The sequence below is a fragment of the Macaca fascicularis genome, chromosome 7, assembly GCF_037993035.2.
Source record: "Macaca fascicularis isolate 582-1 chromosome 7, T2T-MFA8v1.1".
NCBI classification, from domain to species: domain Eukaryota; kingdom Metazoa; phylum Chordata; class Mammalia; order Primates; family Cercopithecidae; genus Macaca; species Macaca fascicularis.
The window spans coordinates 56,860,467-57,148,824 of NC_088381.1; the positions used below are offsets into that span (position 1 = coordinate 56,860,467).

The following is a 288,358-nucleotide window of genomic DNA, read 5'->3' on the forward strand; positions in this document are numbered from 1 at the left end:
TCAGGGAAGCTCCTAGACAGCATAGAGATGCTCTGAACCCCAGGCTGTATTTTAGGAAATTTAGGAAGTAACCCATTGGGAGCACTGGACTGCATTCAGAAGAACTCAGTTCTAGTTTCAGATTCATTTATAATTCACAGCATCACTTAGAAGTTTACAATTCCTACCATTTGACCCAGCAATCCCATTATTGGATATATACCCAAAGGCAAATGAATAGTTCTACCATAAAGACACATGTGCATATATGTTCAATGCAGCACTATTCATGATAGCAAAGAAATGGAATCAACCTAAATGCCCATCAATAGTAGACTGGATATAAAAAAAAAAGTGGTACATATGCACCGTGGAATACTATGCAGCCATGAAAAAACAAGATCATGTCCTTTGCAGGAACATGGATGGAGCTGAAGGTCATTATCCTTATCAAATTAATGCAGGAACAGAAAACCAAATACTGCATGTTCTCACTTATAAATGGGAGCTAAATGATGAGAACTCATGGACACAAAGACGGGAACAATAGAGACTGGGGCCTACTGGAAGGTGGAGGATGGGAGGAGGGAGAGGATCAGGAAAAATAATGGGTACTAGGCCTAATACCTGGATGACAAAATACCCTCATGACACGAGCTTACCTATATAACAAACCTGCATATGTACCCCTGAACCTAAAATAAAAGTTAAAAAACAAGTTTACCATTCATTCTGGATCTCATTTTTATGATTGGCAATCTGCTAGTATCAATCTCTACCCATTTAACTCACACCAAAGGGTTAGAGTTGGTGAGAGGCTCTATATTCCACTTCACTCCAAATTTGTGTCTCATAAACCTATTGTTGTAGCTAAAGTCCTGCCACTAGTGAAATTCCTCTAGGAATAAATATATCAAAACGTTTTTCCCTAGGAAGTGAAGTAGAGGTTAGAAGCTACTGTTCTACTGCCTGAAAATTGATATCTTAAATGATCTGTGAGATTTATTTCTGCATGATGTATATCCTTTTAAGTGCTTATATAAGACACAGGACAAGTGAGGCTTAATAGAATGAGATCTAAAAAACTCTGGGTTCAGGGTAAAGTCATTAAGTGCTGTCCTGGCAGGTGACAACCCTGGATTACTCAGGAGAAATAAGGATACAGGATTCTTGGGCAGCTCAGAGGAGAATCAGAGTGAGCTGCTAAGCACTAATCACGGGGTACCCATGCCAATGACATGATTTAAAAAATTTGTACTTCTTGCCATTTTGTCAGCCAGCAAAGCAATGTCTTCTCTCAGGATCCAAAAGGCGATTACAGCTCAGCCTTTCAGCCTAGAGGAGGAAACAGTTTTTCTGTGCCCAATTCCTTGTTCACTGGAACAGCCAAGCTTATGCCTAGATGCCAAGATAAAAGTCATTTTCCTTCCTTCCTTCCTTCCTTCCTTCCTTCTTTCCTCCCTTCCTTCCTTCCTTCTTTCCTCCCTTCCTTCCTTCCTTCCTTCCTTCCTTCCTTCCTTCCTTCCTTCCTTCCTTCCTTCCTTCCTTCCTTCCCTCCTTCCTTCCTTCCTTCCTCTCTCCTCTCCCTCTCCCTCCCTCCTTCCCTCCTTCCTTCCCTCTTTCCTTCCTTTCCTCCCCCTCCCTCCCTGCTTCCTCCCTCCCTCCCCGCTTTTCTTACTTCCTTTTGTTTTTTCTTTCAGCCTGCCATTTTCAGAGTCACAAACTTTTGCTGAATACCTATTATGAGGCTTCCACTTTGCATTTATCTCATCTTCCCAAAAACGCTATGAAACTTCTTATTACACTTTTATAGATGATAAAACTGAAGCTCAAGAGAGGTTAAGAAAATATCTCAAGTTTACCTAGATAGTCAGTAGGTGAGCTGGAGACAAAATCTTTATATAATGATGCTATATCCAGTGCCCTTTCTAATAGTTCAATACATCTAAAACGTACCAAAGGAGATCTAATTATGATGGATTAAAAAGTATTAATGTCAATGGCCACAGTATTCTCCCCTACCTCTATCACTAAAGAGAATTCTGATTTTGCCTACAGTTTTCCTTTACCCTTCCCTCCCCTAAAGACAGGAGAGAGAAAATTCATAGCTCTACACAATACAGAAAAGTAGAGAGGATGTAGGAGGGGAGAGATGAAGATATGTGTTATGTATATAGAGAGAATTTGGGGGGGCACTGGAGAAAGACGAGCTTTGAGGCAGCTGAGATAAAAAGGGCTTAGAGAGAGAGGAGGATGTTAGTCTCTGAGAAGTTCAAATAAGGGATTTGATTAATGATACATTTCTCTTGGCTGCTGGGCTATATTTCATTGAATAGGACACTTATTGAGACTGGATCACATGGACCTCATCAATTTATTAGGTTTCATAATCAACCTCTGATCCTGCAAGGTGGAAGCCATCCATGTTTCTGGGTTCAGATATTAAATTTAAGTAGAACCCTCCATTTAAAGTGCTAGAGGACCAAAACCAGGTCAAGTGATTTGTCCAAGTTCACATAGGTGGTTTATATCACTTAACAAATGTCTAAAACCATGTCTTCACATTCCAAATACAAAGCTGTTTCTTTTACACCACATTGGGTTTTCACATCATTGCCAATGATATTATGAAGTAAAATTTCGGATCTGAGTGGGGCATCACTAGAAACAGAGGAAAATGTGGAGGCTGAATAGTTTCTGGATGCTGATTCTATTCTTGTCTTCATGATCTGGTACACAGTCTCCCATCTCATCTTCGCTCTATTTCTATTGCCCAGACCAAAACATTTTTTTAAACTACTTATCCTGGGGGTGTGGTACCAAGAATTCCCATCATGCCCCAGCCCCTGCAAACTGAATGCCTTGGGTCCATAGATAAATGGTGAATATAATTTAGTATCACTCTGGTGGAGTGAGTAGTGCAGACAAATAACCTTCACTTTTCCCCAGGTGGGCAAGATGAGGTGTACATAAGGATGTCCACTGTGTGTGTGCACAGCGGAAGAGAGAGTCGGAGTTCCAGCCTCTTCCCAGAGAGGGGGGCACTGGAGAGAGCACCTGGCTGAGGTATTACTGTATCTGTATCCACTTGGGGAGGGGTAAGTGGCGACAAGTGAGAGGAATACCTCCCAAGGCTTGAATGAGGGCTTCTGGGGCAGGCTTACAGAAATCAGTAGCCAGGTGGGGAAAATGGCAACCACTTGAATCCTTTGTGTCTATAAACACCACTAGCCAACTTCTGGCTAGAACTGAGTAACTGTAGGATCAGAGAATTCTACTCTGCATTTTCCTTTTATGCTGTTTCAAATTTTAAAAGTTGTTTTCCAAAAGGGTTATTTCAGAAAGAAATTAAATAAACCTCTAGCCGACCTCAGCTGAACCAAGGTAGGGAAAAGTAGGTTTTTACTGAATCTGAGTTTCAGGAAGCTATGGTTTTTCCTTCTAGAATGTGGTCTCTGTGGTGGTATTTCATGAAGAAATAGGAGAAAAAAACAAGAAAGAAGAACTCAAAGCCAAAGAAAACGCAGATCCCACACAACTTCCTGTGTTAATTGTTCCATGTGGATTCAACTGTTCTCGGTTTTGGGAGAAATATATATTTTTTCAGGTCTCAAATAATCTGCCCCTGAACTCAAAGGGCGATGAGGCCCCCAAACAGCCTTTAGCTATCACCAAACAGGCTTCTTACCCTGGGCACCCTCTTTACTCCTTAAGCTTATGCCCCCTTTTGCCACAAACAATATTGGGACCCAAAGACAGAGCCAGCACTACTTACAAATTTAAAATCACTAGGCAAGTTACAGTGAATCAAACAAACTTCACTCCTACTTTACATTTTCAAATCCATTTGCCCTTACTAGAATCAATTTGAACCCGCCTCACAATAACTTAATAAAGGCAAATGGATTTTAAAAACTTGGGCAGAGAGGAGCTCTGGGGAAATCTAGTTGTCAACACATATCACCCTGATAGGGCATTTATTTAAAGTATCCATTTATTAACAAGTTCACTTTTAAAGTGTTGTTGCCACCCACGTCCAGACAGCTGAGGGAGGCTGACACTGAGATCTGCGTCCCCTGATCAGATCTGTGCTTTGATCCCAGGTAGCAAATGTCAGGGAGGAGCTGGCCAGGGAAAAGCCGCCATAGCCCCCGGAGAGGGCTCTGTCCCTGAGGAGGTATGCTCCTTAGCAGCTCTGTTCGGTAACTGGGTAACTCGGTGGCAGGGAAGGAGGTGGGGTGGTGGGGGTGGGGGTGTTGCTTTCCTTTTGAAATGAGATTCCATGGACTCGAAACTATATTTCCCTCCCTTACCCTTTTTGTTTGTGTTGTTCTTGTGGGGATGCAACGTGCTGTTAATGTGAGCTTTCCCAGCCACAGGGACAGGATCTGTCTAGATGGGGCCACCAGAGGCAGCTGCTGCGTTTCAGCCCCACTGCAGCACAGGGGGTGACACGGAAGGCCTCCATTTCTGATCCATGTATCCAGTAAGATTTTTGGAAACCCATCCCGGTTTCGTGGGTTTGGGGGTGTGTGAATGAGTGAGTGTGTGTGGGGGGGTGGGGGTGAGGGGTGGTCACGTGACAGTCTTTCCAATCTGGATCCCAATTAAGCCGACACCAGCCAAGAGAAGAAATCTATGAGTGAAGTGACCACTTGGCCCTGGCCTTGCAAAGCACTGCAGAGTCCGAAGCCCCAGCAGGGTGAGCCGAGTGCTCCCTGGGAAGAGGAGAGCCGAGGACACCGTTCGCCCCTGCTTGCCACTGGGGGCCGCAGTAACCTTCAGCATAGGGGCGTGGGGAGACTCGAACCCCGCGGGTGGCTCCGGCTGCTGGGCTCCCTCCAACGCGCGGCTTCGGCTCGCTTTCCCCTCGGCCCTGCAGCCGCAACCTGGGACCGAAGGGACACCGCCTTTCCGGGGCCCCGGCGGCGCTCCGACTCCCACTTTCCTCCACCGCAGCCTCTGGCAGGGGACCCCCTTGGCGCGACGCCGCGCCCCTCCCCGGGACCGCCCCCTCGTCCCCCAGGGTGCGCGTAGTTGCTGCCGGTGCGCCCCGCCAGCTCGAGCGCCCAGGGCGGGCGGCGGTGGAGAAACCCAGCCCGGCTTTCCCCAGCCGCCTCCCCGGCCCGCGCTGCTCCCAGCCTCCAAGCCCGTGACGTGGCGACGCCGGCCAAGACACAAAGACCGAGGCTGAGACCTCCAGGCGTTGAGGGTGAGGCCGCGTCCCGGGGCCGCTGGAGCGCAGGCGACATGCGAGCCTGTCCCGGCTGCGCGCCGCCCCAGAGGAGTCCGAGCGCCCGCCTCAGTCGCGGCGCGCTGGCCCTGACCCGGGCTGCAGCCAGGTGGGCGCCGCGCAAGTAAGCGCAGACCGGGACCCGGGCGGCGGAGGCAAAAGCCTCCCCATCCCCGGGGTGCAACCCCGGGCGCGGAATCTGGGCTGCCGGGTGACAGTGACCAGCTGACTCTGGAGCCTCCCGGAGGCGCGGCATCGGAAGCCGTTGCGACCACTGCCGAACAGCAGCTCCAGACCCACAGAGAGGCGCCGGCCCTGCGCCCGGGGCGCCTCGGAGGTAACTTCGGAGAGCCCGGGCCGGGCGGGGGGCGGGAGCGCAAGAGAGAGAGAGAGAGAGAGAGAGAGAGAGAGAGAGAGAGAGAGTGTGTGTGTGTGTGTGTGTGTGTGTGTGTGTGTGTGTGTGTGTGTGTGTGCGCGTTCGCTGTGTGCCCGCGGCTCGGTGTACACGCGCGCAGGTTTTAAAGTCAGGAGCTGCGGGCGCGCCTCCTTGCCTCGGCTTGGCCCGGCAGCATTGCGGGCCGCGGAAGTGTGGGGGCCCTTTTTGCTGGGCTCAGGGCAGCTGCGGAAAAGGTGTGTGCGAATGCAGGGCTGGGCCGCACCTGGTGGACAGAGCAGGGATTCGGGAAGAGAAGCCACAGAAGAAGATCATGCAGTTTGGGCAAGTTTTCCTGGTTGAGAATCGCTTCAGGAAACGGTGTTTTGAGGGTTAAATATGTTAGCTATCCGTGCAAAAAGCCTGACACATCAGAGGCGCGAAGTAAGATGGAAAGCTGGACAAACCGCAGGTGGACCGACCAGTGCATCCAGTTCTTAAATTGAGATTTCCAGTCACGTTGACGTGGAATGGGATCGTTGTTCTTCCCGAGGGGATAAGGATGCTCAACTTCACCGGTCAGAAAGCACCGGAGCCAGGCCTGGCCTGTGGGGAGTGTACGCTCGCTCACATGCCGTCCAACTCAGGCAAATGCAGCATGCCCGACCTGCTCTGCCGCCATCCCTACGAAAGCGATCATTTCCCTGGGCTACCGAATCCATCAGAGTAGTCATTTGTCTCCTCGCCGGCGGGGCGGGGAGCGTAACAGTTGAGTAGCCTAACTCTCATAGCACGCACTCCAGCATTGTTTTGCTGGGAGATTGTTACTGTGTTAAGCGGCTGTGTATAATACAGCAGGTAAGGTAAGATTGTGTTCAGCTGCTCTTTTCAGTGGGAATTAAGTTACGTTTGGTGAAGACCTAAGGAATCCAGAGTTTCTGCTATAAACAATATACACCTATCTTAAAGACTGCTCACCTATTTCTGTTGTGGATGGAGCCATTGGGTTGGGAGGTGGTAGAACCATGCAGCCACCCCTGCGGCTGTGGTTGGAGGCTTCATTTCTGGGCTCTGCAATTTTATGCTCTGTGATATTATGCATGGCCTGAAGAGTTGCTAGGAGGAGTGTGGCAGCAGCTTATGTGGCCAGTTATGCACCCTTTATTCCAGCAAACAAGCTGCCACTGCTATCTCTCTCTGATGGAGAGGGTCGGTTAATGGCCCTTCCTTGTCATTTCTCAGACACCAGCATCACTGGGCCTGCCCTGCAGGTGGAAGCTAGCCCACTGCTGTGGTCAAGGATGTCTTTTGAAGTGAGCCTCATTGAGAGCCCAGCAGCAATATATTGGGTGTTGTTGAAATAAGAGAAGTAGATTAGAGAGAGTAGGATGCCTGGAGTTGTACAACACCCTTTAATGGGCTTTCCTTTTGTGTATCAGAGGAGGGTAGAGCAGGAGAGAGTGGTGAGTCTGCAGAGAGAGCAAACTTAGAGATTTTCTTAGGCTACTGGAGCCTGGAGGGAAAAACCTTAAATGTCTGGTAAATAAAGCCTGATTTTTATTGTGTGTGTCTGAGAGACTTGTATAGATCAGGGAGTATGTGAAAATAAATGTCAGTTGCCAGAGAAAGAATAGATCAAACAGTTTATTTGCATTTCTGACGAGTTTGGTGAGGAAGTGTATAGCACTTAATATTTGGAAGGCAGACAAAAGGTTTTGTTGTTGCTGTTATGTTCCTTTTGAATTTTAGATACATGATGCCATTATTTTCTGGCGAATGCTCCAGGCAAAACTGATGTCTTTCCAGTTTCTAAAACCCATCATATTTATGAACTCTCTGATACTCTGTCTGAAACAGTCATGCTCCTCTGAGGTTGAAATGCCCTTCCTGCCTCCGTCCACAGCAGACGCACAGACCTGGTCTGGGAATTTTCTCACTTAGGATTCCCAAAATGAGCCCTTTCTCAAACCTTGACAAATGTGCAGCAGAAGCCATTGTTGCAGTTATGGCTGTGTGCCTGCTGGCCAGGGATTTAATAGCCAGGGGAAGGCAGGGGAAGGCAGGGGAAGGCCCTGCTCTCTGCTCCAGCCAGGTAGTAATGTACATTCTTAAACTAGCTAGGAAAAGGTTCTAGATTCCTCTGTGAATATGTCGTTTAATCCCACTGATTAGCTTTTCCCACTGACAGACATTCAAATCCTTATTTTTGGAGCTTCCTCTGCAGACTTGGTGTAAATTTCAAAAAAGGAAAAGAAGGCTATGAAGCTTAAGACAGGCAGAGACAGTTGGCTTCCTACCTAGGCATGCTTCGAACTCACTGTATGACCTTGGTAAATTATTTAACTTTAATGCATGCTTGTTTTCATGTGTATAAAATGAGAGAGTATCAGACTAGATCATGGATTTTTTCCCCTTTTCCCTCTTCTCTCCATAAGAGTAGAATCCTTTAAATTAAATATTTTATAAAAGTTAAGTGTCCGGGCACAGTGGCCCACGCTTGTAATCCCAGCACTTTGGGAGGCCGAAGCGGGTGGCTCACCTGAGGTCGGGAGTTTGAGACCAGCCTGACCAACATGGAGAAACCCTGTCTTTACTAAAAATACAAAAAATTAGCCAGGTGTGGTGGCGCATGCCTCTAATCCCAGGTACTTGGGAGGCTGAGGTAGGAGAATCACTTGAACCTGGGAGGCATAGGTTGCAATGAGCCGAGATCACGCCATTGCACTCCAGTCTGGGCAACAAGAACAAAGCTCCATCTCAAAACAAAACAAAAAAGTTAAATATGCAAAACAGATTTAAGAGCAAGGGAGGGACATAGCAGCCAGTTCACTCTCAGTGTGGTGTCTGAAGCACCCTTTGGAACCCCTACGGGCTCTTCAGAATTCAGTTTGAGAATCACTGGAAGCTTCTCTCTGCAATATGGCATATTCCCTCTCTGAGTGTTTCCAATGAAATGTTGTGGTCACCTAGCTCAGTGTTATAAATAAATTGTCACGTACCTGTAACTGATCCTCCTGGATGGCTAGTTAAACCCCTACAATGAGAGCTGTGGGAGGACCATAACTTTTTCAGCCCTGGACCTTCTGGGTCTAACACAGCGCCTGGCATGTAAGTAAATGCTTAGTAAATGCTTATTGAATGGATTAAGGAGTGAAGAGGGAGTAAAGTTATTCTGGCAGACCAAAGACTGGTGGATGATACACTGTGGTGGAAATCTTAGGAGAGTAGGGACTTTGATTTGTTTGTTGCTATATCTCTAGTGCCTGGCACAGGCAGATTTTGGCTTATTGTAGGAAGTCCTTCAAAATAATTAAAGTTAATACTGGGAATGGATTGCTCCAAGAGGGGATGGAAACATATATATGGTGGCTATTAATTTTGTTCATAAATATTTTGGCTCTCTCTGCTTCTGGACACATGGTAAGATTGCATTTTCCTGTTAATTTGAAATTAGGTATGGCCATGCGACTTGTTTGGCCAGAAAGTACATGAACCTTTAAGAGTCAGTAGGTGCCTCACCATATTCTCTGTTTTCCTCTGTTTCAGTGGTAGTTAAGTCTCCAGAAAGTGGCTGCTCCTCCCCCAGCCTGGGTCTGTGATTGAGGATGATGTGGAGCAGAGCTTCTTACCATTGATAATAAACAAACGGATTGGTGCTTTAAACCCCTGAAATCTGGGGATTATTTGTTGCTGCAGCGTAACCAAGCATATTGTGACTGAGGCAACATGTAAAGAACTTGAGATCATACTGGCTGCTGATCAGGATAGCAGTGTTATCCGGGAAGGCCAGTCCTTGCTGAGACAGGGCTTCATGCGGATCAGGACCTGTATATGAGCACCACATTGTGGCATGTGGCTGTCATTTTGCCTGGTCGGAGAGCTCATTTGGTGATATACTCAGGTTAGTCTTTTAGAGAAGGAACATGAAAATCAAAAGCCTGATGCACTAGCTATAATATGCTGATTTCATAGTTTAGGGAGAAGCAAGTGAATCTGATAAATGTGTTCAGTGATCAGAGAGAATTATCCATTAAAAGCCAGATAATAAACAGAAGGTGCTTTGTGAGCCAAGAATGAAAGCCAGGGGAGTTAGTGGAATGAATTGAATGACTGTGTCATATGACTGTGACATGCCAACATATCCTTCATTGTCCAAGTTAGAGAACTACTTGCTCAATAGACTCCATGCATATGCATGCATGTCATTTAATACTATCCTTAAAGCATGATTTATCAAACACAACTGTACGATTTTTCTGATGCTCTGAGCATTGTTCCATGCCCTTAGCCAATGGGAGCTCACATAACAGAGTTTTCTACTGACGTGGCCTGTGAGAACTTCATACTGTGAAAGCTCTTAGCCAGTGAACCCTCCACTGTTCCCAACTTCAGTGTCTTTCTCAATATGTGTCCAATTCCCTGCACCCTTTTTCCTGCCATTTACTTTGTGTCCTAGTGAGCAATTTTGACCTTCAGTAGCTCATGTGATTACCCCATTGATCCCTCTTCGATAACACTGGGATCTTAAGGAGAAAAAGTTTTATTCAGGAAGCTAAACATGCAAGTTTTAGGGTTACTAGAGGAGGCTTCAAGTAACTAACTAAGAAAACAAACAAAGATCAACCAGTCACTAGGAACTGAAAGATTTAGCATATCCTGGTAGCCTAAAAGACTGAACAGTGGTGAGGAGGCAAACCTTGGGAAACAACAAAAGAAGGCCTGTCTCAGGCATGGAAATTGAAGAAGATGGAGGTCTTTTGGCTACGTGGGTGCAAAATGGGGAGGAGTGAGTAGGTGTGGGTATGAGTGGGTAGTGATTGGGTGTGAGTAGTGGTTGTGTGTGGGTGGGATAGGTAGTGAGTGGATGTGGGTAGGCAATGATTGGGGGTGGATGTGGGTGGATAGTGACTGGGTGTGAACTTGGGTGGAAAGTGAGTGTGGGTATAAGTGGTTGGTGAGTGGGTGTGGGTGGGTAGTGAGTAGGTGTGAGTGGGATAGGTTGTGAGTGGGTATAGGTGTGGATAGGAAATGAGTGAGTGTGTGTGGTGTGGGTGGATAGTGAGTGTGTGGTGTGGGTGTGTGTGGGTAGTGTGTGGGGTGTGGGTGGGGTGAGTACTGTGTCAGGTGTGGGTGTGGGTGGGTAGTGAGTGTGTGGGGTGTGGGTGTGGGTGGGTAGTGAGTGTGTGGGGTGTGAGTGGGGTGGGTAGTGAGTGTGTGGGGTGTGAGTGGGGTGGGGTGGGTAGTGTGTGGGGTGTGGGTGGGGTGGGTAGTGAGTGTGTGGGGTGTGAGTGGGGTGGGTAGTGAGTGTGTGGGGTGTGGGTGGGGTGGGTAGTGTGTGGGGTATGGGTGTGGGTGGGTAGTGAGTGTGTGGGGTGTGGGTGTGGGTGGGTAGTGAGTGTGTGGGGTGTGGGTGGGGTGGGTAGTGTGTGGGGTATGGGTGTGGGTGGGTAGTGAGTGTGTGGGGTGTGGGTGTGGGTGGGTAGTGTGTGGGGTGTGGGTGGGGTGGGTAGTGAGTGTGTGGGGTGTGGGTGGGTAGTGAGTGTGTGGGGTGTGGGTGGGGCGGGTAGTGAGTGTGTGGGGTGTGGGTGTGGGTGGGTAGTGAGTGTGTGGGGTGTGGGTGGGGTGGGTAGTGAGTGTGTGGGGTGTGGGTGTGGGTGGGTAGTGAGTGTGTGGGGTGTGGGTGTGGGTGGGTAGTGTGTGGGGTGTGGGTGGGGTGGGTAGTGAGTGTGTGGGGTGTGGGTGTGGGTGGGTAGTGAGTGTGTGGGGTGTGGGTGGGGCGGGTAGTGAGTGTGTGGGGTGTGGGTGTGGGTGGGTAGTGAGTGTGTGGGGTGTGGGTGGGGTGGGTAGTGAGTGTGTGGGGTGTGGGTGTGGGTGGGTAGTGAGTGTGTGGGGTGTGAGTGGGGTGGGGTGGGTAGTATGTGGGGTGTGGGTGGGGTGGGTAGTGAGTGTGTGGGGTGTGAGTGGGGTGGGTAGTGAGTGTGTGGGGTGTGGGTGTGGGTGGGTAGTGAGTGTGTGGGGTGTGGGTGGGGTGGGTAGTGAGTGTGTGGGGTGTGGGTGTGGGTGGGTACTGAGTGTGTGGGGTGTGAGTGGGGTGGGTAGTGAGTGTGTGGGGTGTGGGTGTGGGTGGGTAGTGAGTGTGTGGGGTGTGGGTGGGTAGTGTGTGGAGTGTGGGGTGTGGGTGGGTAGTGTGTGGAGTGTGGGGTGTGGGTGGGTAGTGTGTGGGGTGTGGGTGGGTAGTGTGTAGGGTGTGGGTGGGGTGGGTAGTGTGTGGGGTGTGGGTGGGGTGGGTAGTGAGTGTGTGGGGTGGGGTGGGTAGTGTGTGGGGTATGAGTGGGGTGGGGTGGGTAGGGTGTGGGGTATGGGTGGGGTGGGTAGTGAGTGTGTGGGGTGTGGGTGGGTAGTGTGTGGGGTGTGGGTGTGGGTGGATAGTGAGTGTGTGGGGTATGAGCAGGGTGGGTAGTGTGTGGGGTTTGGGTGGAGTGGGTAGTGAGTGTGTGGGGTGTGGGTGGGGTAGGTAGTGAGTGTGTGGGGTGTGGGTGGATAGTGAGTGTGTGGGGTGTGGGTGGAGTGGGTAGTGAGTGTGTGGGGTGTGGGTGGGGTAGGTAGTGAGTGTGTGGGGTGTGGGTGGGGGGGGGGATAGTGAGTGTGTGGGGTGTGGTTGGGGTAGGCAGTGTGTGTGTGGGTAGTGTGTGGTGTGTGGTTGGGGTAGGCACTGTGTGTGTGTGTGGGTAGTGATTAGATGTGAGTGGGGTAGGCAGTGTGTGTGTGAGTATGTGTGGGTAGTGATGAGATGTGGGTGAAGTAGGCAGTGTGTGTGTGTGTGTGTGTGGGTAGTGATGAGATGTGGTTGGGGTAGGCAGTATGTGTGGGTGTGTGTGGGTAGTGATGAGATGTGGTTGGGGTAGGCCGTGTGTGTGTGTGTGTGTGTGTGTGTGTGTGTAAGTAGTGATGAGATGTGGCTGGGGTAGGCAGTGTGTGTGGGGGTGTGTGTGGGTAGTGATGAGATGTGGTTGGGGTATTGTGGTAGGCAGTGTGTGTTGGGGGGGTAGTGATGAGATGTGGTTGGGGTAGGCAGTGTGTGTGTGTGAGTATGTGTGGATAGTGATTAGATGTGGGTGGAGTAGGCCATGACTATGTTGGATATGGTGGCAGTCAGTGAGGGAATGTTCTCTGTGTTGTGTGGGACTGAGACGTGGGTAGGTAGTGTTGGATGTGGATTAAGGTAGGTAGTCTGTGGGCTGGGTGGTTGGCTGTCGGCTCTCGCTGTTTGTGCCAATGCCCTGGGAACGCTGCCTGCCCTGTGCTATGACAGATGGTTTACTGGTGCTCCCCTTCCTCTAGCCTGTTGCCCTTGCAGGTATGGCCAGGGTCTCATTTATAGTTTTGTCCTGGTGAGGAGCACAGTGTCTGGCTCAGGTTGGGTGTTCCCTAGAGCTACTGGGTGAAAGAAGGAAAGAACAAGGTGATTCCGAAGATGCTCAGCAGGGATGGGAGAGGCCTGACTCTGTAGTCACAGCAGGAAGGAGAAAGTATTCGATTATTTAGTCTTCCATAACCTCAGCCTGAGTCAACAGTATAGTATGGCCATCAAAAAGATCCTTAGCTGAAATAATGGTGTCTAGAATGAGGAATGGGACTCCTGTACTTTTCTGCACTTTAAGAGAAGGAGACACAATGTGAGAAGTGCATGAGCCAATTGGAAATTATTTAAAGAACCATGGATCATTAGCCCCAAGGTGTGTCTAGTCCAGAATTTCCCAGCAGCCATCAGTGCATCCACTATACCAGAACCTCTAGGGGACCTTATAAATGCATATTTCCAGGCCTCATCTGCTGAGTCAGAATCTCTGGGGTGAGGCCAGAGACTTGGTTTATCCCCCACATTTTACAAAGCTGTTGGGAGTTTCCCGCATAAGGAGAAGATCTGGGGTTTGACTTGATTTTCTGAGTCAGAGACTGCACCTGGTAGCCTCCTCTCCATCAGCCCAAAAGATGCAGGGAGCTGCAGCCAGGTCCTGAAGCAAATGGGAGAAATGGGATGTAAGACCCATCCTTAAATACTCGAAAAACTGCCCTTCGAAAGGAGATTTGGCTTCTGCATGTCCTTGGGGCAGGATGAGGACCAGTGGGTGCAACTGTGGAAGAGGCTGCCTTGGGAAATTGTGTGTGTTCCCTTAGTAGCCATCATGTCCAGACAGGCAAGAGCAAAGGCCCTGGGCTGGAAGCAGGACTGGCATGTTTGGTTGGCCATAAAAGTACTTTATAAAATCTGCTCTTGCTGTTCCCTCAGCCTGGGCTTTGCCTCCCCCTTACCCCGCTCCTCCCCACCACCCAGGCAGGCACATGGTTTGCTCCATTGCCTCCTTCAGGACCTCATTCAAAGGCATCTTTCCCCCAAGCCTCCTCTGACCATCTTGTTTACATTTGTAATACCTCCCCTTGTTCTCCCCTTTTCTACTTTTCTCCATAGCACTTCCTACCATCTAATACACTATAAATTTTACTTTTCTGTTTTGCTTATTGTCTGTCTCCCCCACTAGATTATAAGCTCATGAGGGCAGGGTTTTTTTTTTATTGTCTGCTTATACCCTGCTGTATTGCCACCAGCTAAGACAGTGCCTGACACATGCCAGTTACAAAAGAAACATTTCTGAATGAATAATATGGATGCCTCATTTGACCTTGTTAGTAATCCCAGGAGGAGGAATTGATATCTTCCTTTTATAGATAAGAAAACCAAAGATTAGAGATGATAATTTACTTCCTCAAATTCCCCTTGCCAGGATTTGCTTGCAAATCCTTTCTTCTTTATTTCTTATTATAAAATCACATATTTAGAACATTTAAGTAAAAGTAAAACAGCCCTGAAATGAAAGGAAAACCACGCAGAGACAATTATGATTAACATTTTAGTATTAATATATACAAAGGGTGAGTGTATGTAGAAAATGTCATAATACAACCCACCATTTAGTGGTATACTCTTTCACTTAAGAATACATCATTAAAAATTAAACATGCCAATAAATGTATTTCTGCACCGTGACTTACTAATGGCTACATGGTATTCTATCATACAGATGCACTACAATTTATAGAACCCATTGTTGGCTACAAAGATTATTGCTAATTTTTTCTTATTTTAAGCAACATTAAAGAGAATATATTCATCAACTTTGTTTACATATATCTGATTATTTTCTTTAGATAAATACTTAGAAGTGTGGAGTTGCTTCATTTAAAGGGTATGCGTATTTTTCAAGTTTTATTGTTGATTACTTCCTATAAGTCATATAGTTCTCCAGCAATACATGGGAGTGCCTATTTTCCCGCATTCTCCCCAACAGTGTTATACTGATTATAGATACCATAACAAATATATTATACACTGGTTATAAATAATATCAAAAACCCTTAATAATAGTCAAAACCCTTAGTCTTTAGTACTTTTCCACTTAGAAAGAAAACATTTTTATTTTCTTTAGATTTATAAATAATTAAGTGGTCAAACAAATTGCTGTTTTACTTTGCTTTATTTATTATGATGTTGCATTTTTTCTTTGCCTTCCTTTCTTTGTAAATTAACCGTTTTTTTCTTTGAGTCGTTCATTATTTCTTATTCATTTTTAAGAGCTTTCAATGAGATGCAAGAATTTTCTGCATTCTGTTTTTTCAAGTTTAACTTTTTTTTTTTTTTAACTGTTTATGTTTTTTATGTTTACTGACATGGTAAGCAATTTTTATCCATCCAACCCTATCACTCTTCCTCTTAATTATTTCAACTTTTGGGATCTTGTGTGGAAAACCCTTTCACAAATTATCTAAATATTGACTCAGATTTTCTACTTTATATTTAATCTGTAATTTACTTTTGTAAATGGCAAGAAGTGGGGCTAACTTTTTACCAGTTGATTAACCAATCATTCCAGTAGTATTTAACTAATAAAGTAACACATTTATGTTCATTGAATAAACCATTATTTTCTCATGGAGTTGAAAGGCCACCTCTATAATATATTGACTGTTTATCTATATTTGGGTCTGCTTCTTGTCTTTCTATTCCGTTCCATTGATTTATCTGTCAAACTATGATAATAGGAGCTTTGTAGTAAGTTTTCATATTTGGCTATCCAAATAGATTTTTATTTTGACCAGAATTCTTAGATAATTAACTTAAAGCAAATAATTACGTAGTGTTACCTTTAACATGCATGGCCTTGTCCCATAAAAATGAAAAAAAAAATTCCAACAAAACATAAACGATTGCAAAAAACTGCCTTGTGAATTTTCTTTGTGGTTACTGCCCATTTAGAGCCTTACTTATATAAATTTTCTTTTAGCTCTCTTTTTGGCAGGTCTTGGTAAAAGCAGATAAGTTGGAACTTGTTTATCTGGTGTTTTTACCTTATTTTAAAATTAGTACTTGTTTTAAAAAATTAAGAAAAGTACATAAAATAACGCAGTAGACATTCCATATACCAATGAAATTAAATGAATGTTAATGTTTTGTTATTTTTGCTTCAGTGTTTGTTTTTTGTCTTTAAAGAAAAGAATATGATATAGTCCAAGTCCCAGCTGCCACTCCCCACAGCTTTTGTTTTAATCACCTGCTACTTTTGTTTTAATCACCTGCTACTTCCCGCATTGGTGAGAGAGGATTTCTACTCTAAGGTTTCTACTCTAAGGAGATTTCTACCGAACACTTGACACTAACACTGAGCAGATGAGATGAACAGTGATTTATTAATTGCCTGTACTCACAGGAGGGCAGGGGGAGGACACCACAGGCCACACAGGGCCACACAGGGGGCTGCACTTAGGAACAGAGGGAACAAGCAGGAGCTGTGGGAGGCAGCCTTTGCTTTATCAAAATGGTGAGGTGACCCCTGATTCCCACAAGAGGATGTGATTGATTTGTTTGAATATTTCTGAGGGCTAGCAGGGAAGCAGAAGCTGCCACTTGGGGTAGGTAGAATCTGTGCCTGGTCCCTTGATAAGAAGAGTGGTTTGGCTAGGGTGCCTTATCTGCAGGAGTAGAGAAACTTGCAGTTTGGCCATTCAAGGTCCTCCTGGTTTCACCAGGTGACAGGGCAGCACATCATATTGGGCCTTAAATATAGGCCCTACACCACATCTTTCCTGCCCCTCCCAGAAACCACTATCCCAAACCTGGTATATTTCATTTCCATATAGATTTTTGCATTCTCCTTTTTATGTATACATCCCTAAACAATCTATTTGAGGGTTTTTTTTCCAATTACATCAATGATATGATAGATCCATTCGCAACTTTTTCCATGCTTTCTTAAGTTTTTGAGGTTTATCTTCAAATTTATTGTAAGTAAATTCATTAATATTAGCTGTTGTATAATATAAACTATGTGGATAAACTAATTTATTCCCCCACATTATTTTACTATTCAAAAGTGTTTGATAACAGTTTTGCCTCCTTGTGAACCTATGTGCATGTTTATCTAGGGTAAATACCTCAAGGTGGATCTGGGGGCAATAGTTTTTGATTATCTTGAGCTTCATCTATATTGCCAAATTGCCCTCTAAAGTGGTTCTCCCATTATTCATCCCCACCAGTAGCATATGAAAACTGTTTGCCTGCATATTCAGCAATCCTTGGTGTTATATTAAATAAAACTTCCAAAAAATTGTCTATTGAATTTGTGGCTTTATCCCTGTTTTCACCCCAAATTTTGTGAAGTACTGTATTATGTGATGTGTAATGTGAGCTCTAGACTTAGGGTGTATAGTTCAGGCCCTGGTTCACACATGTCTTAGGCTGTGTGGCCTTTGACAAGCTACTGACCTGCTCTATGCTGGAGAAAATTCAGCCATAAAATTAGGATCATATTAGTTCCGATTTTGTAAGGTGATTTTGAGGATTAAATAAGTTAATCATTATAAAGTGTTTAGAAACTTTCTGGCACATAGTAAAGTTCTCCATAAATGTTACCTATGATAATGTTGTTCCATTATTTATTCATGTCTCTTTTCTTTATTTCTTTATCATTCTTGCCAGAGATTTCCAATTTTATTTATTTATTTCCAATTTGTAAAGAGATTATAATTTTATTTATTTCCAATAATTTCAAAGAAATCATTTAGGTTTTGTTGATGGTAACGTTTATTTGTTTTCTACTTCACTAATTTTTCTCATAACATTAGTTGCTTCTTCTGTTTTCCTTTGTATTTACTATACTGATTTTTTTTCCTGCTTCTAGAGCAGGATGCTTAGCTCATTGATTTTCAACCTTTTATTCCAATATTTGTATTTATGACTGTAAACTTTCCTCTAATGATAGCTTTAGCTATAGTTTACAGTTTTGATATGTCATATTTTCATTACATTTCATTACAACCATATTCTAATTTTTACTATGATTAATTTTTTGACCTATGGATTATTGAGACCTGTATGTTTAAATTTCCATGTGTTTTAGGTGATATCTTTGGGTATACATTGGTTTATTTTATTACTTTATAGTAAAAAAAATTCACTGCAGGATATAAATTCATTTTTTAAAAATTTGCATCATAATACGTGGCCAGCATTACTTGAAAAGAATGTGTTTTCTTGGGTCCAGGTTCTCTATCTGTATAGATCAAGTTTGTTAATTGTGTTGTTTTAGTATTTTTCTATCAAACGTATTATTTTCTTTGATCACTCAGTTTCTTGAGAGATATGTTAAAATCTCTGTACATTATTGTGAGTTTCATATGTTTCCTAGAAATTTTGTTAATTTTTGCTTCATGTATTTTTAAGGATATGTTTATTGGGTGTCCATATGTTCAGGATTATTTTCCTGGTGAGTTGTCTTTATTTATCATTTTTATAATAATTATTTGTTTCCCTTATAACGTTTTTTAACCTTAATATCTTTCTTATTTATGTTAATATAATAATAATAATGTTATAGCTTACACTTACAGAGTGCTTATTGTATGTAAGGGACTATTACATAAAACAAATCATGTAAAGCAGATACTATTATCATCCCCATTTTGCAGATAAGGAAACTAAAGTACAGAGAGACCTATAATGTGCCCCAGGGTAAAAAGTGCTCCAACTAATAACTAATAAATCACATAGCTTATAAATAGAAGAACTTGTATTTAAATTTGGGCAATTTGGCTCCAGAGTTTAGAATCTTTAACTGTGATGCCATTCTGCCTGTAACAAACACTAACAATATTCTGATTTAGTTTTGATTGATAAATCTTATTTCATCGTTATACTTTCAATCTTTCTGTGACAGTAATTTTTTTTTTTTTTTTTTTTTTTTTTTTTAAGACAGAGTTTTGCTCTTGTTGCCCAGGCTGGAGTGCAATGGCATGATCTCGGCTCACTGCAACCTCTGCCTCCCAGGTTCAAGCAGTTCTCCTGCCTCAGCCTCCTAAGTAGCTGGGATTACAGGCATGCGCCACCATCCCTAGCTAATTTTGTATTTTTTGCTAGAGACGGGGTTTCTCCATGTTGGTCAGGCTGGTCTCGAAATCCCAACCTCAGGTGATCCACCCACCTCGGCCTCCCAAAGTGCTGGGATTACAGGCGTGAGCCACTGCACCTGGCCTGTGACAGTATTTTTAGGTATATCTCCTATAGGTAGTCTTTGACTGCATTTTACTTTAATTTTTAAAAATCCAGCTTGAGAGTCATAGTCTTTTAACTGGTAAGTTTAAGCTATTTACATTTATTATAATATGATGTATTTTGAAATATTTCTGTCATTTTATTTGTGATATTAATTAGTTATACTTTGCTTCTTTATTTATCTTATTTCCTACCTTATCTTAATTGACTGGGTTTTATTTGTTCCCTTGTTTTTTCTACACTGGTTTAAAAGTCCTGCATTAATTTGTACAAATCCTTCCTGCTCTTTTAATAATTACTCATAATTTTTTTTTTTTTTTTTTTTTTTTTTTGAGACGGAGTCTTGCTCTGCCGCCCAGGCTGGAGTGCAGTGGCCAGATCTCAGCTCACTGCAAGCTCCGCCTCCCGGGTTCACGCCATTCTCCTGCCTCAGCCTCCCAAGTAGCTGGGACTACAGGCGCCCACCACCGCGCCCGGCTAGTTTTTTGTATTTTTTAGTAGAGACGGGGTTTCACCGTGTTAGCCAGGATGGTCTCGATCTCCTGACCTCGTGATCCACCCGTCTGGGCCTCCCAAAGTGCTGGGATTACAGGCTTGAGCCACCGCGCCCGGCCTCATAATTTTTTTTCTATCATGCATATTTGACTTAACATTTAAATTTATTTAATATCTCTTTCCTCTTCCAGATAATATAATACTTTAAAAGTTTTAATTCTGATCACTCCCTCTCCCATTAAATTATTAACATAGTTTCATAGAGTTGATACATGATTAGAATTAACTATATGTTTATCATCTTATTTCCTCTGGATTCACTTTCTTTCCCTCTGAAGGAGCTTCTTTATAGTTTTTACAATAAGGAATATGAGTTATAAACTCTGAAACTATTTATTTACTTCTGAATAATAGTTTACATGGTGATAAAATTATGATCTGTATATTATTTTTATTTGGTATTTTAATGATTTTATTTCTATTTTTTAGTCTACAATTGTATTCTTAAAAATCTGCTTTTAAGTTTATTCTTTTTTAGGTAATTCAATTCTTTAGGCAAGTGTTTCTTTTCATTTCTGGTATTCTTTAGTTTCAATATGATGTGTTTAGGTATCTAAGGGTGAATTCATTACTTATATGTCATATTTAGTATTTATATCACTCCTTGAGTTAGAAGATTCATGCTTCTAATTCTGGAACAGTCTTATATATTATCACTTTTATCATCTTTCTGCCATTCTCTTTTCTCTCTCCTAGAATTCCAAATGGATATTTGCTGAAACTTATCCTTCTATGCTCATTTCTCTTAAGCTTGATTTAATGGTTTTTGTTGTTGTTGTCATTGTTGCTGTTTTGGTTTTTGAGACAGTCTCACTCTGTCACTCAGGCTAGAGTGTGGTGATGCAATCTCAGCTCACACAACCTCTGTCTCCTGGGTTCAAGAGATTCTCATGCTTCAGCCTCCTGAGTAGCTGGGATTACAGGTGCATGCCACCATGCCCAGCTAACTTTTTGTATTTTTAGTAGAGACAGGGTTTCACCATGTTGGCCAGGCTGGTCTTGAACTACTGACCTCAAAGGATCCACCTACCTCTGCCTCCCAAAGCTCTGGGATTACAGGTGTGAGCCACCAGGCCCGGCTGGTTTCATGTCTTTTATCTTTGTGTCTCTTTGTGCTGCATTCAGCTAAATTCCCTTAGACCTATCTTCCAGTTCATAGACTTTCTCTTCATTTAGATCTAATATGCTATTTAATGGCTATTTAATGCCATTATGTTTTGTACTTTAATGATTCTTTTTCTAGAAGTACGACTTAGTTTTTTTCCAGATCTGTATGTTCTTTTTTCATAGTGTCTTCTTTTATTTGGATTTTCTATTAATTTTAAGCCTTTACTTATTTTAAGTGTATTTCTATCTTCTTTAAGATTGTGGATTCATTTTATTAAGTTCTTGAAGTTCTAATCCTGCTGGTGATTTTGTGTCTGCTGATTCTTACTCATTGAGTAGTATTTTCTCTTGTGTGTTGTAATTTTTAAAAATATAATTCAACCTTAGTGTGGATTCCTTTTTCTGTGGTGCCCCTATGTACCTTTGATTGTCTTGAGTACTTTCACTCTTGTTTCTGCTTGTACCCGTGAACATTATCAGCATGGAACTGATTTTTTACATTAATTTCTTAGCTCAAGAGTTCTTGCACACTGTGATAACATATATTGGGCCCCCAAATATTTAAGACATTGGCCTTGTTTTCCATTTCAAAGGGTTAATTTTTTTCTTTATTTAATCCAGACCCCAGGCAGAGGCTGACAAGTGTCCTTGTTTACTGTGCACCAGATTTTTTTTCATCCTTTGACATAAAGCTAGAGAATAGTCCTTCAAGGGTCCCAGCTTTATGCAGACATCTGTGTTTCTACTCTCCATCTCATGGAAGGCCTATCCTACTCTACCTTAGAAGGACATCCCCTTTACTCTTACGGCAGCCACAGTGCCAGCTCTCCTGTCTACCTCTGTGATTTTCAATCTCTTCTCTATTTCTGGAATCTGGGCATTTAGCTTGCTCTCGCAAGTTTAGTTATGCACGTTAAGAAAAAAAATTGCATTTTATCCAGCATTTCGAGGTGTTCATAATGGGAGTTTTTCATATTCTCTAAGCTTACTTTCTTGCCAGATCTGGAAATTGCTTCATAATCACTTGACTTCTTAATCAAGGGCTTTGCACTAGGGTTGAGCTCTGCAGGTATACGTCTTGAGAAACAGAAGTATAACCCCTTCCCAACTCCTTGCTGCCCTCTTTAGCAAATTTTTTGTGGAAGACGGCTATCTCTGGGAGAGAAAGTGTTCCCCCTTAAGTTTGAAATTTTATTAGAGGTGACACAAACAATGTAGAAATTCTTAAACACAAATTTTAGATTCCTAAATTGATACCTTCTTTTGATAGCTTCACCAAATCACAGTAGCAACCACCATCCTAAAATAAAAACAAGACAAAATTCAAAACAAGCAGGCCAACACCACCAAGGCAGGAATTACATGAATACTGCAGATGAATTCTCTTGCAGTGGGCTTTTCGTGAGCGTGAAATGAGAACATTGTGGCTATTATATCTCTGCCATTTTTTTCAGTTTTTGAAAGATCAATGTATTTTGGTGTACTGGAAAGGTTTAATAAGAATACTTTATAACTGGGTTTTGCTAATCCAGTTCAAGGTATATGTCATTCATTTGGGGGTTGTTGGTAGCAGAAGGGAAGATTAAATTTCTAAGGGAGTTGGCGGAAATGAAATTCAGAGAGCTTGTCTTTTGTCCAAAGATTCAAGCAGCAATACTACAAACTATATCCCTAAATCATCTCTCTCTCTTTTTGCTCTGCTTTGATTAACATTAGATGCCAAGAGTGTGAGCAGTTGAATATGCGTAAGATTGTGAAAGGGTGGGTATTCATTTTAGCTCGGTAGACTGGACAGCAATAACATTTATCATGTCCGGAATGTGGCATGAGAAATGAACAAGGCGACATAGGGTAATGGGAAGAAAAATCAGGCATCTGGTTCTGGCCTTTCCCAAAGCTACAGACTATTGTAGCTTTCTATTTCTAGTGGAAATACCCATGGGTTAGGAATTAGAGGAGCTTGGAGTTCTTCCCCTCGCTGTGTATGGGTAGGAGGTTTTGAAAGGGGCTAAGACAATGCGGATCCCCATCAGTGTATTCTGTAGGTTGCAGTGCTCATCTTAACCGCAGGCTTGCTCTGCTCTAACACCTACTTTGTCAGTTCCCAGCTCTTATTTACTACATAATTGAGTTCAGACTCCCAGCCCAGAGTTTAGTGTACTGCCCTATCTTAGTATGTTTGTGCTGCTATAACAGAATACATGAGACTAGGTAATTTATAAGGAACATAAATTTAATTCTCATGGTTCTGGAGGCTGGGAAGTCCAAGATCTAGGTGCCAGTTTCTGATGTATCTGGTGAGGGCATTTTTGCTGCATCTTCACATAGCAAAAGGGCAAGTTAGCAGAGTGCTGCACAAAGCCTCATTTTATAAGGGCATGAATCCCATTCACGAGGGAGGAGTCCTTATGACCTAATCACAATCACCTGGGATGGTTTTAAAACATATTGAGACCTGGCCTCCCCCACCTTAGACCAATTAAATCAGAATTCCTGGGAGGGGGTCTTAAAGCTCCCACTTCTTGAAACTATCACATTGGCAACACCTGAATCTTAAAGGGACACAATCAAACCATAGCACTCCCTATCTAAATTCTAACTGTTTGTCCAGCTCCACCTCCTTCTCTCCATCCCTACCAGACACACAGACTCTTCCCTGCTGCCCTGTACCTTCATGCCTTTTGCCCTCTGCCTGGAGTACCTAATCTGTCCCTTTCCTCCAGACCATCAAACACTCTCCTCCTCTTTAGTCTTTGTGGCCGTTGCCGATGGCACCTTCCCTGTGAAGCCAGCTTTACCTTTTCCCCATGGCTGGGATTCATCTCCCCCTTAATCGGGTTCCCAGCTCCATGTTTATGCTCCTCTGGCACTTGACAGTCAGAACTGGCATTTTTGCAGACATTTATGAAAACAGTCTAGATGTCAGGAACCCTGGGTGCTGGGGACAGTTCTGCCACTAGCTCTACATGTGCCTTTGAAAAGTCATGTTACTCTCTGGACCCCAGTTTTCTTGACCATAAAATGAAGGGTTAGGCTGTAGTTCACTGTGGTCCCATCCAGCCCTCTCTAAAGAGTGTTTTCTTCCCAGGGACTGTGGGCTCTATTGGGGCAGCACCTTTACCTTTCCTGGCTGTGCCTAGCCCAGTCTCATGCACATACTGGGTGCTCAGAAACAAGTTTTAGCGGGGCTAGACACCTACAGAATCTTCAAGGACACATGAGGCAGATGCACAAAGTGAGAGCCACATAGTGAGGAGGGTGTGCCATGGTTTGGATTGGCGGGTGACGAGAGCACCCCCATTTATTCTGAGTGAGCAATTTCAACCTCTGGCTTTCAGAACTTTTTCATGGAATCAGTTTATGAACTGTCTTCCTATTTTTTAAAAAAAAGCTGAATAATGAACCCCACAGCCAATTTGTTATTCCCCTCTGAGGTTGTGTGCAGCCTAGACAGAGGCAGTAAATCGTCGGTCTACTGAAGGTCCATGGGAACGTGTGGTTGAGGATGAAGCTTTCTATAACGAGAAACTAAAAGTCTTTAAGTAAGTTGAAAATGTAAAACTTGAGAGGCCAGAATCCTGCTTTAGGCAGGCGTCTCTTGCTCTTTGTATAGAATGGAGTCATTTTTCAAAAATACTCCTTTTTTATAACCTGCGGAGGGTGCTGTGAGGCATAAAGCCACTGAGACTGCTAGTATTCCCATCGCTACAGCTGTTCCATGAGTGACAGCTGTTATTTGTTGAATGGCTATCACATGGGAGGCTCTTTATTATTAAGTGCTTTACATATGCTTGTTAATTAAACCCATTGTTACAGATGAAAAAAGTGAGGTAGCGTGTGGGAGCTGTAAGTAACCTATCCAACGTCACATAGTGGGCAGGACTGGAGTCTGAGCCCAGGTCTGTGGGCCCCTGTCACTCCTCTCTACCATTAGGCTTCAATGCCTTTCACAAACCTCATCCCTCCGACTTACTAAATAAATGGGTCTTCTCGGTCCCAAAATCTGGAGGCCCATGGTTCAGAAATTTGGGGTGGCTTTTAAAACTCCTAAAGACCTGGACCCCTCCCAGGAATTCTGATTTAACTGGTCTAGGGTAGGGGAGTTCGGGTCTCAATATGTTTCAAAACCATCCCAGGTGAATCTTACCTGGTTGAAAACTCCTGGGTGATAAGCGCTTTAGCCAAGGCAGAGGCGGAAGGCTGTGGAGCACCACGGAGGGAACAGCTAGAGGAGACTCTGGGACCTGGCGAGGGACTGGGGCAGAAGGGCTGTCACAGGAGCCGGCGTGGGTGAGCAGGACTGCGGGGAGATGTGGGCAGCCCAGGCAGCAGGCCTCCAAGTAGACGGGTCTGCGTGAGACACAGGGGAGGGGAGGCCTGGACTGCGGTGTTGGCTTGGGCAGTCAGTTGGACCCGATGGGGGCCTGATGTGCTGCAGGCAATCCCCAGTCTGGTCTCATGATTTTCGGATCTCTGCTGCTCACCGGCTCCTCCTGCCAGCTTCCCTGCCGCGCTGGGCGTGGCTGTTCCTGGTCAAGGAGCTCTGAAGCCAGGTGGCGGAGCTCTTCCCCCGGGGATGGGGTGACAGGGTGCTGCAGTGGCTGTGTTTGCAGATCTTGTCGGCAGGCAATGTGCGGCATCATGGGGGTCAGCTTCCCAAACGCCAGAGAGGGTGGATTTGTTCACTGCTTAATCCCCAAAATATGCATGTGGAGATGTGCTGGGATCTTAAGAAAGTTTAAACCCTGAGGACAGAGCTAAGAGACACCTAGGAGAGAAAAGGTGTGGGGATTGTGAGTGAGCCTGTGTGTGGGTGTATACGTGTTTGTGAATGTGTGTGTGCAGAGGTGTGAATGTGTTTGTGGATGTGTGGGAGCTTGAGTACTTGTGTGAATTATGTATACACACGGGTATGTGGAAGTGCGACAGTGTGCATGCGGGTGTGTATGAGTGTAGGTCTGTGTGAGTGTATGCCTGAGTGTATGAATGTGTGGTTGTATGTGTATGAGCGTGTGTGTGTAGGTCTCTGTGAGTGGGAAGCTGTGTGAGTGGGAAGCTGTGCAAGTGTCTGGATGTGTGTGAGTGTATGACTGAAGCTGTGATGAGTGTGTCTGGGTATGTGTATGTCTGAGTCTGCATGACTGAAGCTGTGCAAGTGTGAAGCTATGTGAGTGTGTGGGTGAGTCTGTGTGTTGTGAGTGTGTGGGTGAGTCTGTGAGTGTGTGTGGGTGTGAGTCTGGGTGTGAAGCTATATGAGTGTATGGGTGAGTGTGTGTGGGTGTGTGTCTGGGTGAGTCTATGAGTGTGTGGGTGTGAGTCTGAGTGTGTGTATCTGGGTGTGAGTGGGTCTGTGAGTGTGTATGGGTGAGTCTGTACGGGTGAGTCTGTGAGTGTGTATGTGGGTGTGTGTGAGTCTGTGAGTGTGTGGGTGTGAGTCTGTGTGTATCTGGGTGTGAGTGGGTGAGTCTGTGAGTGTGTATGGGTGAGTCTATGAGTGTGTATGTGGGTGTGTGTGACAGTCTGGGTGAGTGTGTGTGAGTGTATGTGGGTGTGTGGGTGAGTCTGTGAGTGGCTGTGGGTGTGAGTGGGTGAGTGTGTGTGTGAATGGGTGTCTGTGAGTGTGTGTGGGTGTGTGTGTTTGGGTGAGTCTGTGTGTGTGAGTGTGTGTGGGTGTCTGGGTGAGTCTGTGTGTGGGTGTATGTGGGTGTGGGTGTGAGTCTGGGTGAGTCTGTGTGTGGGTGTGAGTGTGTGGGTGAGTCTGAGTGTGAGTGTGTGTGGGTGAGTCTGTGAAGCTGTGTGGGTGTGTGTGTCTAGGTGAGTCTGAGTGAAGTTCTGTGAGTGTGAAGCTGTGAATGTGTCTGCATGTGAGTGTATGGGTGAGTCTGTGTGAGTGTGAAGCTATGTGAGTGCGTGTAGGTGTATCTGGGTGAATCTGAGTGAAGCTATGTGAATGTGTCTGCGTGTGAGTGTATGGGTGAGTCTGTGTAAGTGTGAAGCTGTGTGTGTGTGTGGGGGTGCATGCACATATGTCCCAAGGCAGTTTTGCTCAGCCCCCAGAGATTCCGGACGGCTATTTCTGCCTTGCTCTTTGACCAGATCCGGCTTCAGACTGTGATGCCTCATGCTCTCAGTGGAGTTTCTCTAGCCTCCTTTTCCTCATTTCTCTTGAATAACTGGGGAATGTCCGTGCCCCCCTCTCTGAGCTGTTGCTTAAAATCATGTAAGGCCTCAGCACATAGTAGGTGGTCAGTCCACGGTGGCTCCTCCACCCCTCATTCACCTCTGTCAGTAGGCGGTGGATGTTTGTCCTCCTGGCATGCGATTGAGCCTAGTGCCCCTTCAATAGCGTCAGAAGACCTGGGTTGGAGTCCACTTGGGCCCCTAACCCAATACTGAACCCCCAGCAACTCATATCACCTCTCTGGATTATACAGTTGCTTCCTCTCTGAGTTCCTCAGTTTCCTTATCTGTAACATGCGGGTGCTCTTCCTACCCTACACAGTTGTTTGTGTGGTCAAATAAGGCAGATTGCTCAGGGCTTCATGCTGGAGGTTGGATCCTGTTCCACTGCTAAGAGCCTGGAAACCGATTTTTCAATCCATCTCTCCTCTTGCTCTTCTTCCTCTCTGGTTCTCCTTGGTGCATTGTAGGAAATCTGGGTGCGGTTTCTCTATGATAACTGATCATCACATGCACCTGTGCTGCACGCATGTCCATGCACCTGTTTCCATCCACAGACCTCCTAATTTCAGTTTTGATAAAATATAACTCAGGCTTACCATATTTGTACTTCTTTTATTCACTTCAGGAGACACTGGGCCTTGGTTTTCCAAATAGGGTTTTTGACCTGGGATTAAGACTTCCTTTGCCATGCAAAGTAGGATAGAAAGTTGAGAAATCTTCCCAGAGAAGCAAAGTGTTGGGTTTTCCTGGGAGGTGCATGGTAGGACACACATGAGATTAGCTTAGCCTGTAGTCCCAGCTACTCGGGAGGCTGAGGCAGGAGAATGGCGTAAACCCAGGAGGCGGAGCTTGCAGTGAGCTGAGATCTGGCCACTGCACTCCAGCCTGGGCGGCAGAGCGAGACTCCGTCTCAAACAAACAAAAAAAAAGAAGTCCTGAAAGTGCTTCGTGTCACCCAAGCTATAAAATATATGCATGAGTTGTAGTTGCTGTTCCCAAAATTACATTCACTGATCCTGTGCTCTGATATCTATACCCATTAATTTACTTGAGACCCCATGTGACAGGTTGTCCACCGCTTTAACAAGCCAGAACATTTGGACACAGAATGCTTCCATCAGATGGATTGGAAGGCTGGGGCGGGATGGAAAAAAATGGTTTTCCCAGTGACTTGTTCTGGGCAGGAACAGAACCTGTCAAGGGTTTGTTTCCTTTTCCTTGCAAGAAAATGCGAACCACTGGTCTCTGCATATCCCTCCAGACATTCATGGGAGAAACCAGGTTAATGTTTATAGAAGCCCACTGGGAGTGGCTACCTTCAGGATGGAGAGAAAGCTCATTACCTCGAGCTGCTAAAATGTAATCCAAAGAAAATATACCATTCCCCTAGAAAATGGGTTGGATACATGTGGACTGTGTTAGCTTTAAAATCAATAAATCAGTTATCAGAATACTAATTTTCTAAGCAGTATGCGACCAGGGAAATGAACACAATGTGTAATTTGATGTGTCTCTGCAAGTCTTAGAACCTGCATCTATGTTTATCAACCAAGGGTGAAGACCTTCTCTAATGAAATTTTGTTAAATGTTTGGTTTGGTATTTTTAATTTGCCCATCCAAGATTTGTTAATGTACTGTTTTTGTTCAATTTCAAAGTAAAGTTTATTATTGTTTGGTGCTTACAAAATAACAAATGCTCATTGTAAAGAATTTTAGAAAAGATGGGAAATGATTAAAAAAGAAACCTATAAAAATAACAGTGGTTGAACAGAAAAGGGTGTGAGGGAACTTTCTGGGGCAATGGGAACATTTTAGTTCTTTACAGGGGCTTCAGTTTCTACGCAGGCATACATAATTGTTGAAACTTCAGCCAATGCACCCTTAAGATTTGTACACTTCATTGTATGTACATTTTACATTAAAAGAAAATCTGTGAACAATTATTGAACTTGGGTTAATGATATATATGATGAAGTATTTGGAAGAAGTGTACAGATGTCTGCAATTTACTCTGAAGTGAATTAAGAAAGAAACTTTGATGATGAAAATATGGATAGATATGTAATAAAGCAAATAAAGTAAAATATTAATGGAGAATCCAGATGTTGGGTATATTAGTGTTCACTATAAAATTCTTTCAACTTTGCTGTGTATTTGATAACTTACATAATAAAGTATTAGGGAAGAGAGGTTACTAATTCAGAAAAAAAAATCCATATTTACAATCCAAACTTAACTACTATTAGCATCTTAGTGCACATTATTTTTTCATTTTTGTTTTCAAGAATACATAATTTTATACAATTATGATCTTATACTGATTTATTTTCATATTTTTTCACTCCATATTATATCATAGTTATCGTGCCACTGCACTCCAGCCTGGGGCACAGAGCGAGACTCTGTCTCAAAAAAAAAAAAAAAAAAAAGAAAAGTCTTCATTATGTAATTTCTAAGTTGAGTTATTATTTATGTACAGTAAAACTTACACTTTCTAGTTTAGAGTCCTGTGAGTTTTGACAAATGCCTACAGTCATGTAACCACCACCACAACCAGGATGTAGAACAATTATATCATTTAGGAAAACTTCTCTGTGCCCCTTTGAGGTCCACCCCCCTCCTCACATCCAGTTCTCGGCAACTACTGATCTGTCTTCCAGAATGTCATTAAGATGGAATCATGCAGTGGAGGATGTACCTTCTGACTCTGGCTTCTTCCACCCACACACAATACATTCGAGATTCATCCATGTCCTTGCATATACTAGTGGTTTATTCTTTTTTGCTGATGAGTAGTATTCCATTGTAAGAATGTACATTAATGTAGTTTAATGTTTGTAGAAATTCATGGTATATCATAACATGTTTATGTATTCACCTATTTGGATATTTAAGATGTTTTGCTTTCTCATTATTATAAGTGCCATCATAGTGAACACCTTTAAGCATAATTGTTATCATTAATCATTAAGGTAGGTTCCCAGGAAGGAAATTACTAAATCGAATGTTATGAATATTTTTACTGTCCTTACTACATTTTTAATCATTAAAATGTTTTTCTTTGTATTTCTCTATACGGTTTATAAGAAGCTTGACTTCAAACTCCAATGGTGTTTATAATCCTCTTTTCCTCCTCTCTTTCTCAATATTGCCACCACAGAACTGACCTGAAGTTTCAGTGTAGTCAGCGAGCTTTTCAAGTAATAAATCATGGAGACCAATCAGGAAACTTCCCTCTTCTTGGTGAAGATCTTGGAGGAACTGGACAGCAAGCAAAATACCGTTTCTTATCAGGACCTGTGCAAATCTCTCTGTGCCCGGTTCGATCTGTCGCAGCTTGCCAAACTGAGAAGCGTGCTCTTCTACACGGCTTGTCTCGATCCCAATTTTCCAGCCACTCTATTCAAAGACAAGATGAAATGTACTGTGAATAACCAGCAATCAAAGAAAATCATGGTGGCAGCAGATATTGTGACGATATTTAATCTGATCCAAATGAATGGTGGGGCAGCCAAGGAGAAGCTGCCTACGGGTCGCCAGAAGGTGCGCAAGAAGGAGGCGTCCTTTGAATCATGCAGGTCGGATACAGAGATCTGCAATGCAGCCGAGTGTGAGCCCCTGAACTGTGAGCTGAGTGAGAGGTCTTTCAGCCGGGGCTACCCCACCAGGCAGTCGTCCAAGTGCCGGAAGATGGACTGCAAGGACTGCCCGCAGTTTGTCCCTGCCTCTGAGCCTAATTTCCTGTTGGGAGTTAGCAAAGAGGTGAAAAACCGTGCTGCTTCCCTGGACAGGCTGCAGGCCCTGGCCCCGTACTCTGTGACCAGCCCTCAGCCCTGTGAGATGCAGAGGACCTACTTCCCCATGAACATAGAAAATGAGTCCATTTCAGACCAGGACTCGCTGCCCATCAACCAGAGCATCAAGGAGACCTTCATTTCCAATGACGAGCCATTTGTGGTTCAGTCCTGTGTCCAGAAAAGGAATATCTTTAAAGAGGATTTTCACAATTTGATGGCGGTGTCCCCCAGTTTGGTTGGCCCCGTCAGCAAAGCAGAGAATGAGCACGGGGAGCCCCAGAGCCGAAAGGAACCCCACAAGCCACCCTTCTTCAACCACAGCTTTGAAATGCCCTATAACAGCCAGTACCTGAATCCGGTGTATTCCCCGGTTCCTGACAAAAGGCGAGCAAAGCATGAAAGCTTAGATGACCTTCAAGCCTCTACGTATTTTGGGCCCACTCCAGTGATGGGAACCCAAGAAGCCAGGCGCTGTCCAGGGAGGCCCCACAAGCAGACTCCCTGGCCAGCCAAAAGCTGGAGCCTAAACACGGAGGAAGTTCCTGACTTTGAACGGTCCTTTTTCAATAGAAATCCCTCCGAGGAGAGGCTACGCTATCCAAATGCCAGTAGCCAGACTCCCAATTTCCCAGCCCCAGACAGGCGCCCGACTTACCTCCCGCCAAAGGATCAACAGCCAATTCTCCCCATTGCTTATGCGGCAAAACCAAACGGGCTCAAATCTAAAGAGATCTCCTCCCCTGTTGACTTGGAGAAGCATGAACCAGTCAAAAAGTTTAAAGACAAGAGCATTAACTGCTCCAGTGGGCAGCTCAGCTCAGATACCAGTAGCGTGGGCACCCAGACTGAGCACGTGCTGGAGCCCAAGAAATGCAGAGACCTGTGCACCTCCAGTCAGGGCAAGTACAGTGACAGGCACACCATGAAGCACTCAGACGATGACTCAGAAATTGTCAGCGACGACATCAGTGACATTTTCCGATTTCTTGATGACATGAGCATCAGTGGCTCCACAGGAGTGATACAGTCGTCCTGCTACAACAGCACAGGGTCCTTGTCTCAGCTCCATAAGTCAGACTGCGATAGTTCCCCCGAGCACAACTTAACCAAAATTGCCAATGGGGTCCCCAGCAGCAAGGGAGACAAGGGCAACCGGCCTGAAAACACCCACCATTCGGAAGAAGAACTGAAGACCAGTGTGTGCAAACTGGTGCTCAGGATCGGCGAAATTGAACGGAAGCTGGAATCCCTGTCGGGTGTCCGTGAGGAAATCTCCCAGGTCTTGGGCAAACTAAATAAATTGGACCAGAAAATGCAACAGCCTGAGAAGGTGAGTGTGCAGATAGATCTGAACTCCTTGACGAGCGAGGTTCCGTCTGATGACAGTGCCTCTCCCCGGATGTTCCGTGCACACAGTGGCTCCCATGGACCAAAACTGGAGAACAACCCCGACTGGTGCTGCTCTGATGCTAGTGGGAGCAACAGCGAGAGCCTGCGGGTCAAGGCCTTAAAAAAAAGCCTCTTCACCAGGCCATCCTCTAGATCCCTAACAGAGGAGAACAGTGCCACGGAGTCCAAAATCGCCAGCATCTCCAACTCACCCAGAGACTGGCGTACCATCACTTACACCAACCGTGTGGGCCTCAATGAGGAGGAGATAAAAGACACAGGCCCAGGAGATAATAAAGACTGGCATCGGAAATCTAAAGAGGTAATTTAAATTTAAGTTCACAAAATCAGGCACCAGCTTCATCATAGCCCTGGCACATTTCAAAGCCTTGAACATGGCATTAAACAGGCAAGAGGCCTGTCCTCTGTGTGCCAATTATCTTTCCAGGTTTGGCAGGCTTTTCACATTGGAATAGAGAGGACAACATAGGCAGGTTGTGTGTTCCGCCAAGTTGTCCGTCAGCTAGGAGGAGCACATGCTGTGATGGTGCCGACAGCAGAACGTAGGGTTGGGATTCATGGGACAGGTGGTGTGAGAACAGATTTTCATAGAATGGGGAATGTGTCAGCCCAGGCAAGCATCACCAAGGGTATCTTCCTGTCATTTCTGAAATAGCAGGATGCAGGTCAGGTACATGAGGGAAAATGCTGAAAAGGGTGCTAGCTGATACATCCCTTTCATAGACTTCATTGCATGTGTGATGTTCCTTTTTAAGCATGAGGGTTTTTTTCATTATAAAATAAATTGATGGTTAGGAAGTAAAATGATAACTAGGATCATGAGGTCAGGAGTTCGAGACCAGCCTGGCCAATGTGTTGAAACCCCATCTCTACTAAAAATGTAAAAAGTTAGCTGGGTGTGGTGACACGAGCCTGTAGTCCCAGCTACTCAGGAGGCCAAGGCAGGAGAATTGCTTGAACCCAGGAGGCGGAGGTTGCAGTGAGCCGAGGTCACGCACTGCACTCCAGCCTGGGCAATGGAGCGAGACTCTGTCTCAAAAAAAGACAGCAATGCTTAATCTGCTGTCTTCCTTTCCTTTTTAGTTTTTTTTCTCTACACTGTTGCTTGTTGGAGGCTGTTTCACATAAGTACAGTTCTTTTGCATGTTTATAGCAGACTTCACTTCCTCAGTCCTAGAATCATTGTGTACACATATACTTGAATCCTTTCTTTCTCTCACCCCCTGCAGTAAGGATGATTTGTTTCTGTGGGACCTGTGGCCAATCCTGTTCATTCTAACTGGGTTATAGTGACCCCTTTCTGGCCAAGGTGATACAACTTCAGTGTGTTGATTGTCTCCATTCCATGTCCTGCTTCTAGAAGGTCAGTGGACAGACAAGTCCCTGCTCCTGAGGTCTCCAAGGTCTGTGTTGTCAGAGAGTGACAGTGGTGTGGGCTATAGACATTCAAAGCCAGGGAGGAGGCTGAGCTCCTTAAATGGTGCTGAGAAGGAAAAGCTTGGAAAACTGGGTTTTAAGGAAATTTTCAGGGTCCAAAGAGGGGAGGGAGTAGAAGAAGTCTTTTTTTTTTTTCTGATTTTAAAGACACCTCTGGTGTCTGCTGATTACCACTCTGCCCTTATGGAGCGGCTTACCACGTTTGGTGCTGGAGAGGATCCAGAATTTGGTTTGTGCTGCCATGCTGGGCACAAGACACCCAGATCCAGTCCTCTGCTCGGGTTCTATTGTCACTGTCTCTTAGCTGCCAGGGTCTGGCCAGGTTTCTGGTGCTTTGGGTTTCAGATATCATTGAACAGTGGCCATTTAGAGAACTCAAATGGTTAGGTGCTTCTGTAGAAATATCAGGTTAAACTGAACTAGCCATGCCTCCCACCTATCAAATGTCAAAGCTTCACAAAGCCAGCAGGAATGAGCAGTCACAAGCTTGAGTCAGATCCGCTCGATAGGCCTAACACAAAGTTGCATTCTCTTTATTTTGTCCCCTTCTGCAACCTCATTTCTCCTTCCTGGCTTGTGGCTCTCACCAACTTTGAGGTGGTGATTCCCATGGTAGTGACCAGACCCAACCCGCCTTTGGAGCTTTGGTTGCATATGTCAAACTGCTAAAGGCCAGTTTCCCTAAATATCTTGTCTACATGTCAAAATCTACAGTTCCCAAAGCAGGCTTTTCTGTTCCTTTAAAACCAGTGTTCCCTCTCACTATTTCCATTCTGGGAGAGGTGAGGATGGGGTCAGCATTGTAGCAATCCTCCAAACTGAAGAAGCCCCTTTGGTCCCTCTTCTTGGGCTCACTGTGTCCAGCATAGCTACCAGACCCTATGGATTTGTGTTCTGTCATGTCTCCTGCAACTCTGCCTTCTTTTCCATTTACACTTCTACCTTGAGTCAAGGCTCTTCCCCTACTGGGGATGCTTGGGCACATTCTCCACCTTCCATCTCATCTCATGGGCCACTGCTGCATTCACTTTCCTAAAATGCCACTCTCTGTGGTTGCGCAGGGTCCCCTATTCCCCACTCTTCTCTGACTCTCCTTTGCCTCCGCAAAGAGTTGCAAACTTCTTAGTCAGGCCTTCACAACCCTGTGAATTTCATGTACCTTTCCTCAACCAGAAGGCTCTGTTATACCTTGACTGGACCCTGCTCTACCTTGATGAGTTTTCCTGTTTTTCCTCAAAATAACCATGCTCATTCATTTGGTCACCGATTCAGTAAACACTAATTGAGCACCTATGATGGCCAGGTCCTATTTCACTGTCAAATTTTTCTTCACATGAATCCTCCACCAAGACTCTCTGGTCCACCTCCCCCGTACTGATCTAAGTCCTATGTTCCCCTCAAGGCCCCTTACTTCATAAGTCTCTGTAAGCTTTCCTAGGGCTTATTGCTGGTCTCCAGCCCTTACTCCTGTTTGTTCAGACATAGTGGATGCAAACTTTTTTTTGAAAATACGTATTATGTATATGTATTGACTGCCCAGTAAGAACACAAACTCAGTGATACAAACAGGCATGGGCAGCAATGAAACTTTCCATCTTAGAAGCGAAAACAGTTTCAAATCCTGGCTCTGCCTCTTACCAGCTGTCTGACGTTGGGTCAGTCTCTTAACCTTTCTGACCTGAGTTTCCACATCCATACTAGGGACAATAATATTTACAACCTCAGAATTTTAATGAGAAGATGAAATGAAGACAATGCATGTTTAGCCCTGAGCAGAGTGGTGGACACATAGCCCTTGGTTAATGTCAATTATGCCTGCAGTGGCTGCCATTGTAGTTATATTATCACCATCTACCCTTCCTCCCAGCTTGGTGCAGACTCTGCATGTAATAGGAGCTCTCTGAGTGTTGGGTGGTGGTGATGAGCAAAAACTGGTGAAGTCTCTTAGAAGATACTTGGCTTTGATGAGTTAGAAAATAAGAAGGAACCTCATTTTCTTGTGTGGGTTTATCCTGTGTTCTCTGTGTCAGTGTCAGCAGTCTTGATGGTCTGGAATAGCCAAATGTTATGCTCCATTTGGGTAAAAGTCAATGGGTTGGGTTTGCTGGTAGGTGGAGATGTGTTTCCAGTCCCCATGCAGGTGTAGGATGCACACACTCACACACGTACACACATACACCACGTGTGCTTCCAACCTCTATGCAAATGTATGACCCACACACTCACACACGTACACATATACACCACGTGTGCTTCCAACCCCTATGCAAATGTATGACCCACACACTCACACACATACACACATACACCACGTGTGCTTCCAGCCCCTATGCAAGCGTATGATCCACATGCTCACACACATACACACATACACCATGTGTGCTTCCAGCCCCTATGCAAGCGTATGATCCACACGCTCACACACATACACACATACACCATGTGTGCTTCTAGCCCCTATGTAATCATATGATCCACACACTCATACACATACACACATACACCACATGTGCCCACCACATTCTTGCACATCAACTCTCATCGCATCACACCTAAACATTCTCCTTCTCTTCCTTCTGTACACACACCTTGACTCACATTCTTCTTTTTTCCTTTTTCTCTTGCTGTTACTGAGATACACAACTTCTTTGCTCTCTGTTCTGTATACATGACTACATATAATTGGCTTCTAACCCTTTGATGAATATTCATGGAGTGTCTTCTACTTGGTGGTATCATCTTGCTGGAGAAGGGGATTAAAAGGTGAACAAAACGATCCCTTGCCTTCAAGGAACTCATAGTTTAGCAGAGAAGCCAGATGGGCAAACAGGTGGTTATAGTTCAAAGGCACAAATGCTGGCCAAGGGTCTGGACATAGTCCTAAGAGGTCACAGAAATGAGCACTGACCCAGTCTTAGGACAGGTATACTGAGAGCAGAAACCTTTGGGTTGCATTCAATTACTCAGAATATAAACTATTGCCACCTGTTTTAGGCACCGTCCTACCTCCACACTGCTGCCCAGACTGCTCTCTTATTCTGAAGGCCGTATTCCTTCTGACAGGGGCCCATCTGCTGCCTAGGAAAATCAGTAGAAGCTCTCAACATGTGCTTTCTGACTCAGCTTCTTCCTTCCAAAGAAGCAGTGTAGCATCAGGGTTTTCAGCGAGTTCCTTGAGGAAAGGACTTTTACTCATCTGTACCCCGTGCAAAACGGTAAAAGAAAGAGGGGGCATTAATATCAGTAGTTAAAGACTCTCTAAAGCCAGATGATCAGGTTTAAATCCTAGCTCCACCCCTTACTAGCTGTGTGCCTGGGGCAAGTTACTGAGTCTGGGCTCTGTTTTCCTACCTGTACAATGGGTATTCACAATGGTAGCGATGGCATAAAGATTCCATTAAATAACCTTTTTCTGGCACAGAAATGTTAGTTTATATTAGTAACATTATGATCATAAGCTTTTCCTAGAGAATTTCCCCCAACATGGCTGTGTTTTCACACTTTTGATTTGCTTGGAAGTAACTGCACTTTGCTACCTGGATGTCTACAGGAAAGCTGCTGGCAGCTCAATTGCACTGTGAAATCCCAGGGCATCTTTGCCACTTCTCTGGACTTCTTTGTGCCCCTCTGCAGGCAGACAGGCAGTACGACATTCCCCCACAGCACCGACTGCCCAAGCAGCCCAAAGACGGCTTCCTGGTGGAGCAGGTGTTCAGCCCTCACCCCTACCCTGCCTCCCTCAAGGCCCACATGAAGAGCAACCCACTGTACACAGACATGCGGCTGACTGAGTTGGCCGAGGTGAAGAGGGGCCAACCTTCTTGGACCATTGAGGAGTACGCACGGAATGCGAGTGACAAGGGCAAGCTGACAGCCCTGGACCTGCAGGTGAGCCTCTCACTGTCCCTGGGTTGGGGGAAGCCCAGCTGTGCCCGGGCAAATGCAGGAATGGATCACGGACGGCTTAGACCAACCAGCCCACTCCCACACCCTCCAACGCCCTGGGACCCCAACGTGGAATTCAGAACTTTAATAAATCATAGAGCAGAAGAGACTTTTAACAAGGGGATCATTGTTTTGCTTATTTGTAAACATTTAGCGGTAGGAATGCTTGATTTATTTATGTATTTTTTATCGGCCATCTGATTTGCTAACGATGCATTTACAACTCTGTACCAAGTGCAGATTCTAATATTTGCTCACAAGACCTGAGCCAAACTGTTTAATGAAATACAAGCTGATTTCTCCTTCCATATGTAGCACGTGGGATAAGCATATTTGTGGGAGCCAAGCTATGGATTATGTTTCCATACGGAGCAGCCCCAGGTAAGAGCCATCCCCGGAAGCTCTATGAATGCAGTTGTGGCTGGAGGGCATGTTTTTTGTTCACCCATAGGCAGGGCTGGGTTTTGGCCACACTTTTATTTTGGTGGGCAACTCTGCCTGGTTCCATTCACACTGGGTTGATCTGTGTCTCCAGATCACCACAGGAGCAAAGGAGCACCGTGTCCCCACCTGTGCACTTAGCTTTGTAGGCAGCCAGGCCATAGCACCAGGGGTGCCCGTTCCGCCCAGGCCCCGGAATGACCACGCACGTGAAGCACAGTTGGTGAGAGCTGCCTGTGGAGATCAGTATGGCAAGGCTTCCCTGAAGTGGCCTTGCTCTAGAACAAAGAGGGCTGTGGGAGGTGCAGTGTGGTGGAAAGAAAAGACCACATTCTGGCAGCACTGGGTTTTCATCCCGGACTCCTTCGCTGTGTGGCCGGAAGCATTCACTCCATCTGATTGAGGTTCAGCCCCTCCACCTGTTAAATGGATATAATAATATCGAGCTTGTGAGTCACTGTAAGAATTAAAAATAATATATTTAAAGTACCTGGCATCAAGTAGGCACTGAAAAAGAAGGCCCTTGGGGGCTGGTCAATGACGCTGACATCAATCAACTTTGCATAGCGCTTTCTACAGTCTCTCAGTCCCAGGCACAGTGGCCTGTGAGGCAGGAATTGTTATGACCATCTTCAGTTTACAGATGAGGAAATTGAGGACCCGGGAAGCTCAATAATTTGCCCCAGGTCAGACAAGTCTAAATTCATACTGGACCATCTGGCAATAAGTCTCATGTTCTTTCTCTTCTACAACTTCCTTGCCATTTCATTTTGCTATTGTTAAGAGTTTAGTGGAGTTTTATGTTGTTTAAAAAAAAAATGATTGCAATGACATTTGTTTGTCTTGGGCCCTAAATGACAGCAATTATGGGAAGGGGCAGCTCTGGCCAGACCCTGACAGTGAGTGTTGTGGGGGCATCAGGAGCAACCCTGAGCCCGTCCTCACCCCTCTTACCTCATGCATTTTACATTCCCACTTGTACTGCACACACCTTGACCCTTCAGGTCAATCCCTCTTCTGTCAACTTCCTGTGGGCAAGGAGGCTAGAGAGGGATTTGATTCTCCCTCCAGTGGGTCCCTGTGCAGCTCTGCTATGGGCGTCATACCTCGATCTGTGGGAATTAGAATACCAAGAGCAGCTGGGGGTCAGAAAGGACCTGGAGGTGTGAATGGCTCAAGCAACGGAATAATCAATATTTCACCAGTATCACTGGATGACCTTGAAAGAGTTCGATTAATTAGGTGAGTCGTAGACTGAGAAACATCTTTGCAAAGCTTGCAGGGAGGGAGCTGGAAGATTTCCCCCCTACAGATATGTGAGCTTTTAGTGCACCAATGTTTATAAGCATAAAGATAAAATTATAAAAATTAAAAACAGATATTTGGGTTATAGAGCTTTAGGTGACATTACTTAAAAGTGCAAAGGAGAGAGTATCCAGTTGCATAAAATATGAGGAAGTAGGGAGTTCAATAGCTGTATGAGGGTGTTTACAGCAAAAAAGAGCCAACCTTGAGAGCTTGGTGAAGGCAGCAAGTACCACCTTTTTTCTTTTCATCTCTTTGCAGAGACTCGGGTACAGTCTTAGGGCAGTGTTGGTGTCTGGACAATCTTCCCGGAGTTCCTTTGTGTTGAGATGTACATTCGCCATCAGTGGTTCCCACTTGAGGGCATAGGCAAAGGTGCAAACCTTTTTCTTCTTTCCAGTGTTTGCCAGGGTTAATTAATAACTGCATACATTCGCCTGTGTCCCTTGAAACCTCAGTATTACCTCTCTTCTACTTGATGCGATTACAGCTTACAGTTATTGAAAAAACTAATTAAAAATAGTTTATTCCACACACTGAATCCCAGCCCATAATAGTGTATATAGCTATGAAAGGAAACCAATTTCCTTCTGTCTGAGCCGGAGGGACTAAAGCACAAAATCTGATGTGTTATTTACACACTGTTTGGCTCCTGGGCCAGCCCTAGGATGACTGAGAAGAAGAGCAGGTTGTTTTACCCATAGTGTGCTGAGCCTGACTTCCAGGTGCCAGGGTATGGAGGGCTGCTGGTCTGACCCTCCACCAGCTCCCAGCCTTTAGGGGCACATTACCCACTTCTGCAGACCAGTCTTCCAGCAAAATATGCCCATCTTGGGTCCATCTCTCCTTTCTTTAGTGTCTATTAAATTGCTGAAGGGCTTTCATGTTTTCATGCCAAGGAGAACAGACTGGTCCCAAGGGCCTGTGGCAGGCAGAGCTTTGGCGGCTCAAGCAGGAGGAGGAGGCGGTGCAACAGTCGGGGCTTGGCAGCAGTGGAACTGCTCCGGGAAGCTCAGGGAAGAGGCTCCTGGGGTTCTAGCAGAGGATGCTGTAGCAGGAGTTTCTTGCAAAGGCTGAAGAGTTGGACAGAGCACCCTGTACAATAAGGACTTTTCCCACATTGAGAGTGTCTTGGTTTCTATTTTGGGTGCCCTGAGTGTCCAGGACCACCTTCCAGCCTTCCACGTAACTTGAGAAATTAAATAGCAGTCTCTCAACATTATGCCTTGGTGAGGGAAGGGACCAGGAAGATTTTCTGTGATGCCTAGATCCCCTTCTCTTTCCATTGTACAGTGTCGTATAGCATGTCTTAGAAAGGAGCTGGCAAACTTTCTCTGTAAAGGACAGATAGTAAACCCTTTAGGCCTTGTGGGCCTTATAATCTCTCACAACTGCTCAACTCGGCCATTGTAGCACGAAAACAGCTATAGACAATTTGGAAACAAATAGGAGTGGTTGTGTTTCCATAAATCTTTATTTTTGAACACTGAGATTTGCATTTCATATAATTTTCACATGTCATAAAATATTATTCTTTTGATTTTTTTTCAACCATTTAAAAATGGAAAAAAATCACTCTTAGTTCAAGGGTTGTAAAAAGACAGGTGGCAGGTGAGATGTGGCCTGCAGGCCACAGTGTGCCTAGCTGTGTGCTAGATGACTGTGAGCAACAGGTAGATAATCAAGCCTGGGGGGCAGGGCCTGCGGGTTGTCAGTGTCCTGGCAGCAGGCAGGTGGCGTGCTCAAAGGGGTAGTTAAGGAGGGGACTCTTTACAATAGCTAGTGAAGCACCCAGAGACCAGCACCAGTAGGAAGCTGTTGCCACCCTTGGATCTGAAGGGCCAAGGGAAAGGGGCTGTTTCTGAAACTCACTGAGACCCACAGCTCTGATAGCAGGTGTCCAATAGGAGCTGGGCCACTGACAAACTGCAGCCCAGCCAGGAGGGAGCTGGGGGAATAAATACCTCAATCTCTCTTTCTTCTTGTCTTCATTGGTTGAAACCCCATGGGAGCTTGAAGGCAGGGAAGTCCCCATGATGTGTCCATGTAGTTTATATTCCTAGGAGCACAGAGCAAGATGGAAAAAAAACAGAATGAATCTAGAAGGTCAGGCAGAGAATTACTAGCATGCATTAGAATCATCACTGTTCCATCAATAAATGGTACAACTGAGTTTTTTAAAACTTTGAAAGGTTTGGTTTTTGGGCCTGTGTTTGTATATGTGTATGAATAATTTTTTATGTGCCCATGTTTATGAGCATAATCTAAGAAGATCTTCAAAATAGATATTTTGTTTGCATTTCAAAGACTTAAATGGCCTCACTTGGAATTGCAATGTGTTGTTGCTTTTATGTGACACTCATATTATTAAATGCTTGCCATAAAATGAGAACACTGCCTTTCTTCATGGAAATAGATTTTAACTGTCAACGTGGAATAGGATTCACAGGCAATACAGGTTAAATATGGTATTTCTCCTGATGACAGTTGATTAATCTTGGGGAGATCAGCAGACAGATGTCAGTGGGGGCTCTCTCTTTGGGGAAGCTGCACCAAGTCTGGATCCATTGCCACGGCAGGTCTGGGGTGGGAACAGTCTGCTATGGGGTCGGTAGACCTTGACTTTGAGCAGTGGCATGACCTGCTCAGATAAATGGTTGAAGTTGAAATATTTTATATTTTGTTTGAACTGCTCATCGTGGAGATTCCTTTGAGTTTTCAGTAGAAGCTTTTCAGAATGCTATGATGGCCTTGTTTCAAGCAGATCTGTTCATAGAGCCTGTTGGAAGAAAGCATTTTTCAGTGACTTTCCTTGTTTCCCCTGCAGAGGGGCCCGCCTGTTCTTGATTGCATGCCCTTGAAGTTTAGAGTCTTGCTCATCTCAGCCCCATTTTGCTTGCTTACAGATGAAAGACCCTTGGGTTTCTCTGTGTCAAAACCAACACGACATTTTTAGTGAGGGAGGGGCCCATGCAATCTGTGATATGTGGAATGAGCCTGTGGTAGCCTGCCTCAGGCAAGGGGCTGGTGGGGCAATGTTATGCAACACAGTCTCTAACTCCCAGCTGCAGACAACTTAAGTGCTTCAGGAGTGATGACTGTCAGGACGTCTCTGACCTGATTTCAAGTATTCACCGTATTTCTAACATCTTCTCTTCGCTTTTAGACGCAAGAATCTTTAAACCCAAACAATTTAGAGTACTGGATGGAAGACATTTATACTCCAGGATACGATTCATTACTAAAACGTAAAGAAGCTGAATTCAGACGAGCCAAGGTCTGCAAGATAGCTGCTCTGATCACTGCTGCGGCATGCACCGTCATCCTCGTTATTGTCGTGCCCATCTGCACAATGAAATCATGAGCTAAGAATGCAACCTTACGTACCGCTTATGACTATCAATGTTGTCGTCTGTATTTTAGAATCTTGCAGCAGTGAGACAACAATTTATTGAAACAGAGATGAAATCATGGAGGCATTTCTACAAATATTGAATGAAGGTGGTTTTCAGAAACTATACTAATTCTAGTGAGAAATCTACCTACCTGTTAGCTTTGACTCAATTACACTCTGATGCATTTTTAGAAGTGTGATATCTTTTCCTACCAAAAGAACATAATGGACTATCAATAAATACAAATTGAATATTCCAACCAAAAAAAAAAAAGGAAGATTAATTGGGTTCTTTCCATTTTGATAATGTTTCATGGTAGGGAATAAGTTATACAGAAGATATTTAATACATGCCTCTTTAGAAGAAACTAAGGGAAGTAGCAACATAAGAAGAAAAGAGGGTGGGTTCTCTTTTCCATAAAGTTCTTAGACCATTGCTGGTGAAGTAATAGGGTGTGCACCCCTAAAGGGTATTACTTCTCTGTCGACTTTTATCAAGGGCTACTGACGTTTCATTCTTGCCCTTTTGTCATCAACAAGACAGAATGTCTGCATCACTGCAGATCTTCATGGAAACATTCTGGACCTTCTTCCTTGCACTTGGAGTAAGAAGGAGCTGGACTACCAAGTCAGGCGTGGAATGAAGTATGCTCAGACTGCATGATGGGCCAAGGTATTCAGGCCAGGAGACCTTCCCATCCTCAATCCAAAGTGTAGGGGAGCTGCTTGCTAATGATGTAAGGTCAGTATTTGAAAATCATGGCCATTCCAAAGGATCCCCTGTTCTTGCTTTGGTGTGTGGCTGTATTCCTTGATTTTCTATCTCCTGGTGGTACCAGATGCTCTGCCTCTCATACATGAGTTGAAGAGTTTGGAACTTGTCCTTGTGCCTTGAAGAGTAGAGACAATGGCTAAACATTGACATTCTATCTGTAAACAATGGTTTTCATGCACTACTAATATCTGCCATTTTCAACGGCTTTAAAAAGATTTTGAAAGCTTGTTCAATAATAATAATAAAGGCACCGAGGTCTTCTCAGTTACCCCAACACCTACTCCAGAGTTTTGAATACTTGTCAGCAGTGCAAAAAATATTATCTATTTAACCACTTATCTATATGTCTATCTAAATACCTGATTTTCATTTATTGTCTTCTCTGTTAAATAACCTGAGAGCGAGGTTTCTTTAGTGTAAAAGAAGCTGTTGTAATTTCATCCAAATTTGATCTGTCTCCACCTGCTGAATGGTGCTTTGCCAATAATGGAACAGAAAGAATCCCTATCAGCATCTGATTCCAGTGTGTTGTTACAGGTTAAAGAAAAAAAGGATTGACAGAAACTAGCTACCTTATATATATATTTTTGATAACAAGGTGGGATATAAATAGATTTTGGTAGCAAGTGTAATCACTCTGTATGATATAATAAATTTCTAAAAGAGAGATTTGAAGCATCTCAAGTTTTAAAGCAATAGGAGTCTAGCATCCATTCTGAAAAATCCCAAATAATGCTTAGCTTGCTGTGTCTAATTCTGTTGTTCACCATTAAGGGGTAGACAGTTAATTTTATTATGTTAACAACTGAGGGATGAATTTTTTCATCTGTAGTAAACCTTTATTTTTAGAAATCTTCATGTTATCTATTTGTATTATCATGTTTATGTATGGATTTTCAATTTCAGTGACTGAAAACTTAAGCCTTAGTATGAAAAACTGAGGATTTATAATTGAAAATAAAAAAATATGTATATGTTACTATCTGTCATCAGAATTATACTCTTTGGTGCTCTGTTTTCAATGGGGCATATTACATAAGGTTGTTTCTTTCACCCCAAAGAGACTACTAGGTTACCACTCTGGGCATTGCCTTTCCACCTAACCCCTCAACCAGTAAGACTCTGTACCACATTCTAGCCCCACTATTCTCCTCTTTATCGCAGATTAAGTGTCAGAGCATCAGAGATAGTAGCTCCCAACCTCTTGCTCTGGATTTGCAGAAGAATGGAGATGTACTTACCCAGAATAAGAAAAATCTAGTCAAATCCACCCCAAATCTTCCATTTGACAGGTAGGACCATAGAGGCTGGACCAAACCACTTTTTCCACTGCCCTTGGCTGAATCTATTCCTAGTGGACCCCATCTGGGCATATCCCTAGCTACCTTGGGAGGGCATGACTATAAGTCACACCTCAGGCTTGAAAATGAAAGGATTCTGTAGAATATTCTTCTATACTTTCCATAGCTGGAGAGGTAGTCAGAGAAATTCAGTCTTGCTCTGAGTCCAGAGTAGCTTTAAGGAGCTTTAAAATTCAACTCAACATTGTTGTTGAATAATGGCAACATCTAGACCTGGTAATAATTCAGGAAATTGGACAACGGAGGCCAAAAGTAAGGTGGGTTTCTCTGGAAAGGGGTCATCCTCAGCCTGATAATACCAAATCTGATGTTGAGGTTATGAATCATTACCATGGCTTGGAGCTACTGGATGCTTGGGGTCTTGGGATAGATAGAAGGTAAAGTTCACAGTTGGAGCCTTTCTTGCCATTGACCCCAAGCTCACCCCAGCCTTCCTTCCCTGACCCTGTGACTCACCCTATCTCCTCTATTCCCTCAGTTTGCAGACTGAGGAAGACAGAGTTTGGCTAGGAGGGAAACATCTATCCATCCCTCTAATCTTTGCCCATCACCTCCTGTTGCAATGAGCTCCCCAGAGGTGACATACGGATGGGCCTCTCTACTGTACTGGGTGCCATCTCCCACCATACTCTGGCATTTTTATATAAAGGGCAATTTCTTGTACCTGAGTCTAAAATTACATTATCAAAATTCACTTTGTTTTTCCTGCATTTTAAAAGTAATCAAATGTTATTATTTAAGAGATTAGTTTGAAATTAAATATCCTTAACCAATGATTAAATTCATAATCATTTCATCTTCTAATCTGAATTTGTTTTGAACACAGCCTTGCAGAAAAGCAAAAAATATTTTCCCCCTCATATTTTTCAGAAATTTTATACCAGTATCCCCTTCATTAAACTGCAAATACAGTAAGGTAAATCATACTTACATCATCCATTACTAGCTGATCATAAATTGTTAGTATTTTAAGGCATGCAACTATGTGATTGATATCTGCAAGGCTAGTTTAATAGATGTGCTAAATATCACTGTTCTGAATATCTGTGCCATAGTTCTGATACTCTTATTGGAATCAAGGCAGTGCTGTTTTTGTTTACAAGTTATCAAGATAAGAGCAGTGGCATCACATTTGTTGGTTCTTTTTCTTAATAGAAAAAACAAAACAGAAGAAGCTCTGCCAACAGTAAAAGATTCTGTTAAGTGGTATAAAAGTTTGTGAATGTTGAAATTCAACATGCTTCATATTATAACCAACCTGCAAGAATATTGTGGTCAATTGTGTGAATACCATATCAATATATACTGTATATTGTACTATGAAAATTTATATTTAAAGGTAAAGATACGAATAATTGTTCGTATAATTGGGGAAAAGGGTATTCAATATTTATTAACAATGAGAAATGCAACGAACTTCCTTATTTATGCCTTATGAATAAAAGAGTGTGGAATGTAAGGTGAAATTTTATGTGCAAGATCCTGAAGGAATGGGTATTCTTGAAGGCAGGGACTGTGTCTTTTCTATGTTTGTTCTGTACAGCTCTCAGCACACTCTTGGTGCTTGATAAATGTTATATAATACCAATAACTAAGCACATTTTTAGATCTTTTTTCAAATGGCTTGTGTAAAATTTGGTTAATGTACAATGGTTGGTTTGAAGCTATCATGTAAAATTGGCCTCTCCATATATAATCAAAAATAAACTGAAGAAAATATAAAATGTCTTGCCATGAGATTTTATTTTATGCATAAATTATAAGTGTTCAGTTTTATGTAAGGATCATGTGTCCAGCTTGATGACTTCTCACAAATTGAACAGTTTCACAAATTGAACATGTAATCAGCAGAGCAAAAATGTCTCAGGACATTTAAACATCCCAGAAGCCTCCCTCATGCCCCTTCCAGTTAAAATCCTGAAAAGACAAACCACCATCCTGACTTCTGAGGCTCCAGATTAGTTGTGCCTGTTTTTGAGCTTTATGTAAAAGTAATTGTGCGGTGTCTACTCTTTTGTGTCTGTCTGCACTGTTTCAGCAGGATGTTTGTGAGAGATGTTCATTTTGTTCTGTGTGGTTGCAGTTTTCTCATTCTTATTTCACTAACTCATTATGAATATACCACAGTTTATTTTTCCTTTCTACCATTGAATGGGCATTCAGGTAGCTTCCAATTTGGGCTATCACTATTCTTGTATATATCTTTTTTTTTAATTTGAGATGGAGTCTCACTCGGTCACCAGGCTGGAGTGCAGTGGCGTGATCTCAGATCACTGCAACCTCTACCTCCTGGGTTTAAGTGATTCTCCTGCCTCGGCCTCCTGAGCAGCTGGGACTACAGATGCATGCCACCATGCCAAGCTAATTTTTGAATTTTTACTAGAGACAGGGTTTCACCATGTTGGCCAGGATGATCTCGATCTCTTGACCTTGTGATCCGCCTGCCTCGGCCTCCCAAAGTGTTGGGATTACAGGCATGAGCCACCACACCCGGCCTCTTGTATATATCTTTTAGTGAACATATGCATGCATTTCCGTAATGCAGATCCCTAGGAGTAAAACTGCTGGGTCATGAGATATGCCTACACACTGCTTTAATAGATACTGCCAGCAACTTTTTAAACATGGTGCTACCAACATACACGTTCAATAGAAGCATTTATGGGGGTTCCAGCTTCTTTACATCCTACTCAACAATTGGCATCATCTGTCTTTCATTTTAGCCATTCCACTCACTGTGTGTATAGTGTTATCTCATTGTGTTTTTGATTTGTATTTCCCTGATGACTAATGAGATTTGCTATCTTTGAGTATGTTTATTGGCCATTTGGATATTCTATTTTGTGAAGTACTTGTTTATGTTTTTGCCCAGTTTCCGACTGGGTTTGTGTCTTTTTCTTACTGATTTGTGGACATCCTTTATTTATTATGGAAATGTGTTCTCTGTTAGATAAATGTTGGAAATATTACTTTCCATTCTGTGAGCTGTAGTTTTTGCTTTCTTGATGTTGGTGTCTTTTTGATGAATGAAGGTTATTTATTTATTTATTTATTTAGTTAGTTAGTTAGTTTGTTTTTTGAGACAGGGTCTCGGTCACTCAGGCTGGAGTGCAGTGGGTGTGATTCTTGGCCCACTGCAACTTCTGCCTCCCAGGCTCAACCCATACTCCCACCTCAGCCTCCTAAGTAGCTGGGATTACAGGTGTGTGTTACCATGTGTGGCTAATTTTTTTGTTCGTTTGTTTTGCATTTTTTGTAGAGACAAATTCTCACTATGCTGCCCAGACTGGTCTTGAATTCCTGAGCTCAAGGGATCCGCCCACCTTGGCCTCTCAAAGTGCTGGGATTACAGCATTTTGGGAGGCTGCTGTGAGCCACTGCATTTGGCCAATGAATAAAGGTTCTTAATTTAATATAGAAATGTATTATTTTTCCCAATATGATTGGGAATTTGGGATCTATTTAAGAAATCTTTTCATACTACAAGGTCATGAGGATGGAAGATGCTCTATGTTTCTTCTAGAAACTTTAATAATTTTTCATAGTGAAACCTGTACTTCTAGAATTGATAGCTGTAACTTGTGTGAAGTAGGGGGTGAAGGTATGTTTATTTTCCCGTTTTGATATCCACTGATCAGCACCATTCATTACAAAGATCACTTTTTCCCCTTTGGCATAAAGCTGCTGAAAGTCTTTGTGGTTTCCTGGGCTTTTTATTCTTCTCCTTTGGTCTGTTCATTTTTTTTCTTGTATAAGCATATCAACATAATTTTTCTATCCTAGTCATGTTAAGGCATTCTTCAACAATGAAATAAATGAATAATAGCTTACTTGGGCAGAAGCCTTGGCACATTTCTTGCTTATGAAATCATATCATGGCAGATGTTGAAGAAAGAATGTGTCCAGCTCCTTTTATCCCATCTACTATTCACAAATATCACTGGTTTCCCTGCTTGAGTCATTAAAGGAAAGTGATTAGGCATGAGTCACAGCACATTGTAAAAAGCAATTAGTATCTTGACACCTAAAAACAGCAAGAAGTCTCTGATAAAATTTTGAAGAATGTTAGAGTAACTCTACAATGGTGGATATAAGAATGCTTTTAAGTTTTGCAATAAAAAATGTAGACCTACAAATCCAAAGTTTGCATTTAGCTGGACTAGGCCTAGATTGCATTTTGCCTGAAATTCAATTGAAAGTGCTCTGAAAAAGTGAATTAAGAAAATAATGTATAAGTAATCTCATAGGAAAAAATGTTTACCTTCCTTCTGAGGACAAATCAATATGTAATATGCGATTGTAAGGTATTTTCATATATCATTAATTTAGCTTCCTCCCCACCAAGTACTAGCAAAAGTCAATACTTGGTTGACTTACTTTATATTATTGAATGTACGTTTTTAAAAAACACATATACCATACCCTAGTGCTCTAGAATTCAGGCTTCGCAATGGCGCCCACTGGCTTTCTCCATAGCCTGAATTATTGAGATTTTTCTGTACCTGGATTTGGTTTATATCTTCAGTAGTTCTCGTGATAGAAAGGAGGGGGACAAGTTACATGTGACTTCACACAAAAGTGATACTGCATTACATGAAGAATATTCCAGTATCTGAAAACAAGAAGAGAACTTCAGAGTTTCTGGCCAGAACCAGGTATAGCATTTCAACCCTTGAAACACTGCTTCCTGCAAATACTGTCTCTTGACTTTGACTTGCAGCAGTTTATAAAAATTCCTGAGATTCATTAAATCCTAGATACAAAGTTATTGATAGAAATCGGCAGTACAAATTTGCAAATGAAAGGAAACTGTATTTGCAGTTTCCTTTGCAAATACAGTTTCCTTTCATTTGTCAAGGAAAGCCCTTAATAAATTATACCTAATAAGTTACTGGGTAGTCATTCTGTGAATAGAAGAAATGCACTTGGTATTTTCATGCTGGTTACTCACAGTCATATTCTACATTTTAATGATTCTTGCATAATTTCAGAAATCCCAATGAGGCAGCCTTTCCTAGCCCATTTTCTCTGGACCAATATTGTTTGATCCGGATGTCCCAGCCAGTCTAATTTAGCAATTTTGTTGCTTTGTTATTAAAGTTAGTTTTACTGTTAGTAATGTATATGTGATCTACATCCTTCTGATTCAACCTTTTTCCTACCTTTTGGTTTACTCATTTATTTAGTCAACTAATATTTGTTGAGCAACTGTAATGTTTAAGGCAGTGGTTTATTGTTGAAATAGTATTGCCTGCTATGTCCCCAGAACTGACAATGTCTTCTACATACTAGATGCTTAATAAATATTTGTTGAATGAAGGAGTGAATGCATGAATGAACGAAAATCTTTAATCTTCTATCTTGGAACTTCGATTCTAATGAGTGTGCAGATAACAATCAAATAGGCAAATAAATAATTGTAATCAGTAATGAGGGCAATGAAGGAAAGGAAAGGAAAAATTGGGAGAGATCAACTTGGAGAGCAACAGAGGAACTTGTTAGTTAGGGTAGCCAAGGAGGGCTTTCAGGAGGAGGTGACATTTGAGCAACTGAGGAAAAACACTTCTGGCAGAGGGAACAGTGCAAAGGTCCTGAGATAGGAATGAAGATTAGGAAGAAGCCCAGTGTGTCTTGAACTTACTGAACTGGACTAGAGAACATGGTGTGAGGAGAGATTGGTGAAGTAGACAGGGGCTAGATTATGTCAGGCTTTGCAGGCCACAATAAGGAGGTGAGGTTTTATTTTAAAAATAATTGGAAGCCTTTGGAGATTGCAAGCAGTGAAATAACCTAATCCATAATCTGATTTATATTTTTATCTTATTGCTCTGGCTGCAGTGTGGAGATGGAGTAAAGGGAAGCAAGGGTGGAAACAGGGAGACCAGTAAGCGGGTAGTTGCAAATAACACAGGGGAGAGATGGTGGCAGCTTAAACTAGGATGAGACCCTGGAGTTGACCTTGTATTTGTAGGTGCAGACAGCTGGACTTGCTGATGAGGGCAGTGGGGGAATTAGACAAGTTGATTAAGGAGGGCTTCCTGATTTTTTGCCTTTAGAAAGAGGGTAGGTGATGGTGCTATTTAATGTCTTGCAGAAGACTTTGGAAGGAACAATTTGGGGATGGCAAATGGCATCTAAGGCTTTGTTTTAGACATGTCACATTTGAGGTTTCCTTTATCAGGTCCCTATAGGATGAAGATTCCTTTATCAGGTCCCTATAGCCTTGCCTCCTCTCTGTCTAGATAATTCACCTTTAAGACTCTATTCAGCATCATTTTCTCTAGGAAGTCTTCTATATCAGTCACTTTAAGCCATGGTATGCTTCTCTAACAAGCAGTCCCCCAAATCTCAGTTACTTATGACAACAGTTTGCTTATTTCCCATGTCACATGTTCATCATGGGTCAGGTGCAGCTGGATCTCATGTCTTCTTCATTATAAGACCCAGACTGAATGAGCAGCCCTACAACTGGGACATTCGGGTCTCCTGACAGAGACGAAAAGAGACATGGCAGAAGTCCACAATAGTTCTTGGCATAATCCCTACATTCACATTTCATTGCCAAGCCATGTCATAAAACTAAGCCTGATGTCTTCAGGTATGAAAATAGACTCCTTGCTCAAGGAAGGTCCTAAGAGCATGGTGCCTGGTAGGGAAGGGAAGCAGTTATTTTTGAAAAATATTAACTAGCATAGTGCTGGCTAGTGTAGGAGCATGTTAGGTATGCAAATTCTCAGGCCCCACCCTAGACCTGAATCAGAAAATTGCAGGAGATTGGGGCTGGAGACCCAGTAATTTATGATTTATACAGCCCTGTAGGTGATTCTAAGGCATGCTCAAATTTGAGAATCACTGATCTCACATACCTGCTCTGACCCTCTTCCTGTACCAACTAGGTCAACAACATTTCCCTAACACATTCACATCCTATCACTGGTGCTACCACATTATGCTATTGTTTCATGCACAGGAACAATTATGTAGAGCCTTGCAGGTTACATTTGCCAACCTAGCTCAGCTCCAAGAGTGCAGTCCATGTGCACTTGGAAACCTCTGTTTTGGGGAGGATCAAGGAGTATCTGGGTTCCTAGAAGTCACTATCTTTTGTCTATATATCCTCAGCCCAGCCACTGCTCCACCTGCAAGACTGGTCCAGTTCCTGCAGCACACCCAGGTAAAGAATGGTCTTGTAAAACACTGTCTCCACTAAACATACAAAAACAATAAAAAAAAATTAGCCAGGTTTGGTGGCGGGCGCCTGTAGTCCCAGCTACTCGGGAGGCTGGGGCGGGAGAATGGCATGAACCTGGGAGGCGGAGCTTACAGTTAACTGAGATCATGCCACTGCACTCCAGCCTGGGTGACAGAGAGAGACTCCGTCGCAAAAAAAAAAAAAAAAAAAAAATGGTCTTGGTAACATGGTCTCTGTATATAGGTTGATGCTCCTATAACGTAGCTTTGACCAATCACCTTCTCCTGACTCCTAGCCATCAACCTGGCTCACCGTGTTCTCACTTGACCTCTACTCTGACACCAAGTTAGCAGTGCCATCTGCTTGTCCATCCAGCCTCCTGCCATCCACGTGGCAAGCAACACTCTGTGTCCAATGCAGGTCTGCTATTCGCCAGTCAGAATAACTGTTCCTTCAGGTCCTAAGACTGGCCAGGTTCCACTCCCGGCCTCTCCTGAACAGATGTATAATTCTTCAGAACTCTAGATGCTAGGGGCCCCAATTTGTATTTGGATGGTCAGGAAACACACAGAGAAGGGGTCTTAATAGCTTGTCCTCGTCCAAATCAGGACTGCACTGTGTCCCAGAATGTGCATTGCACCATGGTGGGTGCTTGGTGAGTACCAAATGCACAGCAGTGATCATCACACTAATGGCATTAACCCTGGTTGAGCACTTAGCCTGTGTCAGGTGATCCCTTAGTTAATCCTCACAACCATCTTAAGAAATAGAAATGGTGGGCCAGGCGCGTTGGCTCATGTCTGTAATCCCAGCAGTTTGGGAGGCCAAGGTGGGCAGGTCACCTGAGGTCAGGAGTTTGAGACCAGCCTGGCCAACATGGTGAAACCCTGTCTCTACTAAAATAAAATTACAAAAATTGGCCGGGCATGGCGGTGCATGCCTGTATCCCAGCTACTTGGGAGACTGAGGCAGGAGAATCACTTGAACCTGGGAGGCAGAGGTTGCAGTAAGCTGAGATCGCGCCACTGCACTCCAGTAATGGTGATGGAGCAAGACTCTGTCTCAAAAACAAAAAAAAACAAAAAAAAAAAAACAAAAAAAAGAAGAAGAAGAAGAAGAGGAGGAGGAGGAGAAGAAGGAGAAACGATGACTGTCCCCATTTTATAGTTGAGAAAATGGAGGCTCAGAGAGGTATGCCTGAGATTATACAGCTGGTGCCTTGAATCTTGGATTCAAAGCCTTTTTTAAAATATAGTGTATTAATAGAAAATGTAAGATATAAGGCCAATAGCTAGGAAGGTGATTGCCATTAAACATATAGTTTCCGGCCAGGCGCGGTGGCTCACGCCTGTAATCCCAGCACTTTGGGAGACCGAGGCAGGCAGATCATGAGGTCAGGAGATTGAGACCATCCTGGCTAACATGGTGAAAACCCGTCTCTACTAAAAATACAAAAGTGAGCTGGGCATGGTGGCGGGCACCTGTAGTCCCAGCTACTCAGGAGGCTGAGGCAGGAGAATGGCCTAAGTAAACCTGGGAGGCAGAGCTTTCAGTGAGCCTAGATCACGCCACTGCACTCCAGCCTGGGCGACAGAGCGAGACTCCGTCTCAAAAAAAAAAATATATATATATATATACACACACACACACACACACATATATGTATACATATAGTTTCCAAGAGAAGGGGGCAGACCATGCCACGGGGGCCACAGGAAGTACTGGAGTGGATCAGGAGGCAGAGAGAGAGAGAGGGAGTTGTGGCAGGAGCCTTTGTTGTGGTTTCTGAGGGTGGAAGGGGCAAGGTAGGGTAAGCAGACTTAAGACTGACCAGTTCAAACAATTTCATATGGGCTGTCACTAGTTGTGGCCAAGCCAACAGTGGCCCAGAGTGTAAGAGCCTGATACAAAGGGTGATTGGAGTGTGGCCTCTGGATTGATTGGTTTGCATTTAAAAAGTGCACTCACAGGTGAGTTGTTCACTATCACTAGGAACTAGCTAACTCTGGAAGAGGCAGTCTATCCAGGGTCAGAAGGCCCCAGATATCAAAGCATCAGAATACAGAAAGTAAAAGACATGGTTAATAGAAAGCCAGGCAATCAATTCCAGAGCTGATCTGCCCTTTGCAACTGTTTTTGCCCTGGGGGTGGGTATGCGGGTGTCTGGGAGGGGGTGCGATGTGTGAAGCACATTCATCTGTGCTTGTTTCTGTTAGACATTTCCCTGTGGGTTATTCATTACCTCCCCACTTTAGCCTGGTAAGCGGGGATTATTATTTCAGGCCAAAGAAACCAAAGACATGAGTATTGCACTAGCTCTTCTAACCTTTAAGCAACACAGCCAGGACTTTTCAGATTTCAGTGAGCCCAGGTGCTGTACCTCAAAATCCCAAGTGGTGTTTGGCTTGGAGTTTGCCCTGGAGGAAGACCTACTGCTCCGTGAGCCTAGACAGAACCATTCCCATGGATTTACACCAGAAGTCTAAATAAATTGGCCCACTCCAGCACATCTCAGCTCAGATGACCATGTGACAACCAATACCCAGGAAACAGACCAGACAGTTCACAGGAAGATGTGGAAAGGACACAGTCTTTAGAATCAGACAGACACGGGCTTGAGTACTGAATCGGCCACTTTCTAAGCTTGAGCAAGCTTCAACCTCTCTGGGTTTCTGTAAATGGAAACAGTAGCCTTAAGCTCACACGTTTTTGAAAGGATGAAATGTAAATCCGTATACAAAGCACCCAGCTCATAATAATCACTCAGCAAATGTTAGTTGCCTTCCTCTGATTCAACGGGCTGTGACAGGTGGTTGGTCAGCCCAGGAAGACAGAGAGGTGGGAATTAAGAGCCAGGTCAAAAGCCAGTGGTCAGAACCACCAAGTAGCCACAGTAAACCTGAAGGTTTATGTGAATGTCCTGAGGTTACAAAAACCCTGAATTAGGAGCCCAGAGCCCACAGAGAAAGCAGGGAGCAAAGAGATTGCTGGGAAAGAGGTGAACATTGACTGGAGGAACTCTAAATAGGCTTTCAGGGATTTGGCCCAAGGGCTCAGGAGTCCCACAAGAGGGAGAAGGGCTCTGGCCTCCGGTTCTGTCATCTGGAAGAAGAAAAGACTATAGAAAATTGAGCCACAAAGGCAAACACCTTGTCTGGAGTGTGCTTACCAAGGGCAGAATGGGACAGCCAATCTGCTGAGCCATTCACTCGGCCCTGCAGCTGTGTATCCATTCATTTACCAGTTCATTCAACCACTGCCCACTGAGCACCTCCTGTTAATTCTGATGATTAGAGAATGATAAGAAAAATACAGCTTCTATTGCCAGGGAGTTTGAAATCAGCCACAAGAGACAGATGTGTAAATAAATAATTATAGCACAATGAGATGTGGGTGCAGACTGTTGGGAGCAAAAGGGTTAAGTAGCTGGAGAATCTAGCACCAGAGAAGAGATGGCATATCTATTTATTGCAAGGTGAATAAGAGTTCACCACCAAGAGAAGAAAATAAGAAAGCTATTTCAAATAGAGATAACAGTGTGGGCCAGGATGTGGAGATGTTTAAAAGGAAAATATCTTATGAATACGGAGAAGTTCTGTCCTGCTGGAATACAGAGCTTTAAAAGTGAAGTGGAAATAATGGAATGTCATTGTTCCCATCTTACTACTGAAGAAACTGATGCTCATGGGTTTAGTGACTTGACCAATGTTATACAGAGAATATGCAGTAGAACAGAGAGTTGAGTCAATATTCTTTGCCTCTACATCCCATGTTATTTTCATTTCAGCACATTTTCTTTCTGTGGAGTGTGCTTTAACAATTAGTTTGTAAGTCAGTATTTCGGAACTCAGAGTAATTTTCCTATACTGCTTCAGCAATGGACAATTTATCTGAAAAAAAAAAAGAGTCAAGATATAGATGCAATTACAGGTAAATTTAGTATATAAAGGAGGCATTTTATACCTCTAAGGAAAGGATAGATTATTTAGAAAATTGGGTTAGCACAATTGGCTAACCATTTGTGAAAAGCTAGACTAATGCCTTACATCTCCTACCAAAATAAAGTCTACATGGCCTAAAGAATTTAATATTAATAACTATAAAGCCATTAAGGTACTGGCAGAAAATATAAGTTAATATAAAGGCTTTTTTCTATGCATGACACCAAGAAAATTATACAGCAAGCTTTGATAAATACACCTGCATACATAAATGAGTCAACTTCTGCTTCTGGCCATGACAGAGAAACTGACACTGGACTTGTTCTCCCACAGTAAACATTTAGAAAACTGAACAAAATATGTAAAATACATGAAATAATTGTCTTCAGGCATTATACAATAGGCAGCACAGGACTGTGATATCTGAATAACGAACAAGGCCATCACTCAGGTCCCCTGACTATCTGTCTAGGGCACTTTCTGGACCATGATTTAGGGAGCAGACCAGCAGAGCACAGTGATCTTGCCGAGTTGAGAAACAGAGATCGTAGTTTGTGGAGACCTATACAGCTGGACATCAGACCCAGGTACTGGAGGGGAGGGAGCTATTCAATAAAAGAAGCTCCATAAATCTGCATATGCACCCTCTTGAGTCTTTAGTCGAATACTAAATAGCACATGCTTCAGTGATACTCCACGAGGCTGGACAAAGAACTACTACTGGGTAACTGTAAACTGAACAATTCTCAGAGCTCACAGAGACATGGGAGACATTTGAATTCTGACCAGCCATCATGCAATGAAATAACTGAACTCCCAGTACATTCAGAAGAGACAATGTAAAGGTCATGCTTTAGCAATAGGACTAAGGTAAACCTAGAGAAAGACTGCTCTAGAATTGTCCTAAACAAGTCTCCAGAAAGCCAAGCTGCTCCACAGTACCTTAGCTACCTGACAAGGCATACTTCAGTACTTTTTTTTTTTTTTTGAGATGGAGTCTTGTTCTGTTGCCCAGGCTGGAGCGCAGTGGTGTGATCTCAGCTCACTGCAACCTCCACCCGGGTTCAAGCAATTCTCCTGTCTCAGCTTCCCAAGTACCTGGGATTACAGGTGCCTGCCATCATGCCCAGCTAATTTTTTGTATTTTTAGTAGAGATGAAGTTTCACCACTTCGGCCACGTTGGTCTTGAACTCCTGACTCAGGTGATCCACCCACCTCAGCCTCCCAACGTGCTGGGATTACAGTCATGAGTCACCAGGTCACCCGGCCAGCACTCTTTAAAGTACATCAACACAGTCTAGATACTGAATAATACTGACATTTACAATGTCAAACACACATAAAAACTTGATAGATGTGTAAAGAAGCAGGAAAACGTCAGCAAGAAAATTAAACCCATAATTTAAAACATCCAATATATAAACCTGAAATGACTGAGATTATGGAAACAGCAGGCACAAATACTTTTAATCAGGTATTATAAATATGCTCAATGATTTAAAGAGGATTTAAAGTTGTTCATAATATTTTCTCATAATGCTTTTAATATCTATATTCTGTAGTGGCATTGCCACTCTCATTGCTAATATTAGTAATGTGTTCTCTCTTTTTCCTGATCAGCCTGGCTAGAGTTTTTCAATTTTATTTATCTTCTTTAACAAACCAGCTTTTGTTTTTTGTTTAATTTTCTCTATCGTTTTTCAGCTTTTAATTTTTTTTCCATTCTGATTTTCATCGTTTTCTTTCTTCTACTTTAAGTTTATTTACTCTTCATTTTTCTTGCTTCTTAAGGTGGAAGCTAAGGTCATTTACTTGAGACATATCTTCTTTTCTAATATAGGTGTTTAGTGCTATGAATTTCCCTCTAAGTGCTGCTTTTGTAGCACCCTGCAAATTTTGTTACACTGTTTTCACTTTTGTTCAGTTCCTAGTAAATTTACCTTTTGATTTTTTTTGACCCACAAGTTATTTAGAAAAGGCTTTTGTTTCCAAATAAATTCCACTTTTAGGGAACTAACACTATTCCCAGCCCCGCTGAGAACTGAATACTGCTCCCTCTAATTATTTTGGATAGCTCTTTCCTAGTGTTGCTGCTCAAGGGAGGCTCTTAATATATCCGAGTTCTTTCTCTGTGCAACTCTCTTCTCTTCCTTACTCCACTGGTGCAATCACATGACTCACCTTGTTTGTTTCCTGTCTCTCATGATTACCGTCCTTTTTTGCCTGCTTCCTGTGTATTGAAAACTACAGTTTTATTTATTCGGTCTGCTTGTTTTTGAGTTGTTTCATGTGGGAGGACAATCTGTTTGTTTCTACTCCATTTTGGTCAGAAGCAGAAGTCCTTATACTATTCACTTTTTAAGCAAAAAATTAACAGCAATATATTTGAGATTTATAAAATGCACAAGTAAATTATTTGACAAAAGTAGCACAAAGTTCTGGTGGAGAAAAATGTAAGCGAATATCTGCAAAGTTTTTACATTATATACAAAGTGGGATTAGACTATTGGAAGATGTATGACAATGTGTTAAAGATGTTTACTGTAATAGAAAAAATGAATATAAAGTACAACAAAGAAGTATAGCTAATAATCTAGTAAGGGAGATAATATAGAATACGAAAATGCTCAGTTAAATCAAAGAAGGTAAGAAAAGTGGGAAAACAAAACACAAAAAAAGATAGAACAAATAAATAACAAAATAACAAAAAGAAAAAATAACAAAAAGGAGAGACTTAAGCCCAACATATTAATAATGACATAGTAAATAGTGTAAACACTCCAATTAAAAGATAGAGATGGCTGGGTGCGGTGGCTCATGCCTGTAATTCCAGCACTTTGGGAGGTCGAGACAGGTGGATCACCTGAGGTCAGGGGTTTAAGACCAGCCTGACCAATATGGAAAAACCCTGTCTCTACTAAAAATACAAAAATTAGCCAGGCATGGTGACACATGCCTATAGTCCCAGCTACTCAGGAGGCTGAGGCAGAAGAATAGCTTGAACCTAGAAGGCTGAGGTTGCAGTGAGTTGAGATCGTGCCATCGCACTCCAGCCTGGGGGACAAGAGTGAAACTTCATTTCAAAAAAAAAAAAGAAGAAAGAAAAGAAAGGTAGAGATTGTCTAATGAATGAAAAAGTAAGACTAAGAGTAAGACTCATCTCTATCATGTCTACAAGAATCACATTTTAAATCTAAGGATACAGGTTAATAACAAGCAAAAAGATGAAAAAGCTATCCCTGGAAATGCTAGTCATAAGGGAGCTGAAATGTCTATGTTAATATCAAAGACTTCTGAGCAAAGAATATGACTCGAAATAAAAAGGGTAGTTCATAATACTAAGAGTAAATGCTTCAAAAATTCACAGGAATTCTAAATGTGTGTCCATCTAACTATAGATCTTGAAAACTCTTGCAGCAAAAACTGACAGAACTAAAACAATTAGGCTAATCAAATCTTTTGCTTCCTTACTGAATTTTGTCCTTGTATGTTTATTTTAATAATTAATAAAGAGAGATGCTAAAATCTACTGTGATTATGTGTTTGTGTGTTTTCTCATTTCTTTTCTAAAATTTTATTTCTGTCCATTTTTTATTCTCTGCACCTATGTGATTAAGTGCATAAACATTTATATTTGTTATAACTTTTTGGTGTTTTAACCCTTTTTCATTAAGAAATATTTGCCTTAATTTCTACTCATTGTTTCCTTAAAATCCACTTGGTCTAATTTTTGTCTACTTACATCTGTTTTCTTTTATTTAACGTTTGCATAATATATTTTTTCCCACCCTTTTCTTTTCATCTTTTCTTTCTTTCTTTCTTTCTTTCTTTCTTTCTTTCTTTCTTTCTTTCTTTCTTTTTCTTTCCTTCCTTCCTTCCTTCCTTCCTTCCTTCCTTTCCTTCCTTCCTTCCTTCCTTCCTTCCTTCCTTCCTTCCTTCCTTCCTTCCTTCTTTCTTTCTTTCTTTCTTTCTTTCCTTCTTTCTTTCTTTTTTATTTTTTTGAGATGGAGTCTTGCTCTGTCACCCAGGGTGCCACTGCACCATCTCGGCTCACTGCTGCAACCTCTGCCTTCTGGGTTCAAGGGATTCTCCTGCCTCAGCCTCCCGAGTAGCTGGGATTACAGGGGCACACCACCATGCCCAGCTAATTTTTGTATTTTTAGTGGAGATGGGGTTTCACTATGTTGGCCAGGCTGGTCTTGAACTCCTGACCTCAAATGATCCACCCACCTGGGCCTCCCAAAGGATTATTTTTAATACAGTATGAAATTCTTTCTATTTTATTTGATATATTCTATTTACTTTTAATATAATTACTTAAAGATTTTGGTTTATATCTATCATTGCTGTCTATTTTTTTTTCTACTTAAATGCTATCCTTTTTCTATTCTTTCTTTTTTTTTTTGGAATAAGTATTTTTTTTATTATGCTATGTGAACATCCCAGTTAGGTTGATAATTATCTCTTTTAAAAAAGCATTATTTTAGTGATAACCTTTATGTATAATTGGCCTGAAACATGCACTATTTTCTTACTACTGTTGAACATAGATTATCACATTTACCACTTCTCTGACAATGCAAAGATCTTAAAATGCTTGAACTCCATTAATCTACCTTTCTTACACTATTGTTGTTTTATATTTTTAACTGCAAAATATTGTATTATTGTTTTATAGAGCAAGTAATTTAGTTTGCCTACAGATTTACCATTCTCGTAGCTCTTCATTCTTTCTTGTATCTCCAGACTTCCATTTGGGATTAATTTCCTTCTGCCTCAAGAATGCTTTTAATATTTATTTTAAGATAAATCTGTTGCTAGTGAATTCTCTTAATTTTTGCTTGTCTAAAATTTCTTTGTTTCAGTTTCATTATGAAAGATATTTTTGTCAGGTTAAGAATTCTAGGTTGTCATTTGAATTTAATCATTTTTAATTTGTAAGCATTTTGATATTATTCCATTGCCTCTGGCTTCCGTTGATTCTGTCCTATTGTTGCACTTTCAAATGTATTATTCCTTCTTCTCTGGCTGCTTTTAAGATGGTCTATTTGTCTTTGTGTTTCAGCAGTTTTTCTATAATGACCCTTAACAATGTTGTGGTAATGAACACCTAAGATGATCCCCAGCTATCCCCACCTTCTGATGTTCATGCTTTGTGTAGTTCCCTCTACACTGTCCCAGTTTTGGTATGGATGACTACTACAATTTGGCATAAGTTATGGTATGTCACTTCCATGATTAGGTTATGAAAAACACAGTAGCATCCATCTTGGTTCCTTTCTTTCTCTCTTGGATCCCTTGATCTGGGAGAAGCTGGTTGCCATGTTGTGAGCATCCTCAGAGGAACTGAGGCCTCCTGTCAACAGCCGTATGAGAGTTTTGATGCAGATCCTCTAGCATCTATCAGTTCTTCAGATAACTGCAGCCCTGGCCAACAAGTTGAATTCAACATCATCACAGACCCTAAGCCAGAATCTTCCAGCAAGATCTCTTAAGTTTCTTTTCCTCAGAAACAGTGAGAGATAATATCTTTGTGAATTTAAACTACCTTTTTTGCTCATCTGTTACGAAGCAATTAAATAATCAATCCAAAGATTTGTAAAGCTCCCGGGTCTCTGTGTGTGCCTGAGCAGCTGCTCTATTGAGACTCCACACAGCTCTGCGTGGAGAGCAGTTACTTTTGCACCAGTCAAATAATAACAGTGATTACTTTTGCAAAGGGATAGAAATTGGAGGATGGGAAATAGAGTGGGTAGCAAAGTTCTCAGTACATATCTTTTTACACTTTTTGATGTTTGTGCTATGTGAATATATTAACTATTCAAGAGATGAGACTTTAACCTTGGGCTTCTCAATTCTGCGACAGTGTTTTGTTGTTGTTGTTGTTTAAAAAACATTTTAAACAACATTTCCTTCTAATTTACCCAAATCTGAAATTTCTGAGTGTAGCATCATATAGTGAAAGCCACTCACATGTCTCATAACTAAACTTAGGCTCACTCAACCAGCTATTGCATTCTTTATACTTGTTTTTATGGAAGTAAAAGCCTGTTTCCCCAGAGAAAGCCAAGTAATATCTGATTCATAAGCAAAGAACAATTTCCTTGAACTTACCTTTTGTTATCTGTGGAAAATTGCACTAACCCTTGAAATCTTAGTAGATTATGAAATATGGAGCTGCCTTTTGATTTGAAGAGTTCTTGTAACAGGCCAAAATATAATGCAGTCAAAAAGTCTAGTTTTCACCTCAAGTTTTGGTGTTAAAAGGCAACTCTACCTAGACTTGCACTCTGGGATTGGACTCCATCAGCCCTTCTAGCAAGGGTACCTCTGGAAGATTCTCTCTTCAGAACTTAGTTATGTATGTGCATGCATATTAAATGTGGCAGGTAGAGAGTCAAGGACAGAGATTAGGTATCAAATAGAATATGTTTTATCATTAGTTGAACTAACCTCAAAATTGGCCTCAGCCTGAGAAAGCCACTAAACCTCAGTTTATTCATCTGTAAAACGGGAATAACTCCTTTCTAGGGTCACTGGAAGCATTAAAATGATAGAGTAACTGGCACAGTGTCTGGGGAAAAGTGTATTTAAAATAGATACTGTTTCAGATAGAGTGTGGCAGAGTGGGTGGAGCATGGGGTTTGGAGTTAGATTCATTTCCAGCCCTTCATCTTTGAAACAGGATCATTAGTGCTTACCTTGCAGGACTGACATTAGATCTAATGCGACAAGCGCTCAAAGTTAGTGTGCCTTTCCTTTGCCCTGCTGGCAGCTACCTCCTCATCAGGGTTGCTGTTTTCAGGCCCTATTTCTTCTGGAGTACTCTCACTAAAGAATAACCTGATCACTCCGCTCCCCTGCTGTGAGACCAAGGATGGTAGTCTAAACCCAGGCAGAGAGAGTCTCTTCCAGAAAGAGATGTGCAGAAGTCCCACGACAGTCCAGATGTGGGACACAGGAGAGACACTGAGACCAGAGGTATGGAGGTGGGGCCATGGGAGAAGATGGGGCAGTGGTGGAAGAGCATAATATTTTATAGGATAGACCCTGAAGCTTGAAGACAGAGCCCTGGAGAGGTCCCATGTGTAAAGACTGGGAAGGATGTCAACAGGATGTTGGAGCCTCAGGTTTCTGAGGAGGAGAAGATTCTAAGGGTCATAATCAGCAATAACGATATTGAACACTTGTCACATGGGCAACACTCAACATGCATTATCTCATGCAGTCCTTACAACCACCAATAAGGCTGGTGCTTCTTGTAGTACCATTTTATAGGTGATGAAACTGAGGCTTACAGAGAGCATGTGGCTGGCCTGAGCCTGCACCGCTGGGGAGTGGCTGAGCCAGGATTTGAAGTAAGGCTGTGTGCCTCTGGCCACCTCGCCCTCCTACCCCTTGCTGAAGGAAGTGAATGATGTCATCTGCACTGTGGAGGTGTTGAGGGGATGTGACTGAATTGGGCACTGAGTACCACAAGGAAGCAAGGAGGCAGGGAGTGTAATTTAAAGGGACCGGGGGTGGGTGAATAGAAACCTGATTGCAGTGAGCAAGGGTGGAGGAAGTGGGAGAAGGAAATGAAGATCGATATGGTAAGTTCTGTAGTAATTTACTGCGTTGTCAAGCGAGGCTTTCTTTAGGAAGCGAAGATTGTGTCAGGGTGCAGGTCAAGGGGCAGAAGCCACATGGAGAAAAGGTCAGTGTTTGAAGGAGAAGTTGACTGATACAGTAAAGGGTGACGGACTTCAGCCCGGATGAGGGGCTGCCCAGATGGAGGGATTAACCTTGGCAGGAAGAAAGAGAGAGAAGTGAATGCATACCGAGCGCAGACTGGTGCCCTCGGTACCAGTCTTTGGCACTCCTCCATTCCTTATCTCATTTATTTGTTTATCTGAAATATAAATGATCTCATTTGACAGATAAGGAAATTTGGAACCTGAAAGGGTGCCTTACCTCCCAAATCCACACAGCCAGAAAGTGACCAGGCAGGAGGCAGACCCATGCCTATTGACTCCAAAGCCTGTGTGATTTTTTCCATGACGTGCTGCCATTTACTGCTGGGGAAGTGGGAAGCCAGGGGAGGGGGAACGACCCAAGGATGTGGGAGATGGAAGGGACAGGGAAGCTAGGGAGTTCATTATTTGCTGAGAGAGACAGGGAAGGGGAAAGAGGAAGGGTCCTCAATAGCTGGGGTGGGGAACTCAGCAGGAAACGGGGTGGGGCAGGCCAGGACAGGGGTGCCCAAGGCCCAGCTGACCAGGGGGCTTGTGGGGCCCCGTTTCTGTGGAACAAAATGGCTCAGAGCCCCAGCCAGGAACCGGGGGCCTCAGACTCAGAGGTACAGGGGAGGAGCCTGGACATTGCCTCCTTTAGGAATTAGGGAGTCTCACCTGTCCCTTCTATTTTGGCCAGGGTGTTTCTGTGTGTGTGTGTGAGTTTAAGTGTGTGACCGTATGAGTATATGTAAAGTGTGAATATGTGTGAGTGTATATATGAGTGTGTGTTACTTTATGTGTGAGAGAGAAAGTATGTATTATGTGTTGTGTGTGAGTATATGCAGTTGGTGTGTATGTGTGTGTATGATTGAAAGTACGTGTGTGTGACTTTGTGTGCATCTGTGTAAGTGTATGTGTGACTGTGTTATACATGTAAGATGTGTGTGAATATGTGTGTGAATATGTGTGAGAGTGTACATGTGTCTGTGAGTGTGAGTGTGCCTGGGTGGTTGTGTGTGGGCGGGGGGGTTGTGACAGTGTGAGTATATGTACGGGGGTGTGTGAGTGCATGTGCTTGGCAAATGGGAAAAGAGAAGCTTCCCTGGGCCAGCAGCTGGAATGCAAATGCATCCCTCTGAAATAAATCAACTGTTTGCACCATGGGCTGCAGCGTCAGGCTGGCCTTGAGCTATGTGACAGGCTTCCAGAGGCTCTCATTCTCTGCTCCCCATGGCCTGGTGCTCAGGGTCACCCCTTAGCATGGCCCCAGCCCCCTGGGCACAAAGACATCTCGTGCAGGACTAAAGGGGCACCTTTAGGTGGGAGCTAACTCTCATAGAATACGTAGACGCCTGCCAATCACAGTCGGTACTCTTCAGTGGAGTCTCCTGGCCCAAAGTGTGCCTGTTTTCTACATATCTGAATCTGCATAGGAAATCCTGGTGCTCAAAGAGTTATAACCTTTTTTTTTTTTTTTTTTTTTTTTGTTAATGAAGTACAAGTGGCAGTGGTTGAATTAGAGAGAGAGAGAGAGAGAGGCAGGGGGTGTAAACAAGAGTTTTCTTGTTTACCTATATAATGGATGTACTTCACTCATTCACTCTACAGACTTCATCGAACCCATATAATGGGCCAGGGACTATGCTAGATGCTGGGAATAAAGCAGGGAACATTCAGAAGCCATCCCTGCTTCATGATATGAGTCTCAGGAAAGGCACCCACGTTCGTGTGTAGGAGAGGAGAGGTGCGCTTGGACCTCGTAACAAAAGGCTCTAACTTAGCCCTGGGGGTTGGTTGGGGAGCAGTGATGTAGGTGACAAGGGCTTTCAAAGAAGAAGCACTTTTTGGGACTGAGAACCACCTTTGTGCTCTCCAAGGTGCCCCTGCCCATGTAAGACACCCTGCCTTTGGGAGGCCATGCCCACAGGGAAAAAGCACTGATGTCCCTGCCCCCTTACTTCCCAGGAGCGGAGCTTCAGTGAGCCTCCATCTCAGGATGAGACCACAGGCCAACACCAATCCAGGACCTCAGTCTCACCTCTTGTAACTCCAGCCCACAGGCAGTGACCTTTGATTCATTCATGCCCCTGGGATTTGAGGATTCCAGTTGTGTTATGCCACCTCCTTGCACCAATCTACCCGATCCGTGGCTGGATTCAAAGCTAAGTCTAACTTGCTTTCACAGATCCCAAGATGAACTTTCCATCACCTGTTCACTAAGGTTTTGAAAGCTACCAATGTTGAGTCTACGGCCACACCACCCTGAACACACCCGATCTCATCCGAAAGCCATCAATCTTGAGATCTTAGTATGTAATGACGCTGTGTTAAACCCCTCATATACATTATTCATTCATTAATTCAACTGATTTTTTAGATAGCACCAACTATGTGCTAGGCAGGGTTCTAGATGCTGAGAACACAGTAGTGAACAAAGCACACAACATTGTTACCCTAATTTAGTGGGGAGACCCATGATACAAAAAGGAGACAATGAATATATAACATAGTATCAGATAGTGATAAGTGATATTTGTCTCATTTAATACATACTCTGTCTTTTAAAAGTAGGTGATTTTATACCCATTTTATAGAAATAGAAACTGAGACTTGAGGCTCTTCACTATCACATAGTCAAGCCATTGTCAAAGAATAAAATAATTGCTTTCATTTACCCTTCTCTCCTCTCTTTTCTTCCTACCATCCCTGCTTTAGAAAAGGTGGGAGGGGAATACTAAGAGTACAGAATCTGAGGGCTGGAGGGGCAATGCCCTGAGGCCACCCTGGCCATTCTCCTGTCCCCGGGTGGGGCTGCCATCACACTTAGACAGAAACCATGTCTTCTCATTCTTAATGAGATTGTCATGCAGAACCCAATCAATAAGAGGTTCTCTGACACTAGAACTTCTTTTGTTTATTTTTTCTCCCCTCCTCTTGTGCTGGCAAATGCATTAACGTAAAAACAGAAAACTAAGCAATTTGTCACAGTAATATCTTCCCTCCTGGCCTTCATAATGAATTGCAGTGGTTAATCAATCACTCCCATAACTCTTCTGTGGAGGCTTCCTTTTTAATGAACCGCCAAACTGAATCCTTGAATTTGCTGTTTGCACAGACTGTGCACACGTGTATGTATGGACTCAAGTGCTCCATAAGGAGAAGAAAAATTACATTTCTAAGTGTATGTTTTGGGCACTATGCTGATTCCTTTGGATGCATTATCTCATCTTCTCCCAACCATCCTTTATGGTTGATCTTACAAGGCAGAAAGATGAGGTTTGTAGGCTGAGGTGACACGGCTTGTCAGAAGCAGAGTTGCAATGTGAACCTAAGTTTGTATTTCCAAAGCTTCAGCGTGAAGCATCTGCATCCTAGTTAATATAACCCTGGTTCCTATCAATTCAATTCATGTCCTTACCAGATGTTTACAAGCTTGTTCTCAAGGGCATAAAAATGCTTTGATGTTCTCTAAATCCCCTAACCTTAATTTCTATCATTTGACTTTGTCCTTAGGATGGGAGTATAACAACTCATCTTATCTTGCAAGTCATTTAAAACACAGACTTCATAAGCTCACAGAGGTCCTCAAACTCCCCTGAGTCCTCATGCTGCAAAGCCTCACGCATTCTCCTGAACAGGAGGTGGCAAGAAGATGTTAAAGACTTTTAAAAATTCAACCATATCACATAAATTAGTTTATCAAGTTGCTGCTGCTATTGGCTCAAGATCAGTGCTATAGAAACTAGCAAGTGCTTTAAAAAAATTGATGAAAATTTGTGTTCAGCACTTTCATTACTCGTCCTCAATAACACAGTTGCCAAAGTGGTTTGAAGAGGACTCAGAAATTGAGCATATTCATGTTCAATTAGGTTAAATATTTCCCTTGTATTCACTACTCATTTGCACAGCAATCCAATCCAAAGGAACCAAAATGAATTGTCGCACATACCCAATTAATGTTTTAATTCCGAAACAAATAGGATCACAGTGAATTTCAACAAACTGTCCAAATTCTTTTATTTGAGTGTGCTGGGATGACTGGTGTGTGGAATTAGTAGGCTGTGATCATAGTGCTTGCTGTTACAGGATGGGACCTCTGTGTCACATTATCTGTACTTATGGAGAACCAGAGCAACACCAATAGGTACCAGCCATAGACAGAACACGGGTTAACTTGGAAAATGTGCTTTTAAAATTTCCATCTCTATTATGTCTAAAAATCAGCAAAAACAGTATCATCTTATTTTTGCATGACACATCCATGCCTAGGAGTTCATACTTCTTTCCACAAAATTGATTGTTGGGATATTGTGGAAGGAATTAAAATCATAGAGAAAGAACTGGACTCCTCGATCTTTGAGGTTCCTTGCAGCTCTAAAATTCTGGGATTGCTTAAGATCTCAATGGTTTGCCTGGATAGGAAGACATGACCAAGTTACTGGCGTAAGTACAGGATTACCTATACTTACGTATTCATTCAGCAATTACATACTATTTACTGGGTTAGGCACTGAAGAAACAGAGATGAAATAACTTAGCTAATCCATGCCTTCTGGAGCTCTCTATCCAGTGAAAGAGATTATTGTGATACCTCCAGGACAGTGTCTTATCATTGCCTATTTGCCTGTCTTTATTGCCTAGTAGAATATAAGCCTCCTGAGAGACAAGATTATGTTCTAGTCCCCAATCTATCCCCAAAACCCAGCATAGAGTTTGGCACCTAAAAGACATTTAAACAATGTCAATTGGATGAATACATTATTGGATGAATGACATTGTGGAGATATGATTAGAACACTGCAGGAGGCTGGGCGCGGTGGCTCAAGCCTGTAATCCCAGCACTTTGGGAGGCCGAGACAGGCGGATCACGAGGTCAGGAGATCGAGACCATCCTGGCTAACACAGTGAAACCCCGTCTCTACTAAAAATACAAAAACTTAGCCGGGCGAGGTGGCGGGCGCCTGTAGTCCCAGCTACTCGGGAGGCTGAGGCAGGAGAATGGCGTAAACCCGGGAGGCGGAGCTTGCAGTGAGCTGAGATCCGGCCACTGCACTCCAGCCTGGGTGACAGAGCGAGACTCCGTCTCAAAAAAAAAAAAAAAAAAAAAAAAAAACAAAAAAGAACACTGCAGGAATTTAGAAGGTGGCAGATGGAAAGGAGTTCATAAAAGACACACTTCAAGTCAGTAAATGTTATGTGAGACAGTTACTACATGCCAGGCATTGAAGTATTTAGACACAACAGCAAGCATGCCATAGCTTCTCCTCTTGAGGGGCTCTTGGTTCACTTGAGTGATAGACTCAAGTGACCAGGCAATTGCAATGCAGCGTAGCATATGCTGGCATGTGGGTCAGAGCATTAGGCCTAGGAAACTCACAGGAGGATTACTTAGCCCAGTGATATGGTTTAGCTCTGTGTTCCCACCCAAATCTCATGTTGAATTATAATTCCCAGTGTTGGAGGAGGGGACTGGTGGGAGGTGATTGAATCATGGACTTCACTCTTGCTGTTCTTATGACAGTTTTTATGAGATCCGGTTGTTTGAAAGTGTGTAGCACCTGCCCCTTTTCTCTCTTTCCTTCTCTGGCCATGTGAATATATGTGCCTGCTTCCCTTTCCATCATGATTGTAAGTTTCCTGAGGCCTCCCTAGAAACAGAAGCCTGTACAGCCTGCAGGACCATGAGCTGATTAAACCTCTTTTCTTTATAAATTATCCAGTTGCAGGTATTTCTTTATAGTAGGGTGAGAATGGACTAATACACCCAGTACTGAGGGATTCAGAGTGATGTCCTTTCATGAGGGACAGAACATAGGGGCCTTGAAAACCCAAGGCACATGCTGGGTGGCAGCATGGTGTCCATATGGGAAAGTAGCAATCAGGCTGTGAAGACACGTTTGGAGGTTATTAGAAGAAGGGTTTGTATGTCAGGCCAATGTGTTGGAGTGTCATCACTAGGTGATGGGGAGCACCTGATGATTGTTGAGTGACAGTATCATCGCATGAGCACTATAGTGGGAGAGAATGATTGGGTTGCTATTGCCTGGAGAAAATATATTAAGTGCCTGGTCCTGTGTGATTTCAAATTATAACACCACCTTCATTTGTGGAGCACTTCCACAAAATCACAGAACCGTAGACTCACGTGCTTGGAAGAAACCTCTGGTCCAGTATACTGTTTAAGGCCTGCGGCTGATGCTTTATTCTCCTTGATAGACTCTTACGCAAGGGTCTGTTTAGCTTCTGTTTGTGCATTACCAATAAGAGAGAATGCATCCCCCAAGAAGTTCATTTCATTCTCAACGACGCTGAATGCTAGAAAGTTCTTTCTTACATTGAATCAGAATCTGTGTTCCATAACATGGACATAATTGTCTCCCAGAACAAGTCCCCTAGCTCACAAATGAGACAGATAACTATCCCTCGGGGAAAATGGATTTTGGGTCTTGTGATGGTTAATTTTATGTGTCAGCTTGACAGGGTCATGGGGTGCCCTGACATTTGGGCACACATTATTCTGGGTGTGTCTGTGAGGGTGTTTCTGGATGAGATTAACATTGGAATCAGCAGACTGAGCAAACCAGATGCCTCCTTCTAATGTGGGTGGCCCTCATCCAATCAATTCAGGGCCTGAATGGAACAAAAAGGCTGATCCTCCCATGAGGAGCAGGGAATCCTCCTGCCCAACTGCCTTGAACTGAGACATTGGCCTTCTCCTGCCTTCAGACTCAGACTGAAACACATTCTCTTCTCGGGTTTGGAGCCTGCCACCTTTTTTTTTTTTTTTTTTTTTTTTCCTTTTTTTTCAGACAGGGTCTCCCTCAGTCATCCAAGCTGGAGTGCAGGGGCACAATCACAGCTCACTGCAACCTTGACCTCCTGGGCTCAAGTGATCCTCCCATCTCAGTATCCTGAGTAGCTGAGACCATGCTCAGCTAATATTTTTGTATTTTTGTAGAGATGGGGTTTTGCCATGTTGTCCCAGCTGGTCTCAAATTCCGAGGGTTAAGTGATCCTCCTGCCTCAGCCTCCCAAAGTGCTGGGATTACAGACACAAACCACCACACCTGGCTGCCTGCCACCTTTTGAACCAGAACTTGCACCACCAGATGTCCTGGTTCTCAGGCCTTGGACTCAGACTGGAACTACACCATCGAAGCTCTTGAGTCTCCATCTTACTTACTACAGATCTTGGGACTTCTCAGCTTCCATAACTACATCAATGAATTCTTTATAATATATATACAGCTCTCCTATTTATTCTGTTTCTCTGGAGAACCCTGGCCAATACAGTTCTTTTCCCTCCTTCCTGGCCACTTTCCTTCAACCCTCCCAGATTTGGCAGTGACTGACCCTTGTAGAATGTGGTATCAAAAATGGAAGATGTTTCTCCAAGTTCTCTGATCCTTTCAGGGAGGGTAGATGACCTCCTTTCTTGTTTTGAACTGTGTCTTGTTAAATGCAGCCACAGTAAGACCTCAAACAACACTTCAAGATTGGTCTTTAATCCTCATTTTCCAATGTGGAAACTCAGAGAGGGGCAGGAATTTGCTCCAGGTGATACAACTAGGAAATGACATACATGGAAATCTAATCATGATTTTAAGCTGTGCTCTTCTACTGGGTTTTATACTGCAATTTGTGCTAACTGCATAATGAACACTTTAAAATACTAGGTACTTTAAATAAGTCATCCTACTTGATTCCTAAAGAAATCTTGCAAGATAGGTTTTGGTTCTGTTCCTATTCCAGTCAAGGTTTTGGTTCCATTCCTATTCCAGTCACATTCCTTCAACCCATCAAGGATTGACAATGACTCTTATATTATCACTGTTCTATAGAACACAGAATCAAGGGTGAACAGTGGGTAAATGTCAGACTGTGTCAGTAAACATCAGAACACTGGGTTATCTGTTCATAGACCACACACACACTACACTGCATGTTCCCCCATGTGAATGTCTTCAGAAACCCAGTCACAATGTCCACCTGTTACATGTGTGAACAGCACTACCTCTCAGCTGCATTCCCCTCACCTACACCTGTTCAGCTACGTTTTCAAACCTGGCTGTAGGACTTCACCTTTTCTTTTGTTTTTTTATCGTGACATTGAACACATCCGACCTGGACCAGCTTTTACAATTTTGGCATTGACACACTTGTCATTCAGAACTAGGAGGACAGCAGCAAAACACTAGCATGTGAGAGCTGAGAAGTGTTAGTTTCATCCCTCTGTGTTTCCTCTGCCCGTTGTTGAGGGGAAGGAATGAGTTTCTTGATGATTGGGGAGAATTGTATCTATCACTGAGGGCCAGAAAAACACAACTTTTATTTTTATTCTTGACAATGAAGGTAATGCCTTATGTGGCCCATTCTCTTTAGGGTCTCTCACCATCACTTCATCCTCATGCAGATCACCAATGTTGGTGATCTCAACCCTCTCCTAGACCATAGGCTCCTAAGCAGGCAATGTCCATGGGGGAAATGCACATTGTACTGGGCTGTATCATTGTGTTAGGATTTGTGCAGGCAGGTGTAACAGAAGATGGGAAGTTTCCTCTTCTCCATTCACTCCAGCATCTAATTTACATTAGCACAAATGTAGTATCACATGAATACAATGGTTGTGTTTTCGGGGATGACCAAGGCTTGGAATCTGCCCACAACCATGCCCAACAGTTCTGTGATGTTGAGAATTCACTTCCATTCTCTGGGCCTCAGTTTCTCCATTAAAAACAACATCAACAACAAACTCTTCAAAGTGACTGAACTTGAGAATGAGTATGCTCTCTGAATTTTCATACTCCGCAGTGCTGCAATAGAATTTTTAGGGATATTCTAAGTCCATTAAGAATTATACAGGGCATCACATACATTCTTAAGGAGACTTGGTGGTTGTATGTGAGATTCAAATTTTCTAGTCATCAGGCTTGGGAAGAGAAATATCCTAATTTCACAATATCCCCCAAGAACAGAGCTGCCAACATGTGTAATTATGCAAACTCCATCAGTGATTCCCTGATGTTGTTTCTCACCAATTTTCTCACAGACATGAAGACAGAAGAGAGGTTCTTGTGCACACATTTGAACAGGGAAAAGGTAAATACCCAAGCTGCTTACATTTAGAGACACTCTTCTTTTGAACTTGCCCAAATTTAATTTCCAAATCTTGACATTACAGATTGAAATCAAATGCCCAGAGGTTCCAAGGAAGGGTAAAAATAGAAGCCAGAGTGGCAGAGGGAACCATTATACAGTGCGTGGCCCTCATTCACGATGCTTACAGTAGCTGATTTATTAGGAGATAGAAAAGAAAGTTGATTTATAAATGGTCTTGGGAAGGTAAAGATTCCTGCCTACATTTTTAAATTAATGTTTAATTGTATATGAAATCATTAATTACACATGTAATCCTTAATTGTGCGAGCAATATAGGAATAAATTTCCCTTTACAAAAAACAAACAAACAAAAAACCACTAGAGATAAAGCTGAAGTCACCTCTGAGCAATCCTCATCCTCTCCTCACCCTGAGTTCTTATTTGATGCATGTCCTTTAAGATAATCTTCCTTGCCCTTGTATAATTTTAGATACAGATCGATAGAGCCATAAAATCATCTGTGTTGTTTGTAGTATATTTATTGTTATTGACTTTTTTTTTTCTTGAGACTAAGTCTCACTCTGTTGCCTAAGCTAGAGTGCAGTGGCATGATCTTGGCTCACTGCAACCTCCGCCTCCTAGGTTCAAGGGATTCTCCTCCCTCAGCCTCTCAAGTAGCTGGGACTACAGACACCCACCACCACGCCCAGCTATTTTTTGTATTTTTGGTAGAGATGAGTTTTCACTATGTTGGCCAGGCTGGTCTTGAACTCCTGACCTTCTGATCCACCTGCCTCGGCCTCCCAAAGTGCTCGGATTGCAGGCATGAGCCACTGCACCTGGCCTGTTACTGACTTTTTAATTTAATGTAATATCGTTTTACAAGTTTTTTTTTTTTAACTCAGTGGAAGGACTTGAGTTTCTATCCATATTCCTACATACGTTCATGTTGCTTCTAGTTTCTCACCATAAACATGACAGCAATGAACATTTCTGTACTTGCTGCTTTGTGCATATGGCCATAGTGAGTTGTTCTCTAAAAGTAGCTACATGATCTTGTAGTCCCACCATTTTCCATTTCAGTGCCAACACTTTATATTTCCAGACTCTTTCAGCTTTGCCACTCTCTGGGTAACAAATGGCATCTCATTGTTTTGCTTTGTATTTCTTTAATTACAACAGAGTTGAATATATATCGTGTATATTTTTCTGTTATTTGTTGTACGTATTATATAATCATTTTTCTACAAGGTTGTTTTTCTGATTGATTTTTGAGAATACTAACATTTCCCCCAGTATTTGTTTAAAATGTTTTCTCATAGGTTGAAGGCATACTGCTTTTCCCCTTATAATTTTAGTATTTCCTAAGAATAAGTTTATTCTCTTATGTAACCACAACACTGATAATCAATTCAGGATACTTAACATTGATGCTATAATTTCACCTAATCTATCATCCATATTCTGATTATCTCTTTGTCCCAATCATATTCTTAATATTTTATATCCCTAATAATAGCACTCTCCTTCTCCAATACAAGATCCAGGACACAATTATATATTGCATTTACGTATCATTTCTTTTTAGTCTCCTGTAATCTCAGTTCCATAACCTTCTGTTGTATTGCATGCCATTGACATTTTTGAAAAGCTGAAGTCAGTTATTTTATAATACATTCCTTTAGCTGGTTTTGTCTGATGTTTTCTCATAATTAGATACAGGTTTTGCACCCCCAGATGGTACTACAAAAGTGATCATCTGTTTTACTCAGGATATCACATCTGGAGGTCCACAATGTCCATCTGCTCTTGTTGGTGATACTAATTTTGACCGCTTGATAAAGGTGTAACTGAACAGCACAGTTATGATTTCTCTTGATCCTCACAATTTCCCCCTAAATTTAGCATTCATTGATGATTCTTGCCTAAGGATTGATTACAAAACGATGATTTTCCACCATTCCTTCCACATTTATTAGTCAACTTTTTACTGTAAGGAAGAGCCTTCCCTCTCCCCTACATGACATTCATGTATTCTTTCATTCTGTTATTATCTATCTATCATCTATCTACTTATCTACTATTAGAATGAACTTGTGGATTTCTGTTTTTTTAATAACTTATTATTAGTTGTAATATATTACTGTCTAAACTGTATTAGTTTGCTGTAACAAATTATCACAAACTTGATGGCTTAAAACAAAACACATTTATTCTCTTAGAGCTCTGGAGATCAGAAGTCCAAAACTAGTTACACTAAGCTGAAATCAAGATGCCCCTTCTGGAGGCTTTAGGGGAGAACCAGCTCCCTTCTCTCTTCCAGCTTCTAGGGCTGCATTCCTTGCATGCCTTCGCTACTGTCCACTTCCTGCCTCTGCAAAGTCAGCAGCACAGGCTCTGGCTTCAGTGGTCACATCAGCTTCTTCTAGGTTGCCAAATCTCTCTCAGCCTCATTCTTGTAAGAACACTTGTGATTACATTTAGGGCCCACCAGCTAATCCAGGATAATCTCCACAGCTCACGATCCTTAATTTAATCACATCTTATGAATCCCTTAACATTCACAGGCTCAGAGATTAGGAAATGGATATTTTTGGAGGTCATTCTTCCACCAGGAAGGTGGTATCAGTAAGAGTTCAACCAGAGTAACAGAATCACTAGGATACAAGTATATCATTCAGGCCTGGCACAGTGGCTTAAGGTGGGTGGATCACAAGGTCAAGAGATTGAGACCATCCTGGCCAACATGGTGAAACTCCATCTCTACTAAAAATACAAAAAGTAGCTGGGCATGGTGGCACGCACCTGTAGTCCCAGCTACTTGGGAGGTTGAGGCAGGAGAAACACTTGAACCAGGGAGGCAGAGGTTGCAGTGAACGGAGATTGCACCACTGCATTCCAGCCCAGCAACAGAGTGAGACTCCATCTCCAAAAAAAAAAAAAAAAAGGATATCATTGATAGATATATTAGATAGATTGATTGATTGATTTGCTAAAGGGTATTGGCTTACATGATTGGGGAGTGTATTAATTAGCTTGGGCTGCCATCACAAAATACCACAGACTGGGTGGCTTAAATAACGTTTATTTCTTACAGTTCTGGAGGCTGGAAATCCTTGATCAAGGTGCTGGCAAATTTGGGTTTTGGTGAGGGCCTTCATGTGGCTTGTAAATGGCTGCCTTATTGCTGTGTCCTCACATGGCCTTTCCTCTGTGTGTGCATGGAGAGAGAGAGAAAGAGAGAGAGAGAGAAAATCAATCTCTGGTGTCTCTTCTTATAAGTACTGGAAATCGATCAGACTAGGGCTCCACACTTTAACCTTTTTAAACCTTACTTACTTTCTTAAAGGCCGTATCTCCAAATATAGCCACACTGGGGGTTAGGGCTTCAATATATGAAGTCCATAACAGGGAGCTAGTTAAGTAGTGTCTCTAAGGTTGTTTTTTCCATATCTGATGCCCACATGAGAAGCTCAAAAGGTAAGCAGTCAGAAAGGGAAAGTATGAGGAGGCTGGAGTCCACGAACATTAGCTGGAACCCACCAGAACAAACCAGAATGGTCTCTCACCTTGAGGGTATGGGTTCCTGCAGAAGCCGGGGCCCATAGTCATGGAGATACACGCACCTGGCTCAGGATCTGGAGAAGCTGAAAGAGGGTCCAGGGGCAGGCAGAGCAATTGCACACCTAACTGCCATATCACACCTATGCATGGATCTGCAGCTCATCAACAAGTGTGCAGATGACAAAGTGCTTGCTGCTTCCTTTGTGCCCTCCACGTCTCTCAAGATTCTCCCTTGTGACCGCCATAGCTAGTAATATGTAAGAAAGCCAATTTTAGGAAATGTAGTGTAGCCTCGCCAAGTTGATAGATTACAAAGTCACCATAGAGGACCAGACTTCTGAGAGTATTTACATCATCAGAAGAGGTCTTTCTGGACTTTGCCATCAAGACGACCAACTCTCTGACAGCCTTCATTTGATTGGTCTACTAAGGTTGGTTACTAACATCATAACCCTAAATTTCACTGTTTTGAAAACTTCCTAAGGTAATGGAATCACCTAGAATGGTAATATAAAAAGAACATAGACTTAGGGAAAATAGGAAGTCTTTGAGACTTTTCTCCAGGCTGTGTCTGACAACTACTCACAAGCCCTCTCTCCTAACCCCATTTTTCTTCATTCTGAACTACTTCCCTTCTCCTTACCATCAATCTTCTTTCTTCATTTTCTTATTCTGCCTAGACTCCATGATCTGTCACTCTGACATCCCTCTTTCCAATACCCACACTTCCTTGTCTTTTTGTGTTTTTCCCTTTAGTATTTTCCAGTAATACATGCACTTAGATTGAAAGAACCAGATTGTTATTTGACTAGTAACGAAAATAGCAGTCTCCTGCCCACTTACCACACAGTCCTCCACTCCTTAGATAAGCAACCAGTTTTAATTCTGTTAGCTCATTCTTTTGGTATTTATCCCTGTGTCTTTATAGAATACACTTATTTGCTCTGAATTTTTTCATCTTAGGCTTGTTTATGGACATCCCACTTTGGAAAATGAGAATTTAACTCTCTTTCATTTTCATTCTCCCTCCTAATCTCCCACCCTATGCAAGTGTTCCTTCTGGCTCTCTCCTCTCTAATTTAGTTTTATGGTAATTTAGCTTAGTTCAACATTTAGTGTTTACATAATTATGAGAATGTAAGTGCTATTCAGACTGTGTCTTTCCTGCAAAATATGCTTGAAATTTATCTTTAACTTTTCTCCCTAACTTTGTTTTATCTGTATTCCTCACTAAAGCAATTCTAAATGTTCCAAAATTTCTATACATTTAGATACTTCAGGTCTATCCATTGCAACTCCTCAGAAAAGAAAAATCTCTGTGATAATCTGGACTCTGGGCTGATTGTCCTCCTCACCTGGGACACAGCTATTGCCCTGGGATCACACCTCACCAGCATCCTAGGAATCCCTTCATTCCTTTCCCGTGGTACAGGCCCCTGAATACCAGGCCTTCCTACCTCTTGGCATTCTCCTCTCTCCTATTCTCACTTCATGGCTGCAATATCTTCCCTTCTTCTCTGAAGATCTTAAGGCTAGATAATGTTAGATTTTTTTTTTTCTCTTGCAGATCTTGTCTCCTTCGATTTCCTTGCATTCTTCCTCTGCTGTGTTTCTTTTAGTCCCTATATTTTATGTTGGCATGTTTCCTCGGATATCTGGTATCTCATGGTTGCCTGTTCATATTTAAAAGTGGGGGCAATAAGCTGACTGACGCTCTACGCACTTTGCTGGGATGAATTTCACCTTGTAATAGTCCAGCTGGTTTACTCCACTGGACAGCCCCATTGCCAGCACCTTTATACCGTTCCTCCTGGCTGGCCTTCTAACTCCCAGCTAGAGGCCGAAGGCCAGGCTGCCAGCATTTGTGAGCCCAGGAATTGAAGTCTGAGGGTTCTGCCTTACTGGTCTCGCTACTTCCAGTCTGGTCCTCTCACTCTCAGCTCTGCTTGTTTCACTACAGTCCAAACACCTTCCTTTCACTCTCTTCAGAAAATGAACCTCCAGTCTTCTGCTGGAGCAATCAAAGTCTAAGTCAGTTAGCCCCTTTACATCGGCTTTTCAGCTTTCAGGATTTTGTCACTGATGTTTTTTTGTGCTTGTGGGTTTGTGCTTTTTAAAAAGTCCTTTTAAACTTCCCCCCACCACCCCTCCCTACACACACAGATGAGCAACATAAATGTGTGTGTTCAAGATGTCTTCTTTTCCTGACATTCCCTGGCTTTCTGTCACATGTGCCCATCCAAACACCAAACCTGAATCTGTTCCCCGAATCCCTGTTGTCCTTTACTCCTAGAGAACATCGCATAATCACATGGAATTGTGCCCCTGCAAGTATACAGTCATAAGCCACAACTGAGACTCAAAATTGCCCAGGAATCCTTATTTATCTTCCTTAAGAGCTCTGATTCCAATTCCATACCCACTCCTGAGTTTCTCTCAGACCCTCCTGTCTTCCTCCAACTTCACTTTCAGCAAGGTGCATCACGCCCAACTTCAGAGGGAAAGGAGTCACGAGCCAGGTGTGCCATCAGCCTTTGTGGCACTACCACTTTCCAGGTTAACTGCCTACATGCCCATCCTTGTCACAATGAGGAACTTTCTCTCCTCTGAGTGGGTCCCACCCTGCATGTCTGCTCCAGGTCCTATCCTCTGGATCTGCCCTTCCTGAATACCACTCTCTTTCACAGTCCTAGCCTCTCCCTCTCCACCGACTCCTGCCATCAATTATGTAGATGGGATCCCCTCAATGTCTGGCCCTTGCCCGCTTATCCCGGCTCATCTCACCCCTCTTCTTGTCCATCATGCTCTATCCACTTGACCCATCCAATCACCTAAACACACATCTCTTCACGTGGGACCTTGGCATATGTGGATCCTTTTCCATGGACTATACTCTTCTCCTCTACCCACCAGATCACACTTGTCCTTCGGGGCCTAGCTAAAATGACCCCTAGCTAAAATTAAGAAGCTTTCCTCACCACCTGAAAGCTCAATACGGGCCACTCATGTGAGGTCCCTCATTACCCCCCTTCCACTCCCATGAACCGCTTCTCACACTGTTGAAATGGACTATTTTCTCATCTGTCTCTCCTGCTTGACTATAAGCTCCCTGGAGGTAGGGACTGCATTCACCAACAAATCCCCAGCACTCATCGCAGTCCCTAGGAATATGGTAATTGTTGACTTCCTGTTGAACTCCCTTTCTCATTCTCTGGGAAGAATCAAACCTTCTGAGGAATGGCAAGTGAAGGAGACAGCAATCCAAACAGCAGGCTACTAAGTTTATCCACTAGAATGACTCCACTGTTCCTCCGTTCACTTTCTCTCCACACAGTGATGACAACAACTAGAACAGGAAAGGCAACGTGGAGGTGAAGCTCTTGATTTATTCGGGTACCCCAAATCCCCAATCTGTATATCCCCGCTGAGGTGAAATTCAATAGGCCACCTACTCTCTCACCATTTATTATGCCTTACTTAATTTCCATGTGTTCTTCCTATAAGCATGAGGAGAGAGCTCCATTGCCAGGTAATAACCAGGAGTAACATACGCCTATTTCAGCCTTTACCAAAATCTAAACTTGACTTGATCGAACATCCAGTGTTGACTCCTACTCTTATGGTCTAGAGAGTGAAACCTTCTTTCAGTTCTGTTGGTGTCCTCTCCAGGGTCCCATACATTTCTACATTATTTCCTTACACTAGTACCTTAACCAATGTCAGTGCTATTGACTAACCTCGATTCTTTCCTTTTCTCTAGTACAATATATTCTCATTCTGATCAATAGTGTTTACTCAAGAATAAACATTCAATAATTATTTACTGAGTGAATGGACTTCAGACCATTAACAACTCATCATTTCTAACCACCTTGGCTTTATCCATCTGGAAAGCAAGATCCGTTTCCTATTTCACATTACTATACAGGTAAATAAATTAGTCCAGAGCAGTGGCAGGTTGTGAAATTATGAGAACAAATAAATGATCTGGGTAACAATACATCACATTAAGTTATAGAATCACAATACTTTATTTCAATCATCCCTAAGAATAACATCCACTCTCCCTGTATCATCCTGGTCTAACAATTACCACTGCTTGTAAAAAAACAAGAGTAGACATGTTGCTACTTAAGCTGCATTCGTATGCTGATGTATGATTGTATATGCTGGCTATCCCAGCTGAAAGTGGGGATATCTCCTCCTAAACATCTATTTTAAAATTAATTTTCATCCAATTTTTCTGACTTTTGTTTGTTTTTTATTTGTTTGCTTTTAAACTGGAAGTGTCTGTAATTACTGCAGGGGACATATTGTCAACTGGTGCTCAGGGAAGGCTCTCTGAGCAGGTGTCTTTTGAGGATGAGAGAAGCCAGTCATCACTGGGGACAGAACATTTGGGAAAGCAAGAACTAGTGCAAAGCCCCTTGTCGAGGTTGGCAAACAGAAAGAGGGATGTTTTGGAAAGCAGAACAAAACAAACAGAAATGAATAAACTAGAATCTTCCTACTCAAAGTTAACCATTTATTATCATTCCTTTCTATATCATCCCAATCAAATTACAGCATGCCTTTCTTCTTAGCACTGTCCAGCATTTTCCTTATTGCCATGGGTTGATAAGGTGTCAGTTACTTAACCATTCCCCTATTGTTGGATCCTCCCTTGGGTTGAAGTGTGGTCTCCCTGAAACTCTTCTCCGTCATCCTCCAAAACAAGTCCCTAGGCCCTGCTCATTTCAAACATTTCATTGAGGAACAACAAGGCGCAGTGAATGAGTACCTTGTGGAGAAAAACAAAGGTCCTAGCATTTTCACAAAGTCCTCTGAGTTGGCCTGAGTTATCTGGGTTCCTGAGCCTGGAGCCCAAACACTCCCTATTTTATTCTGATGCCAGTGAATAGGCCAGTGAATAGGCCTGGAAATAAATCAGGACTGAGACATATGATCCAATAGGCATAATGTTGAAGCACCCCCTGGCCAGTCATCCTCTGTCCCAGTGTCCCAAGGCCCTTTTGGAAGAGCCTGACTTCTCACAAATCAGAGAGGGAGCCCAACCCTAGAGAAGGGAATGATTACTGGGTTTAAGGGGCTTTGCTTTCCAAGAATATTCTTCCTTTCTTCCTCCTTTGCTATATGCAAACCTTAGCCCTGGTGCGGTGGCTTATACACCTCATACACACGGCCTCTCCAGCATAAAAAGGACCAGCTTGTCCAGGGGGAGGCAGCCCTGTGCTCTGGCTGTAACTGTGAAGGGGTGCTGGACAGTGAGTGGGCAAAGCCCCCACCTCACACTGCCTTGGAGGAAGAAAGAAGCTATTCCACCCTGGCAGCTGTTATTTACACTTCTGAATAATGTGTGAAGACGGGAGTGCAGAAACAGTAGCAGATGACTCCAGAGAATAGGAAAACGAGGCCTTTGACAAAGACATGTACTATTTATGTGAAACCCAATGCCTCTGCTAAAAATATATCCCCAGCGCCAAATGCTTGTTCCTGATACAAGAACTACACAGATAATAAAGTTATTTCCCATCTATCTTTCTCCCAGGCTGCTGGCCCAGGTGTTTACATCTAACAGTTAGCATCTCCATTTCCCAGGGCCTGATTTCAGCGTAATGCTACAGAAGGGGCCTGCTATTCTAGTCCCAGATCCTCACTAACTGATTATGCTAGATTCACTTTATTACTAAAATGAAAGGCTAAGGGGATGAAATGAAATCATTCACGTCCACTTTGACATTTTATAAATCGAAAAAGTCATTTGGCTGTCCGATGGCCTGGATGGGGGTTTCTATCTCCAGGATTTGTGCTTAGAATTGTTTGTAGCAAGCACATATTATGTGTTGAATGAATAACTTTACACACCAAACCGTTCAATTTGAATTTTCATAATTATGGAAATTTATTCACACTGTCTGAGAGCAACTAACACTACACGATGCAGTGGAAGTCCGCGCGACTCAGAATAAATGCCAACTCTTACCTGCAAGTGAAGAAAACTAACTAGAATGAGCAAAGGAAACAAACACGCAATTCTTTTTTTAAAAAAAAAATGCATGTGGTTATAATGTGGGAAGGGTGTGGGAAGGGTGTATGGGAGCTACCCTTGGAAATCACTGCACCTGGCAGTGGAGGGCTGCCAGGACCCATTGGCTCCACCCTTTGCACTCCACTCCAAGTCTGGCGTTCTCTCCTGCCCACTGGTGGGCTGGGGAGCAGCAAAAGGGGCTATAGCCTGCCAGCTGAAGTTCCACATTCACATCTTAACAGTGCTACAGAAGAAAAACAGCTTCTCTTCTGCCAGATAAAGTGTGAACAATCTCAGGGAAAGACTGCAATTGGCCCACCTTGAACCCCACGCCACCCATTGGCCCAGCTGTTCAAGGAGTGAGGATATGATTGGCTCAGCTGTGTCACGTGCCTGACTGAGTAGTGGGCGGGGCTCCCTCCTACGGAAAGCGGAGTAGCACCATGTGTCCGTTGGGGGAATTTGTAATCCAACAGGAAGAAATTGAACAGAGTGTTGCTTGCATTTGGCCTCAGTTACAAATATGCAGTGGGGACTTGTTGCAAAGTGCACATTGCAATAACTTGAATGTTTGAAGATGCTTGTAAAAGCAGATTCTGTTCAGAATGATCCTGCCCACTTCAGAACAGGATAAGAAGAAACTAATGCCTTAGACAGAATGTTTAGGGAAGCAAAAGGATTCCCCTTTAAGGGAATAGTTTTACGTGTTGTAAGAAGTTTACTAGGCCACACTATATTTTCTATGAAATAAAATAAATATACGTCTCCTGATTCCATTATGGGAAGAAAAAAAAAGGGCGTTGGGGTTGTCAGAGCTCCATATAGATAAAGTGAAGTGTCAGGGGTAAAAATAAGCAATTACTTAGATTTGGGGATGAGGCTTCAAAAGAACTGCATGCTAATTAAAACAATTCCGTATCATTTTATGCCTGTTAAATTAGTGGGAGGTTTTAAAATGATAAATGTTGGCAAGGTTTCAGTGAAGCAGGTACATTTGTGCATTGCTAGAGGGACTAAGAATTGGAAAGCAATTTGACAATATACCTTAAAAGTGCTTGCCTTTCTTTTTTTTTTTTTTTTCTTTCTTTCTTTATTCAGCAATCTCTCTTCAAGGAATTTCTCCTTAGGAGTTAAACTGAATGTAGAAATCAAGGTGCTCACTGAGCTCTAATTTCTCCTAAAGAATTGTGAGAGTCAGGGTCACCTTTTATCTTTGTGTCCCTAACACGGTCTCCATAAGGCATGGCACAGAGTCAGTGCTCTACAGTTTGTGAAAGTAATAAATGAAAATATATGTTCACAGGAGGATAATTTTAAAATTAATTATGTAAGATCATCTCAGTGGGAGACGATGGTGTCATTAAAATTAAAAACGAAGCAAGCAATATTGCAGTGTGGGAGAAGGCCTGTCTGAGGGATCCAGGGGAAGAAAAAACTAAATAAAACTAGAAGGGTATATAACGTTGTTCCTATGTTCTGATTAGAAGTATGAAACATTTGTTTGTGTATCTGGACATGGAGTGGAAAGGAAACAGAAGAAAGAAAGCAATGATTAATTGAGGTGAATTCTTTATTGTACAGTTCCTCAAGATTTATGCAAAAACACATTTTAAGTTAGTCTACTTGCTCGTTCAATATAAATATTGTGTTGGAATAACCCATAAGATTCATCTGGATGGCAATAGAGCCTTTGTGAGCCTGCCAGAAGGAATTTCTCTGCTCACTCTGGGTCTTGGGAGACCTCAGAAACGAAATCTCCCCAAGTAATCACATCTACACTATTGTGAATGTGTCTACATAAGAGTGTACATACAGACATGTAGAAGTGATCAATAAAATATTAATCAAAGTTAAACATTTTCTTGTACACAGCTAGTATATATAGGACTGGCTACATAATTTGCAGGGCCTCAGGCAAAATGAAAATTTGGGACCTCTGGCCAAAAAATTATTATGAATTTCAAGATGGCAGCAGATGATCATTAAACCAAACGTTGGGCCTTTTTGGGCACAGGAAACTGTGTTGCTGCACAGGCCAATGCCCATGAAGCTGGCCTGGTTATATAGACACAGGATGTGAGCAAATTATTAACAGCAAACTTCGGTTCTAGTATCAATTCTCTCTCTTGCTAGTGGTGCAACCTTGAAAAAATAAATCATTTGCCCTTTCTGTGCCACCATCTGGTCAGACTTTGATTCCCACTGTCAGTGTTTTCCTCCCCCCGACTCAGTTTCCAATTCTATAAACCAGGAGTAATGCCTCCTGATTCACTGGGCTGCTGTGAGATATTGAAAGCTCTTGTTTTTTCCAACACAACTCCCACCTCAAGGGAATATTCCTTAAAATTACACATATTCAAATTCAGCCTGATGCACCCCCCAACAACTTCCCATTAAAATACTCATAAAAAAGATGAAAAGGAGAAAATTCACAACAGCAGGGACATTATGGATAATAACCAACCATATGCCAGAATCCAGGGGAGTGATCATGGCTGCACCATCAACAGGGCTGTAGTAAGCAAGGCAGTTGTGGCTGCAGCTGACTCCTTCCAGCGAGGCCTGGGGCCATGCCCACCTGGAGCTGCAGCTATTTTAGGCATTTGATTTCTTCAGAAAAAGGCTGAATTTCAGCCATGGCTTCTATCTCCTGAAGAGCTGTGAGTGCCCCACCTTCTACCCCGTTTGTGGCCACTACTCCTCCATCCCACACACCAGGGCATTACTGGGACTGACTCTTGGAAAATTCTGTAGCCCAGTTTAGCTTTCCAGCCTCCCCACTATATCTTTCATCTTTAATCACTTCCTTAATGTATTTTCCCCACCGGTCTGTCCCCCCATAATCTCATCCTGTTACTGCTCTGGGCTGCCTCTTCCTTTTCTGGTTTCTCACTGCTTTCCTTGTGCCCTTTAGAATTCTATGCCCTTTTAAAATGATTCCAGGGTGAGCCTCCTTCTCCTATCTGAGAAACCTGACTCTTTCCAAGGGAAACCTTCTCAAGTGGATGGTACCTCCCCCACTTCCTTGTTCCCCACCCTCCAGGGCAGAAAGGGAAGGTCAGGCTGTACTAATCAGAATCCACTCCTCCCTGTAATAAGGTCCTGGAGTGAGGTAACTTAAGAGAGAGCCCACCAGCCAGCAAAATATTCAGACATTTTATTGCCACACAGCATCCTTCAAGTCATGGGAGCAGGTGACATCCCACGTCAGACCTCACCTTCTGGTTTCCTCAAATCTATCCCATTTCTTGCCCATGTAATGCAATGACCATCTACATCCAGACTGCAGAGATAGAAAATCTTTATTATGAGAGTTTGTAATCTGTTTCTAGTCCACTGAGGTGTTCATATTCCCTTAGTGATCTCTTTATGATCAAGATTCACTCATCAGTTCACTGAAGAATCTGGCGTGTTTCTAATGGTCTGGTTGCCCAGGTCAAGCCTTCAAATTCCAAAATTTCTATTTGTATAAGTAAATACAGTTCTTGCTTATTCCCTCCACCTGTTCTCTTGGGGACAAGTTCATTTGACGAAAGCATCTAACTCAGGTAGAATGTTTCAAGGCCATCAATGCAGCGAGGCTGCCTGGCTAGCCAAAGTATCTGGTCTTACAAGCACCCATATATTGAATGGGAGTGGGAGCAAAGTTTGAGAACAACCTGACTGCAACCACAAAATTAATAGGACCCAGAACTGAGATTATTTACATTAACATGACTTTATCATTTCAGAAATTTCTTACCTAAGAAGATAAAGTTGCAAACACTTTTATTGTGTCTAAGAAATTGCTAACAAATTTATTTATTTAAACAATAGATTACTCCTCAACTACATCTATTCTCAGGATGACAGGTAAATAAGATAATATGTCACAACAATAGGTAGATTCAAGTAATGGGCAAATCTGCTATCTTTCCATGCAGCTTTTTATTCATTAGGACTTTCTTGACCTCATAATCTCCCTCTACAAAGCCATTCATTCGTTCAACAAATATTTATTGAATGCTTTCTTTGGGTTGGATGTTACCTTAGACCCTCTTCTTGTCAACCACCAGTCTCCTATTAAAATGTCCACCTTTGTGGAAAAAATTGGCAAAATTTGGCATCCTGGTGGGTTTTTTTTTTTTTTTGGCGGGGGGCAGGGGTCTCAGTTCTTATCACCCTCTCTGTCTTCAACTCCAAAGACTTTCACCTTCACTTTACCTACCCACTCCAATGGAAATGCCCTTGATTCTGCCATCCCTGGGGGCACTCCATCTCTGAGTATTCATGTTTCAAGGTATTTTCATGTGTGAGTTTCTTCAGAGAAAGCACTGAGTGGGTTCTTTCTCTCTTCAGGCCTCATGGTAGCCCTTCTCCCACCTGAGAGCTGGACTGAAAGTACTTTGATTGCTGAGAACACACTCGCCATTGAGAGCAAAGACTCAGACTCTAAATTACTGCCATAGGTTGGCTTCTTTAGAAGCATACACTGAGACAAAGATTTGTGCACAAGTTGTTTATTAAGAAAGTGCTCCTAGGCAGGGTAACTAACAATTCCAATATACCTGGGACAGAGGATAGAGTAAGGTAGTTACAATAATTTAGAACTTTCAGTTTTAAAACTGGGACCATCATAGTCAAACTGGGATGAGTTGGTTGCCCTGCTCCCAGAAGAAACTGATAAGAGGATAGAGAAAGCAGAACAGGGAATGTACTTCCTAGCCAAGCAAAATTGCATGTAACAGAAGGGTAGCCTCAACCTGATCCCAAAGGTAAATTCTGAAGAGTAAGTTGTGGCTCAGAGTTTGTTTCTAACTAAAGTAAAAGAGCTGAGCTTCCAAACTCCTGTACCCATTACACATCAGCTAGAGTCTTAGGGTTGAGGATGCTCAGAAGCAGGGAGCAGTTCTACAACCTGAGAACAATCCTCTGAACAATTGTTGCAGGGTATTTGCAAAGGGGTAGATTGTGCACTGAGGTCGTCCACTGCAATACTAACTTTAAAGGGTATGGAACTGAAAGATTCAAACACACAAATGAGTGGACAGAACTTTTTTCCTCCTTTTCTCACTCCCCACCCAATCAACTTGGGGTGGGAGAAAGGAAGGTTGAAGATCGGCATAGGGAGCACCAGGGGAAACATGCTTTTCCAGGTGCTTCCTAGAGGAAAGGTGGGGGGCACCCGGGAGAATTTCCCTCAAAGTCTGTGGGTCTTTAGGAAGGCAGCATACTTGTATCCCTTCTCTCATGTTTTCTGAAGACAGAAGATTGCAGGAGTGTCCCACATGGTCAGGGCATTAAGAAACAAGAGTACAGTGTGCCTAAGTAGAAAGGGTGACCCAGCACCACCACCTCTCATTTCCCCATGATGTTGAAGACATTGGAAAATGATGCCAAAGTTCCCCAGGGCCCTGAGTGAAGAGCCATGGAGGTAGAAAATGAGAAAGAATGCATGTGCTGCCCTGGAGCCTCTTGGCTAAGTAATGGGAGCTCCCCAGGAGAGGGCTGCAATGCTACTTTGAGAGGTTATGATCTCCTTTGTGGGTCAAATTCTCACTGACATTCATAAAGACAACTGTACCTCATCACCCCAGCAGTACATGCTTGCCTGCTTTGGAACTTGCTGAAAATGAAGATGACTTAAGTCTTTTGCATGCATTTCTTTTCTCTCCAGGGGAAACGGATGGAATAAATGAGCTGAGACTATGATATGAGCTACACTAAGGTCTCAATGTGCCTTCTCAAAAGATAAATTATAGACATTATATTTTACCTCTTATAAGAGATGAGTATATAAAATATTTTGCCAAAATAATATGAGAAGTCTCTCTTTGTCTTCAACTTATGCTTTCTTGCTTTTAATGTGTTTGTTAATGATAGAGATTAATCTATCCTTCATATTTTGAGTGACATAATAAAGTTGGGATTGTACCTAATCCTTAAACCTGCCTCTAGTGACATAAATGAATTGAGATTGAATACCAGCAAGAGCTACTGTTTCTGCCCTAGGGGAACAGTACAAGAGGCCAGAACACAGCCCCGTGCTGCAGCTTTAAGTAGTCCTTCAGTTGTGTCACAATGAAGAATCTGGCTGCAAACTGGGGATCTACACAATTGTTTCTGTCCCTCTGTACATGAGACTGATGCTAAGTCCTGGGGTCCAGGACTTTTCAGATACATGGAAAGATCCCACCTTTAATAGAGGGCTGAAAATGGGGCCAGTGGCTGCTGAATGCTGCTTTGCCATTGTCTTGAGTGGGGCATAAAGGGATAGAAACAGCACTTGAAAACTCTGTCTTTGGTGTCTTAAAATTGCGCCCTCTTTAGAATAAAAGAATCAAGATACAGTCTCACTATTTGGGAGGTGTTGAAGGAGATGCATACAGCTGGCAAGGCCAAGGGAAGATGCTGCTGTATCTCCTACCAGTCCACTCCAACCAGGAGCCAGGCTGGAGCTGAAAACCACAAAGGGCAAGGTCACCGTAGCTGCAAAGTTCACAGATGTCAGCCCAAGCTGATCCAGAAGGCAGGCATCAAAGCTTCCACCACTGCAACCAGCTCTGACCAAACAAGACTCCCAGGGTGCTGGGATCTACCAGAGGAAAGGAGAGGAGAGCCTGAGATGGAATTTTGAACTGGACTCTAGTGAGTTAATTATCCTGAACCCACTGATCAGTCTCAAGAGTGGGCTGAATATTCTGAGAATGTCTGCCTGAAGATGTCCGCCAGAGGGTTGCTAGAGGGTCAGAAACAGAAATTCAGGGTGGTTTTAGAAATAAACACAAGTCTACTTATTTTTATCCATGTCTAGGACTATTGAAATACTTTACCTCTTACATAAGATTCCCTTACCGCTACTAAACCTCGCCCTTAGTCTAACCAGGACCTCTGGCATTTGCCCCTTGAATGCTTCAACTTTCAGCCTCCTCTTCTCATTTCCCACCCTGACCTCTAGACATTATGGTATGCCATGAGATCTGTTTCGCTGACAATGCATTCAATTCTCATCCTTTTTCCTCCCTGTCATACCCGCTGAGAAAAACACAAACTTGTATCCACCCAACTTCCTGCCTCCTCCAATCCGATACCTTCGCTTCTGAGCAATGCTAGAGAAAATTGCATAACCATGCAGATTAGTACCATTACAGATGTGTGGCCTCCAAGCTCAACAAAGCCTTTCAGCATTTCCCAGAGATACTTTCTAATTTCCAAAGTCAGCTTTCATTTCCATTTTTTCCTCAATAAACGCTCCTGACACCTCCTAGCTACCCCTCCATGCCAATTTTCCACCCATTCTCTTTCTCCTTACATGCGTGCACACATTTATACACACAGCCAGTGGGAAAGGCAAAGTCTTCAGACTAGACTCCTTGGCATGCAGTATTTTGGAAAGCTGTTTTGTTTTTGGAGTTTTAGTTTTTGATAGTGTCTTTTTAGTACTTATGTAGATTTCTGGAAGGGAAGCCTAATGCTTGTTTCACTAGATAATCTCTGCCAAGCATTTGAATCCTAAATTGACAGACATGATACAAGAATGCCATTTCCTGAGCCATTTTAGAGCCCATCAGGGTGAAGACTCATGAATGCCTTCAGCCAAGCGCCCTGGGTCTTCCAGGTCCCTGCCTTTCTCAGGGCACGGCTGCTGAGTTCTTCCTTGGACTCCCTGTCATTATCCAGTTGCTTATATTAATAAATGTCATTTGTAAGTTATCCATGGCCATTTCTGTTATTGCTGACCAAATGGAACTTACCAAATAAAGAAGTTGCTGCTAAGAGTGGAGATTTTCAATTACAAGAATGTCAGAGAAAATGAGTTGTGGCGAGGAGAGGAGAGAAGTAAGGATTTGCTCATCTTTCTGTCCTTGTCTGAAGAGTTGGCAATCCTTGCCATGCCACAGTGACATAATTAGTAAAACTGTTGCTTCTCTTGAGAGTTGACTCAATAATAATATTCCATGATTTTAGCATGTTTCAGTTACTTCTAACAGCCCTTATGGTACACGATGAGAGAAACAAGCTCCAGTCCAAGATAGCTATAATAAAAATTGAGAGAGAATAGCATAGGATGCCTGTAGTTTTGTTGAGCAAGGCGTTTTATGGATGTCAACAGAAATCTGAGTCAGCTGAGGGTTAAATAATTGTATTCCTTACCAAGTTGCAAGAGTCAAATTTGCCACTGAATCCTCTTTATAACGCCAAAGTGAAAGTTAAGGCTGAGTGTCATGTCCTGACCAGAAAACTGGAGGTTTATGGTGATCACAAGTTAAAAGAAGTCTGAGAACTCTGGGGATCTCCCTCTGATCTCTTTATTCTTCCAATGCATCTTTAAAAGAAAGAGAGTAGAGAAATGGGTAATCTCCAAAGACTGTGGACTTAGAAAAGAGAGACTCCTTGATGTAACATTGGAATTCATTGCCAGATGTGACCTTAGGTTTTCTCCCACTGGGGAAAAGGATCTTGGTGAATAGAATTGAACAGAGACCTCTTTGGGTGTGTGGGAGGAAAGGATCTGTGTGTATTTGCACACACGTGAACACGCACGTGCTTGCATAAGTGTTGGTCAGTCAAGGGGTGGAATGTAGTGAACATCTATTACTTGATTCACCCATCTTCCATTGTCTTTCCAGAAGCAGGCCTCCAATTGAGGGTGGCATGATTTTATTCTCCTCCATCTTTTAATTTTTTAACTTTTTTGTTGTTTTTAGAGACAGGGTCTTGCTGTCACCCAGGCTAGAGTACAGGAGCATGATCACAGCTCACTGCAACCTTGAACTCCTGGGCTCAAGCAATCCTCCTGACTTAGCCTCCAAAGCAGCTAGGACTATAGGCTCATATCACCACACCCAGCTAGTTTTTAAAAAAAATGTTTCGGAGAGACAGCTCTCACTTTGTTGCCCAGGCTGTTTTCAAATTCCTAGTTTCAAGCCATCCTCCCACCTCAGCTTCCCAAAGCACTGGTTCTACAGGAGTGAGCCACTGCACCTAGCACTCCATCTTTAATGTTTCCAAAAAAGGAGTCATGTATATACAATAGGACCCGTGATTATGCAATATGGCTACACATCTCAGGCTGTTTCTGATTTACACTGAGTCAAAGTCCTTTCTAATTAATTTCCAGTTTGAATTAAGACATTTAAATATCAGCCTGGCTGCTCTCCGTGTCTAGGTGACACTTTCTCTGGAACTATCACCAGTGGTCAGTTCCCTTCATGTGAATTGGAACACAAAGAAAGCCGGATTACAGTGAGAGAAAAGCATGAAGCAGCTCTGCTGAGAAGGAGGCGTAATAAAGAGCAGCCAGGATCTTCCTACCGTTCCGGTCTGTCCATTAAGGCTGACTGCATCCTCGCCTGGGATGTATGATTCCCTTGATTTGCATGATTCTGCTCAATTCTTAGTGTAATAAGGTCACCCTTTGGCTTAAGCTGGCTCAAGGTTTCTATTTCTAGAAACCAAGAGAATATTAAATAATATTTATTATTACATGTAAAATTTACATTTTTAAACTTTATCCTGAGTATGTCACCCCTTCCCCAAGTTTTCTCTGCATTTTGAACAAATCTTTATCACAGTACTTATTACAGTGGACAGTAATTATTTTACACATATGCCACCCACTAGACTATGAATTCATTAAGACCCAGGATGTTGTCTTATTCATCTCTTGATCCCCAGATCTGATTGCAGAGTGAGCTGCCAAACCAAGCACCTAAAAGCAGATGTGGGAGGCAGAGCCTGTTGCAGGAACAACACTTCCTGCCTTGGCAACTGCTTCATAGGGAAGCTCCTGATTCCCCTGCTCTATTCACTCCAGGGAGTCATGATGTTTCCTTGTCACCTCTGCACAAGAAGTCCAGGAGATTGAGATGTGGTGAGAGGGAGTGTGTTGGTGCTGTTTAGCTAAGTGATAGCCACGAATTAACCTACTGACCTGCCCGATCATCTCAAAGAGGGATACAAATGCCCTGCCTTCTAGGAGCCCTAACTAAGTTTGGAACCTGAGCAGAAGCTGGGCCATGGAGTGGGCAGGTCAGCACAAACTCCAATGTCCCCTCGGCCAGGCCAAGCACTGTCATGGAGCACCGTGGCTCAGTCTGATTATGGCAGACGACAGTGGGTTCCCATCACATGGATGTGGGTGTATGAGGAGCAGGGGTCATGACACGAGGCAGTTTGTCCTTAAGAGCCAGGAGCAGCCCAGCCCCCTAACCTGGATGAATCCCGGAGCAAGAACACAAATGGAAGCCACACTCCCTATGCCTAAATGTTTAAAAGTTATAAACTCAGATGACAAAGTGCTAAGCAGAGCATGTTTTAGCCTCCACCTTGACAATTACACCTTCCAGTATACCTGGAAGCCAGGCTCAGATTTGGAGTTGCTGTATTTCTTGGAGTCCTGTCCAGAAACATGGATATAACAAGAAGAGCAGGCCCACCAGTCACTCTTCCCTTCCCACTCCTGGCTCTCAGATCTCAGGGTGGTCCTGGTCAAGAAGAAAGGTGGCTGTCACCTGAAGGGGTTCTCATGTTGGGCAGAAGGCCAGCCACTGATGGTAGCCACTAAATGGTAGCCATGAATTAACCTACTGACCTGCCTGATCATCTCAAAGACAGATGCAAATGGCCTGCCTTCTAGAAGCTCTAACTAAGTTTGGAAGCTGAGCAGAAGCCAGGCCATGGTGTGGGCAGGCCAGCATAATCTCCAATGTCCACTTGAGAAGGCCAAGAGCCTCTGTGGGACACAGAGCATAATCCATGGAAGTCAACGCAGGCTGTCTGTGAGCAACCTTCAAAGCTATGTAAAATAACTGCAGGGGCCTGCCCACCAACCTTGTGTTCCCCCAGATAGCTCCTTCTGGGTCTGGGTTAAGGCAGGAAGGCAAGACAAGGTTCTCCCCAGAGGGATAGTGGAGGGGCCTCTCTCTGAGCAAGATTTCTGGGGCACACAGGTGCTCTGACCAAGTCTGTCTGCAGGGCAAAAGGTGAATATTAGACTCAGGGGCCATCTGAGAACTGTACTCACAGGGAGGCCACCAGGCCTGGGCTTGGTTAGCCACTTAGGAATTTGGAAGATGGTGCAGTGGGGAAGGCAGCAGCCATTGCCGGAGCCCAGTGGTCACAGCCTTGTCACTCAATTCTGGATCTAGAGAGTTTGGCTTCATTCCAAGTGCCCACTCTCTCCTCCCTTCCCCTAGTGAGATTGTTAATGTCCTTCTGACCTCCAGCTGGCTTGGATGTTCCTGAGCCTGCAGGTGGGGACCTCCTGGGCTACAGATATGAGGGACTGGGTAGGAGGCTGGGGAACAACGTGCGGCAAGTGGGAAATTTCTAGGGAAATCACAAGCTCCAGGAGGTCTAGAGTGGTGCTAACCAGCATCCTAGCAACGGCCTCATGTGGCTAATTGGGCACTTCAGATGTGGCCAGGCTGAAATGAGGTGTGCTGTAAGTGTAACACACACACCAGAGTTTGAAGAATGAGTAGGAAAAATAGAAGGTAACTATTCCATTAATAATGTTTATGTCAGTGACATGTTGAAACAATCATATGGTTCTATATATTACTTTACATAAAGCATATTACCAAAATTAACTTTATCTGCTTCTTTTCACTTTTTAAAATATAGCTGGTAGAAAAATTAGAATTCCATATGTGACTCATATTGTATTTATATTAGACAGTATCCATAGACTTTCTCTGACAGAGGACAGAGAACATAGAAGATGAAGTAAGGACATGAAGAAAGGTGAAAGAGGAAAAGGATTTTTTTTTTTTTGTCATGAGGAATTTTGCCACAAAGTTCACATTCATTTCATGCTTACTACACTCCAGACACTGATCAAATAACTTTCTTTTTTTTTTTTTTTTTTTTTTTGAGATGGAGTCTCACTGTGTCACCCAGGCTGGAGTGCAGTGGCACAATCTCAGCTCACTGCAACCTCTGCCTCCTGGGTTCAAGTGATTCTCCTGCCTCAGCCTCCTGAGTAGCCAGGATTACAGGCGCCCACCACCACGCCTGGCTAATTTTTGTATTTTTAGTAGAGATGGGGTTTTGCCATGTTGGTCAGTCTGGTCTCAAACTCCTGACCTCGTGATCTGCACGCCTCGGCCTCCCAAAGTGCTGGGATTACAGGTGTAAGCCACCGCACCCAGCCGATCAAATAACTTCTCTATGTCTATGCAATATTTGATTTCATCTTCACAGCAGCTCTATCAGGTTTCTATTACTATTATTTCCATGTTAGTGATGTGGAAATTTAGGAAGTATAAGTAACTGGCCCAAGGTCTTATAGATAGGGAACTGTAGGGCTGGGAACTATATGGAACCAGTGAGACCATCCTAAGTTCTTTTATCCTTTATCCTTTACCTACATGCAGCCAAGCTAGAAGCTGTATATATGTTCTCACTGACTTTTCAAACAATCTCTGAGCAAAGGCTGCATTTTTAGAGATTTCTCATTATGGTTAATATTGACATGTATTTTTTTGTTTTTTTTTTTAGTAGAGAGCTTATTGTTTGTTCCTTGAGCAAAAATAAGAGGACTCACAGCAGGTTCAATGGTTCTGGATGTCAGACCTCAACCCTAGTCTTGCAGGGACCATTCCCATCTTCCACCCCTCCATGGCACAGATGTATGATGTTAGATCCTCTGAAATTTTAGCTCAAGAAAATTGGATGGGACCTAATCAGCTGAACAAACAAGGCTGCAAATTGATCCTGACATGGGAAGTCATCAGGAATCTGTAACAAAATTTCCAAGCTGTCAAAACAGTTCAATATGCATTCACTTAGAGCATGGGGGATTAAAAATTCCAATTCTCCACCAGACACCAGTGATGAGTGGAGAAAATGAATGGGCCGTTATAAACCTAATCTTCTGACGCTAATTGTCACTGGAGCAGCACAGGACCCAAACATCATTCTCTCCTGCAGCAGACTTGGGAGTGCAATTGGATTTTGATCTGGCTCTTTGTCGCCAGTCGGGGCATTTCAGGACAGGACCCCTCTGGAAGATGAGTCACTGTGCCTTCTAAACAGAGCAAGGACCCAGTCCTGGGGCATGGTCATGTCTTTCTGGCCTCCCTTGGCACCGCACAGCAATGCTGGGTCCCTTCAAGTCAGGCAGTGGCACCAGGGCTACTGGGGTCTCTCAGTCAGATCCAGCTGAAGGGCTGAGAGGAAGGCACACATCCCAGGACTCTGTTAGTTTCCTGGGGCTACCATAACAAAGTGCTCCAATCTGGGTGGTCTAAACCACAGATATTTATTGCCTCACCATTCGAGAGGCTAGAAATCTGAAACCAAGGTGTTGACAGATTGGTTTCCTCTGAGACTGAGATCAAGGCTCTGTTCCACCCCTCACTCCTAACTTCTAGTAGCTTACCAGCAATCTTCAGCATTCCTTGGCTTATGGTTGCATCAGCATGATCTCAGCCTCCATCTTCCCATGGCGCTCTCCCTGTGTGTGGGTGTCTCCCTATATGCATCTAACCCTGTGTCTAAATTTCTCCTTTTTATAAAAGGACACGGCCATATTGGATTTGGGCCCACTCTAATGACCTCATCTTAACTTGATCATCTTCAAAGACACTACTTCCAAGAAGGTGACCTTCACAGGTAGGGGAGTTGAGGGTCGCAGTATCTTTTGGGAGGGGGACACAGTTCAGTCTGTAACACCTGGGATGGCTGGTGTTCCCTCGAAGAACAATTGTATCCCTAAACAAGGGTCTGCCAATGGGCAAGAGTCATTCATTGGCCTAATGCTTCCCTGCCATAGACCTGGCTTTCTCCTGGGCCCCCAGGGACATGTTGTGGGGTAGTAGACAGCGGACTTGGGAAGGCAGTGCCCTTTTCTCTCCTAAGACCCTCACCCTGGATCCTGTGGGGGAAGTTCTAAGGCCATGGATGCTGTCTTGCTCTGTCAGGGCTCAGGCACCAGGGTGAGGCAGAGCATGTGCTGATCTCTGTCCATCTTCTTCATCTGTACCTGTAACAGGTGGTGCCTCACCCAGAGGCATTGAAGTCTAGACTTTGTCACTGATCAGCCATGTGACCTTAGACATGCTCCTTGACCTCTTCCAGCCTCACTTTTCTCATCTACAAATGGGGGCTAGGATGCTCACTTATTTTCACATGTTGTGGTGAGAATGCAGGAGGTGAGCCTGTGTCTGGTACAGTATTGGTACATAATAAGTGGCGGCCTTTGTCACTGAGGCCTCGCTTAGTCAGAGCCTGACTTGGAGAAACCAGTCCCCCCTCTGAGAAGTCACACAGCAGGTGCCATTCTGAGACCAGCATTGCCAGGGACCACTTCTTCTGGCCAATGACATTCACACCTGGCTTCAAACCTTCTGGAGGAGCTCTCCTTGCATATCCCTGTGTGCATTTGCCTTTCAGAGGCAACTGTGGATGTGGCAGCCCTAGAGTTGGGACCAGATAAGCAGGGAGGGAGAGGAAATGCATATTAATGCAGATATTTGAACCCTCATAAAGAACCCAGTTCGTAAGAATCTACCAGAAAAACAAACGGCTGTTTGACCAACTTCCCAGGATCCCTTGTAGGGGGAAGCCAGCTGCCCTGTTGTGAAGACACTCAAGCAATCCTATAGAGAGGTTCACCTGGTAAAGAAAAAAGATCTCTAGCAATTGGCAACAAACTTCAGTAACTTGCCAGGTATGTGAGTGAGCTACTTGGGAAGTAGATCCTTTAGCCTGAGTTAAGACTTCACTTGAATGTAGCCTCAGATGACATCTTGACTGCAACCTTATGAGACCCTGAGCCAGAACCACCTAGCTAATCCATTTCTAGAATCTATTCCCTCACACAAAAGCCGTACAAGTTATTGTTTTAAGCCACTGAGTTTTAGGGTAGTTTTTTTATGCTGCAAGAGATTACTAATATACTCTCCACCCGCAAAGAAAAGCTGATTAAGGAAAAAAGAGAGAAGGCACAAGACCAGAATCAGGAATTAAAAGGGAGCCATCACAGAAGATCCCACAAACATTAACAAAATTATAAAAGGTTAGTTGAAGAATTTATGGCAATAGATTTAAAAATTAGAAATGGACAAATTTCTAGAAAAACACAACTCACCAAACCTGACCCAAAGAAAATGAAAGACTTGCAGAAAGAAAATTCCAAGCACAGGTGTAAAGAATTCCAACTTATTTTATAAGGCCGGGAAAAATATAAGAAACCAAGAAGGACATTGCAAGAGAGACCAAATATCAGCCAATATCTTTATGAATATAAATGCAAAAATCTTAAATGAAAATAGGGTAGTTCAAATCCAGTGACGTATAAAAATAATACTTTTTATTTCAGCAATGCATGGTTAATTTGACATTCAAAAATCAATTATTATAATTGACGAATTTAATAGATTAAAGATAATATTTCAGTATATGCAGAAAAGGCATTTGATGAAACTTATTATGTTTATGTTTTAAAATAGTTAGAAAACTAAGAATAGAAGAGAACTTTCTTAATCTGATAAAAGGAATCTACAAAAAGCCTACAGGAGGCTTAATGGATCTCTCCCCTGAGACTGGGAATGCATTAGAGTTGCCTGCTACCATCATTGTTATTCGACACTGCCCTGGAGCTTCTAAATCACTTCTAAATAGTCACTAAAGCAAGAAGATAAAGGAATTAGAATGGAAGGAAAAAAATCACATAAGAAAATCCAAAAGAACACCAGACATCCTACTAGAATTAATCAGTGCACTCAGCACATAAGCTCCCCGCTATCTGCACTCTGGACCTAGATTCCCAGAGCTGCTTCTCTCTGGAACCCTGACAGTCACCAGGGTGGGGAGGAAGAGTTGATGACCCGTGCCTTGGCTGTGCAATCTTTTGCCCAGATGTGACCCACATCACCTGCAGCCACGTGTCATGGGCCAAACCATGTCACACAGCTACTCCTGCGTTCAACAGAATGGGGATATTCCAACCTCCTGTAGGAAGAGGCACCTCCCTACAGAGAGGGAAACAGATTACTTGACAAACAATAATCTAACCTATTCCAAGAGTAAGGAGACAAACATCCAGTGAACTAAGAAAGAGCAGAACATCATGGCAGGAGACGGGAAACTGGGATTGTGGGAGAAAAGTGGCCAATGAAAACTCCCCAGTGTGGAGTCACCAGAAGAAAAGGCATCTTCATTTTTTCTTCCTGCAAACACTCTAGTGACTTATCCTCATTTTTAACTTGTTTACTTTGCTGTAACATGAACCCCTTCTGTTTCCCAACATCTGATAAAGTCCACCACATACAAAAATGGCCTTATGTGTATTTTTGTAACCCCAGCTACTCAGGAGGCTGAGGGAGGAGAATCGCTTGAACCTGGGAGTCGGAGGTTGCAGTGAGCCAAGATCATGCCATTGCACTCCAGCCTGGGTGACAGAGTGAGACTGCATCTCAAAAAAAAAAAAAAAAAATCAAATGAGATATTATCATCTCACACTTGTTAGGATGACTCTTATCAGAGACAAGAGATAACATGTGTTGGGAAAGGTGTGGAGAAAAGGAAACAATTGTCCACTGCTGGTGCCAATGTAAATTGGTACAGCCATTATGGAAAGCAGTATGGAGGTTCCTCAAAAAATTAAAAATAGAACAATCATATGATTCAGCAATCTCTCTATCTTGGTATATACCCAAAGGAAAGGAAATTAGAAATACCACATGGAGATCTCTGCACTTCTATATCCATTGCAGGATTATTCACAATAGCCAAGATAGGCAAATAATCTGTGTCCATCGAGGGATAAATGAACAAAGAAACTGTGGAACACATAATGGAATATTGTGGAGCCTTAAAAAAGGTGATTCTGCCATTTGTGACAACATGGATGAAGGTGAAAGATGTTATGCTAAGTGAAATAAGCCAGATACAGAAAGAAAAAATACTGCATATCTCACTTATATGTGGAATCTAAAAAAGTCAAATACATGGAAACAAAGAACAGAAAGGTGGTTACCAGGGGTGAGGAGAAGTAAGGAATTGGGGAGATGTTGGTCAAAAGGTACAAAGCTACAGTTATGTACTATGAATAAGTAGAGATCTAGTGTACAGTGTGGTGACTAGAGCTAATAACATGGTACTATATACTGGAAAATTTCCAAAAGAGTAGATTTCAGGTATTCTTAACCACACACATACACAAAGTAACTAGGTAAAAGCATAAATATGTTAATTTTATTGACTACAGTAATTATTTCATTACGTACATTAAAACATCATGTTATGTAGCTTAAATATATATAACAAATAAAATAAAAAATTTTTAAAAATTGAATCATTAAAAAACCTTAACCCTTGAGCATTGCAGCGGATGCAATATAGGAGTTTTTTGACTAATAAAGAGAAATAGAGTTAGTAAGTGTTACTCAAAGCTTTTAATAATCTCAGTTTTCTAAGATATAAATATAAGGGTTATGATGATGATAAATCCAAACACTTATCAAAAAAGCAGGGATTTAGATAAAGATTTAGCCCACAGTCAACCCTTCTGTTTGTGTCACCCCTAAAACAAGAGATTGTATTAGCTCCATTATGTCAATCTTCACTGCAGCAGCAATAATTGTATGCCAGTATAAATTGAAATGAACACATTTAAAATTTGTTTTAAAATATAAGGCCAATCCAAATGAGAATGCACAGATCTACAGAAATTCCTTACAATCTAGAGCCTATATTTACATTAGCTGTAAGAAATCAGGCCAACCAATCTCAAAATCAAACTCAAGGAAATCAAATTTTGCATGAGACCAGTAAGATGGCCATCCAATGACTGTGATAGTTCAACATGTGTTGTGTGCCAGTGATGTACTTGACATTGCATTGTGCACCCCTCTATGTGCATGACACATCCATGGAATAAGTAAGCACCAGGGTGTCATGTAATAGCATTCTGTCCATGTGTTTGTTTGGTTTTCCTCAAAAGCAGATCTTAAATTGAGGGTTTGAGTACAGACAGTTAATTCAGGAGGTGATTCCAGGAAATGCCACTAAGAGAGCAAGGAACTGAAACAAGGGGAAGAAAAGGCAGCCAATAAAGAGTGTGTTCTCAAGCAAAACACTACTGTGGGTAATTGGAGCGTAATGCTAATGAAGAACCATAGAAGTCAGTGTAGACTACTCCTGTTAGAGTTATGCCACCAAAGGAGAAAGAGAGCTGAGATATTTATACCCCAACTGACCTCAGTCATTAGGTAAGGGCTCCTGGAGGCAAATGCTAATTCCCCAGGACTTTTGGCTTGCCATGGGCCCTGCCACCCTCAGGCAGAGCAATGCAGATGCTGCCAGTGGGAAGCCAGCTGTGGTGAACCACAGTGGCAAAAGCTGAGGAGACACGGGTGGGGCTCTACGAGCCTCTGCTCCCATCTTATTCCCTATCTTCCCAACAGGGCACATGCTTGATCCTTTATGCTCTAGTGTATCTTGCGGACTTTAGCATAGATTTTGATGAGGGGTAAGAAATCCTCTCTATGGGGGTCTTTGGCTCCCCTTGTTTCTCCCTTCTGTCCTCTGTTCTGCATTATCTAGCATTTGCCCACCAAGATAATCTGAAGAAGATGCAACAAAACAATCAGGACAAAGGCCCACAATGATCAAAGTGTTCTCCATCTTGAGCCATAAGGAATAAGAGGCTTGCATTCATTAACCCTGTGGTAGAATGCAACTGCGAGCCAGCCAGCTGCTCTATTCCACCCGTGTGGTCTCCACTCTTATTCTGAGACACTTGCTACCTCCAGGAGAACAGCCCACTAGCAAAGCCCGCTAGCAAATCTGCTCTCTAGCAAAGCCTCACCAGGGACCTGAAGATGTAAGTAGAGCCTTGGCTGAACCAAGCCCTTCTCAGAATAGCAAGCATCTAAGCAGATCTGCATGGCACCATTTCCCAACAGGGAAACGCTGCAGCTTTGCTCACCAGGCCATTCCCTAATTACCTCAGTGCAGCATAGAAGCCAGAAAGCGCCAATCATTAACTTTTATGAAAGACATTTTCCAAGAGGCTGCCCATGTCCCGCCCTGCTCCTCAGAGCTGGAAAGTGATATACTCAGAGCTCACAAAGAGTTTGAGAAGGTAAGGGTGGCCACCATCAATGAAAGACACTGATCCTCAGCTGGGGGTGATTTTGCTCTCAGGGAGAGAGTTGCTATGTCTGGGGAAGTTTTCAATCATCACAACTGGTATGAGGATGTTCCATTGGCACCTAGTGGGAAGATGCCATGGATGCTGCTAATACACAGGACAGCTCCCCCAAACAGAGAATTATCTGACCCCAAATGCCAGTAGTGCTGAGGTTGAGCGATCCTGGTCTAAGGAGATATTTCTGCTGGCAATAGAGTAAGCTAGACCCTCAGACAGCTTCCCTTGGAATTCTGACTTCGCTTTTTCAACCGACTCTGTTCTTCACGGACTACCAGTTTTTCTAGTTAAGCTCTAGACAATACCTCTTTCCACTCTCCAACCCTGTTACAGTCTCAGAATTCTTTCCTCCACTCCCCAGTTCCTTTGACTGCTCTTTTCTCAGAATTTACCTCTCGACATCCCTTCCCCAAATCCAAGTTACATTTCAAAATCCCTCTTCCAACTTCTGCCTACCTTTCTTCCTTTTGCACCCAGAATTTTCCCACTCTTTGAGATTTCCAAGCCTCTGCTGTGAGCTCATCAACCCCAGAACAGGTCTTTTCTTGTTGTCAAATCCCAGAGCAAAGTGGCGTCTCAGAAACCTTCCCAGCCTTGAACCAACAGCTCTGGAGCTGATCATCCCCATAGAGCTGATGTTCCAGCGAGCTGCCTTGAGCTGCACTCCAAGTACGACCAATGGAGTTCCAGGCTGCAGTCTCTCTGTCCCCAGCTCTGACAGCTGCAGCCCCTGTTTCTGATGCCCATGTCATCCTGTAGTGGTGAGACTGAGGCTTTCTGTGTCCTGGTTTGGCAGACAGACTGACTGCAAGAACAGTTGGACTCCCAGCCAGGTTGTCTTTGGACCTGGGGTTTGGGTGCACAACTTGTCCCAGTTGACACTGAAAGTTTTGGTACTGAATGTTCAGGGATGGTAAGCTTGGAACTGTCCAAGTTTTAAAATGGAAAGTGCTGCATCACAGAAATGCCCCCGGGATGGGGGCCCACCCTACCTGAAATGATCTAAGTGGGAGTACCTCGCTGAATGGAGCAGAGCTGAGCTGCTGATTTTACTGGCCTTATTTCAGTTCAACGTGGTTTTCCCTGAGGCGGCATAATTGTTTCTTGGGTTTAGGTTTAAAGTTTGTCTCAGGAACTCAGACTTGAGGGTTTCACGCATGTAGATCAGTTTCATAGACATCCTTGAAGCATTGCAATGTATGTCTTATTCCTTGTCAGGACAGAAGAGACTAGGCCATGCCCCCTGCCCTGGGAGAGCTCTAGGTCTAGTTAATGTGTGAAAAGGCAGACAAAACACGGTGTAGCAAGTGCTACGACTGTGGCCAGGGGTGGGGAGGCACATGGTAGAGGCAGTCAGAGAAGGCTTCCTGAAGGAGACAGTGCCTGAGAATGGAGGCTTAAAAAACTGAGAAGATTTGCCAGATAGAAAGGTAGATTTCGAGGAAATTTTTCCAAGTCAATGAAATAGCAAGAATATAGATACATTGAAAAGCCTTGGCAATACTTAAAAACGTAGATGGAGTGGAGAGAAATGTAATTCCCTTTGATTGTTAAATGAAAGTATATCTTTATGCTTATAATGTAGGCTTATAATTTTTCAAAATGCATCTATATCTATCTCCCCATTTTTAAATTTTCAGAACTTGCATGTAAGGGAGAGACCAGGATTCCAATTTACTTTTTGGGGAAGCTGGCCCCAACAAGTTAAGCAATTTATGCCAATCACATGATCAGTTAAGGTCTCTAGACTTTGAATTTGAGGCAAGCTGTTGAATACAGCGAGGATTGGGATTGTCCGGGCTTTGGAACTAGACAGACTGTAGTAGGATCCTAGATTTTTTTTACATACCAATTCCATGTCTTTAAGCAAATTCCTGAATCACGGTTTTATCTTGTGTGAAACGGGGAAAATAATGCCTCCCTGCAAGGGCTGTTGTGAGGATGAAATGAGACAGCTAATTTAAAGGATGTGGAAAGAGCTAGCACTCCGTGGGCCATCCAGAAATGGTCTTCATTTAGAATACCAAAGAGTAAGTTCTATCCAAGAGTAAGTTTTATCCAAGAGTAAGTTTGCTGTTGCACTGAAGGAGTTCCTACCAGGTAGATCTTCCATTTGTGGCGTTGCTTTCCTGTACTTCCAACAACTTGATTTTCAGTGTGTTCAAATTAATTAAACAACCTTTCTTCAAGGATGAGAAAGCTGATGTGCTTTTGAGGGGATGCTAATTACACTCGATATCTCCTTTAATAATACGAAATTAAACAGACTTGGAAGTTTTTTGTTTGTTTGTTTGTTTGTTTTTTTGAGATAGTCTCGCTGTCACCCAGGCTGGAGTGCAGCAGGGCGATCTCAGCTCACTGCAACCTCCGCCCCGCAAGGTTCAAGCGGTTCTCCTGCCTCAGCCTCCCGAGTAGCTGGGATTACAGGAGCGCTGTAATTTTTGTACTTTCAGTAGAAATAGGATTTCACCATATTGGCCAGGCTGATCTTGAACTCCTTGCTTCATGATCAAAGTGCTGGGATTAGAGGCGTGAGCCACCACATCCAGCCGGAGTAAGGTTTTTGAACGCACAAGAAGTCCACGGGACGGCAAGCTGACCTAGGTTGGAGCCATACCCTTGTTTACTTACATTCTTTTCCTGGCATTGTTTTTATGTATATTTAAACCAAGGAACAGCTAAGCCACTTTAAACGACGAAGAATTCCAGCTCTCTATCTTTTATTACAAGTAGCCGAGGAGAGTGGATCTATGCAGCTTGATTGTACCTGCTTTCCTCCAGCTCACTCATAGGGTTCACCTTCTTCCACATCTTGCTGGCGTGGGCCTTGCCCACCAGTGTGGCATCAATTTCAGTTTTGTTTGTTTTGTAGCATTCTCTCCTTCTTCATTACCTACATAGAGGGAACAGCTACAGTTTACTTGGATATGGTGGACCATAGGCAGCAGACACCTCCTCCTCACTGGATGTGAGAGGGGAACATTCTGATCATGGGCCCCATGTCTGCCCCCAGTGGTTCCCTCTGCTGAGTCATGGAATCAGCAGTATAGATGGAAAAGCACACAGGCTGCTCAGATGGTGCTGGGTTCAAATCTCAACTCTGCCTCTTAGACTGTTACAATGACTGTGTTTCTGACTTTTGCTGAGTCTCCTTTGTCTCATCTCTAAGATGCAGGTGAGAATACTTGCTTGTAGGATTGCTATGAGGATTGAACCCAGCAGAGTATGAAAAGCACCTCAAATACAGCCTACATACAGTAAGTGTTCGATAAATGATATTTTCCCTACTACGTCATCACTGTCTCAAAATTCAGCCAAATTGGTTTGCATCTTGCAGATTCTATTATAAGAGCCTAGAAGCAGGGCCTAAAACCCAAAGTGATTCTATCCAGTATTATTCGTTAAGGCATTATTCTAGATAAGACCTCCAAGGATTCACCATATTAGTAAATTTACTCATCAGAGTCTACCTGCTGTGTGCCAGGCACCAAAGTCGTGTCTACAGCAGGACATACATAGTCTCTGCTTTCCTGGAACTTATAAAGAATGAATAGGTGTCCACTTTTCAAGTCGCATAGATAGTTCCTGGGTGGCTGGGAGTGGGTGGGGCCTGAGACTGTTACCACTGAAGAAGACAGACATTGTTTCCCCGAGGTGATGCCACCCAAAACTCAGAAGAGCAGGCCCAAGGGATCATGAGCAAGAGGAAGCTCTACCAGGGAGATGTGTGTGATTCCATTCAGGACAGTAGTAATCCCAGGGTGGGGACAACAAGCCATGACAAGGAGATTCTTGTAAGTGGCTTCTTTCTGGGAGGACCAGAAGGAAGAAGGACCACTTTCTGGTCCTCCTGGAAAAGCACCATTTACAAGTATTTCCTAAAGATAAAAAAGCAATAAAGGGGCAGTCCCCATTTGAGGAAGTGTAACCCCTTTGATCCAGCTCCATCATTGCTATGAGAATGCTCACAGGAAAGACCATAAAATATCTTAAATAAAAAGGCATGTGGTGCAGGGAAAGAGCTTTTCTGTTAGGCCTTTCACCAGGAACCCAAAAGCTCCTAAGATAAAACAGCCTAGTAAATAGCTCAGTTCAGGCAATCCTGGGTTCAGCAATCTGATCTGGGAGGGGCTTTGGCACCCCATGGTTTTGTGCAATTCTTAGAGAAAGAGAAGCAAGGTCACTCTGGTCTATGATTGAGAAGAGAAAAATCATTGAGGTTCAAGTCAAGTTAGGATAGAAATGCAGCAGGAGACTGAAGGGTCCTATATGTTGTGGCGGGTACAACAGGACCAGAATGGAACCCGAGAAGGAGCAACCAGGCACAACACAACACAGTGGTTCACAGGGGTCCAAACAGACAGATGATGTCCTGAACCAAGGCCAGATGGAATAATTGGTCACTGCTCCTAGTACCCACAGCACTGACAGCAATTCCTAACCAATGCACATGATTGCCACTACTATATCTTGCTTACATATGCCAAAGGAAATATTTAATAAGTTGTGTACACATTAAAAATTTTTTTTGATTCTTTTTTTTTTCTTTAATCCACTTGTTTTTTCAAGTCCTAAAGGTCTTTTGAACTAGAAATTTTAGGTCAAACCGGCTATACCCAACTAATCATTCTAGGGCAGTGGTTCTCAACTGGTAGTTATTTTGCCTCCTCTGGCTCCCCAGTCCAGAGGACATTTGAAAATATCTGGAAACATTTTAAATTGTTGTGATTGGGGTGGGCAGCGTTACTGGCATCTGGTGGGTAGAGGCCAGGGATGATGCTAATCATTCTACAATGCCAGGACAGGCTCTTACAATAAGGGATTATTCAGCCCCAAATGTCAATATTGCCAAAGAGGAGAAGCCCTGCCCTAGGGCATGCCTATCCTTAACATTTGCAAGGTCCAGAACAAGCACACTAATGGAGGTCCTGGGCTCATGCTCACCCTCCTCGACCCCTGTCCTGGGCTTCTTTCCACACTGAGATAAGCCTTGCACACACATGTGTGCACGCCCCTGTCTGCACATGTAACCTGTTCATGCCCCCCAAAACTTAGGGGTACACAGATCAGGAGGACAGAACCAGGGAAGAACTGCATGGTCCCCAGATGCAGACTCTGAGGCTCTGAATATTTAGACCATGATCTAGGAAGGGGACTCAGTTTCATTGCCCTTTGGAAAGAGGTACAGCCAGATGAGAGCCAGAGTGGGGTCCTCTAAAGCTTGGGGCCCAAACCAAGGGGCTTTTGTTCAGAATCCTAAACCCTGGAGCAACATCTAAGTAGGTATGAACCATGGGTCTATGTCATGTCATATTGCTAGAGTAGGGTGGTGTGGGACAGCTGAGAATAAGTCACCTGGAGTTAGGACTGAGCATGACCATCAGAAGACCTGGGGTTTGTATTTGACCCCTGCCCCCTCTGTCAGCTGTGTGGACCCCAGAATGTAGGAGAAACCCAAGCTTCAGAGAGGGGGCACATAAGAGAGCAGGGGCCTAGTGGACAGGAAATCCCAGGATGAGAAGAGCAGATGGGAAGAAGAATTGTTAGTCACAGTTGACATGAAAACAGCCTAGGAAAATTCCAACAGTTTGCCAATCATCCTTGCTTTGATTCCTATTACTTTGAAATAGAAACATTTCAAATCCTCTCTCTAATTTGACTGCACTGTTATGCTTTGGGAAATGACCCTGTTAAAATAATGTGCCCAGATGCAGAAACTGGAGAATTCATGACTCACCTCTCCCTGTCATGTGACATTCCATATAGGCATGTCCTGGCACTCTATCACCTGGATGTTTTTCAAATCATTCCCTCTTTTCCACCCGCCCCATCACTGTCTTAGTCCATGTGCTCATCTCTCACATGAACCATGGCAACAGTGTCCTAATTGGCCCCCTGATACCTATCTCCTCGATTCCATCCTCCACACAAGCTGCCAAAAAACCCTTCTCATAACACATCTCCAGACATGTTGCTTCAGATTTCCAAACCCTTCAGTGACTCCATCGTGCCCACAGATCACTGCCCGAACTCCTGACCCTTACTATGTCCTTACGCTATGGTTTCTGCTCCAATCCCAAGGCTTGAGTTTTCATGCCAGACCAGAGAAAGGGAGAGTTTTCCAGGTTTATCTCCAAGAACACAAAGTCCTGTTATGTCTGCAATTTCTCCAACCGTGACTCTGAAACCCAAAGCCTTTGAGGCCCTGTACATTCTGTACATTTCTAGCACAATGATGATTCTAGGGGAATGGCTAGCATAGGCATTATTAGCACATCCCAGGGGGCTTGTGAAACATCATCAAGGACAAAGACTAGGAGACACAGAGATGCACTGCTCAGCTCCCCCTTCCAAGAAGGATCCACTCACCTGCAGGGAGAGTGGTCAGCACACAGCCTGCATGATCAGCACCTTCAGGGTCTGCCTCTGCTGCAGAGTTCCCCCCGACCCAAGACATGCTTTCCTGTGAAGCTTTCACCTGGTAACTAAGTGAGTGGGGGTACAAAGGCCTGGCCTTTCTGGTCCGAAAGGATGCAACTGTAATAGCCACTACTTGCTCCAGAGCACCCCATAAGATTGGCAACATTTTTTTGAGGCTGCATTACAATTTTATCTCTCCTTCTGCCCCCATTTGACTGGAACACCAAGCAGAGGATTAGATTGCATAGGAAGACCCACTGAACACAGCATTTACCAAATCCAGAAGGATTATGCCCCACTTTACCAAGTCCATTTGCAGGCCGGAGGTGATAGCAGAAGAGGCTGCTACAGAACTTGGCTTGCTGACTGTAATGGGGATGATTAGATCTTGAAACAATAGAGGAAGTGGGGCAAGACTGCCCAAAGCCAAGGAATTGCAATTATTGTTATGACCAGCAGGGACAGAGTGGCAGCTAAGGGACTGTGAGCCATAATAGACTGTGGAGTTCTGCATCCCAGGGATGAAGCCCACTTGATCATGGTGGATAAGCTTTTTGACACGCTGCTGGATTCGGTTTGCCAGTATTTTATTGAGGATTTCTGCATCGATGTTCATCAGGGATATTGGTCTAAAATTCTCTTTTTTGTTGTTGTTGTGTCTCTGCCAGGCTTTGGTATCAGGATGATGTTGGCCTCAAGAGCAAAGGATATGAACAGACACTTCTCAAAAGAAGACATCTATGCAGCCAACAGACACATGAAAAAATGCTCATCATCACTGGCCATCAGAGAAATGCAAATCAAAACCACAATGAGATATCATCTCACACCAGTTAGAATGACAATCATTAAAAAGTCAGGAAACAACAGGTGCTGGAGAGGATGTGGACAAATAAGAACACTTTTACACTGTTGGTGGGACTGTAAACTAGTTCAACCATTGTGGAAGACAGTGTGGCAATTCCTCAAGGATATAGAACTAGAAATACCATTTTGACCCAGCCATCCCATTACTGGGTATATACCCAAAGGATTATAAATCATGCTGCTATAAAGACACATGCACATGTATGTTTATTGCGGCACTATTCACAATAGCAAAGACTTGGAACCAACCCAAATGTCCATCAATGTCAGACTGGATTAAGAAAATGTGGCACATATACACCATGGAATACTATGCAGCTAAAAAAGGATGAGTTCATGTCCTTTGTAGGGACATGGTTGCAGCTGGAAACCATCATTCTCAGTGAACTATCTGAAGAACAGAAAACCAAACACTGCATGTTCTCACTCATAGATGGGAATTGAACAATGAGAATACTTGGACACAGGAAGGGGAACATCACACACCGGGGCCTGTCATGGGGTGGCGGGAGGGGGGAGGGATAGCATTAGGAGATACACCTAATATAAATGAGTTAATAGGTGCAGCACACCAACATGGCAGATGTATACATATGTAACAAACCTGCATGTTGTGCACATGTACCCTAGAACTTAAAGTATAATAATTTTAAAAAATAGACTGTGGAGTTCTAAGGGATCTAATAGATGGGCAGTTGATAAGGGCACTGCCCAGCTTATAGCAGATGAGGAAATTGAGACTAGGTGATCAGTAGGCTGACAGAAGTTACCCCAATAAAATGTCATAGACCTTTGCTTAGCTTCTGGACTTGAGTCAAATTTCAGACTGAAAATTCATTGACTGAACAGGTAGCTAGGTCCCCAAAAGGAAGGACCTTACAACATTCTGGCAAGTGTACACACCCAAGAATCATCTAGTCCTTTCACAAAAGGATTTATAGACATTTACTCTGGTAGCTGTATAAAGGAAGGGGAAGGACGAGAGAGTTCAAGGATTGTTAGTCACAGTTGACATTGATACCCAGAGACCCAAAACATTATCAAGGCCCTGCTGTTAGAATGGGGAGAAAGGGGGTTATGAAATAAGAGGTTCCCTGCCCCAGGTCCAGCTTACAGCAGGTCCACAGGATCCATGGACCCACACTGTGATCATTTCCCCAGTGCCCAAGTGTAAGATTGGGATCGACATGCTTGGTAGTACATGTAACAGCCCCATTGGGTCCGTGGCTTGTGGAGTGACAGCCAAATGGAAAGGTCATTTGTGGAAAGGCCAAATGGAATCCTCTGCAATTACCTCACTCCAGCTTAGATAGTAAATCGAAAATAGTAATGCATCCCTGGAAAGATAGCAAAGATAACTGCTGCCCTTAGGGTTGTGAAGGAGGCAGAGGTGGCCCCTTTCATGTCTCCATGTAACTCAAGGGGATAGCCCCTGCAGAAAGCACTTGGCTCCTAGAGCAGACTAGAGACTACTGCAGGCTCCTCCCAGTTATAACCCTGACTGTAGCTGTCGTTTCTTTGTTAGAACATATGAAGGCAGCTTCACGTATATGGTATGTGGTCATTTATTTGGCAAATGTGTTCTTTCTATCCCTCTTAAAAAAGAGGATCATAAATAGTTTGCATTCACATGGAATAGACAACAATATCCATTTACAATTTTGTCCCAGAAATATGTTAACTCTCCCAACCTGTCATGACATAACTGGAAGAGACCTGGACCATCTGGACATCCTATATAATATCACCCTGGTTCTCATTACGGCAGTGGTGTTATATTGATTGGGACAGATAAGAAGAGGAGGCCAACCACATATACACTCCAGAGGACTAGAGATGAACAATACAAGGACTCAGGGGCTGCCATGCTCTTACTATTTTTAAGGCCCAGTAGACAGAGGTATGCTGGGACATTTCCTCCAAAGTGAATGAATTATTGTAACTTGCACCTCCCATTGTGGAAACAGAAGCATGACACCTGATGAGTTTCTTTAGGTTCTGTTCTGCAAGTAAGTCAGGGGAGTAGGCCCATGACTATGAGACACCCTGGTTGTATGTACCTTGTGACCACAAAGCTGCCAGCTGATAGAGAGCTGGAATGGCCTGCTGAGCCCCGCTGAGTGCAATACTCTGCAAGGATAGTGTACCGTCCTCCAGGGTGTAACATATGTACAAATCAAATGTTGTTATATAGAGCTGTGTCCCCAGAAGGAAGAATACAGGGGTCCAGGAACCAAGGTGTAAAATCAGGGGTGGCCCCACTTACCACTGACTCTTAATGACACACTAGTGGACTCTGTACATCCCACCCCTACAACTCTGGACTCTGAAGGGTTAGAGGTCCTGGTCCCCAGAGGGTGCACGCTTTCTCAGGGATACACCGTAGGAGTCCCATTGAATTATATGATGTGGTTCCTACCTGGGCACTTTCACTTCTTTGTGTTGAGAGACCAGTAGGCAAGAAGAAAAGTCACCTTGTTGGTGGGTTAGATGACCCTGATCATCAGGAGGAGGTGGCTGGTATTAAAAATGAGGGCATGAGGAGTGAGTGTGGAATCCAGGTGATCCACTGGGTCCCTCTTGATCATTATGTTTGTACACACACAAGTGCAACAACTGCAGCTGGAGAGCATGTGACTAGGGATGCAGATTCTTTGCGGATGAGGGTCCAGTTCCACCACCAGGAAAGCCACCAAGACCAGTAGCGAGGGTAAGTGAAGGAGAGGGCATTCTAGATTGTACAGTGGAGAAGGGAAGCTGTGTATCACTTGTGGCCTGGAGCCCAAATGCAGAAGCTGGGGCTGTATCTTATCTTGCTAACCTGCCTCTTCTAGGTTTCTGAGCAAGAGAGGCCACCAGAATCCTGGACAAGCCGCTTCCTGAGTGAGTATGGAGCAGGGGTCCTGAGAAGCACAAGGAGTAGGCTGGTGGACATGGGGGTGCACTGCCCAGACCCCCTTCAGAAAAGGGCTGCCTGCCAATCATCGGGAGAATGGCGGGCAGACAGCCTCCTGTCCCCAGCATCTTCAGGGTTTTCCCCACCTGTGGAAAGTGTCTTGTCTTTCCCAGAACAGTCCACATCTGAGGACCAGGTGTGGTGAGAGTCAACAGGCCTGGTCATTTCTGCCCAGTGGGGCACAACTCTGATGGACCCCCCTTCACCCACAGCTCCCCACTGGGTTGGCCAGGCATTGCTGAGCCTGCAGTGGGATTCAGTTTCTCCCCCTTCCCATCCAGGCTTCATCTCCTTCCTTCCATAGGTGTTCTCCCTAATATGAGTTTGTACTTCAAATTCTGTTTCAGAGTTTGCCCCTACAGAACCCAACTCATAACCAGATTTATGCTGAAAATCGAGTGGGAGGTTTAGCCTTAGGCCCTGCCTTAGTCTACTTGGGCTGCTATAACAAATATACCGTGGACTGGATGGCTTAAACAGCACATGCTGATGTCTCACAGTTGCGGGGTGGGAAGTCTAAGACTAAGGCACCAACACATTAGGTGTCTGATGAGAGTGCGCCTTCCTGGTCCATGGATGGTGCCTTCTAGCCGTGTCCTCACATGGCGAAAGGGGTGAGCTCTCTGAGGCCTCTTTTATAGGGGCACTAATCCCACTCGTGATGGTTCCCCCTCATAATGTAATCACTTACGGAAGACCCCGCCTTCCAATACCATCACCTTGTAGGTTAGGATTTCAACAAATGAATTTTGCGGGGACACCAAGAGTCAGTCCATAACAGGCACTGTGTGGCTGTACTGATAAGGGAAGCAGGCCTGAGGAAAGCCAATAAGAGACTTTTCCCCCATCCTCCCACACCAAAACCAATCCATGCTGAGACCGAGAAATGTCAAAAGAGGAAATTAAAGTTTGGGAGTAGGGGGTATTCACATTGGAGTATTAAGGAGGAGGCCACTCCCTCAGGAGGGCATGGTGTCACTTCTTTTGCTTCCCATCAAAGTTCTGGAAATAATGTGTGGTAGTGGGGAATGGCTAAGGACGAGGTGCCTGTGAACTTTCTGGAGCTGGGCAGAGGAGCGATCACAAACGTAAGATTGCCTCTGCCTCCTACATCACCCTGGAGCTGGCTTTTCCATTGACCCTATGTGGGCTCTGCACAGGCCACAGGAAAAAGCAGCAGCAGCCCCAACCTCTGCTCACTTTGGCCACCACCCACTTTTTGAAGCAAATATTTGTGAAAAAAAATTGTTGTCTATTCTGGCCTTGAAGGGTGACTCAATCAATTCAATGGATCAAGAAATCAACTAATTTCACTCTTTTTAGTTAGTTTTTTAAAACCCATTTAATAGCTATTTCTTGACTCTGATGGAGAAGCAGTCTAAGAGCTTCCTGTGTCTCTAGTGAAAATTGCCATAACTTTCTGAAAATAATTTATGAAAAATTGACTATATCAGCAATGCATAAGCTTTCATATGATTCTACATTTAACCCAACCTTTCACAAACATTCTTCCTTTATCTTCACAACTCTCTTACAGAAGGGGAGAAAATTATCCTTTAAAGATCTAGAAACTCACAGGGCTTACGTGACTTCTTTAAGATCACGAAGCCAAAAATAACAGAGCACAGCTAATTTCACCATGGCCAGAGATGAGAAATGGAGAATGCCATAATCCCAGCTACCAGTCAGGCTCCCTAAGGATCTTCTTGTAAAGTTTCATTTTTATCTTGCCCACAAATGAAGAATTATCCACACAGCATAGTAATCTGAAAAGAGACACTGAAATAATAGAATATTTTAGCTGTAGGCACGCTGACATTTGGTGTTAATTAGCTAACGCTATAAATAAATGAGATGTTATCAAGGTGTCAGAATGTGAGAAGGATCATTCTTACACGTGTACTCTTTAGCGTTAAAAAAATTATTGGCACCTCAGTCCATCACTACCTTTTAGCAGCTAAAATGAAGGTTGCCTGTGGCCCTGCATAACCTGGCAGCTGAGACAGCCAGGATCCAGCTTGACATGCAGCTCACGGGAACAGAGAGGAGAGGGAGAGGCTATTTGCTGAGCAGCTACTGTATGCCAGGTGCTGGGCACCTTACAGTGTGCATTATACACATTTTTTACAATCTTGACAATGATCCTGCCACCAAATTCCTGTGTTTCTGAAATTATAGAGCTGAACCTCAGAGAGGAAGGAGGTAGCTAAAGATCACTGCTGCCAGTTTCTCCTCCATAAACTCACCTTGAACTCCACTGATGAGCATATGTTTCAAGACAGAGTTCTGTTCATCAAATCACTCATTTCATAGCACCATACTCATCAGTGAACATCTTCTGATTTTCCATGGCACTGGCCTGGCATTAATCTGCTATTCTGGGCCTTAGTGCGGATTTCCTATAAACCACTATTTCGTGCCTACTCCAACTTTTGCATGCTTTTCCTCCCTACTGGGATGTCCTTTTCTCCTCATTTTTGCTTGGTCAAAGGGTTTACACCCTTCAAGGCCAAATTCAAAGACTACCCCCCTCCTTCACCTGTCCCAGTAGGATTTATCTATCCCACAGATCTTTTCTCCTTCAAGTGTTGGCCCCAGGGTTCCTTCCTGGGTGAGACCCACCCTCACTCTCCCAGGAAAATTCAGCTATTCTTTCCTCTGGGCTCTCACACACTTCACCCATAGTTCCATTGTGGCACAGCATGTAACCTGCCCAGATACAAATGGAAGCAAATGGCAACATGATAGGATCTTGCAATGGCAAGCCTTAACTGTTGTTTTCTTTTTCCACCAGGTACCACAGTCTTAATTCTAAGTGTATGTTCACACAAGCCATCTATTTACAACACCATTTGGGTCATACTTTACAGTCAGCACTTAATGAAGAAGACAACAAAATGTGTGAACATCTTACAAAAAAATAGGCATAGCATAGATATTAAAACCAAGGAACAAAGCTGCTAAGGATGGTCTGTTAAGGGTGCGAGCTGTAGCATTATGCTGCTATTCCCATGGCTTACAGAGATCAAATGCTCAGTCTGACTTGGATTACGGTGGGAGCCCAGAGTTAGCTTAGCCAGAGACGTCCCTAGGCCGGGCCAGTCTGATTCTCTTGTGAGCCCCGCAGTGTTCTGCTCCCATACGATCTCACCTGCACTCGTGCTTCTGATTCTTGCCCTAGAACACTGATTTTTTTTTCCAGTATTAAGACTTCTTCATCCAAATCCAGTTAGGTTTACTACTATTATAAATAAGCTTCACAATAAGGCATCTGTCATTACCTATGAAAAAGATTGGGATTCAAACAAAGGAATATACACTGTACAACTTTTTTTCTTTCATTCTGATGTCATTACAGATATTATCAGTTTTAAATGTTAAGTTTTGTAGGGCAATATATAAATATCTTTAAACATATTTCCTGAATATAGTTCAAATGTTCCTCTATGATATTTTGATACTTTAACGTATATATTTAAAGTATATACTTCAATAATGAGGAAATAGACAAAAGCAAATCAACATAGATGGCAAAGGACTAAATATGAGACATTACAACCTCTGAAAAAAAAAATACTTGTGACTATGAGCAGATCTTGGTCAAGTCATTTAACTTCCCTGAGGCTCATTTTTCCCATGTGTAATATTTCGATAGCAGTTGCTCTGTCAAGCTGTTTAGGATCAAATGAGATGATGTAAAAACACGTGGCAAACTGTGAAGCAATGCAAAAATAAATGGTATTATCATAGGCCAAAAGATCTCAAGTTTCTGACAGTCTCTCTAATAAAAAAGCTATGGCCTGCTCCTTTTGCATTCACTTGAGAACTCCCAGTTTTGATAAATTAGATTGTTCCAGAAAGAATGGAGCCAAAATTTATGTAAAGAGAAAATCCCTAAGTTTTAGCATCCAGAATTGTATAAAGTATAGTTTGTTGTGAGCGGGAAAAAAGTGCTTGAAGGGGTATATAGAATACCAAATAGTGAACTAGTGTATTAAAAATCCAGTATTTCAGTAATAAGACTTCTTTATCCAAAGGTGGGTTTAACTCTAACTAGGCTCAGGCTACCTCTTGACACTTACTAAACATAAATAGGGACAGACTTCTCAAAAACCTTGGTTCCCAGCCTTTCCTCAGTCTCTTCTAGAGAGACTTCCATTCCTTCACCATTGGCTATCACCTACCATAGTAACATTAACAAAATTATCTCTTATAACAGCTCAAAGAGTTTTAAAAGCATAAAGAAGCATGATACTTAAGCCTTAGTCTGTATTCACGCTTTGCTCCAAATGCAAACAGTATCTCGCATTCTTTCTTTAAAAAGTCCTAAAACAGCTACATAATGCTGCAGCACGCATTCTCTATGACCAGGCAAACTTTTGCAGCTGTTTTTTTTTTTTTTTTTTCTAGCCTGCTAAACCAATGAGAAGGCTCTTTCAGCCCCTTAGTAGGAAAAGCCATTTCTTGCTTACAGTCGGCACTAACATTGATTCCCAATTGCTCAGCCCAAGGCCTACCTATGGAACACCATTAACCATTCTTCAGACTAGAGTAGTCAGGACACTAAGGTTTAACATTTCATATCCATGTTCTCTGGGTAACTATAGCAATCACTTTGTATTTCAGTCCATCTGTGTACATGTCTGTCTCCCCCTAGAGATGGTAAGCTCTTAAGATCACTCAATGAGGACTTTCCATCTTCATATTCTCAGCACCAGCACACAGCCCGGCACAGAATAGATGCTTACAGATTGTTGCGTAAATGAGGAGACTATTTGTATCCAACATACTTCATCAGATTTCATCTTTAGATCTCACTTCCAGCTCAGTACCTGCACAGGTGGACTAGAGAACTCAAATCCAAATGCCTGCTGGGACCAAGAAGGTGGCCTAAATGAAAGAAGACAACCTAGAGCCTGGGATGCAGAGATCAGGAGAACACCTGCCCATCTAAAGAGAGCAGCTCCTTAGGCCCGCATGATTACTGGCATGTAAGAACACAGGTCCATTGTGGTTAGACCCTCTGATTGTTCAAAAGAATCTAGAAAATGTGATTCTCTGCTGGGCGCAGTAGCTCACCCCTGTAATCCCAGCACTTTGGGAAGCCAAGGCAGGCAGATCACCTGAGGTCATGCGCCAGACATCAGCCTGGCCAACATGGTGAAACCCCGTCTCTACTAAAAATACAAAAGTAGCTGGGCGTGGTGGCATGCACCTGTAATCCCAGCTGATCAGGACACTGAGGCCAGAGAATCATTTGAACCGGGGATGCGGAGGTTACAGTAAGCTGAGATCATGCCATTGCACTCCAGCCTGGGAAAGAAAGAAAGAAAGAAAGAAAGAAGGAAAGAAGGAAGGAAGGAAGGAAGGAAGGAAGGAAGGAAGGAAGGAAGGAAGGAAGGAAAGAAAGAAAGAAAGAAAGAAAGAAAGAAAGAAAGAAAGAAAGAAAGAAAGAAAGAAAGAAAGAAAGAAAGAAAGAAAGAAAGAAAGAAAGAAAGGAGGGAGGGAGGGAGGGAGGGAGGGAGGGAGGGAAGGAGGGAGGGAGGAAGGAGAGAGAGAGAGAGAGAGAGAGAGAGAGAGAGAGAGAAAGAAAACGGGATTCTCACTTAAAGTTTCCCTGCACAGGTCAAACAACACAGACCTCTAGCTTAAATCCTCTTACCGGTCTGCTCTGTGCATTGCTTCTACTAGATATTCAGTGACTGGTTAAGTAGCTTAGAAGTAAGTCAGGACCCACTCAGGTAAGTTCCATTCTGGTGGAAAGTGTGACTTGGCCTTGGGACCCCCATAACACATTGTCGTCACATTTCCAAAGAGTTAGCCCTGATTTTAGAAACGGGGCCCCAGGGGCCTCACATTCCTCTTTTTGTCTCTTATGGTCTGTAAAGGGTTTCCAATTACTGCTCTATAGGCTCTAAGACCTGGGCTCCTGTTCCCTTTAAGATTAGCTTTGGCTTTACAAACTAGCAAGCTGTATCTTAAAGCTGGTCTCCGAAGTTAAGTGTATACTGCATTAGAACATATGTCTTTTCGATTTGTGGAGCCTTCGTTCCAGTGAATTATCTCTTGCTCATTATCAACCAATGGCCTTGTTTGTGCATTTGGCAAAAGCAAGGGGAAGAGGAGGATGTGAACTCACTCTTGGCAAGTAGATGCCTTAAAGGACCCCACCCTGCGCTCCCTTGCTCTGAGACATAAAATACCTTTTGTATTAAAGCACGGAGCAGACCTCTTCATCTCGGAAGCATTCCCAAGGAATCAGAAGCCATTGATGTGTATCAGGACTTTAAATTGTTTTGTCAATGTGCATTAAATTGCAATTATCTGCATTAAATTCATTAGCCATTGTACGACCTAATTATCCCATGTTTGCAGAGATTTCAGAATTTACGAAGCTTCCCTTCCTGAGTAACATAATTTTGTAGAAGCCACACCTCTGTCTCCATGCTCTTGCCAATGCTTCAAGGTGGTAGGCGTGCTGAGTCACAGCAGGATAGTCTTTGAAGCCCAGGGACACACTTGGCCTGGACAGGGGAGGTGATGATGAAGAAAAGAAAGCCTATGGCACAATAAGCATCAAAGGGTGGGTTGCACCATCCTGCTCTTGCCTACAGATTTGACCCAGACTTCAGGCTCCTCCTTCCCTGGACTTCTGACTCACTGAAGCCCAGCTACTGCTCCAGTGGCCCCATGTGCTCTGAGGAACCCATGGGTCCCAGTCTACCATCTGTGTTCTGTAACTATCTGAAGATGGGATGAGTCCTCTTAGAATTCCCAATCCCCCATTGTAATAGGAGGGGCTGTGCCCAGTGATGGCACAGAATCACAGAATGTGTGGACCTCTAGAACAATAAGGAACACCTGGTCCAACTCATTTCTTTTCTACATGAAAAGACTGAGGGCCAGAGAATTTAAGTTTCTCACCCAGCTGGGAAGAGAGAGTGTTATATCTCAAGTTGAGGCCCAGGACTCCAGGTTTGGTACTTGTCCTCCACCTTCTAGGTGCAACACTTAGAGATCTGTCTCTGGGTAATTCAGGAGGCCCCTTCCTGCAGCGAGATTGGGGCATATCTTCCAAGTAAGGCTGGATGGGAGAAGCAGGCTCCTTAGAGTCATTCGTTCCCTTGCTCCTCTATTCTACAGATGTCTATGCATGCCTGCTGCAGGTCAGGCTGTGTGTTCCCAGTGATGAGGAAAATCGAGTGCATACTCCCATGGAGTTTACAGATCAGTGCAGGGGAAAGTATTAAAATAATTACATAAATGAACCCACAATTATCCACTTGTGAAAGGAAGGAAGGAAGGAAGGAAGGAAGGAAGGAAGGAAGGAAGGAAGGAAGGAGAAGGAAGAAAGGGAACACAAAGCGTTGTGAGTATAATATTAGAATAATGGGAATCAGGAATGACTGCATTGCAGATGGAGCAAAAGTTGAGATCTGAAGAAAGCTAGCAGCAACTAGACCTAGAGGGAGGGAAAAGAAACATCCTCACAGAGGCACGGGGGTGGGGTTCATGCTCCCTGGATGCTCAGAGTGAGTGGATTTCCAGGGTTGATGCCAACTGATGTGAGCAGCAACGTGAACAACTGAAATAACGTTTCACACTTTGCAAAGAAGAAAGACCAGATTCCACTTAAAGAAACTAGAATCTGAATTTACTAGGAGGCAGTGACAGTGAAGGAAAAGGATGTGATCTGGAATCAGAAAGATTTTGGTTTCAATTCTAGCTTCATCAATTACAAACTGTTGACCTGAGCAAGTCACTTCAAGGTTCAATTTCCTCATTCACGACACTACAGTAAAAATGCCACATAGGGTTGTTGTCAGAGATTAAACATTTTGTACAGCTCTTGGCACAGACTAAGTGCTTGAATTCATTTTCTAGGGCTGCCATGACAAAATATCACTTACTGGGTGGCTTAAGCAATAGAAATTTATTTTCTCCTGGTTCGCAGGTTGGAAGGCCAAGATCAAGGTGACAGCAGGGTGGTTTCTGGTGAGTCTCTCTTCCTGGCTTAATAGATGGTGCCCTTCTTGCTGTGGGTCTTTCTCAGTCCACACACACTCCTGGTGTCTCTTCCTCTTCTTATACGGACAGCAGTCATGCTGGATTAGGGCCCACTCTTAGGACCTCACTGCACCTCTATTACATCTTTAAGGCCCTATCCCAAATACAGTTACATTGGGGGTTAGGGATTCAGCCTGTGAATTTTAAGAAGACATGATCCAGTCTGTAACAGTGCTGAATAGAGGTCATCATTTCTTTCTTCATTTTTTCTCTACCAAATGTAAAAGCAATCATAGAAGAAAATGGACTGATGCTTTTACAATACTTTAAGAATTAGGATGTTCTCTGAGAGTGCTGTGGGTGCACAGTTACTTCTTAGTGAGGTCTACAGTATTTCACTTTACAACCATCTACCCTCAGGTGATAAACCTCATAGGAACCCACTCTGTGGTGAACACTCTCAAAAATAAAGAGGAAAAGGGGAAATTGGAAATGGAAAAACACCTGGGGATGCCTATATGACCATCTGCTCACTTTAAAAAGTCATCAATGCCAAGAAGAATGTCAAGGATAAGGTAATAATAGAACAGTAGAAAATAGAATTAACTGTTGAGAATTGATTTTATTAACTAAAGTTGTGGCTCCAAAACAAGCTACAAATAATTAGAACTAAAAAATGATGAGAAAAGGTAAAGTGGGATCAAAAATCAAATTGTATCAATGAAGAATGGGAGGGGAAAGAAGGAAGAAGGAAAAGTAGCAAAACCTCTAATATCTCTCAGCAGTTAAGAAGGAGGGTTAAAAGTTGCCTTTGTCTGGAAAGTTTAAAAATGAGGATTATAGCTTTACGAATGTTAGTGGAGTGTCTTGTAAATTGATCATAAATATTTTTATTTTAAAATTAGAGTGACCTCTTAAAAACACATCTTTAGGCCGGGCGCAGTGGCTTACACCTGTAATCCCAGCACTTTGGGAGGCCGAGGCAGGCAGATTACAAGGTCAGGAGATCAAGACCATCCTTGCCAACATGGTGAAACCCTGTCTCTAATAAAAATACAAAAATTAGCTGGGCGTGGTGGCGCATGCCTGTAGTCCCAGCTACTCAGGAGGTTGAGGCAGGAGAATCACTTGAACCCGGGAGGTAGAGGTTGAAGTGAGCCAAGATAGCGCTCTGCACTCCAGCCGGGGCAACAGAACAAAACTCGGTCTCGAAAAAAAAAAAACAATCTTTAGACAGAAAACAAAGTATAACATAGTCATTTATTGAACTATACATCAAAAATCAAAAAAGACAACAGAGGACAAGAAGACATAAAATGAAGTGGCAGCATGGTGGTAATGAAAATGGATATAAGTGGCCTGTCTCAAGCTATGTAAAGATTAGAATTTTTAAAAGTCAGTGTTAAGTTGTCCATAAGATCTGCTTCTGCTTCAGTGGCAGAAAGGTAATAAAAGTTTAAAAATGAATTATTGGGCCCAAATATGCCTGCTGAATTTAAATCAAAGAACAGCAGGATTAATTCTGGACACCATGGTGCTTAAAATTAAAAACTTTACGTAAGACTTGCAAGTGTATAAGGCAAAAACTGTAAAAATACATAAGAAATCAAACAAAAACATGCTTGGGTGTAAGAATAGAATTTACTGTTATCAGCCTATTACAGACCCAAGTATTTAGAAAGTAAATGAGGAACTAGAAAAAAATGGATGACACAATAAAAACAGTACATCTAATAGACTTATTTCAAATCTTGTAATGCAAAAATATGGATTACTTTTTCTTTTAAAGTATATGTACTCAGTCTATAAGCAAAAAAAAGTGATCATATGCTAAATCGTGAAGAAAACATTGATGAATACCTTATGGCAGAATTTTTATGGCTAATATTTTCAGATCAAAATGCAATGAGTTAAACATTCATATATGTTAAAAAGAGAAAAAACTCAAATATATAGAAACTAAAAATAACATCCTACACACTACTGTGTGTAAAACACGACAGCAAGAGAGTGAGGCAATGAAAGCAAGAAGTGAGAATGAACGGAAAACAAATCCCATCAGGAGAAAATAGAAGAAATGAAATAATACTGGCAAAAAATGGAAACGAGAAATAATGGAATGAGAAGGGGAAAAAAAGAAGAAGGCAGTGGAATGTAGGGACTACAAGCCCTTTATCTTAGGTCAGGTGAAGCTGGGTTTGCAGCTCGATTTCAATACACACAGCTCTGCAACTTTGGAACATTTAGTTCATTTCTCTGTGCCCTACTTTCTCATGTTTCCCATCTGTAAAATATAACAACTTTATATATAAGATTGTTGTAAAAATTAAATGAAAGTAAATGCCTGGTAAAGCTCACAGCACAGTGTCTGGTGAATAATGGATAAGGGCTCACTAAATCTTGAGAGGCAGAAGTGGTCATGGCTGTTGCTGTAAGAGTAGTGGTAATAGTAGTGTTACTAAAAACTAGAACTTTGAGAGGAAAACAAAACAGACAAGCTCCTGGTCAACCTTTTAACAATATCTGAATCACAGAACAGATCATTAGAAAGGAGGATATGTCATTGTAATTTCTCAGTGATCCTTATGTATTTGTTGATAAACCTATCTAAATATTTAGAACACTCATAATCTCTATCCAATACCACTACTTCTTAAGCAATAAAGAAAAATTTAATTCATCCTATTAATTTCAAATTTCCACACTTGCAGAAGAGATCATAAGGTCTCCAAATTTCATATTGATTAAAATCTACCTTAGAAAAAAAATTTGAAATCAATTCGAAGAATATATCTGATAATATTTTTATGGGCCAAGGGTAGGGGATAATTTCTTAAAGATAAGCATAGATCATAATGAAAAATATTTTTAAATCTGACTACATCAAAATTAAAATCTTTGGTATGATAAAAAACAAAGTTAAATGAAAAGACTAGAAAATATATTTGTGATATCTGCAGGGACAAATAATTAATTTCCAAAATATCTAATAAATTTCAAATCAATAAAGAAAAAAAACCACTTTGGGAGGCCGAGGTGGGCAGATCATCTGAGGTCAGGAGTTTGAGACCAGTCAGGCCAACAAGGCAAAACCCCATCTTTACTAAAAATGCAAAAATTAGCTGGGTGTGGTCGTGCACGCCTGTAATCCCAGTTACTCGGGAGGCTAAGGCAGGAGAATCTCTTGAACCAGAGAGGCAGAGGTTGCAGTGAGCCAAGATCGTGCCACTGCACTCCAGCCAGGGTGACAGAGTGAGACTTCATGTCAAAAAAAAGCAAAGACAAAGACCAGGTGATTCTGAGATGAGAAAACCAGTGGTTCATAAACATGTGAAAAGGTTTTCAAGCTCACCAGTACTCAAGGAAAGGTGAATTAAACAAGGAGATAACGTTTCACACCTAGCAGGTTGGCAAAAACTAAATTTTAAATGTCAATACTGATCTTGCTGAAGCTAGGGGGAAACGGGTACTCTCATCCTCTGCTGGCTGGTATTTAAATTTGAATAATAACTTTCAGAGCAAATGGACATTATCTAGGATCACTGAAAACATTCATGCTGTGACCCAGTCATTCAGTTCCAGGTCTACACTTTGGATAATCTCAGGTACATATTCTGTAAACAGACACATTCACTATGGGATTGTTTGAAACAGCAAAAAGAATTGAACTGCATTTAAATAACAATAAAGAAATACATAAATAAAATGTAGTGATAAAAGTCCAATTGTTGAATGTTCCATGCAGCATATTACTTTCAATGGAAATTTTAGGAAACACAAAAGAATGCTGTAAACCTTTCATAGATTCATATGTATGTTTGCAAAACCATAAAAGATAGACTGGAAGATATTATAATCAATTCATGACAATGATTCCCTCTGGACACCTGAGACAAGAATGACACTGGGAATGTAAAATAAGGGGGACTTCTTTTTTACTTAACTGTGATAAAATACACATAAATGCTGCCATCTTAACCACTTCTACACACGCAGTTCAGTGGCATTTAGTACCTGTATGTTGTTGTGCAACCACCATCCATCTCCAGAATGCTTTCATCTAGCAAAACTGAAACTCTGTGCATATTAAGTGCTAACTTCCCATTTCACTCTCCCTCACTCCCTGGCAACCTTCATTCTTTACGTCTCTGTGAATTTGACCAGTCTGGGTAGCTTATATGAGTGAAATTATAAATATTTTTTCCTGATTGGCTTACTTCACATAGCATAATGTTTTCATTGTTCATCCATGTTGTAGCATGTGTCAGAATTTTAATCCCAGCACTTTGGGAGGCCGAGGCGGGCGGATCACGAGGTCAGGAGATGGAGACCATCTTGGCTAACACGGTGAAACCCCATCTCTACTAAAAATACAAAAAATTAGCTGGGTGTGGTGGCAGGTGCCTGTAGTCCCAGCTACTCGGGAGGCTGAGGCAGGAGAATGGCGTGAACCCGGGAGGCGGAGCTTGCAGTGAGCAGAGATCGCACCACTGCACTCCAGCCTGGACGACAGAGTGAGACTCTTGTCTTAAAAAAAAAAAAAAAAAAAAAAAAAAATTTGCTTCCTTTTTAAGGCTAAATAATATTCCATGGTATCGCTATGCCACATTTCATGTATCCATTCATCCATCAGTGGACACCTGAGTTGCTTCCACCTTTTGGTTCCTGTGAGTAATGCTGCCATAAGCATGTTGTGCAAGTATTTGTTTGAGCCCCTGCTTTTAATTCTTCTGGGTATATATCTAGAAGTAGAATTAAGGGGAACTTATTTTTTTATCTTGAAATTTTCATATGTTTCAGGAAAAACGAAACAAGCCTTGAAGCAAATATACCAAGATGTTGACAACTTTCCAATTCTAGAGGTTGTACTACTTTTTTGCAGTTTTCTCCACTTTGTAGATTTCTCAAAATAAACAAATTATAATAAAGAAGAAACTCTTTTAAAAGAAATCACATAACCAGAAAGACTAGAAACTAAACCAGTCACTCTTATGTATACAAAAAAAAAAAAAAATCTTCAATTACAAACTAAAGAAAATCAATAACAAATAAAAGAACGTTCTATGGACCCAATGAAGCTTATCCTGTGAATGAGAGAATGAAGCCTCAGTAGGGAGCAATCTATTAGAAGTCACTATTAGACTAAGGAAGAAAAGTCTCATGGTCATTTTAATAGATGTGAAAATCTTATTTGCTCCAGTTAGTTTGATCAATTCTAATAAAATACGCTTTGTAACATGGATAAACTCATGTTCTTTAGAAGCAGCTAAATCTGGTCTTGGGAGCCAGATGCCTGGATTCATGTCCTCTTTCTGTTAGTGACTTGGTCAGTTACCAACCTCCTTGTGCCCCATGACCCCCCTGTAGCATGGAAATAATGGTTTAATGTGAGGATTGTATGAAGTTACCTATATAGAAAGAGCCTAGAACAGTGCCTGGCACACAATACCACACAGTAGACACCAATATCAGTGTTTGTGTTACTGGCATTGTTACAATAAAAATAGTATTTTTAGCTCAATATCCTCAAGATTATGCTCAAAGGTGACACTGTACCAAAAACTTTCCATTTACCTCAGGAACAAAGACTGTTGTCTACCACCATTTTTATTATAGAGTCTTGAAACAACATAAGAAAGAAAAGACAGTTAACAGTGATATAGATTAATTAGAAAGAGACAAAGTGCCGTTATATGCTGATGGTATGACTGAATATCTACAAAAGCAGGGGGGTTTTTTGTTTGTTTTTTGTTTGTTTTTTAAATGCCCATGCACGTTTTATTAATAAAAACTAACCAGTGCCAAGTTAAACTAGTCAAACAATTAAAGTCTCTTTATATTCCATAAAATATTACAGAAAAGTTTGTGTTTCAATAAAAAGACTATCATTTTAGAACAGGCAGCTAATAGCAACTGTGCAGTTAATGAGTTTTATGAATAAATTTTAAAAGAGACTACTGCCTGTCCTTAAATTCCTTTTTCTTTTTATAAAAAAAAGAACCATTAAAAATGATTGACAAATTTTGAGCTAAAAAATTGCTAAAACATTCTCTATATTTAATTTCAATTTTATAATAGATTACAGGAAGATACTTATGAAATAAATACATTTGTTTCAGTACATGTCTTTAAATGATAGAATTACAAGTATATAAACAACTATATAATAAAATGTTTCCAAACGCTGCCTGCAAGAAATCAGGCAAATTTTACCATAAGCAATAAACCATTCCAAGCCTTCCAGATAGCCTCCATAGCCGCACCAGCGTGGCAATAAGCTTTAACCAAACAAAAACAAAGAAACAAAAGCACTTTGCAATTTGTTGCTGCAAAATAGGGAGAGAAAAGAGTGTATAAACTTGATGGAATCACAACAGTCAATATAATTTAAGGGACAATAAAGTCAATATTTGATGGTGTTTATTGTTTAGAAAGCTGAATTCTGCTGTTTTGCTTGGGGCTGTTTAGAAAGTCGAATTCTGCTGTTTGCTTGGACATGGTACCACTGAACAAACTCCACAGAGTCTCACCATCTGCCAGCGGGGGCGCCGCCCAAACTCACGCAAATAAACGGCATCAGGTGATCACCGTCCACAACAGGAGGGCGTTTCATTTTCATGAATGTGGATGAAATACAATTGCTTCAGAAACTCAACAAAAAATGTTCAGCGGCAAAAATGAACTCTGCACTTGAAGAAAAATAGAAAATGAAAACACAAAATCCTAAACAGTAAATAAACACTCTGCATCTGTACACTGGTATCAAAACACACATCCACAGCACGTCCTAATCCTACGGGAAACAATCCTTGCTTATCAGAGGTGCATATCTAAATTCAATAGCTTACCAATATCTCCTTGGGAGTGGGCCAAAAGGAAACAGAAAACCCACAATAAAAAAAAAAAAAATTCTTTCCCGTAAACGTTTTCCTGAAGCTGAAATTGAAGTGGGGAGAACGTCAGTCGTCCTCCTCATCCTCGTTGAAGACATTATCCTCCTCGTCGTCCTCCCCGACTTAAGACACCAGGGTCTCCACCCTGGAGCCGCTGTACTGAGACGCATCGGGGCTTGTGGCCAGCGTCCTAGCTGCACCGTTGGTCAGGTCACTGGCAGAGAACCTCGTGCCGTTAGACGTGGAACCTGCCGTCGTGATGAACACGCCTCCAACGTTCCCTGAGCCATTTCTGTCACGTACGGCTCCAGAGCCTTTCGGACCAGACTTCTGGCCATTTTAAGGTCTTCAGCAGAGCAGCTCCCAGACTCCAGCCCGCAGGCCATGCCCATCTGCTTCAGCGCTTCTGTGTCATCGTGAATTTCAAATGTGTTGTCAAAATTAAACAGACACTCGAAATTGTCATTGTAGATGCTGCAGTCGATGATGGTCTTCTTGCTGGTGTTGATGATGATGAAGGGCAGGTGGATGACCAAGTTGGGTGGCAGCGGCTGGCTGGCCTGCTGCTCTGAGTGCCGGTTTCTCTGCACCAGGTTCTTGAAGGCAATTTGCTGTAGAATAAGTTTTGAAGTTGAGACTGTTTCTGTTTTATTCTTTCAAGTCTCCTCCGTCTTTCCACCTCTAAGTTCTGACATTCCTGAGCTGAGTTGGTGGGCAGACCAATCCACTTGATCTCCTTTTTCTCGTTGGAGATGATGTTCATGGCCATCAGCACGTTTACGGCATCGTAGACGCGCCGTCTTATGCTGTTCTGGTCATAACCTGACTCGTTTGGTAAGATGTGGTTGTCGGCAGCACTGAACTCCGAGACCAGCTCGTCCCCCACTTCGTTGTAGGAAGTGGTTCCGTTCCTCTGAACCTTCTCGCAGACCATGGAGAAGTGCCGCAGGCCCCTGGCCATTCTTCTCTCCTTTTCTGTTGCGCTTCCCGGCAGCCCAAGGTGAGGAGTCAGAAGGCTGGCTCTGAGAGGCAAAGTGAGTGCTGGGGATGTGTGGGCTTCCTACCACCAGGGCGTTTGACGCTGCTGGTCTCTGAGGCGTACTAATTACCACTTGCTGGGCAATGTTGACATTGGACTGTCCAAAGGTTTTTGCCAAGAGCTGCTTCCCGAGCGGGTTGACGGTGGAGGGGTGAACGGCCACGAGGGACACCACGACTTTTCCGGGACTAAGGTTTTGGTCTGTGAAGACCTTGAGTTCTCCGTTGGCTTCAATAAGACCGGCATCTTTTGCCATGTTACCAGATCCGGGAAATCAATGCCACAAATGTTCACCTTCCCAGCGAAGAAAAATGATTTTTCTGGCTACCCGGTCTGGCCGCGCCGGCGGGTGCGTGGAGAGCGCACGGTGAGGGGCGCTGGGTGGCGCTGGGAGGGGCGGGGTGGCGCGGGGAGGCGCGGGCGGGGGCCTGGCCGGGCAGTCCCAGCCCTGGTGGGGTCCCAGCCCTGGGCTGAGCGGCGCCAAAAGCAGGTTTTAACTGAAAACCTCCAGAATTAATTTTTTAAGTGTAGAAAATTAACCAGATACAAGATGTACACATAAATAAAATAATAATTTCCTTGCGCATTACTAAAATACAAAGAAATCTAATCTAAATTATAGCAAAGTGTACAAATTATTATACTAAACATATATCTTCATGTGAGTGGCTTTATAAACAAAGCATCAAACTTTGGGACAAATTACAAGAAATTTGAATAAAAGTAAAATATAATTCATTCCTGGATGGTGCTATTCATGTTACTGTGGGATATGATGAGGTTTCTCTTCAAATAATCTGATCTATATTTTATTCTTTAATTCATAGTACCCCCTCCCTTTTTCTCCTTTTTCCCTTTTTGCCTTTGTTAGATGCCCAGGCACGCCACAGTACCAGGCATTATCAGTACCAGCTGACATCCTTTCCTTATCTGAGAAGAGGACTAACTTTCTACCTCATTACAGACACCCCTTCCCCTTCCTCTCCATTTTCTTTTATGTGCCCACCTTACCTAAAAAAAAATCCAATGTTTAGCCAACCGAGATTAGTTTAGATTGTACGACCCGACCCCGACCAATGGGGAATGTACACAGGAGCAGGACTTGTGTCAGGAATGAAGGCTCTCGTGCCCCTTTGTTCAGGTGTGCTCTCATGGCGACTGGCCAAGGAGGCACCCCTCTGCACAGAAGTAAAATTGCTTTGCTAAGAATCCTTTGTCCGAGATCAATTTCCTTAGGATTTTGAGTGTTACTCCTAACATTATATTATAAACATATTGGTTTACCTAAATAAATATATAGATTGAATACAAGGTCAAAAATAATTTCTCTGGATATTTTCTTGGAACTGGAAAAAAAATCCCTAATAGTCAAAAGAAAGAATAAATAAGATAGACTACAAAAAAATTCTGGGATGTGCTAGTTCTGCCAGATATTTAAATGTATTGAAAATCAACAATAATAAAGAGCAACGTATCGGCACAAAGGAAAATAAATATTATAATCCCTGTGTGTGTATATGTGGGAATTTTATGTATAACAAACAAAAGAGCTATCAAAAAAAAAAACACTCAGAAAAGGGAAGAATTAGTCAATATAATGTTTGCAAAATCAAAGTAATTTAGAAAAAGAAGGAAGACCTATAACTCATACAAATCTAACATGTAAATAAATTTCAGCCGGATTTGGGATTTAAAAAAAATTGACCACAGAAAGTTAAAATGAAACAAAAATGAATATTTAAAAAGTGATAGAAGTAATCACAAAAGATAGGTAATTGATAATATTAAAAGAACAGAAACATCTCTATGTTCTCCAAAATTTTTGTTTAAAAAGCAAAAAAAAAAAAAAAAAAAAAAAACAGGGAAAACATTCTGGAAGTATCCTTATCAGCCACATTGCAGCAAAGTGACATTCTGTTTCCCTTTCTCCCTCCTACTCTCTCTCCTTCCCCCTGTACTGTGTTAGGAAGTGGGACATACATAACTCACCTCCATGCCTTCCTCACCTCTGAATGTGCTAGACCCACAGTACATGCGGAACTGCTGAACTGAATCATTAATTACATTAGTGGCAGAAGGAAAATGGCTATTTACAAAAGATGGAATCCAACTAGAAAACTGACATATGGAAAAAGGTTTCAGCTCCCCAGTGATCAAAGAACCCCAAATTAAAACAACCAGGCATTTCTATTTTTCACCTATGTCATTAACAAAAAGCCAAACAAGATCACAGCCCCATGGCCTTAAGCAACAGGACAGCCAGGTTGTGGCCGCTCCTGCCCCTCACTGGAGTGGGAAGCTGCTTAAGATTTACCGCGATGTTTCAGCATTTCTATTTCTTTGATTTGCTTATAAAAAATGCAGTAAAACCCAAGTGTAAGCAGCTTGGCGGCCAGAGACCGTGAATGCCCAGTCTTTCTCTAGCAGCAGTTACTGAAAAACCTCCAAGGGCGGTTTTAATTTCCTCTCCTTGTTCATCTGGGGTCTGGTTTCCCAGGCAGCCAAGGTACTGGGTGAACACAGAGAAACCCATCTATCAATTTTGTGGCTGCCATAGCATGGCGATTTTGAATCTTGCAATAAAACAAGATTAATGGGCTTGACTTCAGTGGGTCTGACATTTCAGCGACAAGGGCTGTATTCGCCAGGTTTCTGCACCTCTCTCCTCTTTGTTTCTCAGCCATTTTGTAATCTCAAGCCAGGTCCCTTATGTTCCCTGGGGCTCCTGAGAGAATCATGTAAAAGGGACATGTAGCATGAGCTAGGAAAAGACAAATCACCCTGATCTCCTCTCTTCAAAGACCAGTGGGAATTTCAGTGGGAAATGGGCTCTCACAGCCATGGTGTTGGGATAAAGCATTAGTCATTTAATGGTGTTGGTAATCACTTTATCCATCAACATGCACTTACCGTGCGCCCAGCACTGTACAGCCACCTGGGAGCAGGGAGAAGCAAGACACAGGCATGGTCACAGCACAAGGGAAGCCAGGTGAGTCAGAGCGAGTCAGATGCTGGGGACAGGACTCTCGGAGAAAGTAGGACTTGAGCAGGACTTCAGAAGAAGGGACATTTCTTCAGGGAGGTGAACAACATGGGGAGATGTTCCCAACTGGAGGACGAGAGGTGGCATGCAGAGATGGGTGTGGGAATGCCATGTTATTTCAGGTCACCATGCCTTCCTGCCTGCTGGTTCCTCACCTAAGACTCCAGCTCAGACCCAGCTCAAGATCCATTCCTGGGCTCCCTTCTTCCTCAGAGCCTTCCCTCCCCCTGCCCCAGAGAGAAGCAACTGCCCCTTCTCTATGCCTCCTCTGCCCCCGACTTATGTTCCCACTGTTACACTCTACACTGACTTATTACTATTATTTCATTGTTTGGAGTTTTCATTAAATTACTATTTACACTGCCTTATCATTATTATATTTATATGTCTGTCTCCTGTGATAGATATTGCGCTTCCTACAAGTAGCAGCACAGTGTCTGAAACACAGTAGGTACTCTGAAAATATTTCTTGTACTTAATCAAATTAATGAAAACTAATTGGTATACAAGTGAAGAGGAGCTTGGACAGTGCTGACGGAGAAGGGAAGGAGAGCAGAGCATGAGTAATAGCAGCTAACAGCTCACCTGTGTATGTAGCATTCACGACTGGCCAGGTATTTAAGCACTTTGCATGTATTCATTAATTTCATCTTCACAACACAGCTATGAGAAAGGTGCTGTTAATATCCCCATTTCACAGATGAGAGTGTGTAGGTGGGGAAGTAAAGGAACTCATCTGAGCTCTCTTAGCCAGCTAGGGAGCAGGCGGGGGTGGAGCTGGGCCCTGGAGGCAGTGGGCTGGCTGCGGAGGAGCTCGCTTTAAACATGATACCTGATGCCTTGCTGCCCCTTGTCACTACAGGTCACGTGGGCTTAGAATCCTAAAGTCTGAGAGGGAAATCTTGCCCTATTCCCTGTTCAGTATAAGAATGGCCATAACTAAATTTAACAAATGGCTGTATATTTTCTGTTTGTTTAAATTCAAGGTTTATTAGTTAACAAGGCAACCTATGGTTTAAAGTATAACAGAAGAAAACTTAGTTTACAAAAACAAACAAACAAAACAATGGGCTGGGAGCAGTGGCTCATACCTGTAATCCCAGCACTTTGAGAGGCCAAGGCGGGTGGGTCACCTGAGGTCGGGAGTTCGAGACCAGCCTGGCCAACATGATGAAACCCCCATCTCTACTAAAAATACAAAAATTAGCTGGGCATGGTGGTGGCCACCTGTAATCCCAGCTACTCAGGAGGCTGAGGCAGGAGAATCGCTTGAACCCAGGAGGTGGAAGTTGCAGTGAGCTGAGATGGCATTATTGCACTCTAGCCTGGGTGACAAGGGCAAAACGTGAGAGAGAGAGAGAGGAAATGCATGATTTTTATCACTTTGGGATTAATAATAATAATAAGACTATGCTCAGCACTTGCCGTACATGATCTTATTTAGTCCTTCCAGCAACCCTTTGAGACAGGTACTACTATTATCATCTCCATTAAGAAATAAGAAGACTGAGGGTTTGTTACACTAGCAACAACAACAACATAAACTTCCAAGAGCTAGGGAATCATGAAAATTTTTAAAAGAGATGCTGTGATGCTAAAGTTAAGGTTGTACAAAGATATATCTGAAAAACATGAAGAAAAACAGGCGTTGCAATATCAATATCAGCAAAAGTAGACTTCATGGGTAAAACAAAGAGGAAATTGTCATTTTTTGTTGTGAAGTCTAATTTATAAAGGCATGAATATTTAATAAATTGCATTGTTAACAAATAAGATTGCATCAAAATATGTTTTTAAATAGAAAGAAATGAAAGGCATAGCAATGAGAGAGGTCAATACACTTCTTTAAAGCTTCAAAAATGAGGAAGGTATACAATAATAATATAAAAGCCTTAAATAATAAAGTTAGTAAGACAGACTTAACACATTGACATTACAATCTGGGCCCTATAAACCTTACACTTTGCTCTAGTGCCAATTTATGGCCTATATTGGATGACAAAGAAAATTTTAGTTAAAAAATCTCTCCAAAATAGAAACTACATGGACTCATTTTCTAAGTCAAATGAAATTTGTATTTTAAAAATCCAATCACTTGAAAATATGAAAAACAGTATCCTAAATAATTCTAGGGTAAAAGAAAAATTGAAAGAGTAATTATTAAATGGTTACAAAAATGAAAATGAGGAGGCTACATATCAATACCTCTGCAGTAATCAAAAACTGATTTATTGCATTAAGTGTATTTATTACCAAATAAAAAAATAAATATAAATTAAGTAAATGACATATATTACAGACAAAAAATGAAGGAAAAGAGGAGGAAAAATAATGATATAAACAAAAATTAATGATTAGTAAAAAAAAATGTAAAACTGATATGTTCATCCAGAGGCTGCTTTTTTCATTAAACCCATAAACTATGCAAAACTTCAGGAAAAGCAAATGACTATTCAAACTTAGGAGTAAGAATAGATCTCTAGCTATAGATGAGGAAGAAAATAAAGAATAACACTTTAAACTCTATCCTAATAGATTTGAAAATCTGTATTAAAAATCCTTTAAGATTGTATATGCCATGGACACCCAACTCCTGCTACTGCAGGAGAAGAGATAAGCTCTGCCAGATATTAAAAGATATTATCATGCTATAGTAAATAAAAATGTATGGTACTGAGGCATGAATCCACAGACAGGTCAAAGGAAATGAATGTAGAGTACATAAATTGACACAAATTTATTCAAAAATTTAGCATATAATAAAAGCAGTGTTTAGAAGAAGTGGAGAAAAGAGATTATTTGCCAAGCAGATCAAATATAAATATATATATGTATAATTATTAAACACCACAAAAATGAGAGTTTAAAAATAATTTCACAAAGCAGACATCTTTCTAACTGTAACACAAAACCTAAAACTTATCAAAGGAAAATATGGGATCAATGTAATAACTTAGATATAAAAAGTTTTCTGCATGACAAGAACATTAAAAAAGACAAGCAATAAACTATGAAGAAATATTTTAAATTTATATCACAACTGGGTAAATTCACCAATATAGGTAAAGAACTATACAAATCAGTAAGAAGTGGAATGCTTTAATAGGAAAATGGACAAAGTATATGAAGACGTATTTCCCCAAAACAGAAAAAGAAATGGATTTTCTTCATACGAAAAAAAAGTCAACCTTTTTTATAACAAGAACAGTGTAATTAGAACTTATGCTGAGTTTTAAAAATTTACATATCAGGTTCATAAGCATCAAAAAGTTTGATGAAATTCAACTTTGGAAAAACTGTAGAGAAAGAGATACTCTTAAACACTTCTGATAAGAACAGATACTACACTTGATCTTAGCCAAAAGGCCAAGAAGTGATACTCTTAAACACTTCTGTAGAGAGTGTAACTTGATATCACCTCTGTAAAAGGTAATCTGATCATATCTATCAAACTTTAACTTAATTATTTCACTTCTAGATTATATATTCTACAGATAAACCCATGTATTATAAATATATTCATTGCAGCAGTGTTGTGATAGAAAATATTAGAAACAGTTTAAATGTTCGATATTTGATGGTTAAATATAGTACAAACATAGGATGGAAAAGTATACAGTCATTATAAATAATGAAGCAGCGCTATAAAAATTTATATAAAGTGATCTGCCAGATATTTATTAAGTGAAAAAGCTAGATGTAAACAAATTTATATAAATTACCATATGTATAAATATACAGACTCTTACATATACATGTATATTCTTACAATCTGTATATGCATGCAATATCTCAGGCAGGATACACAAGATTCTGATATTAAGTACAAGCAGACCTCGTTTTGTTGCATTTTATTGTGCTTCTCAAATACCACATCTTTACAAATTGAAGGTTTGTGTCAACGCTGTGTGAAGCAAGTCTGTCAGCGTTATTTTTCCAACAGCATGTACTCACTCGTGTCTGTGTGTCATATTTTGGTAATTCTCATAATATTTCAAACTTTTTTATTATTATTATATCTGTTATGGTGACCTGTAATCTTTTAAATGTTACTATTATAATTGTTTTGACAGCTCCACCAACAACCTGTTTGTTCTCTGTCCTTTTCCCTTTCCCGGGACCTCACTGTTCTCTAAGACATGACAAACTTGAAATTAGTCCACTTAATAGCCCTAAAGTGGCCTCTAAGTGTTCAAGTAAAAAGGAAGAGTTGCACATCTCCCACACTAAATCAAAAGCTAGAAATGATTAAGCTTAGTGAAGAAGGCATGTTAAAAGCCAAGACAGACCATAAACTACACCTCTTGTGTCTAATAGTTAATCAAATTGTGAATGCAAATGAAAAGGTTTTAAAGGAAATTAAAAGTGCTACTCCAGTGAACACTCACAATAAGAAAGTGAAACAGCCTTATTGCTGCTACGGAGAAACTTCTAATAGTTTAGATAGATAAAACTAGCCACAATATTCCCTCAAGTCAAAGCCTAATCCAGAGTAAAGCACTAACTCTCTTCAATTCTGTGGAGGCTGAGATAGGTAAGGAAACTGCAGAAGAAAAGTTGGAAGTTACCAGAGGTTAACCTGTGAGGTTTAAGGAAAGAAGCTGTCTTCATAAAAGTACAAGGTGAAACAGCAAGTGCTGATGTAGAAGCTACAGAAAGTTATCTAGAAAATCTAGCCAATATCATTGATGAAGGTGGCTACACTAAACAGCATATTTTCAATGTAGCTTAAATAGCCTTATATTGGAAGAAGATGCCATCTAGGATGACATTCATAGCTAGAAGGAGAACTCAATGCCTAGTTTTAAAGCTTCAAAGGACAGGCTGCCTTTCTTGTTAGGAGTATGCAGCTGGTGACTGTAAGTTGAAGCCAATGCTCATTTACCATCCTGAAAATCCCAGGGCCCTTTAGAATCAGGCTGAACCTGCTCTGTCTGTGCTCTGTAAATGGAAGAACAAAGCCTGGCTGACAGCACAGCTGTTTACAGCATGGTTGACTGAATATTTTTAGCCCACTGTTGAGACCTACTGCCTACAAAAAAAGATTTCTTTCAAAATATTACTGCTCATTGACAAAGCACCTGGTCACCCAAGAGCTCTGATGGAGATGTGCAAGGAGAGCAATGTTGTTTTCATGTCTGCTAACATGATATCCATTCTATAATCCATGGGTCAAGGAGTAATTTCTACTTTCAAGTCTTATTATTTAAGAAACATATTTTGTAAGGCTATATAGCTGCCATAGATTAATTAATGCTATAAATGTCATTAAGAACATTCGTAATTCAAGGGAGGAGACCAAAATATCAACATTAACAGAAGTTTTGAAAAAGTTTATTCCAGCCCTCATGAATGACTTTGAAGGGTTCAAGACTTCAGTGGTGGTAATAACTGCACATGTGGTAGAAATAGCAAGAAAACTAGAATTAAAAGTGGAGCCCAAAGATGTGACTGAATTGCTACAATCTCATGATACAACTTAAATGAATGAGGAGTTTCTTCTTATGAATAAATGAATGAGCAAAGAAAATGGTTTGTTGAGATGGAACCTATTCTTGGTGAAGATGCTGTGAACATTGCTGAAATCACAGCAAAGGATTTAGTTGATAAAGCTGCAGCAGGGGTTGAGAGGAATGAGTCTAATTTTGAAAGTTCTACTTTGGGTAAAATGCTGTCAAACAGCATTGCGTGCTACAGAGAGCTTTTTCATAAAGGAAGAGCCAATTGATGTAGCAAACATTCATGTTATCTCTTTTTTTTTTTTTTTTTTTTTTTAAGACGGAGTCTCACTCTTGTTGCCCAGGCTGGAGTGAAATGGTGCAATCTTGGCTCACTGCAACCTCTGCCTCCATGGTTCAAACTTCCCAAGTAGCTCAGATTACAGGCGCCAACCACCGTGCCCGGCTAATTTTTGTGTTTTTAGTAGAGACAGGGTTTCACCATGCTGGCCAGTTGGTCTCGAACTCTCAACCTCAGGCAATCCACCTGCCTCGGCCTCCCAAAGTGCTGGGATTACGGCGTAAGCCACCGCGCCTGGCCAGTGTTATCTTATTTTAAGAAATTGTCACAGACACCCCAAACTTCAGCAACCACCAACCTGATCAGTCAGTAGCCATCAATGTCAAGGCAAAACCCTCTGCCAACAAAAGAGATTATGACTTGCCAAAGGCTCAGATGATCATTAGCATATTTTAGTAATAAAGTATTTCTTAATTAATGTGTGTACATTTTTTAGATATAATGTTATTGCACACTTGATAGACTACAGTATAGTGTAAACATAACTTTTACATGCACTAGGAAACTACAAAATTCATGTGACTTGCTTTATGATGACATTCACTTTATTGTGGTGTTGGGAAGCAAATCTGTAATATCTCTGAGGTATGCCTGTAGCAGCCTCTGGAGAGGGACAATGGGTGATGGGGCCAGGGGATGGAGACAGCCTTTTGTTTCACTATGAAGCCTTTTGAACGTTTTGCATTTTGTACATGTTTATATTGCCCATTTAAAAGCAAATGGAAAATTTTTGAAAAATATGCCAGAAAATATTCTTACTAAAACAGCTACAAAACGATTACCAAGAAAAAACTAACATCCTAAATAGCAAGTAAATTGGGCAAAAGACAAGACCAAAGAATTCACCAAAGAAGTATGGTCAATCACAGAGCGAGACTCCGTCTCAAAAAAAAAAAAAAAAAAAAAAAAAAAAAAAAAAAAAAAAAGAAGTATGGTCAATCAGTTCAGTCTCAAAAAGAAACAGTTAAAAAAAATGCAATGTTTCTCAACTGAACATGCACAATGGGCCAGTGATTTGCCTACATTCTCTATAACAGACACGTGAAAGGGAGAGGGTATAGGAGAAAGGGAAAACAGGAAGGAGGGATGGAAGGAGGGAGAGGGAGAAGTGGGGAGAAGGGAGGATGCCTAATCTCTAGGTCCCTGGGTGGGGCAGAGGGGAAGGTGCAGCCTACAGGAAACTGTGACACTTCTTCCAGAGCAGGAAACCGGAGCCCAGGCTGCATGTTCACTTTAAAAACCTGTCCAAGGCTTATTATCCCTATAGTATTTATAATCACAGCCCCACGCAAATGTATGTGGATTTCCCTCCCTCCTCCCTATTGCAAAGTAAAAGCCTTAATAAGTCACAGAACAGGGCACCTCAGGAAGACACTGGGAACGAGATCAACTGCCTCCTTCAAAAGTTAACCATTCCTAGAACAGTAATGATGACAATACCAGCAATTGCAAGCTATTGTTGCCCTACTTTTAATATCTCACCTCATTTAATCCCCCCAGTAGCCCTATGATTTAGGATTTATCTCCACTTCATAGATGAAGACATGGTGGTTTAGAGCAGTTACATAACTTGCCAAACATACCATGTGCCAAAGGTGGGATGGCAAGGATTTAAAACCAAACTGCACTGCCCTCTTAGATGATGTCTAGATAGAGACTGTTTCCTCTCTACCCTGAAAAACCACACATAGTATAGAAGAGATGGCCAACTTCACAATCAGGGATGGCCAGGTCCCCCAATACCCACATCCTAATCCATATGGATCAGAGCCAGAGTGAGGAGACGGGGTGAGAACTGGTCACTTGCTGACGTTAGCACGGAGAGAAATGATTAACAAATCAAAGAGATTAGTTTCCATGGAAACCATCCACCTAAAGGGATATCAGTGTGTTCCTGGACGGATGGAGGAGCTTCTGAAATCTTAATAACGGGCCTGAAGGAAGATAAGCTGTCAGGCTGGAAATAGTAAGATCTCACTGTTCAATCTTTGTTGAAACACCTATTGGGCCAAGCAAAGGAGCTATATTGTAGTCAACAAAACTTCTGTTGACTAATAAGGAATTTTAGAAAAGTAAAGTTGGATGAGTCACTAGTACTTGTTCATATCTATCCAGGAAGAGGGCTTGTCTGAAAGCACCCCAGACACCAAATGTCGACTCTTTTTAGTTCTCATTCCACTTGCCCCTTTGTGCTCCTGGGTACAGGCGATCACACTTGTCCTCTTGTCCCCCTTCCCTCCCTCTCTGCATCAATCCTTCCTTAGACTCCTAGCCAAGATTCTCTTCTTCTTCTTAAACAACCCAATTGTCTGTCTGCCATCCACCTTCTCTGTACATTTCCTTAAGTGACCAGGACTTCCAGTAGCCCGTACTGACAAGCCCCCAGGTAGTGTCTCCAATCCTCACCCCATCTCCACCTGGATGTCCCACAAGCACCTGTACCCTTGTCCCAACTGAAACCACCCTCTCCTCCTATGCTTCTTCCTCCTCTCTCACTGCCTAGCTTGGCCTAGTGAGACCATCATGCATCCAAATACCCTAAGAATATACTCAACCATTCCTTTTTTTCTTCCCCTCCAGAATTCAATCAGTAATCACTTTCCTCCAATTCTACTTCTTCAATTATCTCACCAATCTACTGTCTCTTTTCCATCTTCATAATGCAACCTTGGAGTAGGTCCTCCTCTTCTCACACATTGCCATATCAAAAGGGCCCTGAATGAGACTTTTCACAATTTATCTAATCCATGTTCTGTGCTATCATCACTGCTAGCTTTCCAAAAATCCAGTCATGCTTTCATGGTTTAAAAGCCTCCATTGTTCCCTCAGCATCCAGGCTATCACTTTACAATCTGACCCTGTATTATCTTATTCCTGTCCTGTACCCCTTTCCCTCCTCTACCTCAACGTCCCTTGTCATTCACTGAAGACAGTATCAAGCATCTGGCCTCCTGGCTGGGACCCTCATGCCCCTTCTCCACTCAGGGAAGGCCCACTAATCCTCCCATGCTCCTGGATGGGAAGCCTTCACTGGCTTCCCAGAGCATTCACCTCTCCTCTGCTGTGTGTTCACCAGCACTAAGGAGATGAGGAATAAAAATAACAGTAGCCAACATTTATTGAGTGCTATGAGCCATGCACTGTGCTGTCACTAACCTGATGGACATTGTCTCAGTGAGCCCTCACTGTAGCCCTCTCAGCCCACCTGCTTTACAACTGAAGGCACAACTGCTAACACCTGTGCTCTGTATTCTCTGCTGACTTATCTGGCTCCCCATTAGATTGTACGCAAGCTTCCAGGGATCTGCATATTTGCAGAGCCGGCAAGGACCAGGCACATGATAAAAAGGCTCATTAATTTCTGAACGGAGAGAGGAGGGAAGGAAGAAAGAAAGGAAGAAGGGATGGAGGGATGAAAGAAGGAAGGACAAACAATTTCATAAGAAGATCCTGCTCTTTTTGCTCTTTGCCCTAACTTTGCACTCACTAAGCATCCTTCTGATTTGTAATTTACCTTCTGAACACACCTACCCCCATCACTGGTCCTGGACCTCCAATAACAAATTAATAAAGCATAGTTGGTCTATACTTGACTTCCCACGGGTTAACATGACTTGTTTTCTCAGGATCTGACTCCTCTGGGTGACCAAAGGCAAAGTTAAAATCCAAGCTGGCTTCAAATCCACACCTGTGCAGCCTCCAGGAAGGTGTAAAATTACCTTGCCCCACTCCAGCATCCCTCAAGCTACACCTGAACACTTTGTCTGCCTCTCAAGCCACCTTAAGTACTATAGGAGAGTAATGCATGAAGATTTGACTTTCCCGTTGTTTCCGTCAACAGACAGCTCTTGGGGCCCAAAGTTGATCTCCTGCTGGGATCTGTATACATCTTGTTGTCAGCTGCATGCAAGGCCAGCTGGCTCACCAAGCTTAGTCTTTCTTGCATCAAAGCAACAAAGAAGCTGGCTTCTGATGAACAAATAAGTGACTGGTTGGGAAAAATTTTCTAGACTCCCATCCAACAATATGTGGACAGGAGACAGTCCTGTTTAGATGGCAATACCCACAGTATTGACTTTCTGAGATAAAATATCAGAGTGAGGTAAAGGGTTCAAGGAAATCAATCTCAGCGAGCTTGGCTGCACAGAACTGGTTTTTGTAGTGTGATGTGGCTGAGAAAGCTCAGCTACTTCCTAATGCATGTGAGTCTGCGCCTCGTTTTTCATTAAAGCTGTCACTTGACAAATGCAGGCTTCACCACTACCAGCCCTGGGGGCAGCTGGCTGGGAGGAGGCCTGTCTGAAAACAGCCATTTGGGAATCCAAGGAAAATCAAAGGGCTCCAAGGCTCCAGAAGATGCCTGGGCATTGTGCAGCTGTGGGTAGGGGGTATGGGGTCAGGCCCAGCTGCTGACCTACATCAGAGGAGCCTGAAATCTGGGGCCCATGCCCGACCAAGAACATAGGGTGTAAGTTCTATTCCAGTCCTGCCTTTAGCGGATGTGATTGTTTTTCTCCAACTAAGTGAAAGGAACAGAAAGGGAATCAGCACTTATTAAGCACTTACTGTGTGCCAGTCCCTGGACTGCATATTCTACATACATCATCTCATTTGATCCTTACCTCAGCACTGTGATCAGGACATCCCCACTTTTTGGATGAGGAAACTGAGGCTCAGATAAGGCAAAAGCTTTGCCCAAAGCCACACAGCTAGGAAAAGATGTTGCTGGGATTTGAAGTCAGGTTCCTTTGGCTCCAAAGTTTGTTTGCTGTGCTTCTGGATAACTTTGGCCAGAAAAATGGCAAACAGTCTTAGAAGAGGGTATCTCAGATCTCTAGATTCTTCAAGCTCAGAGTAGACCCTGTCATAGAATGTAACTCTTCAGTGGAAGGCGATTCTGGAGATGCCCTTTATTCCAGTTTGGCAAAGAGGAAAAACCTAGATTCTCTCTGGACACCTGTTATTCTTTTGCCACAGAATTGTTCTTCATGCAGACCTGGGCCATCCACCCTGTGGAGACACATGGGGAAACAGGAGAAGCGTGCACACTCCACAGCAGCCTTCAGCTTAACTCCAGGACCGCAGCCCCCTCTGAAGACCTCCTGCCCCACACAGGGTGTTTGTGGGTGCCTGGCGGGGTAGGGTGGAGGGGCCTCCTTGTGTTCAAGATCAGCCTCTTCCTGCTCAGTGCTCCCACCTTCTCCCACCGGTTTTCTCCCCTAGCTACCATCTTTACTCTTCCAGAAAAATGCTGTGCCACCTGGAACACAAAACCTCTAAGATGCCAAAGTGGCACACTCTGTGCCTCAACTTCCAGAACATTTCTGAGGAGAATGCCTCCCATAGTCACCACTAGGAGTGCCCATTACAAAGTGGCCAGATGGGAAGCCAAGTATTATCCCTCCTTCTCCCATGTCCTTATCTGTTGAAACCCAGGCCTTATTTATGGCCTGCTCCCCTTCTTCAGTCAAAGAAAAAATGCTTATAAAGAAATTCACATAGGTAAACCACTTTTAGGCTCCAAATCTTGGCAGACACAGGCAGGAATCCCAAGGAACAAGCTCCTGCAAGACTGCCTCAACACCCTCTTCCCCACCTTGAGTCAATATTTATACATAGGTTTCCACACTCACCCAAGAGTGCTTTCTTGCAGGACAGACAAATCAGAGAATGATTTTCCTGCTTTCTCTCTCTCAACTGGTAATAGTTTGTAACTTCTTGAGACTCAGCTAGAGCCACCCCTATCACAGAATCTTAGAACTAGAAGGCACTGAGCTGGCTAGCTAGATTGTGGCAGCTCCACTAGATAGTCAGATTTTTGCCTGAAAGGATCCAAGTGTTGCTCATATATGAGCATGGGGCCTGCAATTGGTAGGTGCTGTATAATGCTGACTGCCACCTTGAAAGTCATCTGTCCAACAGCCTCCCCACTGTGGGAAATTTCTCCATGGACATTTCCTGACTAAATGCCACAAAATGGCAGCCACAGTGCCATCATGGCATGGTCTAAAAAGTGGCAAAGAGGCTGCTTCTCCTAGTTCTCTTCCCCTTAATCTGTTAGACCTTTGCCTCCACCTGCGACCTCTCTGGCAGCAGTCACCATATATCAGGTGAAAATAGTGAGGCCAATTCTCCATAACCACCAGGCTTAAGCCCTTTAGCATATCAAGCATAGCTGTTTGTAAGGCATCACCTACTTCCCTCTTCTGGCTTTCACCCTTCCCCAACCATTCTTGCCCCCTAGGAACTGAGAAATTTAGAGAATCAATACAAAAGTACACATAGTAAAGGCTCAATAAATAGTTATCAAGTGAACTGTCAGACAGGTCTTCATCCGCAGACGTTGTCTAGGGCAGAATTACTCTGTTCAGATCTCTAACTTCCAGGGGCAATATTTGACCCTTAGCATGCATCGCTACCTCACAGACTCCCCTGACCATACACAGAAGCAAGTCATCCCACCTCATCAGCTGGAGCTGCAAAATAAGGTCACCTAAAAAAAAAGATTTAAAGGGCTCAGCTTAGCTAATGTGAAAATGTCCTTCTCGCTTCACTGGGGTCCCTACTTCCTATAATAAGCCTTAAACCCTATGGGCTTAGCCTAAAGGCCATCCATGCAGAGAGTGCCCCAGAGAATGCAGCCTCGTCACCAGCAAGCCTTCCCAGCTGCTGCCCTGGCCTCACAGTGCCCTTGTAGAAAATGGCAGTGTCCATGGCTGTGAGGAGTGGTGGGGAACTACCATGGCTGGTCCAGAAGCAGTTCCTCCAGGGGTATTGGGAGAAGGAAGAAAGGACCTTTCTCTCCAAGGGGATGGCCACAGCTGTGGCCACGAAAATGGTCCTCTTGCATCTCTCTTGATAGGTACACCAAGTTTGGGGCATTGGTTCTGACTCTTCCACCCCATTCTTCCCACATTTCTCACATATTCTCCAGGAATGAGGTTGGAGACATAAAGAGAAGGGTCTTATTAGTGTCCTTCAAGTTGCCCTTAATATGAACACCCGCAATCCACCAGAGAAATCTTTAATTTAGAAGGAGACAGGAGTCAGGTCTGCTGTTTTTTGTTTCCCCCAGGAGGCTTCTGTGGCCAAGATACATAATTTCACACCTCCTCTGTAAAGATTTTTTAAATTCAGAAATTTCAATGTAAAATAATTTAAACATAACAGAAAGAATAGAAAATCAAGTTATACTTAAGAATTCACCACCCAGATTTAACCAATATTAATCCATTGGCAGATTTGCCCTGTGATTTTGTTTCTGAAAGGAATAAAAATTACAGCTACCTCTATCCCTAGGCTGCCCTCACCCTATATCCAGAAGTAATCCCCTAATTTAGTCCTAAAGTGGGTAGGTAACATTCTAATATATGAGTTTAATAGAGCCTGATAACAGGACTCTGGGGCCAGAAATAAATGTTTGAATCCCAGCTCCTCTACTTACTGGCTCTGTGCCTCAGTTTCAGCATCTGTAAAATCAAGTTGGGAGGATTACATGAGATAATGCATTTAAGTCCCTTAAATAACACTTGGCACATAGAGACAGTATCTTAGTTCATTTTCTGTTGCTTATAAAATAATACCTGAAACTAGATAATTTATAAGAAACAAAATTTATTTCTTACAGTCTGGAGGCTGGAAATTCCAAAATTGAGGAGGTGCATCAGGTGAGCACCTTCTTGCTGATGGGGACTCTCTGCAGAGTACCAAGGTAGTGCAGTGCATCACATGGTGAGGGGCTGGGCATGCTAGCTTGGATTACTCTCCCCCTTCTTATAAAGCTACCAGTCTCACTCCCATGATAATCCATTATTACATTAACCCATTAATTCATGGTAATCCACTCATTAGGGTAGAGCCCTCATGACCCAATTGCCTCTTAAATGCCCCTCTCTCAGCACTACCACATTTCAAATTAGCGTTCAACAGGCACTTATACATTTTAGCTATTATAAGTAATGCATATGTTTATGTATTTTCTAACATACGTGTGTATCCATAAACAATTTGTGTGATTGTTTTAAAGTATTTTATAAATATACATAAATAGTATCATCTGCACATATCCTTTTAACTTGTTTTTTTTTTAACTCAACAGTATGTTCTGAGATATGAGTATGTTGACTTATATAGATTCAGTTCATTGTTAATGAGGTATAATATCTCATTGTATGAATACACTTCAATTTAATTATGCATCCCTCTATTGATAGACCGTTGAGTTCCTTCTGATTTTTCACAATTACTGCAATAAATCAGTGCGCAGTTCCATGTGTGCATGCAAGAATTAGATGCCTGCCAGTGGAGCTGCTGGCTGTTCACAACTGTGACTTCAGTAGATATTTTTACTTCCCATAAATATTCTTGAGCTCTGTCCTGGGATGCAATTAAGGTACTTGGAAACATTTTATCCTTTTGAGACTCACTTTTAAGCTTTATTAGATGGAACCAGAGCAGTCTTTAGTCCAGGGCTAATGTTTTCCCACCATTGATTACTTCTGATTACTCTCCCTGATACCCTGTGAATTACGAGATTTTCCCACTCGGCTGGTGACACAAACCATTCTCTGTCTTGTGTGAGTTCCAGAGATTGCACCCACTAATTATTTCCATTGTTTTCTCCAATGGAAGTACTTGAGTAGTTTCCTTAAGTAAATGCACTGAGCACCTTCAGCTGAAGACTCAAGGGGAAACCTCTCCACATCCCTCAAGCTCTCTTGCTCTTTGTAGCTTTCCCCTCCTATGCTATTTCCTGTCAACTGTAGCCCTCTTGCTCTCCGTAGACTCCCAACTCCATCTCTTTGACACAACTCAGGAGTGCCCTGGACTGTGCATGAGTGGGATATGTAAGTTCTCAAGGTAGTAAGCTGGAGTGATTGTAGGACTTGCCTTCTTTGTTTTCTGTCTCTCAGAGATCATGGTCTTGGTCTTGTGCTGCCTAATGTCTGTGTACCTTATGGTTTCCTACATTTTGTTTCTTGTTTTCAGTCATTTCAGGCCAGAGGTAAATCCAGTCCCTGTGACTTCATCAAGGCCAGAATGATATTGTTAATCTGTTCTTTGAAGTGATCAAAACATTTTACAATTATACCAATGGTATGGGAAAGTTCTACATTCTACACAACTTTCCTCATTATTGGTCTTCTAAAATTTTAAACAGTCTAATCACTAAAAATGGTACAGACGAGTATCTCATAGGTTAATTTTGCATTTCCCTAATTACTAGTAAGATTGTGCATCTTTTTACGTATTGGCCATTTGGGTATCTTCTATGAATTTCCTATCTACTGCTTTGCTCATTTCTATATCGGCTTGTTTACCTTTTTATATATTGATTTGTACAGGTTAATTCCTTACATATTCTGGATATTGATCTTTTGTTAGTAAAGGTATAAGGTACTACTTGGGAGAATATTTTCCCAGTCTATGGTTTGTGTTTTCACTTTGTTTATAGTTTCTTTTATCATATAAAACTTTCTATTTTTATGTATTCAAATTCATCAATCTTTTCCTTTATGGTTTGTGCTTCTGCATATTATTTAAGAAATCTTTCCCTACCCTAACACAATGAAGATGTTTCTTAAATTTTCTTGTAAAACTTTTAAAATTTAGCTCTTCACATTGTACCATTAGTTCATCTGGAGTTTACAGCATGAGTTAGGAATTGTTTTTCCCTATGGGGATGACCAATTGTTTGAGAACTACTAATTAAATAAATCCATCCCTTCCCTTCAGATTTGAATGACAATTCTATCATACACCAAGTGGGGTCTTTATTTTGTGCATTCCTGGAAATAATACCAAATTGTGGTATCTGTAGAACAGGTTTGATACCTGGTAGGACAAGATATTCCTCCTATATCTCTCCAAAATTTTCTTAGCTATTCTTGACCTCTAAGTCTACTTTTTGAATCTGATTCTTAAGTTTAATTAAAAAGCCCATAATAATTTCATTGAAACTTCAATACATTTATAAGTTAGTTGAAGGACAATTTAAAATATTCACCCTTCTCATTTATCTTCTCATTTATCTTTCTATTTGAATTTTCCTTGACATCCTTCAATAAAACTTTATAATTTCCTTTATTAATGTCTTGCAAATATTTTATATTTATTACTAAAAATAAATTATAAATATATAAGTCTTATGGCTATTCAGCATGAGTTTTTAGATTACATTTTCATAGATTATTTATTATTATCAGGTTTTCTCAATCTCCTGACACTTCTGAACAGCCTTCCATTATCTGGAGGAATTATCAACCTTCTGAGCTCTCTCTAACCCAGTAGCATCCTGGGTTCTCCCAAGTAGCACCTTCTAAGTAGCATCCTGGGTTCTTCCCTCCACTCCTGCCCAGCCTCCTTTATGGCCCATGCTCTGATAATCAAATGTGCCCACTAGACTTCACTTAGAAAGTGAGGGATGTAAAACAATAGTGGAGCCAAATATCTATTTTTCTAGAAATTATGCAGTAGAACAGTGGAAGACTTTCTCCTATCTGGTCCAGAATTTCAATGACTTGAATTGTACAGGGTTGTCATGGCTTCCAAATACAATTGAGTGCTATTCCTGACTGCTAGGTGTACAAGCTTAACTCTCTGGCCTACTGTAGATTCCATGAGCTGCTAATATCCTCTAATGAATATGCTTTTGCCTAAATAACTAGAAAGTCTTCTATTGCTCACAGCCAAGAACCGTAATATAAGGATATTGCTGTACTGGCTTTTGTTTGACTAATATTTGTCTAGAAAATTATATTGAACTTCTCTCTGTCCTTACACTTTATAGGTGTGTCTCTTGTAAACAGCACATTGCTGCATTTAAAAATTTATTTTTAGTCTAGTCTGAGAATCTGTTTAGTCTAACAGATAAATGTAACTGTTCTGTATTTGTTACAATCAATGATATATTTGGAATTACGCTTTCCTATTTGTATTTTCTATCAGACTTTTCCTCAGTTTTTTATATTTTCCTTTTCTCTGTTCCATTGGGCTGTTTGAGCTTTATTTTTCTTTCTTTTTTGTATCTTGAATTGAGCTTATTGAGTTTTCATTATTCTACTAGTGTCCTCTCTGGACACAATGTCACGAAAAGAATACATAATGTCTTTATTCTACTTATTCTACTTGTGTTCTCACAGAGGGGACAGAAGTAGAATAAAGACATTATATAGTCTTTCTGAAATTATATATTCAACTTTTAATTTTGAAATTATATATTCAACTTTTAGGATGGATATAAAGCTAAGAGAAATTTAAAGTTAATTAATACCTCTTCCCCCATCTCAAACACTGCAAAACTCTTACAATACTTTAATTTCTATCACTTTTCTCTCATCTTCCAGTCAATTGTTCTTTGAAATTATCTGACAAATGAGGGGATAAACACCTCATTCTCCCTGATGTGCTTATTTCACACTGCATGCTGGTATCAAAACATCTCACGTACCCCGTAAATATACACACCTACTATGTACCCACAAAAATTTAGAAAGAAGAAAGAAAAACAATAGTCTGACAGAAATATGCTGTAAGCCACATATATACTTTTATATTTTTTGATAGCCATATATATAAAAATAAAAATAAACAGTTGAAAGTATTTTTAATAGTGTATTTTAACTAACCAATATATCCAAAAGATCATTACTTCAACATGTAACAAATATAAAAATAATTAATGTGATATTATACATACTTTTTAATACTTTTTGAAATCTCATGTGGATGTTATAGCACACCTCATTTCAGACAATAAATACTTTATCAGAGCCAGGTGCTATGGCTCATGCCTGTAATTCCAGCACTTTGGAAGGCTGATGCAGGAGGCGCGCTTGAGCTCAGGAGTTCAAGACCAGCCTGGGCAACATGCTGAAACTCTGTCTCTACAAATAATAATTTTAAAAAATTAGCCAAGCATGATGGTGTACACCTGTAATCCCAGCTATTCAAGAGGCTAAGATGGGTGGGTGGGTGGCTAGAGCCTGAAGGATGGAGGTTGCAGTGAGCTAAGATCGTGTCACTGCACTCCAACCTGGGCAAAAGTCAGACCCGGTATCAAAAAAAAAAAAAATTATGAGAAATACTTCATCTGTATTTAGATTTTATAAAATTTACAATTGAAACAAAACAAAATTCATCATCTTAACTATTTTAAGTGTATAGTTCAGTAGTGCTAAATATATTCACGTTGTTGTGCAACCAATCTCAAAAACTTTTTCATCTTGCAAAACGGAAACTCTATACCCATTAAACAACTGCCTATTCCCCTCCCCTCAGCCCTTAGCAACTACCATTCTACTTTCTATTTCTATGCATTTGACTATTCTAGATACCTTATATAAGTGAAAACTACAGTATTTGTCTTTTTGTGACTGTTATTTCATTTAGCATGTCTTCAAGGTTCACCTATGTTGTAACATGTACCAGAATGTTCTTTTTAAGGCTACATAATATTCCATTGTCACAATTTGCATATATATCACCAATTGTCCATTTTTCTGTTGATGGACATCATTGAGTTGCTTCCACCTATTAGCTATTGTGAATAATGCTGCTATGAACATGGGTGTACAAATATTTCTTTACCTGCTTTTAATTCTTTTGGATGCATACCCAGAAGTGGGATTACTGGATTATACAGAAGTTCTATTTTAAATTTTGTGAGGACCTGTTTTTTATAGCCACTGCATCATTTTACAATCTCATCAACAGAGTAAAAGGGCTCCAATTTCTCCACATCCTTACCAACACTTGTTATTTTCTGGTTTTTATCATTCTAATGGGTATGAGGTGATATCTTATTGTGGTTTTGATTCGCATTTCCCTAATTATTAGTGATGTTGAGTATCTTTTCATATTCATATTTCATCTTTTCACTTTTTGGCCATCTGTATATCATCTTTGGAGAAATATTCATTCAAATTCTTTACCCATTTTTAAATTGGGCTGTTTTCTATCATTGAGTTGTAAAACTTCTTTACATATCCTGGATGTTAGCCCCCAATCAGATTTATGATTTGCAAATACTTTCTCCCATTCCATAGGTTGCCTTTTCACTCTGTTGATTATATCCTTTGATGCACAGAATTTTTAAATTTTGATATAGCACAATTTATCTTCTTACCTTTGTTGCCTGTGCTTCTAGTGTTGTATCAAGAAATCATTGTCAAATCCAATGTCATTAAGCTCTTCCCCTGCGTTTTCTTCTGAGAACTATACAGTTTTATCTCTTACAGTTAGGCCATTGCTCAATTTTTGTTAATAGTCAATTTTTATATATAGCATAAGGTAAGGATCCAACTTCATTTCTTTTTTTTTTTTTTTTTTTGCATGTGGATATCCAGTTTTCCCAACACCATTTGTTGCAGAGATTGCTTTTTCTCTATTACATAAAAAAAATTTGGCAACATATACAAGAGTTTATTTCTGAGCTCTCTGTTCTGTTTCATTGGTCTATACATCTGTCTCTATGCCAGTACCGCATTGTCTCAATTACTGTTGCTTTGTGGTATGTTTTGAAATTAGGAATTGTGAGGCCTCCAACTTTGTTCTTTTTTTTTCAAAATTGTTTTGAGGTCCCTTGAGATTCTGTATGAATTTCAGCACTTTTTCCCCTTTCTGAAAAAAAAATGCCATTAGGATTTTGATAGAGATTGCATTAAATCTGTAGATGGCTTTGGGTAATATGGACATTTTAAGGACATTGAGTCTTCCAATCCATTAGAAAAGACTTTAGAGATGTCTTTTGATTTATTTGTATCTTCCTTGATTTGTTTCTTAGCGGTGTTTTGTAGTTTTTAGTATAAAGGTCTTTCATCACCTTGATTAGGTTATTCCTGGTGCTATACTGAATACGATTGTTTTCATATTTTCCTTTCTGGATTGATAACTGTTAGTGTATGGAATTACAACTAATTTTTGTGAGTTGATATTGTATCCTGAAACTTTGCTAAAATTGTTTATTAGTTGTTAACAATTTTTATAGATTCTTTATAGAGTTCTTTGCATATATAATTATGTCATCTGCAAACATAGATAATTTTTCTTCTTTTCAAATTTGGATGGCTTTATCTCTGTTTCTTGTTTGTATACTCTGTTTAGGATTTCCAGTACTCTATTGAATAGTAGTGGTGACAGCGGGCATCCTTGCCTTGTCCCTGATCTTGTAAGAAACACTTTAAATTCTTCACCTTGAGTATAATGTTAACTGTGGGCTTTTCAGAAATGACTTTATCATGCTGAGCTAGTTTCCTTTTGTTGTTGGTTTGTTGAGTGTTTTTATGATGAAAGGGTGTTTTGTCCATTTTTTTTTTTTTTTTTGATCTTGTGGTTTTTTCCCCTTCATTCTGTTAATTAGGTGCATTACTTGATTGATTTTTCTATGTTGAATCACTCTTTCATTCCATGATCAAATCCCACTTGGTCATGGTGTATAATCATTTTAATGTGTCAAATTCTGTCTGATAGTATTTTGTTGAGGGTTTTTACATCACTATTTATCAGGGATATTGGCCTGTGGTTTTCTTTTCTTGTAGTCTCTGTCTGGCTTTGGTATCAAAATAATGCTAGCCTTATAGGATGAGTTTGAAAATGCTCTCTTCAATTTTTGGAAGAGTTTGTGGATAATTGGTTTTAATTCTTTACATGTTTGGTAAACATCTCCAGTGATGCCATCTGGTCCTGAACTATTCTTTTTTGGAAGGTTTTTTTTTTTTATTACTGACTCAATCTCTTTACTAGTTATAGTTCTGTTCAGATTTTCCATTTCTTCATGATTCAGTCTTGATAGGTGTGTGTTTCTAGAAATTTATTCATTTCATTTAGGTTATCCAATTTTTTGGCAAACAGTTGTTCATAGTATTCTCTATATTCCTTTTGTTTCTGTGAAGCTGGTTGCAGTGTCCCCTCTTTTATTTCTGATTTTAGTTATTAGAATCTTCCATCTTTTTTCCTTAATCTAGCTAATGATTTGTCAATTTTGTTGATATTTTTAAAAAATCAACTCTTGGTTTTGAGAATTTTCTCTACTGTTTGTGTAGTGTCTAATTTGTTATCTTTGCTTTATTTTAAATTATTTCCTTCTCTTTTCCAGCTTTGGGTTTAGTTTGTTTTCCTTTTCCTAGTTTTTTAGGGTGTAAAGTTAGGTTACTGATTTTAGATTTTTTTTTTCTTTTTTAATGTACGTTTTTGATGAATTTCCCCTTGGCCACTTTTTACTGCATTCTATAAGTTTTAGTATGTTGTGTTTTTGTTCTCATCTGTATCAAGATATTTTTAGATTTTCCATGCCACTTTCTCTTTGACATACCAGTTGTTTCAAAAGACAACTTTTGTAACATTTGTATCCACATTGACAAAAGTTGTTCAATGTTTTCTAGAATAATTTGTATTTGAAGTAAAAGCCTATCTGTTCCCAAACTACATCTGTTCAGGTTAAATAAACTCACTAACTCTTGTTTTAACACGCTATTGTTAGCACGTAATTCAAATAGGGTACTGATAAATTAAAAGCCAATTATAAATTTATTAATATTAATAAAATATTCTTACAATTTATCTTGTAGTTTGCAGCCAATTTATGTAATGCTGGCATATGTATTGATACATGTTAGAAAAATGTGTAAAATCATTATTATTGGTTTGTATTATAAAAAGTTTCTATTTCAACATGATCCCCATACCTCTCTAATTTTTATAGATTTTCCTTTCTTTGGCACTTCAAATTTATCTCATTTATATATAGTGTGATATCAGTGAAAAAGTATAAATTACTGCCATTTTTGTCTTTGATTCTTAAATATTTAGAAAGCACTCCTTCTGCTTTAAGAAAATCTTGAATTGGAGTTAAATATTTGTAAATTCTGCCATGTTTTAACAAGTGAAAATTGGCAAAAAATAAACTATCATTAAATTCATTTCCATTTCTTACAGCAGTTTTTAAAAACAGTGATATTTCATAACATTCACATATGTATACCAAACGCTTTTGGCAACTGTATGCATGACACTTTTTATAGAGTCTGCTTCAGGAAACCAAGCACAAATATTTGCAATAATATATCATACATGATTATGAAGCAGTACAGAAAACATGGTCTCATTTTGAAATTTCAATGGATTTTTATTTTATTTTACATAGCTAGAACAATTTATTTCTATGTAAAATTCTTTGACAAATTAAAATTCTCAAGAATATCTATGCCACAAGTTTGATATTTTAGGCCATGTATTGACCTTTCTTTATAAATTTGGAAGTTCTTTGAGATCAAACTCACATAAAGTAGTAATTGAATAACATCTCCTATTGCACAATTTACCTAAAGCTAAAAAAACTTGCAATTTTCAAGCTTTGATTCAGTTTATTTTTCCTATTATTATAAAAGCCTTGTGTCCTGTGGAAAATTGGTGGCTTAATTGAAAATCTTTCACTTTTTGTAAAAAAATAATTTTCAATCTTTTTTCATAATTTTCTACCAAAATTACCATAACAATAAACAATAATTTATTTCACCATCTCTCCATCCAAAAGTGGCTTTAGTTTTTGTTCAAGAATCCAAGACATTTTATAGGTGGCCAAAGTTATAAACTCAAATGTTATAACTCGTGCAATTTGTACAATACAATCAAGCATGTTACAAGATTGTATCCATGCAGAGAAAACAGCTTATTCAAACTGAATCAGTTCATTGATACTGACTAGATAGATGATAGGTTTAAGTGATTGATACTGACTAGGTCAATTTGTGTGCTTTGTGTTTATACTGGAAACAAGGCCTGTACCCAATATGCCTACTATAATAAAAAATAGTATCTTACATAATATAGTCATTAATATGAAGTGTAGTCCTATGAAAACAATAAAATTGTGTGTAATAAAAAAGTTTTATACTGGTTTAAAGTTAAAATTAATCAAAATAAAATAAAATAAAATAAAAAATTTGGTTCCTCAGATGTACTAGCTATGTTTCAGGTACTCAGTAATCACATATAGCTAGTGGCTACCACACTATATATACCACAATTTTATATTATTTTAGTTCCAGCTTGTTTTTGGCCTTCCAAAAATTTGTCTTTATTGTTATGATTGTTTTGACAATAAATGGTTGTGCAGATTTACTATTACTTATTTGCTCACTATAGCTTCTTGTATTCCAAACATTCTTTTATATCCAGGATGTTTCTTACTGAAATATATTACATTATTTAGCAGTTGTTGCAGTAATTATCTCTAAGTAATGAACTCTTATTCTGTGCCTGGAAGTTTTTTCTTATCTTCTCTCTCTAAAATAATAATTCACCTCGGTATGAAATTGTAAGTTGTTAGTTACTTTTCCTTAGTACTTTGAAGCTAATCTTTAATCTTTTGGTCTCTAATATTGCTGAAAAAAACAGTCATTCTAATTACATCAGTGTAATTAGAATTACATTCTAATTTGCTTTGCTTTGTTTCATTTTATGATTTTTAAAAAAGATGTTGTCTTTGTTGTTATTACTCTATCATCTCATTATGCTATATCTACTTATGAAATTAGTCTTGCTCTATACTCAATGTACTTCCTCAATTAACAGAATTATGTCCTTAACAATGTTGGAAACTTCTCACCTACTATTTTTCAAATATGCCCTCTACTCTGTCCTCCCTTCCTATTAGATATACATAAATCTTCTCCTTCTTTCACATCTCATATTTTCCATCTCTAAATCCTGTGTTATACTGTGGGTGGGTTACTCAGCTCTACCTTCCAGTTTACTAATGCTCTTTAAATGTGTTTAAACTGCTATTTAACCCATCCATTGTGTTTTTCATTTTAAATACTATATTTTTTTTATCTAACTAGTTTCTATTTTTATATGTACTTTTCTTTTATGTATTGCCCAGTTTTTCCATTACTTTAATCATTTTAAACAAATTCTTTTTGTGGTCCCAAATGGTTTTAATATTTCTAACTGTTTGAGTGTAAATTCTCTTATTTATCATATCTGCTTTACCTCATGGTAGTTCAATTCCTTGTGTGGTTTGTAATTTATTATTGTGAATACATATTAATTAGATTTTTTTTCTGAGAAGTCCCACATGCCATAGTTTTTTAAAGTATCTTACAGAGATACTTTGCTGAAGTCCCAAGAATTCTATTGATCCTTTATGTCTGCAATTTACACACTTGGTGGCTAGTAAAAACTCGTGCTCTACATCACGTAAGGCATAGGCTTGGAGCTTCAGCTTCTACCCAGAGCCTTCAGATATGGAGCAAGCTGCCTTCCACTTATCTGGATTATGGGGAAACTTCTGTAGCCTGTTTTCATAGGTGTATGCTTCAAAGGGCATATCATGTTCAAATTCGTCATACAATTCACTGCCTCACGTATGTTCAAACCACAGGTTTTGCCCCAGTGTGAGTACTGGAACTCCTATTCACTAGCATCTATATCTTGTTTCCATACCCCTTTGGGCTTCCATTTCATCTGTTTAAAAAACCTTTGTGTTATTTCTAAAACCTAGGGATTTCAGTCTTTCTTAAAAAAAGTTTGGCTATGTGTTTCAGAAAAGTGTTATCTTATAAATCAAACGTGTGTGTGTGTGTGTGTTGTAGAAGGATAGTACACATCCAGGTAGCCAGCCTTTCCCTTGGATTTTTCTCCAGCAACATTTGAATTACACATGAAAGGACCATAAAGAGAAACAGCATTCATCAAGCCAAGAAAAAAGAAAGTTCATTTAAAATGGAAAAATACTACTCAAGTTATTTCTTCCCAAAGCAAAAGTGACCTTTCAGATCTCCTATTCTCTCTACACCCAGATGTGGATGGAACCTGTTAACTGCCAGTTGTTCTCATGAGCAAAACCACGAAGGCACTCCTTACCTGTTCTGCCTGCTCCAAAAGACCTGAGGAAACTTGCCTGCGTTCTTAGACAGCAGAAGAAACCAAGAAGAATGATTTCTTTCTGAAACTCAGAAGCCCTCCTAATATATAACTGTAAACCTCTGCTTCTCTTATTCCTAGGGCCAAACTCCTGAGGGAAATGATAGCCTGGAGAAAGAGAGAGTGATGTGAGAGTCAGTTTCAAGAAGGAGGTGATTCATGAGGACTCTCAGGGATGCTTCTGTTTGTTCTTTTAAGACTGCAGTGAGGTGGATGGATGGTCTGGCCTGTTGGCAAGGGCAGAAATCGATTACACCTCTTGTATAAGCAGAGTCCAAACACACAGCAGCTGCTTCCTCGTCTGGTTCTGGGACATACTTTTGCCCTAAGATCTCAGCTGCCTCCTTTTGTGCTATCCACAGTGCATTAAGATAAAGGAAACATAGCATAATCCATTTGTTTTTTAGGAAATAGAGCTTGGTAAAACCTATACCACCAGTTTGTGTACTTATTCAAACTTATCTGTCAGGGTTCTTTAGCTTCAAGTAACAGAAACACATTCAAACTTTAAAAAGTGAAGCCATTTTTTTACAGGGATGCTAGGAGTCTAACTTTCCTGTATCAATCTTCAATTCCCAGGTGAGAATCTAATTGACATCACTTGGGTCACATGACTAGCTCTTGGTGATGGTTGGGGCATCATAAGGGACAAAATCAACTGTTTCACAAAGAAAGCAGAATTGACATGGGAGTACAACAATAAACAAATGTCCAAGGCCTCATGGGAACCAGGTACAGCTGCTGGGGCTGGAGCTTCAACACTTCCGCTGAGACAAGAAAAGGTACTTAGGTAACTTAGCTCAAGTCCTGGAAAATAGTAGGTACTCAAAATTTTTTAGTTCCCTTCTTATCTTTCTTAATCTGATACCTTCCCAACATTTCTCCTCTTTTCGAATATAATGACTTGTAGCCTATATTCATAATGAAATAGAATGCTAAATTTAATATGGAGTTTAGTGAAAATAGAGATATAATTGTTCCCCAACTAAGTTTACAGATCCCTTGAGTTCTGTCCACAGATTTTCAGGTTATATTATCATATACTCATTCATTCATCAGTTATTCATTGAGCAACTGAGCTTCAGGTGTTGTGCATAGTGCAATGACCAGCTGCACACTGAGTAAGTCATGGCCCTGCCCCTGAGGAGCAGAGAATCTGGAATGGGAGAGTGTCAGAGGTGGAAAAGACCTCAGAAACCATCAAATCAGACCTCAGACTTCCTCTTTTTCTTCTTTCTTTTTTTTTTTTTAGACAGAGTCTTGCTCTGTTGCCCAGGCTGGAGTGCAGTGGCATGATCTTGACTCACTGCAACCTCCCCCTCTGGGGTTCAAGCGATTCTCCTGCCTCAGTCTCCCAAGTAGCTGGGATTACAGGTGTGCACCACCATATGCAACTAATTTTTGTATTTTTAGCAGAGATGGGGTTTCAACATGTTGCCCAGGTTGTTCTCGAATTCCTGAACACAAGTGATCTGCCTCGGCCTCCCAAAGTGCTGCGATTACAGGTGTGAGCCACTGCACCCAGTCAGACTTTCTCTTTTTCAAATGGGAAAAAAACTAAGACCCAGAAGTGACTTGCCCATGGTCAAGAAGACAATGAGTGATGTATCCAAGAGTTGGACCCAGGTTTTGTAACTCAAAGAGATACCACGCGTAAAGCACCCAGTGCTGCACTTGATATGGAAGATATTTCAGGACACGGAGGCTTCTTCCCCTCTTCCCAACTTGGAAATAAGAGATCACAAACTAACGTGCCCCTAGAAACCAGACAAATAAATGAGTAAATGGAGGCAAGTATTAAAAAATGATCACAGTGAAAGAAGGATGGTTAACGACACCTGATCTTTGGTTCAGTGCTATGGACATAAAGGGAAGTTGTAGGGATTGTGGCGCATTGGCCTTCCCACCCGTGATCTGCATACATGATTGGCCTTTACTCAGCTCCAGCTGTTGTTGCCATGCTGTGATGGATGCCCAGTGACACAGGAGCTCGAGTTTTTCAAAAGAAGTTGAAATTTGAATAATTACATGAAACCCTCACATTTTAAAAAAGTTGACTCTAATTATTTTTAATTGTAGCTTTCAAAAGTATTTTGAATTCATTCCAAGATAGGGGCTACCTAATTTATAAACTTCCAGGAGTTCCAGGATTATAACCTGGAACTCGGCGGACAGAATTCAAGGGATCTGTAAACTTTGTTGGAAAACAAATATATCTTTATTTTCACTAGCCTTCAACTTAAATTTAGCATTTCATTTCATTATGAATATAGACTACAAATCACATTATCAATATCTGTAACTTTTGTCCCCCAGGATAAATCACAGATATTTCTTAAGGCAGTTCAGTTGTTGCAGATATTTGGAAATATAATTTACACTTGCTGAAATTAGGGTGGTTATTAAATCCTCCACTGGATCTCAATCTTCCTGCCTAGAGAAGGCTGTGCAATATGGCTGAGCAATTATTAAGCAACTCCACACCTGGCAGAAGTTCAGCCACCAAACTGTGAGGTCAGGTAACTTGGTCACTCTCACAGGGTGACCCAGACACCTCTGTTGCCTTCCAGTATGCCCTATCTCCCACTGCTCATTGATTAATATAGAAAAGAAATGAGTCAAAAACCACTCCAAGTCTATGGCTCAGCTCAAGTTAAGCCACAACCAATTTTACATTGTCTTTAAAAAATAAAACGTAACTTACACTCCCCTCTATTTTACATGTATTTTCTTGTTTTTTATGTATTAAGAGACATATAAATGACTATTCACATATTCTTCATATTATTTTTAGTATTTCTGTAATTATCTTTTAATTTGGTTCACTTTGTGGTTTCTTGTATTTGGTTTTCTGCATTCAAAAACTTTGTTCCACTAAATGCAATATGGAATCCTGGATTGGATCCACACTGGAACATTCAGAAATGGAAAAGGATTGGTGGAAAACTAACAAGATCTGGGTAAAGTCTGGAGTCTAGTTCTTAGTTATGTAACAGTGTTGTTTCTTAGTTTCGATAAATATGCTATGGTTATGTAAGGCGTTAACACAGTAAGGGAAGCTGGTGAAGAGTACACATGAACTTTTTAACTATTTTTACAACTCTTGTAAATCAAAAATTATTTCAAAGTAAGAAGTTTTAAAAACAGACACCGCTTTCCAAGAAAGGGTCTATAGAATTCATGAGACTCCCAAAGGAGCCCATGGCATAGAAAAAATTAAAAATCTGTGCAAGTTAAGATAGGTTTTTGGAGAGACAGGGCTGTGTTGATTGAAATCTGGTCCACTCTAGAGAGGAAGGCACCTGTTCAAGCCCAGCCAGATCTCAGCAGGGAGAAATGGACCCTACTCCTTTCAGTGTAACATCCGGGACATTAATCAGGCTCACTAATTACCTTTCAATCAGGACCTGGACTCAATTCTATCAGTCTCCAGAACACACACCAAATTTCAGCTGTGAACTACTAAGTCCCTCTCACTTTTGTGTCTGCTTCTCTGACTTCTTTTCTGGGTCAACTCATACTTATATTTTTCCCAGACTCAGTTCAGTCACCTACCTGGGGAATGTTCCACGTTCTTACCTGCTTCCAAATTGGGACACATACCTTCCTTGAGGATCCCACAGAACCCTGAGCTTACTCATCATACCTATTGTATTATTCTTTCCTCACTATTTCTCTCACTGGGCTGTGGGATCCTGTAGGGCAAGCACTGTATCCTGCTTGTCTCTGTATTCCAGGAATAGATACAGGCCCTGAGATGAAGTAGGCACTCGGTAATTGCTTATTGAATGAGTGGGATGGGCAATGGCTCCGTGTGGAGGGAGAAATAAAGAAATGACAACTTTAAGCACAATAACAGTCCTATAGGGCATTCCTGACACCCAGAACTCTTCTGTGATTTGAGTCCAGGCCTGGGAGCTTCTAAATGTCTCCTCAGACCCCAACAACATCAGAGGTCGTGTTATCAACCTTAGCAAGACCCCTGAGCCCTGGAACCAGCCACTGAGATCCAGGTGTGTTCCCTGTACTAGCAGTCTTCCTGGTCACAAAACTGCTGGAGCTTAGGAAGTAGAAGGAAGATCTTCCTCCCTAGCCTAACCAAGAAGAATGAGAGGGCCTCCTTCATCTCAACTTCACAGATTCTATAGCTCCAGCTCTTCTGTACATACCACCCCATCATCATCTCACAAGGTTTCCAGTCCTGGCCCATTACTTGTGTACCTATTAGTTCCTAAATATTTTCCCTCTGTGGCTTCTGAGGGCCTCTAGAAGGGGTATAGCTTCTTGGCAAAGAAAACAGTTTTCGCATTCCAAAGAACACAGATTTGAAACTTGGCTCCATCCCTTGCCAGCACTATGCACACAAGCAAGGGGCTTATTCTCTCTATGCCTCAGCTTCTCTATCTGTAGGGCAAGAGTGGGTATGGGATTGGGTTGAGCCTAAGTGAGACACTATGCATAAAGGGCTTAGCATACCCAAAGAGTGCCCAATAAATGGTGGTTGCAACAACAAAAAAAGTCATTCTTTGCTAGTAGTAAGAACAGGGTCTAACAGGAAGATGGAAAAATTAAAAAAAAAAACAATTATCTTGCACTATGGTAAGTGGTAGAATAGAAATAGAAAGAAGCTCCAGGAGTCATGGTAACCCAAACAGAATTGGTGATATCTACCTGTAATGTAAAAGCTGTGCCAGGCAAGTGTCAGGAGTCAGGTTGGGGCTGCACGTTGATAATCTAGAGACAGAAGCAAAGCCTTTATGGAAAATTACAATAGTTCAATAGAGTCAAGAGAGGGCAAGAGCAGTGGGTACTGCCTGAAACATGAAGCAAGAGGCCAGAATGCTTAGTTTTGGCCTTCCCTAACCTGCTGGGATTTGCTCCAGCTGCAGGCCTGGGCTTTTGTCTCAGTGCCCTGACTGCACTGCAGCTCCACCTTGTGTTGAATTTGCCAGAGACCATCTTGCAATTTCTTCTCTAGAGCCTACAGTAGATAATTTTCAGAGGAGTCTTCTTTCCTCTTTGTCTATCTAGTGCTGTTCTCCATCTTTTATTTTGCAAGATTTTTGTTAGAACACCTTTTCCACCCCTGCTCTTCTTCACTCTTCCTTAACTAGGCAAGATACGTTTAAAGACGGGGATTGTCAAAAGTCAAGGTGAGCAGATTGCTCTTGACCTGACTTCCTGTCTCCTTGTGAAATAACCAAATACCTTTCTCTGATTACAGCAGAAGGTAAATTGACAGGCACACATTCCAGTGTAGTTCCCGATCCCAGACGACTTCAACCTACTGGAAGCACTTTGAAGTTACTGTTCCCAGCATACATTACTTTCAGAGGTTTCTAGGTCTTTCGGGAATTACACCTTCTGGAATTTAAGGGTCACTTCCTCTTCTACTTACTTTGGAGCTATTTTGGGGGAGTTTGCGATCAATAAAGAAAAATAGTGGGTAGCCCATGAGAAAACAACAGCCAGGCGATTTCATATATCAGGCTAACAGATAAGCAATTTTCTAGGTGGCACATCCTTGGTCTCTGAATCAAGGGACACATAAGGACACAGCTATGAACAATTTTGCCAGCAGTATTCAGGTGGCCTTTGTACCCACCTCCTTTCCCACCTGCAGAGCAGAAGGAGTAGAAATGTTTCCAATCCCCCAGATATGACAATCCCCCCAGGCAGCATAGAAAGGGGCCATATGGACAAGAGTAAAAGATGTCTTTGCTCTGACCTGTGTGGATTCATCATTAAGAACCTTGTCCACCTCCCAACAGCTACATACGTGCAAGAGCCTTGACACCGCAATTGACTGAAGTTAAGTTTCCTCTGCTCTCACACCACATGAGCTAAAATAGAACTAAGTTGGATCATGAACACAAAGGTGCGTTTCTTGTACACCTGAGTTTTCAGTGTGAGATTTATTGACTCTATGCTGCTTGCCAGCTAGACTGGGACACAGAACACAGGTGTCTACATCTCATTCTACTTTATATCTCTGGTGTTTCTCATAATATTAGGCACATATAAGTGCTCAATGGATGTGTACTAAATAATCATTTTAAATTTTAACATATTCTCAAGTATCTTAGCATATGTAATTGACATTCTCAACTCCCCATCTGACTGGGCACTCCTCAAGGATAAACCCTGTGCTTTTGCCTCTGTGTTTCTGATGTTTTGCTCAAGTCTGAGAACATAGGAAACAGACACTCAGATGTTTGCTGATCAAAGTAATGGACAAATAAGTGAATGAGATAGTGTACTGGTCTAAGAGAGGGAAAGGTCTGCCAGAGAGCTGACTTTGAAACCCATTTCTGAAACTTACTGGTTGCGTGATGTAGGTGAGTTACATAAGCCTGATTTCCTCATCCATAAAGTGGAGATAATAATATCTATTACACAAAAATGTTTTGAAAATCAAGTTTAAAAAGACAGCATTTGTGAAAGGACTTTGCAAGTCAAGGCATGCAGAAGGCATTTTAAAAATGTGAAAAACAACCATCAAACTCTTACTCATTGATTACTTACAAATATGCCTTTTGAAATATTCATTTTTCCCAGATACAAAACAAGAATAATAGTCTCTGTCTCTGTAGAATGAGATCAGCTTGGGATTTCTTAAATGTGCATAGAGTAAAACTGTAATCTTTGTTTTAAAAAAAGAAGCAAAATAAATTCTTATTATCCCCCAACATTAATACTAACATTAAGGTTACCCTAATAGTATTCCCTAATATTATCTTTTATACAGAAACCCAAAGTCAGTATCTAAAATGTTTATTTAAAAAATTGAAAATGTTAAGACCTGTGGCAAGCACATTATCATTAGATTTTCTGACATTTTGATTCATAAAACATCACCAGTCTGCTCAGATACATACTATAAATCATCTTCCAGACCCCTGGAAAGGCAGCATCCCTGACAGCTGTTCCCACAGCCAGGAGTGGTGTCAGAGTGGGTGGGTGCCTCACCTCAGAAATTATGACGCATATAAACACATTGAGAAATGCAATAATTAGAAGCAGTGCAGTCAGGTTGCAAAATGGCAGGATGAGGGGTCTCCTTGAAGGCCCCTCTGTGCTTTCCAGGAGGAGTCAAGTGCATTCTGCGACATTTGAGGTGACACCGGTCAGGTCAAGAATTGCACAGATGGCCTCCCAGACTGTGTGCTTCCTTTTCTCCACTGCAGCCTCCGGGGGAGGATTGATTACTTTGTTCAAAAGGCAGAATCAGCAGATGTTATTGATATGGAACTCTATGGGACTGGAATTCTGTACTATGGATAGCATATGAGGCTTTTTTTTTTTTTTTTTTTTTTTTTTTTTTTTTTTTTTGCCAAAGCAGCATTAGTGGAGGCTTTAAAAATAAGCCACAGCTCCCGTTTTAATGGATTCAGTGTTTAGGTCATGTGCACAATCTGTTATTTAAAATGTGCATTTACAGGCCGCTGTTGAAAATACCTGCTTTTAAAATGCCTTGGGCTTCAGACTTGCCACGTAGGGCAAGAGTCTGTCATCAGCGTCTTTTTCATCAGCGTCTGTCTTTCCTGCTCAACTGGAGACACTGAACTCCCTACCACAGACATCTTTTTAAGGACAAGGATATTTGCCTCCTTTTTGTCTCTGATGATGAAGGAGAAAGAGTGTAAGAATATGAGACCTGGCGAATGACAGTAAAATGATCTAAAAAGAAATAAGCCAAGAAATTACAGCTTAAATCTCTTTCTTGTGCACACTCCACCCCCTAAGAGTGTGATCCAATCACATGACCTTTCTGCCCCATCAGCTTTACTCCCCCTGGTCCACCTTGTGAGGTTCTTGAGCTCCCCCTAGAGGCTGGAGTACGTTATGAAGGAACCATAGCTCCACCTGTAAGTAGAAGCCCATGGCCCACCCTGTGAGGTTTTTGAGCTCCCCCTAGAGGCTGGAGTACGTTATGAAGGAACCACAACTCCACCTGTAAGTAGAAGCCTATGGCCCACCCTGTGGGGTTTTTGAGCTCCCCCTAGAGGCTGGAGTATGTTATGATCAGGAACCACAGCTTCACCTGTGAGTAGGAGCCATGGTCCACCCTTTGAGGTTCTTGAGCTCCCCCTAGAGGCTGGAGTATGTTATGAAGGAACGACAGCTCCACCTGTGGGTAGGATCTAGACTTCTGTGGCCAAAGATTTAGTATCCAAGAAGAGCATCAGACACTCCTATGTCCATCAGGTCAGAGTCTTTCCTTGACCTTCTCCTTCTTTTCTGCATCCAACAGAGTTGATGCTTCAATTCTTTTTCCTGGCATTCTTGGCTCATATCTGTTAGGCTTGGTATGGGGGAAGGATGCTGGACCCTGAGTTCAGTAGTTCCACTACTAGGTCCTGCTCTGAGTAGCTCACTCACCCAGAAACAAAATTTTCATGATCAAACTGCACCTTCTGTCCTTATGCCCCACTCATCAGAGCAGCCCTCCAGTGCCAGCCAGGGCTAAGTCTAAATCAAGCCCTATTTATTATCTAATAAGCCTTGATCTCCCTCCCAGGGTCCCTTGCAGTAGGCACCATACTCCCAGGCCACAGTCCTGCCTGACCCCCACTCATCATCCCTTTCCATTGTTAGCTTTGGCTGCTAAGATATCCATCCACCTAGGTGTCAAGATGACCAAAGACACTCATTCAACAGATACTCAACCCCTACCACAAGCCAGGACCTGTGCCCAGCATCCAGTCCCCCAAAGGAACATGATTCCCAGCCCCCACAAGCTCACAGTCTGGTATAGGTGAGGCACTGATGAGTATTTTCTGTGAAGGGAGTTAAGTGCCAGCTCTGTTAGAGGATAGCAGGAGGTCCTATGGGAGCAGCACTGGTGAGTATTTTCTGTGAAGGGAGTTAAGTGCTAGCTCTGTTAGAGGATAGCAGGGGGTCATATGGGAGCATCACTGGAGCCTGACCAGCAGGACTGGGTTTTCCAAGAGGCAGACTGGGCAGACAGGCAAGGCAAAAACATAAAAGAATGGAGGAAAAAATCAAAGAATATCAATCTATCCAAAAAGAAGCCTTGAATTATCATTATGGGAAAATCAGAATTTTTTGGACATTCTTACATAGGTGCCATGGTTTGGTAGCATTTTAATTATATATGGGACAGGAGTATTAGCATAGCTCTTCTTGCTAGGCCTCTGAAGGTTGAATCTGTCTCTTCCAGGGTTCAAGAAAAACTTCCTTGACCACCACTTTCTGGAGTCATTTTAGAGGAGGGAGTTCCTCTTCTGCTTTATATCATGTTTTATTTCTACCTTGCTTAACAGGAAAAATAAGCTGGTTGGGTGAGTTTGGATGTCTCTAGGTGCAGTTAAGGATAATGAGTAATATATTGTCTTACCAAATAAATAACCACATTTCGCACCACTGTGGGGAGGGGCCATTTGCTGGTGCGGGTGGCTGGCTCTTTATCTACAGAAGAAATTGATGGCCCTCAGCGTCATTTTAATGCTAAAGACATGAGACATCCATGGAAAATGAAGACGTGGGTATTGTATTTGCAACCTGAATTCGTATTCTAGGAAGAGAAGCTTGAGATAGTGAACAAACAACCAAAAAATAGTTTTATACAATTACTGTCCCTGAATGGATCTTCCAGTCTGTATTACACCTGAGATTCTAACAGGCACCATGCCCCTGGGATGGAATGTTAAAATGTCTCCTTTCTCTGGCCTGCAGCCTAACCACTAGCTGTGCCCTTGACATGGGGTTTAAAAGGACCTCTCCAGCCCTGACTGCCCTACATATCACTCTGTACCATATAGAACCTTCAGTTGGGTTGTTTCTATTCACAGAACTTTTCTATCTCTGCACTTCCCTTCTCTCCACTGCCTATAGTGATTTGTCATTTGCATTTGTGCATTTTAGATGGCAAGCTTGCAGACAGCAGGAATATCTGACACATTTTATATTACCCATCTCCTACCAAGGGTTGGGGTCAGCACGTGGTGCAGAGAGGGCACTCCATAAATGTTTGTCGAATTGAGTTGAGTGACATAAATTAAAAAATAGATTCACGAAGATTCAGTTCCTGGATTTAAATATTTCAGAAAGATATCCTCAGAATTAACACAATTTAGCAATTTTACCAGCCTAAATCTGCCACAGTGAACCCTCCCAGAAGAATTAGAGCAAGCTAAAAATGGTGCATGAGTTTGGGAGCTTTTTAAGGAAAATGGATGTGTCATATTTGTTAGCAATGCTCATGAATGGTGGGCATATATCTGAGTAAGAGGCAAACAGAGTCTTTCTGTTTAAAGGGGTTTAAAGGGGTCTCAGTTTGGGTCAATTTGTGGCAAATATCCAAATTCTCTAGGCTCAGTGAAAACAGCATCCCTTTCCCCATGTAAAGTGCGAAACATCAGTTTTATAAAATGAAAGTCAGGCATCTGAAAGACAAATGGAAGCCTACGAGGAAGTCATTGATGTAATAACACCATGCCATATTAGAGGAGCCAACAAGTGTCATTGGTTGAGCTCCTAATAAGTGTCAGTATGAAGTCTACAAAGGTAATTGAGCATGGTTCCTGATCTCCAGGGGCTCAAAATCTAGCTGGGGACAAAAATGAGTAATGTGGAAGGATCACTTGAGGCCAGGAGTTTAAGGCTGCAGTGTGCTATGATCACACCTGTGAACAGTCACTGCACACCAGCCTGGGAAACATAATGAGACACTATCTCTAAAATAAATAAAGCTATGTGGTCATTATTGTGTAGAGTTAGCAGCAAGGACAAACACAGAGGAAGGACAGCTAGACCTGACCGGGGTTGGATAGCCACCAACAAGGACTTGCTAGAGCCTCAAGCTGCATTTTGAGAGACAGGAAGGAATCATATGGATGAATAAAGAGTCCAAGGATGAATGAAGAGCCAGTGAGACCTTGTGTGGGAGGAAACCGCATGTAGTTCAGTGTAGCTCCAGCATCTATGTGAAGAGAGGAGAGTCTGGAGGGGTCCTCAGGCTGTGACATGGGACCCATAGACACCATGCTAAGGAGTGTGAGCATCAGTGTAGCCCAGAGGCAGCATGGAGTTGTGGAAGGTCCAAGCAATGGGGACTTCCTCTGTATGACACAGGTATAGCAAATAGATTTGAGAAGGGTGAGTCAGGATAATCACTTAGAAAGCCACCATATTTGTTCAGATGAGATTCCTGCCCCCCACCCCAAAAAAGAGCTGGGCTAATGCATTAACCCAGGAGAGATGACAAAAAATTGAAAACTATTCATGTGATTAAATTAGTGAAGTTGGTGATTAGATTAGACACAGAGAGGAAGTGGAAGAAGGGGTCAAGGAAAATGGTTCCAGATTCCTGAAACCTAGAAGGATGACAAGCCTGTGTACTGAGATTGGAAACACTAGGGGACAAGAAGGTTGGAGGGAAGAAGACAAGCTTGGTTTTCAATATGTGAACTTTGAAATTCCTGCAAAACCTTCTAGGGGAGAAATTAAAAAGAATCACAGAAGATACATCTGGGCTGACCTAAGAACTTCAGGAAAACATCTGTTTTTTTCCAAATATATTTAGAGAATTACACTTTTTCACAAACTACACTTTCTTGTGCCTTAAAAAAGGAAGCTGGCTGATCCAATGGGTTTAAGAAATACCATATTCTATCTCTGAAACTATTGCTCCATCTTGGAGAGCCTCAATGTACTGTAGCATATAGAAGACTCCAAGAAATTCTGCAAGCAAGACATCTGTTTAAGCTCATGCTACCCAAATTTATTCTACCAGGGAATCCTTTTTCTAATGGCCCTACAGACATTGACATTGGGAGCCACAGTTTGGGAAATGCGAGTCATAGATAGTGGGTGAAGCCACAGGGTAGATATGTAGATTGGTCTAGGTGTGTGTATTGACAAGAGAACAGTCAAGGAGAGAACCCTGGGGATACCCACTCTTCATATCTCTTTAAGCCAACTGAACCTATCCTTATACTATAGTGCTGATGGTCACCAAAGCAGAGTGTGACCTTTATGCCTCATTTTTGGTCATTACTAAGGACCTGCCTCACTTTCCTGTTGACCTTGTTTAACAAGCAAGATTCATTAATTGAACAATTACTTAGTGAATGGCACTGTGGCTACAGAGAGACAAAGAAATCGTTGGCTTCAGGACCTTGGAGTTGGACAGTTCCACGTAGCTCCAGTCCTTGTCTCCTCTTCTGCCCCATGCCTGCCCTTCAGACTGGCTTCTAAGGACTTATATGACATAGTCTTGTTCCACTTGTCTTTTCCCTCTCCTGGCCATCTTGGTTAAGACCCTAACCCTGATTCAGAGCCCCAGAATCCAAGTCTGTGAGTTGCTCTGTCTAGCTGTTGGAGGACTTTTAGAGAGATTGTAAAATGTATTTATGTTGTGAGTAGAAGAAAATAAACGCGAAAATCTGCCAAAAAAAAAAAAAAAGTACTCTGAGAGATAGTAAGAAAACTAAGAGTCCATATAAGTCAAAAGAAAAAAGCACTTCAAGGAGATTAATCAACAAGATCCAGTGTCTCATGAGGTCCAGGAAGGCAGCCACAGGATCTGGCCATCCAGGACGTCATTGTCTTCTGGAGGATGTGATGAACACAAAAGCTGCATTTAAGCGGCTCAAGAAGCAAATGGGTGAACTAAAGGACCCACTTATAGACATTTCTTTCTAGAAGTACCATGCTGAAATAAAGGGTAAAAGAAGGCCACGGATAAAGGGAAGGTGGCAAAAGAAAACTTTCCAGATGAGGGAAGTGGGAGCATATTGTGCTAAAGAGGAGGAGTCAAGAGAAAGTTAAGTTAAAAACACTGAGGGTGTTAGGGAGTGAGGTCTCTGAGAAGGCAGGAGGGATGGAATCCAGAGCTCAGGTGAGTCCCTGAGCAAGAGGAAGGGCACCGAGGCTGGAAGGGAAGGAGAAGGGGACAGCGTATCCATTTCCTACAGCTGCTGTAATAAAGTGCCAAAAATTGGGTAGCTTCAAACAGTAGAGATTTATTGTCTCACAGTTCTGGAGGCCAGAAATCAAGGTGTCAGCAGGGTCATGCCCTCCCCAGGCTGCAGAGGACAATCTGTTCCATGCTCTTCTCTCAGCCTCTGGTGTCACTGCCAATCCCTGGTGGCTTGTCATTGCCTATTTCCAATCTCCACCTCCATTATCGCATGGCCTCCTCTCCTCCTGTGTCCGTGTTCAGATCTCTCCTTTGTGTAAGGACACCACTCATATTGGATTGAGAGGCCACTTTACTCCTGCATGACCTCATTTTAATTTAGTTAATTGCACCTGCAATAATACTATTTCCAAACAAGGTCACATTAGAAAGTATTGAGGGTTAGGATTTCAGCATCTCATTTTTTGTGGGGGGAGAGGGACACAATTCAATCCATAACAGATGGTATGTTTACTTTTCAGGGAAATCAGTGGCTGCAGTTGAGGGGATGGTGATACAGAGAGAAGTGACTTCATTCCAAGGGCAATGGCTGTTTCTTTGTCACTGTCTTCCCAGCCCCTGGCCTGTGGGCATGTGCTGGAGTAATATTCTGATAGTAACCTACATGTTTGTCATTTCTTATAATTCCCTTTTGCCCCATGACCCTCCCTCTAATTCCAGGCAGAGCTAATCAATCTGCCTTTGCTGTATCCAGACGCTGAGGAACAGAGAGAAAAAATGTCAATTCTCAGCTTTTGACTTTCAAATTAGACTTTTGAAATTCCCAATGGAGATAATATTGGTGAGAATGGGATTATGAGTTCAACAGAATCACTAGAGTTTATGCCATAAACAAGAATGGGAAGTATAAATGATTGTTAATCAAAGAACCCATGTTCCAGCCATAGACTTGATTAAGACTGCACCACAGGCTGGAAAGGAGAAGGTGGCTGGAGAGGAATTAAGAGAGACAGTGAGGAGGAGGAGCTGCTCCTGCTCCCAAGGCCAGCTCAGTCTCCAGGCTCTGGAGCCGCCACCTCCCCCAGAGTATCTCCACTGTCGTCGAATGTACAGATTGGACTGCCATGTATGATCAGGACAGAAGCAACCTCCTACTGCTACAAATAATAACAATAATAATAATGAAGGTTGAAAACCACTGACCAAGGCCAGGTGGAGTTTCTAAGGTCCGTAGAGGGGTGGATATTTGTTGATAGAAGAGCCAGGACAAGCAGGTTTTCTGATTTCTGAGAACGGTGACTGCCTCCTTAACAGTGGCAGCAAGAATGGGGAATATTGGTTTAGAGCACATTCCAATGGCAAAAAATTAACTTGTTTGTTTTGTATCCAGATCTGAAAAAAAAACTCTAAGGAAGCCAAAATCTTTAACGCAATCTTCCCTCTCTTTTGACTGGCCTACTGACCAAAGCCAGGAAAAAATTCCACTGGGAAGACTAATGTTTATTTTTGATAACAGATAATATGTGTTGAATGCCTAGTGTGTGACAGGTGCTGTGCTAAGCATTTCATATACCTTAGCGCCTTTAACACTCAAATACTCCAATAATGAGGTATTATTCCCGTTTTAGAAATGAGGATGCAGAGTCAGAGTAGAAAAACAACTTGCTGAAGGTCACAGCTATACAGCAGCACTTAAACCCAGGAATCTGTTGGAAACCCAAGTGGTACTCCTACACCACACTTCCTCTCTACATAACACACATTTCTTTTTCCTTGAAAGTTTCCTTGTGATAAATAGAAAGAAATGTGGAGAAATGAATTGCCATTGAAGACCTACTATGTGCCAGGCATTGTGCATTCTGCATATATTATCTCCTTTGCAGTGCTCAGAAATTCCATCTGTGACTAACTCCAATCTTCCTGAAAGAGAGCTTAGGTTTCAGAAAAAGCACCAGATTGGTCTATGGCTCAGTGATTTCCATCATTTTACACCTAATGAAACCCATATAACCAATTCTGCCACTCCAGTGCTCAGAAAATTACACTGCTACCTCCTTTCAAGTTACAAAATAAAGTCCAAGTTCCTAATCTGGCTCTCAAGGCTCCCGCGACCTGTGTAGTCTATTTCTCCAACATTATTTTAATACGTGTTCCTGACCCCTGAAAACCTGAATTAAGATCTCTCTTCTGACCTGCACACATTTATCTGTCTTTCCCGTGACATTATCATGTTCAAACTTGCCTATAGTTAGTTCTGTGTAGGAGTCACCTTTCCACCAGCTGTGGGACATCTTGAGGGCCAGTTCAGTGTTTAATGCCTGTTCCCCAAAGCACCCTGCAGTGTCTAGCACATGGCAAAAGCTCAGTGAATGTTAAAAAACAAACAAATAAATAAAAGACACTGTTCTTGATTCACGGGAAGAGGGCAAGGTAGAATAAGAGATCCCTGGCCTAGGGACACTTCCACTATAAGTAAGTCCCAATAATGGAGAGATCGTGTAGCTTACCTGAAGCAATGTAAAGGCAGTGCTGGAAGGGTGCAGTGTGGAGGAGGTTAGCTGTCAGGTTCTTTGGTTATCAGCAACAGAAACCAATGCTAGCTGGTGTAAAAATACGAGGGAATTTATTGGAAAGATACCTGCATGCTCACAAAACTGTCAGGAAGACGGACCATATAGGACAAAAACCACTTGACTGTTGGGGCCTGGAATTAATGAACTCTTAACCATCCTCTCATTTTTGTGTCCCTCCATTCAAAAATCAAAATTCTGAGACACAGTGCAATTAGCCTAACTCAGGTCATATGCTCAACCCTTGGCTGAGACCACGTGTCTAGCATAATTAACCTCCATATATCCCTTTCTTCCATAATGACGGGCCTGGACAGCCAGCTGTTACTTCAGAGCAATTTGGAGGTTATAAGTGCTTGGCATCGTAGAAACCACCCAGAATGTCCGTTTCAATTGTCAGGGCCCCACTCTTTGCTTCCACTTTCACAGGAGCCTTGACACAGTCATATATTCCACACATACCGTCATTCAGCAATCCACAGGCTCAAACTCTGACTTTGGTCTTTGGCTATTTCTGTTCTGAAATTATAAGAATTATGAGATTATTTTGGCAATGCCACAAAGCATCCCTGAGTTTCATTCTATTCCTTGAATTTAGCATCTAGGAATTTGAGTTTTTTTTACTGTGGCTGAAGTTATTTGTTGCTATTATAGACACCTACCTCTGCTTACTGTATCAGGCAGTGTTCCTGGTCATGCACAGTAGAAATACATCTGGTTTACTTAATGTACTTATTCAAAAAGCATTAAGGAACTTACAGGATTAATTAATTGGAAGGCTGGACAACCAGATTTTGAGACAGGATGAAAACCAGATCAGGAACAAGTGAACCCTCAGGAATACTAGTGCCATCTACTTTGTATCATTTTGCTCTAGGTCCAACAACCCAGGACAAGGAATCTGGAGGGCAGGCTTAGATGAGAGCCCTCCCATGGCTTGACTAGGGCAGGGAGAGAGAGGATCTGGCAGCAGGGACATCCAGGGATTCCTTTAGCTTCTGGGAAGGCAGGATACCTTGATTTACTCCAAGGAATTGCAGTGTTATTAGGAAGGGAAAGTAGATATGAGGTGGCTAAAAATACCAAATAGCAGCTGTCACTGGCCCTTTGAGCAAGGGCATCTCCCAGAGATGCATTTCCATTTGATACCACCTTGTACCAGGCTCCAGCAATCTCAAGCCAAGAGTGGCTGTCCATTCCTGATGGGAAAGGAGAGTCAAGGAATGCGTCAATATCCCTTTTCTAAGTTTGATCTTGCCTGAAATCAAATCAGCAGGTATCTGTAGGCTAAGTTCTGTTACTATGACTCCTTGTAAAAATGTTTGGACTTAACTGTGGTTTAACTATCTAACTTTGGTTTTTATCATGAACCCACGGACAGGAGAGCTCCTTAGTAAAACTGCTTTGGAGGCATCATCTCCTCTGTTGTTTGATGTTTCTTGTATAAATAACTGTATAATTTCTTGAAGTTCAGTACTAGAAAATGCTTCTGAAAATGAATGGATAATTCTTTCTTTAGTCAGGCAGTGGTTGCCCCTTAAGCCATCTGTTTCCTTGTTGCCTTATACATGAGAGTGTTTGTTAGGTTTTAGGCAGCTGGCATCCATTTCTCGTTCCAAACAACATCCTAATAAATACTTTTTGAACAATTACTTTCCCTAATCAGTACACACACGTGTGTGTGGCCAGGGGAAGAGTTGGATGCTCCCTCTCTGTAATTTGAATTTTGAAAGGAGATACAAAGAGACTGAGAATGGCTGGTGTTCCCTTCTATCCCCAAGGCAGGTCCTTACCAGACCATCCCTGCCACATGCCTGCTGTTGTCACTCTGCCTCTTCAATTCAGGAGATGCCCACCCCCTCCCCGCCGCTGCCCCTGACCCATTTCCACATCAGCGTCTGCAGCTTTCCATCAGTTTTGTGGTCCCCATCATTACTCCAACAACGAACTCCCCTCTTGTTTACATTAGCCTGAGCTAATAGCTGTTGCTAGCAATCAAATACAACTAACTGAGAAAGCGAGGTTGTCAGGAAACTCAGAGTAGTATTTCGGTTTGGGGATTTTATTTTGTTGTTATTGTTTTGTTTTGCTTAATTGCTTAATTGTTTTCTCAGAGCTCAGCTAACAAAGAGATATAGTGCCAAGTGTGTGGATTCTGGGATCAGATTCACACAGGTTTAAGTTCCTGCTCTATCACTTACTAGATGTATGACTTGGGAAAACGAACCTCTTTTAGCCTCTGGCTTCCCATATGTAAAATGGGCTATTTCTAGTTACCTTGAGGAATTTGGCTAACATTAAGTAAGAAAACATATAAAATACCTGAAATAATAGAAACTCATTATTGAGAATATTATTATTGTTGCTCTTTTCCCCTTTTCTTCCCCATTATTGCTGACAGCAGGCAATGTGGAAAAGTTCACAGTTATACCAAGACCAGTGATTTTAAACTGGGTTTTGAATGTCTTTGGGGTTCCTCAGCAGCCCGTAGAATGCTGCTTAGGATAAGAGAGTGAAGGGGAGGTGCACAGTTCACAAATATGTAGCTATCCCATAAATGTGGCATGGTTTAAAATAGCGGGAAACAGGAGCTTCACATGATGGCCTATGGGCCAAAATGGGCCTGCTGCCTATTTTTGCAAATAAAGTTTTATTGGAACACAGCTATGCTCATTTGTTTTTGTATTTTTTATGGCTGTTTTTTATGTTACGGCAGCAGCAGTGAGTAGCTGTGGCAGAGACGGAATTGCCTGTAAAGCCTGAAATATTCACTGTCTGGACTTTTATAGCAAAGCCTGCTGGTCCCTGTTGCCGAGTGTGTTCAGAGTGGGCTGAGTAGAGATTTGATAGTGAGCAGCACGCCAAAACTTCAGGCTGCCTTCTCTCCATGGAAGGTGTGCGTTTCCAATCAGAGTTGTCTCCTCTGAGCAGCCCACACAAGAGGAGCTCTACAGGGTTTAGATTCTGTTCACTCATGATCTTCAAACCACTCCCACCACTTCCTCTCCACACCTCCCCTGTCCTGCTCTTGAGTGTCCCCCTCCAACCCCCAGCTTCACTGCTTGTTGGCTCCTTTCCCATATCACCCCTGCTCCAGCCTTAATGCTATCTGCTGCTTTCTCCTCCATCTTCTTCCTGATGAGGCGGAGCCTCTGACTCAGCTCACCTGTGAAGTACCTTCCTCCTTGGACCTGGCCCTGGGGACTCTCCAACTGTAGCAGAGGCTGTCATTGCCTCATCCACCTTTCTCAGCATCTGCCAACCCAACCCCAACTCAACCTCATGGCTTCCTTCTTCCAGGGTTGGCTTTAAATCCAGGGAAGACAGAACCCCAGAAGTAGCCATTATCAATTATTGGTGGGAGTCGGTGTATGAATGCCTCAACTTTCCCACCCCTCGGTAGAGACAACTAACTCTGAGGTGTGTTCTTTGCCATCTCCCTGGCAGGATGAGCCTGAGCTGCCCACAGTGGTGACTGCTCAGGGCCATGCTACCTTCCCTTTCCTATCTCACTTTCCCAATTTCCTACCACTATCTCTGGGATCATCTCCCAAATAAACCACTTGTGCTCTTATCCTTGTCTCAAAGTGTGCCTCCAGGAGACCCAGCCTAAGGCACCTGCACTGGCTTTCATCAGACTCACCCCATTTCCCACTGGGTCAGGTCCACTCTCAGGTAAGAACTACATACAGAAGTTTCTAAAAGCAAGAGTCTCAAAAATCAGAAGAGACCACATATTGAATGATTCCATTCATACAAGATACTTAGAATAGGTAAGTCAATAGATAGAAAGCAGATTTCCAGGGACTAGGGAGAAGAGGGAATGGCTCAATAGGCACAGAGTTTCTGCTTGAAGTGATGAAAAAGTTCTGGGAATGGTGGGGATGGCTGCATATGCTGTGAATATAATTAATGCTACTCAACTGTATGCTCTAAAATGGTTATAATGGTACATTTTATGTGTATTTTACCATAATTTAAAAAAAATGAGAAAGGTGGCAGATTCTCAGAACATTTCAAGTAAGTAAGAGACTCCACATTTATTGTTTTTTATCTAGAGATCACCCACAATAGTCCTTGTGATTCCTTCCATTCCCCAGATGTCATTTGCCTGTCCTCAGCCTCCTGTTCCTATGCTGGGGATTGCAGCCCCATTCACTGGGTCTGTGGATGCCACATAGAGCCTTCCGAGTCAAGCTGGTCTGCCTGTGTCATGCCCAGAGCCAGTTGCACAGAGCTGTGTCCACACAGATGGGAGCTTCCTCTCAGTTTAGCCCCTGTGGATACCTCCACACTGCTTGGCTGCCCTCTTCCACATCCAGACCCTGAGGTCAATTAGGAGGCTAATGACACCCATATGGATGATGCTTGAACTGAAAGTGCATGCAGCTGTTGGGGCTGCCAGAACCAGATGTTTGGCTGATGATCTTCGTTGACTGAAGATGAACTTGTCTGGAGTGGTGTTCACAGGAGACTGCTTGCTGAGAAACTACTTTTCAGTCTTAGAAAATGGTTATCTCTCATAAACCTAAAATAGAGGAGCTGAGTTCTAGGGAACTTGGGAACCAAGAGAGGCTGTAGATTTAAAAAGCAGAGGTCACCCACTGGGAGCTGTGTGGTTTGCAGATACATTTTGCTTGGCTCTCACAGCATCTTTTTAAATTAATCGCCATCATTTACAAATTGCTCACCCAGGCACCACCTCCTACCTCTCATGCCTGGCTTGCTTTCTCTATTTCATATCACCCGCCTGGCCAGAGCACAGATTCACATTTGTTTTTCTCAGTTTAATAACTCTGAGGCATGACATGATTAAATGGCTTCTCCTGAGCTGCTGTTCCTGTGTAGGTGTTGAAGAGTGCGACACAGACAGAATAATCATGTCTTGGCTTTGTTTCTCTAAAACAAAGCTCCCTCTCAAAGCACACAATGATTCTTTTTACAGAAAGGAGTTTTGGAACCCTTACTCATCACCCTATGGCAATATGGTGCAGAGAACGCAGCCACAATGGAGGACCCAGAGACCCACAAGGGACTCAGCTAGGAATCCCAGGTTCTGAGATCTCAGCCGCGACCATCATCTGCCATCTGTGGGAAGGAAACAAAACCCTCATTCATCTCAACTGAGTAACCTTGTCCCTCGAGATGGGCCTTTGAGTAAGGACGTGCAGCAGATGCTAGTACCTCACCAAACCAAGATTCCTTTTCCTCCTGATCATTAAGCCAACCCACATTTCCTAGCCTCCTTTACACTTTGGCGGGGCCATGCGGCTTGGTTCTAGCCAGAGGAATAGAAGTGAGGTCCTTCCCATGCATAATGCTCTACCCTTTTTTTCTTTCCATGGGTGGAACGGAGAGCAGCTAAGGCATTGATGGAGGGAAGAGCCACAAAATGGAAGAAGGACCCTGGGTTCCTGAGTCACTTCTTGGAGGAGAGACTCTAACAAGAAAACACCTACATCAGACTATTGGATGGATGATCAATCAACATGTATTTGGTTAAATCACTGAAATTCTAAGGTCATCTATTACAGCAATTGGCCTATCATGGTGAATAGTGCATAAGACAAGATGCCTGAAGAAGGAGACATACTTGCATAAATTACATTGTAGGGGCCAGGAAAAATGCAGGGCACAGAGGAGAGCTTCTGGATAGGATAAGAATAAGCTCTTGGCCTCAGTGGTTACTAATTCTCACTAGTCTCAGCTGACACTTATCAAAGACTACACATAGCCACCATGTCTGCCCTGCATGCCTCAAACGCCACTGGATCTGCTGGGCCATGTGGTTCAGGCAGAAGGGCAACTTCCCCACAGCCTGTATCTACTGCAGAGCCCTTTCTCCTTCTTAGCCCTACTAGAAGCTGGCAGGCTTCAGAGTCACCTGACAAATGGATTCCCAAGTGTGGTATATGCTGCCTCCAAAATCAAAGACACCCACCAATTCTGTGTCTCTTCTTGGTGGTAGGGGGACTGAAGTGCAAAAATCTATCCCTTAGCATGGAAGGGATATCCTGGCATGCCTCATAATTCTGAATTCTGAGAGTCTTCATATTAGGCACTTGAATCTTCATGACACTTAGGGTCTCCCACCCTTTGGCAGACGTAATTTACTAAGGCATTAGGATTCTTATCGATTACTTCTCTCCGAAGTCCAGTTAGCAAAATGTCATCAACGTTGTGGAGTAGCTTTATGTTCTGTGAAATGTCAAGATGACCAAGATCTCTTCAAACTATGATGTCACAGACAGGGGGCATTAACCAAGCCCTGGGGCAGAGAGTGAATGTATACTTCTGTCCTTCTCATGTAAATGCAAACTGCTGTTTATCCTCCTTATCAATAGGGAACTGAGGACACATTCATCAGATCAGAGGCTGTGCGTTATCATTTCCAGTGAAGAAAACATATTGAGCACAGCAGGTGTGACTGGGGCTACTCCTGCCTAAGTGTATAATAGTCTGCCATCACCTATTATGAACCATCTGGTTGTTTAATGAACTAAACAGGTGAATTGAATGAGCAATTTTAGCAAACATGGCCTGAAAGGGCCCACCACCATCCTTTAAGGCAACGGGTCTCAAACTTTAAAGCTCATCAGAATCACCTGGAGGGCTCGTTTAAAAACAGATTGCTGTGCCCCACCCCAGAGTTTTTTAATACAGTAGGCCAGGAGTGGGGCCTGTGAATCGCTTTTTTTAAAGAAAATTCCCAGGTGATGCTGATTCTACTGGCCCAGGGGCCATCCTTTGAAAAACCCTGCTTTAAGTCTTCATTAAAAACCCAATTTCTTCAAGGATACAGTATTTTTTCGGATTTACTAAGTTGGTTTGACAGTTGAGAGACAGTTTCAGAAGTTTATTTGGCCCTTTCTATCACGATGGCTCTTATTCCAAGGTCAGGAAGCCAAGGCGAGAGCTCTACCAGCTGCTAAATATACCCTTCCTAATTACACACTCAAGGACCGGGGGATATAATGACCCATTGACCCAGTCTGAGCAGATGTGGGCCAGGACTCCATTCATCATCTGATTTCTCTAAGCTCCTATTCTGATAAATAGATACAGATCCTTTTGGAAAAGACTTGGAGGAATATTTATTGGAAATGCTTACAGCAGAATCCTGAAGGAGACCTGGTCTCAATTTCAATCAATAAACTTTGGGTTTGTGATATGGCTTTGGGTATGTGAAACTTGGTGAAAGATCATGACTTTCCATCATGACAACTGTTATAAGTCTTCTGCTGCTAAGATCTTAGATTTTGTTCATGTGTTTGTTTTTATTAATCAAGTCAAGCCACAGCTTAATCTCTTGCCCATATATCTTTCCCTTCAATCCACAGTGATCCCATTAGGTCAAGTTACTGCTTCTCTGTCCTGATACTCATCACAGAAATCACACCCCCTCACCTCTGATGGCAAAGTGCTGCCACTGGGCCCCTGCTATTCTAGAACCATCGCCAATTACACAAAGGAGCCAGCGCCACAACAGCGTCCTCTGTCGTTTATCCACCTGGCCAAGGACAGCAATCATGGAGGTTCTCAGAGAATCTAGGGGCCCCCTCACAAATGCGTCTTTATTCACTTAATGAAGGGAATGTCCTCTGGGGCCTCTTATGGGACACTGTCAGTTGGTGAACTCTTCATGTTACATAGTAACTTTATTTTAATATACCCATCCTTTCTGGGCCTCCTGATCCCTTCCTCAATATTTTGCCCAGACAATTTCCTACATCTCCACTACAGGCATGCACCACCATGCCTGGCTAATTTTGTATTTTTAGTAGAGATGGGGTTTTTCCATGTTGGTCAAGCTGGTCTCGAACTCCCAACCTCAGGAGATTTGCCCACCTCGGCCTCCCAAAGTACTGGGATTACTACAGGTCATTGTCACGTCAAGTTTCAAGGTGCCATCTCAGCAGCAATTTGGATTACTCCAGTTGTTCTTTCTAGGATGTTAAATTCTGAGTCATGGGAGAGGTCTCCCATGTCAATACATTTTCCCCAGTTTAGCCAGCATATATCCAAGTCCAGTAATTTTTTCTATTAGTGGGCAAAAAAAAAAAAAAAAATCACATGGGTGTTTGTGAACTTATTAATTCATGAGAAAGCATGGCCATAGAGGAGAAACACTTGACAACTAAGTGAACAGAATCACTCATTCATGAGGGTCAGCCAGAGTCTCTTGTCAGCTTCTGGAAAGCTTGTGCAATAGGCGTGTGAAATGGAGGGGCTGTGGTGGTAAAAAGAGAGTAAGTCATGGGCCCAATGGCATGGGCTATATCTCACCAAAGCTATCTAGACAGTGTCCCTGATGAACGCCTGGCCCCCCAGCCACAGAAATCTTGACAGAACACCAGACCTCAAGGAGACCAGCTGCTTGGTAGGAAGTTGATTATGTTGAATCCCTTCCAACTTAAAGGGGCAGCTATGCATCCTATTTTGAAGATGCATTTGCCTTCTCTGCCCACATTGCTTCAACCAGCACCACCATTCAAGGGTTGACCAAGTTATATTTCTATAGCTATGAGTTTATCTTAGACCTAAAGACCTTGTTTTGGCTGAAGAGACAGAAAGCTCATAACCATGGAATCCACTTGTCTTACTGCATCGCCTCAAAGCAGACAGCCTAAGAGAATGATGAAATTGATTATTAAAGGCTCAACTAAGGTACCATTTTGGGGACAACTTCCTGCAGAGTTGAAGTGCTGTCCTCCAAGATGCAGTATTAGCAAGGAACCAACAGTTAATATACTGCGTTGGGTCCCCAATAGCTAGAATGTGCAGATCTGGGACCAAGGGATAGAAGTAAAATAAACTTTTCTAATCATCACTTTCCTGTATGAAATTTGTGCTTCCTGTCCTTACAACCCCAGGCTCTGCTGTATTAGAAGCCCTGGTTCCCAGAAGGCACAGTAGAGAATGTCTCAAACAGAGCGCACAGTATGGGTTTCGCCTAATTTGAAGCTACAACTATCACCTGGTTACTTTGGGCTCCTTATGCTGGCTGACAAGCAAGCAGAGAAAGCAGGTACCATACTGGTGACAGTGTTCAACCCTGACTACCATGAAGAGCTATACTTGCTGTTATACAGTGGGGCAAGGAAGAGTATGCCTGTATCCCAGCCCGCGGGATAGTCAGTGTAAGCCCTGGAGGAGGGGGTGGGAATTTGGGGAACAAGAGACACAAGAAATGGAGACAAGACAGTGCTCTGATCAAGTCTCGTTTAATGGTGGTAATGCAATGCCTTATATACATTTGGAGGGGAAGGGGTTGGGCTAAGGCGGAAATGACCTCATTGCGGAAGGCGTGGCCAGATAGGCTTCGGTTTCTCCGGTCGGACGTCATGTTGCGCCTGCGCTGTCAGGTAGTCTTTTCATGGGCGCGGGAAAAATGAATGAAGAAGAAGCGGGAAGAGCGCCATCTTTTAATGGCGGTATTAATACAGGGAAGAAGGTAAATCTAGGGAGAAGGTGTGGGGTGGAAATGAATATAGCTCAGGCGTTTAATCTTTAATTATTATTCGCTATGGCCGGGGCGTGCAGCTCCGGACATGCCTGGAATTCAGGGGATTCACTGGGCATCTCTTTTTATTGACCATTGATTGAATGACAGTCTACAAACGGCAAGGCAACTAAGGGCTCACCACTTCAGGGATGAAAGTTTTGGTCACTTCACCAGGCAAGCTACCCAGAAAAGCTGAAGTGCTGGCCGAAAGCAATGAAAATCTAGAATGAGTGATGAAGGAGGGAAGGGATGAATACCAATTACAGCTTTAAGACTAGTTGCAGCCGTGGAAACTATCATTAATTCCACTAGTCCTCCTCTATTCTGTCTTTGAAAGAAAATATGGCTGGCCACTAATGTGAAGATTCAGCAACAAATTGGGCTTAATGGAGGACATAAGTAGATATGGCACGATGGTGGGCCATATCGCATACCCCTCACTACCACTTCACATCCGCTCGGCTTCGATGCATTGGCCTCACCTCCTGTCTGTGCTGTGGGACTTTTACTTCTTATGCTTGAATTTATCTGACAAGGTGTGAAATGCCTTAGGGACCCACTCAGATCTGCAGATGTGCAGCTTGAGGTTTGAGGAAGGTAACACCCCCCAGAGACAACCTTCAAGCAGTGGTTAAATGGCAATAGATTCATTTTTTGTCCTCTTGATCCAATGATGTACAACTATGAGAAGTAGTCTATGCTCCACAAAAAGTCCCAGTAGGGTGGAACTTTAGTTCTTGCCATGGTGACCAGCAGCATAATGCATCTTTATATTAGCTTTATCTAATTAGATATTGTAATTTCATTTCTTCCCCATTTCTGCTCCCTGGAAACATTTTCCAAATAAACTACCTGTATGCAAGCCCTCAACTCAAGGCAGGTGTCAGCAGCACATAAGCAGCATGTTTAATCAGGGAGGGTAAGAAGAAAAGAAGGACAGGCCGGGCGCGGTGGCTCAAGCCTGTAATCCCAGCACTTTGGGAGGCCGAGACGGGCGGATCCCGAGGTCAGGAGATCGAGACCATCCTGGCTAACACAGTGAAACCCCGTCTCTACTAAAAATACAAAAAAAAAATTAGCCAGGCGTGGTGGCGGCGCCTGTAGTCCCAACTACACGGGAGGCTGAGGCAGGAGAATGGCGGGAACCCGGGAGGCGGAGCTTGCAGTGAGCTGAGATCCGGCCACTGCACTCCAGCCTGGGCGACAGAGCGAGACTCCGCCTAAAAAAAAAAAAAAAGAAAAGAAAAGAAGGACAAGGATAGAATTCCTGAGACCCACCAATTATAAGAGTGGAGTGGAGGAGTAAGAGCAGGTGAAAAAGAAGTAGCTAGAGAAATAAAAGGAAAATCAAGAGAGACATTTCCCAGAAGACAAGGGAGGGGACAGAGTCAAGAAAGAGAAAATGCATAGTGAACCCCATTAATTATCAAAGAGAAATCAAATAAGACAGGGCTGGAGAGAAAACTACTGGTCCTTGAAGAACTTGTTGCAAGCAAAGCCCGTGAAGTGATGGAGGAGGAACTCAGATTACAGTTAGCAAGGTACTTAATAGGAGACGAGGAAAAATAGATAGAGAGGGCAGACTATCTTTTAAAAATGTTAATTAGAAATGAGATGCATAGAGCAGTAGGAGGGAAAGAGGAACTTGGAGTTTAAATAGAAATTTGATTTTTTCTTTCTTTTTCTTTTTTTTTTAGGCAGGGTCTTGCTCTGTCACCCAGGCTGGAGTGCAGTGGCATAATCACAACTCACTGCAGCCTTGATCTCCTGGACTCCAGCAATCCTCCCACCTCAGCCTCTTGAGTAGCTGGGACCACAGGTGCATGCTACCATGCACAGCTATTATTTTTTATTATTATTTGTAGAAACGAAGTCTCACTATGCTGCCTAGGCTGGTCTTAAACTCCTGGACTCAAGAGCTCCTCCCACCTCAGCATCCCAAAGGCTGAGATTACAGGTATGAGCTATGGTGCTTGGCCTTGATTTTGTTTTAAAAAAGAAAGTTGGTCAGGTCTATACACTGATGTGAGGGTCAACAGAGGGGCAGAGACCGAAGGTAGAACAGAGCTAGCGAGTGGTTGATGTGGTGTGGACACTGTGTCTAGATTGTGGGAAGGGAATGAGGCCTAGGATATAAATGGAGGGAGATCTTTGGATAAGAGGGGGTGTACTTCATCCACTGGTAAGAAAAAGGTAAAGAGGAGGACACGGGTATGTTTCTAGGCAAAGGAAGCAAGAAATAGGTCAGTTGCTCAAAACACCCAGATATAACATATGAAAGTCAGAGAGAAGAAGGCTGAGGATGGGATCCCAAGGAACACCAGCATGCAAGATATAGCAGAGGAAGAGGCACCAATAAAGGGGACTGGGAAGAAGCCTAGAGAGGCAGCAGAAAAACTGGTCCAATCCTTCAGAAGCCAGGAAGGTTGTAAGCATGCATGCTCCATAGAATTGAATGAGAATTGTTAGCACTGGAAGGGGGAAAGAAAAAGAAACTGGATAGAAGGTTACTAAGACCTTCACAAAAAGCCAGATGGGTTAAGGGGTGTCCTACTTCTCGGAGGCAGCACTGGCCCCACCGCCCCTTCCAGGAACGCTTTCTTTCCTTATTTCAGGGCAGCACTTTCTTCTCTGCCATCCCTCAGCTCAGTGATGGTTCTTCCTTTTCCTCTTCCCTTGCTCTTCTTCCTTATCTCACACCACAAATACCTGTTTCTCAGGATGATGTTTTCAGTCCTTCCTTCCTTCTTATGACACACACTCTCTTTATGAGACCTCACCTACACCCATGGGCTAACACTGAATACCAAACACCAGACCAGATCCCCTCTCAACTGCAGACCCATGCACCCAAATGCCTGCCAGATATCCCCATCTCAGGGGAAGAGAAATGGAGAATTTACAAATGTACACATTAAAAAGGGATAAAATTCTAGATAGTGATAAGGCTTTGAACAAACAGAAAATATAGTAATGGGATAGAAAGCGATGGAGAGAATGAAGTTGATAGTTTAGATAATGTGCTCGTCTGCATAAATTCTCTGAATCATGAGGGGTGAACCTTGGGCAGATACATGGGAAGGAACCTTTTAGGAACTGCCTAAGTCGAACCCTGCAGGCTGAACCAAGCTTAGTGAGTTCAAGAGACAGAAAGGAGGCCAGAGCAGCCAGAGCCCAGGGAGAAGCTGAAGAGAGAGGAGTGAGGAGTAGCCAGAGAGCGGGACAGGGGCCGAGTTGTCCTAGCCTTGCTAGAAACTCGTACTTTAGTACACGTATTAATAAGCCATTGGAGGATTTCAAGCATAGGGCTGTTACAATCTGATGTGTGTTTTTAAAAGATGACTTTTGCTGCCTTGTGAAGAATGAAGTGGCCAGGCCAAGGCCCAGTAAGGCAGCACTGCAGTCATCCAGGGCAGGGTGCCAGAGCTTGGCAGCAATGGAGAAAAAGAAAAGTGCCATGCAAGCAAAATGTCAGGGCTTGTGGCAGGATGGATGTGAGGGTTGAAGAAGATGGAATCAAGCTCCCTGGGTTAATCAGTGGGGCAGATGAAGTAGGACCATTTAATATGATGGGAAGACTGAGGGAGGGCCAGGTTTGGGAGAATAATGAATTTAGTTTTGGTTAGTGGTGATAGTGGTGGTGGTGGTGGTGGTAGAATCAGAAGAAAACAAGAATAATGTACAGGAAAGCTTCATTGCTTCTGTGGAGTCTTTAGGGAGATAAATTATTTAAAATCATGTTTCATCAGCACCGTAAGAAAGGGAAAAACAAGAAGAAAATCATGTTTCAATTTAGAGTGTATTTATGGAGTTATTGAGGAAAATGTTTTGTTTTGATTCCTAATAGCATAACTGAAATCAAGCATAAGAGATGAGAGTTAGCTTGTATATCGAACAAGGTCATCAAAACCCTGTCATTGTTATTATCTTCCCAATCACTGATTTGTTTTTACATTTTTCCATCGTAAGTTGTTACATCACTGTCCACCAGAGTAGCAACAAGCCTCACAGGCTACTCAGTACTTGAAATGCCGCTAGGCTAAATTGAGATGTGCTGAAAGTATAAAACACCCATCAGGGTTGAAGATTTAAAGGACAAAAGAACAGAAACTATATCATTAATATGTTTCATGTTGATTATATTTTAAACAATTTTAAAATATAGAGTTAAATAAAATATTAAAATTAATTGCACCTGTTTATTTTTACTTTTAGAATATAGTTACTAGTAAATTTAAAATTATGTGTGTGGCTTTCTTTTCGTTTCTATAGGATAGCACTGCTGAATACGTTAAAATTATTTAAAATAGTTTTTTGCTTTTAAACTATTCTTATTATACTCCCAGGGAATTTACTAATACCTCACCTGATAAGTTTTGTTTTGATCAATAAAATTCCAGAATGTAGAAGGAGTACATGGATACAAAAATTGATTTTTTAATTGGTAGAAGATGTATAGAAGGTTGGAATTTGCATAATTTTTATAGGCATGCCACTTGAGTTTGCGCTCTGATACACATAACATAAAACCTATATAATAATGAAACAACCAAATGAGGGTTTATTTTTCTGCAATGACAAGTGCAGAGTTGCTGGTCTTGGTTCAGCAGCTCCAGGATGCAGGGATGAAGACTCTGTGAGTCTCTGGGGCTTTCACTTATATCCCCCAGAAGGTGGCTGCAGCTCCAGCTATCACACATCACCTGAGTTTGCTCCTCATTGAAAAAGTTCTCCCAGAAGTTTTACCAAATGACTTCCTTTTACAGCTCATTGGCTTAGAATTATGTCATATGAAGGTAAGAAATATAAGTTTCTAGTTAGGCAGACAAACATCCCTACCGCAAGGGCTAGAAATATCTATTATCCTGACGAAGCTGTTGAGAAATATTCATGGACTGACTGAAATTTTTTTAACTTTTATTTTGGAATAGGGTTCCATGTGCAGGATTGTTACTAGGTCAACTGTGTGTCACGCAGGGGTTGGGGTACAGATTATTTAGTCACCCAGGTAATTAGCATAGTGCCTGATAGATTTTTTTTTATCCTCTCCCTCCTTCCACCCTGTATCCTCAAGTAGGCCCCAGTGTCTGTTGTTACCCTCTTTGTGTCCATGTGTTCTTGTTCTTTGGGTCCCATTTATAAGTGAGAACATACAGTATTTGGTTTTCTATTCCTGTGTTAGTTTGCTTAATATAATGGTCTCCAGCTCTATTCGTGTTACCACAAAGGGCATGATCACATTCATTTTTATAACTGCATAGTATTTCATGTTGTATATGTACCACCTTTTCTTTATCCAGTCTACTGTTGATGGATATTTAGGTTGATTTCATATCTTTGCTATTGGGAATAGTGATACAATAACTATATATGTGCATGTGTCTTTATGGTAGAACCAATCATATTCCCTTCTGAGCTGAATGGTAATTCTGTTTTAAGTTCTTCGAGAAATCACCACACTGCTTTCCACAATGGCTGAAATAATTCACACTCCCACCAGCAGTATATAAGCATTCCCTTTTCTCTGCAACCTTGTCAGCATCTGTTATTTTCTGACTTTTTAATTATGACCATTTTGACTGGTGTGAGTTATCTCATTGTGATGCAAATTTTGATTTGCATTTCTCTAATGATTAGTGATGTTGAGCATTTTTTCATATGATTGTTGGTTGTATTTATGCCTTCTTTTGAAAAGTGTCTGTTCGTGACCTCTGCCCACTTTTTTTTTTTGTAGTACCAGTTCATGTTCTGAGAGCTGTATGACTTCAATCCATTTATTTCATCATCTTACATTTAAAATTTCTATCATGGAAAGGAAAATTAAAATCAAAATACTCTTAGGGAAATAATTGAGAGAAAAGACATTAAAACAATTGACAATTTATCTGAAAATGTAATATTTGGAAAGGTAATATATTCCTGCTACATGTTCGTGAATATCAATCAAGATCTAAATAAAAGTTTTATAGCTATGAGTTTCTCCCCTAAATATCTTTCCCAAAAATAATTTAGAATTCATCCATCATATCTCTTTTTTAAAATTAATAATCATTCTCTTCCCCAACCTCTATTTTCACTCTGTCTTCTTCACTACCAGTAATAAAATTTGAAATTGAGAAACCCATACAAAGAAAATGTACTTAAGTCTCCAGCTTCTGGAAAGCGCAATTATTTTACTACATTTGTTATAATACTTAGAGTGAGACGATTTCACCACTCGTGGTTCATATTTCTGATCCAAACTTCCTAAAAATGTATGTCTGTTCATGTCCTCTGCCCACTTTTAATGAGGCTGTTTTTTTTTTCTTGTAAATTTAAGTTCCTTACAGACACTGGGTATTAAAGTTTGTAGGAGGCATAGTTTGCAAAGATTTTACTGATTCTGTAGGTTGTCTATTTGCCCTGTTGATAGTTTATTTTGCTGTACAGAAGCTGTTTAGTTTAATTAGGTCCCAGTTGTCAACTTTTCCTTTGTTGCAATTGCTTTTGGTGTCTTCATCATGAAATCGTTCCAGTTTCTATGGTGTTGAATGGTGTTCCCTACGTTTTCTTCCAGGATTTTTATAGTTTCAGGATTTACATTTAAGTCTTTAATTCATCTTCAGTTGATTTTTGAAAATGGTGTAAGGGAGATGTCCAGTTTCAATCTTCTGCATATAGCTAGCCAGTTATCCCAGCACCATTTATTGAATACAATGTGCTTTTCTTGTTGCTTGTTTTTGCCAGTTTCATCGAAGATCAGATGGTTGTAGGTGTGCAGCATTATTTCTGGGCTCTCTATTCTGTTTCTGTTTTTGTACTAGTGCCATGCTCTTTTGGTTAGTATAGCCTTGTGATATAGTTTGAAGTCTAGAAATGTGATTCCTCAGCTTTGTTCTTTTTGCTTAGGATTACCTTGGTTATTTGGGCTCTTTTTGGTCCCATATGAATCTTAAAATAGTTTTTTTCCTAATTCTGTGAATAATTTTATTAGTAGTTTGATAGGAATAGCATTAAGTCTATAAATTGTTTCGGGAAGTGTGGCCATTTTAACGATATTGAGTCTTACTATTCATGAGCATGGAATGTTGTTCTATTTGTGTCATCTCTAATTTCTTTGAGCAGTGTCTTGTAATTCTCATCGTAGAGACCTTTCACCTCTCTGGTTAGCTGTATTCTTAGGTGTTTTATTCTTTTTGTGGCATTTATAAGTGAGATTGCATTCCCGACTTGACTCTCAGCTTGGATGTTGTTGGTGTGTAGGAATGCTGCTGATTTTCATACATTGATCTTGTATCCTAAAACTTTGCTGAAGTTGTTTATGAGATTGAGGAGCTTGTGGGCAGAGACTCTGAGGTTTTCTAGGTGTAGAATCATGTTGTCTGCAAACAGGGATAGTTTGACTTCCTCTCTTCCTATTTGTACACGCTTTATTTCTTTCTCTTGCCTAATTGCTGTGGCCAGGATTTCCAGTACTATGTTGAATAGGAGTGAAAAGAGAAGGCATCCTTGTCATGTTCTGGTTTTCAAGAGGAATGCTTCCAAATTTTGACCATTCAGTATGATGTTGGCTATGAGTGTGTCATCGGTGGCCCTTATTATTTTGAAGTATGTTCCTTCAATGCCTAGTTTGTTGATGGTTTTTAACATGAAGATATGTTTAATTTTATCAAAAGCCTTTTCTGCATGTATTCATGTGGGTTTTGTTTTTAGTTCTGTTTATGTGATGTATCACATTTATTGATTTGCATATGTTGAACCAATCTTGCATCCCAGGGATGAAGCCTACTTAATCATTGTGAAATAGCTTTTTGATGTGCTGCCAGATTCAGTTTGCAAGTATTTGGTTGAGGATATTTGCATCTATGTTCATCAAGGATCTTGGCCTGAAGTTTTCTGTTTTTGTATGTTTCTGCCAGGTTTTTGTATCAGGATGACATTGGCCTCATAAAATGAGTGAGAGAGGAGTCCCTCCTCTTCAATTTTTTGGAATAGTTTCAGTAGAATTAGTACCAGTTCTTCCTTATATAGCTGGTAGAATTCAGTTATGAATCTCTCTGGTCCTGGGGTTTTTTTGGTTGACATGCTTTTTATTACTGATTCAATTTTGGAACTCATTATTGGTCTGTTTAGTGATTCAATTTCTTCCTGGTTTAGTCTTTGGAGGATGTATGTGTCCAGGAATTTATTCATTTCTTCTAGGTTTTCTAGTTTGTGTGCATAGGGGTGTTCATAGTAGTGTCTGAGGGCTTTCTGTATGTGTGGTAGATGGTAATGCCCCCTTTGTCATTTCTGATTGTGTTTAGTTGGATTTTCTCTCTTTTTTTCTTTATTAGGCTAGCTAGTGGTCTATTTTATTAATTTTTTCAAAAAGTGAATTCCTGAATTCAGTGATCTTTTGTAGGCTTTTATGTGACTCAATTTCCTTCTGTTCAGTTCTAATTTTGGTTATTTCTTGTCTTCTGCTAGCTTTGGGGTTGGTTTGCTCCTGTTCCTCTACTTCTTCTACAGGTGATGTTAGGTTGTTAAATTGAGATCTTTCTAACTTTTTGATATGGGTGTGTAGTGCTATAAATTTCCCTCTTAACATTGCCTTAGCTGTGTCCCAGAGATTCTGGTATGTTCTGTCTTTGTTCTCATTAGTTTCAAAGAACTTCTTGATTCTACTTTAATTATATTATTTACCCGAAGGTCATTTGGGAGCAGGTTAATTTCCACATAATTGTTTGGTTTTGAGCAATTTTCTTAGTCTTGCTTTCTAATTGTATTGTACTGTGGCCCAAGAGAGTAGTTGCTATGATTTCTGTTCCTTTTTACTTGCTGAGGATTGTTTTATTTCTGATTGTGTGGTCAATTTTAGAATATGTGCCATGTGGCAATGAGGAGAATGTATAGCCTGTTTGGGGCTGGATAGTTCTGTAGATGTCTATGAGGTTCATATGATCCAGTGCTGAATTCAGGTCCTGAATATCTTTGTTAATTTTCTGCCTCAGTGATCTGTCTAATGCTGTCAGTGGGTTGTTAAAGTCTCCCATTATTATTGTCTGGGACTCCAAGTCTCTTTGAAGGTCTCTAAGAATTTGCTTTATGAATCTGGATGCTCCTGTGTTGGGCGCAAATAAATTTAGGATAGTTAGGTCTTCTTGCAGAATTGAATCTTTTACCATTATGTAATGCCCTTCTTTGTCTTTTTTTATCTTTGTTGGTTTAAGGTCTGTTTTGTCTAAAATTAGGATAGCAACCCTGCTTTTTTTCTGTTTTCCATTTGCTTGGTAGATTTTTCTCCATCATTTTATTTTGAGCCTATTTGTGTCATTGAGCCCAGGTGAGAGGGGTCTCTTGAAGACAGCACACCATTGAGTCTTGCTTCTTTGTTTAGCTTGCCAATTTGTGCATTTTAATTGGGGCATTTAGCCCATTAATGTTCAAGGTTAATATTACTATGTGTGAATTCGATCCTGTCATCCTGTTGTTAGCTGGTTATTATGCAGACTTGTTTGTGTGGTTGCTTTATAGTGTCACTGGTCTGTGTACTTCAGTGGGTTTTTGTAGTGGCTGGTAATGATTTTTCCCTATCATATTTAGTGCACCTTTTAGGACCTCTTGTAAGGCAGGTCTGGTGGTAATGAATTTTCTCAGCATTTTCTTGTCTGAAAAGGATTTTTATTTCTCCCTCACTGATGAAGATTGGTTTGGCTGGATATGAAATTATTGGTTGGAAATTCTTTTCTTTAAGAATGTTGAATACAGGCCCCCGTTCTCTTCTGGTTTGTAGGCCTCCTGCTGAAAGGTCTGCTGTTAGCCTGATGGGGTTCCCTGTGTTGGTGACCTGTGCCTTTTCTCTAGCTGCCTGTAATATTTTTCTTTCATTTTGACCTTGGAGAATCTGATGAATATGTGCCTTGGGGATGGTCTTCTTGTGTAGTATCTTGCTGGGGTTCTCTGTATTTCCTGAATTTGAATGTTGGCTTCTTTAGCAAGGTTGGGGAAGTTTTCATAGATGATATCCTGAAGGCTTATTGGCACTCTTATTCCATCACTGCCCCTTTTCCTGTGTGCAGAGCTGACTATGTTGAGGAAAAAGAATCCAGATCATAAGACATTTCTTCTACTAGATTCCAACCACTACTGTGTTAATATCTCTCAAACCTGCCAGGTGGATTTGCTCCCAATAATACTCCTATCATCAGATAATTCTTTCAAAGTAAAACTATAATGTGTTTTTAAAGGTACACTATAACCACATGCATTGCAACTTCACTGGAGATGAAATGCTTCACCTAATGCCAATTAGGTCACTTTCACTCAAAAACGTATTCCAACCTCTTACAGCATGACTCTCTGTTATGCACTCAAGATTACAAATGAAAAATAGAGCCTTGCCCTCAGAGAACCCATAGGCTACTGAGAAGGGTCAGGGGGAACAGACATATAATATGCACAAATATTTGACATAACATTCAGCATGTTTATTGCAATAAATTTTGAAGTTCTAACTATCATTGGGTTGGTTTCAGGGAGCAAAAAGAGCTTATCATATACATTGTTATAAGTCCTTGACAATAGTATATAACACATGGCAGTGTACTTGGTGTGCATGGGCATTTCACTGCAGATAGTGCACACATTGCCTCATTTGCTCCTCACAACCACCTTTGAGGTAAGGGCAGGTATTATGTCCATTTTAAAGATAAGAAGACTAAGACTCTCTGGTACCTTGTATTGCTCCTTTGCAGCCCTTTTCACAATCATGATGAAATACATAATTGCATGATTATATGCTCACCATCCATTCTCCCTGCTAGAGTGTTAGCTCCATGAGGGCCAAAGCCACATCTGCCTCATTCTCCACTGACACAAACATTTTTCTGTCCAGTGCATGTATTAATAATTAGATCTAACACACAAATGTGTTTCATGGACCACTCCAATTCTATTTTATGATGAAGCCTGCCTGCAGAGCTAGGTTGAAACTATTTCTGGGGCTGCAACCAGATGAAGCTAAGAAAAGGACTGTGATTTATCATTGAGGTCTGTTTGAGGCATGAGAGTGGGAAATCACAGCACATGTGCTGTAGAGTTTCCAGCTCTGAATTAGATTTCATGAATTCGATCATGAAGCTCACATATTATGTTGCTTCCATATTAATTATACCAAAATGCCCAGTACTAAACAACCAGTAAATAAATACTTGCTTCAGTTAACTGACTTTATCAGGTGGCTAACGGTCAGGCACCAAAAGCTAATTTGGTTCAATAAAGCTCATCCTCCAAATGTGCCCATCCAAAGTATTAAAAATCTTCTGACGTGTCTCATTGCCACCAGAGTATTCAAATAACCAATCTGGAATTTATAGATGGGACTCGTGGATCCCCTAAAAGTCTCAGAAAAAATTGATCAAATTCTGCATCAGCCTGGCAAGATACATTTGCCAACTTTTCATTTATTTCTTCATCTTCAAATGGAAACAAGGCTATCTCCCAGCCTCCTAGAAATGTTGTGAAGAATAAGTAATAAAGAAGCATTTGTAAAGCAGTTGACACAAGCTGAAGAGCTCGCTGGCCGTGAGCAAGTGAGAATTCATAAATCCCATTCCCACCAATCCATCCATCATGGCTTCTCCCTGTCCATTTACTTACTATCATTTATTTTTTATCAGAAAATACGTTACTTCAGCTCAGAGGGTTTTTTAAAGATCTCATAGAAAATCTGACCAAAAGAGATCAGGTGTGGGCTATGAAAAATGCATTTACTGTCAGCTGACGAGGCATCCAAATTACTCAAGCCCAAGCTATTTTCACTTATCCTTGGCTCCTCACTTGCTACCTGTATTCAATCAAGGCATTCGAGAGCAAGTTGATGATATTCTTTCCCTTCAAGGCCTTGTATATGGTTGCAGTCAGCCCCTTGCACCAAAGAAGGAAGAAAAACGACATGAAGGAATAAAGAAAAAAAAAGAAAATCAATAAATGAAATGAAAAGACAGAACTCATAAGCTTGGGTATATGCCCCCATGTGTTTCGACACATATGTCTTTTTACATGGCTGTTCTTGCTTACCTGACCCACTGTGGACATTCCCAAGGATGGTTTATATGTTGAATGTGTCTGGGTTAGTGCCTGGTGTTGAATAGTCAATAAACTATTGTTTGCAAATGGAATTTGTTTCAAATGAAACAGCAATTAAAACTAGATCTTTACCTAGAACTGACACATTCTAAAATAATGATGATTTTTATATGAATCCTTAGCATTTCTGTCAGTTTAAAAACAGAAAAATCCTCTGCCCCCAACTCCTTACCCTACAACCTGTCATAAAAGATTTGTTAATTGTTAATTTCCCAGTAGGCACAGAGAAGGTCCAAAGAGGCAAAGGAAAGGTAAAGCTTTGAATGCCACGAGAAGGGGGTTCAACTTTACTCTGTATCCCCTGAGGAGCCATCAGAATGTTTTGAACTTGAAAAATAAAATGATCGGATCTACAATGAATGAAAATTTTACTGATGGTATGGAGGATGAATTAGAGAGAAGAACCTGGACTTAGGGACACTCATTAGAAAGGAAGTTAATGGCAGTAGTTAAGGAATGTGGCTGAAGTTAGGTGAGCAGAGCAGAGGAGATGGTGAGGATAGGGTCAAGAGACCAGCATGGTTGATGAATACACAGATATGGTAGACAATCAAGATAGAAAATTAAAGAATGAGAAGAAAGACTGGCATGCAGCAGGAAGAGGCAGGAGGCCTGGCAAATGCTGGCAACATGAGGGAATCAATGGGCAAATCACTTTTTATGTAAGAGCAACCCAAATGGTAACCTTGCAGTCTCCCATAGTATAAAATTAAACTTCTACTTTGAATCAATAGCACATCTTAAATTTTATCATGTGCTGAAGGAAGCATGAATACACAGGTAGAGGAAGCACATTGCAACTACACATTCTGACTTGATCCATAACCCCACACAGACCTGATGATATTGTTTAGGCACTGGCTACCTTGGTTAACCAGAGCCAAGGAGCAGGAACCCTCAACTGAGCACTTGGGTCCACAGGAGAATTTGTAACAGGGCAAGAAAATCTGCTGTCAGTGAAGTGTTTTATAATGCAATTTCATGGCATATCCAGCATATCCTACAGTTGGTTCAAAGAGCAGAGAAAAGGAGAAGCTAATACTTATTTTATCTTAAAATGTTAATCCATTTATTTTTACATAGGACTCATCATAGAATTCATTATGATTCAAATTGAATTTTCTTCTAAAATAATCAACCATTTATATTTAAAAAATTATTGAATTTTCCATTTTTATCCTGTCAATTTGAAGTTCTATTTTTGTCATTTGTGAAATTTTGTATAATTAACTTATATCTCTACTTTGTTCTATATCATTACACTATGTTAATAATCGTGGCCTTAAAAGTAATATCCAAGAAGGAAATAGAAACCTCTCTTGACTCTGGGTAAATAAAATGAGAAATCTTAATCTCTCTTTATAAGTACAGTGATCAGTTTCTAAGTGCCTGCCAGAAAGCTTAAGAGTTAGGGGGGAGTCAAAAAAAAAAAAAAGAACATGGCCGAATAGGAACAGCTCCAGTCTCCAACTCCCAGCGCGAGCAACACAGAAGACCGGTGATTTCTGCATTTTCAACTGAGGTACTGGGTTCATCTCACTAGGGAGTGCTGGACAATCAGTGCTGGTCAGCTGCTGCAGCCCGACCAGCGAGCACTGAAGCAGGGCGAGGCATCGCCTCACCTGGGAAGTGCAAGGGGAAAGGGAATCCCTTTTCCTAGCCAGGGAAACTGAGACACACAACACCTGGGAATCGGGTAACTCTCACTCCAATACTGCGCTTTAAGCAAACAGGCACACCAGGAGATTATATCCCACACCTGGCCGGGAGGGTCCCACACCCACGGAGCCTCCCTCATTGCTAGCACAGCAGTCTGCGATCTCGCGGCAAGGCAGCAGCGAGGCTGGGGGAGGGGCGCCCGCCATTGCTGAGGCTTAAGTAGGTAAACAAAGCTACTGGGAAGCTCGAACTGGGTGGAGCTCACAGCAGCTCAAGGAAAACTGCCTGTCTCTGTAGACTCCACCTCTGGGGACAGGGCAATAACAAACATAGCCGAAACCTCTGCAGACGCAAACGACTCTGTCTGACAGCTTTGAAGAGAGCAGTGGATCTCCCAACATGGAGGTTGAGATCTGAGAAGGGACAGACTCCCTGCTCAAGTGGGTCCCTGACCCCTGAGTAGCCTAACTGGGAGACATCCCCCACTAGGGGCAGTCTGACACCCCACACCTCACAGGGTGGAGTACACCCCTGAGAGAAAGCTTCCAAAGCAAGAATCAGACAGGTACACTCGCTGTTCAGAAATATTCTATCTTCTGCAGCCTCTGCTGCTGATACCCAGGCAAACAGGGTCTGGAGTGGACCTCAAGCAATCTCCAACAGACCTACAGCTGAGGGTCCTGACTGTTAGAAGGAAAACTATCAAACAGGAAGGACACCTACACCAAAACCCCATCAGTACATCACCATCATCAAAGACCAGAGGCAGATAAAACCACAAAGATGGGGAAAAAGCAGGGCAGAAAAGCTGGAAATTCAAAAAATAAGAGCGCATCTCCACCAGCAAAGGAGCGCAGCTCATCGCCAGCAACGGATCAAAGCTGGACGGAGAATGACTTTGACGAGATGAGAGAAGAAGGCTTCAGTCCATCAAATTTCTCAGAGCTAAAAGAGGAATTACGTACCCAGCGCAAAGAAACTAAAAATCTTGAAAAAACAGTGGAAGAATTGATGGCTAGAGTAATTAATGCAGAGAAGGTCCTAAACGAAATGAAAGAGATGAAAACCATGACACGAGAAATACGTGACAAATGCACAAGCTTCAGTAACCGACTCGATCAACTGGAAGAAAGAGTATCAGCGATGGAGGATCAAATGAATGAAATGAAGCGAGAAGAGAAACCAAAAGAAAAAAGAAGAAAAAGAAATGAACAAAGCCTGCAAGAAGTATGGGATTATGTAAAAAGACCAAATCTACGTCTGATTGGGGTGCCTGAAAGTGAGGGGGAAGATGGAACCAAGTTGGAAAACACTCTTCAGGATATCATCCAGGAGAACTTCCCCAACCTAGTAGGGCAGGCCAACATTAAAATCCAGGAAATACAGAGAACACCACAAAGATACTCCTCGAAGAGCAACTCCAAGACACATAATTGCCAGATTCACCAAAGTTGAAATGAAGGAAAAAATGTTAAGGGCAGCCAGAGAGAAAGGTCGGGTTACCCACAAAGGGAAGCCCATCAGACTAACAGCAGATCTCTCGGCAGAAACTCTACAAGCCAGAAGAGAGTGGGGGCCAATATTCAACATTCTTAAAGAAAAGAATTTTCAACCCAGAATTTCATATCCAGCCAAACTAAGTTTCATAAGTGAAGGAGAAATAAAATCCTTTACAGATAAGCAAATGCTTAGAGATTTTGTCACCACTAGGCCTGCCCTACAAGAGACCCTGAAGGAAGCACTAAACATGGAAAGGAACAACTGGTACCAGCCATTGCAAAAACATGCCAAAATGTAAAGACCATTTACGCTAGGAAGAAACTGCATCAACTAACGAGCAAAATAACCAGTTAATATCATAATGGCAGGATCAAGTTCACACATAACAATATTAACCTTAAATGTAAATGGACTAAATGCTCCAATTAGAAGACACAGACTGGCAAACTGGATAAAGAGTCAAGTCCCATCAGTCTGCTGTATTCTGGAGACCCATCTCACACGCAGAGACATACATAGGCTCAAAATAAAGGGATGGAGGAAGATTTACCAAGCAAATGGAGAACAAAAAAAGAGCAGGCGTTGCAATACTAGTCTCTGATAAAACAGACTTTAAACCATCAAAGATCAAAAGAGACAAAGAAGGCCATTACATAATGGTAAAAGGAGCAATTCAACAGGAAGAGCTAACTATCCTAAATATATATGCACCCAATACAGGAGCACCCAGATTCATAAAGCAAGTCCTTAGAGACTTACAAAGAGACTTAGACTCCCATACAATAATAATGGGAGACTTCAACACTCCACTGTCAACATTAGACAGATCAACAAGACAGAAAGTTAACAAGGATATCCAGGAATTGAACTCAGCTCTGCACCAAGCAGACCTAATAGACATCTATAGAACTCTCCACCCCAAATCAACAGAATATACATTCTTCTCAGCACCACATCGCACTTATTCCAAAATTGACCACATAATTGGAAGTAAAGCACTCCTCAGCAAATGTACAAGAACAGAAATTATAAGAAACTGTCTCTCAGACCACAGTGCAATCAAACTAGAGCTCAGGACTAAGAAACTCACTCAAAACCACTCAACTACATGGAAACTGAACAACCTGCTCCTGAATGACTACTGGGTACATAACGAAATGAAGGCAGAAATAAAGATGTTCTTTGAAACCAATGAGAACAAAGATACAACATACCAGAATCTCTGGGACACATTTAAAGCAGTGTGTAGAGGGAAATTTATAGCACTAAATGCCCACAAGAGAAAGCAGGAAAGATCTAAAATTGACACTCTAACATCACAATTAAAAGAACTAGAGAAGCAAGAGCAAACACATTCAAAAGCTAGCAGAAGGCAAGAAATCACTAAGATCAGAGCAGAACTGAAGGAGATAGAGACACAAAAAACCCTCCAAAAAATCAATGAATCCAGGAGTTGGTTTTTTGAAAAGATCAACAAAATTGACAGACCGCTAGCAAGACTAATAAAGAAGAAAAGAGAGAAGAATCAAATAGATGCAATAAAAAATGATAAAGGGGATATCACCACCGACCCCAAAGAAATAAAGACTACCATCAGAGAATACTATAAACACCTCTACGCAAGTAAACTAGAAAATCTAGAAGAAATGGATAATTTCCTGGACACTTACACTCTTCCAAGACTAAACCAGGAAGAAGTTGAATCCCTGAATAGACCAATAGCAGGCTCTGAAATTGAGGCAATAATTAATAGCCTACCAACCAAAAAAATCCAGGACCAGATGAATTCACAGCCAAATTCTACCAGAGGTACAAGGAGGAGCTGGTACCATTCCTTCTGAAACTATTCCAATCAATAGAAAAAGAGGGAATCCTCCCTAACTCATTTTATGAGGCCAACATCATCCCGATACCAAAGCCTGGCAGAGACACCACAAAAAAAGAGAATTTTAGACCAATATCCCTGATGAACATCGATGCAAAAATCCTCAATAAAATACTGGCAAACCGGATTCAGCAGCACATCAAAAAGCTTATCCACCATGATCAAGTGGGCTTCATCCCTGGGATGCAAGGCTGGTTCAACATTCGCAAATCAATAAACATAATCCAGCACATAAACAGAACCAAAGACAAGAACCACTTGATTATCTCAATAGATGCAGAAAAGGCTTTTGACAAAATACAACAGCCCTTCATGCTAAAAACGCTCAATAAATTCGGTATTGATGGAATGTACCTCAAAATCATAAGAGCTATTTATGACAAACCCACAGCCAATATCATACTGAATGGGCAAAAACTGGAAAAATTCCCTTTGAAAACTGGCACAAGACAGGGATGCCCTCTCTCACCACTCCTATTCAACATAGTGTTGGAAGTTCTGGCTAGGGCAATCAGGCAAGAGAAAGAAATCAAGGGTATTCAGTTAGGAAAAGAAGAAGTCAAATTGTCCCTCTTTGCAGATGACATGATTGTATATTTAGAAAACCCCATCGTCTCAGCCCAAAATCTCCTTAAGCTGATAAGCAACTTCAGCAAAGTCTCTGGATACAAAATTAATGTGCAAAAATCACAAGCATTCTTATACACCAGTAACAGACAAACAGAGAGCCAAATCAGGAATGAACTTCCATTCACAATTGCTTCAAAGAGAATAAAATACCTAAGAATCCAACTTACAAGGGATGTAAAGGACCTCTTCAAGGAGAACTACAAACCACTGCTCAGTGAAATAAAAGAGGACACAAACAAATGGAAGAACATACCATGCTCATGGATAGGAAGAATCAATATCGTGAAAATGGCCATACTGCCCAAGGTAATTTATAGATTCAATGCCATCCCCATCAAGCTACCAATGAGTTTCTTCACAGAATTGGGAAAAACTGCTTTAAAGTTCATATGGAACCAAAAAAGAGCCCGCATCTCCAAGACAATCCTAAGTCAAAAGAACAAAGCTGGAGGCATCACGCTACCTGACTTCAAACTATACTACAAGGCTGCAGTAACCAAAACAGCATGGTACTGGTACCAAAACAGATATGTAGACCAATGGAACAGAACCGAGTCCTCAGAAATAATGCCACACATCTACAGCCATCTGATCTTTGACAAACCTGAGAGAAACAAGAAATGGGGAAAGGATTCCCTGTTTAATAAATGGTGCTGGGAAAATTGGCTAGCCATAAGTAGAAAGCTGAAACTGGATCCTTTCCTTACTCCTTATACGAAAATTAATTCAAGATGGATTAGAGACTTAAATGTTAGACCTAATACCATAAAAACCCTAGAGGAAAACCTAGGTAGTACCATTCAGGACATAGGCATGGGCAAAGACTTCATGTCTAAAACACCAAAAGCAACGGCAGCAAAAGCCAAAATTGACAAATGGGATCTAGTTAAACTAAAGAGCTTCTGCACAGCCAAAGAAACTACCATCAGAGTGAACAGGCAACCTACAGAATGGGAGAAAATTTTTGCAATCTACTCATCTGACAAAGGGCTAATATCCAGAACCTACAAAGAACTCAAACAAATTTACAAGAAAAAAACAAACAACCCCATCAAAAAGTGGACAAAGGATATGAACAGACATTTCTCAAAAGAAGACATTCATACAGCCAACAGACACATGAAAAAATGTTCATCATCACTGGCCATCAGAGAAATGCAAATCAAAACCACAATGAGATACCATCTCACACCAGTTAGAATGGCAATCATTAAAAAGTCAGGAAACAACAGGTGCTGGAGAGGATGTGGAGAAATAGGAACACTTTTACACTGTTGGTGGGATTGTAAACTAGTTCAACCATTATGGAAAACAGTATGGCGATTCCTCAAGGATCTAGAACTAGATGTACCATATGACCCAGCCATCCCATTACTGGGTATATACCCAAAGGATTATAAATCATGCTGCTATAAAGACACATGCACACGTATGTTTATTGCGGCACTATTCACAATAGCAAAGACTTGGAATCAACCCAAATGTCCATCAGTGACAGACTGGATTAAGAAAATGTGGCACATATACACCATGGAATACTATGCAGCCATCAAAAAGGATGAGTTTGTGTCCTTTGTAGGGACATGGATGCAGCTGGAAACCATCATTCTTAGCAAACTATCACAAGAACAGAAAACCAAACACCGCATGTTCTCACTCATAGGTGGGAACTGAACAATGAGATCACTTGGACTCGGAAAGGGGAACATCACACACCGGGGCCCATCATGGGGAGGGGGGAGGGGGGAGGGATAGCATTGGGAGTTATACCTGATGTAAATGACGAGTTGATGGGTGCTGACGAGTTGATGGGTGCAGCACAGCAACATGGCACAAGTATACATATGTAACAAACCTGCACGTTATGCACATGTACCCTAGAACTTAAGTATAATAAAAAAGAAAAAGATAAAAAACAGACCAAAAAAAAAAAAAAGAGGGGGGAAAATGCATTTTAATATGAATACCTTTCTACAGCACCTTCAATAGATGCTTCAAGCCAACTGTCACTGACTTAGCAACAATATTTTCTTTAATAAAAAGAATATTTCTATGTCAATAGATTTAATATTTTATTTTTCTGTGGTAGATATTAAATCTATTTTGTTATTTAGTTGGCATAAATGCTTTTGAAATATTATTTGGATAATTCCATAAATTAAAATAGAAAGTTAGTATGAAAATTCATAATTAACTGAAAATTGTATCAGCTGGGGTAAAAGCATTATCAGTAACCTTACCAAGAATTTTTTAAGGTTGCATTATGCTAAAAGAAAGAGGAAGATACAAAGAGAGAGAGAAAGGGCAGGAGAGAGGAAGGGAAGGGAAGGGAAGGGAAGGGAAGGGAAGGGAAGGGAAGGGAAGGGAAGGGAAGGAGAAGAGGAGAGGAAAGAAGAGAAGAGGGGAGGGGAGAAGATGGGAGGGGAGGGGAGGGGAGGGGAGGACGATACAAGCTTAAATTGTCCTGAGGTATTAAGGTGAATAATTTACTTGTTCATCTTACTATTGCTTTAATCTCTTTAATAAAATGATTCCTAACAGTTTATTTTCTAAATATCCAAATACAAAATGATTTATTCTGGATTTTTAAACTTTATTTTCTATAAATATCTTACAATAGACTCCCTTTGTTCCAGACTATTTATTCAAGGATGTCTATATAGTGAACATCTTTGGAAGATAGAAAGGAAGTCTTTCTCCAGAGGAAAGAACAAATTTGGTTACTGCCAGTGTAATACAATGTCTCTCTTTCTCTGGGGAAAAGTTCAGGCAGGTTTATATACTGTGTATAATACAAGAGCTGGGTTCCCTAAGTTCAGGTGTCCTCATCTGTGTTTGTACTTAGGGAATCCAGCTCACTATATACATAGTGAACCTGTGGACTCCTCCACATTGGCTGTGAGGCTCTTGGCAGCATTTGCCCATGAGGGACTTGACAACATAAAGTTCATACTGTTTGCTGTGCAGTGAATTAAAAAATTATTTGTCTCTGACCCAGGAGTCTCATGTCTTCTGCTACTTTTCTGAAACTGTGGCAGACTTACTTGCTGGCTTGCAAGTAAGTTAAAATCTCAGATCGTGGACAGCTTTTGGCAGTAAGGATGAGATGCAGATAGAGACATGGCTTTCTAGGAGAGAAGAGATAAGGGGTTCATGAGCCAGGTTAGGGGAAGTAAAAAGACATCCTGAGATATAGTTGTCATTGCTCGCACCCAAATGGTGGATGGGAGAGGAAGGAGGAATAAGGATCTCTGATTGTCCTACCTGTAAATGAATGATACAGGCTGTGTGACAAGAGGTAACACTGAAACAAGCTATCTGCATGACGCCATGGTTGTTTCTTACTCTCCTTTGGGCGAAAGTAAGAAGGAATGCTTTCATGACAATGAGGGGGCAAGCCCCAGACCTGAGCAAAAAGGCAAAATGGCGTAGCAGGGAATCAGGGAGCCTCCAAAGATGAAATAGATGGTGTCAGCAATAAGGAGAGAAGGCTTTGGGTGGGCCAAAAGCATTGGAAGTTTGTTGGCTGATATGGTTACAGCCACCGCAACACTCAAAAATTGAAGTAAATGTGCCGTGTCTACTGGCACAAGGCAGCTCTCTCCCTATGCACCCCCTTGCCCCTCCCTTACCCTCTACCCTGGCCTCAGCTACTTCAAGGAAAAAGATGATTGAGAGTGGGGCCAAGGTCTCCCTGTTCGCAAGGAGGACAGAAGGCCACATGCACCTATCTGAGTACACTAGAGAACTTTGGGGGACTCAAATTTGCATGGCTGTGTTGGACACAAGCACCTTGATCATCATCTTACCCTGTCCTGTGAGGCACAGGGGCTACCAAATTCATCTGACAAGGTTTGGGCTGGGCTTGTGACCTTGTGCAGAGGGTCCTTTGGTATGATTCCCTCTACTGCTGTTGTAGTTTCCACCACAGAACATAAATTTGGATTGATGTTTCCCATGCCTGTACTACGCATGCTTATAAATGCCAGATGATATCTGGATTGGGAAGAGCCAGATATAGAAAAGTGCCAGTACTCGTAGGGCCCCACAATCCTAATACGATGCCTTTGAGCTATAGGTCTCTGTGACTAATAGTTTCATTAATTAGAGTCTCTGCCAAAGGAAGGCAACCTCCACCTGGAAATGCCTCTTGGGGTTTAGGGAGAAATTAAACTTTTTTTAAAAAGTTATTAATTTTTAAAAATAATTTGTATTAATAGATAATAATTGTATGTATTTATGGGATGCATGTGATATTTTGATACATGCATACAATGTGTAACGATCAAATCAGAGCAATTAGGATATCCATCACTCAAACATTTGTCATGTCTTTGTATTGGGAACATTTGAAACCTTAGAGCTATTTTGAAATATGCAATAAGTTGTTGGTAACTGTAGTCACCCTACTCTGCTAACTTATTCCCTCTAACTGTATGTTTGTACCCATTAATTAACCTCTTTTTCTCACTGCCTGCCTCCACCCTACCCCACCACCCAACCCTTCCCAGCCTCCGGTAGCTATGATTCATTCTACTTTCTACCTCCATGAGATCAACTTTTTGAAAACTTTTAATTTTGAGATAATTTTAAATTCACCACAGTTACAAGAAACAGCACACAGAGATCGAATGTCCCTTTACCTAGTTTTACCTTTTGTAATAACTTTGCAAAACTGTAGCACAATAACCACATCATAAACCCCTTTTCAAAGCAGCTGTTAGCTTGCTAATGGGCTCTTGGTCAAAGTGAATGCTTGACCCATGCAGGCTTCATGAATCTCTGACCTGATAGTCCACTTTGAGTGGGTCAACTCAGACTCAATGACTAACAAGGGAAATAGAATATTCCAAAATGCAGCTAGCTTGTCTTCAGCAACATCTAAGTTTACAATTTAATAAGAGGCACCTGTCTCTTTGGGAAAACGTTGTCTTCCTCTCCACTGACAGAAGCAAAGCTGTGAGTACAACAGGGCCCTCAATTCACAGAGATTTTTCTAAATGCCTGGTCTTTGTTCACATGTGGTTCAGTTAAGCTGAAACCCAGTGGTGACCATGGGGCTGTTTAGCCTCAGCATCAGCTATGTAGAACTGAAGATGGTGTAGTCACTGCTCATGGGCAAAATTCAAGCCTGTTCTCATGGAAAACACTCATCTTGATGAACCTTGCCATATTTTTACTAACTCTTGGACAGTTGCCAATGGCCTAGCTGTTTGGTCTGCCACTTGGAAAACCACCAACTGGCAGATTGAAGACACCTCATGCAAACAGTGGGGACAAATCACAGCTGCTGATTGAACTATCTGGGTCACTTATGTAGATCCCATGGCAAAGGCTCATTCTCTGATGAGACCAGCTGGAATGGAGCTGTTGATGGAGCCTGCGCTGCTCAGATTTCCACAAGTGCTGCCTGGATCCATCATCACACCAGAAATGGCAGCACAGCCCCCACACAGACCACAGACAGTCCACAGAGCCAAGGACTCGGTGCTTCTGATGCAGACTTACGGCTGCATGCCAGACTGTGACTCCTAGACTTGACTTCTTCATCTTTCAGTGAGGGAAACCACATTGCATGAAGCGTGGCCCTGCATGTTCCTGGCAGACTGATGACAGTGGACCTTTGACTTCCTCCTGGAGCTATCAGTGGTGCCTCACTGCTGCTGACACTTTTCCAGGCTTTGGTGTTGCTTTTCCTGTCCAATCAGCTGACTCCAGTCACACCTTTCCGGCTTTTGAAATTAATCTGTATTATGTGTTCAGCTTTTGAGACCATTTACAATCGGACAGTGGTGCCCTTTTTATTGCAAAAGCTACTAAAAAATGGGACTGAGAATCAAGGCATCCAACTTTCCATCCACAGGCATCTGAGATTGCCAAGCAGTAGACTAACTTCCTCAAAAGTCAACTCGAAAATATTTCTGACTCCACTACCCTCGTCTTCTCCTGGTGTACGTACCTTCATAAGTCTGGTCACCAAATACAATTGCCTCCTGAAAGAGGTCATCCTCTCTCAGCCATTTCCTGGATAACGGTTAGGACAAAAAGGGTGGGAAGTATAGAGACCTATTTTGGAAAATTCAGGATTCTACCCTGACCATTCCTGGATATGATACGTCTTTCTTCTCCTAACAGCAATCTCAGACCAGCCCCAAAGTGGCAACATAGCCAAGAGGGCTTCTGGGGAATTCTAAGTTAATTCTGGCTCAGTTCCTTAGATTCTCTTCTTGGACTGACATGGTCAATCAGGTTGGCCTCAATTCACTTGCCAGGGTTGTTATGTATGACAGAATTTCCCTGGACTTCCTCTTTGTGTGCCAAGGCAGAATCTCTGCAATCACTAATACATTTGCCCATAGCTGGATTATGTCTTAGGCCAAATGGAAAGATCAATACAAAACTTAAGGAGAGAGTAAATTACTTTCATAAGGTCTATGCTGATGATCTCTGGGATTTGTTCAGTTGGTTGGGCCTGGGACACTGGGGGACATGATTAAGTTCTATCCTGCAGGTTGGCCTCATCCTGATGCTTGGAGTCCTATTGATAGTATCCTTAATTAAATGCTATCCAAACCCAATGGGTTTGGTCCCAGGCTCAGTTGTTCATATTAATCAGAGTGGTGGAAGGAGTGGCATATTCACTGGAAAATTCACCAGAAACCAAGACAGTATAGAAACAAAGATTTTGTTGGAGACAATTCTCTGAGTCTCTCATGTTTCTGCACATCTGTGAGCAGAGGCATTGGCCACCTATTCAAGGATGTGAAGATAGCAAAGGGCCTTTGAAGAGACGGTGTCTCCCTCCAGGGCAAGGAGCAGGTTTGCTGCACTCTAATGAAGATTAAATCTCCCTCGGGGCAAAGTTCAGGCAGGTTTGCTTGCTGTCCACTACAAAAGATTCTGGTTCTCTAACCTCAGGGTTTCTCAGCTGTGATGAAAGCCACCTAAGTATCCAGCATCTTCCTGGACCCCTCTGCATTGCCCTGATGGGACTCAGAAGACCAGGGCACCAACACAGGCATGATGTTCATGCCACGGTGGTGTCACGAGTAACAAACTTTGTGTCTCAGCCCAGGAATCTGTGATTTCTGCCAGCATCCACAAACTTTGGCAGGTTAATTTGCAATCTTGACAACAAATTCTCAGATGATCTACAGTTTTTGACTGCAGATTTTAACATTTGCCAATGCAAGAGGCCTAGATTTTCATTTTTTCTTATTTTAAAAACTCTTCTTGTCTGTTCTCATTGGTCTACCCTTTCAAATGAATTTTAGAATCAAATTCTTCCCCTTCCCAAACTCTTTGGGATTTATACTGGAAACACATTCAATTTCTAAATCAATTTAGTGAGAATTAGTATCTTTTAATAAAGTCTTATCCCCTGGGAATATGGTATGTCTCCTCTCTCTGTTTAAATATTATTTTATGTTCCCTAGTGATATTTTGCATTTTCTTTACACAGATCCTATACATTTTGTGTTAAATGTATTTGTAGCTTATGTGCTGTTTTGGTTTTTTCCTAAGGAAAATGGAATAGTTTTATATTCTATTTGTTTAATTAGTTGGTGCTAGCTTAGGGGGGAAACATTTTTCACATTTATTTTATAGAAACCTCACTAAGGTATGATAGTTCTCTAGTTGCTTAGATTGGGATTCTAGTTGCTTAGATTGGAATTATTGTTTTGTCTAGAATGTCTAGAAAATTACTAAATTAATAATAGCAGGCATTCTTATTCCTGATTTTTCATGGTCTTTTACTATTATTTATAAAGTTGGTCCTATGTTTGGAATAGGCTTTTTCATGTTAGTAAAGCATCTTTTCATTTTTTAAAATTATTTTAAAAGCTTTTATTCGGAATGAATCTTGAATTGTATTAAAGGTCTTCCTAGCACCTGTCTAAATCATCATGTCTATAACTATAATCCATCGAGTACTCTTTTGGCCAACATTAACAGATGTAGGCTTCAAAAAAAAGGATTATGTTGTCAAGTTTAGGAAATGCTGTCTGTGGCCACCTTTAAAACTTACAATGTATATGATCATATTAAAGTTTCAGAGTAATGTTTGAGCAAAGAAATATGTTTAACTTTGTTAACCCCAATTTCCCGAAGTTACTTAAACATGGATTAGTAAGCTATCTCAGATCTTACCCTTCTCAAATATCTTGTTGTACCTCCATATATAAATGTCAACTCAGCACATAATGGAATTCTCTTCCTACAAATTATTTTTGTTGCCCTGCCTCATGGTGCTATAGGCTGACTGTGTGTGTCCTTCCCCTCCAAATTCATATGTTGAAGCCCAATTCCCAATGTAGTGGCATCTTGAGGAGGGGTTTTGGGAGTTAAATGAGGTCATGAGGGTGGAGCCCTCATGAATGGAATTAGTGCCCTTATAAGAACAGGCATGAGAAAGATGGTATCTCTCTCTGCCATGTGATCATGCAGCAAGGTGTCTGCCTACAAACCAGGAAGAGGGCCTTCACCAGGAACCGAATTGACCAGAACTTTGATCTTGGACTTCTCAGCCTCCAGAACTGTAATAAGTCAATTTCTATTGTTTAAGCCACCTGGTCTATGGTATTTTTGTTATAGCAGTCTGAACTAACAAAGACATATGGTATTTCACACTGGAGAGAAAGGTTCTTCTCAGCAAGTCTCATTCTTTTTTGCTTTTTGAAAACCTATTTAAAAAAAAAATCCCAAGGCAGCATATTAATTTTTTTTCTACCTGGCAGCAGATCTGATTCTTTTGCCATGACTGAAATTTGGGATTTAACCAGGATATTTCTATGTATTGGTCTCTTTTTATTAATGTTGTCTGGAACTTAGAGGGCGCTTTCAATATGATGTCTTTGAATATCCTGTTGCTCTAACCTGCTGTCTTTCAAAACTGTCAAATCTTTCTATATTGATATCTGTTGTCTGTGTTCCCTTGTCATTATTTTCTTTCTGGTTACTTGTAAGTGTCTTTTCTGCTACCTTCGATGAATGTTCCTCAAGTTTTCCCTTCACATTATGAATTTAGTTTTCTATAATCTGCTCATTATTCCACCTCATTTCATCTTTATAGCAAGGCTTTTATTTTGCATTCTTTCCCTAGTTTTGCCAGCTCTTTTCACATCTCTGTTCCTTGTCATCTTATCACCTCAGCTTCCAGCTTCTGTGATAGACTTATGTGGTAGTTAAATGGCATCTAGTACCAGGGCTTCAATATCAAAGATCTGGTATGGGGTGGAAGACACTGTGGAAAACTGGAGGGCACATTCCCATCTGAAGTACCAATCAGACCAGCCAACAGCTGCCACTGGGGCCTGATGTTGCCAGATTTGCTACTTTTCCAAGAGAATCCAGAAATACGGATTTTTAAATGTAAACTCTATTGACTTTAACACATGATAATATTCCACTTTTTAAAGAACACTATTTGGGCCATTTCTGTGAGCCAGATGCAGCCCACAGGCCACCTGTTTGCAAATCCTAATGCTTAAGAATATAAAGCTCTGCCGAACTCTAAGCTGAAGACATCAGGTTTTAGAGAAAACAGTATGAATTCAATTTGGACATGCTCAGTTAGAAATAAAATGGTGAAATCTCCCAGTCAGCAGTTGAAGATATGTGCCCAGAAAATGCCTTTGCATTGTTCTAAAAATCCAACAACGCCCCCCGCTCCGCTGGGGACATCGAGCCCATGTCCCGAACATCTCTGATGATTTGGACACTGTTGATATCTCTCCCCTGACAGCAGCATGGACTAGGTTCCAGGCTCTGTGCTAAATGATTTACATGCATTATCTCATTTAAACTCACACACTCCAAACTTAGAACTTAACTACCATTACTATTTACGAAGAGTAAAATAAACAATAAAAGCTATTAGCCCGTTTGGCCAGGCACAGTGGTTCACACCTATAATCCTAGCATTTTGGGAGGCCAGGGTGGGTGGATCACTTGAGGTCAGGAGTTTGAGACCAGCCTGGTCAACATGGTGAAACCCTGTCTCTATTAAAAATACAAAAGTTAGCCAGGCATGGCGGCATGCACCTATTGTCCCACCTACTCGGGAGGATGAGACAGGAGAATCGCTTGAACCCAGGAGGCAGAGGTTGCAGTGAACCGAGATTGTGCCACTGCACTCCAGCCTGGGCAACAGAGCAAGACTCTGTCTCAGAAAAAAAAAAAGCTATTAGCATGTTCAAGGTCAATTTATATTTTAGAACTGTATGGATTAGACTGCAGCAATAGGGTTACACTAAAACACAGCTCAGAAAGCACACAGGTGCACACACACACAAACACATACAATTCTTCGAGGACTAACAGGATGTAAATATCTGGCATTGTTTTCATAGCAGGGCATGGTGTAGCCACCATCAAGGAAAGAGAGGGAAGGCCCCAAATTGTTGTTGAGAACACAATAACCCTCCACACAGGATGGTTATAGGAAATAGGGGTGTGGATCTCATGAACCTGGGTCAGCAGCAATGTGAGACTCCCTAGGAAAGACACTATTGGCGGACCCTGGAGATTGTAATAGAGAGAACAAAGGAAAGAGCATGTGTCTTGTGGTGTAGAAATACCAATCTAATCAGACTGTCTTAGAATTGGAAACTGCAGGTACACTGGGGGTAATAAATGGGCAAGTACAGAGCCCCAGTGCCTTCCGTGTTCACTAAGCAGCATCTTGACCAGAAGACAGAAAACAGCTAAGCTTCACTTCCTTTGTGTCCTGTGTGAGTGTCCTGGCCTAGGAGCAGGTAGTCTGTGCAGCTTTGTTGCTTGGATTGCTCTTCTGACCCTTGTACACATCCAGGAATTTGAGGCCTATGATCCAGAAAGAGGAAATAATTATCAGAATGGTACACAGAAGCTCAGAGGGGTAAGCTACCTGACGTCACACAGCTCATTCATAGATGGCTGGGATTTCAACTCCTCACTGCCTAGCCTCTGCTCCTCCAAATCCCCCAGCTTCCTGAGGCTGCAGCATCCAGATCTCCATGTACCACTCCAGTCCCATCACCTGACAAGGCAGATCCATTTGGCATTTTTCAGGTACCAGCAGGTGTGGAGGGAAGTCTTATCCTAGAAGTCACCCAAGTCTGTGCCCTGGTTCCTGCAGTGAAACGAAGCCAGATGGGTTGGGGATGGGAAGCAGTATGTTCTAAAAGTCAACACACTGGGAGACTCATAATGAGCCATTGTCAGGTTGTCTCCCAGGAGACTTGAAACTATAAAGAAAACAGATCCAAGAGCCTTCCAGGAAAGGAGAGTGTTTAAAGGATGCGAGACCTCCATTTTTCTCTCTCCCTCTTGTCAAACATCATTTGCTAAACTCTGATTTTTGGCAAAAGCAAGTGTTTTAAACCCAAAGTCTCTTTTTTTTGTAAAAATACATCCCTGGTTCTTATAGTTACAGCGTGAGATGATTTCGACATGGTATTGAAATTGTCAAGGGAAATCAGTTGAGGAGACAATGTTAGAAACAGATTGTCTGAGCTGATGGCTTGAAGAAGTTATTTCAAAGCAAAACAGCAGCAATAAAGAGGAGATGGGCAGCTGTGTGTGAGGAAGGGGGAGACAGAGGAGGAGGCATGACATTTCCTAGCAGCAGGGTGCAAACCCATCACAAGGAGGTGGCAGACAACCCACACTGAAGAATTCTGAGCTTCAGACCAGCAGACATCACCAGACTCCAGACATCAAATGAGATCATTTATGTATAAGCCCTTTGAAGATATAAAGCATTCAGGAGCTTTAAGGTGTCATAATTGTTGCTACTATTGTTACTTAATCGGTGGTGCTGGGTGTCTATCTTTGAGAGGACACTTTCAGACCAGAGGTGAATGACAAATGTCTTTAATACACAGTTGGCCTCTTTTCTCTCTTATTTGTCATCCCCAGCACATGAGTCAGACTGAGACTGAGCAAGACCAATGCTCTATATTAATGATCACTATCCATCAGGGGTACCCAGTGATTCATAGTTTGCAAAGCATTTTCACTCCCATCATCTTCCATCACCCCACAGCAAGGGAGTCAGGGTTGAGACTCACCAGCCCCAAGGGAAGCCCAGCCTAGACAGCATGAGCTTCAGGGCCCTCTCCCCAAGGGCAACGACAGAATTGTCGGCCTCTCCGCTTCCACCTCGCCAAAACAAGGACTCTGCTCTCTTGGTAGCTGTAAGATGATCCATCTTTGGAAAGCAGAAGACAAAGCAGTTGAAGAGTGGGCAAGTTCATCAAATCTTGGTACTTTGGAGGGCCCTTTAGTAGTCAGAGAAGAAAATGCATACTGGTGCCTTCTTCCTTCCTCCCACAATCTTACACACGGTCATCCTTGCATCTTAAAAACACCAGGGTCATTCCCCCTTTCTTGTTTTTATTTGTCTGCCTACCCCGCCATACTGTTTGCAGTTTGAGGGAGGTTATTACTGCAGTTAGCATAGTACCTGGCCTTAGGAAGTATTTGACAGAAGATACTGAATGAGTGAATGGTTTTTGGCATTGCTAAGTTGTTCTATCGGCCACTGGATTGCAGTATCTGGGTCCTTGGTGGTTGACCTTTTCCATACTTCTACAGGGGGTACTGTTTTTGCCATTCCCACCTTCTCAGCTGAACCTGATTTTTTTCTGGCATTTCCCTCTCCCACACTCTTCTGTGCTTGTGGGTCAACCTCATACCCAGCTCCAGAGGTGGATCCTGATTAGTCCAAGCTCAATATTTCTTTTTACATCAAAACCATCTGGCATGCACATTGAAATGCCTACGTCTGGGCCCTATCCTTAGCAATCAGACTCACTAGGCCCTAGGAAACTGTATTTTATGAGCTCTGCAAGTAGTTTATTTACTTGGTCAACTTTAGGGTTCCTGGTCTAGGCTAAGTGATCTGTCAGCCCCTCAGCAGTTGTCACTGGTTCAGAACAGAACCTAGCCCTGGCTGGTCTCAATAGACTGAAGGGAAATATGAATGTTCCATAGTCCAGGGAGAGGTTTTCTCTCAAACTCCCCAGCCGGATATGAACAAGGAAGAATTTACATTGTCCTTAATGCTACTGCCACCACCTTATACTCATGAGGGAAAGCAGCCTGAAGATCAAGCCACCCCCTGAGGTCAGTGGAGAGAAGAGAGAACCTGTATCCCTGAGGACAACAACGGGACACTCAGTCAGCCTACCCTGGAGCTTCTCCTAAGTTAACCTTGTCATTATATGAAATAACCAATGCCCTTAGTACATAAGCCACTGTGAGCCAAGTTTCCTATTACTTGCTAAAATCATCCTGGTTAATCCAGCTCCTGGCAGGCAGCGGCTATAGCACGTCTAGATGTGCACCTAAGCAGGCAAAATCCAAATAGTAATCAAAATAGTTAATACTCACTGAATGTTTGCCATGCCAGGCACTGTGCTGAGTGGCTTGTGTTGATTGTTTCATTATTCTTCATAGCCATCCTTGTTAGTACAAACTGCACCATTTTGTAAGCTCCCTGCTATTTCGCAGACCTTGGTCAAACTGAAACATTTCATGGGGTTTCAGGCCATGAGAAACATCCTGCCCAACCAACTGACCACAAGGCGGACAAAGGCCCAAATAAGAAACATTTCTATCATATCTTGCTGGACAAAGGTCCAAGGAACACCACAATGACATCCCGCCAGAACCACCTCATCATGGGAACATCGTATCAATATCCTGCCGGGCAGCAAGCCATACTGCCAAGACTCCTCCTACCCATACCTATAAGTACCCCCAGCCCGTAAGCAGTGGTGGGCTCTGGCATTAGGCCGGTCCCCCACTTCTGTAGGTTTTATGCTGGACATAAAACCTGCATTATCTGTTGAGTTGCCCTCTTTCTGTGTGTGTGTCTTTCTTTAACCCTCGCCTTCCCTTCAAAATCTAACTGAGGAAACTGAGGAAGAGAGCTTTTAAATAACACCCCCACTGCCACCCTCACAAAGCAAGTAGCAAAGCCAGGATTTGGATCCAAGCACTGACTTCAGTGCTTAGCCTATTAACCACTGATCCAAACTGAGTTGCTGCCTGTTGAAGCCCACTGGTGTTCAAATCATTACTTTTCCAAGTAGGGCAGGATCAAATTTCATCCATAGGATTTTACTGTCCAGGAAAATTTGCTGAAGTCCACCAACCTCAGTGCTAATCCATTCCATAAGAGAGAAAATGCAGCTTCCCGTTAGAAAAACATCAGTGGGGCTAGAAGGCTTGGGCGGGGGTTCCAATCAGTCCCACAGAGCTTGAGTATGTCATGTCCAGTCATTGGACACTAGAGGATGGAGGGGTTGGGGAAGGAGCAATTGGTGATTTTTTCTGTTCAGATCCTCATCCTGTGTAGATGGTATATATCAGTAACTAAGTAACCTCAGCTGCAATCTGGGACCCAGCTACAGATTTCAAATTCACCTACATGGATGAGCAGAAGTAGGGAATTTAAACAATAAGTAAACATGATCTAATCACTGTAAAAGGCTCACCTGTGTCTCCCTTATTTCTTGAAGTGAATTAACTTTGAATCGATTTTAGAGGAGACTGCATTTTAAAAATTGAACAGAGATGAAATATGTATCTGTCTCCAAACAGATACCAATACATCCAAATACCAGTCCCCAATATAAAAATATAAAGCAAATTCAACCAGCTAGTAGAAAAAAAAGAAAGAAAAATCAGCCAAACAGTTTTTGTTTCCCATATGTTTATTATTTTTTTAAAATCCCTGCAGATAACTGATCTGCGACTTTTGCTTTTCAACTGGCTAGTCTGGTAGCTGAAAAATAGTAGCAGGCCTATTTAAAAAAAAAAAAAAAAAGTAGATACATCTGCTGCTAACATGCTCATAAATGTTTTACAGTTCTCAAAGTACTTTGATGTGTGATACTCTGGTTGAGCTCAGAACATTTGTGCTTGTGACACCTACTTTAGCCTGGGCACTGTTAGGCATTAAGGCTTTGCTCGCTACCCAGAGTGGTCCCTGGGCCAGCAACTTTTGCATCACTTGGGAGCTCATTAGAGAAGCAGCATCTTACCCACCCCAGACTTGCTGAATCAGACTCCGAATTTCAACAAGATCCTCTGGTGTTTCCATTGCTCATTATAGTTTACGAAGTAACACTCTAGAGGATAAAATGATGAATAAGACATGGCCCTTGTCCTCAAGAAGCTAGGAAACTTGAAAAAGAGAGGATCACAGAATTGGGTAATCACAATACACTGTGTTTGACGATGTGATGGAATAAAGCTCAGAGGGCCCTGGGAGCCCTAAGGAGGGGCATGCTGGCCCCTGGCAAAGAATGATCTTGAGCTGACCCCATGAAGTAGAAAATCACCTTTTGAGAAGGTGCAGGAGACAATTTCCACAGACAAGAGGCCCTGCCAAATGAGTGTGCATGTCTGGGGATGTTCTCCATGCCCAAAGCCTTACCAGGAAGTGTTAGTGATGCTCCTCTTTAGGCACCAGTGGCATCCCCATACCACAGATAAGGAGGGGACTTTGTGTGTCAGAATCTGGGGAGCATGGAGGGGTAGCAGTGGAAGCTGAGGCTATTTGTTTAGCAATAACTCTGTGATCCCTATTATATGCCATTATATTTCACTTAACTTTCACTTAATAATAACTTAGTTTGCATGTGCTTCTGGGATAATGCTTTGTCTAGCCATAATAGAATGCAGGGACATCTAAATTACCCATAGAATAATCAAATTAAGTAAAAATATCTCTCTCTTTGCTCACTGCATGGAAGAGGTCACTGATACCAAACAATATTACTTCTGGTGCCCCTTGCAATGAAGCATAAATGACTGAAGTCAGACCTTTCTGAGCTGATGAACCCAGCATAAGATTCCACAGGCTCTGAGTCATGGTGGTGACATGGAAACAACTCTAAGATAGGAATCAGAAGTAGGAAAGGAGCTACCCCAGGGAGGACCTGCACTATGCCAGGAGTGGTGCTGGGCACCTTTCCAGAATGGTTTTCTTTGGTCCTCACAGTGGACCTGCCCCAGCTGACAAATAGCAAAGCAGACGTGGGAAAGGCCTCTGCTGCTGAGGCATATCAGTATCCAAACTCCTCCTACTCCCCATGTGACTGTTTCCCATATGAGGCACTATCTCCCAAGACTTAATTCTTTTCTGCCATCCTTCCTCCCCCAATTCCTCCCCTTCCTACCCTCAATCTTCCATCACCGCAGACTCAGTGTCTCAGGCATTTCCCAACAGCACTCATCACCATGATGCCTAGAGGTCCTGCTGACATCCTCTTAGTGTGTGCTCCAAAATGCATTTATATCTGCATTTCTGCTTCTGATTGTTTTCTGCCTTCTAATAACATTGATCCTAGTCTCCACTTCAGCTCTCTTCCATCATGCAACTCCCATTCCCAGTGACCAATGGGGCTTTCACATGTAGCATCCCATATCTTACATTCTATTTATTCCTGGCTTTCAGGACAGATGGTAAGCATCATGGGGGCTGCTGATCCAGTGATGGTAGTGATGTTGAGGCAGGATGAGAGTAGAGGGGAAATAGGCAGGGTGCTCAAACAACATGACCTGAAAAAGAAAAGCTAGCAAGAGCTTGAACTGTAAAGGAGGGAGCAAGGTTGATGGTCAAAGACAGTGCTCAACATCAAATGCAAAAAGCAAATTTGCAATATGAATGACCCAAAAAGCTTGATGTCAGAAACTAGGAGAATCCTAAGAAGTGAAGGGTAGCTTAAAGTAAGTCTCTTACGTAGATTCCATGGCAAAGGCTCATTTTCTGAGGAGACCAACTGGAAGAAACCTGCTGATCTAGTCACACGTGGCTTTAAAAGCTCTTTCATGAGGGACTGAAGGCTGAATGGCCTACCAACTGGGCAATACCATCTTTGGTTGGAGCTTATTTTTGGTCTGTGCAATTTCTTCTTAGGTGGTTTAATCAAAACAGCAAAAGTGAAAGGCTACCCTTCTCCCATGGGGCCTAGTGACTATTTTCTGAAACTTATTTTGGTGTACCTGTTTTGAGTTTAGTGGAACAAGGGGAAACATATTCAGACTTCACAGCTCATAGCAGGATGACCTATTTTCAGCTACAAAGTAAGGAAGAATGCCTCTCACCCTACACACATGTACATACCCATTTGCAGAAGTTACCCAAACAACCCCTGTCAAGTCAGTGGCAAGAGTAAGAACTGGTTTAGAACAAGACCACTAAAAGACCAGAGAGTAAATACTTTAAGCCTTGTGGGTCACTCAGTCCCTGTCACACCTACTCAGTTCCCCCACTGTAGCAAAAATGCAGTCATATAACACATAAATAAATGAGTGTTGCCATGTTCTAATGCAATCTTATTTATAGACAGTAAAATTTGAATTTTGGTGTCACTTTCAGGTACACCAATCAGACATAGATTTGGCCTTTTCACATAGTCCCATATTTCTTGGATGCTTTGTTTGTTTCTTTTTACTCTTTTTTCTCTCAACTTCTCTTCTTGCTTCATTTCATTCATTTGATCTTCAATCACTGATACCCTTTCTTCCACTTGATCAAATCAGCTACTGAAGCTTGTGCATGCATCACGTAGTTCTCGTGCCATGGTTTTCAGCTACATCAGGTCATTTAAGGTCTTCTCTACACTATTTACTCTAGTTAGCCATCCGTCTAATCTTTTTTCAAGGTTTTTAGCTTCTTTGCGATGGGTTTGAACATCCTCCTTTAGCTCGGAGAAGTTTGTTACTACCGATCATCTGAAACCTACCTCTGTCAACTCGTTAAAGTCATTCTTTGTCCAGCTTTGTTCTGTTGCTGGCAATCAAGTGGAAGAAAGGGTATCATCATAACCACCCTGGCAAGTCCTTAGAGACCTACAAAGAAACTAAGACTCCCACACAATAATAATGGGAGACTTTAAAACCCCACTGTCAACATTAGACAGATCAATGAGACAGAAAGTTAACAAGGATATCCAGGAATTGAACTCAGCTCTGCACCAAGCAGACCTAATAGACATCTACAGAACTCTGCACCCCAAATCAACAGAATATACATTCTTCTCAGCACCACATTGCACTTATTCCAAAATTGACCACAGAGTTGGAAGTAAAGCACTCCTCAGCAAATGTAAAAAAACAGAAATTATAACAAACTGTCTCTCAGACCACAGTGCAATCACATTAGAACTCAAGATTAAGAAACTCACTCAAAACCACTCAACTACATGGAAACTGAACAACCCGCTCCTGAATGACTACTGGGTGCATAACGAAATGAAGGCAGAAATAAAGATGTTCTTTGAAACCAATGAGAACAAAGACACAACATACCAGAATCTCTGGGACACATTTAAAGCAGTGTGTAGAGGGAAATTTATACCACTAAATGTCCACAAGAGAAAGTAGGAAAGATCTAAAATTGACACCCTAACATCACAATTAAAAGAACTAGAGAAGCAAGAGCAAACACATTCAAAAGCTAGCAGAAGGCAAGAAATAACTCAGATCAGAGCAGAACTGAAAGAGATAGAGGCACAAAAACCCTTCAAAAAATCAGTGAATCCAGGAGCTGGTTTTTTGAAAAGATCAACAAAATTGATAGACCACTAGCAAGACTAATAAAGAAGAAAAGAGAGAAGAATCAAATAGATGCAACAAAAAATGATAAAGGGGATATCACCACTGATCCCACAGAAATACAAACTACCATCAGAGAATACTATAAACACCTCCACACAAATAAACTAGAAAATCTGGAAGAAATGGATAAATTCCCGGACACATACACCCTCCCAAGACTAAACCAGGAAGAAGTTGAATCCCTGAATAGACCAGTAACAGGCTCTGAAATTGAGGCAATAATTAATAGCCTACTAACCAAAAAAAGTCCAGGACCAGACAGATTCACAGCCAAATTCTACCAGAGGTACAAAGAGGAGCTGGTACCATTCCTTCCAAAACTATTCCAATCAATAGAAAAAGAGGGAATCCTCCCTAATTCATTTTATGAGGCCAGCATCATCTTGATACCAAAGCCTGGCAGAGACACAACAAAAAAAGAGAATTTTAGACCAATATCCCTGATGAACATCGATGCAGACATCCTCAATAAAATACTGGCAAACCAAATCCTCAATAAAATACTGATGTGCTTTGGGTAAGCACATCAAAAAGCTTACCCACCATGATCAAGTGGGCTTCATCCCTGGGATGCAAGGCTGGTTCAACATATGCAATCAGTAAACGTAATCCAGCATATAAACAGAACCAAAGACAAAAACCACATGATTATCTCAACAGATGCAGAAAAGGCCTTTGACAAAATTCAACAGCCCTTCATGCTAAAAACTCTCAATAAATTCGGTATTGATGGGAGGTATCTCAAAATAATAAGAGCTGTTCCATACTGAATGGGCAAAAACTGGAAGCATTCCCTTTGAAAATTGGCGCAAGACAAGGATGCCCTCTCTCACCACTCCTATTCAAAATAGTGTTAGAAGTTCTGGCCAGGGCAATCAGGCAGGAGAAAGAAATAAAGGGTATTCAATTAGGAAAAGAGGAAGTCAAATTGTCCCTGTTTGCAGATGACATGACTGTATATTTAGAAAACCCCATCGTCTCAGCCCCAAATCTTCTTAAGCTGATAAGCAACTTCAGCAAGTCTCAGGATACAAAATCAAAATGCAAAAATCACAAGCATTCCTACACACCAGTAACAGACAGAGAGCCAAATCATGAGTGAACTCCCATTCACAATTGCTTCAAAGAGAATAAAATACCTAGGAATCCAACTTACAAGGGATGTGAAGGACCTCTTCAAGGAGAACTACAAACCACTGCTCAATGAAATAAAAGAGGACACAAACAAATGGAAGAGCATTCCATGCTCATGGATAGGAAGAATCAATATCATGAAAATGGCCATACTGCCCAAGGTAATTTACAGATTCAATGCCATCCCCATCAAGCTACCAATGACTTTCTTCACAGAATTGGAAAAAACTACTTTAAAGTTCATATGGAACCAAAAAAGAGACCGCATTGCCAAGACAATCCTAAGCCAAAAGAACAAAGCTGGAGGCAACACGCTACTGGACTTCAAACTGTGCTACAAGGCTACAGTAACCAAAACAGCACGTTACTGGTACCAAAACAGAGACATAGTCTAATGGAACAGAACAGAACCTTCAGAAATAATACCACACATCTGCAACCATCTGATCTTTGACAAACCTGACAAAAACAAGAAATAGGGAAAGGATTCCCTATTTAATAAATGGTGCTGGGAAAACTGGCTAGCCGTATGTAGAAAGCTGAAACTGGATCCCTTCCTTACACCTTATACAAAAATTAATTCAAGATGGATTAAGGACTTAAATATTAGACCTAAAACCATAAAAACCCTAGAAGAAAACCTAGGCAATACCATTCAGAACCTAGGCATGGGCAACAACTTCATGACTATAACACCAAAAGCAATGGAAACAAAAGCCAAAATTGACAAATAGAATCTAATTAAACTAAAGAGCTTCTGCACAGCAAAAGAAACTACCATCAGAGTGAACAGGCAACCTACAGAATGGGAGAAAATTTTTACAATCTACCTATCTGACAAAGGGCTAATATCCAGAATCAATAAAGAACTTAAACAAATTTACAAGAAAAAATCAAACAACCCCATCAAAAAAGTGGGCAAAGGATATGAACAGACACTTCTCAAAAGAAGACATTTATGCAGCCAACAGACACGTGAAAAAATGCTCATCATCACTGGCCATCAGAGAAATGCAAATCAAAACCACAATGAGATACCATCTAACGCCAGTTAGAATAGCAATCATTAAAAAGTCAGGAAACAACAGGTGCTGGAGAGGATGTGGAGAAATAGGAACACTTTTACACTGTTGGTGGGACTGTAAACTCGTTCAATCATTGTGGAAGACAGTGTGGCGATTCCTCAAGGATCTGAACTAGAAATACCATCTGACCCAGCCATCCCATTACTGGGTATATACCCAAAGGATTATAAATCATGCTGCTATAAAGACACATGAACACGTATGTTTATTGAGGCACTATTCACAATAGCAAAGACTTGGAACCAACCCAAATGTCTATCAATGATAGACTGGATTAAGAAAATGTGGCACATATACACCATGGAATACTATGCAGCCCTAAAAAAGAATGAGCTCATGTCCTTTGTAGGGACATGGATGAAGCTGGAAACTATCATTCTGAGCAAACTATCGCAAGGACAGAAAACCAAACACCACGTGTTCTCACTCATAGGTGGGAATTGAACAATGAGAACACTTGGACACAGGGCGGGAAACATCACACACCGGGGCCTGTTGTGGGGAGGGAGGAGCGGGGAGGGATAGCATTAGGAGATATACCTAATGTAAATGACGAGCTAATGGGTGCATCACACCAACATGGCACATGTATACGTATGTAACAAACCTGCACATTGTGCACATGTACCCTAGAACCAAAGTATGATAATAACAATAATAAAGAAATGTTGAAATAATGGACACAAACTATTTAACCCAAGAAGCAAGAAAAAGAACAAATAAAAGAAGCAGGAAGTAAATATCAAAGATAAGTGCAATTAGGGAACTAGAAAATAATAGAGATAATTATTCAATCAAGCTACTGAATTGAAAGACTTCTGGTGAGACTATAGACAGAGGGAAAGAGAAAGGATGAGGTAAACAGAGCAAGAAGAAGAAGGGAGAAATAATTACACACACAAGTATTTAATATAAGATGAGTTAAATAAATTTGAAAACCAAGATGAAATTAAAAATTTCTGAAAAATTACAAAAATACCAAAACGGACACAAGAAGAAATAGAATGCTAGTAGACCAATAAATACAAATGGATTTTAAATGCAATTAAAGACTTCATCTGCTGGCAACATGTGGCTTAAACATAGAGTCCTCCCAATCCTTTCACAAAAACAAAAAAGAAAAACCATACACAATGCCTTAAATAAAACTAGCCAATAAAATATTCCCAGGAACCTCAGAACATGGACTGCAAACAACAGCAGCAAGATTCTCACAGCTGTATGGATGCAACCAGGGGGCATACAATTGGACTCCTGGACTCTAAGAGCGAAGAAATCTGGAAATCACCTGCAAGCACTCACCCCCTCAAAGGAAGGGATCCCTCAGACCAGAGGACCCAACTGTCGAATATGACAACAACAGTCAAAACGGAAGGGGGTTTTTCAAGTTCTAATTTGTAGGTAAGTTACCCAAGATTGTGATAGAAGGTTTGAAGGGATGGGACCAGTCAGAAATCTCAGGGAAAGCATAGAGCCCTGTACTAAGGAGAAACTGCTAGGAATAGAACACAAATTGGTCAGGACGGAAATGCTTGGAGTAAAAGGAGGAAAAGGGTCAGATATTACCAGGGAAGACAGATCTCAGTTTGATATTAGGAAACCCATCAATATAATTCATCACAGGGCTAATAAGAAAAATCATATCTCCATAGATACTGAAAAGAAAAATCAAAACAGTCATATAAAATTGAGGAATATTTCCCAAGCATGAGAGAATACACACAATATAGCTCCAATCTGGCATCTTATTTAATGGGAAATCACTAGCAAATATTCTTAGTCAGGTTTATTAATCTATATATTAAATAGGTAAAAAAAATACTATTTTGTTTTCACTAAGCTCTTAGCTTTTCCTTCAATTATGAATAAACCACAGCGGTAGTAGAATTACCTATGGCTTTGCCACTAATAAAAGCCATAGACATTTTCATAACACATTATAGTTGTTTCAGGTACTTCAGAATATTATTTAGGCCTCTCATTGCTTTGAAGTTTCTAGTATTTATTAGACCTGCCACAATATCTTGTTATTTAATGCAATAATAATACTTCAATAACTATTTCAGTACTTGATTTATTTCTTTTATAATCCTATATGTTTTATTTAAAATCTCAATTTATAAAAGGGGTCCATGAACTTCACCAGATTCTCAGAAGGGTCCAGGGCACATACATAAAAAAAGGTTAAAACTCCTGCATTCATTACTTTCTCAATAAAATCAGGATAAACAAGGATGTCTGCTATCTCTACTGGTGAAAAGGATTCTCAGGCCAGAAGCCTAGCAAGTCCATAGTAATAATTGAGCACATTTTTACCCTGCCACACCTGATTATCCTCCAATTTACACACACAAACACATACATACACACACACACACACACACACACACACACACACTGAATTGTGGTTTCTTCCCAGGTGAGAGGCAAGGGAAAGAAAATGAAGAACTGGAAAGAAAAAAATTAATCTATAGCACACTGCAATCCTTCTGTCTCAACATTTTGCAAACCTCTAAGCCTCTCAACTAAAAGTACAGCTTCAACATTGCTGAGTTCCTACACTAATCCAGGCCAGGCCTAGCAAGAGGCAGCAGGTTGGCTCTAGGAGCAGGTGGGCCTTGGAAGAAGGGTCCTGCCATGGTCCGGTGCTCAGTGTGTCTTGAGGCCTAGCTGTGGGCCCACCAAAAAGACACCCATACTCACCTCTCATTTTGTGGTTCCTCCCACCTATTCGTGATCCTCGACTTCCTGAACACACTCTGGTTCCACTGCAGATATCACAGCCCTGCCAGAACCCCGACTCATTTATCCGGAGTCCTGATTCCTTATCTTCCTTTTAACAAACTCTTTCCCTCAAGGAATGGGAAGAGAAGGGGCTGAGTTACCTGCCCCGTGCTTGCAGCAGCTCACTGGAACTGAAGGGGGCCATGATGTTGTGTTCAACTTGACAACAAAGACCACTCTTGCTTAATCAAGTGTTACAAACCCACACTATTCAGGAGATCAAGCAGCTATACACACATATTAGAGAGTTATTAGGACAGAAGCCGAGCTGGAACAAGCATCTTCAAAGAATATATAAAAGACCTTCAAAGAATATATAAAAATATATACACACCATAAAGTAAGCCAAACAAAGCAAGTCTACACATGTATTTGGCCCCAAGGGCCACCAGTTTGCAACCTCCAACAGTTCCTCTGCAAATTACTCAGTCTTGTGGGGAGAAGATGTACCCTAAATTAAGCCTATATACATGACATTTCTTTGTACTCCACAATCTGGACTATTTGTTCCACCCAACTCCTGGGGAAACATGTAGGCTGCCCACTGCCATCTGAGATTTTCTGTTTCTTATCCTTACCAGTTCAGTTACTGACCAGCCGGCATGCCTAGTGTCTGAGTAATGACCCAGGTCAACATACCCTCCTGTGAATCCTCAGAGCCTCTCTTCCTAAATGCATGCACAAAATTACTGCTATAATGAAATGGATATTTGGTCAAAGAAAGTGGCATGGAGAATCTAAATATAGTTACTAGTCAGGTGCAATTCTGAACAGAGAATATATGAACTGAAATTTTTCTAATTCTTGGAGTAAAATATATGATTGTGGGCTTCATTCATGAACTAATTCTTTTACATAATACATGCTTATTTTAAAATATCCTTGTCATTTGACAGACTACAGAAAGGTAGGTCGACTAGAAAATTAGCATTAGCTCTGCCTACAAATTGCAGGTTTTAATAGCTCTAGTCACAGTCACAGAAATAACCAAAGAGAATCAAATTAAGGAACTGGAGCAATCCAAAAGGCTCAAAGGAAAGGAAGAAATGGTAATTTCTAACATTTATGCAGCGGTCTGCAGTTTATAAAGGGCTTTCATGTTTATTATCCACCGCAATCTCCATAAGCCATGTATAGGGGTGTTATTATCCCTGCTCCATAGATGAAGAAACTAAAGTCCAGAGTGCCAGAGACAGGATTTGAAGCCAAATGTGCTGGCTCCAACTCCACATTCCTCTACTACATAAATAAGCAAACTTTGTCTGTAAAAGATCATATTTTACAGATAGTAAATATTTTAGGTTTTACCGTGCATAGGTTCTTGGTTAGAACTATTCAACTGTGCCATTGTAGGACAAAAGCAGCCACAGACAAGATGTAAAGAAAAAGGCATAGCTGTGTTTCAATAAAGCTTTATTTACAAAAACAGACAGAGGGACAGATTTGGCCCACACACTATCGATTGTTGGCCCCTGCTCCGTCACCTTCTACTGCCACTCTGCCACCGTTGCCTTATGAACTACCTCACAATTGAACTGGCATAGAAGAACGAAGGATGCTGAAAGAACAGAAGGTAAAGAGGTTAAGGGAAGTGCCATGATAAGAGAAGAGAGTCCCGAGAAAGGACATTATTGAAAAAGGGAATTTGGTCAAAGAGCCCTGGATCTTTGGATGATAGGGAAGAGGTAAGACAAACTCCTCCCTATCTTCCTCATGAATTAAAGGGCACTACCAGCCACAAAAATTCTTGTGTTTCCTAAAAAACAAATGAGAAGAAATTTCAAGAGTATGAATCTGATAAGCAGTTGAGTAACAGGAATTTCATGATAAAATAAAACTACAAACAAAATCCTAGACTACTTGGCCCATATCATTCCCCATTCACATCCATAGAAGACCTGTAGGCTCAGCCATGTCCTAGGTTGCAGGACCCAGCCTGCTCTAAGATTAAAGGAGCCCTAGGTGTGCTCTCCAATTACTGAGCACCATGCCCCCCTGCTCCAGATCTGCCTAGGGGCCCCCGTTCAGGCAGCTGAGCTTCTGCCTTGTCCCTTGGTCAACATGCTCATCTGGTGCACCACATGGAAGCTGGATCCCTCTCTTGGTTCTGTAGATGCCTCCTACTCCATTCTCTGTATAACTTTCATTGGCCACGGTGTTACCAGTCTCCCCACCTTGGTGATTGTGTTGAATGAAAGTCAGGCTGTGCCCTCTTCCAGGCTCACATGTCCGAATGCAGTAAACTCTTCCATACCTGGACATGTCATACACATTCACAATCCCTCCTCCTTGTGGTCATGCCTTCCTCCTTCCCATAGGAAGACAAGCCACATATAGAATAAGCTCCATCTTTCATGTAATATGGGCTACCTGCTTCTACTCAAGGACCCAAGAACCATTTATTACAGACATCATTAACCTTATATAAGCAGATCTCCCTTTGGCAAACCTAGATTCCTTAATGGTCAGTGGCAGGCCCAAAAATAAAGGGTGCCCCCATCATCTCCCATAAGAGAGAAACCTGAGGGTCAAACCACAAGGAAGTGGGGGCTGGGATAATAAGAAGGAGCCACCACACCCAAGAGACAAAGAAGCAGTCCTAAGAAGGTGCAAACCCTCAATCACATATAGATTGGGGGACTGGGAGGTCCTGGGTGTGAGAGTCTGTGGGTGACAAAAAGATTGCTTTCAGTCTCCATGAAAAGTTCAGCCAGAGGCTTTAAGCCCTAAGCTCAGGGTTTGGGATGAGGAGGAGGCAGCCCTCAGCTACCTGCAATCTAGCTCTCCTCTCACTGCCATGATGGGGAGAGCAGCAGTCTTCCTGGCTTGCCATTAGAAACCTGGAGAACATTCAGGCTGGTGTGGGAAACAGTGCACAGGCACTCAGTCAATTCTGCCTATCCTGATGAGTGGGACCAAGTACAGATCTCAGATTCAGTGACAGCCATAGAACAGATCATTACAATGGAGTGTGATCAAGGAGGGCAGAAAGGAGAGGCCTAACCCAGGTAGGGTCAGGGACTTTCCCTGGGGATGGTGGCCAGGCTGTGAGCCAGTGGAGAGCAGGACTCCTGGATGACTTGCTTCTTTATGCCAGAGTCACAGACTGGCAGTATCTGACCCAGAGACCTTTGTTTTTTTTCCCTGCTAACATTTTGAAGTCTGGAAATTCCACACAAAAAGCTGAACTTTTGATTTCTTTCTAAATAAAAAGTGCTACAACTCTAAGCCACATTTTTTTACATGTTACCAATCAGATAGATCCAAATGGCTAATGGACTCTTTCAAAAGGGTGTGTATTCCCCAGTGTGCCCCAGTCCCCATTCTTCCCTATAGTCTTTGCAACCCTGAAGCTAAGGGTCACATAAAATTTAGGATCTTATGCCCTGCCCACCCATTAATTTTACTGGCTGTCCCCACAAAGTGTATTTATTTCTGACTTCTGCATTAACCCTTTCATTTCTTGTCTCCTCCTTCACCCTTCCATCAAGGTACCTGATCTATTATATACACTCAATGAGTGAATTTAATTGAAAATGACCACATGCCCTATTCTGCTATGGAAGCAGAGCAGCAGAAACATGGAGGAAAAAGCAAAGCCTAAAAACCAGGAGAACTTCCTTCTTCTAATTTACTTTGTGCCAATACATGTCTAAAACTAAATCTCCCTTTTGTCTAAAAGCAGTGGTTGGATTTGATGAACTATGAGGTCCCTTCCAGTTAGAAAATGTGCCCTTTTCACATTCCCCAACCAGCAGTATTGAAAGATTTGCCAACAATCACTATACTAAGTTCAAATTCCAAGTTCTGTAACCTCATGGCCCAGTCACAGTCCGCTTTCTATACCTGCTTCCCATTGGTGCCACTCAGTCATCCATTTTTCTCTCCGGTTAAATTAGCCTCCTTTGCTTTCTGCAGAAACCTTGTGTTCTCCCTCATGCAGCATCCCTGTTCTGCATACAACAGAAATCACTCTTAGCACAACAGGTATTTGTGCTAAGAAATCACTCAGCACAACAGGTATTTCTCCCTTTCCTGGACCTCAAACCAAGAATCCCAATTTTGTTTGCAGTGGCAGTGTCCCAGCCCTGTGAATGGTGATTTGGTCCAATCCCATCATTTCACTCCTATCCTATTTTGCCCAACACATGACTTCCCAGCATGCTTATAGGTTGGACTTGCCATGTCTCCCAGCTCTAGACAATGATACTTAAAGGGAATCTGCTAAAAGTACCTGGGGAAGCTTTGGTTTTTCTGATTAACTGGGCAGATGCAGCTGACACTATTCCTTTGTGTGTCTTCCCACCTTGAATATAGCCATGATGCCTGGAGCTATAGGAGCCATCTGGTACCCATAAGCAGACAAGCCACCATTCTAAAGACAGCAGGGTAACCAGACAGCAAGAACAGAAAGGGAGATCAAGTCCTAGTAGATCACTGAGTCGCTCGCTGCACTATCCTTCAACAGCCTCTCTTTGAACTCCTTATAATATGGAAGAATTAAAAATCTTTATTGCCTAAGGTACTATTAGCGAGTTTGCTGGGTTTTTCCCCTAAGAGAACTCCACCTTCCTCCTAACTTTTCTCTGGCTTTCCAAGTCTTTCTTGTTATGTAAAAGAGAATTCATATATTACACCCAGAGTAACATCTGGCCCATAGTAGACTCTCTATAAGCCATTTCTATTGGTGCTTCTGCAGCTTAATATCCTTAAGATTCAAATCAAAGCTCTCTTCCACCTCCACAATTCCAGCCATATAATCCAGACCAACGACTTAGTAATGGACCATATAAAGTTGCCTAAAATGCATATTGAAATATCACTTTTTTTCTGGATGTCTTCTCTCCCTCACTGTAGTACAAAATCTTGAGAAGGGGAAATATAGTTATTTCCCTACAATATTATATTTCATCAAATCTAAGATGCCATTAAATTTTAAGTGCACCATTATTTTTTGAACTATGAAGGAAAAAAATTGTCAACTAAATGATGGCATGTTGAAGAATAAAAGATCATCAATTTCAGGTTAAATTGTTAAAATATGGGAGGTGGGAAACATGCCTTTTAGAATTGAGAGACTGTATATAGAAACAGACAGTGGCCAGATCATTTACTAAAGCAACTCTGATCTACAACTTGCAGCTACCAGACTGGGAAGCCAGACTTCAACCTCTGTAACAAGCAGCTCCAAATCATCAGGACTCATCAACAGTTGGCAGCTTCCCGATTTTTGCCCCCCATTTGCAACTTAGGGCCAATCAGGGAAGGCCAAATGTGCTCCCCTAACCCATAACATAAGATGCCCCATTCTGGTTAGCCTGCTTATAACTTCCCCACTTCCAACAGCCTCCAATCAGGGCACACCTGCAGTCTTTCTTTTTTCCTCTATAAAGTTTTCCACTTTGAGTCTCTGCCAAATGCAAGTGATACTGGTTGACTCCTTTGCTTGCTCAGAACAAATAGCCTTCACTTGTTCTCATTTGGGTCATCTTTGTTTATTTTTGCAGAACCGATGATTTCACATGGTAGTCTTTCACACGGTAACATTCAGCAGTTACCTTCTGGGTAGTAGAAATCGTATAGGATATCAGGTTGGGGGATATTTAAAGGGAGGGGCTTTGTAAGGAAATCACTGATTGCAATAGCCTAGCAGCAAGACTCCTTGGACATGCACTGAGGGGATAGCGTGGAGAGATAAAGGAAGGATGGATTTGGGCACAGTCTAAAGAAAGAAATGGCAAATGTGAGGTGGAATCAATGCTGATGGAAAAGTCAATCAGGCTGAGGATGGAAAAGAACTCCCAGGGAGCCCAAGGTGTCAATCCTGTTTAGGTCAGGGATTCTGAGGAGACCAAACTATAACCATGAGAAGTCAGAACAAGAAGCAGGTTCTGGAGAGAAAGCCTGAGGCACAGATGCTAAAAGAACATCCTCCTCACCATGATGGGAGAGCTCAAGGTGAACAGAAGGACATAGTCAGTGACACTCTGTGTCAATGTGTCACCTTTAAAGGGACAAAGGAGAGATACAGAGGGCCACTGACTGATACAGATGAATGCAACCCTCCCTGGAAGGCTTCATCCACTTCTGGGCTGCATTTTGTTAACTATATCCCACAGGTATCACTAATGAGATATAACTGAATTAAGTTTAATTCAGAGGAGTTCGGAATATACCACCCCAAATATACCATTCTAGAGTATTGACTATTTTGATTTAAAAGTACTTAGAAAACAGCAAGTACAAAAAGAACACTCTAACCCTCCTTCTTCTTTAAAGCAAAAGATGAAATACCGATGTGAAAGATGTCCTCCCTATACCAGAAGGAAGTTGTAAGGAGAGTTGAGGCTGAGAGATGTCTGTACAAACAAACCTTGTTGTCTTAGTCCTTTTGTGATGCTATAGAGGAGCACCTGAGGCTGGGTAATTTATAAAGAAAAGAGATTTATTTGGCTCACAGTTCTGCAAGCTGCATAAGAAGCATGGCATCAGTATCTGCTTCTGGTGAGGGCCTCAGGCTGCTTCCTCTCATGGAGGAAGGGTAAGGGGAACTGGTGTGTGCAGATCACATGGCGAGAGAGAAAGCAAGAGAGAGAGGAGGAGATGCCAGGCTCTTTTCAACAACCAGCTCTCATGGGAACTAACAGAGTAAGAACTTACTCATTAGCATGAAGACAGCACCAAGAAATTCATAAGGGATCTGCCACTATGACCCAAACACCTCCCATTAGGCTCTACTCCCAACATCAGAAATCAAATTTCAATGTGAAATGTACAGGGGTCAAACAAACCAAATTATAGCACTTGCAAAACTAACCCTTATCTTCCCGGTCACTTGTCCACTCAGTTAACTACCCTAGGTAGCCCCTTTGCCTCCCCACATTTTCACAACTTACTGATTTTTGTCTAATTCAGTATACAAGTGTTCAATTCTAAGTGCATCTTTGGGTCTTCATTTCCCTATGAAGCCTCCCTTGCTACATAAAACTTGCATTAAATAAATTTTTGTGTTTTTCTCTTGCTCGTTTGTCTTATGTCAATTTAATTCTCAGACCCAGCCAAAAAAATATAAGAGGGTATAGGTAAAATGTTGCTTCCCCTACAATACCAATCATATAATCACCTCATCCTATAGGCTGGGACCATGGAATAAAAAGTAGTCATTTGCCAGGCCTCTTTTCTTCCCAAACATCCCATCATCCCTCCCTTTGGCATTATTGATGTGTTGGAAATAATGGGTGAGAAGCTCTTGACAAGTATGCAAAAGACTGGAGAATTTATTCATTCAGTCTTTCCCATTGAATTCACCCCTCAAAAATCCTCAGGGGGCCAAGCATAATTAAACAACATTAATTAAAACACTAAAGAACAGAAAAGGGCAACTGCAGGAGGGACAATGGAGCAGCATCAGAGAGATGGAAAATAACAAAAATAGCAGCAATCACTATGCATTAAAGCCCAGGAAGCTGACAGCTCAGCTGGAGTGTCTTTAGAGGAAAACTTCACGGACACCACCCTGAAGGGAAATGAGGAAACATGGCGGCAGGAAAGAAGAGTCCCAGTGGGTGCACAAAGGGTCTCCTTTCAGTCTCCACAGACATCTTAGAGGTTCATGGCCTTTGTAGACCATAATTGAACATTTTCGTATGATTGCCTTCAGAAATTTCCATTAATACGGAACAATACCACTGCTCTTGTGATTAATGTGCTGCTGCATGGTCTCAGTGTTTTGGTTTTTAATTAAAAAGAAAGAATTCTAGCATCTTGCTAAATTACAGAAGGATTCTTTTACACTTATTTCTCTAGCTCAACTTCCACTAGATTTAAAAATTAAGCACTTAAAGCCACCATTAGTGGTAATGTGGTTCCAGTTTAAGTGGCTGAGATACACTGGGGATGGATGACCCCCAAGATGGGAGTGTGGGGCCCTGTCAGATCACCAGAGTGATGACCAAGGTAACCTGACTCTGAGTTACTCTCCCCAGAGGTAACAAGTTGTTGTCAACTTGTTATAGTATATATCCTTCCAAAGATAATCTATGCACAGATATGCAAATATATGCACAAATATATTATTTTATATAAATAGGAATATATTATACACCCCATCTGTACAACTTGGTTGCTTTTTTTCACTTAAAAATGTGTCTTGGAGACCTTTCCAGACCAATCACATTTTATCTCATAGATTCACTATAGTTTGTTTAGCCGATCCTCTAGTTAAGTTCCCACTCATTGTTATAATCAGTGCTGAAGTGAGCAACCTTGTATACCCTTGTACATGGGCCATTTTCATATGTGCAAATATATTTATAGGTTAAATTCTCATAAATAGAATTGCCAGGTCAAAGAGCATGGAAAATGGAGATAAAAATAGCATCTATTTTCTTGAGTTGTTTTGGAGATTACATGAATGTTTGCATCTAAAATCACACCAAAAACCTCAATAAAATAGCTGCTGCTTTTGAAGGCACTGTGTCGGGCCTTGGAGGGAGAGGAACTGGGGGAGGGCAGAAATTCATAAACATAGGTCAACCCATAGTCCCTCCTTCAAACACTTAAAGTCCAGTAAGGGTAATTCTTGATCACAGGGCAAATTAGCAAATGCTATCTTGAGTATATACACAAAGTTCTAACAAACACAAGGAATAAATCAATAAATTTCAAGTGGAAAAGTCTTCACAAAAATACGGAGCTTATGAGTTTGGTTTGAGCATGGAAAGGATCTAAATAAGCAGTGAGAGGGCAAAGGCAACATATTAAATGAAGGAAATCAAGTGAGCAAAGACCAGAGGCAGCCAGGACTGACCATCTAAAGCACGTGGGGTCCTTGGAAATCAAGTTAGTCAGGAAAACCAATATCCATCTAGATAAACCTCAAGCATGTGCTTCATTGATAAGCATTTTGACATTTTGCTAAAAACAGATAAGGACTGACAAGATGAGACTTAAGCATGGTAAATTTTGGTGCAGAACCTTGGTTGATTTCTCATCTTGGAAGGATGCTTTGAAGACTTAGGGACTCCAGGAGCTGAGAAGTTCTTAAAGTTTCAACATGGAACACACACTCCCCCACGCCATGTTCCCTAAAAAATTACAGCGGAGCTGAATCACCACAATCATTGGTTCCAGAATCAAAAGGAATAGTGATTACCAGCTGGCCTTTTAGAAGTCATCAATATTTCATCTAAATGTTGCAACCACCACATCTGTTTTTACTGATAACTGTTTCTTCCTGGGGAATAAAGACTGACAACTCACATTTCACAATTTGGCTTAAAAAACCTTATGGGTACCTACTGGCTTAGCTGGATCTCAATGGTGTCACTAGGAAAGTTTGCCAAGGAAACCCACACACCGTAAGTTTCTTTGAAATGTTCAGAAAGATTGCCATACCTGCCCTGATGTTCTGTGGATGTTTCCTAAAGCATCTCTCCTCATTGGGGCTGTGGGGTGGCACCTGGTACAAGACCACATTGTCCAGCTAGGCCATGCTCCCAGGCCTGGCATTGCATCTGCAAGTTAGAAATCATAAGTCACCAAACAGTGAAACTTCATGAACGAGAAAATGTGCAGACTTTATAAACCAGAAACTCATTCTCAATATGGTAATTTGGTTCATTTTATAAAATTCTTAGGTCAGTCCCAATGTCCTGCTATTCAAGCTGTAAATCTGAGAGCCATCTTTTGATTCCTTCCTCTCCAATCTCCTCCCAGTTCCTGCCATATCAAATCAATTATCAAACCCAATCATTTCTACTTTACAATCTTGCATCTGTACGCCACCTATGTCTTTCTCTCTGGTCCTCATTCTCTTTTCCTTCCATCATCACAACAGCCTCTGAACAAGTTTGCCTTGCATCTGGTCTCACCCTGGCCTTATCCCTCCTCCATGTGGTCACCAGAGTCATCTTTCAAAAACACAGATCAGAAACACAGCTCTTATATCTGTGTTTGGATCTTACAACTGTGTGCTCTTACTTCTCTCTTTGGAGTGTGCTCCTGGCCTCCGGAATCAAACCTAAAGTCTTTGGTTTGGCATTCAGGACCTCTCCTAGCTTGGCCCCTCTATCTTTCCAGCTTCCTCTCCTTCTGCTTTCTCCCATTCCCCACATTGTCCAGCCACATGGAGATGACGTGGCATTCCTGGGATAGAGCATTAGCTTGTATAACTCATTCCTTCATCCACACAGTTACTTCTGGGATTCTCTTCCTTTCCCTCTCCTCTTCCCACTTTTCAATACCCAGCTCCTGCTGAAGCTTCCCAAGCAACCACCAAGCAGAGACAGTCACTTTCCTTTCTTTTCCATTCACACACACACCTGTGTCTTTCAGATGATCTCTCTCCAAGGAGACTATGTTTGAGAGAAAGCCAAACCTGGTCCATCTCTGGGAGCAAAATTCTAAAAGGCAGATTTAAAATGTCTTTGGAAATACATGAGGTATGAATTCACAGAGTTCTAGGATACTTTTTCCTACTTCTTAAAGTTATAATACTATGCACCAAATAGCCAAACTACCTCAATTTGCTTTGCTGTGAAAAATCAGTCTGAATGAACAAAAAGTAATTTCTGATTCTCCTATATCCTGTGAAATTAAGGCATAACTCAAGATTTCTCTGAAGACTTACATCAGCTTGTGTTAAATACAAACCTTGCTTTTTTATATTTTAATTTTGCTATGTTCTATCATTAAAACCTTATTTGAGAGGTTTTTAAAAAAGAACAATGGGAGTATATTTTATATGAAAGACATACACTAGCTATAACATTCAAGTGATACCTAAGAGTAGAAAAAGGAAAACAAACAAACAAATATCTCCTCCAAATCCAACCCCCTCCCTATAAATCATCATTCCTCTTGGGGGACTATCACTGCAGACATTGCTTCTTGCATTTATACAGCAACTGGGACTATGTTTCTCAAGTTATTTAAATAAAAGATTTTTAATATTAATTGTATTTAACAGAAGAAAGAAGAATTGCCAAGAAACTGAAGAAATTGCTAAACTTCAGATAAATGTTTCTTCATCACAGAGATATTCATTTCTAAAAGTTCTGTCAAAACCAAGAAAACTTTAATTAAAAATGAAAGAGGTGGAAGTCATATTTTTTTAAATTCACATTCATTTACTATCTACCACATGCATGACTCTGCAAAGGCACTGGCAATTTAATAGTGCAATCAATAAATATGAAAATTTCAGATGGGTATGTGTGCTAGGAAGAGAAACAAAGCAGAGTAAAGTGTTAGAAGGGCCAATTAAGATCGGGTAGGCATAGAGAGCTTCTCTGGGGATAAGACAAGGAACCTGAATGAGAAGGAGAACTAAGGCATGAATACATGTGGGGAAAGAGCATTCCAGAGAGAACTGCAAACGCAGATGCCCTAAGTCTGGTGTCAGTCCATTTTTGTGTTGTTATAAAGGAATACTTGAGGCAGTGTTATTTACAAAGAAAAGAAGTTTATTTGGTTCAGGGTTCCGCAACCTGTACAAGAAGTATGACGCCAGCATCTGCTTCTGGTGAGGGCCTCAGGAAGTTTCCACTCATGGCAGAAGGTGAAGGGGAACTGGTGTGTGCAGATCACATGATGAGAGTAGAAGCAAGAGAGACAGAGGAGGTGCCAGGCTCTTTTCAACAATCAGTTCTGGAGGAACTAACAGAGTGAGAACTCACTTATTACCATGGGGGCTGCAACAAGCCATTCATGAGGGATCCACCCCCATGACCCAAACACCTCCCACCAGGCCCCACCTCCAAGATTGAGGATCAGGTTTCAACATGAGATTTTAGGAGGACAAATATCTAAACCACATCAGCTGGACCAGCTGAGCGTGTCACAGCAACAGCAAAAAAGTCAATGTGCTGAGACCTGAGTGAGCAAGGGATAGGAGATGAGAGGAGGCTGGAGGCCAGGATATGCAGAGCCCGATAAGCCTGGGTAAGACATTTAAGGTTTATTCTGTTTGTAATGAGAAGCCATTCGAAGGTCTTGAGCAAGGAAATGACATGATGTGGTTTACATTTTGAAAAGATGGCTTGAACTGAGCCATAGAAAATAGCTCTGGTGGACTAGGGCAAGAGTAGAAGCAGGGAGATAAATGGACAGGTTATTGCTATCTTCCCAAAGGCAGAGCCAAGAATGGCTTTGGGCCTAAGCAATGGCATGAATGGTAGTGCCCTATATGGGAATGGGGAAGAATGAATGGGAGAGGTGTGATCAGATTTGTGGGAAGAAGTAAATAAAGAATTGCTTTGAACATGCCATGTTTGAGATACCTATGAGACAGTTGAGCTAGGAGAATAGAGAAGCCAGTTGTATTTCCAAATTTGGAGGCAGAATCAGGAAATGGGCTGGGTAAATTTGGAAATCATTAGTGTATTAGGGCTTTTGATGCCATGAAGCTAGATGAGATTGCCTAGGAAGCAAATGCAGGCAGAAGAAAATGATCTAAGAGTTGCACCTTGGGACATCCCAACATTTAGAGGCAGTGAATAAAAGGATTGAACTGAGAATAAGAAGACAGTGACAGAACTGGCAGTGGGGTAGGAGGAAAGGTAGAAGAGTACAGAGTCTCAGAAACCAAAAAAGAAAGTATTTCAAGAAAGACAGAGTAACTTAACACTTTAAATAAGCTGAAGGATCTACCAAGATGAGCATTTGGAATTGACCACTAGACTTAACATGGAAGTCATTGGTGACCTTGACAAAAGTTTCAGTTGAGTGGTGGTAATTAGATCTGCTTCAAGAACGTGGGACATGAAGAAGGTAAGTATAGAAAACACTTTAAAGATGGTTTTGCCTTTAGAGAAGATAAATAAGGCTATAATTGGAGGGATATGTGGATTCCAGGGATAGTTATTTTTTATATAGGAGATATTGGGGTATGTTTAATTGGTGACAGGAATGATTCAGCTAAAGGGAAAATTGTTCCTGAAGGAGAGAAATGATCATTAACAAAGCAAAGTATGAGTAGGACAAAGGGATTGGAACCCAAGGCACAAGAACAAAACTTGGCCTTGGGCAGAAGCAGGGAGAGTTTATCCTTTATGAGAGAAGGGAAGACAAAGGATGTAAGTACTGTAGATATAGGTAGGTATGCAGCCCTAGTTATGGAAAATAAGGAGGTTATATTCTGATTACTTCTGTTTTCTTATTTAAAAAAAAAAAAAGCTAGATCGTTAGCTTAGACTGAAAAGGGGATGAGGGTGAGGTGGGAGGTTGGGAAGAAGGTTGAAGTGGTTATTCAGGAGAATGGACAAAGGAACTGACCAGAAAAATGGATAAGGCTTGCTGAGTTGCATGGTCCTAAATTAGAGCAAGACCATTGAGTATGGTTATGGTTTTTTCTAGTCACATTTAACTGCATAGTTACAGATGAAAACGTAAACAGAGTACGGCCTTTAGCCAAATTAGGCAAGTATGACAGAGGGAGAGAGGGGTGAGAGAGTGAAGTAGTTAAGCAAATGAGTGGTTATAATGATAAACCATGGAATTCATAGATAAAAATGAAAGTAAAGAAATGTAGTAGACTTAATTGATGACTGGGAGGTCCTTATAGGTCAAATAATTCATAGAATTTAAACTAGAAGCGTGGAAGAAAGATCACAGAATGGGAAACTTGAGTCAAGATTTTGGAGTTGGTGCCATTACTAATAATTGATGGCTGAACTGTGACGGAGGAAAAGAACAGAGAATAAAGGAAATCAAGAAACTGAGAGGTCAGGCTTTTGGATAGGCAGTCTACATGGATGTTGAAGTCACCAAGCATGATGATTATAGAGATAGGCAGTAAACCAATTGCTAACATCCAATGAATAAATGATCAAAAGAGAATGGCCACAAAGATTGGGCATAAGTGCTACAAAAAGGGTAAATAGGTAGTGTAACTGATAACATTTGCTAAGGGAGTTGGAAGGCTTTAGGGAAAAAGAAAAAGCGACAATCAGGCAGCAGCAATGAAAACTCAAGGACACCTACCCCTTTGCTAGGTCCTATAAGATTGGGGTATCAGATTAATGGGGGATTTCTTCTCTCCTTCCCAGCACTGTTCTTCTAACTTTCTCCCCTGCTCACTCATCTTCCCAGATGACCTGTTCACAGCTGAGCACAGGAGGAAAGGGAATTTAGGGAAAAATCTTACTTTGCTGATACTTTTGTGACATCTGGAGGCTCTTTTAGGGGTTTCTTGCAGTTTGGGAAACTCCAATGGAAATTTTTACGATGTGGACGATGCCTTTCCTCTGGCCTGGCTATATATGATTCCAACTCCTGAAACCTGGCATCCAGAGACAGGCCTTGTATACATTCCTGTTAGAGCCCCCACTGCCTTCCCAATGGCCCTCCTGGACAAAGTCCCTTGGGCAAAGTCTACATTCCATGCTGGTTTTCCCAATGCCCACATCTGCTGCATGGGAAACCTTCCTGAAAGCTTGCCCCTGCCAGTGGTGGAAGTGGCACCTATCCCCAAAGCAATTATCTTCCTCTTTGTTCTGCTTCCTGGGGTCAAAAGCCTGCTGCAACCTCCTGCCTTTAGATTTCATAGTCCTGAGTCTACTACCAGTCCACTGTGTCCCTTCAACCCTCAGAACACATATCAAGTTCTAAAGGTGAAGACCTTCACACCAAGCCTGAAGTGATCTCAAAGCATCATCCCTCTCAGCAACTCTCCACAGCCCAGGGAAGGAAAAACTGCCACAGCACTGCTGCCTCACTCTCCAGAGATATTTTTTTTCTTTCTCTTTCAATGTTCGCTCTTTCAAATACTCCAGGAAAGTGATAGACTAAGGGATCAAAATATAATCCCTTAATATTCTTATACTTCTTTGTTGTTGTTTTGTTTTTTTTGCAGAGACAAGTGAACATTTATTTTTTGGTCCTTTCTTCCTATGTGTATTTCAAGTCTTTTTCAAAAGAAGGCCCCAGGAATCTCCAGATTCAATTATGTCCCTGGGCTTGGTCGACCACTGCAGGAGTCTTAGGGAGCCTTGTACAAATGCTAGAGTTACTCATTTACCAACATTAAACCCTAGGATAGAAGATACACAAAAGCAGGACTCCTTCCTCCATGGAATGTGCTGATTTCAGACGAGATGGCAGCCAATGTAGAAAATGCTGGAATTTTTCCTTCGAACTGGATCGTGATGAGAGGTGCTTGCCATGAACATAAACTACTATCTTTTCTTTGACGCTTCCTTTCCAGTTTTTGAAGATAAAGTAGGAAATAATTTTCTCTAAAGACACTCAATAAAAATTCCAAACAAAAAAAAGAGAAACACATGCTTCCACTTCATTGATAGAAATTTACTGCAGTTTGGCACCTGGGTCTAGTTAAGCAGGCAGATGAACTGATTGATGCGTTCACCCCGATAGCCAGGTATGCCCACTCCTTGAGGAAGCCCACTCTATTGTTCGTACCATGATGGGTCACTGAGAGATGGAAAAGGCACAAGAACCATGAGATCTCCTGGAAATGCTTCCCTGGGAAGGCAATTTCATGAATGAGATCTTCCAAGCAAATGACACCAAACTTCCCCAGGTGCTCCTCAATCACTGTTTTGTCTGTCAGAGGGAGGGTCTTATTCTTGACCTTGGCTTGTCCGCGTTTCAAAATGAGTTCCAGGATAGACATCAGATTTAGAAATCCCCAGGTCACATAAGGTTCCACTATACACAGCATTTTTAGGTTCTGGAGAGTGACTTTTACAAAGACACCAGTAAAAATTTTCTTCAGGCAGTCTTGTGATGGTTCTCTGCACCAGTAAGCTCACACCATCAATCCTTTCAATGCGTACAACAAAGCCAAGGAATGTTTATCTGGCAATTCCAAGGCATGAGGTTTCACTTCTAGTCATCTGAGATGCACCTTGTCATGTTTCTGCTGCCAGAAATCATGTAGGAATGATTCCAGTGTCTTAAACCTGAACCCTTTTCCTTTCCTCTGCTCCTTCTTTGCCAAAAGTGGCTGCTTTGTCTGGGTGGCTTTGAGGGTTTGATAAGCCTTCCCCTTTTTCAGGAGATTTTCTGGAACCAAAGAGATTTTTCTTTGTTCTTGCTCCGCCATCTCTCTAGTGTTGCAGCTACTGCTTTTGGAGTCAGGGTCTCACTGTCGCCCAGGCTGGAGTGCAGTGGTGCAATCTCAGCTCATTGCAACTTCCGCCTCCTGGGTTCAAGAGATTCTCCTGTCTCAGCTTCCCGAGTAGCTGGGACTACAGGTACGTGCCACCTTGCCCAGCTAATTTTTGTATTTTTAGTAGAGATAGGGGTTCACCATATTGGTCAGGCTGGTCTTGAATTCCTGACCTCAGGTGTTCCACCTGCCTTAGCCTCCCAAAGTGCTGGGACTATAGGCGTGAGCCGCCACGTCCAGCCTCTTATATTCTTAATATAAGAATATTTTTAGCCATTCCCTCCAAGAGTTCTGCAAATGGAGTCCAGCACCAAACTTTGAAACATGGGGAAAGGTGGCACCTAGTGTTTTATCCTTAGCCTTAGGAACCTCTCCAGATACCCAGACAGGAAGAGTTCTGTATTAACATGCTGCTACATTAGTAATTAATATTCTCATCCTTTTTCACTCCTAACAAAATTCAGATTTTGTTAATAATTTTTACTTCCCCATGTTTATAAATCTTGGATTTGGTTCTATAAGTATAACTCCCACAATAAAAGGACTACCAGTGTGTTGGTTTTTTTTTTTTTTTAAACTTTTTCATTCCTCAGGAGGGAGGGGTGTTTAATTTCTTGGTTGACTGGATTTCATTGTCAGTTAGGTTGTTTTACTCACATATGCTTTACTCACATTATGTCTAAAAAAGACCTTCACTCAGATACTCAAAAGATATCTTAACTACATACACTACTCACATGTCACATTTTCTTCTGCTCAACACCTTATAGATATTGCTCCATTGGCTTCAACTCTAAATGATCCTCTAGTCCTTATATAGTGGACTCTTCTTTTGTGAATTAGAGAAATCAATGACAGCCTTGATTTTACAGCTGAACAGTAGGTATTCATGTTCTTGTTTTCTCCCAAGTAAAGCTCATACGTGCTATAATTCTCATTGGAGTATTTCCCTCATATGGTCTTCATATGCAAGAGATGATTAAATTGGTAGAAAATTATCAGGTCAAACCCTCTTTTCCCTTGAACTTTAGACATTGTGTTCTGGCATTGAATATTGCTATGAAAAAGTATTAGGTCAATGAGATTTTGTTTATTTGTAGGTATCTTGATTTTTCTGCCTAGGTACTTGAAGAGATCTTTCTTTTTAAAAAGGTTTATAAGACATATATGCACTGAAAATCATATGAAAAAAAGTTCAACATCACTGATCATTAGAGAAATGCAAATCGAAACCACAATGAGATTCCACCTTACACCAGTCAGAATGGCTATTACTAAAAAGTCAAAAAATAACAGATGCTGGCGAGGGGAGGAAGAAAAAGGAATGCTCACACACTGCTGGTGGGAGTGTAAATTAGTTCAGCCATTGTGAAGGACAGTGTAGTGATTCTTCAAAGACCTAAAGACAGAAATACCATTCTACCCAGCAATCCCATTGCTGAGTATATACACAAAGGAATATAAATTGTTCTATTATAAAGACACACAGATGCCAATGTTCATTGCAACACTATTCACAATCGCAAAGACACAGAATCAACCTAAATGCCTATCAATGATAGACTGGATAAACAAAATGTGGTACCTATACACCATGGAATACTATGCAGCCATAAAAAGAATGAGATCATGCCCTTTGCAGAGACATGGATGGAGCTGGAGGCTATTATCCTTAGCAAACTAACACAGGAGCAGAAAACCAAATGCTGAATGTTCTCACTGACAAGTGGGAGCTAAATGATGAGAACACATGGACACACACAGGGGAACAACACACACTGGGGCCTATTGAAGGGTGGAGGGTGGGAGGAGGGAGAGGATCAGGAAAAATAACTAATGGGTACTAGGGTTAATATCTGGATGATGAAATAATCTGTACAACAAACCTCTGTGATACAAGTTTACCTATGTAACAAACCTGCACATGTACTCCTGAACTTCAAAGTAAAAAAATAAATTAATTATTTAACAACATGTGTTCAGTAAATTCTAATGTTCTGCATCAGCACGCTATATCATTTTGTCAATATTTCCTGAAACACGGTGGGTTCTTTCAACATGCATATTAGATTTTTACTTATTTCAAGGAAAAATTTATTCTATCACAACTTTGGCTATATTTTGGTGTCACTTGTTTCTATGTCATTTATTCTATAGTTTCTTGCACATAATTTATTTTGTTGGATGATGTTGGATCATCTTTATTAATCACTTATATCCATTAGTCCTTCTTGAACTGCTTTTCTCTCTTGATTATTCTCAGCACTCAATTGAGCCTTTCTTCTGTGTTAGCAATTCAATTTTCAGCTATGGCCATTCTAATCCTTGAAAATTCTAATTTAGTTATAAATTATGTAATGCATTGGGTGTTTTTGTTTCTCTGCATTCCTCTTTTTCTTCTTATTCTGTTTTTCTTTTTAAATCTGTTGTCAAACACTTGTTTAATAAAATTCATAGTTTTATTTAGCTCTTTAGAGTAAAATACTGTCAGGTGATCTTTCCTGTAAGTTGTCCTCTTTTGCAGACTGTTTATCTGTCTTTAGTGTGCTAGATTGATCTTACCTTTTCCTGTACTATTTTAATAAAACCATTATTTTTCTTGTTAACAGTTACAGAATTGTTCTCTGTGTGCCAGACTCTGTTCTCTGCAATTTCCGTATGTTAATCCTCTAATTCTTATAACATAACCCTATTAGGCAGATACAAGTATTTGCTCCATTTTAAAGACGATGAAACTGTGCGTTTGAATAATTACTATGATGTTTCTTTTCATTTTGCTCAGGCTTATGTGGGCACTTTCATCCACACCTTTTCCTTGCTATAGTTTAGTACAGATGAGTTCTCTTTGGCACCATGTTCACCTTAATATTATACCTGTTTATCTTCCCTTTCCAACTATAGTCTGGGGACTTGGAGTAATATGACCTATTATTTCTATAACCACAGAATTTGGAAAGAGGGGGAGAAAGACAGAACTCCCCATTCAAATGTTATATAAAATATCCTGGGTTTGTTACCCTTAACTAAAAATGCTTTATTAGATCTCTAAGTTCAACAAAGAGCCTTGAAAAAATCAATATTCCTGTATTTTTTCTCTGCATTAGATGCCATCCTAGGATGCTGCAATGACTGAAACTGAAGCTTTTTCTCTTGAGGATTTTCCTTTATGTTTCCTCCAAGTAGCTCACTCACCTCCCTAGTGTATTTCTTCTGAAATTTGGGATTTAAGGGGAAACTCTCAAGATGTGTTAACAAGTCCATCTTCTTTCCCCAATGTAGCTTCGAGGTGGGGTAGAGGCTATGTTAAGACCCACATGGAATCTTTCCAGTAAGGTTGATTTCCTTCTTAGGACCCCATTTTTAAACTTAGGACATGAAATGGTATCCCTTCCTGGTTTCCTTTTTTATTATTTTATTATTTTTTATTTATGTGTTCAGGTAACAGGAAGTTTCTATGACCTGGATTCATCCTTCTATCTTCACCGAAAGCTTGACTGGTACTTTATGACATTAAATAAATATATCTTGTAACCAATGTTTGCTTTTCCGCAGAATAGAATATTTCCATTTTATCATAAAAGCCTTGTACATGTATGGTATCAAAGTACTGAGATTCAACTACAAGGCAAGTCTTATGTTTTGTTTCATTTTTTATATGTCTATTCTATGAACTAAGTATCACTTGAAAAAACACAGTCTTCAAAAGCTGTTAACAGTTTTCAGACTAGGGGACTTCCAGAATTTTCCTCCTTTTTGTATGGTTACATTGGTAAAGATACTTTAATCATAGATAGTTTCTGGACATAGTCTTCCTACAATCTAAGAATAGAAGTTGATCCTTTAAAATCAGACTTAGAAAAATAAATAAAAATTTACAAAAATAAAATTACATACAGGAACTTAAACTTTTACATTTTTGTGTAAAATGAATACACAAAAATTCTCAAAAGAAAAATGTTCCCATTACATATGTTTTAAGTGATTCTCCCCTTGGAAGCCATCTCTGAGGAGATATTTTTTAAATGTTTTAAAATATAGCCTCTACAGTGTTTTTCCCAATTGCTAAGTTGAGACCTGATTCATACTTCTGATTTTGCTCTTTGGGATGGGAGAAGGGCGAATAGAAACGATGATTAATTGCAAACAAACCACTTCCGTGAAGCCACAGCAGGGGGAGGGCAAAATCAGATGCCTTCTGATTCACTTTAAGGAGGAGATTTGCTCGTCTTCCTTCTTTGGTTTGTGTCTTTGGCTTGTGTCTGTCATTTGGCCCCCAACCGGGATGTGTTTTTACATTCATTTTGTGTTTAGAAAAGATATATCCAATCAAAAGGTTTAAGCTGCTCTTGACACTGATAAAGTGGATGAAGATAAAAAAGGAAAACGTAGTGTCTTTGTCTGTTTCATGCTGCAATAACAGCACAGGGCTCACTGTATTACCAGGGTTAGGGCTCAGTGTGTGACCAGGACTGGGGTTCAGTATGGACCAAGGTCAGGGCTCAGTGTGTGACCAGGATTGGGGTTCAGTATGGACCAGGGTCAGGGCTCAATGTGTGACAAGGGTTGGGGTTCAGCTTGTGATTACGACCAGAGTTCCATCTGGAGCTGCTGTCATAAGCTAATGTTTTAAGGGCCTTGGCTTCCCCTTACAGCAAGATCACAAGGGCTCAGGGACTGCCTGCTGAGAGCAAGGTAAGGTAATCCTTAAGAGAATGGGCTGCGGAGTAAGGCTGGTTCAAATGCTGACTCACTATTTGCCAACTCTCACCCTGGGCAATGTCCTGAGCCTCTAAAGGTTGCATTGCTCACCTGTAAATGAAAATAAGAGGATGCACCTGTGTTAGTTCATTTGCGCTTCCATAGCAGGATACCTGAGACTGAGTAACTCATAAAGAACAGAAATTTGTTCTCTCTGAATTCTGGAAGCTAGGAAGTTCAAAATGAAGGTGCTGGCATCTGGTATGGGCTTTCTTACTGCATCCTCACATGGCAGAAAGCAAAAGGGCAAGAGAGCGCTAACTCCCTTCCTCAAGGGCATCTAGTAATCTCATTTATGAGGGAGAAACACTCATGGGCTAATCACCCCCTAAAGGCCTCATCGTTTAATTCTGTCACATTAGTAACACCTGAATGTGAGAGGGAAGGTAGTCAAATTAGGTATGTTGATTTATCCATTCCTAAGGCTTCAATGCCAGGGACTTGTCGCGTCTTTAAGCTACATCTCTCTCCTGAGCTCCAATGCCTATTCAACTTCTCCATGCAGAGGGGTCTCAGACTCAGCATGTCACAAACCAACCTCAGCTTTGGCCACACTCACACTCATCAAACTGCCCTGGACCTCTCCTTTTCTCAGTGGATGGTGTCACTTAGGCCAACCAGAAACTTAGGAATCAATCTTGACCCTTCCATCCTCTTCCTCCAGTCCAGTCAGGAAGCAGGTTATGTAATGTAATTATACTTTTTTTTTTTTTTTTGAGATGGAGTTTCACTCTTGTTGCCCAGGCTGGAGTGCAATGGCACCATCTCAGCTCACCACAACCTCCACCTACCGGGTTCAAGCAATTCTCCAGGCGCAGCCTCCCGAGTAGCTGGGATTACAGGCATGCACCACCACACCTGGCTGAATTTTTTTTTTTTTTTTTTTTTTTTGTATTTTTAGTAGAGACAGGGTTTCTCCATATTGGTCAGGCTAGTCTCGAACTCCTGATCTCAGATGATCCGCCTGCCTCGGCCTCTCAAAGTGCTGGGATTACAGGCGTGAGCCACTGAGCCTGGCCATGTAATTCTACTTCTAAAATATCTCCCAGGGGCATCCCTTTCTATCACTGTTGCTACTGCCATGCTTTAGGCCTCTTTATCTCTTGTCTAAGAGATCAGAATATTCCAGTTAGTCCTCTGATAGATGGTGTTTACCAAGGTAGCTGTGCCAATGTCTCCATCCCCCAGGTCTTATGCAATATGACCTTGCCTCCCCCACATCAAGAGTTGGAGTCTATTTCCCTTCTTCTTGAGTCTGAGCTGGCCCTGTGACCTATTTCAACCCATGAAAGCAGCATGGTTGTAATGTGGAAGTAACTTCCAAGGCTGGCCGTAAGATGCCTGCCTTTGCACTTGGAATGCTCCCTCCTGGAAGCCAGGCCCTGTATAATAAGTTCAACTGCCCCCAAACCATCATTCCATGAAGAATCCTAAGTAACTCTCTTCCCACTAGAGAGAGAGAGAGAGGCCATGCGGAGGAGCACGGGGGTGCCAGGCTGAAGGATGGGGCTTTCTCAGTCCTTCCAGTCCAGCCCAACCACCAGCTAAGCCACAGCCAAACCATGCAGAGCAGAACTTCCCAGTCCTACCCTGCCTGGATCCCTGACCCACAGCAAGTGAGGAGCAAATAAAATGTTATTGTATAAAGCCACTACGTTTTGGGGTAATTTATTATACAGCAATTGATAACTAAGACAGTTCCTCTGCCTCTAGTCCTGCTACTCTAGACCCTTGCCATCTTGCCACCAGCACTGTGTTCCTGAACTCTGCTAGGACCATGCCACTCTTTCCTATAGAATTCACGCCAAACTTCTTAACCCTTTACTAAATATCTTCTTAGTCAGCCCCCTTCTCTCCTCCCCAACTTCAGCTTTTGTCATTCCTTTTTTCACACCTGCCTTTCCCAGTTCCCTCAATGCCCCTGACATTCATCACCCCATGAGTTGTACCGTGTGATCCTATATCCCTGGAATAGCCTTCCTTCATCCAAACTATACCTGGTATAAACCCAATGCCTCTGAAGTCTTAGAGGAACAATAGCCTTCACCTATGAAACACCTCTGCTAGCGCCACTTGTCTACTGTCCCCTTTCTAGACCTGACCATATGCTGGAATCACTAGGATACACTGTTAACAATACACATTTCTCAACTTATTCTCAACCTACTGTATCATGGCCTGTGGATGAGGCCTACAAATATGAATTTTTGAGGCACCTCAAGAGTTACAGACACAGCACAGTAGAAACTGGTGTTAGGGCTGACTCCCTTCCTCAAGGGCATCTAGTAACCTCATTTATGAGGGAGAAACACTCATAATTATTTGCCGAGTTGCCTCTTTTCACCACTAGGCTGCCGTTCCCATAGGGCAGTAACCGCCCACTTATCTCTGTGTCCGTGGGTTTAGCCTCCTCCCCTATTGAGTATAGGAACGAAGGAGTGGCTTTCAGGAGGTCTGAAATGCAAGTCAGAAAGGCCAGGAGATCAATGTCCTTCTTGAAGGAAGAAAGAAACCAAAGAAGCCAGGAACTGGACCTCAGTTCTTGTGCCCATCACCTACAACTCAGCACGGTACTTCCCACACTTGTCCCTTTAGTAAGCCCCCAGAGTACAGAGACTGCATCTCTATCCCAGAGCCTGGTCTAGTGCTGGGAATATAATAACCGCCATAAAAATTGGTGGAATGAAAGTTTCTTGTAAGCCAAGAGGAAACAGACCAGTTCTGATGGAGGCTTCTCCTATGGTTGGTTTCAGGCCATGTCGCTCAGGCTTGGTCTTGGTAACACTGATCTTAGCTGTTCATAGACATTTCCTTCCACACTTCGTCCAGTTCTGAAAGGGCTAGATACCAGTTAAGTGTCTGCCCTGCAGAAAAGATCTGTCTACAGCTACCTATGAATTCTTGTTTAATTTTCACTCACAAAATGCTTCTGGACATCTCTGTGCTGAGGGTGCCACATCATTATATCAAATCTCATGATTATATCCAGAAAGGTTAATGTTTATTTATGTGGCTGGGTTCCACCCTAAGGAGGCAACCTCTAGCTAAGTGTTCAAGAGAACAGTTGCTGATTTATTAAGACAAATAGAAGCATTAATGACACAAAATCAGTTGAAAGGGAAATCAAGTGATGGAGTGTTTTCCTGACCAAGACATACTCTCTTTTGCACTAAATATTCAAAAGGCAGTTAAGTTGGCATCAATTCACTGTAACTATTTATTTCTTGAAGTCAGATTTTGTATATTCTTACCCATCTTTACAGATTTTCTGTTAAGAAAATGTTTTTCTCAGAGATGTGTTTCTGGAGAACAATGAGAATGATAGAGCTTAAAATTATGCAGAATCATTTTCATATTTTAACAAAGAGATCCAGAGTTTAAATTGGAGTCAGCCCTAGAGGGAGCTACATCAATAAACAAATAGTCCTTGATGCCTTTAAGGGTCCTGAAAATGTTTCATGCACTAGCTGGCAACCAAACATGACCAGCCCTTTTGCTTTAATTTAAAGCCATTTATCCACTGGCGGGTTTGATATTTGGGCTGAGAGTGAACCAAAAGCCTGCCAGCCAGTGATGCTCATTAATTCAGAGCTTTCCTGCAGAACCTCATTCCTGCTTTTTTGTAGTATGGGCTCCCAAGATTTCCTGCCAAGTGGGACATGGCCTTGTACCCGCACCTGCAGGCTTCTCAAAGAAGCTTGTTTTTCCCAGTGAGGTGTCACACCTCGATCAGCCCAACTGTAGCACAATAGACTTCAAGCATGTAAAGTTTTCACTTTTCTTGAATCAGAGGTTTGGCTCTCAGATTTAGTACTTGAATCAAATAGCTGTGCAAGAAAGAAGCTGATGTGAACATCATGCACTTAGTTTCTATCTCACTGCATTTATTTAAAGAATGTGTTTGAGAACCTGTCACACACCAGGCACAGTTCTAAATGGTAAGGATACAGAAAGTAAGGAAAACAGACCATGTGCCTGCCTTCATAAAGCTTACATCGTTTGTGGAGAAAGACAGACCATAAATAAGTATACAAAGAAATAAGATAACTTCAGATGGTGAACTGTGCTATGAAGAAGATAAAACAGAGTAATGAGATAAAGAGAAGGAAGTGTCTCTGAAGATGTGATATTTGAGCAGTGACCTGAGTGTTGAAGAGAAGCCAGCTGTGCAGGAGTCTAGGGGAAAAACACTCCATGCAGAGGGAATGGAAAACGCAAAGGTTCTGCGGCTAGAACAAATTTGGAAGATCTGAGTGTTTGTGAAATAGAAAATAATAATAAATTATTATCTACATATATTATGTAAGTATAATATTTATATTATTTAAATGATATACATTATATAATATACTGTTATAATGTGTTATTGTAATGTAAACATGTATTACATATATGTAATGTGTGAGCAGCATCATGCAGTGGGGAAGGCGGGGGAGTGTTCCCCCTGGAGTGAGTAAAATGATAAGGTTAAGTAACCATACATTGACAAGCTTTTATACAATGTCTTTATCTCTCCACTCAATTCAGAATCTCCAGTACATGTGCATTACTTGGAATGCCAGGTATAAGGCAACAGCTGTTTATTCATTTCATATTTATTCAGTACTTACTTTGTGCCACATGGAAGGCTAGAATAGGGATCAACAAACTTCTTCTGTAAAGACTATGAGAGTGAATATTTTAGGCATTGTAGGCCACATAGGCTGTCTCTCACATACTGTTTTGTTCTTACCATGCTCTAAAAATGTAGCGTTAGGGCTGTACACAAACAGGCTGCAGGTTAGGTTTCACCTGTGGGCTATAATTTGCCAACTCCTGGACTTAAGATGAACAAGACATGTCCCTATCTTTAAAATGCTCTAAATCTAGTAGGGAAGAAGATAAGAAATTATAATACAAAGTGATAGAGATGACTTCACAGCAGAATGAGAGGAAGGGAACTTCCTGCATTGTTACAAGGAAGGGCACTTAACCCTATATTGGAAAACCAAAACATGCTTCCTACAGGAAGTGCCATCTAAGGTAATGAGCAGAAGATGACCAGGTCAAGAGGGGAAAGTGAATATTCCAGGTTGAAAGCCAGCATTGGCAAAAGCCTGGAAACAAAAAAGATCACAGGACAAATTCTGGGAACTGCAGATCTCTTCACTGTCTTTAAAACCAAGGGCTAGAAACTCAAATTTCTATAAAGGCCAGATGGGTACAAATCACAGAGTACATAAAGCAGGCTATGGAAGGAGCCACAGCTCAGCAAGAACACTGCTAATCTTGGTGCCAGTGACGGGGACACAGTAGGAGGTGATGGAGACGGTGCCCTATGGGGCAGCTGGTGCTTAGCTTCTGCTGACTGGGGATGTGGCCCAATGTTAGCAAATCTGATTTTTCAGAAGACAGAAGAAGATGTTGATATCTTTGATAGTTTTGAAGTTTAAGTATCTTTGAAATATTCCATATTGGCACTTGCCTGTAGTCCCAAATAGTTGGGAGAATTAAGTGGGAGGATCACTTGAGCCCAGGAGTCTGAGGCTGCAGTGAGCTGTAATCATGCCACGGCACTCCAGTCTGGGTGACAGAATGAGACCCTGTTTCAAAAAATTTATATATACATATATAAAATATATACTTTTTTCCAAAGATTGGTGATGCATTTGTATTCATTTTAACCACTGTGAAGGTAAATATTTTGTAGGTCTTAAAAAACATATCTGCATGCCAACTTTGGCCCCCTGGCCTTTGGTTTGCAGGCTCTGGGCTTCATCAAAAAGGGCCAGAGATGAGACTAAAGAGTCAGTCAGTATCATGTATACTGGCAGGAGAGGGGAGGGGAGGGAAGGGGGAAGAAGAAGAAGGAAGAAGAAAGAAGAAAAAGAGGCGGCGGAAGAGGAAGAAGGAGGAGGAAGACCAGAGGAGGAGGAGAAAAGAAAAAGGGAAAACTGGCCACATCTCAGAGCTCAGGTATAACTTGATGCTATGGTGCATTTTTTTTTTTTTTTTTTTTTTTGAGACGGAGTCTCGCTCTGTCCCCCAGGCTGGAGTGTAGTGGCGCAATCTCAACTCACTGCAAGCTCCGCCTCCCGGGTTCATGCCATTCTCCTGCCTCAGCCTCCCCAGTAGCTGGGACTATAGGCGCCAACCAACACGCCCAGCTAATTTTTTTGTTTTGTTTTGTATTTTGTAGTAGAGACGGGTTTCACCGTGTTAGCCAGGATGGTCTCAATCTCCTGACCTCGTGATCTGCCTGCCTTGGCCTCCCAAAGTGCTGGGATGACAGGCGTGAGCCACCGCGCCTGGTCACATTGTGTGTTTTTTAAGGGAGAGGTCATGTGGATCAGCTAAGCTGTGAAAGTTGAACTTGTTTTTTTCACGAAATGAGTCTGTTTATTTATTCCTTCATTAGCAAATATTTACTGCACACCAACCATGCACCAGCTCCCTTCTAGGCATTTAGTGTACATCAGTGAACAAAGCAGACAATGATCCTTGCCCTCAAAGAATTACTGTTCCAGGGAGTGAGAGGTGGAAGAGGAAAACAAAAACATCAAAAGTAAATACACAAATCAATGTTTTAGGAGATCATAGGTTCCATAGGGGAAATAAGGGAGGGCATGAGAGATAGAGAGGAGGTGGAGAGAAACATGTAGTTACAACTTTGAGTAGACGAGTCAGGGCAGACCTGGAGAACAGAATTGCAGATGAGGGAGTAGGCCATGCAGATATCTGAATCAGAATTACAGCAGAGGGAACAGTCAGAAGGCCCTGAGGGCAGAGTGTGCCTGGTGTTGTTAGAGGACCTACTAGGAGACCCTGTAGCTAGAGGATAAACGGGTGAAAGCCATAATAGCAGCAGTAACAGTGGAAGATAGAAAAGATAGTATTGGCTAACTCCTGCAGCTGTTTGCATATCCGTGGGAAGAAGAAAACCTCCATCACCCACAAAAGCCTCTCTATAAAGATGCTGTCTCCAGCAACTGTTCCAAGGAGGCTATCAGCTTCCAGGCAGGCCCCAGGGCACTCTAGCCTGAGCCCGACACCTTGGAATCCTAGATTCCTAGACCAGTCAGTGGTCCTCAAACTAGGGAAGGTACATCTCTAGGGGTTGGTGGAGACTTTTTAAGGGATACCTGGCCATGGATGAGCTTAAAGGAATCATCATCCAAGCATTCAGCCTCTGTGTAATCTGTACTAAAGCTGATCTGCCAAAGAATGACACCCTTCCTTACCAACCCTTTGTCCACTTGACAAAAGAAAGGTAAAAGCACGCCCATCCTATTCTCACTACGAGGCATTGTCGAGGGTATAAAAGCCTCCAGAGAGCCCAGCAGGGGAAAGTCCCTCAGTGAGTCACTGCAGCATCAGATCCTTGGGGCTCTCGGCTTTCCTGCTTACTTATTTTCCTGTTGGGGTGCAGGAGTGTTAGGTATGCAGCCTCCATGGGATGTTTTGAATTAGGTAAGAGTAGAGAGCAGTAGGGAGTAATAACAATTTTTGTTTAAAGACTTTGCCTCTCTTGTCCCCAGGCTATTGTCATTGCTCTTAAGGGAGAATCTTGTTAGAGCAAAGTAGACAATGCAGGCAGAGAGAGGGAATTTTACAACCCGCCTCTTCCACATATTTAAACAAAGGCAATCACCTGACAAGGTGGATGCTTTGCAGCTACACCTCCACCTGCCAGCCACCATGCTTTCCATGAACTCCACCGTGTTACTTGGTACAGATTAAGGAATAAGCTTTTGTAGAGAGGAGAATATTCACAAGGCCTAAGCCAGTAAGGGAAGAGGAGCCAGGCTCCCAGGCTCCTGTGGGTGGTGGCCTGGGGATTCACTGGTCAGGCAGACCATGTCTACCCTCCAGGGGAGGAGTTGTGCCTGGAACTGGGTCATTTTATAGAGCAGCCGTAAGAAAGCAGCCTTGCCCATGGGGGACAGGTTGTTTGGGGCTTGGCATTTGGCTCTGATGTGCCAGTTGTTTACCGGGGTTGTCTGGCCTGCAAGCTGGCCGGCATCTGGGGCCTTGTAAAGTCCCGCCCTGCCTATCAGGGAAGGAAGCCACCAATCCCTATACCTCCCCAGGGACTAAATAGCAGGGACAGGGAATCCCCTCCTTTTCTTTGCTCATTTCCAATTTCTCCTTCCCGATAAAGCTCCTAAACCCATACCATGGGACACTGTGGAATTTGTCTAGAGCCCTGTACGTTGGAAGTGGTGACCCCTAAGGGACTCAACAGTCCCTTGCAGATGAACACTGCAGAGAGAAACCCTGCATGCTGAGGTTATGGCCTTTCGGAAAGAGCAGAAAAGATGAAGTAGGTTACTCCAGGGTGGGACATGTGCCCCGTGGAGTAAAAGATGTCACTGGGATAGCAATCAGGCTTGGCTGGACCACTTCGAATGGAGCATGACATTGGAATAATAAATGATCAAGTGGCTTTTGTGTCTAAAAGTCAACACAGCCCTGGAGGAAAAGTCATCCAGCACTAGGGGATGGTGGCTGGGTCTGCATGGTCTGTCCAAAGGCACCAATATCCTTCCACCCTACTATGTGTCATAGGTCTCTAGGAATCCCCTCCAAGATTGCTAGCAGGGTTGCAGCAGCCTGACACCTTAGAAATCACCAAGGAGTTTGGGGAGGCCTGGTATAGATAGGGATGTAACAACACTTTAAAAAATTAGGGTTCCCTGTCCCTCAGTTAAACCATCACCACAGGAGGAATGGCTGGATGCAGATACGAGTTTGCATCCAAAGAGTCAAGTAAATCTGCAAGCAGGCAGGCAATAGGGAGGGGTGACCCAGGGCTGCTCTAGAGCATGTGGCTGGACTGATCCCAGGAGGAGTGGGGGACACTCGTGCCTTCTGGAGATAGGTGTTGGGAGCAAAGAGTTCTCCAAGATGCCAAGTCCTCTGGGAGACAGCCTGCCAAGTAGGATGAATCCCTTTCTAGAATGGAGGGGTGGGAGGAAGAATTAGTTCTGGGCTTTGGGCCAAGTTCATGGGGAGTTGACCAGTCACTGAGTCCCAAATGGGACTCAGAAAGTTCAGATTGAAGTGAACAGAGTTAGATGGGATAGGAAAATTAAAGCAATTGTTGAGGAAAGAAAATATTCAGAAAATACTCAAGGAGCAGGAGGAAATCATGTAGTGAATTGGGTGAGGAGTTTCTGGAGGGGAAGACCCACCTCTCCCTAGAGGTCAGGGTCCATCCTCCACAACCCCCTTGCTCAGAGCTGCTCACAGATATTGTTGACAGCATCTGGCGCCACCCCCATCAGGTACCGAGTGTCCCTCTCCCCTGCTCTGAGTCCACTCAGACATGGGGCACTGCGGCTTCCCCTTCACCTTCATCCAAGGGAGGCATTACACCAAAAATCAGAGGAAACCCAAATATTCAAACGTTCAGCATTTTTCACCTCCTATTAGCCAAAGAGAAAACTATAGCATAACTTCCAGACTGATTCATTTTTAGCAATTGGATATTGTTCTCTTTCACTTACCATATAAGGAAACTTTGATCATGCTGTTTCATAAAATTAATGGAGTTATTTCTCATCTTTATATTTGACTTTTAATTATTCTCCAAAGCAGAAAAACAATGTTTGATACATGCACGTATCCATATTTAGCAGACCTAGTTTACAAAAGTCCTTTGACATACATATAACAGTGGCCTATACAAATTCAGAGCAGAGGCACTGCATATGGATTTATGATCTTGTTCTTATTAACATTGTGAAATGGATAAATCACATTAGTGCTGCATCATTTTAATCTTGACTTGACTGATTTTATTATCTATCCTACAAGATGGGTTCCATAATTTTTTGCCAGTAGTATTTATAATAGTCCTTGAAATGCTTATTAACGTGTTTGGTTGAATTGAAAAAACAATGTCAGATTTTTATCTTAAGAGAAAATAAGAATTATTTGTCTGATTGGTTTTACAGGGAGGATTGACTTTTCCAAGTAGATTATATGGAAGTTATTTTTCACATATTTAATAAACCAAATCTATAGTTCCAGGATTTTGATGAGAATACATTCAAAGCACATGGTAACAGAAAAGCACTATATAAAAGTAGAAGGAAATTAATAACATATTGATCTTTTCCAACAATTTAAAAATTCCGTCTGGTTAAGCAAGGTGCCTCTAAGAAAAAGAATAGCTGGGATTATTAACAGTTAATTGACAGTATTGTAAAAGCCTTTTTTGTATACCTCCCAGGAACTGAAATAGGGAATCAGGCTCTAATGAATGAACAACAGATCCTTTTCCACGTCAGGCAGTTCCCAACTCTTTGCTCTTAACAAAATTAAAAATAATCTTGATTATAAATTAGTGTATAATTTTTGACAACTCAAAAGGTAGTCAAACAATCGAGCGATGGTGATATAGCAAATTTCCATTTCTGTGTATTTTTATGTGAACATATTTTCTCAGTGCTTACATCTATAAAAAAAAGAGTAGTGATAATACAGATGTTGGACTCTGCTTCATTGCATAAATGTCATATTCATACAGAAATATATGAAATAATTAAGAAAATGCCTCATCATCTCATTAACAAATGTATTTCCAATGAAAATTACTTATGTTTAATACAGTCAGATGTCAACGCCAAGGATATGTTCTGAGAAAGGCATTGTTGGTTGATTTTGTTGTACGAACATCACAGAGTGTAGTTACACAAACCTAGATGTATAGCCTACTTCACACCTAGGCTATATGGTAGAGCCTATTTCTTCTAGGCTACCAACCTCTACTGCACGTTAGTGTACTGAATACTGCATGCGATTGTAACATACTGGTAAATTTTTGTATATCTAAACATTGAAAAGGTACAGTGAAATTACAGTATAAAAGGTTTTTAAACAGTACATTTCTCAAGAGCACTTCCCATGAATGGAGTTTGCAGGACTAGGAGTTGCTCTGGGTCAATCAATGAGTCGTTAGTGAATGTGAAGGTCTAGGACATTTCTGTACACTGCTGCAGAATTTATAAACATTGTGCATTTAGGCTTTATTTTAAAATATGTGTTTTCTTCAATAATAAATTAACCTAAGCACACTGTAACATTTTTACTTTATGAACGTTTTCATTTTTTCAACTTTTTGACTCTTTTGTAATAACACTTAGTGTAAAACATACATTGTACAGCTGTACAAAACATTTTCTTCTTTTTTTTTTTTTTTAGACAGAGTCTCCCTCTGTCACCCAGGCTGGAGAGTACAGTGTCATGAGCTCACCTCACTGCAACCTCCACCTCCTGGTTTCAAGCGATTCTCCTGCCTCAGCCTCCCAGGTAGCTGGGATTACAGGTGTGTGCCACCACGCCCAGCTGATTTTTGCATTTTTAGTAGAGATGGGGTTTTGCCAAGTTGTCCAGGCTGGTCTCGAACTCCTGACCTCAGGTGATCCACCCACCTTGGCCTCCCAAAGTGCTGGGATTACAGGCGGGAGTCACCGACCCGGCCAAAACATTTTCTTTCTTCACATTCTTATTCTATAAGCTTTTTTTAAGTTTTAAAAATATTTTTAAGTTTTTTTACTTTTAAACGTTTTTTGTTAGAAACTAACACACAAACACATGTTAGTTTACCTAGTCTACACCAGGCCAGGATCATCAATATCACTGTCTCCCACCTCTGTATTTTATCCCACTGGAAGGTCGTCAGGGGCAATAACATGCATGGATTCTGGAATCCCTCCTAAAGGACCTGCCTAAGGCTGTTTTACATTTAACTTTTTTAAAAATTCTACTTATTACTCTTTCTACTTAAGAGTGCACTCCAAAATAGCAATAAAAAGTATAGTATAATACATACATAAGCCAGTAACACAGTTGTTTATTATCATTATCAAGTATTATGCACTGTACATAACTGTATGTGCTTTACTTTTTTTTTTTTTTTTTTGGAGACAGAGTCTTGCTCTGTTGCCCAGGCTGGAGTGCAGTGGCACAATCTCAGCTCACTGCAACCTCCGCCTCCCGGGCTCAAGCAATTCTCCTGCTTCACTCTCCCTAGTAACTGGGACTACAGGTGCATGCTGCCACACCCGACTAATTTTTTGTATATTTAGTAGAGACAGGATTTCACCATGTTGCCCGGGCTGGTCTCAAACTCCTGAGCTCAGGCAATCTGCCCGCCTTGGCCTCCCAAAGTGCTAGGATTACAGGTGTGAGCCACCGTGCCTGGCCTGTGCTTTAGTTTTATACATCTGGCAGTGCAGTGGATTTGTCAAAACCAGCATCATCACAAACATGTGCGTAATGCATTGTGCTACAACATCGAGATGGCTATTTCACTAGGTGATAGGAACTTTTTGACTCCATTATAATTCTGAGACCACAGTTGTATAAGCAGTCCGTCAGTGCCTAAAATGTCATTATACAATGCATGATTCTAAAAATTCAATATACATTTTTATTTTTGATCAACTATGTACCAATAATAATTATAATTACAACCTATTATAGAAGACTTTTTTTTAACCCTTAAAGCCTTATGGTCACAGAAAAGAAAACAAATTTTAAAATTTGAATTTATAAGGCATAATCTTATTATGATAAGTATGATAGAGTGATCAATAAAAAGTTTTCGAGCATAAAACATACATGCATTAATATAAAATCCTGTGGGAAAAGTGGAATATAAAATCATGGATAAAGGGAAAATTTAAAATGTTGAATAAAAAGAGTTTGTTTGTAGATTTCTTAAGTGGATGAAGGGGGTCTCATATGAGTATGGCATTTAAATTCCATTGGATACTTTTTATAATTTTAAATTCTCTCTTTAAAACTACCAATTTTTATGACATATTGGAAATCATATCCTTTGCAACTATTTGAATAGAAGATGTAAAATTTTAGATATCAACTTTAAAATGTGCCTTGAATCATAGTTTTTCAAAAAGTTGTTAAGAGGTACATGAGCAAAAAATGTTTGAAGAACACTGTCCTACTTAGAACACTGGAACTCGAAAGACCTTAAGAATCAAGTAATCCAGCCCCAGCACATTACCCCCAGCACCATTTTACAGATGAGAAAACTGAGCCCAGGGAGAAACAGAGTGATCTCTTGCTCCCTCAACTCCAAGGCACGTAGCTGGTCACATCCAGTGTCGGCTGAAAATTCCAGGCTTTGACCTCCCCTCCAGTGCTCATTCCTACACTATGCTGAAGAGCGACAAATACTCTCACAAGTGATCAGTACCTATGGCAAATGCCACCCTTGCCACACTTGACTGCCCCCACTCTCTTTTCCATTCCCTCAGCATTTCATGCAGCTCCCTATCCAACCATCACAGAGGGGCAATAGCTTTCGCCTCTTGCTGACATTATCAAAATCACTGAGGCTGCTATGACAGAAAGGACAGCCAGGAGCCTGGAAAGACAATAGGAACAGACAGAGGGAGGAAGATAGGCGTCCGTGAGAGCAGCACCAAATGAGGATACAATCTAGACGAGACAGAGAGGAGGACGTTGACTACACCTGCTCCATGCCCAGCCTCACGCAGAGCTGATTGCAGCTTAGCCAAGTGTGGGGCTGGAGGCAACTAGAGTTTCCTTAGTCATTCAGTCTCTGTCACACTCGGTATCAGTTCTTTGGGTTCAGGAACAGGCATGGAAGCATTTACTGGGGCATGACACTTGGGACCACAAAGACGGTAGGGCAGGAGAAAATGTCCAAGCCTGAATAACTAGAGATCAATGCCTTTAAACTTGCAAAGGGGTATAAATTACATGCATTGATAGCCAAGTCATGATGTTTCAGACATTATTAAACTACATTTTAGAATCTCAGGTATAAAACTAAGTTGATTGGTCACCATAAAAAGTATGTCGCCCTTGGGCACTAATAGTGTGCTAAAATTATACCCTGAATTTTAAGACTTAAGTCTTAAATTGTAAAGGAGATTAATACACTTGGTATTTTTAAGTCAAAAACAACATAAATATAAAATAAAACTTTTTCATAAACTATTTAATAAGTCAAACCAAGCAAGATATTTTAGAATAATATGTTGCTGCCATTTTATTTAAAACATTTATATTCATCAAAGATAAATTCAAAGACTGAAACAAAAAAATGACAGCACCCAAATAACTTTCACTGACATTTTAAAAATAAAAGTAATAAAAATAAGAGAAGGAAAAGACAAAGTACAGACTGGGAGAAAACACTTGCAAATCACACATCTGACAAAAGACTTCTATCTAGAATACATAAACAATCCTCAAAAAGCAACACTAAGAAATATAGAGTAAGTCTGGAGTTCAGTTAATCATAATGAACTAATGTTGATTTCTTAAGTTTTAACAGATATGCCAAGGCAATGAAATACATTACCAATAGTAGAAACTGGGTGAGAGTTACATGGCAACTCTCTGAACTATTTCTGCAACTTCTCTATAAATGTAAAATTGTTCCAAAATAAAATTTATTTAAACACTCAACAAAAATAAAATAAACAACCAAATTTTTAAAATAGACAAAACACTTGAATGGACACTTCACCAAAGAAGAGCTATGGATGACAAGCACATCAAACAATGTTCAGGATATCAGTGAAAATGGAGTAAAGAGGGGGCGGAGCAAGATGGCCGAATAGGAACAGCTCCAGTCTCCAACTCCCAGCACGAGCAACACAGAAGACCGGTGATTTCTGCATTTTCAACTGAGGTACTGGGTTCATCTCACTAGGGAGTGCCAGACAATCGGTGCTGGTCAGCTGCTGCAGCCCGACCAGCGAGAGCTGAAGCCTGGCCGGGAGGGTCCCACACCCACGGAGCCTCCCTCATTGCTAGCACAGCAGTCTGCCATATCACAGCAAGGCAGCAACGAGGCTGGGGGAGGGGCGCCCGCCATTGCTGAGGCTTAAGTAGGTAAACAAAGCTGCTGGGAAGCTCGAACTGGGTGGAGCTCACAGCAGCTCAAGGAAACCTGCCTGTCTCTGTAGACTCCACCTCTGGGGACAGGGCACAGTAAAAATAACAAAAACAGCAGAAACCTCTGCAGACGCAAACGACTCTGTCTGACAGCCTTGGAGAGAGCAGTGGATCTCCCAACACGGAGGCTGAGATCTGAGAAGGGACAGACTCCCTGCTCAAGTGGGTCCCTGACCCCTGAGTAGCCTAACTGGGAGACATCCCCCACTAGGGGCAGTCTGACACCCCACACCTCACAGGGTGGAGTACACCCCTGAGAGGAAGCTTCCAAAGCAAGAATCAGACAGGTACACTCGCTGTTCAGAAATATTCTATCTTCTGCAGCCTCTGCTGCTGATACCCAGGCAAACAGGGTCTGGAGTGGACCTCAAGCAATCTCCAACAGACCTACAGCTGAGGGTCCTGACTGTTAGAAGGAAAACTATCAAACAGGAAAGACACCTACACCAAAACCCCATCAGTACATCACCATCATCAAAGACCAGAGGCAGATAAAACCACAAAGATGGGGAAAAAGCAGGGCAGAAAAGCTGGAAATTCAAAAAATAAGAGCGCATCTCCCCCGGCAAAGGAGCGCAGCTCATCGCCAGCAACGGATCAAAGCTGGACGGAGAATGACTTTGACGAGATGAGAGAAGAAGGCTTCAGTCCATCAAACTTCTCAGAGCTAAAGGAGGAATTACGTACCCAGCGCAAAGAAACTAAAAATCTTGAAAAAAAAGTGGAAGAATTGATGGCTAGAGTAATTAATGCAGAGAAGGTCATAAACTAAATGAAAGAGATGAAAACCATGACACGAGAAATACGTGACAAATGCACAAGCTTCAGTAACCGACTTGATCAACTGGAAGAAAGAGTATCTGCGATGGAGGATCAAATGAATGAAATGAAGTGAGAAGAGAAACCAAAAGAAAAAAGAAGAAAAACAAATGAACAAAGCCTGCAAGAAGTATGGGATTATGTAAAAAGACCAAATCTATGTCTGATTGGGGTGCCTGAAAGTGAGGGGGAAGATGGAACCAAGTGGGAAAACACTCTTCAGGATATCATCCAGGAGAACTTCCCCAACCTAGTAGGGCAGGCCAACATTCAAATCCAGGAAATACAGAGAACGCCACAAAGATACTCCTCGAGAAGAGCAACTCCAAGACACATAATTGCCAGATTCACCAAAGTTGAAATGAAGGAAAAAATGTTAAGGGCAGCCAGAGAGAAAGGTCGGGTTACCCACAAAGGGAAGCCCATCAGACTAACAGCAGATCTCTCGGCAGAAACTCTCCAAGCCAGAAGAGAGTGGGGGCCAATATTCAACATTCTTAAAGAAAAGAATTTTCAACCCAGAATTTCATATCCAGCCAAACTAAGTTTCATAAGTGAAGGAGAAATAAAATCCTTTACAGATAAGCAAATGCTTAGAGATTTTGTCACCACTAGGCCTGCCTTACAAGAGACCCTGAAGGAAGCACTGAACATGGAAAGGAACAACCAGTACCAGCCATTGCAAAAACATGCCAAAATGTAAAGACCATCGAGGCTAGGAAGAAACTGCATCAACTAACGAGCAAAATAACCAGTTAATATCATAATGGCAGGATCAAGTTCACACATAACAATATTAACTTTAAATGTAAATGGACTAAATGTTCCAATTAAAAGACATAGACTGGCAAACTGGATAAAGAGTCAAGACCCATCAGTCTGCTGTATTTAGGAGACCCATCTCACACGCAGAGACATACATAGGCTCAAAATAAAGGGATGGAGGAAGATTTACCAAGCAAATGGAGAACAAAAAAAAGCAGGGGTTGCAATACTAGTCTCTGATAAAACAGACTTTAAACCATCAAAGATCAAAAGAGACAAAGAAGGCCATTACATAATGGTAAAGGGATCAATTCAACAGGAAGAGCTAACTATCCTAAATATATATGCACCCAATACAGGAGCACCCAGATTCATAAAGCAAGTCCTTAGAGACTTACAAAGAGACTTAGACTCCCATACAATAATAATGAGAGACTTCAACACTCCACTGTCAACATTAGACAGATCAACGAGACAGAAAGTTAACAAGGATATCCAGGAATTGAACTCATCTCTGCAGCAAGCAGACCTAATAGACATCTATAGAACTCTCCACCCCAAATCAACAGAATATATATTCTTCTCAGCACCACATCGTACTTAGTCCAAAATCGACCACGTAATTGGAAGTAAAGCACTCCTCAGCAAATGTACAAGAACAGAAATTATAACAAACTGTCTCTCAGACCACAGTGCAATCAAACTAGAACTCAGGACTAAGAAACTCAATCAAAACCGCTCAACTACATGGAAACTGAACAACCTGCTCCTGAATGACTACTGGGTACATAACGAAATGAAGGCAGAAATAAAGATGTTCTTTGAAACCAATGAGAACAAAGACACAACATACCAGAATCTCTGGGACACATTTAAAGCAGTGTGTAGAGGGAAATTTATAGCACTAAATGCCCACAAGAGAAAGCAGGAAAGATGTAAAATTGACACTCTAACATCGCAATTAAAAGAACTAGAGAAGCAAGAGCAAACACATTTGAAAGCTAGCAGAAGGCAAGAAATAACTAAGATCAGAGCAGAACTGAAGGAGATCGAGACACAAAAAACCCTCCAAAAAATCAATGAATCCAGGAGTTGGTTTTTTGAAAAGATCAACAAAATTGACAGACCACTAGCAAGACTAATAAAGAAGAAAAGAGAGAAGAATCAAATCGACGCAATAAAAAATGATAAAGGGGATATCACCACCGACCCCACAGAAATACAAACTACCATCAGAGAATACTATAAACACCTCTACGCAAATAAACTGGAAAATCTAGAAGAAATGGATAATTTCCTGGACACTTACACTCTTCCAAGACTAAACCAGGAAGAAGTTGAATCCCTGAATAGACCAATAGCAGGCTCTGAAATTGAGGCAATAATTAATAGCCTACCAACCAAAAAAAGTCCAGGACCAGATGGATTCACAGCTGAATTCTACCAGAGGTACAAGGAGGAGTTGGTACCATTCCTTCTGAAACTATTCCAATCAATAGAAAAAGAGGGAATCCTCCCTAACTCATTTTATGAGGCCAACATCATCCTAATACCAAAGCCTGGCAGAGACACAACAAAAAAAGAGAATTTTAGACCAATATCCCTGATGAACATCGATGCAAAAATCCTCAATAAAATACTGGCAAACCGGATTCAGCAGCGCATCAAAAAGCTTATCCACCATGATCAAGTGGGCTTCATCCCTGGGATGCAAGGCTGGTTCAACATTCGCAAATCAATAAACATAATCCAGCATGTAAACAGAACCAAAGACAAGAACCACATGATTATCTCAATAGATGCAGAAAAGGCTTTTGACAAAATTCAACAGCCCTTCATGCTAAAAACGCTCAATAAATTCGGTATTGATGGAACATACCTCAAAATAATAAGAGCTATTTATGACAAACCCACAGCCAATATCATACTGAATGGGGAAAAACTGGAAAAATTCCCTTTGAAAACTGGCACAAGACAGGGATGCCCTCTCTCACCACTCCTATTCAACATAGTGTTGGAAGTTCTGGCTAGGGCAATCAGGCAAGAGAAAGAAATCAAGGGTATTCAGTTAGGAAAAGAAGAAGTCAAATTGTCCCTCTTTGCAGATGACATGATTGTATATTTAGAAAACCCCATCGTCTCAGCCCAGAATCTCCTTAAGCTGATAAGCAACTTCAGCAAAGTCTCAGGATACAAAATTAATGTGCAAAAATCACAAGCATTCTTATACCCCAGTAACACACAAACAGAGAGCCAAATCATGAATGAACTTCCATTCACAATTGCTTCAAAGAGAATAAAATACCTAGGAATCCAACTTACAAGGGATGTAAAGGACCTCTTCAAGGAGAACTACAAACCACTGCTCAGTGAAATAAAAGAGGACACAAACAAATGGAAGAACATACCATGCTCATGGATAGGAAGAATCAATATCGTGAAAATGGCCATACTGCCCAAGGTAATTTATAGATTCAATGCCATCCCCATCAAGCTACCAATGAGTTTCTTCACAGAATTGGAAAAAACTGCTTTAAAGTTCATATGGAACCAAAAAAGAGCCCGCATCTCCAAGACAATCCTAAGTCAAAAGAACAAAGCTGGAGGCATCACGCTACCTGACTTCAAACTATACTACAAGGCTACAGTAACCAAAACAGCATGGTACTGGTACCAAAACAGAGATATAGACCAATGGAACAGAACCGAGTCCTCAGAAATAATACCACACATCTACAGCCATCTGATCTTTGACAAACCTGAGAGAAACAAGAAATGGGGAAAGGATTCCCTATTTAATAAATGGTGCTGGGAAAATTGGCTAGCCATAAGTAGAAAGCTGAAACTGGATCCTTTCCTTACTCATTATACGAAAATTAATTCAAGATGGATTAGAGACTTAAATGTTAGACCTAATACCATAAAAATCCTAGAGGAAAACCTAGGTAGTACCATTCAGGACATAGGCATGGGAAAAGACTTCATGTCTAAAACACCAAAAGCAACGGCAGCAAAAGCCAAAATTGACAAATGGGATCTAATTAAACTAAAGAGCTTCTGCACAGCAAAAGAAACTACCATCAGAGTGAACAGGCAACCTACAGAATGGGAGAAAATTTTTGCAATCTACTCATCTGACAAAGGGCTAATATCCAGAACCTACAAAGAACTCAAACAAATTTACAAGAAAAAAACAAACAACCCCATCAAAAAGTGGGCAAAGGATATGAACAGACATTTCTCAAAAGAAGACATTCATACAGCCGACAGACACATGAAAAAATGCTCATCATCACTGGCCATCAGAGAAATGCAAATCAAAACCACAATGAGATACCATCTCACACCAGTTAGAATGGCGATCATTAAAAAGTCAGGAAACAACAGGTGCTGGAGAGGATGTGGAGAAATAGGAACACTTTTACACTGTTGGTGGGATTGTAAACTAGTTCAACCATTATGGAAAACAGTATGGCGATTCCTCAAGGATCTTCAACTAGATGTACCATATGACCCAGCCATCCCATTACTGGGTATATACCCAAAGGATTATAAATTATGTTGCTATAAAGACACATGCACACGTATGTTTATTGCGGCACTATTCACAATAGCAAAGACTTGGAATCAACCCAAATGTCCATCAGTGACGGATTGGATTAAGAAAATGTGGCACATATACACCATGGAATACTATGCAGCCATAAAAAAGGATGAGTTTGTGTCCTTTGTAGGGACATGGATGCAGCTGGAAACCATCATTCTTAGCAAACTATCACAAGAACAGAAAACCAAACACCGCATGTTCTCACTCATAGGTGGGAACTGAACAATGAGATCACTTGGACTCGGGAAGGGGAACATCACACACCGGGGCCTATCATGGGGAGGGGGGAGGGGGGAGGGATTGCATTGGGAGTTATACCTGATGTAAATGACGAGTTGATGGGTGCTGACGAGTTGATGGGTGCAGCACACCAACATGGCACAAGTATACATATGTAACAAACCTGCACGTTATGCACATGTACCCTAGAACTTAAAGTATAATAATAATAAATAAATTTAAAAAAAAAAAGAAAAAAAAAAAAGAAAATGGAGTAAAGACCTCTGAAAATTATTTCCTCCCTAAAAGCCGCAAGACCACAGGCAAAATTTGTCTACATCAAAATTTTAGGACTCGGCTTATTAACTACAGGCTTGCAACAATCTGAAGAGTATTTATTTTATTTTTTTAAAAAAAGAGAGATGGAGCTCAGTAAAAACAGTGAACTTTATGGTATTTAACTTGCCTTCTATTGAACCACCACTCCACTATCCCAGTTCCATAGTTCCCTTGGAAATCATCAGCCTGAAACCACAGCTTTGTGGATCAAACAGCACACTTTTAAACAAAGCATGGGTCAAATAAGTCTCAAAATAAATTTTAAAATGTGTTTCACTAAATGAGGATGAAAATAGAACTTACCGAAATGTGTGTGATGCAGTGAAAGCAGTGCTTGGGATAACATTCATGGCATTGAATGCATATACTGGAAAGGAAGAAAAGTCTAAAATCAGTAATCTGAGCTTCCACTTTAAAACTAGAGAAAGAAGAGCAATATGAGCCTGAAGCAAGCAGAAGAAAGTAAATGATAGAAATTAGAGCAGGAATCAATGAAATTAGAAACCATGATCAATGATCATGCAGAAAATGCCAATAGAAAAATTAATAAAACCAAATCTGGTTCTTCAAAAGATCAGTAAAATTGACAAACCTCTAGCTAGGCTAACCAACATAAAATGAGAGGACACATAAACTATTACTATCAAAAATGAAAGAGAACTCGTTGCTTCTTATCCCAGGGATATTAAAAGGATAATAAAGGAATATTATGAGCAACCCTATACCCACACATTTAATAGCAAAGAGGAAATGCAACAATTCCTTGAAACACACAAACAGACAAACACACAAAAAGAAATATATGATCTTAATGGGCTTATATCTATTTTTAAAATACAATCAATAATTAATCTTCCAAGCTAGAAAGCACCAGGCCAATATGGTTTCACTGCTGAGTCTTACTAAATATTCAGGGAAGAAATAGTACTATTTCTCTACAATCACTTCGGAAGCAGAGGGAACACTTTCTAACTCTTTTTACGAGGCCAGTGTTACCCTAATAGCAAAACCAGACAAAAACATTACCTGAAGAAATAATGCAACTGGTTATCTCTCATGAACACAGATACAAAAACCCTCAGCGAAATATGAGCAAATTGAAACAACAATGTATAAAAGTAGTTATATGCCATGACCAAGGAGATTTATTTGAAGTATGCAAGGGTAGTTCAACATTCAAAAATTTATTACTGTAACCCATCACATCAATGGATGAGAAGAAAAATCTAAGGAAGAAAAAATCACACGATCAAATCAATACATGCAGGAAAAAAAATTGACAAAATCCAACACCCTTTTATGATTTAAAACTCTCGGCAAACTTGGAATGAAGGGGAACTTTCTCAACTTCATTAAAATATCTACAGAAAACATTATATTCAATGATGAGAAAATAGATGTTTTTCCCCTAAGTGCAGGAATAGAACAAGCAGTCCTCCCTTACTCCTTTTCAAGATCATACTGGAAGTCCTAGCTAATAAAATAAGGCAAGAAAAGACAAGAAAGTATATGAACATTGGAAAAGAAAAAACAGAACTATATATCACTTATGACATGATCATGTAGAAAATGCCAAAGAATTGACAAAAAAAAAAAAAAACCCTCCTAAAACTAATAAGCAATAATAACAAGGTTACAGGCTACAAGGTAAGCAAAAAAGCATCCATCGCTTTCAGTAAAAACAATTTTTATCAGTAAAAAACAATTGGGATTTGAAATTAAAAACACAATACTATTTATATTAACATCAAAAAAGGCACGCATACACAAAATCTTAGGTATAAAAGGCATCCGCAAAACAACCCACAGTTAACATCATACATACTTAATGGTAATAGACTGGATGTTTTCCCTCCTAAGATCAGGAAAAAGGTAAGGATGTCCACCCTATATCACTTCTATTCAACATTGTACTAGGGGTTCCACCCAGAACAAATAAGCAAGAAAAAGAAATAAAAGGCATCCAGACTGAAAAATAATAAGTAAAACTATTGTTATTTGCATATGACAAATTATATATTAAAAATCCTGGAGAATTCATGCAAAAAAACTAACAAATGAGTTCAGTGAAGTTATAGGATACAAAATCAATATACAAAAATTAATTGTTTTTTCATATACTTGCAATGAACAATGCAAATGAAGTGATTTTGCAATGAAAAATGCAAAAATTAAGTTTGTGAAAAACTTACATCCTAAAACCATAATACATTATTGAAAAACATTAAAGAAAACATAAAGAAATGAAGAGGCATTCAATATAACACTATCAAATCGATCTCCAGATTCAAGGCAATTCCTATCAGAATCCCAGCTGACTTTATAATAGAAATTGGCAAGCTCATTCTAAATGTTCTATGGAATTGTGAATAACCTGGAATATACAGAACAATTTTGAGAAAGAATAACACTGTAGGAGGACTGACAATTTCCAATTTTAAAACTACAAAGCAATAATAATCAAGAGAATGTGGCACACAGATAGACATATGGCTCAATAAAGTAGAATTTAGAGTCCAGAAATAAATATCTTAAATAAATATCTTCATCTATAGTCAACGCATATTTGACAAGAGTTCTAGGAGTGTTCATTGGGGAAAAAAATGGTCTTTCTTTCTTGCCATGGTAAGTCGGACCTGAGCTAAAACTCCATTCATTATTTAGCTTCCAAAAGCCCCTACTTTAACTGGAGGACCACAATGACATTTTGGGTCCCCTGAAATCAGCGTCAGCTCAGAGCTAGTGTCCAGTAGTCCCCGAAATGTCTGATCACTTCCCTTTCCCCCATGCACAGTTACCGTGGTAAAAGGCTGGAGGTCTCCTTGGGGAAGGATGGGAGGAAGATTAACTGCATAAATTGTTGGTAATGTAGTGGGGTCCTTCCTCAAGGGGAGCCGGCCTCCCCTTCATTCAAGCAGTTCTGGGTCTGTAAACTGGCTCAAGTCTGGAAATTGATTGAGGGTCTGTGATTCTCTGTTTTTGTCTTTGTTTGTTTGTTTGTTTGTCTGTTTTGAGATGGAGTCTCGCTCTGTCACCCTGGCTGGAGTGCAGTGGCATGATCTCGGCTCACTGTAAGCTCCGCCTCCTGGATTGACACCATTCTCCTGCCTCAGCCTCCTGAGTAGCTGGGACTATGGCTGTCCGTGACCACGCCCAGCTAAATTTTTTGTATTTTTAGTAGAGACCGGGTTTCACCATGTTACCCAGAATGGTCTTGATCTCCTGACCTCGTGATCCACCCACCTCAGCCTCCCAAAGTGCTGGGATTACAGGTGTGAGCCACTGCGCCCAGCCGATTCTCTATTTTTATAAGTCAAATTCATCTTGTCCATTCGACCTAGAAGTTTTCTCCTTATATACATTAAGTAGGAATGCAATAGGCTTCCTATCAGTTTTACTTCTAGGAACACCATAATTAATTAGCCAATGCCAGAGCTCTACACGAATCAGATTATCCTGATAGTCGCTTTGTCTCTACTGTCCATTATGGTAGCTATGCCCACCTTGCCTTTGATGGTTGAGTGCCACCACTTGGCCCTTGCCACCTCAGTATCCAATTATTTCCATTGTATTTAAATGTTGTAGTTGAGTGACTGTGGTTCCCACTGTTAGATCTGACATACAGAGAAAAGAAATTACAGGGCTCTTCAAAGATGCAGGTGCTTCCCTCACAAATCTTTTTTGCAAGGCACTGGTAAAGGGTATATTTTCTGGACCCTCTCAGATGGGATGAGTAGGTCTAAAGTGACAAATCCATTCCACCATCCCAGTCTCACTAAGTCCTTGGATCCCTTCCTCTACATTAAACCAAGGGACACCAGGCATTTCCAGCTCACTCACAGCAGGCCATCTTTTCATCCATATTTCAGCTAACCAAGCAAATAAACTATTATAACTTTTTTTAACTCCCTGAGCTGCAATATTAAATGCAGAGTCCCTACTTAGTGGGCCCAAATCAATAAATTCAGCCTGATCCAACTCTATGTTCCTTCCTCCATTATCTCATGCCCTTAATATCCATTCCCATGCCTGTTCTCCAGATTTCTGTTTATAGAAATTAGAGAATTCAAGCAGTTATTTTTGAGTATAGCACACCTCCTCGTGGGTCAGATTCTCAACCTCACCTCTAGGGGCCTACCAGGACTTTGGTCTAGTTATAGGTCTAGAAGCAAATAGGGGTGTTGGGAGTGGCTTCTGAGGAGAATAAACATTATTTCGCCTGGCAACTGCCTCAGGGGAGGCCATCACTGTTGCCTCAGGTAGTGCAGGGTTTATCTCCTGAGACAGAGATGGAAAGGCTGATGGCAGCATGGGTCAGGGAGGGGATGTTGCCACTACTGGGAATGGGAAAGCCATTCCTTCTGGCAAAAGAAGGTTCATCAGAGTTTACAAACTCAGTGTCCCCAGTCTCACCAGGGTCCTCCCACCCATCCCCATTCCAAGTTGCAGGGTCTCATTCTTTTCCAGTCATTGCCCTCACTTTAACAGTAGACACCTGGCGAAGCTGTGCATGCATCTTTCATTGCAGGTCAGCCTCTCACGTGATAAGAGCTTGTGTCTGTTTCTCCACAATTTCATCTCTTTATCCACAAGAGATAAGACTCTCTCTCAGGGAAATCTCAGCAGATTTGGGGCTCAGTATCTGCTTCTGAAGCTGGAAGACAGAATCCCTGCGTTCATCATTTCCTTTCATCACTTTGTCTACTGAATTTTGGAGCAACCAACCAGTTTCATTATGTTCCTTGGTTCTCCACATATGGTCAAAGGTATTATGTGCAGAGTCACTAAACTCCTTGCCTCTCACAAGCAGTGAATCAGAAGTGTGAAATACATTTATTTTGCATAACTCTCTAAACAGTTCACTCAAAGGACTATCAGTGTTCTCCATAGTATTAGAAGTACAGTCCTTGAGGAATCGCCACACTGTCTTCCTCAGGGATCTAGAACTAGAAATACCATTTGACCCAGCCATCCCATTACTGGGTATATACCCAAAGGATTATAAATCATGCTGCTATAAAGACACATGCACATGTATGTTTATTGTGGCACTATTCACAATAGCAAAGATGTGGAACCAACCCAAATGTCCACGAATGACAGACTGGATTAAGAAAATGTGGTACATATACACCATGGAATACTATGCAGCCATAAAAAAGGATGAGTTCATATCCTTTGTAGGGACATGGATGCAGCTGGAAACCATCATTCTCAGCAAACTATTGCAAGAACAGACAACCAAACACCACATGTTCTCACTCATAGGTGGGAATTGAACAATGAGAACACTTGGACACAGGAAGGGGAACATCACACACCGGGGCCTGTTGTGGGGTGGGGGGAGGGGGGAGGGACAGCCTTAGGAGATATACCTAGTGTAAATGACGAGTTAATGGGTTCAGCACACCAACATGGCACATGTATACATATGTAACAAACCTGCATGTTATGCACATGTACCCTAGAACATAAAGTATTAAAAAAAAAAAGTAGAGCCCTTAGCATTTTGGGGTCTAATCATATTAAGCAGCCAACTCCAAAAACCCCAAAACCAATGAAAGAACTCCATCCTTAATATTCTGTTCCTCTGGAACCACTCCTGGTACCAAAATCTATATTAGGGTTCTCTTAGAGGGACAGAACTAATAAGATATGTATGCTTATTAAGTATTAACTTACACGATCACAAATTCCCAAAATAGGCTGTCTGCTAGCTGAGGAGCAAGGAGAGCCAGTCTGAGTCCCAAAAACTGAAGAACTTAGAGTCCAACATTCAAGGGCCGGAAGCATCCAGCATGGGAGAAAGATGTAGACTGGGAGGCTAAGCCTGTCTCTCCTTTTCACATTTTTCCGCTTGATTTATATTCGCTTGCAGCTGACTAGACTGTGCCCACCAGATTAAGGTTGGTTCTGCCTTCCCCAGCCCACTGACTCAAATGTTAATCTCTTTTGGCAACACCCACACAGACACACCCAGGATCAATACTTTGCATCCTTCAATCCAATCAAGTTGACACTCAGTATTAATTAACCATCGCATACTGTCATGTTCTTCAGTATTTTTTATTTATTTATTTATTAGGTGGTTTAAACATATTCATTTTATAATTTCTTTCAGATAGCTTATTACATGTCCATTTATTAGATGTTTATTCTACTATTAGTTTTATCTGCTGACACTCTCTTGTGAGATAATTCACTTTCTTATGCAGGCCTGTGATATTTTAATTGTGAGCTTAACTCCTATGGGACTACTGTGAAAAGTTTTCTTATTTTCATATTTGCTTCTGCCAGGGTCCCAGGAGTTTCAGTATCTCCACATCAGTTTGTATAATTTCTCCCCTTATGTTTTCTGCACCATATGTGTTATACATATATTTAGATTCAATACCCACACAAGCTATTGGCTTGGATTTCACCTTCTTATGAGTGAATTGTCCTCTACCCCCTGCCCAGCCTTGAGCATAATATTTCACCTTTCATACGTCCCTGTCATAGTACAGTGCCTGAAACTGAACAGACTATTTCCAACAGAGTTAGCCAATGAAGAAAAATACTAAATAATCACCTCCCATACTGATACTATACTCCCATTAGTTAAGCGTAATATACAACCTAATAAAAAGCAGGTGGTTTCTCATTGCAATTATTCTGAAGAGTAATCATTTTTTAATAAAAATTACGCAGCAAATCTTGTAATTTTGGAAACTAGAAGGGACCAAAAGTTATCAGATAATCTCTGCTGTTTATAGCTAAAGAATTAAGCAATTTGCTAAAAGACACACAACTATTGCAATTGGAAAGAATAGTTTAGTCAGGTTTCCTACCTCACAATCCTGGGTTGCTTCCATTTAATGAGTTTCCCCTCTAAATTTTGTCTCTTCCATGGAGATATAAAGAGAAATGCTGAAAACACACACACATGCGCACGCACACACGCGCGCACACACACAAAGACGTCTCAGTGTTCTCCTTTAACTAGCCTAGAAATATACGAGAAAACGCCTCTTCTTGTTTAAAGCATGCACAAATATGGAAAGAAGATTTAAGAAAAGCACTGATGGTCTCATTGAGAAAAAAGAATTGATTCTTGATTCAAAACAAAACTCAATATTCCATTTAAGTTAATGCTCGGATTTTGTGTCAGCTGCCTAGACTTGATTTTTCCATTCATCATAAAGATTATTTGGACCATATGTTTTGGACTACCCATTTCTGTTTCTTTCATTCTTCCCTCCAGATGCTGTGCCCCATGATATATTTCTAAGACTAGGTATGGTATGTCAGAAAGGGAGCAGGCAGTATCCCTGCCACAGTGGGTGTTTGTGTTTTCGTGCTATGAATCTTATCCTGTATGGACAACAGAGGATGTTAAAAACACCTTCCTTCCCTCCCTCCTTTCTCCCTTCTTCCCTTCTTCCTTTTTCCCTTGCTTTGGTCCTTCCTTCCTTCCTTCTTTCCTTCCTTCCTTCCTTTTCTTCCTTCTCTTCCTTCCTTTCTTCATCCTTCCTTTTGTTCTTAACACAGTGTGTAACTTCATTCTCTTTACAAAAGACTGAAGCAATACAAAATTACTGTTTCTAGTGTAAAATGTGATATTCCCTTCCAAACACTCTTACTGTCCTCCAGAAATAGCAACCATTCGCAGTTTGGTGGGTTTCCTGCTCTATAGTCTTCTTTTCAATTCATTTTCATGCATGCATATGTAAATACAAATACATTTTTATAAAATGGAATCAGACTCTAAACATTGTCCTGAAATCTGTTTTCTTAATAGTATGTCTGAAATTGCACTGAATAATTTCACATTAGCCTACCTCTTTTTCAAGTGCTACATTGTTACAATAGCTAATACTTTTGTGGAGGTAACTATGTTAAGGATCTATTCTAAATGATTTACATTATTAAATAAACTCTCCAATAACCCTAGAAGGTTAATAAAACTATTATGTTTATTTTATTGAGGACAAAATTAAGGAAATTTCATAATATTGTTAATTTTCTCAAAAACACAGCAAATTACTGGTGGAGATGAGATCCAATCCCAGATAGTCTGACATCAGAATGCATGCTTTTAACTACTAGGCTTCAATACTCCTTTGTGATGTAAATGTTCAATAACATATCTAAATAGTTCCCTATTAAAGAAACTTTAGATTGCTTCTCATTTTTCACCATTATGAACAATGCTGTAATTAGCATCCTCATACATGGAATCAAGCCTATCAATCTTTTCGTTCACAGCTTCTGAGTTTGTGTCTTGTGTGGGAAGGCCTCTCGAGTCCTAGGTTATAAATAATCCTTCTTCATTTTGTTTCTGTAACTTTTATGGTTTGACTTTACTCACTTCACACTCGAGTCCCTCTGGAATTTATTTTGATATATGGCATTAGTTCGATGTCTAATTTGATTGTCTTACATATGGATAGCCAATTGTCCCAACATCATTTTTGATGTCTATCTTTTTTTTTTTTTTTTTTTTTGGTTGAGAAAATATTTCCCTAGAAAATCTTTTAAGATTTTAAAACAGCTTATGTTGGCACATTAAAATCTACCCATACTTAATCAACTGTAAAGAAATATAAATACAAAATGGCTCATTAAACATACAGGAAAAATCTAGTTTATAGGATGGGGAAAACAAGGAGAGAAACCAGGGATTTCTTTCCCCATGACAGATGCATTGAATAAATAATTCATGATGGAAACATTTTGGACTCAGTTCAGATCCTGACTCTGCCCCTCAGTAATAGCTGGTCTTGAATAAATTCTCTAACTTCTGTCTCTCTTTCCTCACCTGTAAAGGTGATGGTAGTAATACCCACCTTAGAAAGCTGCTGTGATGATTGCAGCACCTGGTGCTCAGTAGGTGCATCATTATAAAAGGTCTAATTTTCCATTTGCTGCTAAAGAACTAAAGTGGCCCCAAAAGACTGCCTTATTCTTATACCCAAACCTCCATAGATGGTACAATGACTATTATTATTTGAGAACATTTACTTTCACGGGACATTGTACAATGTTACCAGTTGGTCCCTGGCTTCCAGGGAAAGATTTTCAGAAGTAGCTGTAATGGTAATTTTTTTATTTCTTGAAAGCATGAAGAGAATCCAGTCTCTTTTGTTTATTTTTATGGGCTCAAAAACACTCGGAAAAAATAGAGAGAAATTGTTGAAAGGCAAATTATGTCTCTCTTTTTGTCCTACATTCCTCCTCCACAGTTGTTTATTTTAGGTCTTATCCTTTTTCAGTCTTTCTATTCCACTGCTACCATTAACAATGAACCTCACCTCACCTCCAACACTGGAGAAAATAAAACTTGGCTTTCCTCAGCTCCCTGCTACCAACGAGGGCCTGCAGCTACACTAGATCCATTCTCCTTCCCACCTGTCCCTCCCACACCTGCCTGTACTCTGTACCCCTCTACTGACTGCTTCCCTGTATCCACAATCTACTCCCTCTCTATCTCTTTAGCCTCTTCCTCTCTGTGTTGGCTTCCTTTGTTTGAAAAACAATCCAAAGCATGCCTCATGTTCACCACCACCACCACCACCAAATCCTCCCTGCACTCCACATGTCCCTCCAGCTTTTGCCCTCTTTCCTTCCCTTTACAGCCAACTTCTTAATAAAGGAGATGCACCCTTGCTATATCCACTTCCTCTCCTCCCTGGAAATCTCAGCCTACTGTGATCTGGCTACTGCTCCCTCTCCAAATCTGCTTCACAAGATTAACAAGAACCTCCCTGTGCTGAAACCGATGGGAACTCCTCAGTCCTTATCTGGCTTGATCTCTTGGAAGTCTAGACACTTCTGATTGCTTCTTCCTTCTTGAAATACCCCCTTTTCTTGGATTTCATTACAATATAACTTTTTTATTTTTCCTCTAACCACTCTGTGTACTTCTTCCTAGTCTTCTTCCTGAGCCTATCTTCTACCCATACCTTACATATCTTCAGCGTTCTGGGCTAGGTTCTCTTCCCTTTTTCTTTACATACATTCCTTGAGTGCTCCAGTTAACATTCATATGCTGTTGACTTTCAAACCACAAATTCATTGTTAGCCAACAGACCCATATGCCCAACTTCCAAATAGTTCCATTGGACCACTCACCTTAAGCCCCTTAAACACAATGTAACCAATTAAACTTCATTGTCATCTTAACCTCTGCCTTCATCACCTTTGAAAAATGACCCAATACCCAAGTCATCTTCCTCTCCACTTTTTCCCTCATGCTAAGTGATGTCTACGTGATGAATGTCCTTGAATCAGTCCACTTCTCTCCAACTCCACAGGCACCACTGGCTAAACAACCATCACATCTCAACTGGATTTCTGCAGCCACCTTCTAATTGGTCTCCTCACCACTATACTTTCCTCTTTCCTGTCTAGTCTGATGCTGCAATCAGGAAAATCTTTAAAATCTTAAATCTGATCTTTTTATGTCTTTGCAGACACCCACCAATGTTTCATTGTTCCTGTTATAATCAACTTTGGAGTTTTTAATATGGCTTGTGACCTTGCATGATCTTGCTTCAGCATTTCTCTGCAGCATTATCTCCTTCCACTCCCATTCCATTCTCCTCAAACACACACGCATGTGCGGGGGCGCGCGCACATACACACACACACACACACACACACCATGTCCTATACTGAACATGTTTAATTTCTCCAAATGCTCTTTTGACCTGTACACTTGCTGTTCTCTCTGCCTGGAATGTTCTCTATCCAGCCCCACCAGAAACCCTAACCACCTTCTACCCAACTCATACTTCAGATTTCAGTGTATAACTCACCTCCCCTGGAGAGCCATTCCTAGATCCTCTTTTATGAGCCCCTGTAGCAACCTAGGCCATCCTTTATCAGGACTTACTCTACCATAGTAAGTTACAAGTACTGGTTATCTGTATGTCCCCTTAACCAGTTTGTGAGCATGGGGACTGGGGCTTTTTGCTACTATTTTCCATCACTTAGCACAATGCTGGATCAGAGTAGACACTCACAAATTATTTTTGAATGAGTGGATGAGACCTGTTTTTATGACACTCACTACTGTATCAGAAAATAATATTACAACCATGGTATCTGTATTAGGGTTCCCTAGAGGAACAAAATAGGATGGATGGGGGGAGAGAGAGAGAGAGAATAGATAGATTGTTTACTAAATTTTCATTTACATGATCACAGGGTCCCGCAGTAGGCTGTCTGCAAGCTTGAGGAGCAAGGAGAGCCAGTCCGAGTCCCAAAACTGAAGAAACTGGAGTCCAATATTCAAGGGCAGGAAGCATCCAGCAGGGGAGAAAGACGTAGGCTGGGAGGCTGGGACAGTCTCCCCTTTTCACGTTTTTCTGCCTGCTTTATATCGGCTGGCAGCTGATTAGATTTTGCCCACCAGATTAAGGGTGGGTCTGCCTTCCCCAGCCCACTGACCAAATGTTAATCCCTTTGGCAACACCCTCACAGACACACCCAGGATCAATACTCTGCATCCTTCAATCCAGTCAAGTTGACACTCAGTATTAACCATCACAGTATCCCAACTAGACAGTTTTGTCAAGGTTAAGAGAAACGTATAATTAATATGGTTTCATTTTTTAAAAAATCACTATGAGCATTTACTAAAATAAATTATATGTAAAAACTATAATAGATGAGATGCCATTTACAGCAAAAATTGTCTTTTAAAAGAACATCACTGAGCACTTGGAGGTGTATTTCACCTCCCACTACTTCATAAATGAACATTTCCAACCTGACTCCATCCACGACTCTTGCTACTGCTCATTGTCCTCACTCACAGAGCCCAGGAGTCTCTCCAAGTTTTTAGGAGACCTGGGCCATCTTGCTGCAACCACTGGGCCAGAGGCATCAGGGGTGAATAAAAAAATGGCTTCTTCAGGATTCAATCCATCTGTTTTTTAGTTTTTATTTTTTTAGCTGCAACACACAGCATCACATTTCTTTATATCCCAGTTGTTTTCCTTGACATATTAACCAGCAAAATCATACTTTTCTAATGTGATTTACCTGAACTGAGGCCAACGCTTAAATAAAGAGCATCGGCATGACCACCTCTTTTTATACCCAACAAGGAAAATCCACCATTCACCACAGTACCTCTCGGTGCTTTTCTCCTAGCTAGGAGCAGTCAGAAAAGTTACTTTAAAATCAGGGGGTGATTACTAATTTATCCTTCCACTACCTCATCAAAATCTCTGAATATTCAGTTTGCCTCTTCAACTTGTCTGTATTAAGCACTGAAAGTAGAAACATTGTGCAAAGAACATAAGAACATGGAATTATAATCATATAACCTGAGTTTGAACTTTAAAATTTACTTAACCTCTCTGAGATTCAGTTTACTTATCTGAAAAAAAATGAAATATATCAACTTCATGAAGTTGATAAAGAGGATTATCACATATATGAAGCACCTAGCACTCAATAAGTATTGATACCATACTTTTTCCCCCCATATACTGGGGATTTAGTAAGGTCAGGCCCAAAGAAGGGCACCCAAACTCAAGTGCAAATAAATAGGAGACACCTCCTGATTTTAAAGGCTCGAAGCCATACTTAAAATCTTTATAAAAGACCATGAGAAAATCCCTTTTCATGAAAATCAGATAGTTGAGCAGAGGAACCAGAGTGAGCTGGCAGTCTGTGTGTCCATAACATCAAATAGAAGGGCCTCAGATGAGCTGAGAATTTCAAGTGGACATAAGCCAACAGTTGAAGTTCAGAAGACAGAGTCACGACAGTCCCATTTCAATCTACAGGACCCAAACCAGCTCATGTTCACCCACAAAAAGGGTAACCGATTCACCCTAGTTCACTGGAACTCTCCTGGTTTTAGTACTAAAAATCCCATGTCCCAGAAAACTCCTCAGTCCTGGGAAAACTAGGATGATTGGTGACCCCACACAAGACAGTGAAGCACCTGGCCGGTGAACATCCATGGGCAGTTTCTGTTTGATGAGAAACCAATGGTGAGGGTATGGAGAAACACAGAACCTTTGAACACTGCTGGTGGGAACGTAAATTAGTGCAATCATTAGGGAAAACTGTATGAAGGTTCTCCAAAAAATTAAAAATAACACTACCATGTAATCCAGCAATCCCATTTCTGGGCATATATCCAAAGGACACAGTATATCAAAGAGATGTCTGCAGTCCCCTGTTTATTGAAGCACTATCACAATAGCCAAGATAGAATCAACCTAAGTGTTCACCAACAGAGGAATGCATAAAGAAAATGTGGTATATATACACGATGAAATACTTTTCAGCCTTTAGGAAGAAGAAAATCCTGTCATTTGCAATAACATGGATGAACCTGAAGGACCTTATGTTAAGTGAAATAAACCAGACACAGAAAGACAGATACTACATAATCTCACCCATATGTGGAATCTAAAACTGTTGATCTCATAGAGGCAGAGATTAGAATGGTGGTTACCACAGGCTAGGGGTTGGGGAGATATGGAGAAAGAGGAGAAGATGGTCAAAGGGTACAAAGTTTCAGTTAGACAGGGGGAATAAATTCAAGAGCTCCATTTACAATATGCTGACTCCACTCTGTTAATCACAAGGTATTGCATTCTTGAAAATCACCAAGGGAGTAAATTTAAGTGTTCTGACCACAAATAAATGACAAGCATGTGAAGTAAGGTATATGTTAATAGCTTGATTTAGCCATTCCACAATGTACACTTATTTCAAACATCAGATAGCAGACAATAAATATACATAATTTTTAATCTGTCAACTTTTTAAATTAATCAAAATTTTTTAAAAAGAAGAAAACAATGACTACTGGGTTTTCAGAGCTTTTTGATCATTCCCTCTAATACCTAGAAAAGCTAATACCCCTCTAAATGAGTCTTATAATTCAATGGTTTACATCCCTGGCTGTACATTGGAATCCCCTAGGGAACTGCCTCCAGAGATTCTGACTTAATTGTTCGTAGGTGGGACCTGGGTAGTTATTTTTAAAACATCTCTACGTGATTTTAATGTGTAGCCAGGGTTGAGAACCACTGTGCACATTCTTCTCAATAGTATTGTCTCCATATTCACCCTTCAGAAACTTTTAAATGGCTTTTGAATATTAAAAGGAAGATTTAAGAATATAAAACACCCTCTTTTCACATGTGTAAGCAAAAATAGAATGCTTAGGAATGGAAAATGCTAACATTCATAATAAAACTGCCCAACAAGTGAATTAAGAATGAATATACGAAAATGAGCTTTTGAGGAAAGCAGTCATAAACAAAGATCCTAGAAGTTATATATTTGAATTATTATGTCCTTTAAAAGTTGTTATTTCATGAAGATAAGCTGTAAACCTATTTTAATGATGCTGTCATTATAAAAAAATAAATTTATTAGAGAGAAATTGCCCCTTGTGCCTGAGATAGATTCATTAAAATGTCTCAAGTGGTCAAAAAGTTTTATCTTTGGTTGAGGATTTAACCTCCAGAATCAATAACATACCACTTTAAAGCATGTCAGGTGAATTGGTAGTTAACCAAGTGGGTGCTCTCATTGTGGGGTTAGGCCCAGTGTCTCCAGGGGGTTCCTGCTAAATACCATAGTCCTTCAGGAAGTGGCATTCTGCCTGGCATGAGGCACAAACTAGTGCTTGAATTTAAATCAAGTATTAATATTATAGCAGATTACCATACGTGGTCTTGAAGGTCATTACCAAAGAAGAGATGAGGAATGGTTGGAGCAATGATGGCCCCATTGGAGTAAGGGCACACCTTCCCAGATGGGCAGTATTTGTACAATATGTTTGTTACAAAGGTCATTTCAGTTTTTTCTAAAGTTGTTTGAATCAAAAGGGAGTTAGTTATGGCAAAGTTATGATGGTTTTACAAGAAGATGATGGTGATGTCTTTGGAGTCTTCATGGGGAGGCATCCATTACAGTGAACTGCCAAAATGTAGGTCTGACTTATGGCTATGTGGGCTCAAAACCACAATTGCCAGCATGCTGAGAATGGTTCTGAGTCTCAAGGCTGGACTCCCATTAGCCAAGATTACAAGAACGATATACAACACTGGAATGCCAAGTAGTTGTATTACAAAGAGAAGTATAACCATGGTAGGGCCCAGAGGGCTCTGGTAGTTATGACCAGCACATTTTCTCCCAGACAGCAAACCTAGTTGGGAAATTGAATCACCATCAGAAGACAGTTTGCTAAGCAGGAACTCAAGATCAGGTGGATGAGTTAAGGCCTCAGTGGCATTCAGTTGGGATAGCCTAAAGGCTTCTCACCATAGAGAGAGCCCTTCAGTGGGAATGCAACAAAGTCCAAAAGCCAGGATTCCCCCTTCTCCCCTGTTTTGGGGTGGAAATGGCCTCTCTGCCTGTCTTTTGATTTGTATTTCCATGACTGACCAACCTCTTTTCTAACTGACATATTCTTTCTTTATCTACGTTAATACATTCAATAATATTATATATAGTCTTTCAAGCATTAAATCCAGTCGTTCTTTTTCAAATGATTTTGCACTGTTTTGTTCTGGTCCATTATGAATTAACCTTAAAGTTTAAGTTTTACTTTCCTGTTTTTCAAGTTTATGAAGTTCTGTAAATGTACCTAGCACATTATGTTCTGACAACACTTTAGTCTTCCACATAATAAAAAATTCAGAAGGAGTTTATTGATTCATTTATTCAACAAATATTAATTGTGCCAGGTACTTTTCTTAATGCTCTCAATTCAGTGGTAAACAAAACAGATAAGGTCCCAAACTTCATGTAGTTTACATTCTAGCTGAAAGACAGAAAACAAATGAGGGAATAGTTACATAAACCAATTTCATATAGTAATAAAGAGAAAAGAAAAGAAGTAAAAGCAGGAAAACTCCTATTAAAATGTTCATTTGCAAATAAGAGAAGATCATCACCTCTGGGAGACTTTAAAGTATATCTTGTGTGGTCCCAAAATGACTCAAAATATCATTGTCAAAATAGAAAAATGAAAGGGAAGGTCACCCTCAAAAGAATACAGAGCAATATGAGATCAGGGTCTTTGGAAATTCATGTACTCGTGATGATGAGAAAAGGACCTGTGTGGTTCTGCAGTCCCAAAAATCTATGCCGGTGAATTTTCTCCCTGCCAGCGCTGCTTGTATTTCTGACAGTTTCCTCAGGATCTATGACCTTAAATGACGCATGGAGAAGCAGGAAAATGGAATTACTTCTTTCTGCCATACCTGCATTTAATGTCTAGCAGCAATGTCCCAGATTTTTACTTTGGGTTTTGCAAAAGTAATATCTCACCATAAGGGGTGAACAAGAATGAAGGCAAAAACTACCTGAGTGCCTGAAAACAGACCCACCATATTTGGCCTAAAACATTGGAAAGTAGCAGCCAGAAGTAATTATAATCATTATAGCACGTATCATTTATTGAATATCCACTATGTCTTACATACTGAAGAGGCATTTTGCATATTTTACCCAAATAAATTCTAAGATTCAGTATGACCTGATCTCCAGGCAAAGTCACATTCAAAGAAATAAAATCCAGTAGTCAAAAGAAATTTAAAAATAGTTCTTTACTTTCATTTTGAAATAAGTCTCTTTAAAATTTTCTTTTTTTGTCCTTTTTCTTCTCATACACCTTTTGCAGATCTAGGACCTCTCACCCATGCTTCGCCCTCCGTTTCTACCCAGAATGCACTGAAAACCTACCACCACCACTGGGACAGACTTTGAACTCCTTTCTCTTACCCCCATCTTCCTTTTTTTCTCTGGTTCTCTCTAATCATTCTCCTAATTCTAAATCACAAACATCCATAGAGTCAGATGAGCAAATCCAGCAGTCGTCTTAGAAGACGGAGAATGGGTGAAATTGGAAAGACAGACAATACTGTCTTTACTGGGTTAGGATGAGAGAAAGTAGCAGAAAGGAGAAAGGTTGAGAACATCCACATGTTAACACACATGAGAGATGACTACAGTAATGGCCCAAATAAACCCCTTCCCAGTTTCCAGCCTCATTGCAATAGGACATGCCTGTCTTTGCATCTGGGCTGGACTTGTGATTTCTTTGGATCACAGATTGTGGCAGAAATAATGTTGTGCAAATTCTGAACCTTGCCCCAAAGAAACCTTGCAGCTTCTGTTTTTGCTCTTGGGAACCTGGGACCATCGTGCTGTGAAGATATATAATCTAGTCTGTTGGAGGATGAGAGACCATGTGGAGGAGAACCAAGGCATCCCAACCATCAGCCAGCACCTGTGACCAGACATGTGGGTGGGGTCATCTTGGACTCTCCAGCCCCTGTTGAGCCATCAGAAGATGCAGTCACATGAAGCATGCCAGGCAAGACCTAAGAAAAAACTGACCAGATTTCCAAACCCCAAAATTGAAATTATTGTTTTGGGTGGTTTATAATGAAGCAAATATCTTTCATATATAAATCATCAGATCATATAATTCTTACAACACAAAGTAGGTTATCCTTACTTTATAAATGAGAAACTAAAGTTCTGGAAAATTAAGTATTTTGTTCAAGGCCATAGAACTTCCAAGTGGTAAAACCAGCACTGGTGTCCTGGTCTGATTTAAAAATCTCATTTTTACTTGGTCCTTTGGCTCCATCTCTGTGAAATCCATGAGAAATCCATGAGTAACATCTATGGAGAATCATCTTTTCTGTTCACTTCACAGGAACTGTTCATTCAAAACTGTATCTTTCCCTACATCTCCCACTTCCCAGTGTCTTTTTAAATTTACTATTCTTTATTATTATTTTATATTTTTTTCTTTTTTATTGATACATAATCATTGTACATATTTATGGGGTACATGTGATTAATTTGATACATGCAGACAATGTGTAATGATCAAATCAGGGTAATTAGGATTTCTATCACTCAAACATTCATTATTTCTTTATCTTGGGAATATTTCAAATCTTCTCTTCTAGCTATTTTAAAATAAACAATAAATTATTGTTAACTGCAGTCACTTTACTGTGCTATCAAATACTAGAAGTTATTTCTTCTATTCAACTGTATATTTGTACCTATTAACCAACATCTCTTCATCTCCCTGCTTCACAGCCTCTGATAACTATCATTCTACTCTCTGCCTCCATGAGATCAACTTTTTTAGCTCCCACATATGAGCAAGAACATGTGGTATTTGTCTTTCTGTGCCTGGCTTGTTTCACTTAACATAAGGATCCCCAGTTCCATCCATGTTCCTGCAAGTGACAGAATTTCATTCCTTTTAATGAACGAATAATATTCCATTGTGAATATATACCACGTTTTCTTTATCCATTCATACATTGATAGACACTTGATTTTATATCTTGCCTGTTGTGAATAGTGCTGCAATACATATGGGGGTGCCAAGTATTCCTTCAATATACTAATTTCCTTTCCTTTTGATAAACACCCAGTAGTGGGACTGCTGGATCATATGGTAGTTCTATTTGTAGTTTTCTGAGAAACCCCCTTACTGGTATTCACAGTGCCTGTACTAATTTATATTCCTGCCAACGCTGTATAAGAGTTTCCTTTTCTCTGCATCCTCACCACCATTTGTTATTTTTTTATCTTTGGATAGTAGCCATTGTAACTGAGGTGAGATGATATCTCATTGTGGTTTCAATTTGCATTTGCCTGGTGATTAGTGATGTCGAGCATTTTTTCATATACTTGTTGGCCATTTGTATATCTTCTTTTGAGAAATGTGTATTCAGATCCTTTGCCCACTTTTTAATGAAATTATTTGTTGGATTTTTATTTATTTATTCACTTTTTGCTGTTGAGTTGTTTGAATTCCTTATGTAGTCTAGATATTAGTCCTGTGTTGAATGAAAAGTTTGCAAATATTTTTTCCATCTTACAGGTTGTCTCTTCACTTTTTTGTTTTCTTTGTTGTGCAGAAAGTTTATAGCTTGATTTAATCACAATTGTCTATTTTTGCTTTGGCTGCCTATACTTTTGCAGTCCTACAGAAAAAAATCTCTACCCAGACCAATGTCCTGGAGTATTTACCCAATATTTTCTTTAGTATTTTTATTGTTTCAGATCTTAGATTTAAGCTTTCAATCCATTTTGATTTGATTTTTGGTGTGGTCTAGTTTTATTCTTCTGCAGGTGGGTATAAAGTTTTCCCAGCACCATTTATGGAAGAGCATGTCCTTTCCGTAGTGTAAGTTTTAGATGCTTTTTGTCAAATGTCAGTTTTCTGTAAATACATGGATTTATTTCTGAGTTCTCTATTCTGTTCTATTGGTCTATGCATCTTTTTATACCAATATCATACTGTTTTGGTTACTATAGCTTTGTAGTATATTTTGAAGTCAAATAATGTGATGCTCCTAACTTTGTTCTTTTGCTCAGTATTGCTTTGGCTATTCAGGGTCTTTCGTGGTTCCTGACAAATCTCAGGACTCTTTTGTTTGTTTGTTTGTTTTCTGTTTCTTTGAAGAATATCATTGTCATTTTGATAGAGATTGCATTGAATTTGTAGATCGCTTTGGGGAATATGGTCATTTGAGCAATGTTAATTCTTCTGATCCATAAGCATCTAATCTTTCCATTTGTTTGCATCCTCTTCCATTTCTTTCATCAGTGTTCTGTAGTTTTCCTTGTAAAGGTCTTTCACCTCCTTGCTTATATTTATTTCTAGGTATTTTATTTTTTCAGCTGTTATTAACTGGACTTCTTTCTTGATTTCTTTTTCAGCTGGTTCATTATTAGTATACAGAAATGCTATTGATTTTTGAATGTTGATTTTGTATACTGTAATTTTGCTGAATTTGTTTATCATTTCTAAGAGTTTGGTGGAGTCTTTAGGTTTGCTATACTTAAGATTGTGTCATCTGCAAAGAGAGACAATTTGACTTTCTCTTTTCTAATTTGGATGCCTTTTATTTCTTTCTCTTGTCTGATTGCTCTGGTTAGGACTTCCAGTACTATGTTGAGTAAGAGTAGTAAAAGTGGGCATTCTCATCTTAAAAGAAAGACAGGCTCTTAGACAAAGCTCTTAGCAAAAAAGGCTTTCAGCTTTGCCTCATTCAGTATGATTCTAGCTGTGAATTTTTCATACATGGTTTTTATAATGTTGAGGCATGCTCCTTCTATGCCTAATTTGTTGAGTTTTTTTTAATTACAAAAAGATGTTGAATTTTATCATATGATTTTTTCTGCATCTATTGAGATGATTGGATGGTTTTTGTCCCTCATTCTGTTGATGTGATGTATCACATTTATGGATTGGCATATGTGGAACCATCCTTGCATCCCTGGGATGAATTCCACTTGATCATAGTGTAATTATCTTTTTGATGGGTGTTGGATTCAGTTTGCTAGTATTTTGTTGAGGATTTTTGCATCTATGTTCATCAGGGATATTGGCTTGTAGTTTTCTTTGTTGTTGTTGTTGTTTTTGTCTGGTTTTAGTATCAAAGTAGTACTGGCTTTGTAGAATGAGTGAGGAAGAATTCCCTCCTCTTCAATTTTTTGGAATAGTTTGAGAAGAATGGATATTACTTCTTTGTAAGTTTGATAGAATTCAGCAGTAAAGCCTTCTAGTCATGAGCTTTTCTTTATTGGGAGACTTTTATTACTAATTCAATCTTGTTACTGGTTCTTGGTCTGTTCAGGTTTTCCATTTCTTCCTGGCTCACTCTTGGAAGGTTGTATATGTCTAGGAATATATCTATTTCCTCTAAGTTTTTCAATTTGTTACCATATAGTTGCTCATAATAGTCTCTAAAGATCCTTTGAGTTTCTGTGCTATCAGTTGTAATGTCGCCTTTTTCATTTCTGACTTTATTTATTTGAACGTTCTCTCTTTTTTTCTTGGTTAGTCTAGCTAGTGGTTTACATTTTTTTTCCCAAAAAGTCAACTTTTCATTTCATTGATTCTTTTTATTGCTTTTTATCTCTATTTCATTTAGTTCTTCTCTGATCTTTATTATTTCTTTCCTTCTACCAGTTTTGGGTTTGATATACATTTTTAGGTGATTTATTTGAAATCTTTCTACTATTTTGATGTAGGCATTATTGCTATAAACTTCCCTCTTGGAACTGTGTTTTCTGTATCCCATAGGTTTTGGTATGTTGTGTTTACATTTTTGCTTCAACAAATATTTTTATTTTTTTCTTAATTTCTTTATTGACCCAGTGGTCATTCAGGAGCCTGTTGTTTAGTTTCCATGTATTTGTGCAGTTTCCAAAGTTTCTCTTGTTAGTGATTTCCAGTTTTATTCCATGTGGTCTAAGAAGATACTTGATATAATTTTGATGTTTTAAAGTTTGTTGAAATTTGTTTTGTGGCCTAACATGTAGTCAATCCTAGAGAATGTCTCATGTGCTGATGAGAAGAATGTGTATTCTGCAGCTGTTGGATAAAATGTTCTGTAATTGTCTGTTAGGTCCTTTTGGCCTAAAGTTCAATTTAAATCCATTTTTTGTTGATTTTCTGTCTAGATAATCTGTCCAATGCTAAGAGTGGAGTGTTGAAGTCCCACTATTATTGTACTGGAGTTTATATCTCCCTTTAGATTTAATTTGGTTTACTCCATTACTGGGTTCATATGTATTTAGAATTGTTGTTATTTCTTCTTGCTGAATCGATCCTTTTACCATTATATATTACTTCCTTTCTTCCTTCTCCTTAAAGGACTTACATTTCCAAGGAGCTGGTTCCCTGACCAAGAGTTGGACCTAGGCTGTGATGATGAAGGCATGGAATCTTAACTATTAGACTACAAGATGGAGTGCCTTTATTACAAATCCCACAGGAGATCCAAAGTGGGCAGTTTGAGCATACAAAGGATTTTAACTTTTTTTTTTTTTTTTTTTTTTTTTTTCTTTTTCGAGACGGAGTCTCACTCTGTCACCCAGGCTGGAGTGTAGTGGCACGGTCTCGGATCACTGCAACCTCCGCCTCCAGGGTTCAAGCGATTCTCCTGCCTCAGCCTCCCAAGTAGCTGGGACTACAGGCATGTGCCACCATGCCCGGCTAATATTTTTGTATTTTTAGCAAAGACCAAGTTTCATCATGTTGGCCAGGCTGGTCTGGATCTCCTGACCTCAGGTGATCTGCCCGCCTCGGCCTCCCAAAGTGCTGGGATTACAGGTGTGAGTCACCGTGCCCAGCCTTAACTTTGTTTTAAATCTGATTTCTACTTTTAAAAAAGAATCTTGGCCGGGCGCGGTGGCTCACGCCTGTAATCCCAGCACTTTGGGAGGCCGAGACGGGCGGATCACGAGGTCAGGAGATCGAGACCATCCTGGCTAACACGGTGAAACCCCGTCTCTACTAAAAAGAAGTACAAAAAACTAGCCGGGCGAGGTGGCGGGCGCCTGTAGTCCCAGCTACTCGGGAGGCTGAGGCGGGAGAATGGCGTAAACCCGGGAGGCGGAGCTTGCAGTGAGCGGAGATCCGGCCACTGCACTCCAGCCTGGGCGACAGAGCGAGACTCCGTCTCAAAAAAAAAAAAAAAAAAAAAAAAAAGAATCTTGCCAGTAGGGTCTCTCAGGCCATATTCTTTGTGTATCTTTGTATAGGTAGAAATGAGATAGCTGTTTAAAATGACAGTTTGCTAAAACATTTTCTTTTAAATATAGCCCACTTACTCATTCCATAGTGAACTAGTTCACATACTTTTTTTTCCTGTTAATCCAGTTTTGGGAAGGGAAAAAGACAGACTATTTACCACCCTCTTTTAACCTGGTCACCATAGGCAGAGAGCTGGGACAACTGGCTTGGTAAAAAAAAAAAAAAAAAAAAAAAAAAAAAAAAAAAATCTTACTTTTCTTTGCTGACTTTTCATCAGATATCCCAAGATGCCACCCCAAGGCTCCAGAACAAACCGAGTGATTTGTTATCCTGTTCACAGTGCCAAAACTGTAGGAAAGATTACATTTCCCCCCTGAAGTTTTGCTAATTTGAATCTATAAAACAAACTGATAAGAGATTAACAGAAAAGAAAAGCATGCAAATTTTATTATGTGCACATATATGCACGGGAATAACACAAATATTAAAAACTCCCCACTTCCCAGCGTCTTAGGACTCATTCATGAACCCCCTTACTGCTGGAAATATGTATGTTTTGTGTTCTAGTTTGTGTCTCCATGGCATGTTATACATGGTAAGGACACTGTTCGACTTAGATCTTGAAGACATTTTAATGGCTATCCTGATTTCTTCATTTTTGTTCACATATTTACTTTCGTATTTTAACTATAATAATCACTATCAATTGTTGAATGTTTTAACTATAATTGTTATACATAATTGTTATACATACATAATTGTGTTATACATAATTATAACAATTGTATAACAATTGTTATAATTGTTGAATGTTTTAACTATAATAATCACTATCAATTGTTGAATTTTAACTATAATAATCACTATCAATTGTTGAAGTCAGACTATCTGCTAGGAACTTTACGTGCATTTTCTTATTTAACTCTCACATCAACCCTATTGTGCTGCAATTATCATCCTCATTTTACTGATGAGGAAACTGAGGCTCAGAGAGTAATATAACTAGTAAATGATGTAACTGGTTAAATGCCTGTGCATTTAACCAGTAGATTACATTCAGTGATAGTCTGGTAAGCAAATTTACAACTGGCTCCCTGAGAAAAAAAAAAAAAAAAAAAGCCATAATTTATAGTCTGCCTTTTCTGATTTCCATGGTGTAAATACTTCCACCATGGTCAGTGTCAAGCTAACTAGGTGACTTCACTGATAGCAGTGTTAAGAAAAGATGCACGCATTTGACCTTTCTGATTCAGTAGACCCGGCTCTGGCATACCACTGGTTAGACTGCCCCTTACTCTGAGCTGGACCTTGTGCTAATCCCTGACAATACAGAGGTAAATGTTCCCACGGTAGAGGGGCTCACAGGCTCATACTCTAGAGAAGCATGAGGCTTCAATCTCCTGGTGGTCTATTGCATTGTTGTAAAAAATCTCGCAGCCTGGCCTGTCAACCTGCCCTAGTAAAGAGCCATACTCCCATGCCCTGTGCTACTGGCACATTCTCAGATTCCCTGCCACTCTCCTGAGAATCCTCTCATAAGAATCCACAAGCCATGCATAACCATGCATGGACTCTGCCTAGAAGCTCTGGTTCAAAGAGGCCAGTAAGGAGGCAAGGGTAATTCATGGATGTTCCAGGATATATACCCTCCACTGCAGAAAAGAGGTCTGGGGACACTATCTCATCCTTTAATAGACAATACAGAGTGCATTACAGAAAAATCTAGGGAGAACCCCCCACCCTCAAATCAGTTCCTTGGATGTGACAGTGATCCCCAAAGTTTTTGGCATCAGGGGCTGGTTTCGTGGAAGACAGTTTTTCCATGGACCTGGAGGTGAGGATGGGGATGGTTTTGGGATGAAACCATTCCACTTCAGATCATCAGGCATTAGTTAGATTCTCATAAGGAACACACAGCGTAGATCCTTCTCATGCACAGTTCACAATAGGGTTCCCACTCCTTTGAGAATCTACTGCCCAAGCTGATCTGACAGCAGGCGGAGCTCAGGTGGAAATGCTTGCTTGCTTTCTGCCCACCTCCTGCTGGGTGGCCCAGTTCCTAACAGGCCACAGACTGCTATAGGTCTTTGACCCAGGGATTGGAGATCTCTGGCCTGTAACCCAGGAGGTCCGAAAGCCTGACTGACAGCACAGCTAGACATTGTCCATCTTGGAGGAAGAGTCCTGGTAAAGAGCTTCAGCACAATCCAGAAAACTGAATTCATATTCAGATGTTCCAGGGACGTTTCTGCTTTCTTGTGATGCCCTATTTATTGGCCACTGTTACGGTAGACCATGTTCCAGGAAGCATCATACACATCACTTCATCCAGAGCT

At 41.5% G+C, this 288,358-nt stretch overlaps 1 protein-coding gene, 1 long non-coding RNA gene and 3 pseudogenes across 3 annotated transcripts; 1 reads left to right on the forward strand and 4 right to left on the reverse strand.

Annotated features, from left to right (window-relative positions):
• Positions 1 to 5,012: 5,012 nt before the first annotated feature.
• On the forward strand, positions 5,013 to 46,622 carry MINAR1 (membrane integral NOTCH2 associated receptor 1). Of its 2 annotated transcripts, XR_006699372.3 has the most exons (5): positions 5,013 to 5,549; positions 30,194 to 32,541; positions 37,311 to 37,565; positions 37,938 to 38,003; positions 42,535 to 46,622. XR_006699372.3 is itself a non-coding variant. In XM_045395886.2 (4 exons), exons 2-4 carry the CDS (start codon positions 30,244 to 30,246, stop codon positions 42,730 to 42,732), a joined length of 2,751 nt encoding a protein of 916 aa, XP_045251821.2. In that variant the 5' UTR covers positions 5,013 to 5,549; positions 30,194 to 30,243; the 3' UTR covers positions 42,733 to 46,622. The 2 variants fall into 2 exon arrangements, 1 of the variants encoding a protein (XP_045251821.2); XM_045395886.2 differs by lacking the exon at positions 37,938 to 38,003.
• LOC123574464 (uncharacterized) lies at positions 29,789 to 231,407 on the reverse strand. Its single transcript, XR_012415244.1, has 3 exons — positions 231,288 to 231,407; positions 41,333 to 41,427; positions 29,789 to 30,432 (listed from the first exon to the last, which is right to left on the reverse strand). It is a non-coding gene; the product is annotated as an uncharacterized lncRNA (long non-coding RNA).
• Positions 126,696 to 128,132, reverse strand: LOC102119129 (transcription factor Dp-1 pseudogene; annotated as a pseudogene).
• Positions 134,051 to 134,182, reverse strand: LOC123574949 (U2 spliceosomal RNA; annotated as a pseudogene).
• A 5,813-nt stretch (positions 231,408 to 237,220) lies between the features above and the next one.
• LOC102129620 (ribosomal protein uL30-like) lies at positions 237,221 to 237,966 on the reverse strand (annotated as a pseudogene).
• Positions 237,967 to 288,358: the final 50,392 nt, after the last annotated feature.

Bases quoted from the DNA above. Each gene is read 5' to 3' on its own strand.
- MINAR1 (XM_045395886.2), top strand. From the start codon at position 30,244: ATGGAGACCAATCAGGAAACTTCCCTCTTCTTGGTGAAGATCTTGGAG. The intron at 32,542-37,310 runs GTAATTTAAATT...GCCCCTCTGCAG, and splicing joins GGCATCGGAAATCTAAAGAG to GCAGACAGGCAGTACGACAT. The intron at 37,566-42,534 runs GTGAGCCTCTCA...CTTCGCTTTTAG, and splicing joins TGACAGCCCTGGACCTGCAG to ACGCAAGAATCTTTAAACCC.